Source organism: Brienomyrus brachyistius, chromosome 14, assembly GCF_023856365.1.
Source record: "Brienomyrus brachyistius isolate T26 chromosome 14, BBRACH_0.4, whole genome shotgun sequence".
In the NCBI taxonomy this organism is placed as follows: domain Eukaryota; kingdom Metazoa; phylum Chordata; class Actinopteri; order Osteoglossiformes; family Mormyridae; genus Brienomyrus; species Brienomyrus brachyistius.
The window spans coordinates 20,782,993-21,027,946 of NC_064546.1; the positions used below are offsets into that span (position 1 = coordinate 20,782,993).

The window sequence follows — 244,954 nt, forward strand, 5'->3', positions numbered from 1 at the left end:
GAAAGCACCTGAATGGCTTCGCTCAATGTTAATTACATCGTTGGTTCTTTTTGAGTGGAATTTTCTGTAAGATTCCCTTTCTGTCCCAGCATCCCTTGATTTCTGTACGAGGCCTCAGAAACATTTCAACATGACAATTTTTCAAGATCAGGATGTTCATGCTACTTATGACGTTTTATATGTGCAACTGGGTTTCAAAGATGCATTGATTAATATAGATTTCAGACTCTCCTAGACCTCAGGTCTGTTTTGTATAGCTGTATATTCAGAGCAAGATGAAATCTGATTTTTTTCTCATTTCGCTGCCCTTAACCAAATGAGTTATCGCTGACCAGGGGAAATATTACTTAAAAAAAAACTTCTGATTTGTTTACTGGAATATTACGATATCTGGGATGTTTCCATTATGTTTGTAAAACTAATGAAGATGTCTAAAGCCAATGTTTCCCAATCTGGTCTCCAGGGACAGTCCACATTTTTGCTTCATCCCAGCTCCCAGTAGGGAGCAAAAAACGTGGACTGTCTGGCACAGAGCTGGGAGGGAGCAAAAATGTGGACTGTCTGTGAGTCCCTGAAGACCAGGTTGGGAAACACTGGTCTAAGAGACACTGGAAAAAAAAAATGTACATTCAAAATATTATTGATAATAACAAGAAGAATGAATTTGCATATTAGACTGATCAATACGGGGGAAAAAATCACTTGAAATCCTATAGAAAACTTCAAGACCAAGCAAAGGTCTGTGTTCTGGATTCAAAAGCTTTCCAAGCAATTTTCAAAGATGATTTTAAGAAAAAACACACACACAAAAAAATGCAAGCTAAGGTGGTAACTGAGAAAACTGAATCTAAAAAACAATTTTTTCCATTACTCTGGAACTCTGCTTAACGGTTACTTCTTTTTCCTTGCCAAAACTAATGTTGTTAAAAGTGCTCTTAAGGAGTTTTACGGTAAAACACCTCCTCTGCAGTCTCTGAAGAGCTAAGTCTATCTGAAGCGGTTAAAGAGGGCTGTTTTAAAACCTCAGCCAGAAACTCAGCTAACACACCGACGGATTATACACTCCCAAGATAAGTCATCAGAAGAGCTTATAATTCAAATAAACATTAACAGGAGATTGTTGCACCATGATTCCACATTTTCTGTCTATGGAATATGTACGAACTATGTGACCTGTTTCATGGAAGCACGGCAGCTACGTAGCAGTAGCAAGGTGCAAAATGTCAGCCAACGGAGTCTGAAAGAGGCTTCCAGGGATAGGTCTACCACCCAAACACTCCGATCCATGACAAAGCCCAGAATTAACTGGATGTGACACATCGTGTCAGCATGTGGGAATTGTAGTGAGAATTGGGTTGTGAGCCCAGGGTATATTAAGTCTATGCAAAGGTCAAACACCAACAAGTACAAAACTATAACTGTATAATCTGAAAAGGATTGCACAGTTAAATGGTAACTGATCGAAAAGAGTGAAAAGGGAGTGGTGCATTTTCAAAATTCATACACATCTATATATATAAGCTCATATGATTCATCCATCCATTTTCTGTTTATCCTGGTCAGGTTTGCCTGGGAACCAGGGGTCTGCATCACAAAGCCAGATTCCTTGTTTAGACAGGTAACTTGTCAGTGGTACCCCATTTAAAACTGACTGTCATTTTTCACTTACATATGGCCCAGACTACCTTAAATCTGACAAGTTGTCTGGCTAAGCAAGAAATCCTGCTTCATGATACAGGCCCCTGGAGCCTGTCCAAGGCAGCAGGGCACAAGGCTGGGGTACAGCCTGGATGAGATGCCAATCCAACACTGGGGATCATATAATTCATATTTCATGAACTCTTTGTCTGTACGATATAATGACATGGAGGAGTGCTGTGCAGCATAGTGAAGAGGCTTATGAATTACTGCTTGCCTCAGCAAGAAAAACAAAAAGATTTTTAATTCATCTATGAAAATACCTTCAATTTAGACTGCAAATAATAAATGAAACTGCCACAATTGGATATGTCACAACAAATTGTATGCTTGCAGATGCAATCACAGATGTTTCAGAAAATATAAAAATCATACAAACCCACAGAGATTTTCTTGTCGGGGTTTATGCTGAAGATAAAGATGTGTGGCTGAGGCATTTCAACTCTACTTTTTCATGATCACAGGAACCTGCTGCTTGTACATAGAAATATGATTCAGGACAGAGGAGTTACTGCAATATGCAATACAGCACTGCATGAGTCCCGAGCAATGTGGCTAAAAAGGTAATGATTAAGGGGAGACATATGTTATAATCAGGGATTGACATAGCTGGTACACAGGTACGCATTCACCTTTAAAAGTGACACGTGCAGCAATCGATTATTGTATCAGCGTGAATATATACGTATTTCATGTGCATTTGTGTCGATATGACAAGAAATTATCATGCATAATTATCATGCATTTTAACCTCTATACCGCAAATGAAATCCATCTATCCATCATCCAACGTGCTTATCCTACTGGGTTGTGGAGGGTCTGGAGCCTATCCTGGAAACAAAAGGCGAGGCAGGGAACAACCCAGGATGGGGGGCCAGCCCATCGCAGGGCACACTCACACACCATTCACTCACACATGCACACCTACGGGCAATTTAGTAACTCCAAGAAGCCTCAGCATGCTTTCTGGACTGTGGGGGGAAACCGGAGTACCCGGAGGAAACCCCACGACGACATGGGGAGAACATGCAAACTCCGCACACGTGTGACCCAGGCGGAGACTCGAACCCGGGTCCCAGAGGTGTGAGGCACTGCACCACCATGCCACCACATAATAATAATAATAATAATAATAATAATAATAATAATCATCATCATCATCATCATCACCATCATCACCATCATCACCATCATTATCATCGGGTTGGCACCCCATCCTGGGTTAATCCCTGCCTTGGGCCCATAGCCTCCAGGATAGGCTTTGGACCCCCCACAACCCTGAGTGGTAATAGAAAATGAATGGATGGATGGACGATAATAATGATGCATGTTAAATGCAAATGTTTATTATAACATTAAAAATTAGAAAAAAGCTAAATAATGAACACACTTAAAAATACGCTCACATCATTTATCTTTGTTACCAGTTTCTTTGAGAATCAGATATAAAATGATACTCATTACCTTTAAAGCCCTGCATGTTTTAGCTCCTCATTATCTATCTGAGCTTCTCCTTCCTTACACTCCAGCCTGTGTACTAAGGTTAATGCATGCTAACTTACTCACTGTACCTAAGCGCAGATTATTAACTAAGGGCAGCAGAGTATTTAGTGTAATAGCCCTAAAATTTGGAACGCTTTCCATCTCTTTGTGAGGAAAAATCTATTATCCTTTTCAAGCTCCTGTTACAAACACATTTCTTCAATGAATATTTGTCTTTTTGTATGTAACTTGTAGTGTCTTGTTAAATGTGGTTTTGTTGATTTCTAAAGTGTCCTTGTATGAAAGGCGCTATATAAATAAAACTTATTATTATTATTATTATTATTATTATTATTATTAACAATAATGATAGCAATTTGGAGTTGCTAAATTGCCCGTAGGTGTGCATGGGTGCGTGAATGGTGTGTGAATGTGCCCTGCGATGGGCTGGCCCCCTATCCTGGGTTGTTCCCTGCCTCATGCCCATTGCTTCCGGGATAGGCTCCGGACCCCCCATGACCCAATAGGATAAGCGGTTTGGAAAATGGATGGATGGATGATAGCGATATTAATGATTTAAACAAAATATACGTAATTATAGTAGCACAAATAAACTCTCTGGGAAATGTAGTGTGCTAAGGCCCAACGAATCTCGCTGGATGGATATGTGTGAAGCACAAGTGTGGCTGCAGATCAGACGAGAGATTATAGCAAGAAAGAGAAAAGCATGGTTTATGTACTGTGTGGGAGTCAGGAAACCTGAACAAGAGCTCTACTTCTTAAGGAGCCGTGACGACTGAAACGTTAAATAACATTTACAACAAAGTCTGCCAATTTGGCAACCCTGCAAAGCAGTACCACCCATCCATCAATGTCACGCAGCTGCTTATAGATACGGGGTCAAAAGTCATCGACAGCATTTGGGTTAATGTGGGTTACATGCTGTATGGGAGGCTGGCTGGTCCGTCGCTGGGAAACGTGCGCAGGTATTACCGCGCTAAAACCAATTTAGAGTGAGAGGTTCACCTTAACCCCCACGTCACTGGGAGGAAATGGAGACACCCAGACTGAAAAGCGTAACAGGCAGAACATGCAAATTGCACAGAGCACAAAGGGTTCAGATTAGAACTAGCTTAGCTTAATTACCTGCTGAGTGACTGTACTGCCCACAAGCTATTATTATACGGAAAATAATTTGCTGGCATTTCTGCAAGTCATTTTTTCCAAATTTGCTAGCGTTAGGATATTACTATATCCTAACTATGTAATCATTATATTCTTTCATTCCTAAGAAGAGGATATGTCATGACAGTAGCAGTAATTTTCAAGTGATCTTGTGCTCAGCGTAATGGCTTAAATTGTATGAGTACGACCTATTAAAATGTACATCTTTTTGTTTCCGCGTTTATCAAAGCCCAACACTGGGACGTACAGTACATGGACCGCCGGCGACTTGAAAGAGTCGGGGCACAGACATTTCGGCGAAGCGAATGGTGCAATCCCACTTAAATAATCAAGGAAGCGGGGGCCAAGTGCAAGTTTGACAGACTCCTCTGAATAAAGTCTGCAGACATCGATGCATATGGTTTAAATTTCCAGTGAAAGAAATGTGTTGGAACTGAGCAACTTGGTGAAAAGGCTTCCTTTGCAGGAACTCCAATAATTAAGACCCCAGAGGCTCGGCACCAGTACACCAACATCGCAGAAGTAGGCTCGTGTTTCTCTGTTGACGTTGCCAATCTGATCGCTTAACTGGGATAATATTGCTGAAACATTATTCTCCTCTCTAATGAACGTAACATGCATAAATCACAACTGGGAAAAAACAGAGAACTTGATTAAAAACGCTAATGCCATTTTTCATTCGATTATTACTTTTTGACTATTTGCGTTGTTCTTATAAGTTATAGGCTGTTGCAGGATCCTATAGAGAAAGCCATGTGTTTCCAACATAGTTAAAAAAAACTTATTAAAGTCATTTTAAATGATACATTCATTTTACACTGTGACCCTCACCAGGAAAAGCAGTGGGAATAGGACGATGATAATAGTGATGAAATATATTTAACATATTTTTGTTTGTTTAAACAGAGACAAGATATTTCCGTTGGCATTACATGGAAAGAATCCATGTTTACCAGAGGTTAAAACTGCGGAAGTAGCAAACTTGAAGTATATTGCATAATGAGATGATAATGGTGGGTTATTGGTGGAGTCTTTTTATACCATGTTTATTATGTAAAACTGAATTTAGCCAGTAAGACCATGTAAAAATGTTTCCACTTTGGATACTTTTAGACAATTGACCTACAGTATAGCATGTAGAGGTGCCCGGATACCTTATATTAACTAAAAATATGAGTCATGATTAACTGTCAATATTTGCAAACAATGATTTGTAATCAAAATACTTTGTTTTAGTGCCAGATTTCTTGCTTGCCATGTGGGAAACCTCAGTCTGATTCCTGGCCAGTGGAGGTTCTGGAAGCAGTGTGAGGCTCACTGGGTTAAGATGCCGGGTCTGTGATTGGAAGGTTGTTGGTCCAAATTCTGTGGTTGGCAGAGTGATTTCATTGTTGGGCCCCTGAGCCAAGGCCCCTAAACCCCCATGGCTTCTGGGGCTGCCTGATCAAGCTCTCTTATTGGTACATCACTTTGAATAAAGGAACACACAAAATAAATAAAGTGTAATGCAAAATACACACACAAACAGATTGTGGGCATAACAAAAAAACGCCAAACAAAATATTAATATCGTAACCCTGATAAGTAGTAGGGTCACCCATTCCTTCAAAACTGCTTCTTTGAATAATGTTGTTACCAATCTTCAACTTTCTGCACTGGAATAATGGACCATTCTTCAAGAAGAAAGGTCTTCAGCTATTTGAGGGATGACAGAGTTGCAAATCTACATTGCATTCTCTTCTCCAGAACTTCCCATCAAGGTTCAATGATCTTTAGATCTGGTGCATGAGGAGGCTATGGGAGGCATTTGACTTCATGCTGATGTTCGTGAAACCACTCGTGAGTTTGGTTTGCTGCGTGAAGGGCCATTATCATCTTGGAGCACAGGAACATCATGAATGAATAGTGTTTGCATCATAGGGTCCACTTGGTCCTGTTAAATGTCCTTATATTCCTTGACTGTTATAAGACCATGGAGAGCAATCATCAGACCTAATGAATCCCATGGGATACCAAAACATATTGTGAGCTGAAGGCATCCATTGGCTTTTTTCATACATAAACCTGCCCAGATGTTGGAAGAATGATGAAAGACAACTCCTCTGACCATACGACTTTTTTTTCTTCACTCAGGGGTTCAGCTTTTGTGCTGCTTACACCAGGTTATACATCTTTCCACAGTGACCTTGGATAAAAGTGGTTTCAAATGGTAGCCGTGTCATAAACTGCAACATTCTGATGCTTACAATATACCGTCTTAGTGCAGACTGGGTGACAGAAGCGCCGATTCAGTTCTTTGGTCATTTTCTGAAGCTATAAACGGGCACTGCATAGCTCCCACTCTAATTTGTTCCTGTTTGTCATATGCTGCCATGATTTTTGCGACCATTCCCCTTGACATAATTTAGCGTTTTTTGTGACTGATGCACCTGCAGTTCGGATGCCCACTTATTGACTTCTCTGGAACCCTGGTTTTGCCTCATGCACATTTGACAACTCATATATCAAATTTTGACTGCCAGACTGTCAGGATCTGTGCCCATTTGGCCTTGCCCCATGTGTCTTTTCCCCGTTTGACCAGTAGTTCCCACTGGCCATCCCATTTGGTATTGCTCTAGTGTGTTTCCCTGCCCCCCGAACCATCACGTAACTCAATGGGTCGAGTCCTTGTTAACGGTTACCCTGCCTATGCCTTGTTTAGTTATGTTCTACTTTACTTGTGTTCCTAGTCTCTCCTCACGTAAATAAGCCCTCAGCGTTTGCTAATGTTTCTTAGTCTCTAGTGCCTGATAATTATAATACACCCCACCTGTTCCTTGTTGCCCCAAATCCTTAGTGATTGATTTGGTTATGGTTTTCACCTGTCCTTCGTCTTCTTCTTAGTAGTGTACTTAAGTGCCTTCCCCCGTTCTGTTCCTCAGTGGTTCATTGTGGCTGTATCTCAGTGTTGCTGTGTGATTATTAGTTGTAGTTATCCCATGTCCCTTACTGTTGCTTGCTGTGTACCTCCTTACCTTTGGTACTGTTGTTCCTGGTGTTGTTTCCTGCCTTAGTTTCTGTCTCACCAGTTTTGTTGATTCCTCAAGGTACTTTTGTTTTCCAGTTCTCCCTTTGTGTTCAGTTTTGTTAAATGAACCCCTTTTGTTGCGAGTCGGTGTGTGGATCATCCCTCCTTTGTCATGCCCCACCATAACACAGACATCTTTCACAGTTGCCACATACTCTCATGAGGCGTTTCTCTTATTTTGTCCAAACACCAAATACACACACACACAAAATACACAGGCAGTCATACTTGTAAACAGACTGCTAAAAAGTCTATTTCACAAAAACTTGAGTTAAATAAAACGGTTTGCAATAAAACATTCTGCGGCTTCAGTGGTTTGTTGGCTACTTTTATTATTACCGTATTATTATTAATATTAAGTATTTTTTTATGGTTATGCAGTTTTAGTATATTCGTATATTTGGCAGTGTTTCTGAAGGGTTTTATATGCAAATAAATATAAAATATATGGTATATACTAAGAAAACCATTTGACTAATTGATGCTAAATAAGGACCACGTGTACCTGCCCCTACTTAACTACACATTCGACTTAAAGGCAGACTTAGGGAACAGATCTTATTTGTAACCTTGGACACTGCCTGTAAACACTCCTCATTTGTGTGATGGCACAGAAACTCTGAACACTGAGAAACAAAGTGCAGGTTCCTAAATACATCCATTAAAGAACTAATTGAAACATTGGCTTTTCAGACAGTCTAGGATTGAGATATGAAAAATAAAGCACTGGATGGCTGCGTTTGCCGGTTCTAACTCCGGCATTGCTTCCTTGCCATTCTTACATCGGATTTGCACCAAACGTCAACAACATCAACCAGTGTTCCTCAACCTGGTCCTTGGAGACGCACCAGACAGTTCAGGTTTTTGTTCCCTCCCAGCTCTCTGCCAGACAGTCCACATTTTCATCAAGACAGAGAAGAAGAAACAGAGGTGTACAATGTCAGGCAGATTCTGATGACTGATGCCCATGAAACAAAGAACTTTGACTACAGGCAGATTCTGTTGACTGATGCCCATGAAACAAAGAACTTAGACTACAGGCAGATTCTGATAACTGATGCCCATGAAACAAAGAACTTAGACTACAGGCAGATTCTGATAACTGATGCCCATGAAACAAAGAACTTAGACTACAGGCAGATTCTGATAACTGATGCCCATGAAACAAAGAACTTAGACTACATTTGAGTTTCTACAGGCCGAGCATGAGCAAAAACCAACTGAAAATGAAGGAAAGGGGCTGTTTCACCTTAAAACAAAGCTGCCTTCAGATGCTATTCCTGCCATGGTTCTTATAAAAGCCAGATTCATAGAAAAAAAGCAGACCTGGGGCTACAATTTCTAATAAATCAGAACAAAATAAAAAAGAAGCTAGTCTTGCAGGAAATGACTCCGAGTCCCTTCTACCAGCCTCAGAAAGAATTATGGTATTAAATCAGTTTTAATCAAAAGATATAAGAATCAATTCACTTTTGTATATAAGAAGACTGTGTCACAAATACACAGGCAGAAAAAACGACATGAGCTTTTTTTGTAAGGTATTTCTCTTGCTGTTTCCTTCCATACCCTGGAGCGTCGTGAATGGGAATTGGGTCAAATCCCCCTGGTCCCGAGTGTTATTCTCCGGTTGCCATTTGTACTGGAGGGCTGCACTAAGCTGGACTGTACCGGGGACTCGGCCAAAATCAATTTCAACATCTCCCACTGAAAACGGCTCTATGCACATGAAGGGACCAGCAAGCTAACACTTTGATCACGCGGTATTTCCCCGGCCATTTTCCCCCACATTAATGTTTGATCCCCCCCGCGGTGAGCACCGCCGTTCCAATTCAAAAGGCAATTTGAACGCCAGTCACTCCATTAGCTAGCTTTACCTTTCGTGCCAGTATGGGTATTTACGGCCAATCCGGGAGGGCCCACGGCTCCACTGGCCCTCGTTAAGTTTCACAATCGCCGGTATTTCTGACAGATGCGCGTGGGTGTTCTCTCCGGGATGAAAAAATAAAGTCAATGAATTTAATTTGAGGCCACTGTCATGCCAAACTGTAGACGCAGGACGCGGGGCGTTACGAACATTTGCAGAAGCTCAGCTAGAATAGTTTCGTGGAAATGATTTATAATGTCCCCCAGATACAGAGCATGAGTATTTAAGAGTCCCAACAGCTTTGCATACTCTGCAGAGTCAATTTTTATTATTATGTTTATTTCATTCTTTTCCGTCTGGGGGCTGCGTTAATGAGCAGACATGCAGAACGTGAGCATGCGAATTAGCGGATAGCGCCGTGCACCTGGGACGTCCCCGTGCTGGTTGCTACGGAGTCCGTGAACTTATGTCCACTGCGCGCATTTCTAATTCTGACAGCCAGGTTTTAGTCACGTCTTTGCCATTAGCGTCCGCATTTCTACAGCAGCTTAGCACCTATTCTTCGAGTATTAGCACCTCATAATGTGCGGGAGCCTGTGCGCTGTGAACATCGTTCGCACTTCGCCGGTACGTGCACAACAGGATGCCATAGACATATAGGCTGGTGACAGTACAGGAGTCCCAATAAAGTCCCCCGAAATTTCACTGAAAAGTTGCCATTTAACATGGAATGCTATGAGCCAATCAGAGAATGCCATGAGCCAATCAGAGAATGCCATGAGACAATCAGAGAATGCCATGAGCCAATCAGAGAATGCCATGAGCCAATCAGAGAATGCACATTGTTTGGCTTATTTCAGCATTTTAAAAACAGAGCTGTTACTACATAATAATCCATCCATCCATTTTCCAAACCGCTTATCCTATTGGGTCGCGGGGGGTCCGGAGCCTATCCTGGAAGCTATGGGCACGAGGCAGGGAACAACCCAGGATGGGGGGCCAGCCCATCGCAGGGCCAACTACATAATAATGAGGTAAGTAAATAACAACAGGATCCCCAGGATCCACACATCAACTGCACTAACAGGAGTAAACCTCTGCAGGTGTCCTTTAAAAATGAAATTGAAAATTATTGAACCTAAAATGATTTAAACTACTTAGGACTGTGTCTGTGTCCGAGACAATGTAAAACATAAAACGTGTGGTTATCCCCGCAGGTCTTATATCATGAACAACTATCAACGGCTGGAAGCTTCAAAGGTTTGTATTAGATACAAAAAAAAAAAAAAAACACTGGAATTTCCTGCAAATTTTCCACCCATGGATCAAAAAGTGAAGATGTGCAATTAATCCAAAGAGAAATGATGATCAAGTTCTTTCAGACCAAGACAGGGAAATATCTAACCCACCAAAAAAACTAATCACAGAACAGAGCTTGTTGAAGTTTTAAAACAATGCACGATTCATTATTGCCTGTGAACACAATGTCTAAAGCAACAGACGGAGGGGATGTAGGTACTTAAAACATTTTCTGTAAAAGGAAAACTAGAATAGCTCTCAAAAACATTTCCATGGACAACGCAGCATGGAAAGGATGAGAAGAACCAATGTGTTATACCTCATCTAACCTGGGCACAATGTTGCTGAAACATCAGAAAAGATACGTTTCAATACATTTAGGGAATGTGCATCAATTAAATTATCACATGTCAGTGCTATCTGAGCCACAAACTGTGAAATACTTTAAAACATGCTTTAGATTACACTGTAAAGGATTACAGTGAAGAAGTTCAAGCAGATGCCATGAGGCATTAAAAAACTAAATATTAATATCAAATATTTTGGCAGTGCCCAACTGTAGTCTCTCTCAAAGGCTTAACTTATCCATTGACCTCAAAGATTAAACCCAAGAGATACATTGCTTTTCGCATCAGCATCGCTACAACACTTCAGGTTTCATAAAAGGTACCAACAAAGATTATGAAAAAAAAATGCCTTTAGCTGAAATATATGCCATTATGAAACCTTTAAGTCAGTATCTTTACGTTTGCAGCTGGATGACGAAAAGGATCTGCAGCTAAATACTGAATTAAAAAATGTAACAAATATGGAATATTGGATGAAAAGATTGTTGTGCGTACTCAGTTTCTTGAGATGCATTACTCAAAAAGGTGAAAAGATACATCTATTACTTCTCGATTCACCTCTTGACATATGTAAAAAACATAATAATAATAAAAGGACAAAGCCCACATATTTGTGGAGAGAGAGAAACGTCAAAGTGCAGGTACAGCTGCTTACTTTCTTAAATAGAAGTATATGCAAACGGCTTGGCCCTTGAGTTCCATCCCAATGAAACGGAATGTGTTTCTTAATAACACGCAAAACAGGGCGGAATATGCAACGTGGGAGAATAGAGCCAGAATATCCAACAGCAGAAGCAAACTAAATAAACACATGTCAAAGGCATTAAAGCCACGACTTGTTGACAGAAGCCACAGGATAAGAGGAAACATTTGATTCCTTGGCCCATTTTTATGTATTTATTTTATTTTGTTTGACTTTCGCTTTTTTCTTAGCGCGTTGAGTATTACAAAAATCTGCGCGTGCAGAATAATTCCAATAACCATGTCAGTACCTCAACTACAATGTTTATTTCTACAACGGGATTTACGCAATAGAAATAGACAAAGGGAGGCAGGATAGAATTCAAAGACTGATTCAAAATATTACATTAAGCACTCAATACAAACAACCTGTGCTGGTTGTTACACATTTGCTCTTTATTGTGGTTGAAAAGCTATGCATATCGAAGCTTTGTTATCGATTTATTTGTGTAAGAGCTACATGTAACCTGTCACACGTCTGAGTCATGGACTAATTAAGAAGGGAAATAGTAAATATCTGTTAATGATCTCAGAAGTAAGTAACTGTCACGTGATGTTGTTCCAGTTTTGTCAGCTGGGGATCAATGTAATTAATTGATTTGTTTGCAGCTCATCATGAATTTTTGCTAACTTGATTTATAAATGTACAGTCGTAAATCAATTAGCAAATGAATATATAAAAGATGGAAAAGAATTTGGTCAGCCTTACTCCGCCATCTTCTGCACTCACTTGTCCTATTCAGGGAACTGGGTTTCCAGGGCGTATACCGGAAGCTATTGGAGCAAGGCAAGGAATAACCCAGGATGGGGCACTGACGCCTAGCAGGGCACGCACACGAACACCTACGGACAGTTCTGTGACTCCAATTAATACAGGAAGATCCATCCATGAGAACTCCAGGCCCAGAGGTGCGAGGCAAAAGTGTTAGGCACTATGCTAGCGGTCAGCCTTACCTCCAAACCAACTTAAGGCTTTTTGGTTAATGCTGGCCGTACTTTGTAACAGTGACCACTAGGTGGAGCCAATGATATGTTGTTTTAACTAGATGGGCAGCCCATGCGACCATGCTTAGTTATTTTAAAAAATTGACATTTTACCACATGGCCAAATTGATTACATGCAATCTGAATATCAGAAATTGTGGTTGCATGACAGGTTTTCTAATTACGACAATAACAAGTCATGTCCATACATATTCATGTTGCAATTTATGTTTATTGAAATCCTACATTCCTCTCATGTAGGTATCAAACTAGAATTTACATTGTCTATGTTTGAATGTAGCTTAAAACGCCCAATTTAGTAAACAATGTGGTGCCTGTGTCCTTTTACTACAATACAATAAAAGAATCCATGTAGAGGAAAAAGCACTAATTACAGAACATCCATCTTCATCTGTTTATCCCGTTCCCTCTTCGCCTCATCTTGCATAGAGGATTAGCCAGCAAAGCCACGTCCCACCCCCAAGAAACCTGTCTGACGCGGGGAGAACATGCAGACTGCAGACACAGAGCTTGGTGGTGGGATTCAAATTCCCAACCCTGGAGGTGTGAGGGAACAGTGCTCCCCACTGGACCATCGATATATCTAATTTCCAATCTGAAGAATAAAATACCAATAATGACCAGCAGGTTGTGCTCTCTGCCTTTTATTTTTCTTTTTAATAAACAAACTTTACATTTCAGAATCAGTACGTTCTATCCTATTATTCACACTCTTCCTTTCCTTTTATTTATGCACATAAATTATATACAAAGTATCACTATTAAAATAAAACAATAATCAGATTACTAGAATTCGATATTTTTATATCCCATTCATATCTTTAAATCAAACAGCTGTCCAGTTTGCACATATGGATGTACGTTACAGAGAAAAGGAAGATTCAAATTAAAAGAGTATTTACATGCTGCAATCTGAGGATTTACATGCTGTAATCTGTCCACTTATCCTGTATGGGGTTTGGGGGCGGAGCCTGTCTCAGGCAGCGGTACTCCGTACATGTGATGAGAGTACATCGGAGGGCATGCACACCCACGTGTGCCAATTTGTTTTAGTGTGTGTCATTAAAATTAACAGTATCCAGAGAAAACTCGTACAACATGGAGAGACTGCATACGCATGGACTTGGGTCTAGATTTTAACCCCAAAGCCTGGAGCTGTAAGACCACAACTCTGCCTGCTGTGCAATTACATACAGGAATACTCACACTAAAAGGTTAAACAAAATATTTTCAATGGCCATGCATTGTCCTCCCTATACATCACATTATATAAAACCTTCAATGGATTACTATTGACAAGATGTATAATAAATTTGTGTAAACCTGCCCTTTGTGTATTATAACTGTCATAATAATAATAATAATAATAATAATAGTAAAAGTCTATCCTTCCATTCATCCATCTTCCAACCACTTATAATGGTCAGAGTCATAAGCTAATAAAAATCCTATTTCTATTATGGTCTCCCTGTATTGTTTGAGTCGCCTGGAAGAGTGATGGAACGTCTCATTCGGTGCATGTTCCGCAAATAAAAATGTCTAATGTTACACATGGGAATGCGACAGCTGCTGCCACGGCCCCCGGTGTCCTAACTACGCCAGCCGCTTTGCGACATCCACGTAGGCTAGCTCCATCTCCTGGCTCGCCGCACACGTGTTGATGAACTCTTCTCGTTCATAGGCGTTCTGTAGGTACCGCCGCACTCCGACCATGTCTTCCGGGATGTCAAAGTCACGGTACTTCTTAGCAACAATCTTAAAGGACAAGCAAGCAAACGAATTTAAGTACGTGACTGCTCAAAATCCACAAGCAGAAGTTTCTCCAACAGTACTATTCTAGAATAAAACAAAGAATAGCATGAAAATTGGACTAATTAAAAATAAGTTTAGGTGTTTTATTTTTATGTACATTATTTGTTTTTATGTATATTAATTGTCCCTACTAATCTTTATTTTAAACTATTAGCTTTGAAGCAGAAGCATGAAGTTTTATATAATGTGATATCGACTGTTGGGTTTGTAGATTATGTTCATCCATCCACCGCTTATGCTATTCCTGGTTGTGGGGGGGTCTGGAGTCTATGGGTGCAAAGCAGGGATCAATTCATGGTGGAGCGCCAACCCATTGCAGGGCACATTCACACACCATTCACTCACACACCATTCACTCACGTACATGCACACCTATGGGCAATTCGGTAACTCCAATCAGCCTCAGCATGTTTTTGGACTGTGGGGGGAAGGAGTACCTGGAGGACACCCTATGACGAGATGGGGAGGCCCTGCAAATTTTACACACATGGAGCCATGGCAGAGACACAAACGCTGGTCCCAGAGGTGTACGGTCACAGTGCTAACTACTGCACCACCCCTAGATTACGTTTACTTACAGTAATATTGTATAAAGTACGTAACTAGTGAAAGTCATTAATCCACCTTGACAATATGCAGTTTTGGCAGGAGGTTGCAATCAGCCAGAGTCAACTCATCCCCATCCAGAAACCTCCGGCTGCTGCTCGTATCATCTGTGACCTCATCAGGAAGGGGGGTGTTCAAGTAGACATCCAGTTTCTTCAAAGCTTTGACCAGTCCCTTCTCCAGAGCTGTGTTGTGCAATTGGGTTACTAGTGTGCAAAATCTGGCCATGTAACATTATTGGTTGCAGTATCATTTTAAAAATATTTCTTGATGCTTACAATCAGAAAACGGTCATGATAGAATGACTCAACGCCCCATTGAACCAAACGTTCAATATTTATAATGCATGAAGGAAATAATGTGTAAATAATGTCAGGCTCACATTTTCTTTGGCATTCAGACTGTGACTGTCAGAAAGCACCGTTAACAGGAGGGAACTTAAACACACAGCTACTAAATTAAAAGTTCCCATTTCAAACAGCCTTGCGTCCAATTTGCATGAACATTTTGAAAAGAGATTAAGATATAGGGAAAAGTGAGACATATACAGTGAGGGAAGTAATTATTTGACCCCCTGCTGAATTCTTAAGTTTCATTAATAAATAAATGAGGTATGTAACTTCACTGGTATGTGACCAACTACAAGAAACGTCAGACAGCAGTGCTTGCAAACAATGGTTATTCCACCAAGTACTAAAGTATGTGTTCTAAGGGATCAAATACTTATTTCCCTAGATAAATGACAAATTGGTTTGTAACTGTTACATAATGTTTTTTTCTTGCTTGTTTTGTTAATTATCTATCTTTTGCTGTTTAAATAAACATACCAGTGAAATGACAGACTTCTCATTTCTTTATTAATGGGTCAACTTAAGAATTCAGCAGGGGGTCAAATAATTATTTCCTTCACTGTATTATTCCGTTACTAACCAGCATTGGCCTCTGGTTTTGTGTTCTTGATGTATGCCGAAAATTTGGCAAAAATGTCATTCCCCGCAATATTCGATTCCCTCCGCTTTGCGGCCAGTTTAGGATACCTAAAGAAAAAGAATTGCTTGGTTATTTGTCTGCTGGTGAGTTTTTTGACCGGTAAATATAACGGGATGTACAAGTTTTAGGGTTAGGTTTTTGAAGAAGCACCAAAACACAACAAGTATTATACGTACTGTAGTCCAGTGTCCTTGGAAAAACTGGGCTTAAGAACCTTGCTTGCAAAGTCCAACTGTGATATCACTCTGGTAGACATTGGATTTAAACTCATGACCTTCTGATCGCGAGTATAGAGTACAGCAGCCCAAAACACATTTCTGGTTGGTTTACGTACTTGGGAGGTGCTAGGACTTCTTCAAGGAACTCCTCAATCTTGTTGATGTCAGTCTTGACCTCTCCATTAAACGTCAGGAATGGTGGATTAGTTCCTGGCGCCAGATTATTCAAATCAGGTGGTTTTCTGCAGAAGATAAAAAGGCATTGATGCAGGAGAAGCTCCTTTTCTACCAGTGTTTTTCATCTTAGACTTTGTTATATTGAAAACACAATGCATAATAAACGGCCCAATGTGCCCTCAAAGCTGAACTATGACATACCTCTTCATATCAATGGTGGTGATGTTGAAGACCACACCTTTGAGCCACAGGATCATGAATAGGCGTTGGGAAAAAGGACAATTCCCAATGCTCTCTCCATCACTTCCTGCCTGAAAAAGACATGAGCATACATATATATTATGTGAAGACTCTATTAATTAGAGGTATTGCCCAATTAAGCCACACCCATTGCCAACACAGATTCATAATAAAGCACACAATCATGCAATCTGCTTCAACAAACAGCAGCAACAGAATGAGCAGGCGTACAGCAGAGGTCAGTGACCTTCCACTTGGTACCATCATAGGAAGTCATCTTTCCAATAAGTCTGTTCACTGCTTTATCTGTCCTGGTCAACAGCATGTGGAATTATTGTGTAGGTCAGAACGTCTGGGAGCAAGTTCTGCTGAGAAGTGGTTGGCCACACAAGTTCACAGAAATAGAAGTGATGACCCAACATCCATACCCAACCTGAATGACCACAAATCCCACCAACAATGTTCCAACATCTAACAGAAAGCCTTCCCAGAAGAGTACAGAGGCTTTTATAGCAACAAAGGGTGGAGCAACTTCATATTAATACTCTTAGTTTTGGAATGTGTTGTTGGTCAAACTGGTGTCAATATACTTTTGTTAATATAGTGAACCTATGTGATTCTCCTGTGATTCTTACCTCCATACTAGTTAATGAGTAATGGTTTTATATTTATATAAGACAAATATAACTAAGGTACGATACAGGTAAATATTTAAGACAAATATAACTATTTTTCTTTGACATCAATTTTTTTCTATGCATGTATGTAATCATTTCTGAATATTCATCTTTAATCCCTCGTTTAAAGACAGAATGAAATTAGCAGTAATATGATGTCTCCGGACCTGTCTTGCATGAAATAACTATCAATTTTATCATCATTGACAAAAAATATTTCGAAGGAAAGCTTGAATGGAAAGCATTATTTCACCAGCATGGATAAAAAACATCCAGGATTAAGAGACCAGATTGAAATAAAATGTGTCCACTAGGATTACAGCAGTGCAAGGAGAGGGTTGGATTACACCGGTGTGTGGGCTCAGTGTCGAAACAAACGTAAGCTCACTGCCAAAATATCCACATAATACCTGAAGGTGACCACCCTGGATCGAACGGAAGGTAATTATGTGTAAAGCTAGCCCTGCAACACCAAACGACATGGTTCTCTTACATGCAGGTAAGTTCACAACACACATTCAGAGGCATGTTTTTTTTTTTTTTTTAAATATCCATCCACCTATTTTCTGTTCCCACTTATCCTATTCAGAGTCGTGGGGGGTCTGCAGCCTATCCCAGGTAGCCATGGGCAGAAGGCAGGGAACAATCCAGGATGGGACGCCAACCCAAGACAGGCTAAAATGAACATGTAAATGGTATACAAAAATGCAGGGCTATTTTTGAGATACATATCTATAAAGCCGTAGAAAAACACAAACTCTATTTGTGCAGTGAGTCATAAGCAAATTTGCATACTAATCAAAGGGTATCACATTTTTACAAGGGATAAATTTGGAAATCTAATCCTGTCACTGAAGACTGAAGAGCACTTGAATTATTCATGAAAATTCCATTACTTGCTATGTTAGCCTCTGGACAGGTAAGAGTTTTCAAAGAGCAAGGTTGTACAGGAGAGCTTGTGGGCCTCTCAAAGTTCAATACTATTTCAGCTAGCTTTAGGGCCATGTCAACAAAACCAAATGCTTCTCAGGCTGTCTTGAAATTTACAAAGTGTTGCTTTTTGTATATTATGAGGTCAGGTGAATTCAGACAAGTGTGTAATGGTAAGGCAGGATACGTTTAACTGACAGATAACTAAAATGTCACTGAGAAAACTGGGTTTTAAGATAGGCATGGAAGTGATTTTTTGTATGCTGCATTTTTACAAGAAGTTTGTCAGTTAGAAGTGTTTCTAGTGATTTTTACAAAAGGAATTATAACACAAAACATACAAAATTGGGAAGAAACATAATTTTACAAAGAAACTAGAAATGGGTGACTTTAAACAGTATAGCCATATTCACGTTAAATTAAAAAATAACTGTCATTTTATTTATTTATTTAACTGGACACTATAGTCATCGTGCATGGCAGGAGTGCAGAACTGATGAGGTCACAGACCAGTCCACAAATGTCATATAAACCTGCTGCATAGGAGAACTGAGAATTACAAAGTCGGAGCTATCAGGCATTAGCGTTTTACATACATTCTCTGCTGCGCAGACGCACACACACCGTAATAAACGTAAGCTACTACTACTGATAACTGCGGAAAGCCAAGGTGCAGAAAAACGTAGGTCAACAGGTATGTGGGTGGTTAATTGCAGGCGACAAAGCTGATGTTGTTCATCATAATCCAATCAATTACAATCAGCCACCTTCATAGAAACGTTTACTCTCCAAAACGGATAAACTGAAACTGATTATTTACGATCACTCCATTTTCATGTAGAAGTCTTACTGAACAGTGCTTAAACTGCCAGGCTCTTTTGGTTTGCAAATAAGGCGCTCTCTGCGGAATATAGACCTGCATCCTGGAAATCCATTTAATTAACAAATTTTATACTGTGTCAATTTGAATGGTCCCTTGCCTCCAGATCGTGTCATCATCAATATATATACACACACACAAACACACACAATTATAAAACCATTACGATAAACCATAAAGTGACCGTCTTAATCTACGTCACGTGTGTGGGAACGGGAAAAGTAAACGGGAAATAACGTATATAGAATTACTTTCTTTACTTGTGTGAAAGCTTTAACCCGCGGAGCAGAAATTAAGATACATCTTAAATGAACAAAAAGATTCATATTTGATTAAATTAAATGTCGAAATATGAAGAAAAAGAATAATGATGTATTCATTATATAAAATTGATGGCGACCTGTGTTCTTGTAGTCATCGGACATCTTCCAATGAATGGCGTTCATTCTTCACACAACATCAGGAATCGGGCACTGGGCAAGGTGCGATAGTAACTCTATCACAAGTGTCACGTTACGGGAGTCTTATTTTAAACAGAGGGATACCAGTTCAGTACCTAGAAGTTTCTTGCGTTATATAAAAACGCACTTGGATCTCAGGCGGCTTTTATAACATTTCTGTTATGCCTCATTTTAAAATAGCTGAATTTTGTTACTGACGAGTTACACGCAAACTCGTCTTACCTTCACAAATAGCTCAATATCAGGGTCCTTGTCCTCCCCGTTTATGGAAGAGCCGTCTGCCATGCTTAACTTTACCGGCTTTTATCGGTTCCAAGATCGCGTCAGGTCTCGTCCGTTATTGTCCCTTTTGCGTACATCCTAAGTTTCCTTTTGGGCAGGCAATCTGACGGTCCCTGTCTTTTCGCAGCACTATGATTGCTTAAATTAGATGCAGCAGTAGCCACTTCACTTGGAGCCCAGCTGTCAGTGCATTTGGGGACGCGATGTCAGGGGAAAGAAATAAAATATCCAGGAGGGTGGAAGGATGCCTGGCAGGTCAAACGTGGAGGAGAGGAGGAGCTTGCAGCCTCCTGAGCTGTGGTGCATGTGGCCTCTTCCGAAGCTGGTTTAATGGCACATTCATGTTTAAGAATGGGTGAGGACACAGTAGTGTGGATTTTGTAGGTTAGCGTAGGCAAACTCTTACGCGTGACTGACGTCATAATCCCACATCACAGAGTTGTAATTAAGCAGATTTTTCATTGCAAGCTCGCCGAGCTCCAAAACACCAGGGGTGATTTCAGCCAGATAGGAGTAGGTCAGTCATTCTCCTATAATCAGTTCAAATATCTGCATAATACTATTCTCATTCTAACTGTGTAGGAACTTGTCTTCTGACCTTCTTTATTCAATTTCTTTTCTTATTTCTTTCCCGTTCTGCTTCTCCCTCTATTTATAGTGTATGTATCACAACACAGCCCTGTAAAGCGCTTTGGGGCAACTTTGTTGTGAAATGCGCTATATAAATAAATTGAATTGAATTGAAGATCTATATACTGCATACAGTGATGGGCACAACCAACCGAAAAGTTAGCTTCGATAACCGCTAATCTGCTAACTCCAAGGTTTAATTCAATGACGCCAAACTTGATAAACCACAACAAAAGTTTAGCAGCAGCTACCAATAACTGCTAACTTTTTTTGTATGAATTTAGCCTTGGTTAGATGTTTGGCTCTGAAGCCCTTTAAAACATACCTAGAGAACTAAAATCTGAACTTGTTTAACACTGAAGTTCCATATGTCGGACTAGAGTGGGGATATTTAGACCAACGGATATTTAGGACTTACCCAATTGGGTGCCGTTACATTTCGTAGAGCAGGAGTCTCAAACTACCGGGCCCAAAGACATCTTTTTAGATGCTCTGTCAAAGATAAATGTACAGCAGGTAAATATTCAAAGGTTTTTAGTTATTTTTATACATCTACACATCGTATAACGTAAAGGAATTAAATATGTTAAGTATAGCTGTATAAGTAATTTGCGCATGTAGGCAATCAACCATTTCCTTAATTGAAAAATGAATTAGGTTTATTGAGAGCAGACATGGGGGCGGCATGGTGGTGCAGTGGTTGGCACTGTTGCCTCACAGCTGTGGGACCAGGGTTTGAGTCTCCACCACAACTGCATGTGTGTGAAGTTCGCACGTCCTCCCTGTGTCATTGTGGGTTTTCCTGTGGGTACTCTGGTCTCCCCCACAGTCTAAAAACAGGCTGAGGTTGACTTGATTTTCCAGATTGCCTGGGTTGTTCCCTGCCTTGCACCCATGGGCTCTGGATCCTCTTTCACCCTGAACAGGCTAAGCAGTTACAGAGGATGGATGCAGACATCCCACCTCAGGCATATTGATCACGTGGAGGAGGACGAGGACCAGGAGCAGGGCTCAGGCGGCACCAGGCCCAGACACACTGCTCAGCCCACTGATGTGCTCTGTTACTGCAAGCCTGGTCTACTTACGTTGAGTTCACCTCTGATAATGACCCTCAATAATAGAATATTTGGTGTAGAAATCCGAAAGCCATAAAGCTGACCAGTTTGAATCAGCAAGCAGTCACATGATTTTTGTTTACCCTCATTCAGAGCGAGAGATACGTCTATAATACATAGCCTACACGTTGAAAGTATAGTGAAAGATGGCAGTTATGTAATGTTGATAGTATGGTGTCAGCATGACTATAACCAGATCTTGTAGCTGTCTGTTTCTCCTGAGAACTGCTGACCTCATGTACGAAAGGCCGAATCTCTCGATGACTCGCCACTCCTGTGAAGTGTGTACCGCGTCTGACACGTGTGTCTCCCGCAGGCAGTGCGGCGGCTGTAACCTGTTAACATCAACACATTTCACAGCCGACATGCACACGCCACACCGCCGGTAGCACCGTATACCGCGATATTTATGGCAGTTTTGGTAGAGCGTGGTATTTTACTTCAAATATCCTATACCACAGTACGGACCGTGTTAATGTCAGGATGGTATGACGGTAGTAAAAATGATATTCCCCCAAGATGTGATGCCCGTAGTACAATTTGCCACCCAAGGTACTGCCAACTGGACAGGGTGGGGTTGTGGCAGTGAAACCTTTGCTGGCTACTGTTACTGCCTCTGAACAGCGGAGCAGCATATTTCCAGGACATTGCACATCCCTCCTTTTAAAGAATACTTCGGCATACAATCAGAATTTCAATCAGCCCTACCCAATGTAAATGTGACTGACTTTGGTCTCAACCATTCATCCATTTTCATAATCCTTATCTTGTCTGTAGACGCAGAGAGGCCTGGAGCGTCCCGCAGCCTAGAGCAAATGGCTGGCGTCCAGCCTGGACGAGATGCCAGCCCATTGCAGGGTGTACACTCACAAGCTACAGGCAGTCGACACACCAATTAGACTAACTGCATATCTTTGGACTGTAGGAGGAAACCAGAGTACCCAGGTGGAACACACATGACACAGTGACACCATGCGAATGTTTCGCACACACACACACACACACACACATTTGTCTTCACATCTTTATGGGGACAGTCCATGGATTTCTATAAGCAAAACCCTTATCCCAACAATGGCAACCTTAACCCTACTCCAGTGGTTCTCAAACTCGGTCCTCGGGACCCACTGCCCTGCTTGTTTTCCAGCTACCTAACTGCCCTACACACTGCTGATTACCTGGATCAGGTGTGTTCAGTTAATCAGAAGCTGAAAGACTGCTGGGACTTGTGTGTGGATCCTGCACCTACACTTTAAAACTCGTTCCAGCGCCGCCATATACACGCGTGAGTGCGCGCGGGGGGTGGTAGGGGGAGCCCGATTGGTGTTTTGCCCCGGGGCCTTGTGTGCAGCTGTTCCGCCACTGGCCCTAACCTCAGCCGTACTGTAAGTAACCAAACAGAATGCCAGACTTTTGACATTTTAAATTTTTTGAATGCAGTCATAGATTTTGATAAAATCACGGTTCCCCAAAAATGGTCCCCTCAACATCAAAATAACAGGTTTTATCACATTGTGTTGACATTTGGCCTAAGCTATATATCATAGACATGAAGAATATATAAATATTGTGACACTGTGGGGACTGGACTACAAATAAATTTGGTCCCCACAATGTAATACATACATACCCCCCCCCACCACACACACACACACACACACACACACACACACAGCGCAGAGGGGGATTCAAACACCAACCTTGGAGGTGTGAGGTAGCAGTGTTTCCTTCCTCTTCTGACATTACAGTGAGATCAGCACACAGATAAGAGAAGCTCGGATTTTTATGCTCATTCTGCATGCGCGGGTTCACTAGTAGAATGAATTGCGCAGCAATTTCCACTGATGCATGCACAGAACATACATTTGTCTAAAGAAATGTAACAGGAATAAAATTCATTAGTCACGCATACAGAAAGTATAAAATATGCAATAGTTATATTTGAGGTTCAAGAGAGACAGGAGTCAGGATATTGCACTGAGTTGGGCAGGCATGTGGCGTTCTGCATCTTTCTGCATCTTTCTGCATCTTTCTGCATCTTTCTGCATATTTCTGCATCTTTCTGCATCTTTCTGCATATTTCTGCATCTTTCACCAGGAAGCAGTATGACATTAAATGATCCTTTATTTGCCATTTTTGCAAGTATAAGTACAGGCACCCCAGAATTCTTATTGTCACACATTCCATCTTCTCTCCTTTGAGACATACTAACATGAAGCTAAGCTTCTCCCGGGGGGTGCAAGGTAAGAGAGTCCAACCAGTTATTCATCCACACAGAAATTAGTAAATAAATTCAATTTAAAGCCCCCCCCCCTTCCAATAAATTCAGATTAAATTATTACTACACATTGATATGACTAACACAATCCACATTTTCAAATATAACGTTCCAGTATATTTTTTCTATGAACGTAATACATGCAAATAGCATTTTTATCTGACCAGAATGGCACCCCTGTTGTATAATAATAATTGATCCCCTTGCTGGTCGGCCATCCATAGCAGTACCCAGGAAGCTGAGGGTTAAAGGCCTTGCAGAAGCTGGGTTTGAACCGGTGACCTTCTGTTAAGGGCCTTGCAGAAGCTGGGATTGAACCGGCGACCTTCTGTTAAGGGCCTTGCAGAAGCTGGGTTTGAACCGGCGACCTTCTGTTAAGGGCCTTGCAGAAGCTGAGATTGAACCAGGTCAGAATAAAGAGCGTCTCGCTTTTGATTTACCCTTTTGCCATTGATTTCAGACTTGGCCGGCGTGGAGTGACCTTCTATTTTGAAACGCAAAAATGGAAACTAAATTCAGTCAATAAAGAATCAGGACTCCTGGAGGTCCTTGTTTAGATAATCATTTGTCGATTTTCAAAAATCAGGTGGTTATAATGTCATGATTTTAAAGCAATTATCTTTTTCTTGCTATGTTCTCCAGAAACTCATAGGAAATTATATGAATACTACTGACTGGGGGTGCAGTAGAGGAGGCAGAGTTAGGAAATTTGGAACATAACTGGATTGGTCTGGGTTGGGAGCCCAATATGCTTTAAGTGGGGCCAAAAATCTCTGGCAACATCCCTGCTTTCAACTTTATACAATAAAACTATGTGCAATGAACGATGATCCATCCCAGAATAATATATATTGGGAAGGCACGCCCCTCCCCCTCGATTTTCAGACGTGCTCAGAATGCAACCCCCCCGCAGCCAATATATATTATAACTACGGCCTTGCCACTGTTGACTACATGGCATGTCTTGTCCAGAACAGACCTATGCAACTGCAGCGTTTTCCGTAAGACAGGAAGGTAAAAAAGGCGTTTGCTGAATAAACAAATATACATGGAATGAATAATATTTGGTGAGAAAGCCATTAAATCGGACGGCTTTAGGACAGCACCATTGCGCTGTGAATATCCACTGCTTGCTGTAACATATGTCTGGTCCTCTAATAAATCCTTAGATGAGTCGCACATTGCAGCAATTCGGGCGAAGCTCGCAGACTCGCGGCGCATCACTGCATCGTCTGCAAGCAGCCGGCACCTGACAACGCCCCCTCTCCTCTTTTCCACGAAGCACAAAATTAGGCATTAAATTTCCCTCTGAATGGGGAGAGTCCATGCACTAACGTTATATGCGAATCGTGTTGAATGAAATAATGGACTGCTAAGTCAATTAGGAAAATCAGGCGCGTCTTTAATACGGAGGCGAAGAAAAGCTGGATCAAGGGCGCATCAGCGAAAAACAGGTGAGTCAGCGCACTCGCACTTTATCATTGCATTTCTGTTCATTATCCAATCACTGAAAAAATGAATTAATGCATGACTTGTTTTAGCAGCACAATTATTAGCGTCAAAAAAAAGCATAGGCTAGTATTCTTCGTGTTTAACGAATCATTGCCATTGAATAACCATCGTTAAGCGTTCGTTTAATATTTTATATATTTTATATTTCATATTTTATAATGTTTGAGCGTAATGTGTTGTCAAGCAATCAAAATGTAATGCTGAATGCTACGTTTTGGTAGTGAGCAGCGCATGTATTTGTAATTATAATACTGTGGATTTCCATATCATTTATTAAAAATTATTGGTCCTGCCTTACACGCCAGATGGCACGCCTGTCCTGTTTATGCGAACTGTAGGCTACTAAACAAGACGCTAGTCTCAGCCTATCACTTACAGTCTCCGTTTATTCTGCAACACGTCTGGGGCAGCTTAGGTTATGCGCGGTTCGTGGGAGTTTCGGCGTCCATTCACCGACTACATTACCGCTCTCTTACGTGGCCTTGAAGCGGGTCTTTGCAGTGTAACCCTGTGCACAAATACTGCATTGTAGCGTCTCCCGGATGCTTTGGCCCGAAATAAAGCCTTTACTTGAGGTATCGCTCCTTGCAGCGGTAAGGATCTAACCGAGGTAATGTGATTAATTAGTACACTCCAGACGGGAATTTGAAAAGGTACTTTGGTCCTGTCTCCCAAGAGATTTTTTTCATTCACTTATGTGGGACAAAGTTTCAGAAAAGTATAAAATTCCCATAGCCATGCATCGTGTATAAACCCACACTGTAGTTTTTCATTTAAAAAGAATATATAATTATATATAATGCGAGACATATCCTAGATATAATGTTAGTTTCCCATGGCATTGAACTACACATTGTATTCTGAGTTTATACAAGAGGTGCCTGTTCTTCGGGGCATAGTAGTGGTATGGATACCCTGGCAGATTCGGGAGGGGGGGGGGGGGGGTAACACTTGACAGGGGCCCTTGAATATGTAAAATCATATGCACATTTGTCATGGGGTCCCAGAATGTCTAGGTGCCCTTGGCTGCATGAAAGGACGCCAGCTATGCTATGAAACGTCTCTGTTAAGCATAACATGTATTATATACTTTGACAAGCGAGCTAGATGCAAACAAACATATAGTTTTGAGTTGGGGGAGGGAAGGTATTTATTTTAATATGTGTACTGCTGTGTCTACTGTTGAATAACAGTGGTGATGACAAATCTACAAGTTATATGTATCTGCTGAAAAGCCCCCCCCCCCCCCCCCCCCCCCAAACAGCCCTACTGATGCCTCTGATCACGGGGTCATCGGACTGTGTCCCCTTTGAACTTAAGCTTGCACCTGTCAGCAGGGGTGTCTCTAGAGATTTTGGGCCCCCATCCCAGACCAATCCAGTTATGTTCCAATTATTTTGTACTTGGAATCATCCTAACCTCTCCCACCCCCACCCCACAGCGCCCACCGCCTGTCAGTGATATAAAAACTTCCCCAGCCTCATGAAAAGATCTGTAGCATTAAGTTTATATAACATGCTTATCATATACTAGTACTTCATCAATGTTTTTGTTATAGATATTTGCAAAAAATAATAAATGCAACGTCCCTAATTTCCCAAGACCCACGACGTACGTATAATCATTAAATGAACATACATCCCAAACAGAAAAAGAATATGCCCTGCATTCTTATGTATCATAGCAATAGTACAAGTTCTGCCAAATGTTATTCCAGCTGAAGAAATTCAGAGTCTAATTGATTTTCCAGAGTGAATGATGAATTCATAAAACACAACGGCTCTTCTTATAGACTGAACTAGACTTGGATGACGCCTCAGGTAACACTGACCCTCTCAACTATTCCAGATGTTAAAGCTGTATTAGAAAGTTACCAAACATGCAGCAAGTACTTGTAGTATTTAAACAGAGCTCATATGGCAGTCGAGGGTAATTGTTATCTCTAATTAACTAGGTAGAGAACACATGTTGCACTGCCCCCCCTCCTCTAATTAATTTAACGTAGTACTTGTTATCTAGTTAGGCATTCAGCCTGCATAATCAAAGTATTGTGAAAGTAGGTTTTGCAAACTACTTTAAAGCTCAAAGGCTTCTGTGCTTGGCTAATTAGTTCAATTCTTCTTGTGCTTTGACTGGTTCGTTTCTTTGATTGAAAGAGTCATCCAGCTGTTTCACATTAACATTAGTAATACATGCATGATTACAGGAGACTGACCAATCAGCACACAGGAAGAGTTCAGTACTTAAGTTCAATCTGGGTCCTTTTAATTGAAATGGTTAAACTTGCAGTCCTGGGTCCCTCCTGATATGGATTTGGCGATCACCCTAAATCAAGGAAGTTAAGATTTTAGTTGTTATACTGTTGATTCGAAACCAAAACCTTTTATTACACAATTATGGTTTGGTCTGTGGAAACCGTGTCTTTTCCATTGTGCAGACTTGCAGAAATGTTCTCAGGCAATTCGGAGGCTTTGATGCAATCCGGTCAGAAAGGCTGAAGAGCAGAAGCATATTTTCACACTCAAACAAAGCTGCTCTATGAGCGGCAGGAGGCTTCCTGTCAGGTTAATATATCCCATTAAAATCATCATTGGTGTCTCCCAGTGAAACAGTGGTGTCCGTGGTCTTTTCAACTAACTAGAAAGCATTCGTTTTGAGTGGGGATAAAATAACAACCCAAGATATGACTGGATCCACACTGGACATGTCAGCAACCTTCTGCATATGAAATGGGCTAGAGGCCTTTATTCATTTGGAGACGCCAACCAGCTTGAGTGAAGCACATCTTATGGATGCCTCTGTTGTAATACTGGAAAATTCGATGAGCCCTAGAGAGGTGATTTTGTAGATGCTGTGAGTGCCCACTCATGGTAACACCAATAGCTTGTATGGCATGTGACAAACAATCCTTTGTGACCTTTCTGCCTTATGATTCCAAGGCCTCCTGCCAACCCCCCGCCCCCCACCGCCCATAGAGACCATTCTGGGGGAGTGATTAGTGCTGAACTTTATCACTGGGAGGCAACAGCTCCACAGAGATTTTTCATATGAAACTGGCTTATAGTTCTGCAAAGCCAACTGTGTTTTGTGTACCAGTGAGATATCCTTCAAAAACAAATTAAATTTTTCCCGTGAGGTTGACCAGGATAACTAGACGGGAGATATATGGATGAATGCGTGGATGGTTGGATGAAGTGTTGGACACACATTTAAATTTATATCCATTTAAATTTTTTAATTTCCCCTCAGGAACAAATAAAGTTTTTTGAATTTGAATTTGAAATATAGAATTGACATGGCATGCATAATGTAAATGTGTTATTGAATTTGGATGCCAGTAATATTTGCTGAATAAAACTCAGGCACCTACCATATTACCATTTTGAAGTATCTCTTTGGCTGCTTCAAATTAAAACCAGCATATCTCATCTGTGCATCAAAGAAAGCTATGGTACTTGTACCAGTGAGGTCAGTGAAGAAATTGAGATGTACTAGTTGAAAACAAACTTCACCCCTTGAACTCTTCTAATAAATGATTTTTTTCTTAATGACATAAACCAAAAGGTCTGTGGCATTTTGGATTCTATTGTTTCTTTGCAACGTGAGCTTTCACCCTGGAATAGTGTGGAGTCAGTCTAAAGAATGAATCCATTATTTTGTTTCTACATGCCCCCTATTAATGCTCCTTGTCATTAATATAGTTTCCCCTAAAAGGCCATGTAGTTCACAGGCATGTACAGTACAAGCTGCATCCTTTAGTGAGTGGGGTGCCATCTCAGTTGGACAGAAAATGCACCAGGAGACAAATGGAAAAGAAAACTATAAATGCCGGCACTCTTGGGGTTCCCAGTTTAGCAGGCAGATGGTTGTCCCAGATTCAATAATCATTTTCCAGCAGGGCAGCAGAAACTTGGAAACACATGGCTGGGGTCCCGCCTGACAGCCTCCGGAATAACCCCGAAGAGAAACCAAGAATGCAACACAGACATGATGATAATTTTAAAGTTATGAGGAAGAGTCCAGAGCAATAATTGCGCAATTGTCTGGATGGGAATATCGGAAGGTTTCACAATGCTTGGCCTGCGTTGCTCGGCCACACTGGAATTAAGGAAGTGGATGGACGAGGAAGTTTTCAGGAGTAAAAGTGATGACGCTTCTGGTCACGTTTGTTGCTATATGGAAGAATGTACAGTAAGGATCTAAATTTAGATGGCTGTGGGCTACTGTTTTGCTATGATACATGATCATGATTAGGTCAGTTTTGTTGTTTTTTTTCAGCAGAGGGTTGCATCAACTAGCAGTAGCACTGGGCCATGGTTTCCCATAATGCAGTAGTCAGGACTGAAGCATTAGCGAATAGCCTGTGATCTTAAGCATCCTGCAGTGTTAAATGTTGACACTGGTTCTGATGAGCAAATACATCGCTGCAACAAAGCATGCATTGTGGAAAACAGGCTTAACAGAGGACAGGAATAAGAGGAAATTCTACATTCCACTTATGTTAAAGAAGCTGAAGGAGCGTGAAATGAAACTTACTGTGCCTTACTTTAAATGCAGACTCAGAACAAGGAAGAATACATACTTTTCCTGAAATAACTAACTGGCGAATTGACAACAAAAAACGTCTCAGAGACTTGTCATCATTGTCATTTCATGAACAATCATGAACAGGTTTTTTAAAAAACCTTTTAATATCCAGGAAAATGGAAGGTAGTGTATCATGTATTGTCTTTTTCTCTTTTATAGAACTGGTTTGGTACACGGACATCCTCTTCATCGTCTGGATTTTGGAATTTCTCTGGATGTTCATCATATCGAATACGTCACAAAACACAATAAGCACAATGAACTACAATGGCTTTAATTACATTTCCGTCATGCATTCTTACCTGTATCCAGACTAGTATTTCATTTCTGAATGAAATGAAACAAGTTTTATTTCACAAAAAGAACTGCTAAATACTAGTGAGACCTACCAAATAAAGTACAGAATGAACATTGATCCCTGTCTTGAAATCCAGTTAGTTTATTGACAGTTAGTGAATTCTCAGCTTAATGTCAATTAAAACATCTCATTAGTAAATGCCGGAAGGCAGGAGAACGAGCTGAGTGAGTGTCCAGTTACTGATTTATTGACAATTAGTGAATTCTCAGACATTTTCTACTGATCTTTGGTGTGTTTTTTCTTAAATTCACCATGGATAAAGTGTCATCTCCACAAACCAATACTAAGGACAAAAGTCAAAATGACCAGGAGGATGTTGCAGTTGCCCCTGATGACCACCTTAGGAACCTGAAGGCTTTGACAGAGAAGCTGAGGTTGGAGATACGGAAACCTTCTTATTTGGAGTGGAGAGCTCAGCTGGAAGCTAAGAGCATGAAGGGCCTCAAAGGTCAGGAAGAACAGGCTGGGCCCAAGGACAAGATGCTGTCATCCTCGAGGTGGCCGAAACGACCGCTCTATGGCTCTGGAATCATACAGGATGGTAGTCTGGCTTCAGGGGGTCTGAGGGGGTTTGCCAGTATTGAAGAGGCTCTGACCTGGGTCAAGAAGGAACTGGTAAGGAATAACCAATACCTACAGTTTATTTCTGATTTAGATAATAGGTTAGAAGTGTTCCTTCTAGAATAATTTGTTTCAGCTGTCTACGTTAAAGGAATGTTGAGTGACTATGGTCCAGTTTTGAAAGTTTAATATCTACTACAGATTATGCTTTGTTTGTGTGTAATGTGTTAATTTTTCTCCAGAGCTGTGTATATTACAATTAAGAGACCACAGCAGAGTTTTTTTGTTTTATTTATTTCTAAATTTATGGATGTGCATCTGTGAATAATTGTGTAAATAGATTTCTTCAGTGAAACCTCAGGTTCTTTTAGTTGAATGATGAGGCAGGTTCCTTAAGCAGTTTATTAAGACAGAATGAAGATGTTACAGGAAGGTGTCTGTGTCTGTCTGCCCCCACTGAGGGGACCAGCCCTTTATCCATGGACCCTCCTGGAGCCGGGGGGTCAGACAGCCTTGGTGAGAGTAAGTTGTATGAGAGGCACAGAACATGATGAGCGAGTAGCAAGGACAGTAAGAAATATAAAAATAAGAAATAGCTATAAATGAATGAACTAAATGAACATAATTATCCATCCATCCATTTTCCAAACCGCTTATCGTACCGGGTCGCGGGGGGTCCGGAGCCTATCCCGGAAGCAATGGGCACGAGGCAGGGAACAACCCAGGATGGGGGGCCAGCCCATCGCAGGGCACACTCACACACCATTCTGAACATAATTAAATAACTACAAATTTTATATATATATATATATATATATATATATATATATATATTGCTTTCTGCAGCCTGCAAACTGCTTCTCATTACTGAAGGGCTTCTTTCTTGCTTTATGGGTCTTCAGTCCTGCTTCTAAGAGCCTGATACAAACTGTCCCAGCAGTGCACTTCACACCTGCACTTAATGTTTCCCATTCCTTTTGAAGAAGGTCACTTGATGTCATCCTCCGATTCTTGAGAAACTGTCAGATATGTTGACATTCATCTCTGGAAATAAAACATCACTTCCTCCGTTTACCTGATGGTTTCTGGTCATTCTTAGTGTTTCCTGCTTCACCTTGTTCTTGTTTACCGCTGTCTTAGAAATTTTGAACCTGGAAGCAACCTGCTGCTCAGCATAACCTTCTGCCAGCAGAACCAGGATTAAACCAGAATTTAAAAATGCACGTTTGTAAAAATGTAGAATGGTTATATTTTTTTTTCCTGAGCTGCATATAGAATGAAGTTACCTATGAGCCTGTGTTTTGTGATTTGTGAAAGTTACTATGAGATTACTCAAACACTGCTTTGAGTAACTGGTTAGGGAAAATACACCGATGGATCATTTGGGGGCTATTCCAATTTGGGGGCTATTCCATTTGGGGGCTATACCACTCATCAGGGGGTTATTCCACAAGGCAGGCGGGCGGGCACCGGGGGGCACCGGCGGGTAGGAGCAGGCGCCTCTGGGGAGGAGCGGGCGCCGCTGGGTACCGGTGGGCAGGAGCGGGCACCGACGGGCAGGAGCGGGCACCAGAGGGCAGGAGCGGGCACCAGAGGGCAGGAGCAGGCACCAGAGGGCAGGAGCGGGCACCGCCGGGTACCGGTGGGCAGGAGCAGGCGCCACCGGGCAGGAGCGGGCGCCGCTGGGTACTGGTGGGCAGGAGCGGGCACCGACGGACAGGAGCGGGCACCGGTGGGCAGAAGCGGGCGCCGCTGGGTACCGGTGGGCAGGAGCGGGCGCCGTCGGGCACCAGTGGGCAGGAGCGGGCCAAAGGATAAAATTCTAATAGCCGTCAGTCATCCTGAATTCGGAAACACGGAGAACATGGTCACCTCCCTTCGGCTGTGCAGGAGGACATGGACCATAAAAGGAACTAAAATATTTTTTCCCTCTGTGTTGAAAAGCTAGATTATAGGCTGGTCTATATGGACTATAGGAAGATTTTAGGTGTAGTTATATCTGGTATTATAGAGTTGCATTTTATTAAATGTAACTGTTTAATAACTATTATTAAATGTAGCTGTTTAAATGCACCGTGCGGTTCAGTGGGCTCTGTGCTCGTGATCGGAAGGGCACCTTTTTAAGCTCAGCCTCGACATCTGCGGGTCCTTGAGCGAGACCCTTAACCCCAACCTGGGCGGTACTGTGGGTGGCTGCCCTTCACAGGCCAGTTTGCTCTTACCAACAGAGAGCAAGTTGGGGGAGAGCAAGTCCCCTCCCCCGGGTTTCAAGAAAGAAACAATTATTATTATTATTCAGATGCCACATTTATTTAAAATGACATACATGCATTTGAAAAAGCAGGGTAGTCGGGATTGAGTGCCTCACTCAGGGCCCCAACAGGAATGTCACCTGTGGGATTTGAACCTGTCACTTTCTGATCACAAGTTAGTCTCCACTAATGTCCTCTTTGTATCCCTGGGTCCGACGTTGGATCAGTATATATCTTACGCGAGTCATAGCATAGCTATTCTGATCTGTCTATCCCAGGATGTCGTGGAGTGGAGTGCCCACATTAATTTCATTTTCAGACAGTTTTATCCAAAGTGGCTAACAGTAGAAGGAAGGTTACAGTTTTTGTGCACTGCCTGGGATTTGAACCCACAATCTTTGTGTTGTTAGTGCAATAGTTCTCAATCCTGTTCCTGACACCCCCTCTGCCAGAATTTCTTCATTCCAACCCACGCTGCTGTCAACCTGTCACATTCATCATTAGCCTGTAAAGGACCATCTGAGCCTGATTAAGGTTAGGGTTGGAGTGAAAACATTCTAGCATTCCTTCACAAAGCTTGGAACCATAGACGTAATCCCGAGAGTCCTCAGTAACATGTTTGAGATATGAAGATGTTGTTTCACGCCGTAGACGGAGATGCGAGTACAGGACCAGCAGTTGGCCCGGCAGCTGATGCGCCTGCGCAGCGACATCAACAAGCTGAAGATCGAGCAGACGTGCAGCCTCCACCGGAAGATGCTGAACGACGCCACGTTCGAGCTGGAGGAGCGCGACGAGCTGTCGGACCTGCTCTGCGACTTCCCCGTCAGCACAGGCTTCAGCTTGTCGGCGCCCCTTAAAGTCATCGGCGTCACGAAAATGAACATCAACACCCGTCGCTTTTCTCTCTGCTAGCATGCTAAAGGGCGGCCCTAGAGCAGTGGTTCTCAAAACATTTTTGTACCACTTCGGATCAAGTCAAAGCGACCAAGTACCACTTTGGTCAAACCACTCTCTTAATCTGAATACAATATGTGTGAGCATGTGTGAAGTGGACACATGTCCGGTCCAGAAAGTACAAATCCAGACCAAGATTTTGTTTCAACCAACCAGTTGAATACTCTGTGACTGTGACTCTTTACTCTCAACTGGCTGGTTGAAACAAAATCCTGGTCTGGATTTTTTACTCTCTGGACCTGAAATCCCTACTTCTGGCACCACACACAAGAGAATTTCAGCGTGAGGGGTGAGCTTGTTTGGTATGCATAAGCTTTGAAATGTCAGGGATTACAGTGGTAAGATTTGAGCTTTACTCCGGGCCAGCATTCATGTAGCTGTGCTATTTTGTTTTTTTCAGCGCACACAACAAAGTACCGTGGTCCTCTGGTACACCACCTGGCGGCGCTCTAAGTACCACTGGTGGCATGCGTACCACAGCCTGAGAACCAGTGCCCTAGAGAATTGTCCACCAAGCAGTAGACTTCACAGCATGTTCCTTTAGGTCCACATGCACTGGAAAATGCTTAGTAGGTCTGGTCTCCCACCTAGCTTCATAAGAGACAGCTTGACATGTGACACATTGATTACTCTGGAAAATTCCAGACCTGTCGGCCCCGCTAGCCCCTCTTTGCCAGCCACTTGGAAATGATGAAGTATGTAGAACATGCTATCAGTGTGGTTATTTCCTAATGTGATGTGAGTAAATGCCTTAATGCTGTGTGACAATGATTGTGTCTGAACTTGTGATTGTATCAAAGCGTAGTGGCAGGGTTGATTTTAGTTGTGTGGCACCTCTAAATCTGAAAAATGCTGTTGAAATTATGTAGCTTATAAATTCAAAGTATGATTTCAATGACAAATAATCAAGGCCCTATTTTATTATTAAATGTATTGTGCTATAATTACTTTTACAATATTAGACAATAGAAGACATCTGCATTTCTATTTGTTAGTGTTTACCATGTTTTGAATGTCTTATTCTTTTAAGTTTTGGGCTTTTATGTGATTAATGAAATCTTATATAATATTAATTAGTATTATGATATTATGTACACCGTGATGTGTATGTTATGAAAAGCACAGCAAAGTGTTCCTGGTGTGGATAAACATTTCAGTTTGACCTAGTTGTATTGGTTTTAATTACAGAATCTACAGAATTAGAATATCAGCAATGTCAAGACGAGCTTATGCAATAAACATTTGCATTGTTTATTTTTATTTTGAACTATTATCGTGTTTATCGTCATTAAAAAATAATTTTAGATGAGTTTTATGGTTGTATAATGAAAATATGACAAAAACTGTATATTATTTATAGTGGGGGTGTGGGGGGTCACCTTCTGGAATTGAAACAAGTAATTTATGTTACAAATTAAAAGAAATACATTGAAGCTTGTGTCTGACAACTGTGGATAAAAGCAATAAGAAATCCTACAGTATGGCTGATGTGAAAAAGACACCTGAACAGTAGCTTATTGAAAAAATGAACATGGAAAAAATAAGAAATCCAATTAATTTTTTAAGTAAAAAAAAAAAGAAAATATCACAAAAGAAACCAAAAGTAATAAACAAGTTGATGTATTCAATCATTAAAAGTATTTAGAGAATTAGTCCATGCAACAGGAAGCCTAATTTTCGCATTAATGATGCAATAAATAAAATTCAGTATATTGCAATATCATTGCAAAATTACTTAGCTTGTGTATTACAGGAGCCTCCACAATTATTGGCCCCCTTGTAAATATGTGTAATAAAGGGTTAGAAAAAATCTACCTTTCAGTGAAGTAGCTTCATCTCACACTGAAAAAAATAAGAAAAGTCCAACCTTTCTTTAAAATAAAATTATTCAAAGAAAAACAAATCCTTCGTCAATAAATAATTATTTTCAGTAAAAACACATGTGCCACGATTATTGGCACCCCTGCTTTTAATATTTTGCCAATATAACACTACATTGGCTGCCAGTTAGATTTCCTGTTGACTAGAAAGCACTGCTCTTAACCTATAAAGCTGTAAATGGTCTTGCACCGCAGTATGTGAGTGACTTCATTTGCAAGTACATTCCGAATCGTACGCTTAGATCACAAGATGCAGGTCTTCTATCCATACCCAGAATAAAGAACGTTACTTTTTGGGGGAAGAGCATTTGCTCATAAAGCACCACAGCTATGGAATAAACTTTTATAGTGTTCGGAACTCAGACAAAATCTCTGCTTTTAAGTCAAGGCCTAAGACATACCTCTTTAGCCAGTCTTTTGGATAGTTAAATCCCCTTTTCTAAGGTGAAGGGAAATCTGGAGGTTCATAGTCATTTGTGATTAAAGGTGAAAGGGGGGATTAGTGCTGTCGTCCTGCCACTCTCACCGATCACTTAAGCTGTGGACGGTAGGTGGCTTGACGCCAAAACCCCTGGAAACCATCATGTCTGTGCTTCCTTCCAGGTCTCTCTTTTAGCCAGGCTGTCATAGTTGCTTTAGTCCTGCCGGAGGTTAGGTTAGGTGTAGGGCAATAACTCTTCTCCGTCTTCTCTTTGTCTGAGCTGATACCGAGACGACTCTACACCGTGTGAACCCGCACCTGGACTCCTGGAGGTAACTACATGACACCAACTGGGACTTTATAACTATATGAATTCTATTGAATCTCAGTATAAATGCAGTTTCATGCTCCCCAGTCGCCCAGAGGAGGATGGGGTCCCCTTCCGAGTCCAGGTTCCTCTCAAGGTTTCTTCCTGCTAGAGGGAGTTTTTCCTTGCCGCTGTCGCCTCAGGCTTGCTTGGTGGGGTTCTGGCCGGTTAAATGTAAAGTGCTTTGTGACAATGACTGTTGTTAAAAGCGCTATATAAATAAAATTGAATTGAATTGAACTGAATATAACAGTCTTCTCCTATAACATTTAATAAGGTTGGAGAGGCAGGGCATCTGAGACCATTTCTCTTTACAGAAACTCTCCAGATCATCCAAGATCCTAGGCCCTCTCTTGTGCACTCTCCTCTTTAGCTCAGCCCACAGGTTTTCAATGGGTTCAGGTCAGGGGACTGATATGACCATGGCAGATCTTGATTCTGAGAACAGCTAACTATTTTTGTGTTGATTTGAACATGTGCTTAGGATCATTGTCCTGCTGGAAGATCCAGTATTGACCTAACTGGACTTTTCTTCCGAGACGTGGTACCCCAGTTACCCAGGAAGTCATGGATGACAGCTTGAAGGTTCCTTTTCACTCCAATCAACTCAAAGATGTATAATTTACAGGGACAACATGCTTCAGTTACATTGTGTTCACTGTAATTTCCAGGGGTGCCAATAATCGTGGCACATGTGTTTTTGTTAAAAATTATTATTTCTTAATGAAGGATTTGTTTTTTCGTTGAATACATTTTTTTCAAAGAAAGGCTGGATTTTTCACATTTTTTTCAGTGTGAGATGAAACTACTTCGCTGAAAGGTAGATCGTTTCTAACCCTTTTTAAAAATCTTTACAAGGGGTGCCGATAGGTGTGTACAGTCAGAGTGAAAGCTTTGTTTCAATATCTCCTTTTTCACGTTTAACTAGTTTTGTCAGTACCTGCCATTACAGACTTAAGAAAGGCTTAAAAGGCAGACAGAGCACACCAATCAGCAGATATACTGGAGATCAGCTCAGGGCACACTCCTCTGTTCACATCCACGCACTTAAAATAGTGGCTTCAAGTACAATGGCAGTACAATGGAACTTGAGGTTTGGAATTGTCCTCATTGGTGATTCAGCAGTGGGGAAATCATCTCTCCTACAACGCTATACCGAAGGGACGTTTGCAGAGGCCAGTTTGAGTCCACTGGGAATTGATTTTAAAGTCCAGTACCTAGACTTTGACCCTGGTATCCTGATCAAGCTGCTTCTCTGGGACACTGCGGGGCAAGAGAGATTCCAGTAAGTAGCTGTCTGGTAGCAGACTGTCGATAACCTTTATTTTATCTACATATATTCTTATATAGTATTTAATAAGCACAGCCGTGGAAAAAATTAAAAGACCACGGTATATATTTTTTGAATTTCTCAATTTAGGGCTTCTTCCTTGATTTATGGGACTTCAGTCCTGCTTCTAGAAGCCTGATATGAAATGTCCTGGCAGTGCACTTCACACCAGCACTTAATGTTTCGCATTCCTTTTGAAGGTCACCTCTGGCATTATAAAGCCATTGCTTTATATGAAATCATGATATCAAATTTATAAATGCATGCATCCATCCATCTTCCAAATACTTGTCCTGGTCAGGGTTGCAGGGACCCCTAAAGGCTATTTTGAGCAACACAGGGCACAAGGCTTGGGTACACCATGGACAAGACGGCAGTGGAGTCACTGTTGTACAACAGCAGACATTGTCTGGATCTAGTTCACTCCTTGACAGCCATATGTTTGTACTGTGCTACTTGCCTCATTCGTATGTCACTTTAGATAAAAGCATCTGCAAAATATATAAATGCAAATGTAGTTTTTTATGTGCAGATTTAAGATGAACATCTTCCTTATAGTTACATAAAAACAAAAAAGCCCCAAAATGTTACTACTTTTATGTCCGTCCTTCACATAATTTATGCGACTGGCACTTTCTCACTTTTAATATTTTTAAATGTTTTGTTCTCTTTTGTTTTTCATTTTTAATTGTCATATTTTAAGTCCTGCGATGGGCTGGCCCCCCATCCTGGGTTGTTCCCTGCCTCGTGCCCATTTGCTTCCGGGATAGGCTCCAGACCCCCCGTGACCCAGTAGGATAAGCGATTTGGAAAATCGATGGATGGATGGATGGATATTTTAAGTCCATTTAACTGTATGCATTTCATATCTTAATTCATTTTCTGTAAATCACTTTGAATGACCTTTGTGTTTGAAAATGTGCTGTAGAAATAAACTTGACTTGACTTGATTTTGTAGGTCTATTTCTAAGTCCTATATGAGGAACTCAGTGGGCTGCATTCTGATGTTCGACATCTCCCAGCGCCAGAGCTTCGAGAATATACGGAACTGGCACAGAGAAGTAATGGACTACGTCAAGCCATTCGCCATGGTCTTCATGCTGGTGGGTCACAAGAGTGACTTGCTGGTTCGCCGGCAGGTCAGGAGGGCTGAGGGCGAGGCGCTGGCGAAGGAGCTGGGCATGGCCGGCTACATTGAAGTCTCATCCAAAGAGAACGTCAACGTCGCCTTGTCGTTTGAGAGTCTCGTCAGAGTGATATACAAAAGGTTAAATGAAGGAAAGATACCCTTGGACGAGCGCTATCAAGGACTCACAATTGGACTACCTTTCTGGAATGATGGAGAAATCACTGCGCAGAAAAGTTGTGCCTGGTAGTTTTCTCAGCATCTATACAGGGTTGTCAACTCTCACGCATCTAGCGTGACGCTCATCCTTTCAAACTCTCATGCAAGAAATCTTACCTCAAATTTATATTATTCCATTATAAACCTAAAATTTGCTGCATCAACAGCACTGGGATAGTTCGCAAACCAAACCCTATAGAGTATTTACAAGGTAATAAAACTGTTACATACATACAAATGCATGTATGTGCAGGATTGTTTCGAACTTCACATCTCATGCCAGCCAGCTGAAAAAAGTTGGCAATCCTGTCTATGTATTTTATTTTGTTACTTTTATTTTAATTATTACTATTCTCATGTTGGTCTGCATTACTTTGTATTCTGCCCAAAGTATTCCAGGAAAAAAGTAGCTTATCTGCACAAGCTTAGCTTGGCTTATCTGCACAAATTTCATTAATAACATTTTCCCAAATAGTTTTCAGTCATCATGAAAGAATTTACACATGACAGTACAATTGTTTCATTTTTAGCATCTGTTAAACCTCTATTTACTACTTAAGATTTTCTTTTCGAAAACGTTTGTAATATGTGAGTCAGAAGCCGTCACAATAACAATAAACTTGTTTGGCTAGATTTGGCTAAAAGCCTGGGCAACAGGAAGACATGTAGTCATAGCAATTGACTGTAGGGTTAATAACGATCGTAAATAAAAACCACAGACAGAGCGGTAAACAATAACTGGATCGCCGCTTGAGAACTTCAAATGTTTTTATTTGAATGAAGGAAAACGGCGTGGTGATGTGATGCTATTCCATCTTCTATATTCCAGTGTTGGAGGAAACAGACTGTGCATGATCATGATGAGGATGACTGACTAAAATAGAGAGGGATGGATGGGTGGATCTATGAACGAGTGATGGATGGAGTAAATTAATTAAAATTAAAATTTAATGTATAAAAGCGAAATATATTTTGAACAAGTGTTATTTATATTGGTGTATGTACAATGCAATATTTAGCAGTGTGTATATTGCTGATAATAAAATTATTGGTAAACTGGTGTTTCTACTAAGGTCTAATACACAATTCAATAAAATCACAGCACCTTCTAGAGTCTGTTTCAAAGAATTGCTAATCTACATAGATACAGTATTCACACATATTAAAAATGACAATAGACAGGTAAAATATTTAGTGACCATCCATATTCATATAAAGCGTTCTGAGAGATCAATTCAAAATAAAAGTCCTTCAATGATTTTTACTTTTTAATTGATATTACATTTATTATTACATGCTGAAGACATATTCGTACCTACTGAAAAGCTAAACAACAGTGTTGCAGTAGGCAAATGTAGGTAAGATTTTCTGATATGCAGATTAAATTTGCTGCTCAGTGTCTACAAATCTGCTACTAAATTGATCCAATTAGCAGCCTAGCATTTCATCACACGGAAAAAGAAAAACGAAACCATTTCACAATTAGTAGCGCAAAAGTCCTCAGTCCATATTGACGAGACTGATGTCATTAATGCTAATGCATTGCTAATGTTAAACTTTAAACTTTTAAACCTACTTTCAAGATGAGGATGAGAACCTGGGCCCGGGATCCCATCCCTGCTGGCCCCCCTCTCCACCAGGCCTCACTGCGCCCTGGAAACATTCTGCCAGTGCTCAACCAGCAATTCCAGTGTTTCTGCCCTGAATCACCACATAGTCAGCAGCTCCCGGGCCACTCCTAGCTGCCCTACTTACAGTTTTCATAACAACGCTGCATAAAGTTTAGGTTGGGGGAGTGAAACTCGGTAATTGAAAGCGCCTTGTTGAAAACCACCAATGAATTTGCAAGCTAACCAAGGCATTTCGTTTATAACAGTATGACCCAAACTTTGCAGCTATTTGGTTGAAATCTTATTATTCAATTCAGTTCAATTTTATTTGTATTGCATGTTTTCACAGCATCACATCGTCTCAAAGCGCTTCTACATCATCCAAAGCCCCCAGTTAGCAAGGCAGAAGCGACAGTGTGAAGGAAAGACTCCTTAGAAGGAAGAAACCTTGGGAGGAACCAGCAGAGGAAGTGAAACTATATGTGAATAACATTTAGAAATATGAAATCTGTAATGAACATTATTCCTGAAAATTCTCTTTTCAGGTAAAAGTGAACAATGATGCACAAAAACCTCTTTGAAGATGCAGTTATATTACCCGTGTCCACTGGGCTGATGGATTGTTATTCATCTGCATTCATCTAATATTATCCACTGGATTCTTCCCTTTCTGAGAGGTAGTGTTTAGACCCAAGAAATCAAAACAACTAGGTAACGCCTAGATCGTTCTGCTGAATTGAACTTGTCAATGGAAGAGGAATGATGTTTTGCAGGTTCAGACAGGATCATCCGTACTTCCTGGTGAGGTCTGTAATACTACGTTTTCATTGTGTGCCATCCATTATGTCACTTTCATTTCGGAATGAACAATTAATGAATCAATACATTTCTTTGCATGAGTGACACCTAAATTCTGAAGTAGATATTCAACACCAAAAACAGTATGTGAATACGGTTTGTGGGTTGGTTACGGAGCTGGTTAGTCAGCCATAATCGGCAGTTTGGGAGCATTTTGGTTTCCCAATAAATTTCACCAACACCAAAGAGTGAAAGAGAGTAGTTGATAAGACTGACTGGCTGTTAGTTCTGAATGCACTCATAAAAAGGGTAAAAACTGGTACCTTTGCTAGTCACTGGGGCTGTACCTGTAATAGTACTTTTAAAGGTACAGAATTTGACTCTGAGGAACATCCCAAAGGTACAAACAGCATTAATGTACCATCAATGGAACAGAGATGTTCCTCAGAGTCCATTTCTGTACCTTAAAAGGTATAGTTACCTACAGCTAAGGGTACAATTAGAGATCCTTCAGGGTACAGTCCCAGTGAGAAGCAAAGGTACACATTTTTTACCTTTTTCTGAGAGTGTACCGAACTGCTGCTGGACACAAATCCAACATGCTAATTAATTTGAGACGACATATTCTGAGTGTGTGGAGAACCAGAGTAAAGATGGAAACAGGAAATTTGGACTAGGCTTAAAAAAACAGCGACAGGGGTGTTTACCGCTATGTATGTGCAGCCATACTCAGTGGGAGACAACACAGGATTTATTTCATTATGAACAGGATTGGGTAAGTTACTTTAAAAATGTAATCCGGTACAGTTACTAGTTACCTGTCGAAAAATGCAATCAATAACGTAATCTGAGTATCTCAAAAAAAAGTAATTCAACGAATTACTTTTAGTTATTTTTGGATTACACCAATGCCAACCGAAGACAAGAGTAAAGAAATGTCAAAAAGTTTCCTTTTTTTATTAGACAACAGAACAGAATATTGTTAACATTATATATATATATATATATATATATATATATATATATATATATAATACTATTTTCAGTAAATGTTAAGTGGGTAACCCGTAAATGTAGAGAATCTCAGTGTCTGCAAAAACCTTTGACTAGTAGTGTATATATATATGTAGACAGATTTTTGATGAGCATGCATTTGCCATAGCAGCTTAACTCTCGACGAGTGTGTGGTAAAAAACATAAAATCAGGAAAAAGAGCAGAACCGTACAGGGTACGTCCGCAGCCTGGAGTCAGCTGCAGGCAGGAGGGACTAATGCCACAAGTACAAGGGATTGAATACAAGAGGTACGTCAACACGTCCCGAGAAAGGTGCCGCCGGCGATTCTCTGCACATGGCTGGGTCACGACCAAAATTTGGGTCGTGGCAAGTTCTGAAAGGGTCACAAGGCAGAGTTGGAAATGTAAGCATTTTAAAACAAGCAAGTTACTATTCTGATCCATGATCAAATTTCCCAGCCCCAATCTTAGAATGAACCTATACTGTATAAACGGGTCTTGGGTCTGCAAACGCTTAGTGCAAAACTAGTGAATACTCATCCTATCCAAGAAGCCGAACCGAAGATGCTTAATTTAAAATTCATTTGCACATCCTGTCATGCCCGGCTCTTACGATCCTCGTGTGTGCCAGGCCCCCCCCCGCCGATTATCCACGTGTGCTTCCCTGATCGTACCCAGCTGTACTCTATTATTTCGCCATGTCATCTGTCTATATCAGTCCACGTCTTGCCCTGCCGTTTGTCCGTCATTGAAGTTAGCGTTGTTGTTATGTCCTGTTCTGCCCGTAGCCGTCTTCCCCTAATAAAACCCCCGTTTTCCCCGTATTTTGCCTCCCTGCTTCGTCCTTCCCTGCCTCCTTCCTGCCAGTCTGCCCGTCGCTACCCGAGATCCCTGACACATCCAATCAGGTTTGTGCAGCAGCCATTAATTGGCGTAAATTGCAGAGTGCACCATGCGCTTGGTAGTGGGGTTAATTTAAACCTATACGTAGGCCTGTATTCACAAAGCATCTTAAGACTAAAAGTATCTAACTTGCCGATGTAGGAGAAACTTCTAAAAATTATGGACGTGTCAGTAATAAATGTAGGACTCCTAATTTTCTGATATGGAACAATTCACAAAGCTGCTTAGCCCTAAAAGTAGCACCTAAGACTGGGAGTATTAAAAAGTAATTGAGAGGACTCGTAAGTCGCTAAGACTTATGCCTGCTGTCAATCCACGTCGCAATGTCTGAATGTACCACCTCATTCAAGAGAGAATAATGATTCTTGTGGAGTTTCCCCAACTGAAACAACCCAGTCGTATACAGTGGAAAACACTTACAGTAATAATTCTAACCGATTTTTTCTTTTTCTAAATGTCTCAGATTACCACCGAATTGACATTTCAATATTTATTACATGAATATTAGGTAATAGGGGGCGGCATGGTTGTGCAGTGGTTGCAGTGCAATTGCCTGTAGGAATGCATGTGTGAGTGAATGGTGTGTGAGTGTGCCCTGCGATGGGCTGGCCCCCCGTCCTGGGTTGTTCCCTGCCTCGTGCACATAGCTTCCGGGATAGGCTCCAGACTCACCATGAACCAGGAGGGTAAGCGGTTTGGAAAATGGATGGATGGATGGATATAAGGTAATAAAACGGAGAGCATTGCTAGTACTGAATTTTATTGATTCGTTCAGAATACAGTACAGCTGTTTCAAACGTTTTTCAAACTGAACTGTTTTACTGAACTGTGTATAATTCAAATACACTATAATATAGTACATAAAATATACTTTTAGTTTTGCTGCTGCATCTCGTTGACTCAGTTTTGGCGGTTTATAAGTAGGGCGATCAAAGTAAAATGAAAACAAAATACTGTAGTTTTAATTTTTTCCATATGTTGCCATGTTTAAAAATAACAAAAAAAGAACACTGCAAGCGGATTACTTGATTACAATAAGTTAATTATTTGAACAATATTTGTACAGGAATGATTCTGTCCCAAACTCTTTGATGCGTATAAGCGGTTGACCACTATATCCATGATCAATATAAGTGGTTTCCACTTTATTTGTGTTTATGGGATGTTGCAAATACATTTTCACGAGCACACCCCACGATATACAAACATCCTACTTTTATATTGCCACATTACAGGTATTTGTCATCTCTCCTCTTCTACCGAGAGTGTCAATGAGCTTCAGCTGCCAGCACCCCCTAGTGGTGAAAGGGTGATATGTCAAGTGTATATAGGGATTTTTATTGTGTGGAAAAAAATCGACAACACATCTTTCTAAAAAAGGAACCATTTATATATTTTGCTTACATCAGTCACAACATTGTAATGCTCTAAAATGTAAACATACGAAATTCAAATAAATACTCTGTTATGCAGATGAGCCTGTACATAGTATGTTCTTTAGTTATCCTTTCGTTTTATTACCAAAACCATTCATATGAAAATGTACCCATAAAGTTGTTTAAATCTTACAGAAACCGACATAGTACAGATAATAAAAACAGACCAATTCATAACCAATTAACTGATACTTAAGTAACTACTTTTTGTGGATCAATTGACTTTGCTTGTTTGCCTGAAACAATATAATTATAAATTAATGAAAAAAAAAAAAAACCAAAACATTACTTTTGGAGTTTCAATACAATGTCAAAGAAACATATATACATATATGCAATAGTGGACATTTTGCACCGGCCATTTTGTATGCTGTAATGCATTCAATACATTCATTATAGTCCATGGGGAAGACAGTCATATATTGTTATATAAAACTTAGGGGGGGGGGGAGAAAATCATACATAGACATGGGATTATTAAATCTGGAAATGTCATAACATGTAATAATGAACAAGACTAATTGAACTTTAAATTCCTGCATTGCAGGAAAAATGGAAAAATCACTTGCAGCCTCTGGACCCTTAAAGACTGGTGGGATGCGTCTGGATTCCCTTTTTACATTTTGATCTGATGGGACTGAAATATTTCGTTTACGGTTCAAATTCAGTAAGCAAAATAATAGATGCTTCAGACACGAAAATACATTTTTTTCTGTGGGAAAATTGTGACATTTTCTGATCACTGCACAACAGACCTACCTAATGAAAGGAAATAACAATAGTGGTAATAATCCAAGAAAAGAAATAAACACCCCTTCCACTGAAGACCAACAATTCTGCACCAAATACATCTTAACCATGCAGGATTACACAAACATCTTAACTAGATTTACATTGTAAAGATATTTCAAAACAACCAAACACTGACATTATGCATTTGTTACATCAGAAATACACATCCAATCTTTTTACCGCCAGATATTGAACACGCCATATACATTTTTTGTTTGATTTGTACAGGTTCTGGATGACATTTTATGCCACCTTCAGGAACAGAATTATTTTTTTTTATTTATTAGTTTAGCACTTCTAAATTAATGCAACATGATGAGTAATACTTTGGATGGATCGATGAAAATTATTGATATGATCAAAATATTCACATTACAGCAGGAAAAATGGAGAAAAAAAATCAAGACAAAAGACTAAACATAGAAAATAGTAAAATTGAAATAAAACTTTTTTTCCAAATATATCACATCTCAAGGCCTATTCTGGCCATGCTTATAAGATCATTAAGCTATTTTACACTTTGCCTGAGTAAAACGTAGCATGACCTGTTGTTTTAAATATGTACGCAGAAAAGCTTCCTCATCCAACTTTGAAAAATAATGTATTTCGTGGATTACTAAATGTTAAATGTTGCAGCACAGTTACTAGTGTTTTGTATTTCAAAGTATGGTCTCTGAAAATAAAACCTTTCATCACTGAAAGTACTGCCATTAATATATTACAAAAATATGTTCATTTGACCTTTATATGACCTTTGTATGCACAAAGGGCAAACTGATGCGCGCACACACAGACACACACACACACACACAGTCAAACAAACAAACAAAGCTTATATTTGGCTATATAAAATCCTGATTTTGAGTTAAGCACTTTGATGTGTCGCAGCTGAGCTAATTCAGACTTTCTGCTGGGTTTCACGTGCCAGTATTCAGCAAGAGTCATTATAGAACAGTTATAGAACTGCGACAAAAACGCAATTCACAACTTTCTTCAGAGCAAATCTAACAAAGGCAGGTGATGAAACATGGCCACATAGTAATCGGGGAGTCCTTCATGGAAAACTAGCTTTATGGAAAGAAGGGGAATCACTTTAGTTATTTTTAAGAATAGTTAATTAAATAATAATTATTATTACTGACTGCCGGTGCCAATACAAAAAAAATATTAAATTTTACAAACATTGAAAAAGTTAAAGTAAAAAAAAAAAAAAAAACGTTGTGTTGTCTTCACTGAAATCTTTTCATAAAACAAATTTACATTTAAAAATTATTCAGGAAACTTTATTTAGCCATTCTACATTTCTTCATGTAATGTCAATGGCAAACTATTGCTGCTTTCATCAATGGCAAACTACTGTCTCATTTCATTGGTTTAGAGATTTAACATGTTTACTTTTGTCAGTGTGCGTCCTTTACAAAAATGTCAGACACACACACACACACACACACACACACACACACACACAAATGGTACTTCCATCAGTTGCTCATTGAAGCCAAATTATCACAAATAGCTAATTTAAAAAGCATTATCGTTCAGCACGCACAAGGTATTATCTATATAAGCCAAATTATATGCCAAAATAATTTTTTAAAAATCAATATATATAATAAATGTATTGAGAAAGTACAGATATAGACATACAGACGTACAACTACTGGTTATGTGCCTATAATGTCATAGCATACAATATTTTTATAGCCAACATTTATAATTAGCAGATAAATATCTGAGGGTCCAAAGTAATATGGGAGGCGTAGGAGGGGTTAGAGGGGAATTATTTCTCAAGAGGTGAACTGTTGCATTGCTGGTGCAGTATAGTTAATTCGTCTGTAGAAAGGATACGCAGAGACGTTTTATTTTGTTTATATTGCTATTTATGGTTAGAAGGGGGACTGTGCGGTAAATACATGTTGTGTCTTGTGGGTCATAACTTGTGAGTTTTTATGTACCCATAGAAACGCACATTCATACGACATAGATGAGGTAGGCGCGACTAAGAAACACTCAAAAATGTTTTTTTTTTTTTTTCCAGAAAAATTCTGAATGAAAAACAGTAAGCTGGTAACTGGTAAGTCTTGGAAAAGAGCTACATGGAAGGAAAAGTTGTCCGGTATAATACTATCAGGTCTTATAAACACCAGTGAGTTCACACTACCTAGGCAAAATCCTTAGTATTAAGGTTTTCAAATGTGGGATGGAAACTGCATGTTATTTTTTTAATGACTATCATAAAAGGAAATGAACAAAAATGATAAAACTCTAAATGATGATAAATCATTTCAGCTACCTAGGAACATGTAACAAATATGGACATATTACCTGTTATTGAAATGCGCTGTACTCCTGGTAAAAATAATAATTAAAACAAATAGTTTCAATTTCACCAATTGTTCTTTAGCCTGTTAGGTTTGTATGAACTGACTGGAAATGTTTTGAGATTTTTAAAGTCCATTTTAAAGAGCCTCATATAAAGGCTCTTCAAATTCTTATGAAGGTTAAAACAAACAAAATGTGACAGTAAAGATAAATAAAATGCCACACATGCAAAGAAAATAACTTAAGAAAAACTTAAAATGACACAACACGTCATTAACAAATTTTTATCTGCAAACCTGTTGATGTACTTAATTGTCTGATATGCCCGATACGGTGGATTTTGGGGAAAATATCCATTGTGCAAACTTCCACAGAGACAATAAAGACATACATACTAACGTACTGCTAACAAAAGTCAACTGACTAAACAATTTTTAACAATTGACTAAACGGGCTGAAACCCCAAACACATTTTTGTCTGTGCTCCTGTCTCGGTTTTGTTTGACTCATTAAGATGCATTAAGCACTCTCACCTTGAATGGGAACCGAAAATCAATAATGCATGTTTTATGGACAATGTTTGCACTTAGAGAGTCAAGCAGATATTCCAAAATAACTGTAAAACTGAGAGGTTGCATAGTTTTGACTTGTGGCTTTGCATCAAGGTGAGAAAGTGCATTTTATGGTTGAAAAATATATACTTTTCCATGGTACCTGTCAGAGTGCAGATTTCCACATGCTTAAGTAATCATTTTGAAAAGCCAAACATGCATTTTAAGCAAGATCGTTTATACTTTCCCTCAAATATAATAAATTACCACAATTTTTTTTCTTTTGTGAAAACTGCGAAAGCAGTAACTGTAGGTATATATTCAATTCTTATGTTACTGAACTGTATTTATAATTCATACTCAAAATCTTTTACTACAATTGCCAACACAGCCCAAGAGACAGACAGAATCTAAAACATCGAAAACGCTAAGCAACGATGTCGCTAAAACAACATTAAGCAATCCTCAGCATGTATTCCTTGTTAGATACACATCCATTAAACACATCGACGAACAACCTAACAAAAAATAAAGCCAACATTTCAAAAACAAAGATCTGATAGCCAGGTTATATGAAAACAGACAACACACCTGGTACAATCTTTTGTGACGTGTGCTTAAAGGTAAATGTAATTTTTCATGTTCATAAAGACCTTTTCTTTTTCTGGGAATGCAACAAAATGCCATATTTCATTAGTATAAAGCCATATTTACGCACATCCATTCACATTTGCATGTCAACACACTTTTCAAAACACACCTTAAGAAAAGTATATTTTACAAATTAATAAAAATAAAATGACTAGTTAACACTATACAATACATATATGTATACAATTACTACTGTGTAGTAACTACTGTCTCTACTATTTATGTACAATGTCACTCATTTTTGTTTAATTTTGGGGGTAAACAGTCTAACACATTTTCTCATAATAAGGCTTCAATGGAAGTTCTAATACTTCTAACATTTCTCTTTACACCTAAAAACAAAAAACATAAAAAATGAGGTTCAGTTGTAGCACCTTGTTGATATTGTTCCCAAAAATACGTAGGGACAGCAATACTGGACATCAGGAAAAAAAGGGTTTTAAAGTGAACATTTTTGAAACTTTAAGTGAAGTGTATTACATAAATTCTTATAAATACAAATAAAGTACAACAAATTACAAATATTGGCAGAAATGTTATGCTGGGAGTGTAATCTAATTTCTATAGATTACAAACTCAGTCAGTTAACAAGTTACTGGCAAGTGACAATTCAAAGTTTAACACAATAAACATTAAATATTAAAAAATATCTCAGACAGCAACGGTAGGAATATTTTTTAATATTTGAATGAAATATGTACATTGTCTGTTCTCCTATAACGCGATAGTTGCGCTCCTGAAAAACACCTCATTCGCTCTATAGAAATAACAGAGACAGGAAAATGAGGTTGGGGCAACCAATCAGAAACTTCCCAAGTCATGGTATACCATTGTTTAATTTCCACCGCATTGCTTCTGAAGGTGAACAAAGATCATTTCTTTATGCCCACGCTCTCAGGATATCACGTCTTCTAATTCTTAAAAAAAACGATCCCTTGATGTTTCAAGCTTCTCCTCAACACTTAAAACTTTCTTATTGTACTCAACACTTGGAGCATTTTATTTATTTATTTATTTTTAAGTTGACAAATGTGGAAGGATAGCAAAACAAACAGCTGTAGGATAACAAACGAGGAGAACTGAGGGTAACGGTAACTGGGTGTTTCAGTTGTGTGCGTTACATGCATTTGTAAACAAGCCACTTCCGCTGTTGTTTCTCACAGAAGAAATCGCAGATAAACAAACGCAAACATTGTTACCCAATAAATCTTACGGAAGCAAATCCTCGTTTTTAAGACACGCTTTATAAGAGAACATACTGGACATACATATTGAAATTAATTCGCTTTTATAAATTAGGTTGCAATAATAATATGAACATTTCTGTATGTTGAAAACAACAGAAATCGCTTTGCTATATGTGACCAGGAGGTGCACCTATTTTTAAAGGAAGAAGACAAAAAATCTGCAAATTTTAATTCAGATTCTAAAATTGGCATTGCTGGAATGGACACAGATCCAAGCAATGTCTTCATTTCAAATTTGGTAGCACCTTTGTAGAATATGTTTAAAAAGCACCAGTTGTCTAAATGGAAAAATACATTCCCTCTAATTCCAGGTTCTAGTCAACAAAACAAAGCAAATATCCATCAAAATAAAATGACGTTCACCTTAATTCTTAAGGACCTTCTAGTGCAAAGCAATAAATTCACACCTTACAAGAGTTATGTGCCTCATCATTGCACTAAAACTGCATTTAGCTGGACTCGTACACCTTAAAAGCAGATTATAGACTTTAAATCTCCTTCATCCCAAGATTATGGAGGTGTAAACATTAACACAGACAAAATTACACACCATACATTTCAATTAAATTATGATGTTACATCTGGACTAAAATGAAATGGAAAAAATTAAGGTGAAAGGGCCCAAATCAATAAGATAAAATCAAGAGCATACAAAATATATATGCATTGTATTAAGGAATCCTCTGTCTATATCCAAGATAATTGCTTCATAAGACTTTAACAATGAATAATTATCCCTAATTCTGCTGAAACATTTTCCTGGCAGGAAGTTACAAAGAATTGAAAGCTATTTTAAAAATGACATAAAAGACACTGGAACTAGGGCTTTCAAATCTTTATAAAGTCTGGTCTAAAAGAGAATATATTAATATTTAATATTTATATTTAATAATAGCAGCAGATGTCCAGTATTGCCTTGCTAAATTTTCAGATCTTTTTGTCAGTCTGAGAACTGTTACGTAAAGTCCTACACAGAAATGCTCACTTTTCTGTGCCGTTACATTAACATTTTACATACATTGGAATACCATAGTTACCATAATACCATAATAACAGTGGAACGTACAATAGCATAATATATTCTAATGTCATTATGTTACATACGTTTATGTACATTTTTCCTCTTACTGCACTGGTAGGTTTTACAGAAAGAACGATACTGGCATTGTTGTTTGCTAAACTGGTTTCGTAAGGTCAAAGCACCTACTAACGAAAAGGCACCAGGAGGTCAGGAACGCGAACAAGTTTTGTTTTAATTGGTTCTCATTGGCGGTCTCTGAAAGTACACATTATTGGCAAAGCAACACCAACAAAATGAAAACAGTAACTGTGCATAACATCAGTCAGGAATTTTTCGTTTCTACTCATTCTCTGCGTAGATGAAAATATTAGCTGATGTGTTGGCACAATTCAAAACCAATAATGGCAAAGAACACATGGATTACTTTTTTTTCTCACAGTATGACGCAGACACTTAAGTTTTTAAATTTAAAACATAGCTAACCAGCAGTTTAATCAGTCACACACAAAATTACACACAGAGTGACATTAAAGCTAAAGTATTACTAAGTAACAGCACAAGGGCAAAGTAATGCAGTAAAAAGCTGTGCTTTTTTCTATTAATAAATAATGAGGTTAACATGAATGTCGATACACCTGGCACAAACAGTGATTTATTTCCGGAATAGTTAAGTGACCCCTTAAAAAGGCAAAATTTGTACGTGAATCTTTGATATGTAAAGCAGACCCTCTGGTTACTAAGATTATTGTCTCTCCTTGTGAAGCAAGAATACTGAAAATATAAATTATATATGTATGTATGTATGTATAGTTCTGAAAATCCATTGTTAGAAAACTATTTTTAGTAGTAGAAAGAAAAGAAAATCACAGTGTATTAGCACCCGGAGGAATCATTTCATGACCTCTTAGATTAGCACACTAATGCATAAATAACGGTTGGCCAATAACCATCTGACCATCAAGAAATCTGGCTAAGACACCTGAAAGTTTTTGATACAGTGTTACTCTCTTGAAGTGAACGACTTTAACCACTACATCAAGGGAATACGAGTGAGCAGGACCTCAGCAAATAACAATGAGCAAGTCTGCTTGTGAGCAGAAGTGGAAATCCTAACAAAGGAGCCCAAACAAACTCCCCGGATTACAGTGGAGGTAACGGAACGTGGCAAACAATACCAGACGATACATCATCTTGTCGCTGAACACTTTTGACCTGACAACGGTCAATCTGTTTGTATGAATTCAAGCATGGTTCAACCTCAATGGCACAAAATGGCAGTATACACACAACAAAAGACCAAGGATTTCCACTTTCTGCTCTTCAGCATCACCATGTAGCATTTCCAAGTAAGTAAATAACTAAAACCACAGACTCTCTGCACCAGAATAGACCTGAGCCCCACGCTTATGAAGAGGAAGGGAGAGCAGCAACCAGGGATGGAGTCGAGCTGTGCCCATGGCAGGAAGAGGAGCCTGCGCAGCTACACCACAGAAGCTGGCTGCCCCAATGCCACAAACTCTCACACAAGCCAAAAGAGTTCCAGAAACAGTGGCCGATGCACAGGGTGCTATCCCTTCTGAACTGACAAAACCCAATGTGAGGATCTAAAAGACTTTCTTAAAACGTGGACTAAGATGTCACAATATCATAACCTTTTTCTCCTATCCTGATGCTGACCTGGATCAAGCAAAGAGCTTCTCATACGCCTAATACCTTTAAAGACCAACAAAGTGCTTGTGTGAAAAACTGTAGCTATGTTTTGACTGGTACACACGGATTCCTCTTTACAGGCTCCCTTCCAGATCGTTTCCACCCCTGGCAAGGACCCTTAACCCCAACGGTCTCGCCTGCAGAACATCTGCTTACAAAGATCTCGGCAGGCACGATAAGGTCAAAGAAAGCAGTGTTTTCCTTTTAGCAGTGCACCAAGATATCTCCTGAAGTGTCGAATCCAATAGTGTATAGACACTGTTGCTTGCGGTGGCTGGATATTTTGCTACACGAAGTGCACTGTACCAAGCACCATTACGAAAAACCATTTCCGTAAGAACATGATCGGTAGCTCCCCACTTCCGGGCTAAAAACCGTAATAAAAAAAAGATGGGCGTGAAATGTGCACTGATGATATTATCTTTTGAGTAGGGAAAAAATAAATCGTTCCCCACAGCAGAACTGAGATCACAGATCATTTCTGTTGCCCAACGCAAGGAGAGTGTTCTGCAGGAAATGCACTGGCATTTAATTCTACGAATGCATCTGCACAGAACATTTCTTTACTGAGGGCAACTGTAATAACTATGATTTTTCTATGATTTTATGAGTCTTACTTTCACAGGATGTCTTTGGCAATGCACAGATACACATATGTAGATAAAGGCCTTAATGGCGTTACCTCCACTCTGAATTTTAAGTAACCTGTGATATTGTGTAGCACCCTCAAACTTGTGACAGTTTGATCACAGGAAGCTAGGTGCACCAGAAAAAGGGATTTATATAGCTTACAGTAGAAGATGTGAGTTGGCTTAGTTACAGCCTAGTTGGAGTCAATAGCAGTAGGGAGAGGGTCGTCTTATTTTCTTTCTTTTTTTTGTAGTGGATTACAAAATGTTCAAATGTGTAAAAATTTTGGTATACTCAGGTAAAGATAGTTTCTAGTTTCGTTGGATTTGAGCGAACAGGTAAAGATGCTGACAAAGACCAAACGAAAAGTTTCAGACAGAGGGCAGGTGGGCTTGGAGCTCATGTCCATGTCAGGATCTGTTTGATGACTTGCAATTCCAGCCTCGTGGGATTATTAGATTTATTTCATTCGCTTTTTTGCATTTGGGGAGTGCGGTGGATGCATTACGGAGTAGAAGAAGACGACAAAAATCTCCAAACGTCAAAAGTTTTTAACTTCTTAAAGAAGCAGGGAATGATGGGGGGACAGTGTATTCCTCGCCCCCCCCCAACCCCACACACACATACAAAACACCTTTGTCACTGTACAACCCCCTCCGTGAGCAAAAGAGACTCAGCTACTTACATGCCTATACACAGAAAATAGATCCAACTCTTTGGGAATGCAAAAAAATTGGGAACGCGACACGCCCACAACCCTCAGTATCACGTGTGCTTCAAGATTTTGCGTTCTTTGCACCGCTAAATACAATTTCAACAACAGGAGAGGAATTTCATCCATTAAACTCTCTGAGAAAATGTTCTCTGTTATGTGATGTGGCCCTCTCCTTCAAAAAACATTACTCTTCTTTTTTAAAATACCACTGTATTTGTTTGTAGTCCAATGCTACTCTCAAACACATAATCATTAGATTTATATTCCAATAATACGCTGATTATAATCATAAACGCCTTGTTACCCCTCGCTCCGTCCTTGGAAAAATTCTGTTACAGAAATTAGCAGCAACTAAAAGGAAATATATATATATAATGATTCCATTTAAAATCGTGTAATAGAAACATTACTAAATAATCACTTACGAAGTGCCTTCAACATCTTAAAAGTATAATCAATTGTATAATTTGTGTGGGTGCAGAAAAGGGTTTAGGGTGTGTTCTTACTTGCGGATGCCTTAATGCTACTCAAGGTATTACCGTAACATTATACTCACTGGATCTTTCCAAGCAATACGTTTCACATGACTATGTGTCGCTTTATGTGACCGGCCTCAAACATTTAACCTTAGGGCTAAATGGCTTTAAGAAAAAAATTGGTTTTTCAAAAAAAAATAAATAAATAAAAAATTTGCAAAAATGCACAAAACTGGTTAGTAGATAGCGCAGGATGAATGAACGAGATATACAAGACAGGGTTACTTATTTCCATTTTTAGCTGAATTCATATTATGCTAAATTCAATCAGTACTAATTTAATAGAGCAATGTTAAGGCAGTTTTGCAATATTGTCGTAATGCCGTAAGCACCAAACCAGTGAACTTTGGTAGGTTGTCTTCTCTGTACGGGTTGCATGAATCACTGAGACCAGCGACTTCAGAACAGCTGAACATCAGCTGCCTAACAGGAACGGAGGGCAGGGCAGAATGTGGACGTTTATGCTCTACAAATGACTATGGACCAGTGGGCTTGGCGAATCTTTGAATTAAGGCATCAGTTATTCATGTCCCTGGTAAAAAAATCATCCCAAAGAAAATATTATGACCACATCACCAAAGTAACCATTTTAGGCCTTGCTGAAGCAACAGAACATTAAGCACGTGCCTCACATACATGAATATGAATTCCTGTTTTCAATACGAATCTGCTATTGATCGACGCCAAATCGCTTTTATATCAGGTTATCACTAATAAGTCGCAAAAAAAAATATCCCAAAGTAAGGTAATGTCCAAGTAGAGCACCCACGATAAAATGAAGATGTTGGAAAGGACACGCTGGCCTGCCTCTATCATTCCTGTCAAACTCCATACCAGCCACCCGTTAAACCCTATGACTCCAAGATCGCCAATTACTCTCGACATTTCAGAACGCAAAATTTCAATGACATTGTACATCCAAAAACATACACCTTTACAGTTAGCCCAACAGAAGAACACTGCCACTCTTTGCGACCAACGTAAATTTTCTTACACATGTTTTTCATACAGAGGTTTTTTACCAATATAAAATATATGCATTTGCAGCCCTCCCATGAGCCATGGAAACTATGCTTCTTCTGGGTGCTGTATTAAAAAACATGAATGTAAGGCCAGAGACGAATGGGGAGTTTAGAGAGGTGAGTAGACAAGCCTTCAGAGGGAAGACTCATACTGCAGAAGCTCATACAGAAGGGGTCCATCTCTGTACCTGATCCCTACTGCTGTGGGAGTTATGAACTGCAAGATGTTGATAGTTCTTCTTAGGCGCCGGTCCACAAAATGGGCATCCCAGGCTGGGTAGCGTTTCCTTGGCATGTCGATCTTGATGAGCGGCCCCTCAGGACGAAACAGACGGCCTGATGGCGTTGTGGGCACGGTGGACCTCACCTGGAACACAGGCAGGCAGGTATCTGCTGCCAAGTCCTCCTGTTGGGATTGGTCAGCGGCAGAGACCCGGGTCGGGGTGGCCTGGGAGCCACGGGGCCCAGGGGTGGGGGCCATTGGCTCAGCCTCTGGGGGCAAGGGGAGCCCCCACAGGAGGTCGGCACAGCAGGAACTGGCCAGAACCCTCACCCTGGGCCCCATTGGGTGCAAGAACCCATAGTAAAGGAGCATAAAAAGGACACCTGAGGCGAAGCACAGGTAGACACTGCACAGTGCCGGCACAGCATAGGAGTCGGTGGTGGGGTCTCTGTAGACGTACCACAGGCAGGTCAAGACTGTGTTCTCCAACAGCACCACTAAGTAGTAGGCCACCATACGGCATCGGGTCCTGCCTTCTTTGACGTTGAACCAGCAGAAGATGTAGACGATGCCTACCACCATGTTGAAGAGCACCTCCTCCCATTTGGACATGCAGAAGTCGGTGCCGCCGTGCACGATCCAGAAGGCCATGGCGCACCAGTGCACGACGATGAAGATGCCGAAGTAGATGTGGAAGATGGAGGCGAAGAGGGCGAAGGAGAGCACCCGCGAGGAGATGGTGAAGAGCCGCCAGAAGATGTGGATCAGGGCTCCGCGGTAGCTCATGCTCTTCTTGTCATCCCGGGAATCCCTCAGGAGCTTGTGATATGAGGCCAGCACCCAGGCCAGGGACAGCAGCGAGGCCACTGAGGAAACACCTGCATGGTGACAACAACCAACAGAACGCTACTTTATACAAGACCAAGGAAATAGGTTTACTCTTTCAATTCAGTACAAACTAATGTAAAAAAATAACATTCTTAAGAAAAAAGCAGATTTGAACAAAATACAGCCTTCTTCAAACTAAAAAAGGCCATGCATTTAGTGGTTTCTAACATCAACACTGGTCTCATACTCAATACCACTACAGTCATATATAGGGCTCTTCAAAATCTGGCCCTCGATTCCAAATCCAGGCCTTGTTTTCAGTTCTTCCAGGTAGATTCCGAGTGGGGAGGCGGCATGGTGGTGCAGTGATTAACATTGTTGCCTCACACCTCTGGGACCCGGGGTCCAGTCTCCGCCTGGGTCACATGTGTGCGGAGTTTGCATGTTCTCCCCATGTCGTCGTGGGGTTTCCTCTGGGTACTCCAGGTTCCCCCCACAGTCCAAAGACATGCTGAGGCTAATTGGACTTGCTAAATTGTCCATAGGTGTGCATGTGTGTGTGACTGATATGTGAGTGTGCCCTGCGATTGGCTGGCCCCCCATCCTGGGTTGTTCCCTGCCTCGTGCCCACTGCTTCCGGGATAGGCTCCAGACCCCCCGCGACCCAGTAGGATACCACGTATCTGGGGTTCTTGATTAGCTGCGGGCTGGTGCAAAAACATGAACTCTCTTGGAGTCTCCATGGACTGGGTTGAGAGACACTGGCTTACAGAACTCGACATACAGTACGTAATAACTGTAATATGTTCATCTCAGAACAAAAGGAGCTCCATACACCATCATCTTCAAATCTGCCTCGAAAGCTGTACACTGTTTATTATATGCAAAGCTTTAACCAGCCAAAAGAGACGCCCCCTGGAGGTCATTCCTTACACTGCAGCGTCTCCGCCCGGTTCCTTTGGATCATTATGCAGAGCTGTAGCACCAGTTGGGGGGCACTCTCCAAGAAGGTCTCCAGGAGACGCAGCATGTTGACGTCCGCGTACTCGTACATCATCGCCCAGTAGAAACGCCGGTGGTGCTCCTTTTGCCGCCGGCTCTGAATGCCCAAGTACATGGTGCGGATATATCTGTCCAGAGAAAAAGGCTTTTATTATTTTAGGTATTTATAAGGCTGTAGTCACTGAAGCAGATTTTGGGATTCATATTACAAGTTTAGCAAGGCATGGTGACGTCTCTGACACCTGAAGTACATTTTGCCGCAACCCCTAAACCACTACGCCAGACCTGCTATACCCTCTTTCCATGCTTCATCAAAATCATACAATGTATTCTCCAACCTTCATAGCCGTAGTTAAAAACATAAATCGAATCAATGAACCAGACCAGGCACGTAAATTATGGGTTTGAAACCCAGCGAAATATGTTTGCTCCCGACCAGACGCGTAGCTAAGTAGTAAAATAATTAGTTGAATCCCCATTGAAATTTGGCGAACCATCATAAAATAATTTCTGGCCACGGGCATGAGCTACATGTTTCTCTTTGCGACTGAATGTGACGCGAGAGACCATTTTAACACGCCGACGCATTTCAACAACGTGCCATGTACAAAACGCAAATTACGGATTAGAACCGCTAGATGGCGCCCGACACTGCGATTCTGGAAGACGGCAACAAGCGATAGCATGATATCTGAACTGGTGTTCGGTTAAAATGTGGGTCTTTCAAAAATTATGACTATAGAACGTTATGAAATGATATATAATATCTTCTAACCAAATTATGTGTATGTGGTAATGGAAGCAGTGCATAGGATAGATGGTTTGAGGTAAGGATGCTGAAAGGATGCTGAAACAACCAATATACTTTACTGAAGTGCTTTTGTGTCATCAGTAGCTATCGATAGCTAACAATGGTAGCCTTTTTGGAGATACACACAGTTACCTTTGAGCCATTGTGAGGAAATGAAGTATAATCAGTACTCATAATTTCACTGCTACTGAAGCAGTGCTCCCTTGACTATAACACTGAATATCATTAAAACATGTTAGTCTTGGGCTCTGTCCAATCAATTTTTCGTACATATTTTGAACAATTTAAGACTTGTTACCTCTAGTTCCACCCTCGCTTACTTAATATGGACTATGAAAAATGACAGTATCATAAAACGTGACCTCAGTATACCTACACAAACACCATTACGCTCGGAGACGATTTTAGGGACAGTGGCAAAAAATTGCAAGGCTCTCCAACATACCTCACCCGACATGGTGAAATTTATGACCATTATTTTAGCATGAAGTCAAAATTATTAATATCAACAAAGATAATTTAATAAGCACAATTCCTTTATTTTAAACTTTACTGGGAAAAACAGAATATGCAAATAAAGCAGATTTGTCATTGCATTGTGCTACGTAATCGGCCCAGCTCAGGGGGCCCGGGCAATTGCCTGCCTTGCCTGTCCTGTCCCTACGCCCCCGCCTACTCGAAAATCTCTCTGGTCTCCGGCTTACAACACAACTGAGACGAACAATTTAATTTTCAAAGGCTGTCCTTAGAGGAGCACGCTGTAGTGAAGCTAGTGTGCTCGTTACATTAACTAGCTCTGCGATACACAGTGGCAGACTGTCATATGTGGATGGCTGGCTGCATTCGTGGGGGATCTTTCTGTAGCAACAACTATGCAGACAAGGGAGGGAAAAAGTGAGAATGATGGAGAGAGAAAGAGAAAGAAAGAGAGAGAGAGAGAGAGGACTTAAATGAGAGTACTTCATTGAAAGTGAACCTTGCGTGTTCAGCATTTCATGACATATAAACTGAGTGAATAAGGCACACAGGTGTCAGTGAGTTAATTGGCCAACTTATTTGCAAGCTGGAAATGTTTATAAAACAATTTGCTCATATACTTTTTAAGATGAAGTACCACAGTCCATTAAACACAAGTATGACTTTCTGTGTAAAACAAAATCAAAATTTAGCATAACTACATACACTTATTTGGTGAACACTGCATTTTTCTTGGAAAGAATTTTTTTCCAGCTATTGTATATCTCATGAATTCACTGAGTTGAGACACATACACACACACACTCCAAGTTCAGACTGGTTTATTAGACATTTTCCAGAACAAAAGTAGCAAATTTAGTTGTGCTTTGGGGTGCTTGTTACAAAAGACTGGGAACAGTCTTTGGCTTGGAGTCCACTGGAAGAATTATATGCCTTTAGTCCATCAAAGATGAGAGGTGGAGAAATGTTGTGAAAATTACAAGACCCATAAGTCTGTAAGGTACTAGGATAGAAACATTGGGATCTATCCATCTTCATCTTATCCTGGGGGCTATCCCACAAAGCAGGATTTCCCAGTTAGCTGGATAACTTAAGCCTATTGTGAAAATTTTCCAATAGGAAGAGAAGTAAGTGGCATTCCTACTGGACAATATTTACATTTCCTTTAAGTTACCTGGCAAATGAAGAACTCCCTCTTTGTGGAATACCACCTCGGTGACTCCAATGGGAAATATTTTGATTTGACTTTGACAGTATACCTCCAACATTTACGCTGAGAACTTCAACATGGAAACAGCTCAGGTGGTCCCTCCTACTCATCAGTCCAGGAGACAAGAAGCACTTGTATTTTTTTTTCTTTTTCTGTTGTTTTTCTGTTTCTTTCCCTTCTATGTCAATGGAAAAGACCTTCATTGTTATGCCGGTTGATGAACTTAACCAAGACTCTTGTCTCTTTCCAGCCTACCAGCAAATCTATCCCTGTCGTTTAAGCATGAGATTTAAGCGCAGGGTGAAAAATGGAGGTGAAAAAAAATCACATTTATTCACACATAAATTTCAGGGTGGCATGGTGGTGCAGTGGTTAGCACTGTTGCCTCACACCTCTGGGACCCGGGTTCGAGTCTCCGCCTGGGTTACATGTGTGTGGAGTTTGCATGTTCTCCCCATGTCGTCGTGGGGTTTCCCCCGGGTACTCCGGTTTCCCCCCACAGTCCAAAGACATGCTGAGGCTAATTGGAGTTGCTAAATTGCCTGTAGGTGTGCAGGTGTGACTGAATGGTGTGTGAGTGTGCCCTGCGATGGGCTGGCCCCCCATCCTGGGTTGTTCCCTGCCTCGTGCCCATTGCTTCTGGGATAGGCTCTGGACCCCCCCGTGACCCAGTAGTAGGATAAGCAGTTTGGAAAATGGATGGATGTATGGATGAATGTCTTCAAGCATTGCACATTTTAAATCCAGACACTATGGCTTGCCTGTGTGGACAGCAGGCAGCCTCTTCTACTTAATGTTCAAAACCCATGCTTCTCTGGACCTCATGATAGACTGTCAGTTTCAATGTTTGACTCTCTGTGGAGCGAGCTGGACCTCGTGGACTGTAACCAGAGCTTAACCTCAACCTCAGAATTACCAGAATGACAATGTCAATTTTATTAAAGATGCACTTAAGGTCTGGAATATTGTGCACTAACAAAAAAGAAATGTTCAATGTGCAATTGGCTGTATATAAATCATCCATACATAATATAATTGATTAAAAATATCGCTATAGTGGCCTACCCACAACAAGGAAAGGCTTTTATTTGTGTTTTTATGTGTAGCTTTTATTTTTATACTTTTTCAGCAGCTGTGGAATTCCTTGTTTTGCAATCTCACAGGAATTCTGCAAAGCCTACAATCTTGCCCCAGCTATCAGTTCTTTCAGTCTCTCCCATCTGAAAAATGCAAAAATAAGCAATGAAACAGTTAGGGCTGATTGTCAGGGGTTTCTATGGCTAAGATGTCAGTAGCTTTCATTGTAATTATAATAAATATCCTCTCCGAGACCAGAACAGGAAGTGCGATCATATGGCCTCTCATGAGTCACAAGTGAGTCATGTATCTAAGGTGAGAGAACATTCTCTGGACGGAGCTGCATTGTGACAATCAATTACCATGCAATTAATCTCTGTGGGATGGTCTGGCTCTCGCCAGATCCTCATGACATGCTGGGATATGTGATGGAGCAGCTCCAAAAGATACAAGGTTAAATAAAAATATTACCCAGAACAAAATACTTTGATGTTCATGGCTTTACTCTAAACATATAAAACCTTTGTGTCTGGCCTTCCTGTTTCGCACTGTCCTATGCTGTGGGGGGGGGGGGTGCAGGCACAGGATTGAGAACCACTGTCCTAGAGGAACATGATTGTGTGCCATTGCATACCTGTACATAGGTGATACGATAATACAGCTCACTTGACTTAACACTGTTATACTAATTGTGTTATTCTGTAATGTGTTATATTGAATATAAAGTCACTGTCAGAGAGTACTCAACTGGTTGGTTGATACAAAACCTCGGTCTGGATTTGTACTCTCTGGACCTAAACTTTCCACCTCAGTGTGTAATGGATTACCTTTGTGAGTCACTTCCCCAACACTGCACATGGAGGAGGTGGAGCCCAAACCCTCACAGGGTGAGGCAGCAGTGGTATCCAGTGAGCTGCCACATCACCCCTATCTTAATACTTGCTAGCAGAAGTGTCACATTGAGCTGGCAAAGTCGTTCCTGAAGGCTTTGTTCCAGGCTTGAACTAACAAGCAGATAATGTAGGACAAGAACAGATTGCCCTCTTTTAAAACTACGCTGCATGTACAGTGCAAATATTTTTCATGAAACAGGCACTCATAAAAAAAAAATCGATATTAGTTCAGCTTCTCAGACAGATGAGAGTAACAGATGGAGAAAGGAAGAGAGATAAAAATAGCCACGATGGACAGGAACAATGTTGGTAAACAAAGAGGTGATGACAAAATGGTTAATGATCCCAAAATGGCACAACTTGGACCGATTTGCATTGTAGGTGGTTAGTATTTTCAGGACTGCACAACCTGGACTGGTTTATTGCAGTTAGACTAGAGCTACTAGTTTAAAAAAATTGCAAAATAAGTTTAAAAAATAAGCAAAGTTGCATTGTTTTCAGGATAAATTATCATGAATTTTCAGATAACAGTCTAATGTCTTGTTGAACACATCCACTGAAACAAATGAGCTGTCAGACAGTCTGGTCACCATAGGTAATGCTTGTTAGCTACATTAACAGCTTAAAATCAGTCCTAGACCTTCTCTCTGATGAAGGGGCGAATCAGATCCTTAAAGTGTTTTTAAGCACTTATCTGACTAATAAAATACTGATCATTTGTAAGCAGTGATTTGTGTATTGTCTAGATTTCCAATAAAACCTTCAGTAAAATGTTTTTGTTATCTTAGATCTTGATGAAAAATAAAGAATGTAAAATATTATATCTAAAAAATGTTTTTAGATGGTTGTGAATTAACAGAAAACTGGAATTATTTTCTAATGCAAATGCATTAAATATCCCATTCTAGATTTACAAACAACCACAGCATAAGAAGAGCAAATGAACCAAACCTCAGTAAATTCTCAACAGTGAGAGATCATATTTTAAGTAATTCAATGGGTTAATTCCATTAAGAACTAACTTCAAGTCTAGTCGCATGATCGGGAAACTAAAGACCACGGTTACGAAGGGAAATGTGCCCAAGAAAAGGAAGAAGAAACAGGAGGTAAACAAACTGGCAAACAATGCAATTTTCTGGTTCTGCGCTTCCATTCCACACTTCTCCTTCCTCTGTGTCTTCTAAAAGGCTTCCTCTGCTTTAGTATTCAGTTCACGGCACTGGACTCCAACCCATCTGTCTTAATCAGCCTGCTGCTTCAGCTCCACTTCTCGTGGACAGCAAGCACTCTGCTCGCACTGCGCGCTACAGATATACCTAATAAGGATGTGTAGTCTGTCATGTTCCTAGTAGCTACCTATACCAAGTGTGTCGTCATTTCTAACTGTAATAAATGAATATTATTTTAATTAAAAAATGTATATATGTTTTTTATCTCCCGGTCGGACAGATTGTTGGGAAACTGAGTTTTTCTTCTGACACGAATATCAGAGTTTAGTGATACTGGGGGTTTTACTGTCTTTTAAACCAAATACATAATGTAATAAAAACAGATTAAATCACACACAAATTTGCAATTCAAGTAAAAATAAAATGCAGTACTTACAGAGCACATAAATACTAAGCCTCTGACAGACTGCCAAAATAAATCAGAACCAATAAAGTCCAAAAATTCTGAGAAAAACCGAAGAGGGTTTCTCCTGTTTTCGCCTGGTGGGCCACACTGGTTCCTAAGCATCTAATTGTCTGATGATTCCTGTTTAAATTCTCCATTAAACAACAACAATTAAAAATCCATGTAGTGTTAAAATGTGCACGTGCTTCACAGCTCAAAGGCTCTGTAAACCGACCGGCGAAGCCCTTAAGAATTCTGCATTTGCAAGTACAAAATTCTTGACCCAAAGTACAAAGGGCACTCTATGGCATCTTCAATAGATTCACACTGGACATGCATGTTTTGAATAAGGCTGGAATAAAGCCCCCTTTCCCCCTGTCATAAACATGCCGCAGAATGAATTTTCTGCTTTGACACCTTGCATATCCTCGCCGTTGGTATTTTGTCAGCAGTCATCTGTCAGCTGTCATAACCTGTTAAGAGCCACAAGACAGTATAATGTGGAGGGAATGCCGTCTTTCAATGTCTCAGTTCAGGACAAGTTATCTCGGCTGTCATGCTGCCGTGACCCATCATGTCACGCTGTTATGACACGTTAATGACGAGATTATGAGGCCGTTCAAACGACCAGCCCAAATGTAATCAAATATTTGCTCGGCATCTGGCTAATGTCATTATTTCCCAAGGCTGACGCATGTTTCACTCTTAAATGCTGTTTTCTTTTCCTTCTTTCCTTCTTAGGCTGGAATCACTTTGCCGACACTGCATTTTAAGCAAACTGGCGGAATTGCCTCCCTGCCGGGAATGCCATCTGGCAGCTTCTTAAAAATTGGCGTTTAACGGGCCAGGCAGAGGGATGAGCCTAGGATCAGTCCGACTCTGTTACGGCAAGTTCTCCTTTAGCGCTACTTCAAGGACTTTCCAATAGGAATCAGTCACTCGATAGACTAAAAATAGACCTAAAATAAGAAGCTTTATTGTACACGGTTACTGTCTCATTTTTCAGTTGCGTTGCATCCTGTCCTCGTTCATAAGCCAACAGCCGCCGTAACGCCACCTCCCTGATCCACGAGCCTGAAATACCACACGACTCATAATTTTCCTCTCTTGGTACCAGGGTCTGCTGGAGGCCCCCGCTGGCTGGTTGGGCACTGAACACATGTTCCTTCACACTAAGACTCCAGCCGCTCTGGTGGCAGCAGCGAAAACAACAAAGGGGAGCCCGAAAATGGCGGGAGAGTGTTAGACTGCAACGTCACGTGGCGGATCTGACGGGACAGCGATGCACAGCGAGGCTGACGGAGATGCGTGGAGAATCACACCACTGAGATTCGGGCCATGTGAAATCAGGCATGGGGGGGGGGTTGGGCCACCACACAGATGCAGCTTTTATTTCCACTAAATGATACGAGGGAAGAAATTCAAGAAACCAGTAAGTGGTGGTCCCTCCTTCTTCCATCAGCACTCACCCAGTGCAAGGTCACAGTGAGTCTGTAACCTACCCTAGGAAGCACGGGGCATGCACTATTATGTGCAATCATACATTCACACGTGGAATCACCATCAGCACTCACCCAATGCACGGTCACAATGAGCCGGTAATCTACCCCAGGAAGTGCAGGGCACACGCTCACATGTGCAAACACGCTCACACGCGCAAACACACACTGACACATGTAATCACCTACTGGGGGCCATTAAGAGATACTACTTCTCCTAAAAGGCTCATCTTTGGACTGGGGGGAGGAATTGAAGTACCCCAAGGAAACCCACGCATGTCAGACTGGGCGATACCGGAAAACAAAAAATACGTAACCAGTTTTACAAATTTCCTTTTTTACTCAGCTATCAATAAGCTGGGTATAATAAACTCAGTCCTCATTAACAGGCTTGTTCTGGGAATGCTTCATTACTGTATGCAAAAATATGTATCACATATGCATTACTAGGCTAACTGGTAACCACCATATGACCCTTACAAGTGATGGGAAAGGGAACTCGAGATGATGCTGGTACAGTTCAGGGGAGAGGCCAGAGCAAACCAAATGAAGAATGGCTGAAGGCAAAAGCAGCCAGACATTGCAAGGGCAGGTGAAGGACTGCGCTTGTCTTCGAGATCCACTGAGAGGCTGCACACCATCCCACTTCATTGCTAAGTCATTGTTAGTGCTCAAAGGAATAGTGTGATGTCACGTACGGGGGGGGGGGGGGGGGGGGGGGGGGGGACTATGGTCTGTGAGCCAATGGGTTAAGATAACTCCTGTCCTTTGTCCAATCAGATCAGCTAATTTTACACTTATCAAGTGGAACATGCCTGTTCTTCACCAACAATCGTCATGGTGCAGGGCTAGCTATCAGCAATGGATCTGCACGTTAAAAATTAAGACCCAGAAAAGCGAAACCGAGAAACACTTGCCCATAATATTGGGGTAATAATAGGTAAGGCTACTTCTTATCTTGCATTAAATCACATATTTAAATAGATAACCACAGGCCTCTGAAATTAAACGCCCGTACCACTATTTGTCTGTGTGGTAAAGCACGTAAAAGCCTTGACTCTGAAACAGTTGTTCGATTGGACACCCCTGTGCTGCACTGATAAGATTAATGATGATCCATCTGTCAACAATCTACAGAACTTTCACACTGCATTATTTATGTGACGGCAGCAGCGATAGGTCAAGGCTTAATTCACTGTTGACAGTTTTACTAAAGTCTGTAATATCGAAGTTGGATGTTTACCTGGGAGTCAGGAAATCAGAGCTTCAGAGGTTATGAATATTTTTAGATATCTACAAACCAGTGAACACGGTGTGATATGCATTTGTGGATATTTGAACGTTTTTCGTAAGCAAATGCCAAATATCTAGACAAGCCTTTTGGTTGTACTTTGGCAAAGGGAAAAAGACTAAATGTGTGGTAGCCAAATATTTATGAGATAACTGTGATCATCTGAAGACAAGTGGAATAAGACAAGTGATGTATTTGTGCTACGATATGGTCTCTCAAGTAAATGAGAAAACAAAAATGTAAAAATCAAATAGAATTTAGAGAGAAATATGCATATTGGAAAAATTCTGACATCAGCTACATTGCAGGCGTCTCCATTACAGATATTTTTAGTGAGCTGCGCTACATGAAAGCTTCACTCGTTTCATAAAACAGTCGATTTCTCAGGTTCTTGAATGGATATTTTGGTTGTAGCCTTGTGAAAATAAATTTGGCTCCTATATAAAGAAATAAAGATGAAACTATACCTGTGATCAGAAGGTCACCGGTGCAGATCCCAGGGTAGACAGAGTGATGTCACCATTGGGCCCTTAAGCCTAATTATTCCAGAAACTAGCACCCCCTGCTTTCTCAATTGTATGTTGCTTTGGATAAAATCATCTGATAAATATATATTGACAAAATAATTGAAATTTCAGCTGAAATAACTCAATAACAAATGTAGCCACAAGCATGAATCTTAGACTGAATGACAATTAGTAGGACGCTGTAAAAGTTGTCTGACAATCAGAGCTTTGAAGAGTAAGTATTCAAAGGCATGCGGGCCAACTCTGGATATAATTGGGTGTTTTAAATCCTGCTTCCATTGCTGCATGTATAGAGTTTACCTGTTTGTCTCCTACCCAATAAAAACATCTGGCTAACTGAACTGGTGGCTGTTCTTTGCCCATAATAAGGCACATCCAATAAATTTAGAGTTGCTGTAAAGAGGGGTTCATTTTCCTGCTTTGAATCACAATAGATAATATCATACATTGGGTATCAGGTGTCTTTATATTTCATTTTGGTCTTTCACGGAATTGTCATATCTAATGTCATCTTATGTATATTAAAAGCTTTACAGTATATGATATTTGTGGGATTTAGATAACATGTAAGTACGTAAACAACTTAGAACAAATCACATCTTTGTTGCAGTGGAGTACCTTTTCTGCAACGTAATTTTTTTTTTTTACATGACTACGCCAACTTCAAAGCCAACCCTGATTAAATACGATGCCAATTTCCGCCCCCACAATAGACAGCGCTGTAAACATGACACAAATCCCAGAAAAAAAAAACAAACAGCTTATTTTTTTACAGCCTTGACTACGAGATTCTAGGTTTCGTGTATTTTAGGGTTGTTGTCCTATAACACAGCTCAGAAGTGACAGCTATCCCAGGAATTAGGTCATTCAGCCAGACCGATTTGAGGCGCGAGACTCCTCGTGGGGACGCATAGTGCCATTTCGCGATACAGCCACGTCAAACTTTCTGGAATGGTTGAAGCTGAGTGAGACCGGTGTCTGCCACATCCTCCACATTCTCTCGGGCAGAGTGAACCTTGGTAAATGTTAATTTCCTTGCTTTGAGGTCAGCATTAAATATAGTCCTTCACGGCATTCATGGCCACTGAACGCGCAGTTTGAGCCTGTTGACCTGCGTTCAGAAAGCAAATGGCTGTTTAAACGGCTTCCTTTTGTGAAGCATCTGTAGGTAACTTAAAGCGTCAAGTGCTTTTGCAGTCTATTCAGTCACACTGGATGATATCTATGCTTTTTGCAGCATAGTTTCAGCCAATACAGCGTTTGCCAGGCTTAAATGCTCTTAAACTGATGAGCAAAAAAACAACATGTAATATTTATTCTACACTCCTCTTAGGGGGTGGGGGATAGCCATACCCCACCCACATGCTGTGCCACTAAAAACAATTAGAAAGCTCCACGAGCAGTACAATAAGACATTAGTTTGTCAACCCAGTCCTCTGGGACCCCCAGACAGTCCACATTTTTATTCCTTCCAAGTCTCCCACCAATCAAGAATCCTGAATATCTGGTCCAGCTGTGCTGGGAGATACGAGGGAGCAAACATGTGAACTATCTGGGGGTCACTGAAGACCGGACGGGGAAACACTGCTTTAGGAGATATGACCTCCCACAATAAACAGCTTTGGTACAGCCGGAGTCTCTCATAAGTCTCATAAGGGCCACTTTAGCCTGGCCCAGACTTACAGGGACGAGTGGAAAAGCACATGGCGGGGGGGGGGGGGGGGGCACCTTACATCCAGGTTCTTCATATTTACTTAAGATGACATGCTAATCATAGCCAAATCTGACCTCGCCTGTAACTGTAAGATAACATGTCGCTGCAGTCTATCAACACCAGAGGTATTTTTAAAACACTATCAATTAATTCTGCTCCTAAAGGCCAACTTATGGCCAATGTCACAAGAAAAATGGGAGAGAGATCAGACAGACACGGTGCTGAGTACATTGAAGCGGATCATCAACATTGCGTAATCCCTAGACCTCAATGGCTTCAAGACGCTCAAGTGTTTAAGTTTAAATGTAGAAGACACAGGAATGTCAGGGAAACCGTAAACTGTTGGCCAGTATGTTACAGACGCCCTTCTATAATCACATTACGTGTTTCAAAAATTGAGGCTGAAGGCTGAAGAGTAAAAAAAGAAAAATCAAATAAGTCACTTTAAAGAACCCATATTGTCATCCTCTTCACCTGGAAAATATAAATATATATGCCTACTGATAACAATATCAATAAGGCTCTGGTCATTAAATTTCACTCATTTATTCTGCACCGAAACTTCACGTGATGTTTACGAAAGGTAACTGCAGCTAGATAATTGTTTAAGGGAGATGTACAGCTTAAGGATGAAATAAAACACAACAGGGACAATATTCAATGGCCTGATGTCTTTTTTTTTTAACAAAAATGTCAGAAAGCAAAATACCACAAAGTTTCTTCCATGCGAATCAATCCACAGTCTGGGCTGCACCACAAACGTAGGATCCTGATAACTGTAATCATTGCCTAACAACCAGCTAGGCACTCACAGCTTAAATGAGGCAAGTTAATGCAATTAATTATCCCTTCGACTAGTAGGTAATTAAAGCTGGAGAAATGTTTTTTTTTCCGTTACCGAATGAAACAGATGCAGCTGATGGCGTCTGGGGGAACATATTTTCCACAAAAGCTACCCAAAATAAAGCCAAATACTCAGGCCCTACATGGTAATTTACAGTTATTAAAGAAAGAAGGTGGTAAGGGGGTTGAATGTTAAACATCTAGATGCATAATACTGGATAAATGGGGATCAGAACGGTTACCTGTGTGTGAAATTACTGACGTACTGTAAAAGCTATATCAAACAGCTGGTCTATAAATCACTAATGACATCTTTTTGATGTTGAGGTTTGTCCTGCAACCACATCCAATAACTCAGCATGTCATCCTCCGCAGGAGTCATATTCTAATGCTTAAGCTGTTATTATTAAACTGGGATAATTAATTTCAATGTTTCCCTTCCAATCGTCCTTTGTTAATTGGTTGTTTGTCAGTCAGAATTATTTTATCGCAATAGCACAAAAGGTATTAAACGCAAATACATTAAAACCTTTTAATATTTGTGCAAAAGTATTTGACCGGATAGTTTACTAGGGTTAAAAAGGCTAGAGGCATACCATTCAGGAAACAGCCCAGACCCCACGCATGAACAGCAAATTCGGGGCTTCGCCTTTCAGTCTATTCTCAGAGAGCACTTAGAACAGCACAGAATTCAGAACTGTTCATGGGAATCTCGATTAATTCAAAAAGCCAAGGATTTCCTTCTGCATCACCACCATTTCTTGTCATCACGAAGTTTCAGATAAATATATATATAATGCTCTAAAACTGTAAAAGCAAAGGCATCGGAGCATCTTTTCTGCCAGCGGAAGTCAGCGCATCAAACAGTTTGAAGAAACAGACACAGAACAAACGGTCTTTATGCGGCGCTCTGAGAGAGGAAGCCCGAAGGAGGAGAAGTCAAGGAAGACGAGGGTCTAATGAAAGACAAACACTTACGAGCAGCCGTGCCCCGGGGCGGCTCTCTGTCCCTCGCTCATTCCACCCCCCACCCTGCGTCCCCCCCCCCTAAACTCAACTGCTTCTCTCTAGGGAGGACGCCGACATGAGATGTGCCAGCCAAGTCTCGCTGGTGAACTAAAGCAAACAAACAGAAAATCATGAATATGTGAAATGGGAAAGGGGTGAAAGAAGAACGGACAAACAAAGAAAACAACAACAAAATCATCATACAAAAAACGGGCATTAAATTAATAATGAACCAAACAAAGGGGGGGTTCAAAGGCATTAAAAGACCAGCTGATAGTGAAGCCCTCGAGTTGGTTTTGCATTCCCTGAGCAGGTGACATGTGACGCCAATGTTTTTTCTCAGGCTCTGACTAATGAGTTAAAATCCACTTACTCCCACCAGGACATGACTGATTGAGGTGAGCAATCGCCGTGCAGCAAGAGATCGTGATGAATTTCATTCTCGTACAAACTCAAAGGATGAACCAGAACAAATATTCCAGCCAAAAGCTTTTGCTTTTACAAATCTGTATGCACTAAGACTTCTTTTTAAAAGCACAACCCTTATCTACATAAGTGGTTTTGAAAAATACATGGATGGATGGCAATGTCTTCACTTTAAACTTTTTTTCCTAAAGGAATTTGTATCTTAAAACACAAATTCCCACCAGCTTATTTTGCACTCAAAATGAACACCACTTCTGATAATTGCATGCAATCTATTATACGAAAAGTACCGCGTAATATATTTGAAAAACGTGATTCCATTGAAAGCGATGAGCTGTTCCTTACTTTGTATCCGTAAACTGTGATACCTTTTCATTGACAGGTAATATGAACCTTGACTTGGAATAAATGTACTTCTAAGGTGAAGTTCCAGTATATACAACAGGTGAAAATTACGTAGGTCAGACATACAGATTTAGTCTCTTAAAGTATACTGAACAAAAATATAAACGCAACACTCTTGTTTCTGCTCCCATTTTTCATGAGATGGACTTAAAGATCTACAATTCATTCCAGATACACAATATTACCATTTCTCTCAAACATTTCTCACAAATCAGTCTAAATGTGTGATAGTGAGCACTTCTGCTTTGCTGAGATAATCCATCCCACCTCACAGGTGTGCCACATCAAGATGCTGATCTGACATCATGGGTAGTGCACAGGTGTACCTTATACTGCCCACAATAAAAGGCCACCCTGGAATGTGCAGTTTTTTGCTTTATTGGGGGTCTGGGGACTCAGAACCGGTCAGTATCTGGTGTGACCACCATTTGCCTCATGCAATGCAACACATCTTCTTCGCATAGAGTTTATCAGATTGTCAATTGTGGCCTGTGGAATGTTGGTCCACTCCTCTTCAATGGCTGTGCGAAGTTGTTGGATATTAGTGGGAACTGGTACACGCTGTTGTATACGCCGGTCAAGCACATCCCAAACATGCTCAACGGGTGACATGTCCGGTGAGTATGCTGGCCATGCAAGAACTGGGACATTTTCAGCTTCCAAGAACTGTGTACAGATCCTTGCAACATGGGGCCGTGCATTATCTGTCTGAGTGGCTGGTCTCAGACGATCTTGGAGGTGAACCTGCTGGATGTGGAGGTCCTGGGCTGGTGTGGTTACACGTGGTCTGCGGTTGTGAGGCCGGTTGGATGTACTGCCATATTCTCTGAAACGCCTTTGGAGACGGCTTATGGTTGAGAAATGAACATTCAATGCACGAGCAACAGATCTGGTTGACATTCCTGCTGTCCGCATGCCAATTGCACGCTCCCTCAATGCTTGTGGCATCTGTGGCATTTTGCTGTGAGACAAAACTGCACATTCCAGGGTGGCCTTTTATTGTGGGCAGTATAAGGTACACCTGTGCACTACCCATGATGTCAGATCAGCATCTTGATGTGGCACACCTGTGAGGTGGGATGGATTATCTCAGCAAAGCAGAAGTGCTCACTATCACACATTTAGACTGATTTGTGAGAAATGTTTGAGAGAAATGGTAATATTGTGTATCTGGAATGAATTGTAGATCTTTAAGTCCATCTCATGAAAAATGGGAGCAAAAACAAAAGTGTTGCGTTTATATTTTTGTTCAGTGTATATAAAGAGGAAAACAACAAAGATCTCTGTTCGCCTAATAATAAAATAATACATAAAATATAGCTGTATATCACAAATACCAAATGGTTCAAAGCAAGCGAGCAAAACACCTGCAGGAATTACAACAAAACACGAGAATTGCAGCATGAAAAATTCACCGAGTAATCTCATCTCCCTAACTCAAGACAGTTTCCTAAATCATAACGCAAGACAGCTTTTAAGCGCAAGGTGTCTAGGTTTCGTCTCAGCCAGCAACTTAACACAGTCTCTGCTGTGATACAGGAATCTATAGATAGCTTGAAGACCATATCAGGATTCACATACATGCAAAAGGAAAATGTTCGTACTGTCATAGTTCTTGTAACGAATGGATCGGGCTCATGCTTACTGGCAGTAATGGGGAGTGGTGGCTTACTGGTTAGGGACGCACACATGTAATTGAAAGATTGTAGGTTCGAATCACATTGTCATACGTGGGTTAAAATTTCGTTGTTGTGTGCTGTGGTGCGTCAACAATGACAACTGCTCGTTAAGTTCTAAATTCTGAGACGCATTGCTCCCCGGGCTGAATTAGCTGCCCCCTGCTATGTCGCATATGGGTTAAATGCAGAGAACCCATTTCGTTGTTGTGCACTGTGTGTCAATATTAACAATGAATCAATAAATCGAGAAATTACACCAGTATGTAATTAAAACGCAATCCACACGGTGTGGGCAATGATAAATGCACTTCCCCAGTGCATTACCCCCCTACCATTTCCTAAAAATCAAATAAGATATACCTTTATTGTTTTCTCCCCGAAAGGAGTCTACAGGGTAAAAGACGCTGAGGAGGTATTTGAGATGCACATGCGTATATAGCTATGCGCCACGTAAAACAGCAGTACATACACAATTACTGAAAGCGACTCCCCGTCATAGTGATCGCTCAGATCTCTCTTCCACGGCAAACTGGCGTGATTTGATTTATGAAATAAAAACGATTTAGGGGGAAAGGCAGCACGGGGGTGGGTGGGGGTGGTTGTCGTGGCTCCCGATCTCGCATGGTAAGGATCGGACCGGAGGCTAGCTGCGAGCGACACCCTGGCCGACATCTCAGTTATACGGATCAAAGTGGGACTTGAGCAGCTGTATCACTACGCCTGCTTCCCGGCGGCTCTTGTCTTTACAGACTGCGATTAAAGCCCCGCTGTGCTGCGGGGTCTCCGGTATAGGCGGAGGGTCGCTCCTTCTGAATCTCCCCCACAGAGCCAGTTATTTTCACTCAATATCATTAATTTTTTTTTAAGTTGCTTAGATTGCTTTACCCAAGGATGTTGGTCTTTTGTCAGACACGTTTATTTTAATTACGGATACAAATAAGCGATGTACTGCGATGGGTTGGTGCCCCATCCTGGGTTGTTCCCTACCTTACAACCGTAGCTTCAGGGATATGTTTCAGACCCGAATCGGATAAACGGGTACAAAAGATGGATGGATGGATGGATGGATAGTTAAATGGATGAATAAAAGATGTACTCTTTTTTGACAGTATAGATAAAGCATGCTGGCTAAAGAGAAACTAAAGGTAACAAACTTGGTAGGCCTATGAGTAACATATAACACCAATCCTTCATAGACATTTGTGGATGAGCTGGTATTAATTTTCATTAAACGTCACTTTTTATTTAACATGATGAGATGTAGAAGGCAGCCAGTGTCTCATGACACAGTTCAAACACCTAAGTCATGGTGCACAAACAGCTATAATGAAAATCCAACAGTTTAATGCAATTTCTTGGGTAAAAAAAATGAAAAATCGAGCATCAGTGCTGGATACCAATAAGTAACCAGGGCCTTTTCCACTGAAGTTCAAGATCCTGGTTCCTGAGCTGTTTCTAACGGGAGATTATGTAATTCCTGGCCACTTTCGTGTGTCGATTTCCCACCACACAATAAGAACTGTGATCTTAATGTTAAATAAGCAAGGGATACGCAAACTGTCGTGCCTTCCCAATATACGGACAAGTTGCATTTTATTTATTTTTTATTTATAGTAGACCTACAACCTGTGCCATGTTTATTATTCATTGTTAAATCTGACCAACAATTCAATCCTTTGTGTTCCACAGAATAAAACCAACGTGACGTAATTCCACTAACGTGTTGGCAAGTTTTGGCGCATTCACCAGCGTAGTCTGTGAGTTATCGATCAAATTTTCAGATGTAAAAATATGGAGATGCAGGCAAAAAAATGTATTCAAAAATGCATTTAATGTAATCGAGATACAAAAATAATTCCATCTACTCAATTTTTTACCCCACAATTCTATCTCTTTTCTCCTCATTTCAGTATAACTTCCAAGTTAGTGCTGGTGCTTGTGGTCGACCATTCAGCAAAGTTCATCGCTAAAAGTTCTTGGTCGAGCAAGAAGTACCTACTCTGGATTAGGGAGTAATAGAAGGGTCACAGATTATATAGTTACAAGATACTTCGCATGCGAGTACAATCAGTTCACTGCTTGCGTTGCGTATGCGTCACCTCGCGTGAAGTATATCGTGGCCTTTCATATCTTGCACTGTAGGATCATCATTCACGTATACATTGTGACATAGTCTGCCTAGAGGAGAGAGTGTTTTGATATAGTATGTATATATTACAGTATATGTCAGACTGGCCGGTCTATTTCACACTTCACAGCACGGTTTCTCTCAGAAACCTGCAAGCTATCTCTGCTGCTTGGTTGAGAGAGCGAATGCTATTAAAATGAGATGTGGTGTGTCTGGATCTCTCACATCTATCCTCCAGTTGCTGTATCTATCCTCTGGAAGAGAGTCTTCTGACACTCAAGCACAATATTTTTCACGCCATCCCCTCACTGTCATGGGAGATTGGAGATCTGTGAACCCCCCCCCTGAAGGGCTGGGTGCGGACAAAAGGTCCCTAAAGTCTCAGTCGAGGACTGTCCCACTTGGCAGCAGGTTCTCACATCTCGGCTCTTCGGCAAAAAGCCGCCCTGACCCGTCAGGAACAAGCGTGAAGAGAGGGATGGCAGAAGGCTACCATCACAGACTTCAAAGGAAGCTCAAAACCCAGGGACGCTGCCGGCATGTGACACCTGGGACACTCCACTTCACAGGACCACGTCTGCGAACAGGGTGGGAACCATTTTAACATCACCAGTGACAACCCAGCGCAACGGATGGGGAGACAAGGACAACGAGGCAAACAAGCACCACAAAGGCAGTAGGTGGCAGCCTCGGGCGTTGGCTCATTGAGAGCTTCCACAGCAGGGGTCTGGGCTGAAGACATTTTTTACAACGGTACTGGTGCGGCACCCTGGGGAGTCAGGGTTACAGTCAGTATTCCTCATAGCAACCCCTCAGATCTTCTGTCTCCGGAAATGTGGAACACTGTCACTGGAGTTACACCAGGCCACGTTGAGAACCGTAACAGCCAAGCAGCACAAGCTTGAGAAATAAAAAAAGTAAAGAAAATTTCTCTAATTTCTCTGCCTTCAAGAAGTGAGCCTCCTGTGCTCATTACATCGCAGGTTCCTCGCATTTCTGGCATGTTCTTCTTGCGATTCAAGGGACTTTTTAATTAACTGTTTCCACCAACCCCCACACTGTTCCCTTGCACAATTCCCCGGTGCATCAGGTCACACGCAGACTTAAAGACACTAAACTGTATTTATTCAGCCTTCAAAGAAAAAAAAAAAACGTACATTTCTTTTTATCCACAGTAAATTTTTGGACTTCATCTGTTTATACAACAGGATGTTCTCAGTTTAAATAGCTCGCCTAAGGGATACTTCACCTAAGATTTGAAGAGAAAATCTTCATGGTAAAAGCACTGCTGCTTTTCCTTTACTGCAAAAGAAGAAAAGGGAATGGATCTGCCCTCCCAGTGCTAATTACACCCCCTCAGAGCAGCGATTTTTTTTCTCCAGGATAAACCTCTGCTTTGGATAAATCCACTCACTTACAGAGATTCAACCCAGGGCAACAAAAGCTAAAGTAGATGCCAAAGCTTTATTATTGATAAAAAAAAAACATTGACTTGAAAATGTTTGCCTGGAAGTGCTGGCAAATCCAACCACACAGTGCTACACGGTTTGACAGTAAAGATTTGCAAGCGTGGTGAGCAGTATTTGGAAAGCTGGGAAACTGTAAAAACACACCTTACAGTTGGTCAAAGGCAGTTTCTCCCTTTATAAAGGTTACAATTTAAAATGTTGTCTGTCTTTCACATTTACTGCAACCTCTGCTCAGAGGATTTTATTAACATCCAAGCAATTTCTGGTGCTTTTAGTAAAGTCTGAAAAGCATATTTTGATAAAACTGCAGTCCGATTTTTTTTTGCGGAGTCTACACATTGTCCAGCTTGAGGGTCAAATACTGAACAAAAGGCTGCCCAAGCTTTCTAATTAAAATTTGTGGGGGGGGGGTCACTGAGGAATAAACCCAGCTTGGAGCAGGAGGGGGGAGTTAGGCGGGATGACGTTTAGTTTAAGCGCCTGATCTGGCAGACATGGGCCCCCCAGGGCACTGACACCATGGATAACACATCCAAGGCCTTGGCAGGGAAAAATCACAAGGCCCCCAGCCAAAGTGTGTGGAGGGGGGGCTCTGAGTATAAAGGCAGGACCGTCGAGGGCACTTTCGCTGGGGGTGTAGCTCCAGCCCACAGTGTCTCACATCTGGTGTGTCATCAAAGGTCTTCAGTAGAAAAACTGAAAATTTACATGGAGTGAAGCATTTATGTGATTACATTTTGGGGGGGGGGGGGGGTTTGCTCTTGCTCATCGCCGTCCTTTTGCTAGGAGTATGTATTTTCTATCGAATGGTGTAGCGGAAAATGTGACGTTATTAAAAAAAAAAAGAAAGCAGCCGAACAATCATTTTATAATCGATATCACTAAGCAAGCACTTTCAACAACCGCTTCAGGAAACAACACCACTCAGGTAATGGGATATAGATTGTGGCTGCTCAGACTGTGCGACTGTATATAATCTGCAAAGGATTTGCATCCCATCCAGGGTCTACCTCAGCCCTGTCCCCTGTACTGCATGGAATACTCCCCCAGTGACCTTGGTCTGGATAAGCTGGATGGGTGAAAATGGAAGGCACAACTAACTAACAAGAAAATTAAGGAGCTATTATTTAGGAATAAGTCAAAAACACCTTTGAAATATATATACTGTGTGTGTGTATGTATACATGTGTGTATATAGACAATGTGAGAAAGTGTTTCTTTGTCCAAAAATAAATTCTGGCAGTTTCTACTGCAGACAAATTAACAGTCCTCTCCACACATTATGATAAAGAAAAGGGCTTCCAGGACACTGAAAGCGTTTTTTTAGCGTGACGTATAATTCAGGAGCAAAGCCACAAAAATGCAAGGCCGACTGGAGTCAGCATTTGTTTCCAGGCCTGCAACAGAGAGAATAGCCAGTGGCTGCTAATGTAGAGCTGAAAAGGCAGTCACTTAAAGACCTTCCCAGTATCAGTGTACTGGGCATACTAGGCAATGCCAGAGAGAAGGCTGGGGGTTGGAAGCATCACACAGAGACAAATCATTCAAACAGGAGAGGACTGCAGGCTGCACAAACACATTTATTACTAGCATAATGGTTCAGTCGGGCGGTGGAAAAGGTTAAAGCAGACCCCTATGCATCATATCAATACCAGACGACAATGGTACAGAACTCAAGAGGAAAAACAAGAAAACACATTATGTGAAGACATCAGTTCTCCTTTATATATATATATGGTTACCACAATCAGAAAAACAAAGAAATACCAAAAGGTATTGATTTAGTTTGATTACTTATGGTTAAGGTTGTCACTGTTGGTATTAGGATTATGACCACAGAAATGATTGGACGGTCTCCACAAAAAATTTGAATACAAAACTGTGTGTGTGTGTTTTACAAAAAAATATAGTAAACTGCAGCCCACAGTTCATTCATTTACGCTAGTTATTTCTATACTTATTCAAAGACTGTAGCTTCGGTCACATGAAATATAACCAACGTATACAGTCATCATCTATTATGATGTCATAATGGATTATCTATATAGTACTTGATAGTATCCTCGATCTTTTAACATGTTCGGCCCTTTTGAATTCAGTCAATTTCCAGCTGCTGTACCGCACACAAACATTACGCGCCACCCAAATGGTACAGAACCGATTCTTTCCCCACTTCCTGCCAAAATTGATTACACAACCGGCGTCGCCGATTCCTCCCGCGGAGCACTTAATATAGCGGTTTTCTCGGTGTGGGGGGAGGCTGCTGATTCAGTTCATGATTCAGATTACGCGCCAGCACCGCGCCGGTTCTCCCGCCGGAGCCGCAGAAGCGGCCGTATTGAGTTCGCAGCACATGTAGCAAATGCGAGGAACAAAACGGGCTTATTCCCACTGCATTTTTCATGAACCTGAGTTCACATGAGGACCCATCCTTGAATTTCAAACTGCTTCAAGCCTGCTCCAGGCTCAGCACACATTGTGTTTTATACTCATTCATTGGAGGGGTTTATGCATATCTAATTAAAGCATAGTGCAGTTTGTCTTCTCGCCTCATTGCAAATCGGTGTGTTTGTCGGCTGCCATGAGTTAAAATCAGATTCTTAACTCTAGCTTTTTTTAATCATTATTATTTCACTTCCATACTTTGATCCTCGGGATACAAGTGTGATTAAGATGTATCATCAATAATGAAATGGAACAAGTGCTCATAGCACAGTATCTATATTTTTGTCCTTCAATTTTTTAAAATCCATTTTTAATTATATAACCCCCTTATTTAAGTAAAAAACTGAATCCCCAAGAAGATTTGTAATGACTGGTATTTGACTGCAGTCGACCCCCAGTTCAGTGCTGGTCTCCCCATCTATTTTGGAGAGGGAGAGAAAGTTATCCCAAATCACAGGGATCCACCTATCGTCTGAACCCACTTGTCCTTGTGAAGCTCATCCCAGAGGCTACGGGCACAAGGCAAGGAATAACCCACGACTGGCACCAAGCCATCGCGGGACACATGCACACACCATTCACACCTACAGGCAATTTATTAGCTCCAGTTAAGAGGGGGGACCAGGTAACTGGAGGTAACCCCACAACGACACAGGGAGAACATGCAAATTCCACATACACTGAGCCTTGCCAGGGACTCGAACCCTAGTCCCAGTGGTGCGAGGGGGCTGTGCTAATCACTGTGCCACGAATCCAAATGACAAACAAAAGAAAAATATAGACAGACAGACAGATGCATGATGGATGGGTGGATGGATGGATGGATGGATGCATGGATGGAAGGAAGGCCTTTTTGTCTGTTTAACTGGATCATTTAACCAGTGATGGATATGGATTTTAAACACCTGTTATCGCTTACCAACCTTCACCAAACGGCACAGAGATAACCACAATGACTATACCCAAAATTACCATGTTTAACTTGTTTGTCAAAAAAAAATGGTTGGTTGGAGGTGGAGATTAGTTGGCTTGACAAACATACACTACAAACCACACTTCTCTGAATGTACACATTGGCCAAAAGCAATTATATATATATATATATATATATATATATATATATATATATATATATATATATATATATATATATTGACTGGTATGTGTTATGTTTCATCAAAGGAATCATTCAGTACTTTTGTTACAAAGTCACTAACAGTCTTGCCTATCAGGCAAAATCAGTCATTAGCGTAGCATCTTGGTTATATAACAAAAACTATAAACATGAGGCTTACTCAACACTTTTTGTAACATCAAATCCATTCTGCATAATAAATAAAAACACACCTCCACACAGTCTGCGCAGTTTTCTTGGCTTGAAGTTCAAAACATCCCACTCATCTTTAGATGTTCTGCTGACTCACAGAAATACATATTAAGTTAGAATTTAAAAAGTCGCAAAAACGCATTTAAGTTACAGATGCACAAGTTGGCCATTCTTGTGAAGTGATTACTTGCTTGAAATAAATCACATGGTGTAATTTTATCAATCTGTCATCAAATAACAATTGAAGACAAAGGAAGAGGAAGATCCACAAAGCGGATTATTTTGGCTGCTTTATGGGCATTGAAAATATTACAAATGCAGAATATCAACACGCTGTTTTTATTTCCTTTTCACCAGTCAAAAGAAAACGGTGTGAGAAACACAGCGGCAGCCCCCACTCGAAACGCCCTGGGTGTAGTGACTGTTTGTGGCCTACAGGGGGCTCCCAGACCTCAGGTGCCCCACGCAAATGTGTCGCTCGAATGGTGGTAAACACTGCCGTCAGCCGCGGCTGCAGCTACAACGGACAATAATTATGACATTCGCGCTGAAATGTTGACGCACTTTCCCGTTGTGATAAGCTACTAAAGGAATTACTGAAAAAGGCTGAAGCAACTCACACTGCATAATGTTATAGGCTGGTACATAAATTCTTGCTGAATATTTGAATACACTAGAATATCTTTACTGTCATTGTACAACGAACCTCTGTTCTCCTTTACAACCAAGAATACAAAAAATACAATAATAATAACACTTTATTGATCCCTGTGGGGAAATTCTCTTTTTGCACACCCCCATCTTACTCTCCACGGCACACTGACACCTATGCAGTCACCAGCTGCAGCACCCATAGAACTGGGAGTTAAGGGCCTTGTTCAAGGGCCCCGAACTGGCAACATTTCTGATCACAGGTACAGAGGCATAGCCTGCTGAGACACATATTGCCCCCAAATAATAAAAATATATAAAAAATATTTGTATATCAATTATTATTTAAACATATACAGATAAAGGGGTGAATTAAACTGCAGCAATCATATATAAGTATGTATAAGATCAAAATTTAGCTGCACTGTAAACGTGCACCATTTTATTAGATGATGTGTGGCGTAGGGTGTAATGACTCAGTGAAAATTAAAGTAAGATGGCAGCTTGTCCAGATGCAGCTGCAGTGTGCCCCCCCCCCCAACCAAACACCGGCTGGGGAGGCAAAGCTGTTCCTGCTTTGGCCTCACACCTCTGGGGCTTTGGGCTGGACACCTACCCCTGCCTCTGTGGGTGTAGAGTTTGTGCAGGTTGGAGTCTTTGCAGCTCCCAACAGTCCAAAAGCATGTAATTAGATGCTACTTAAACCTGCCTGTTTCCCCAATCCCTGCTGTACGACGGGGTCATTCCCCGGGATCGCTTCCAGACTCCGCGACTGGGTATCAGATAAGCAGCTTTAACAATACCTTTAATCGACGGAGAATGGACCACTTAGCATCAACGCATGAGCATCAGTGACTTAATCTCCTGAAATCTTATTGGCTGGTCTTTACGCGCTGGGTGCGATTTTCTGGCTTGGGGCCGAGCGGCATATGTACATCTCTGGTGGGGTTAAGTGGTGACAGCAGGGAGCGATTTTCTATAAGAGCGAGCCAGCTCCCCCCGCAGTCCGTTTGCCGAACTCGCCGGCGCCAAGTTCCCTGCCTGCCATCAGCTGCCTCAGCACCGCCCTGGTGACAGCGGGAGGAGACGGGGGGGTTATTTCAGGCACCTGTCCAGGCCCTGAAAGTTTATATACTGTAACATCTTGAAGACATTTCATTAGAGATATTCACTGGCAAATTCATGTAATACAAGCCTGGGGACATATGGTCACACTCAGCCACCAACGTATCTAATTGATTTCTAAATAATTAGACCATAATAATATGTCACAAAATAGTGCATCCATCCATCCTCTAACCGGTTACCCTGGTCACAGTCCTGTAGTTGTGAAACAGTGTTTAGTAAAATGCAAAAAAAGTAAACAAATGTCGCATAATCACACTTGAAGAAACATTTCTGAAGGCAAGGATCCACAATTCAGCAAAAACAGCAGAGTCTCATATGGGATTATTTTGTAGAAAAACAGGTGATGAACATTAATTTCACCTCAAGCATCTGTTACCAACGATAATCGTCTTTCTGCAAATATTTATTAGCACTAATAATTTGATCATGCAGGTCAGCTTTTTTAAGAACAAGCAATGGAAGAATTAGGCTGGGATTTAAATAAGGTCACTGATGATCAATGGGTCTCCACAAATCTCTTTAAGGAAAACGGAGAAACCTGGCAATGTGGCCTGAGATAATGCAGAGGATTTTTATGGAGAAAGACCTCAAACGGTCCGTTTTGGGACTTAGGAACCTGAGATGCTGTCATGACCACCTTGTCAGTCTGAGGTACTTCACTAGATCATCGGCCTCAGTAGTGATTCAACACAATTAGCACGCTCCCCTCTCTCAATGAAGCTATAAGCTAGGAGGAGTTTTATTGCCAAGATTTAGTAACATCGTCTTAGTGCTGCTTTTGAAAATGCTGTCAAAATAACATTAAAATACCGTATATCGTGGTAAAATGTTTGAACAGCGTGACGGTATGAAAAATTACTGCCCGAGCCTACTCAAATATCACCATAAATTGCAGTCTTGCCGCAGTTTCTGATGAACACTTGCTGTCGCTGCAGGCACGTTGGTGTGGGATGGGACCCATCAAGAGTCTGGTCCGCCCCTGAGATCAGATGCCCACACACAGACGTGTGAACTCAGTGCTAGAACAAGCTGTTTTAGGACAAGCTGTGTCGTTACAAACGCGGGCTCCATAAGCTCGTGTGAGTCAACGGCGAGACGCGGGACGGCTAACGGGCTTAGCATCACCGATCTTACTCACTCACGCCGGCCCGTGGAGCGAGCGTGACCGACGCTCATCTTCGTGACGTACTGGTGTGTTCAAAAAAAAATAAAATCGGAGAAGGCAAAAGAGAAGGTGGGAGGAATTTACTCATAAAGAAGTGCCTCATGGTGAAATGGCTCATGGTGTATTATTGTACCCAGGACAAAAAGGCGGAATTCTGAGCAAGCCTTCAATCACCTCCCCGTTATCGAAGGAAAATGGGGAACTTATTGGAGTTATTCTGCTCAAATGAAATGCTGGTCAGGCCTTGTTTCCCAGAACTAGTTAAGGTGATGCAGAGATCCCTACACACTGAGCTGCTCAGGAGACAAATAGAATCAGTTTTATCCACTGTCTTGCCAGTCAGAGTTGCATTTTATGTTATGTTTTATTCATCCGGCTGACGCTTTTGTGTAAAGTGACGTATATTTTTTAAGAAGGCAGGATCAGACCATGCCTGGAGCAGTTGGGGGTTTAAGGGCCCTAATCAAGGCCCCAACAGTGAAGCCATAACGAACATTCTGGGATTTGACCCAGTGACCTTGCAATCACAGACACAGCATGCTATTCCACCGAGCCACACACCACGGCCAGAAGCCAGATAACACAATTGCGACGTGGGCTGTGTTTTCGACTGCATGCGTTTCCCAAGGCTTAGAAATGTAACTATAGTGTTTTTTTTTATCATCTTAACAACATCACTGTCCTGTTGCTATGGACACCTGTAACAAAGCAAAACAGTGCTCGGTAAATTTTGACTGCAAAAACCTTTCGGCCCAAAGAAAATTCTTGTCAGATTTATTCGACGGTTGTTCGTTCATCATCAAATTTACAGCAATCCAAGTACAGCAATCCAAAGGCAAGACATGATGGTGATGATTATTGATTGTTGATTAGCCATTTGTCCATTTAATAAGAATCGCAAGAGGAGTACTGTTGACATAAGGTAATTACGCTCCAGTGTTTATTGCCTGTATGCTACATTCGTGCACAATGCTTCTATCCGCCGTCCTGGGCACCATAGTAGCATCACACTTGCAGATTTGGGAGATTGCAGTTGCATGTTCTCCTTCTATGGCCCTTGTGTGGGTTTCTTCCCCACAGTCCACTCGTTAGATGAACAGTCATCTCTAAATTGCTCATAATGCGCAACTGCATCTACCCTTCAGTGGACTGTCATCCTATCCTGAGTCATCCCTTACCTCAAGCCCGACGCCTCCTGGGATGAGGTCCAGGCTGAACCGTAACCCACGTTGCAGAAAATAAGCGTTTGGACACACTGACAGCGAGACAACCTTCCGTTCAGTTACACTAGTGAGACCCAGGGGCTGCCTGTGACTGACAGATTTCCTGGGGACACGGGTCAGTGCAGAGGGACTGGCACAGAGCAGAGATCTTGCTGGGATATTTCCCGGACCAAATTAATATTGACCAGTGTCAGGGATCATCACTCGTGTCCTGACAGCCAGGGGTGGTGCTAACAGAAGGCTGATCACTGCACTGGCCCAATCATACTAGGGGGGGCCGGGAGGGGGAGAAATCGATTTACACTGAGTGGCCACTTGATTAGGTAAACCAACGTAGTACCAAGTAAAAGCCCCTTTCATCTTAAACCAGTTCAAGGGTAAACGAGTTGTGTTGTGCATTTAGAATTCAGAGAAACCCACCTCCGCAGCACTATTGTACGGAGCTGCTGTTTGCACTTGTGGCCTTCCTGTTAGCTTTAATGAGTCTGCCCGCTCTCCTCTGACCTCTCTCATTAACAAGGCGTTTTCAGCCACAGAACCGCCACTGATGTCCCCCCCCCCACCCACATTTCTTGCACCAGTCTCTGTAAACTGTAGCTCGTGAAAATCCCGAGAGAGTGCCTGCTTCCGAGACCCTGGATCACACTGGGAAGCACTTAGCTCGAACCTGAGCCGCACTGACGCTAACTAAACCTCGCAGCGCTATCTCTGCGCTACGTACTGAGCTGCAGCCACGCAGCCTGCGGTTTTGGAGGAGCAGGCTGTTTGCATTAATGAGCACAGCGTATATGGATGAATCATTTATCGGAGCAATTCAGGTAATTACATTGCCGCTCCTGGGCCTTAAACCAAGATTACCAGCCTATGGCAGAAACTACTAGACCTCCTGCTGCCGCAGAGAGGGAAGCATATTGAATATAGTTTTCCGAGGCGTTACTCTGTGGTAGCATGGTTTCTTTCAGGTACTCCAGTTTCCTCCTAAAGTCCATAAACATGCGTCTAGGTGAGCTGGTATCTCGCAACAAAATTCCACTGGTATCCCACCCAGGATGTGTCTTCGCTTAAGCCCTTTGATTTCTAGAACAGGCTACACAATATTGAAAACAATTCAAATATCACAATGTGATTGTTTTTTTTTTGGCAATTATGTGGATTCTTTTTAACATATCCTAGAAAATCTTGAAAAGGAACAATCATTAAAATTGCAAAGCTTGCTAAACTGTGTTTCCTGTCAGAGTCAAAATGTTTCAGTGAAACTCAAACCCCCCTATGCAAACTATATTGCAAAATTATGTGTTTTTTTTTTTTAAATGCCTTATATTGCAGTATGTCCAGTCAGTTTAAACATATGAAAAAAAACCCAGCTGACTGTCACGGTCTATCTGCTGTGAGAAATGCATTTGCATAACATGTGATGTTGAAATTAATATCACACATCGATCCAGCCCTGGACTGAGTGGTTATAGAACGAACTACGGTATATTTCAATATACGCATAATTATACATGGATGTTATCAAAGGCTGATTTCTGACATCTTGGTATATTTATGGTAAAACACAGTAATCCCCAGATACAGGATATGGAGGCAAAAAATTGGATTAAGGCTAAAATAAATAAAATGTAAATATGATGCTTCATGATTCCTCTTGGTAACATGTGTCAGTGTAAAGAGAAGCACATTTCTGATCTCCCTTGTAATACATCAATATATGGGCAATATCCTATGTTCATAGCTGTACAATGTAAAAACAATTGGGCCACTTTATAAATGAGGCCAGTTACCGGAGGGGGTGAGCGAGAAGTTAAGGGGTTTCGGTGAATATTTCAATGTCTTGGAAATAGCACAAGTGACCTTCAAACAAGGAGGAAACCATCTGAGCTTGGACCATCTGAGTATTTTCATCTGTAGCAAAGAGGCTGCATTCATTCACAGCAAGAGGCAACAGGGACTGCATACAAGCCGCAGCTGAGCGACCCCCCAGCACATACACCCACAGTCACAGCAGCACCCCATTCAGTCGTGAAAAGAGCGTTTTGAGGCCTGATCCTGGAACAAGGGATCGATACGGACAGTCCTGTCCTTTTGTGAGCGCCGTGCTTCTGACGAGTTGGTCGAGGCAGTAGGGAGAGCCCGATCCCTCCACCCTGCTGGGCTCGTAGCTCTGGTGCCCTAAATTGCACCAGTGAGCGAGCTATTATTCATAGCAAATTTCAAAGAAAAAACAGAAAGCAAATGCAAGTCCTGTCCATCAAATGCCTTCGAGGTAAAGTGGGGGGGGGGGTCATGCCGATGACCTTTGGTGGAAGATTTAAAAAATGTTTTATAAGAACACAAGAACGAACAACCTGACTGATTAAAGATTACAGCTAATGAGTGCTGGAGATTCACACAAATACCACAAGCAACCTACAGGAGGGGAAAAGAGCAGAATCCCCTGCAGAATCCCCTGCCCCTTGCTTGTCCTTCTCTCCGCGGATCCCGCTGATGACGGCGGGCCCACGCCTGGGGTCCTTAAGGCAGGCGGCGCAGCCACACAGTTGCCTGCATTAAAATGTCCTCCAGCCACCTTCAGGTTTCCTAATGGCTGCTCGTGAGGAGCACGGAAATAAGCAAGCGGGCAGGCAGAGACGGCACCGAGTCCTCGGAGTCCCCCGCATCCTCTGCGCCCCCCGCATCAGCACTTACGCCGCAAGAAGAGAAGCCGCAGAGAAGCGCTCGGTAATGCAAGCCGCCATTGTGTCGCGACAGCATGTTTTTATCTCTGTATTGACCTTTATTTGTAACAAAACAATGAGATTTAATGACCCAAGGGTCTCGCCTGGGCTTTCATTCAGCTCAGAAAGGCATACATTTGAATTTTCCAATTGCTTTATTGATTTAGAAGAAAATGATTATTTCACTGGTGTCTAGGACTGAGTATCTGAGCGAATTCGTATCCAGATCAGGTCAATGACGAACATGGGCTATGCTGAGGTTTTCAGGAAGAGGAGGTCCTTAATTTGAATTTTCCTTCTGGAAAGACACAGCTGTGTAGAAGATAGATGGACCACCAGAAATGTCTGAAGACAGCTTACAGTAAGGTTTAGATCCAGGAAACATGCAAGCACTAGCAAACATATTACATGGCAAATTCTAGCGGAATGAAGAAACAATGGACGACACGGGATCTTTAGAAGTTGGACCGCAAGCCGTGACTGACGCCAAAGCCGGTCACGTGTTCGGCATTTTGGTTGGAGATGCTCAGCACCCCCAGGGCTGATTAATACTGCATTTCCCGACTTTGGGAAGATTTCCTGGGCGGCTTAATTGAACGCAATCACCATCCCTCCCCAGTCATTCCCATCTAATGAAATATTGATGGAAGTCGGAAGAAAACGTGGAGGCGCATGGTCTCGACGTCTAACCCTGCGGGAGGCCACAGTAAAAGTGTGGAACTCCACCTTAGACCAGTCCGCGCCACTTATACCGGACTTCTTCCTGTTCCTCATTGCCACGCTAACCTGTAAAGCCACAAAACTACCAAAGCTCTCGCTTCTCACAAGTTCTTCAGGAAAGTAGCGACAAGTTCGTGCCGGTGGAAAGAAACTCCAGCGAACTTCCCCGCAAATTCCTGCCACTACTCACACATTTTATTGAACAGGCAACCTGCTGAATTTCACGGCTTCCTGCTGCTATAGCGAGTAGCGCGCTAACGATAAACACTTATCTTTTATTATTCATTCTTCAACGCCCATTCAATGACAAAGAGGTGTCTCGGAGCAGACTTGAAAGCAGACTTTCTGAGCGAGAGGATAAAGGGGGTTACGGTGTCGAAGACAGCAGGTAGCCCTGTCTCTTCACACCTCTAGGGTTGGGATTTTGAATGATATGTTGTTCGGCAAACTGGTGTCACTAAAGCCCCTTTCAGACATGTATTTTATAGATGCTACCACTATATGCGTGAATGCAAATGTCCAAATCAGTCGCACCGGACATTACGCGGACTTTACCCTGCCTGCTCCCTAAGTACAAAGCCAGGGTCATTTCTGCATGACCCCCATGTGTGATGGAACAGCGAGAATTCCTGAGAACTCGCTGTGAACGATGGGCGTGTTGGTGACATTCTTATCATGCAAATGACGCAAAAAATTGGAAGAACAGAAACATCCGAGAGCAAAGAAGAAGGGCTATTTACATGAAGAAGACCCCAATGAAGATGGCCAACTACAACAAGACCTGGGGACTTCTGTCAGTAGTGCTGTAATCAAAACGCTGCAATTTCTGCAGCATACTTCTTCCATCATGCCCTGCCTCCTACATGCTCTACCAACCAGAGTATTTCTAGCAGGTGTGAATACATCTGCCACATGTATAAAAGGACAATTCTGGAATATATCCGACCCTGATTCCCTGGCCAATGTCTGGAGTTCATGTGTGAAAACGGCTTTAATTTTCTATGTGTTTCCCACAACAGACCTGCAACACATTCAGGGTGTTCCACTCTCTTGTATCCTATCCTTCAGGCTCACGACGACTCTTGAGAATTTCATTGCCTAACAGATGCATGTTGAAATAAAATTGTCACAATTCAGCTAAAGAAAAACAATAACTGTATCAACATATTTGTCAGAATTTCCTCTGTAAACATATTAAGACTTCAGTTGGTCAAAGTGAAACGTAAAACAACTGTTATAGCAATTTATCATAAACCTTACAGTGTAATATGTACATAGAAAAATGTCATCATAAATTTTATGACATCAACATAATCCAGCATGCGAAAGTGTAATTATCTAAATAAGACTGTATGAATAACACAGTGAGTTTTTAATCCATTTAGATACTGAAATTAACTGGCTGTATTTAGATAATACAATGAAAACACCTACCTCCAAAAAATCTCCATGAACATCAAATGAGTAAATTATTGTTGAAATAAACATTTAAAGTCAATAGGTCTACGTAATTTAAATCAGCTACTCATACTGGAATCTTCCTCATCAACAAAATCAACAGGCACGTATAACAATGGACTGCATCAAAATAGTGTAAAACAGTAAGTCTCTCTCTGTCTGATTTTACATAAGTATGAGGGCAATTTTCAGTTTTTACAAAATCTGAATCCAGATCAGAATAATCATCCTAATTTCAGCTTTCTTCAAAGTGACAGTCAAAATAGGGTAAATTTATCCGAGACTTAAAATGCGTCAACATACAAAAGATTAATTACTTACAGCCAATATAGCCATAAAGGCTTATTGATAATACTAAGGAAATTACAAAGATCAATGGCTGCCAACAGTAATTGCCCTATTTTGAAACCATGAAGGTGAAACCCAGGCTGATCAGACTCAGCAACTGTCATGTCACACAATATGGAACCATCCATTGACCTTCGCACGGTTCTCTTACACTCTGCTGCCAAAACAGTGAGCAAAACCAAAAGTGAGTTTCAGCACTGGACAGCACTCTGCATTTGCAATGTAATACAGCACATAATCCCTATAATTAGCCTGCGCTACAGTGTCCATTTTAGGACATTCTAGGTTCTCAGGATACCCTTGGGAAACAAAACATGAATTTTGTTTCACCATTAAACCATGCTAACGGTAAATGGAGCTCTAGATGGCTACCTATTATTACACATAAAGCAATAATCTAACACACGCCATCAATAACGGCCTACCTGAAATGCAACCCATATTATTTATGCAACACTTTGTTAGATTACATACATACGAAAAACAACCAAAATAAGGATCTTTGTAGTAACTGAGAGCATTTCGGGTTAAATACCATGTTAAATTAAATGTCAAAAAGGTTGTTTTTCCATTTCGGGGCATGCCACTATTTTAGCAAACTTTAGAAATTTGATTTGATATTTTTCTTCCTGTACGATGTACGACGTTGCCAAAGCAAACTGGAAATACTAGGACCAATGCAATACTCTTCAGTCCGACTACATGCACCTATACATTCTATATACAGCACAAAATGCCTTTCTGACATAATAAACACCCATGTGTACATTCATCAAGTATACAGCTGCATATGCAAAACTTCATGGCCACTAAAATGACCTAAAAATTAAGGGTAAGGACAAAGATATGGACATAGCATAGGCAAAGCCAGAAATTCTTTTAAAAAATAGTCTGATTTGTGCCATAAGCCTGAACAAAATGCTCATTAAATCTTTCCAGGCCTGTACCAGTCAACTGAATTCCTATGAACTTTGTTAACACAAAGGGACAAAGTTCAACCCAAATTCAAACTCCACCCATAAATGACTCTCGACCCAATTAAAATTACTTTTTTTGTCATTCTACAATATGAGGCAGCCTTACTTGAAGTCCTATTGCAAGCTTCATACACTAAGTATTTTGAAACCATCCCAACGGGTTTACACAAGTACCTCAATATATATATATATATATATATATATATATATATATATATATATATATATATTTTTTTTTTTTTTTTTTTTTTTTCATTTTATATAAAGATGCTAAGAGTAGCATACCAAAATAAAACAAAAATACATCCCAATGCTAAAAGACGCTCTTTGTTATTTGTTATTTATTAAATTTCCGATTTAAATCTGGATCATACCTACGAATGGCTAGGGACATTGTTCTTGTTTTTTACATCAGAAAGCGCACCATGCCGTATTTAATATTAAAACATGCGCTGTGAATAATTTATTTTCTATAAAAGTTGACTAACAGGCGTAATACACACAAGAGGATTACGCTTTTAGGGATCAAATAATATACACAAACACTGCTTTCCCCACAGTCACTTTCAATTACATCACCGTCTTCAGCGCAAATATCAAAAGGCTTACGCATTACACACATGACGCTGGGTTTTTTTTAAGGTTTAAAAAAAATCAATGGCTTAGGCACCCTATTGAACAGATCTGGCTTTAGAGAAAATACTTTTAAAATGGTCACAGACCATGAAGGCGGTTAAGGATCTTTCCCACACAGACGCTCTTTACAGTAACGTCCTCTCCCGGCTCAGAATCACCAAATTACTAAATCACTGCAGATTTTCCAAAGACGTATGAAGATGGGATGAACTGAATACGCACCCCCACCCCCCATTACTAAGGTCATTCAGTCGCCGTTTGTCCCGTAAATCGACCGTGCATTGCAAAAGTCGTATTTATTCAAAGTCAATGACATTTTCCGGGCGGTGACCAATTGCTCTTGTGATTCCGTCATTATATGCTGAATGGAAAAGCCCGGAAAAATGATATTTCAACCCGGTCTCACCAGCATTTGGCGTCAGGGGTCTGCAAAGCCACTGCCACATCAAAACGCAAAACAAACGTGCATCTTAAGCTCATTTTAAATGTATTTTGCATACATATACACATTAAATAGAAGATCGTGTGATCGAAAAGCAGTGTCGGATAGCCATTCCTTTACACGATCGGGCTCACACCATCTGCCAAAGCTAAAAGGCGTGCAGAACGGGAGCAAGACACAAGGAGTCCTTATGTGCGCTATACGTAGCGCAGCACTTCCAGCAGTCGACATTTTTTTTTCTTTTGCAAGGCTTGGTATCCCGCAAAAAGGTCCACCACCGCCCCCAGCAAATTGAAAGCATGCATACGCCTCCTCATAGAAAAAAAACTTTAAAATAACTTGGATTAAATCGAGTCCATACATGGACTTCGTCGGCTAAGACGGTGACGAAAAATGAGACGGTTCTCCTCGCAGGTCCAAGTCCCAGGGCGCGCATAAAAGCTTGGCTGCTCCGCCACGTCCATCTGACACGGTGACAGCGCTGGTAATAAATAAAGCACCCCCAATAAAGCGTGAAAGAACACAAAGCAAATCCAACTACGAGACAACAGCCGCACTAATTGACTAATCAAGACTGCGAGACAAAAACGCATTCATTCATACGGTCCTCATGCAAAGCCATTCAGGTTATCCCAGGTGACACGAAGGAACAATTAGAGGAAAATGTGCAGAGGAGGGAGAAACAGGGGATCGTGGCTTCCAGCTCTGCATTGCACTTACAGTTTTCATGAAAATGCCAACGCATCCTTACCTCCACACTTGTCCCATCTGAAGAACATGTATGAAAATCTGCCATGTCCACACAGATATTTGACAGCACCTGTCCCTGCCGTGAATCCTGGCGCTCAATCCAGCCGTCGCCTTCCGGCTGAAACCCTCCACCGCCCCCAGACCTCCCCCGGTGTAGTCTTGCACGAACCACCTGAAGCTCAGTATCTGGACCAGCACCGACGGGACAAGTACAAAAAAGAGGGTCAGCCCGAACCACGTGTAGTCTCGCTTGGAGTAGTAGTCGATCGCTAACCACAGGTCCGTGCCCACGTCCCAAAAGAAGACCAACAGCGCCAAGACGATCCACAGGCAGTCCAGCCAAAGGCGCTCCTGCTGCGGCGGCCGTCTGGTCCCCTTCCCCTTCCCCTTTCCTTTCCCCTTCCCCAGGAGAGCATGCAGACAGGCGCTCCGGCATCCCCAGTAGCAGGACGAGGTGTTGCAGCAATGACAGATGTGTATCGCACTGCTGTCCGGCAGATCTCCTTCGCCGTCCCCGACCACTTCGTCCAGGTTGTGCAGCTGGGCGAAACCGGTAACGACCCCCACACCATCAGATTTCGCTGCCATCTTGCTCTCAAAAAAAAAAAATACCCCCTCCGTTTTCCGGACCCAGATGACGTCACTTCCTACATACCTGTTCTGACCATACCTTAGAACCGCTGTTCCCCATCCCGAACAAGGGTGTGATTCCACTACCACCTCAGTGATTACCTTACACGGGATTATCCCGTCTCCCCAGTTCAGCGAAAGGGAAAAGAGCTAAAGTCCAGTACCCCAAATCTTGCCGTGCAGTATTCAGAAATTAAACCAATAAATATGAGTCGTAACCACGCGTTTCTTTTCCCCCGCAAACAACGTGTCTTCTGAATCACACGGTTGATGCATACTCTGCGTGTAATACTCAGAATTAGTGTTAAACTTTACCGCATCACCAATTAACTCCCAGCACCTTTCTCCTTCGTTATACAATTTATCATTATTGCCATCTATTTATTATTTGTACAATGCCAAATATTAACATTTTGATAACGTGTCACAAAGAATTATGTATAGACTAATAATATACTTACATGGCCGTTAAATAGGCAGTTATGCCATACACATCAACAAATAAAATATATCAAATATTTAATAGCTTATGTAAATTTTTTTTATCACATACCTGATCGGTAATTGGTACGTGGTTAACATTTATAACGCCATATATATATATATATATATATATATATATATATCCATCCATCCATCCATTTTCCAAACCGCTTATCCTATTGGGTCGCGGGGGGTCCGGAGCCTATCCCGGAAGCAATGGGCACGAGGCAGGGAACAACCCAGGATGGGGGGCCAGTCCATCGCAGGGCACACTCACACACCATTCACTCACACATGCAGTCCATCCATCCATCCATTTTCCAAACCGCTTATCCTACTGGGTCGTGGGTGTCCGGAGCCTATCCCGGATGCAATAGGCACGAGGCAGGGAATAACCCAGGACTGTGGGCCAGCCCATCGCAGGGCACACTCACACACCATTCACTCACACATGCACACTTATGGGCAATTTAGTAAGTCCAATTAGCCTCAGCATGTTTTTGGACTGTGGGGGGAAACCGGAGTACCTGGAGGAAATCCCACGGCGACATGGGGAGAACATGCAAACTCCGCACACGTGTAACCCAGTCAGAGACTTGAACCCGGGTCCCAGAGGTGTGAGGCAACAGTGCTAACCACTGTCTCTATCCTTTCCTTATAATCTAACGTGTAGAGCAAACCAACTTAGCATACTATTTACTTGCATATATACTTAATTTTCATGCATCGCATGTATTGGAGAATTTGGTGCATTATAAAATATCACGTGCAATGAAATCATACTTTTTTCAGGTAAATTCAGGTAAATGCTGAAGTGTGAAAGGAACACTTCTTGTCAAAAAATGACCATACATTAGACCAGGCGCATGCAGAAAATCCACCCCCCCCCCCCCCCCACAACACGTCTCTTTATAGCGTTGCATTGTACATTATCATCCATTGCCTAGTGTCAGAAAAAATCCTGCTTACTAACATGGAAGTCTGTGTCCATCTACGATGTACATATTCACTAATTTACATGGAAACCGTGTGAAATATTCATGAAAGCAAGAGCAGATTCTCCAGGTCAGAAAGGTAAATATCTACGAACATGCAGGATAAATAATGCAAAGCGTGTAAGTAGCAACACGGCTCGGGAGAAAGCGACGGCGTTTACATCTGCGCTTGGAAACAGACGAACAATTCTGTTTCGTCACTTGTTAAACTACGTTCTAGCGTGCAAATGCACAAGTCTTTGGCTGCTAGAGCTGCAGTATGCTGATCTACGGTATCCAGGTTAAGCTGTTATATAAATGTCAGTCCATTTAAATAGAACATTGGCCATTTAAAGGTATGTAGTTTAAGGCAGTGTTTCCCAACCTTTTTTGAATTGTGTACCCCCTGAGAGATTTTCTCATACCACAAGTACCCCCTTTGTCAAATGTGTTGATGATTCAATAAAAGTAGAACGTACAACTGATTATCAAATTTAAAACATTTTATTAAATCTCCATAACTTGAACATTTAATTCATTAAGCAACACATCCCAGATAGATTTTCTTTCTATACCAGGGCACAGCTAATGGAATGGCTGATAATATTTACCCATCATCAGGGAAATTAAATATAAAATTTTTTTCCACGTACCCCCTGTAATGTGCTCGCGTACCACTAGGGGTACGCGTACCCCCGGTTGGGAATCACTGGTTTAAGGGGACGATTGGCGAATTACAAATTTTGAGTAAACGGTTCTGTTCCCATATTTATCCATGTAATATTTGAATCATGTTTGCCTAGTAATTCCACGGAAGCTCTTTTTTTCATCCAACAGGACTTCTGACCAAGATCAGGAATGAGGCTTGGCGATATATTGTTATTGTATTGATTTGTTCTATATTGGCTAGTTTTCCTGTTAGAACTGTTAAACTAATGTGGGCAACAAAAAAATGGTAAAGTGATCTTTAAAGATCCTTCCTAAGAACTTTCAAAATCTTGCATATTTGGGAGGAGGCAAGTATTTTACTACAAAACACGAAATAAAAGATGGCTATGATCCCTTTTAAATGCCAGACATAAATCTTTCCTGAAATAACAAGCATAAATCAGCCACATAAACGTCTGGCCACCAGCATTCAGACAAAAATACTGCACTTAACTTGTTTCAAGTGCCCTCAAAAGCTGTGAAATAGGTCCTATTTAAGCCCTATTAAAGGAAATAGGGCAGTTGTGTTTTATTAACCTCTCCTGGAGCCGACACCTTATCGTGGTGGAGGGGTTTGCATGTTCCAATGATCCCAGGAGCTATGTTGCCTGGGGTTTTATGCCCCTGGTAGGGTCACCAAAGGCAAACAGGTCCTGGGTGAGGAACCAGACAAAGTGCAGCTCATTAGACCCCTTATGAAGAGAAACATAATGGATCCATGATTTCCCTTGCTCGGTCGTGGGTCACTGGGCCCCCCCTGGAGCCAGGCCTGGGGCTGGGGCTCTATGGCGAGTGCCTGGTGGCCAAGCCTGCACCCATGGGGCCTGGTCGGGCACAGCCCGAAGAAGGCACGTGGGCCCCCCGTCCAATGGGTTCACCACCTGTAGGAGGGGCCAAAGGGGTCGGGTCTAATGTGAGTTGGGCAGTGGCCGAAGGCGGGGACCTTGGTGGTCTGATCCTCGGCTGCAGAAGGTAGCTCTAGGGACATGGAATATCACCTCTGTGGTGGGGAAGGAGCCTGAGCTGGTGTGCGAGGCTGTGAGGTTCCGACTAGATATAGTTGGACTCACCTCGATGCACAGCTTGGGCTCTGGAACCAGTCTCCTTGAGGGGGGTTGGACCCTCTTCCACTCTGAAGTTGCTCGCGGGGAGAGGCGCCAAGTAGGGGTGGGTATACTGATTGCCCCCTGGCTCGGCGCCTGTACAATGGGGTTTACCGCAGTGGACAAGAGGGTAGCCTTCCTTGGCATTCGGTTGGGGGAACGGGTCTTGACTGTTGTTTGCTCTTATGCGCCAAGTGGCAGTTCAGAATACCCACCCTTTTTGGAGTCCTTGGAAGGGGTGTAGGAGAGCGCTCCTCCTGGGGACTCTCTTGTTCTGCTGGGAAACTTCAATGCTCACATGGGCAATAACAGTGAGACCTGGAGTGGCATGATTGGGAGGAACGCCCCCCCGATCTGAACCCGAGTGGTGTTTTGTTATTGGACTTATATGCTCGTCACGGATTGTCCATAATGAACACCATGTTCAGGCATAAGGGTGTCTATATGTGCACTTGGCACCAAGACACCTTAGGCCGTAGTTCGATGATCGACTTTGTGGTCGTGTCATCGGACTTGTGGTCGTATGTATTGGACACTCGGGTAAGGAGAGGGGCAGAGCTGTCAACCGATCACCACCTGGTGGTGGGTTGGCTCCACTGGTGGGGGAGGAAGCCGATCAGGCCTGATAGGCTCAAGCGTATAGTGAGGGTCTACTGGGAACTTCTGACGGAATCCCCTGTCAGATGGAGCTTCAACCCCTACCTCCGGCAGAACTTCACCCATGTCCTGGGGGAGGTGGGGGACATTGAGTCCGAATGGGCCATGTTCCGCGCTTCCATTGTGGAGGCGGCTGAGCGGAGCTGTGGCTGCAAGGTGGTCGGTGCCTGTCGCGGCGGTAATCCCCGCACCCGCTGGTCGGCACCAGTCCTATCGGGCCTTTTTGGCATGCAGGACTCCAGAGGCAGCTGACGAGTGCCGGCAGGCCAAGTGGAAGGTGGCTTCAGTGGTCACTGAGGCAGAAACTCGGGTGTGGGAGGAGTTTGGCGAGGCCATGGAGAATGACTTCCGGACGGCTTCAAAGAGATTCTGGTCCACCTTCCTGCAGCTCAGGGTGGGAAAGTGGTGTAGCATCAACACTTTATGGTGGGGATGGGGCGCGGTTGACCTCAAGGTCTATGAGGGTGTCCGGTTTGGTTGTCATTGTTGACACACCTCAGCACACAGTGCACAACAACGAAATGTGTTCTTTACATTTAATCCATATATGACATAGCAGGGGGCAGCTAATTCAGCACCCAGGGAACAGTGATTGGGGGCGGTATCTTGCTCAGGGTACCTCAGTGGTACCTTGCTGGTCGGGGATTCGAACCTGCAATCTTTCAATTACAAGTGCGCTTCCTTAATCATTAAACCACCACCGCTTTTTGTAGATGAGGTGGTTCTGCTGGCTTCGTCGGACGATGACCTTTAGCGCTCAGTGGAGCAGTTTGCAGCCGAGTATGAAATGGCTGGGATGAGAATCAGCACCTCCAAATCTGAGACCATGGTCCTTAGCCGGAAAAGGGTGGAGTGCTCTTTCCGGGTGAGGGAGGAGGTCCTTCCCCAATTGGAGAAGTTTAAATATCTCTGGGTCTTTGTCACGAGTGAGGGAAGGATGGAGTGGGAGATCGACAGGCGGATCAGTGCGGCATTAGTAGTGATGCAGGCGCTGCATTGGTCTGTCATAGTGAAGAAGGAGCTGAGCCAAAAGGCAAAACTCTCGATTTACCAGTCGATCTACGTTCCTGTCCTTCCCTATGGTCACGAGCTGTGGGTAGTGACCGAAAGAACGAGATCGCGAATACAAGCAAATACAAGTTATATGATGACTTATCATCCACTTTATCTATATTGTGGAATGTTCTTCCATTAGGAAACAATGTCTACAGACTAGATGGTAAAAAAATATGTTAAAATACATAATAAAATAAGTAATAAAGGTAAAATTGTGTAGACTTTTTCATATCATTTTGAACAGAATGAGAACACATTACAATCAACATTTATGAACTTTTTAATCTTAACTTTATAAAAGGTGTCAGAATCCCTTATTTCACCCTAATGCTAGCCAACAGTAGTTAGAATAATACAGGAAAACTTAACTGTCGAATGACTACTGTACTTGTGAATATCACTTCATTAAGCATCTTCTTCCATTTTGGACAGATAAAAGATTATTAAACTGTCACACAGCCACCTAGTGTACAGATTGAGGCTGTGCATCATGTTTTACAAGTTTGTTTACATTTTCAGAAATGCCACACATAGGTAGTTTTTATAGAAAGCTACCTTTCAGGCACCTAATGTGAAAACCGCAGCTTTCAACAGGAAAGTAAACAAGGGAAATCCTCCACAGAGAGTTAACGCTTAAAATTATGGATGAACGCTGTGCCTGTTCATGAACAACAGCAGATGGACAAGCGACAAGCATTATTGCAGGAGCATTTGCTTTGGTGCAGGTGCCTGATATCTCTTCCGAAATGCTTCACAACCCTCGGTAACAAGTCCAAAAAATATGTAGAACAACCTTTCCCTTTTCTCTTTCTGTAGAAATAGTGGATAGTTACAGAGAAAGGTGAACAGATTAGGTGCAGTGATTAGGTTAAATGATTCACAGGCTGGGGCGGCCTCAGGAAACTGTTGGGAGAAGTTTGGTGAAGTGTTTCTAGCTAATAGCTGCCGCTGATGATCGACAGAAGAGAATATTTGGGAGCAAAACAATGCACATTGTCCAGATATGTATGAGCTTGGTTGATGAGGTGACATTTAAGGACCTGGAAGAGCAGAACACAAGTGAAAAATTATCCATCCATCTATTTTCCAAACCGCTTATCCTGCTGGGTCGCAGGGAGTCCGGAGCCCATCCCGGAAGCAATGGGCACGAGCATGTTTTTGGACTGTGGGGGGAAACCGGAGTACCCGGAGGAAACCCCACGACGACATGGGGAGAACATGCAAACTCAACACATGTAACCCAGGTGGGGGCTTGAACCTGGGTCCCAGAGGTTTGTAATTAGACTGCTGTTTGAATTAGAGGCCAGTTTGCCCTGGAAATGACATGGAAAACATTTAATTATGATTTTTAAATGTTTTCCACTCATTCTGCTCTTTTTCTTCACTCTGCCTGGGCAGTTGCCTGCTCCTAGGACCCTCTTTGCTTACAGACGATATACTTAAATAACAGGATGAGGTGTTTTCCAGCACGCTCGCCTCATCTAATCACTTAATGGACTGGCCTTCAGCTAATTTAGGGTTTTGAAGGACCTTCTACTCCAACCCGGTCTGAGAACCTGGGTACATAATAGCTGCATGTAGCAATGGGAAAATTGTTGCTAAACTATGCTATGCCATTGTAGCTCTTGAGCAAGGTTTCCACAAATGGAAAATTGCACACCAAAGATGTACAATGCCATCTGGCCTAATCTGACCGTTCATGATACAAAGAGTGCAGGTGTACAACTTTGTATAGAAATACAAGCGTTTTCATTTTTAGAAGCAACTCATAATGGTAATAGCGGTCTCTGCAAAGTCCAAAGTTGACATTTTAAAAGATATTTACAGTACTAACAATAATACTATAAATTAATAATAGTTTAAATTTTTTTAAATAAAATTCCAGGTTGAGGCATGCATATCAACTCCTCTTTATTTTGTAGATGTTGTTGCTGTATTTTGCTATCCGCAAATGTCAACTGTCAAAGATTGCTAGGATACCAATACTGCATCACAGAATAGTGTTTAAAACTCCTGCCTTGTTTCACTGACTAATTTCCTATATGATGAACTACATAGGGAATGGTAAATGTGCGAGTGAACCAGTTAAAATACAGCCCCTCTATCTCATAATTTGCATAGAATCACCCAGACTGTTGTCATGACTACTGTTGTCAAGGACTTGATAAGCAGCATGTGTTAATTTTGTGACATAGAAGCTCTTTATGTTACTAATAAAAAAAAGAAAAAAAACTTTTTGTTCCTAAATTGAGCTTACTGTCATTTCTAACTTCATTCATTCATTCATTCATTCATTCATTCATTCATTCATGTTTACCTTATTTTCAGGTGACAGATATGCATAACAATCCTTGAATGTCTCATTTAAATGCGGTTTTAATGCATTATAATCATTTTATCATTCTGGGCAATGTACAGTATACTCAGGCAAATTAATCAGTAACACGTGGTCAGTTGAGTTACTCATTAAATTCATATTTACGATCTTTAATCAATAACCAGCGGTGATGAATGTTTTGTTTTTTTATTTTTCTTTTACCATTATGTGCTATAATTTTGACTGATGCAACACTGTTATGCACGAATGGTTATTTCAACAGTTCCCATTACAGATTGACAGAAAAGTAAAATAACGTCGAATGTACGATTTCAAGATTTCGTGAGGTTCTACGATATGCTCGGACCATCGCTAAAAATATATAGAGCAATTGCAGTCCTTTCTTTTGCAAAGAGATATCCTATTATGCTATGATATAATCCAATGGTGAACTCAATGAGTACTCTGGAAAAGGCATTGTGTCTAAGGGAATCATTGCCTTGCTAAAGAGTTTTCTGAAGGGCTTAATTTTTTCTTTCTGCAGTGTGGGATTGACTAGGGCAGAGCGCAGGCTTTATCTCCCATGGCAGATGAAACTGAATTAAAGACACAGAGGATTTTTCTTTTTTTTCTCCAGATTTGTGACCAGCATGTGTCAATCTTGCCCACCTGGCTTCCCCCAAGACCTGCGCAACCTGACTCTAGACACAAGTCTTTCGTAAGCCTTGAAAATCTGGTATACATTCCTATTTCTCCCGCTTGTTTCCGTCTCCTAGTAGTTTGATTCTACCATTTCTTTTTTTCCCCTTTAATTCCATTATGCAGGGCAAGCTTTCTATTCCATCCTCCCATCCTTTCCCCATCTCTCAAATCCCTTCTCTCTTCTATTCCTACTCTCTCTTTCTTTCTTTTTTGCAATAAGAGTATAGGCTGCACTCAATGAACGGTCAGAAATAATAGCAACAATAATTCAAGGGGACACAGATAGCAAGGAGACAGGATTCATTCATTCCACTAAACTTGGAGTTGTGGGACAACAGTGTGTTATCAACAACAACCATAACAACAGCCACAACAACAACAAATAATCATGATAATACGTTGATAATATTATAGTGCAGTATACCAGTGATTCCCAACCGGGGGTACGCGTACCCCTAGTGGTACGCGAGCACATTACAGGGGGTACGTGGAAAAAATTTTTATATTTAATTTCCCTGATGATGGGTAAATATTATCAGCCATTCCATTAGCTGTGCCCTGGTATAGAAAGAAAATCTATCTGGGATGTGTTGCTTAATGAATTAAATGTTCAAGTTATGGAGATTTAATAAAATGTTTTAAATTTGATAATCAGTTGTACGTTCTACTTTTATTGAATCATCAACACATTTGACAAAGGGGGTACTTGTGGTATGAGAAAATCTCTCAGGGGGTACACAATTCAAAAAAGGTTGGGAAACACTGCAGTATACTGCAAAGGCAACGAGGAACCTTTTTTTTTTTCAATTCATGTTTTAAGCAGTGGGTGGTGCTATTGGTATAATTTAGATTAGGATGATTCCATAACTCTAACTCACCTATTAGTATCCAGTTTGGACTCATTTAGTTCCTATGTTGATGCCTCATGTAGGCTTTTATGAAAATATTGCAGTTTAAATTTAGGAAACCTTTATATTACACCTTAGGCTGTTAGCTAAAATGGCAAAAATTCAACAGCCTTTAAATCTTTCAGAGCAAAAAGCTTAAATGCCATTAAAATGAAATTAAGTAGATTTCTTATGATGAAAAGTGTGATTTCTCAGTAGAGTTTGGATGTTTTGCGATTTAGGTTCAAGTTATTTGTTCAAGGAATACAGTATCAGGGTCTATGCCCAGGGTCCTTTAACCTCTATATCACTATGTGTTCTTGCTTTGCTTTACCCCTGCCTGCCCAAACTACTTCCTGTTGCCCCTCCATCAGCTTCCTTCCTCAGTGGTGTCACATGACCCAGTTGACCAATATTACTAAAATCCACAAATCATAAAAGGGGCTGGACTAGAATCAGTAACCAGGATTTTATATCTCAACTTCTTTGGCATTAATCAAGCTGGGAAAATACCTTCGAGAAATCAGAGGCAAAACCATTCGTTTGAACTACTGCTTGATTTCATAGCAAGTAAATAGAAAAATATCATTTACAAAGAGTAGAAGTGTTGTTTTGGGTATTGCAAAGTTTAAAGGGAATCCTAAACGGCTATTTAGTTAATATCAAAAGAAAGAAAAATCTGAAAAGAACTGATATGAGTAGTATGAGGTTTGTGATCAGTTTTTTTTATTACTTTGTTTGATCTTATTATCTGTCTGTTCCGTTTTAAAGATCCTGCCAAACAATTATCTGTCTGTAGACGCCCAGACCTGCGAGAATATTTTCCCCTGCCACACAGTTAGTGTCTGATAAATGAGAAGGATTTTCAAATTAAAGATCTTGGCTGCCTTCATATTCCCCATTATCAGGATTGAACACTATCCCAGTCTGTCCCTCTCCTCAGGAGATTTTTGACTCATGGGGCGAGAATTTTTTTTTTTCTTTTTTTGGAGGGGGGGGGGGGGGGGTTGCATATTCTTTTGTTTTCGCTCTGTCCTTTCACAAATTCAAGATGCAAATGAACAATGCGCTCCTTGTTAAATTTCATACTGAAGACTGCTTTAGATTGTAAGGCATGTTGAATGTACTTTAAGAGGGAGACCCTGGCTTGGCCCATCTGCTACATGGGAGCAAAAGTACATGGTCAGTCAGGACAGCATCCAGTTCTGTTGATTAATTGTTGATAGAAGGCAGACAGATACCTGAAGCTCCTTGGCTAGGAGAGGACATGCTATTGAATACTGATGGCTGAAAGCTGACGTTAGAATAAATGTCTAATGACCACATTCTATTGTATGTGTTTTAAAGTAGAGCTGGAAAACCGTACTGGGTAGACCAGAGTGGATCTTATTTTGATCACCACTTGTCTGGACCTTTGCATTTGGGACAGACAGAGGGAAAGGTTTTTGTGATAGCCTTTTCCTGTCTCTCCCTTTCTCTCTGTGGTACATCACACTCAGCCTCCACTGACATAGATTCAGTGCAATCGATGCAACCTGGTTCCTGATTGATGTGAGAGGAGAGAGACAAAGGCACGTGTGAAGGTGTCTAAGTTGATGGGGAGCTGGATATCTTCATGGTCTATGTGCAGAGCTGAAGTCCATGGCTTTTGAAAGAATGAGGGTAGGCCAAAGTGCCTTCAAAATCTTGGCTTAAGTAATACCCAAAATTTTGTCTATGTGGAAGGTGGCCTTTAACACTTCAAATGGGTATTATGAATACCTTGTGATGCCATTTGGCTTGTCAGACAGTCCAGTCATCTTGCAAACATTGGTGAAAGATTTATATGTGTTTACCTTCAATATCATATTTTTTCCAAGTTTGAGAATTTCATGCGTGTTAGACCTCATTTTTGGGGTTATTGTATCTGTCACGTCCAGCTCGTCCGATCCTCGTGTGTGTCACGCCCCCCTGATTATCCACGTGTGCTTCCCCAATCTTGCCCAGCTGTGTCCAATTATTTTCGCCCAGTCTTGTCTATTTCAGTCCATGTCTTGCCTTGGTTTTGGTCCATCATTGATGTTAGTGAGTCTTAGTGCTGTTGTTCTTTCCTGCCTTGCCCGTACCTTTATTAAATCCCCAGTTTTCCCCGATTCTCACCTCCTTGCCTGCTTCCTGCCCGCTTGCCTGCCCCTACGCCTTACCCGCTTACCCGCAAACCCTGACAGTATCTCCCTTGCAAACATATACATGAATATGGATAAAAAGTTCAGAGGTTTATAGGATTTAACATTTTCCATAGGGGCATTATTAGTTAGCTGCTCTCATTCTAGAATTCAGATTCATTCCAAAATTGAATTGTGATGTCGGGCCTCAGAGATCTTAGCCATCAAGTTAGCCTTAGATGAGTTGAAGCACTTGCTTGAAGGAGCAACTCACCCCTTCGTAGAACTGACTGACTGAACTTTGAGGTCATCTGCAAGACGAAATACCCTCATCTGGCCTGGAAGGCCCTGTTTTTCTCAGGTTGAATTTCACTCTTCAACTCCCATATGTTAGTAAGACTGATGTTTTCATGTCCAGTTTCTAATACAGTGGAAAGCCGTAAGTGTGACTATATCCTGTCTTCATCTTGCATAGTTGCAAGATAGTTGTAGCAACTTCAGAGAGAGTCTTGTTAATGGAATATAATCCCTGCAACACTGCTAGGGAGCAATGGGGACATATTTGCCCCGATAGATAGATAGATAGATAGATAGATAGATAGATAGATAGATAGATAGATAGATAGATAGATAGATAGATAAAGAGCAGAATAGTAACTAAATAGTGAATAGTGAGGGTTTCTACTGGATACTCTTGTTTCCTTAAACAGTTCAAAGACATGCACTTATGCCAGGGGTGGCCAATCTTATCCACAAAGGACTTTTACTGTATGTATGCAGGTTTTCGCTGCAACTCCCTAATTACATTACTAATTAGAGGACTGATTGGCTGAAGAGTCCTCGCACCTGGGTTTGAACAGCTGATCTAAAGGTTACCCCAAAAGCCTCCACACGCACCGGCCCTTTGTGGGTGAGATTGGCCACCCCTGACTTACGCCAGATGAAATCTCTGAATTGTCCATAGTGTATGCTTGTGTGAGTTTGTGGGTTTTTGTATCCTGCTATCGATTGGCATCCCATCCAGCCTTTTGCCCCATGTGGTCTGGGTTAGGTTTTAAGCTCTCCACAACCTTGACCAAGATAGGCAGTTAGACGATGGATGGATAAATGTCAGCTGAATAAAGGAAAGCATTTCTAGTATATCCGTAATTGTGGATACAGTTATCTTGCATGATATACAGCCATTAAATAATGCCTATGAGAAACTGCAGACAGTTTTACTGTTCAGGGTGTGAGTGTCTCGACAGGATCTCAGCTTCCGTGTTCTCACTTCCCCACTGCTGTATAAATACATCCTTGTGATATACTATAAAAGGTGGGTGCAGTGGGTGGTGGAGTAACTAAGGAAAAGGACAATAACACAAAGGTTTCAGTCTCAACAAGGGAGGAATTTGCTGTTATACATTTTTAACACCTTGGGTACATTATTTGCCCAAATGAATATGAAATGTAATGAATCACAATGCTTTAATTTTTGCTTGATGGACAGGAAGATATCACACTTTCCATCGCAAGTTTGTATGATCCAAACAAATTTGAAGCTGCAGTGAGTGATTTTAAAAGAATACATTCTATTATTAACTAATGCAAAGTTTGATTGATAGTGTTGGAAAAATCTGGGAACTTTGGTCCCAATACAGATTAGGAAGATGATTCACGAGTGATTTTAAAATAGCATAATTGGTATTTTCTAGCCCTATATGTAGCAATATGACTTATATATAATATCAAACATTTCTGTAACTCAAACTTCTGGGTTGCTTATCAGGTCATCCTACTACCACAGATGCCTAGGCTTTGGATCTCTCCTCTGCTAGGTCTGTCTGTGTTTATGAAGTCTTTATGTTTTATCTCTGTGACAGGGGTTTGTCCCTGTAATTCAAAACTACGAAGTTAGGCACAGTGGTGTGACTGAAAGCCCCATCATTTGTGTGTGTTCTGCAATGGACCGGCGTTCCATCCAGTATGTCCCACAGCTCTGTTCTGCCTGGGATAGCCTGGTATAGCCTGGGACAGCCTGATACAGTCTGGAATAGCCTGGGATAGCCTGGAACAGCATGGGATAGCCTGGTATAGCCTGGGACAGCCAATAATGTGATTTCTTTTGTCAAACAGTCCAGCCATCTTGCAACCATTGATGAATGATGTTCTGAGCTGCTTTTGTATACCTTTGGAATGCTTACTAGCAAACCATCTCTATAATAAGAGCTTCAACTGTGTCATATCTCATTTTTATGTGAACATATCTCCCTTGCAAACATGTATGTGAATAGTGCTAAGGTTATGGGCAGTCATAGAGTGCATGAATCCCACCACAATGACACAAGTTCAGAGCGTTGTAGGATTTGACAGTTTCCGAACACACTCCCTTTGGAACGTTACCTCTTTAATCGCTCCGATTCTAGAATTCAAAGTCAGTTCTAAAACAGAATAATTCCAGATGACCTTGTACTGCACAAGTGCTTTGGATGGATAGAAGATTTCATTTAGAGAAATGATCTGCTACATAACTTTCTTTAAATCATACACTTAGACACTAATTATCACTAGAGGTATTTCGATTGACCTAGACTATGCAGAATTTGAAGATGCAAAATGAAAAATAGGTTAATGGAAAGACTCAGATTAAAAAAAAAATTTTAATTACATCTGCTTAATGCGGATTTTGTGGCAAGTCAAAAAACAAGTAATTTGCAAAACAGCAATGGAATCAGAATCTGAAAATTAGTAGATATGTCAGATCAGATATGGTAATCAGGTCTTCTAGATTAGGGGTTCCAAAACTTTATATTTCTTCAGACTGATTTAAGTTGGCCAAATTTTTCACAGCCGAGGGTAGTGGGGCGCCAACAGATCGATTGCAGTATTTGTAAGTTTTATCGTTCATATTTTTGTTCAGACTGAAAATATATCATTTTTTTTTTGAAAATTAACCAACTCCTCCACCACCGCAGACCAAGGTTTGAGATCCCATATTCTAGAGCTACTAACTTTTGGAAAGTCCACTCCATGTTGAAAAACAAGACATGGATCTTAACCACGCGAGGTGAGGAATGCCAAGCAAGGCGCCCTTTAATAGAAACCCTACTTCTGATTTCACTTTGTTGAATCCGCGCAGTAACTTGCACTGCCGCTACACACCTCCTCGTCTGTGCTTTCATTTGCAGTCTCATCTGTGAGCTCGTAGGTCCTCTTCCAGGGTCAGATGACATACGGCTTTGGTGGATGTGTTCTGAAATTGCTCCAAGCATGTAACTCTGTGCCCCGCAGGGACTAGCATCCCATCCAGGGTTCCCCTACCTCATGTCCTCTGCTTTCTGGGACTCAAGGTCACCATGACTCTGAACTGGATAAGCAGGTGTGGAAAACAGATGGACTATCCATCCATCCATTTTCCAAACCGCTTATCCTGCTGGGTCGCGGGGGGTCCGGAGCCTATCCCGGAAGCAATGGGCACGAGGCAGGGAACAACCCAGGATGGGGGTCCAGCCCATCACAGGGCACACTCACACACCATTCACTCACACATGCAGTCCTACGGGCAGTTTAGCAAGTCCAATCAGCCTCAGCATGCTTTTGGACTGTGGGGGGAAACTGGAGTACCCGGAGGAAACCCCACAACGACATGGGGAGAACATGCAAACTCCACACACATGTGACCCAGGCAGAGACTCAAACCTGGAACCCAGAGGTGTGAGGCAACAGTGCTAACCACTGCACCACCATGCCGTCCCCCAGATGGACTATATAATGATTTTTCTATTTCAGAAAAAAGGGGCTTGAGAAATAACAAGAATTCCAATTACCATTCGGTGCTTTTAACCAAAGATCATGTAGTACAGATATAAAAATATCCTGGATGGATTTCACCAGTCTACTACACATAAGGTGCGTTACTTAAGTAACAATGGAAGTCAATGCAATAACCTTCTTGAGATCTGTGTTACATTGCTATTTTGTATTTATATCAATATATTTGTTAAACATACCCTTTTGTGGTTCTGACTTAATTATACATTAGGTTATACAATATACTGAAGTTAATATGCTTGGACTTCACCCTTCAATAATTGTGTTTTGTGAAATTGAAGAGTAGTATCCGATACTCTTGCTGCTTGTTGTGTTGTGCTTTCCTTGTATAGAAGCTAAAATCCTCCTCTGCTCTAATCCCCTGGGATGACCCATGTTGGCTACCTCACGAGCTCCTGCCAGGGAAAAAAAACAAGCCAAACAGGAAGAAGATAACCACAAGTCTGCCTCTCTGAAGGAGTCTTATCTGAGGGTAACACACGGCGCTGAGAGCGTATCCCCTTCCTGCAGCTCTACGCTGGGAGGAATGCGGAGGGTTTAGGGGGTGGAGAGTAAGTGTGAACAGGGGCCAGCACTGCTCACGAGAGGCTACAGTCATTTTCATTGGGGGAGATCTCTCCTATTCAGCCATGTGGAGGGTGAGATACATATGTGTGTGTACGTGTGTTTCTGCAAGGCTTACGGGACCTGGGTTATGGGAGGGGCGCAATCACTCTTCAGATGTTGGGGGGGGGGGGGGGGGGGTTGAAAATAGACACTCAGAGTGCACTGAGGTTATTAAGGAGGCCTGACTTTTCTTTTCTTGTCACAGAAATGTCATTTTGTGTGTTTGTTTTACAGAAAAATACTGCTTAGATCTATATTTGGATTTGGTGCATTCCAAAATGCACTAAAATGCATAATCAGTGCAGTTTGATAGAATAATACATAATTAACTTTTCTGTAATAACATTAGGTAGCATTACGTGGTATTTCAGAACAAGGTAGCTTGTGCTGAACGTTGAATATTTGGCTAACTACGATTAATCTGTAAATAAAATTCTGCTCAGTAACAGCGCTTCTCATCACATTTGCTGCAGGAAACAAACGACAGACACAGGGGGAAAGTCTTGAAATCTTGTTATATTCTCTTCTCAACAAATTTCTAATTAAAATGACCTTTGGCTGTGGTATTGTTCTGAGGGCTTTTATGATTCAAATATTATTGTGTGTGTGATTTTTTTTTCTTCTAAAAATGATGCTACCTTGTGATACAAGATGAATAAACTACTCATGCATTGTGTTCCGACCATTTATCCCATACTGGGTCATGGGGGAGCCCGGTGCTTATTCCAAGATGCTCAGGGGAACAACCCGTGCATTGCAGGAATCACACACACAATTTGGGCAATTCAGAGATGACAATTTGCCAATCTACATGTCTTTGGACTGCAGGAGGAAACCACAGCACCTGGAGAACTCAAACTCCACACACACGGAGCAGGGGTGGGATTTGAACCCCAAACCCTGGAGGTGTGAGCCACCGTAGCACCTCCCACCACTGCTATAGTACATATTTGTTCTTTTAAAGTGACAGGCCTGTACACAAACACCACAAATCTCTTAAGAATTCCAAGGGGATGATAGGAATAACAATGAAGAATCTTCGTGAAGTTTATCTGATGCCTGAAGAACTCGCATGATTCCCAGAAGGAGAGGGAAGACATTGATGAGGCAAGAGCCAGTTTTTCCTACTTGATGCTAGGATTTCCTGTCCTTCCTGCAACACCTTTGCTGACGATCTGAGGAATTCCTTATGAATGATCTAAGAGAAAGTTTTCCCAGAATGCCAAGGCCGCCCCGCAGGATTTGTGGTGCTGCATTTTGTCCCAGTCAGCTGTGGAGGCGCCAGGAAATTTTCAGTGGCGGTGCGGTGGGCGTGGCGCATTTGGCGAGTGTGTTCGATCACAGCGATAAACAGGGTGAATGCAAGCGAGCATGGGAACATGATGTCATTCTTGGGGTTGCCTTAATTACCTATTCTTGGGTGGTACTTCAACAGCAAGCCAAAAAGCCCTTTAGCACCCCCTGGAGTTAGATCACGGGACAGGTAAGTTACAAATCAGAGCAATAAAAAAACTGATTAAATTATATTGAATGTATTAAATGTACATTATATGTAATATTTTATTTTACACTTACCTTCCTATTGGCATTGTAAATTGAAATTTATATCGTTATGCATTCTTAGTACATATAATTTATTAACTCAGTAATTAATTATGTATAATTACTATTTTGACTTTATAACAGGCTACTTACTTTAAACAGTATAACTTCTGGTAGTTAACTTCTAGTTGTCAGTACTGTAACATGTTCACCTTCCTAAGCGCAAATTAAAAGTACGCCTACGTCATAAAGTTTGTCCTAGAACTTATGCTAATATCTGAATCAGTTTTCCATTTAAATCGTTTTAGGGCAAAGTCGTTCCGTGGGGGAAGCGTTGGTAAATGCGAAAATGAAAACACTAGGCTCTTTTCTAAGAAATGATGGTGTAGACTGCCTGTGTTTGTTTTGCTCCTAACGTCACCGAGTATTTGGAGTAGATTGAGCGTAGCCACATGTAACGAGGAGGAGCTGAATCGCCTCAGGGGGTTCAGTGGGACTCTAATATAAAGCGCTTTCCAATTTCCAATGAAGGACTGAACTAGTGGTAGTGTGCTGCGCACGGGCACGGGGCCATTTGTTCATTATGCCAATGAAATTCAGTTTCTAATGCAGAAAATGGACTTACAAAAATCCCCGCAATCAAATATTATGACTTTTTCCATCTAAAACCACACACTGTATCTAACTTTCTTTAGTACATAGATACATTGGAACAAATCGATCAACTATCGATAAAGGATAGATAGCTGAAGTTTTATTTCCTAATAGGACGATTACATGGCTGCCCTGGTTAGCGTTTACACGCCGTGGCCCGAAAACTTTGATCGCTCCGCGGGAGATGGGAATCCGTCTGACGGGCAGGCAACGCGCAGAGCCCCGGCCGACAAGAGATCGGAACCGCGCATCAGGAGACCCATGAACGCGTTTATGGTTTGGGCTAAAGACGAACGAAAAAGGCTGGCTGTTCAGAACCCCGATCTTCACAATGCGGAGCTCAGCAAAATGTTAGGTGAGAGTAACAACACTGTCAATATCATTTTTTAGTATTGTCGATGATCTCGCTGCAAGTACGTCTTACTTAGGTATTTATCCTTTGTATTACAATTATATTTTGTGTTACAAATTGAAAATTCTAAAATGAGAAAAAAATAACAAGGTTATAAATAATTTATCACCCTAAACGAAAAGTGATGATGGGTTTTACATCACGTGTAATACGTATTTATAAATAAAAAAACCTGCTCTTGTTTTATGTTTTGCATTTTAACTAAACTAAAAACATGTTGAATTTATTCTAAAAACACGAGGAAATGTGTAGACTGTGGAGAATGGACAATAATAATTTCATTTTCAGGTACGGCGTAAGCGTTGCGCAACTTTCATTTAAATTTCATTTTAAATAAACCAATCAGATGCAAATATTTATCATGAACTAGGTAATAAATAAATAAGAAAAACAATGGTCTTTTCCCTGCAAAACACGATGAAGTTATGTCCTGTAAATTTCACACCATATTCTCAACATTACTGTGATAGCAAATACATCTATCTATCTATCTATCTATCTATCTATCTATCTATCTATCTATCTATCTATCTATCTATCTATCTATCTATCTATCTATCTATCTGTCTGTCTGTCTGTCTGTTTTTATTTGTTCATTTGTTGCACCTCCTGGCAGATTCTTCCTATTCGTGTGAGTAACCTCCTGTAGTCTTAAGACAGGATGATTTGGCTCTAAATTGCCCATAGTGTGTGTGTGTGTGTGTGTGTCTGCGCGTGCCCTTGTTTGGCACTGGTATCCCATCCACGGTGGTTCCCCACCTTACGTTAACTGGGATGGGTTCAGGCTCCACTCCCACCTGTCCAAGATGGATGGATGCATTTGCAGTGCTCTTTGTTCTAATGTTTACAATTCAGACTAATCTCGTTTCACCAGAACTGGCAAACTAATATACTGCTGATATTATGTTGTTTCAAAGGGGATACAGCTGTATAGAGTTAGGTGGTTTATTGTATATTACTCAAAAATAATGCAGACATTTATAAAATAATATAAGAATAGTACAGAAATATATTTCTTATCACTGATGATCCAGTCTGTCATTTAAGAAGCATTTAGGGACATAGTTAAATACAATAATGGACATTTCATGACCAGAATCTACAAATCCAGACCAAGGTTTTGTTCTAACCAACCAACAACTTTGACTTTATGCTCAACTGGTTGGTAGAAACACGATCTTGATCTGGATTTGCGGCTTCTGGGCCAGAAATGGTCGACACTGGATACATCCCTGGGGAATATGGGGCATATTGAAATGCTGTGAATAAATTTGACTAAATTGAGGTGTGCGTTCTTCCCTTAGGGAAGTCTTGGAAGGCCCTCACGCCCCTTCAGAAAAGGCCGTACGTGGAGGAGGCGGAGAGACTGCGGTTGCAGCACATGCAGGACTACCCCAACTATAAGTACCGTCCTCGGCGGAAGAAGCAGCTGAGGCGTGTCTGCAAGCGCGTGGAGCCCGGCTACCTCCTCAGTGGCCTATCCCCAGATAAAAACACTCTCCAAGTGGCTTGCGGCCGCCATCCTGCCTTGGATAAGGAAGAACAGGTGTCCTTCTCTCCCAATCCCATCCCACAAGCTATACGGGATTTCAGAGATCCACCCACAACCACTGGCACCTTCAAAGCCTCCTCCTGTAGCCTGCCCCCTCCTCCAGAAGTCTTCCAACTGGCCAGCCTTGATGAGGACTCTTCCTCTCTCTACTCAACCTCTTCCACCTGCCCCGAGGATCCGCGCCCTATGCCACCTTATTCCCAGAATTCCCCTCAATATACTGGGCCACATCCTGAGCAGATATCAACCAGTTCAACACTGATCTCCACCCAAAATTCCAGTCCGCTTACTTTTTCCTACTACAGCCTTTCATACCCGCCGATGAGTCACGGTCTTCACCGGCATCTGGAACAAGTGTCACCACCCCCAGAGCACAACAGCCTAGAGACCCTGGATCAGCTGAGCCAGGCGGAGCTCCTGGCCGAAGTGGACAGGGATGAGTTTGACCAGTACCTAACCTCTGTGGAGTCCCACAGTCAAGGTGCAGTGACTGTGACAGGACACATTCAGGCGATGTCTCCTTCCTGTAGCAGCAGTATCTCAGAGACCAGCATCATATCTGTCCTAGCAGATGCCACAGCAGCCTATTACAACAACTACAGCATTTCCTAAATGCGCTTTTATGCATTATCCTCACTCAGACTGATTTGATATGAATTCCGATAAAAACTTTTGCAGAGATTTAACAGTACAGTGTTGCTGAACACGTGCTACTTAATTGTCTTTAATGTTTATGTTAACTTTTAATTTCATAAGTTAAATCAGCATTCCCATATTCTGTCTGAAATATTTTACCTCAGCAGCTATAAAGATGAATAAAACGTTTTATAGAAATTGAAACAAGAAAACAATTATTGTAGTTCATTTTTTGGTTTAAGTTCTTTATATTGTCAAGAAAATATTAACAGCATTGATTTTTTTATGTTGTATTTTTTTGTTGGTAGTTTGTAACACGATATAAATTATTATATAAACTGGTGATGCAAAGTCATGTAATTTCATCCAAGAAATTATAAGTATCAAATGAAAAAGTATTAAGAAAACATTTTGTTTTTTGGAATAAATCGAACTACCTGTTTTAATAAGCAAAACAATCGAAATGAATGAAGCACATCTTGAAATCTTTTACTGCGCTCAGTAAAACAGTACATAAAATGGGCTTTAATATGATCTACTGAGAATGATTTGATGACATAAAATAATTAAAAACGAAGTTTGCAGAGCTAGCTGAAGATAGTATGTATGCATTCCATTATAGTTATTTTTGTTAAGTGACAGATTGGCGTTAAGGTATTCCTTTACTATGACTTATCAAAAAAAAATGCCATGATGTGATAGTATAGTCATGTAGTCACAGTATAGACAGGATGAAATATTTGTACAATTCTTATTTGGACGCAGGAAGAGATCAGTCGCGGCATTACTGTGGGTCCTTGCCTACACAGTATTGTCATCTTTTGTGCTTCAGTTACCAGACTTACATCAGTTTGAATTCTTAGGGACTGGTCCTTCCTGCAAAAGCAGGAGGGTATATTTGCCCTCCAAATTTCTTTCTGTCCAGCTTTGCCCACTAGCCTATGCCACTCCCACACCTTCCATACACCATCTTCGCCAAATCTTAAGGTATTTTCCAGAAGCACGCTATGGCCTCCACCCTATCTTGCCAACGCAGGCTGTCATAATCTTTGGGCAGAAAAAAAACAATCGTTAAGTCATGGTTGTTAGCTGGTCACGATTAAATAGAATTCTGGGCCGTTGACAAATCCTGGTCCCTGACAGACTCTTCCTGCATTTTTCGGGAGAATGGTTGAGTCCTGATTCCTGCAAAGAGGATGTGTCTGCGAAGGAGTGTTTCCCGTCTGATAAGGGCAGCCTCCCCACCAGGATGTTTGGTTTTAGCTGTTCCACTTACGTACACAGATAAAAAAAAAAATCTAGAGAAAGGTGTTCATTTAGCATGGGAATTAAAAACTCCCCAAATTCCTAAAGATGTTTATTTTATTTCAGATTTTCTTTATCCATTTTCTTTACATTGCTTCTGAATCTCCCAGTAACAGGAGGTTTAAAAATTGTCTCCAACAGTGGGTATGTTCCTTTGGTCAACTTTCTTAGTGTAGTGATTTCGTACGGCTGGATGTTTTTACCGTAGTAATTTGGTTCATGGAGGCTAACAACCTTGGAATTAATTCATGTCCTTAACTATTACACAAGCTTGTGTCCTGGCGTGTGATCATAATTAATTTATGTTTATTTTCAAAACAGTAAAACACCATTGTCACTCTTCAACGAATATACAATTCTACTGAAAATTCATGGCTAAATCAACAGCATCACTGCAGGCATAAGATCAATGAGTGTCATTTTGATAGATCATATATACAGTGGAAGAAGAGGAAAAAGATTTAAGGCTGCAGCATTTTTGACATGTATTTCTCCTGCCTTGCTGCAAAGGGGCTTGGGGGATCTTTTTTTGTGAGAGAGATTCCTTTAGTGTGAAGACTTGGATGATAGCAAGCCCGAGGCAGTGTCTTCTGTTCCCCTACTCAGCTCCATATCTTCTAGGGTCAACCTGGGTATGTTCTGGGAGATTCTCTGTCATTGCTCCCCTCCCCCCAGGCCACAGAAAGCCATGTGCTGTTCTTTCCATTGCTTCAAGGTAGGAACATAACAAAGCAAGAATGCCAAACCTGCAGCTCTGTTAATATCTTAGTGCCCATGCAAAAGGCTTCCTTTACAGTATTAGCAGCCATAGTTAACCGTCTTTTGTCTTAAGCATTCTCCTTAGTTGACTGCTGGCATTTTTAGGTATTGTAAAATGTATAAAGGATTTCCAAACGGAATTCCAAATAGGATCTGGGCTTACAGTCATGAAGGTGTAATCAGAAAAAATTAAAAATAATAATTAAAAAAATAATTTAACGCTAAACTGAAGACATTCATACTACTGTGAATACTACATTCAATTTGATTAAAATCATTTATAGGGAAGTTGAAGCTATGCTTTGTAAATCCCGACAAACGATTCTGGTGACTTAGTTGGATGTTGGTGTTGTTTTCTTCCAGAAGCTGGATCTGTTTCAAACACAGTTCAGCAAACAGTTCCGGAGTGTCAGGCTCGCAGTTTCCAACTTCCTCCTGACGAAGGCGCTACGTCTGAAAACGAGAAGCACCAATCTCTAAGCCCGTTAAGTCGTTGAAAACAACACCGAATGCATGTATCTTTGGCATCAGCACAGCTGCACAAGAAATTAGCGGTGCGTGCATCCTAAGGTTAGGTAGGTTCACCCTTAGTGGCTCATCTCTTGGAAATGGGAGCGTATAATGTTGCACGCACCTGATTCGAGTTCAAAGCTGGGATGAGGGGGTGTACACCAATAATAGTTTCGTGCAGATGACTTAGTAATAATTTACTAAACTAATAATTTGCCCAAACAACAGATCAGTTGATAAGAAGAGGGAACTCCAACAATTGCAGCTGCATACTTCTTTGTACTTAAAAATATATATTTTTTCCCAGGTGGCTATTATTAGAACTATATTTTATATATATATACACAGACACAGACACACACACGTATATACATATATAAAATTAATCTTTTCATCTTATCTCCCAAAACAAGGCTTTGCCATTCCATCTTGTAAACAGATCACACCACCAATCCCAAGATTTAACCAATCAGGCAGCATTAAAAGCTGTAGTTACCCACTCAGAAAATGTCTGATGTCATTCAGGAAATTACAAGTTGGTCGGGATGTAAATGGGTGTAGCTGGCATACAGAAAAGGAAGCATCCCCATTAGAATTAGACTGTATGAATGTGTATGGATGACATTTACATTGATGCTTTGCTTTCAGGTATCAGTGCTTCACTGATGGCTTATTTTATGTAAGACGTTATGATTCATGATTTTCATTTTTTTGTAATCAAAACATCTTCCAACCATTTACCCAGTACAGGGCAATGGGAACCCTGGAGCTTATCCAAGCAAACAAAGGACACAGAAGTACCCTGGATGCCAGTCCATTGAAAGGTTCACACAACCATACGCACATGCTCTATCATTTACGATTTAGAGGCACCGTTCTGCATAAATGAATATGCGTGAACTGTGTAGAGAATCCAGAGTACCTTGATTAAGATTAAGATTGATTTTATTGATCCCAGGGGGAAATTCTGTTGCATACAGCAGCAAGAACACAGATGAACATACACATGGTGCCAAACAGACAAGGTGCATATAATGCAAACTGATTTTAAAAGTACACAGTAAACAAATAAAATATCCTGAAAGACAGAATAAAATTCATGTGATACTGAGGTAACTGAGGGGTGTGTTCTTGCTCCTACTCTATTCAATGCTTGCAGGGTCTTGGGATCTAGCAGCTGTGGGGCATCTGTTGGTGTGGAAATATTCACTGATGTTGACTTTGCTGACGATGCTGTGATCTTCGGAGTCTGTGGAGTCTTTCATCGGGGCCCCTGAGAGACTCAGCGAGGAGTTTGAGTGTCTGGATTTGTGAGTATCCTGGATCAAAACTGAGATCCAGGCCATTATCGTGTCTGTCTGCAAAGAGAATGTCGACATCGCTGAGAGATTCACTTACCTCATGCGGTGACAGTCATGTGTCTGGTGACTCTTCCTATAAAGTCAGTAGACGGACTGGGAGATCATGGGGGCTCATGAGGTCACTGGAAAGGGGGGTGTGGAGCTCCCATTATGTAGGAGGGCGAAGGTCTTTGGAGTCTATAGAGTCCTGGTGCTCCCTGTTTTGCTATATGACTATGAGACATGGACACTATCCAGTGAGTTGAGACGAAGACTGGGCTCCTTTGGTACCGTGTTTCTTGTGTTTCTTTGAGGATTCTTTGCATGCCGCTAGTTTGACTTTGTGTCGAATGAGCGGTTGCTACAGGAGTCCCGAATGAGGCACATTACCTGCATTGTGAGGTGGGTCTGGTGGGTCACTGGTGGGTGTGAAACCACCCTGTACCAGTGAAAGCCCCCTAAACCTCACCTGACCTGACACTGGGAAATGCCTCCTTGCAGTAGGCAGTATTAACTCTCATCACTAAAGGAGTCAGACGACACTGAACCACTTAATCGAATATGCATGTTTTTTCTTTCATTATCTTCATACAATCTAATAAAGGCCCACATATTCCCTTCTCAAAGCACATTTCATTTTGTTACTGGATAGTCTGGACATTTATGTGATCACCTTTAGTCAGTTAACTGATATGAATCTTGATGCTTATCTGAAATAGCTTGAAAAGCGTTGGACGACATGCACGCTTATTGCTTATTACCTTTAATTACATACTGACTGAAATATTGTGTCTGTGCATGAAATTGTCCAATGGCTTTGCCAAACAATGCTCCTAAACTATCGTAAATCATTTTTCAAGTAGTATAAGAAATATAGCAGACAATGAACTTCTGAGTATTGAAGGAGCAATAAACAACAACTTTAATATTTACAGTAGGTTCCCAACAAACAGAAATGAGCACATGTAAGCAATACAGCAAGGAATAAACCTGAGAACCTTTAACAATCCCCAATAGTTCCATAATTATGCACCTACATTTTGCCCACATGACCTACAGAAAGGCACGAGTTTTTATTCAATGCGTACATTACTGTCCTGCAAAAAACCTCTCATGATACAGTCGTACTTCAATGCAGAAAAGGGTCTCTTCTAGGCCAAATGCTCAATAATCAACATGTAATATGCTGTTGGAAAATTACTTTGTCAGCTACAGCATATATAAAATAACTGGGACTCAACTGATCAAGTTTGGATGCTGTCATTTTTCCTGATTGTCACTGATACATGTTATACTTTTGGGTGGATATATATCACGAAAATTTTAGAAAGGGCATAAAACATTAAATCAGAAATATCTTGAAGTTTTAGCAAGATGGTTCAATGTGCACAATATATCGAGAGCTAAATCTTTCGCACATTTTAATGTAGAATTCTGCTTTTTTTTGAGTCTGGAAACACACACAACAGCCGGCACTGCAAGCATCGTGTGAGACACAAATTCCACATTAAAATGATGTCTTATGTCATCTCCTTCAAAACCTCTCCATCGCCTATGTGATGCACATCTTCGTCTCTTTATCCCACCAAAAGAGAAAGCAAAACGATTCCTTAAAATACTACAACCTGAAATGCACGCACTTAATTAATATCGATGTGCATTATTGTCACAGTTCGTTATCTGGAAATAACAATTTTCCATTCGAAGTACTGGTTTCATTCAGCTGAAATAAGAGGATAGCAATGGAGCAGCGAACGGATTTGCTGCACTGTAGGAATGCCTGATGAAAAGAAAAACGGCGTGGCGTGTTGCATTTATCACGTGTAAGTCATCAAATGTGACTTTGTCTTTCCCCCTTGTAATTGCAGATTTTATAGTTAGCTATTCTGCTGCATGACCGTGAGCCTCATAGCAGGTATATATAGGTGTAATACAATGGTTGTTTGCAGTCTGCTGTTGAAAAAAAAAGAAAAACAAAATGGGAACTTGTTGCGTTTTTTTGTCAAACCTGATCTTTCATTTGATCGCAGTTGCGCATCGTTCGAGTGCGATGGTCAAAAATAGAAAACAGTGTTGCCCGATATATATGTAGTCACACCGTTGCTGACATTTAACATATACTAAGCCATCGCACCCAGCTGTATGGGTCAGTATGAGTTATGATCTGCTTGCCAACTAGCTAGCAAGAAGTTAGCCACCTAGCTAATGCCGAAATTTTTAGGTAGGTAGTTGATATAAGCAAAATCATCAAAATGTACTTAATATTATTTCGACTGTAATTTTATGCCAGCGGAAAACTAGTGCCATGAAATGTAAAATTAACATCATGTATCCGTATTTATCTTGCTGTCAAGGAGGCCATTACGCTGTAATACAGCGACCATAATGAATGAAGTAGTTTAGCGTTATATTTTGGCATCTTTTGGTGTAAAGGTAAATGAATCAATCCTTTCGTTGCGGTTGTTAAAATATATTTAACAAATAATAATTAAAAACCAAGAAAATTAACTACAAAATTCACATTTAACTTAGTATGCTTGATAAAAGTAAACAGCAACGTATTACTGTGTAGTCAGGATGGCCGAGCGGTCTAAGGCGCTGCGTTCAGGTCGCAGTCTCCCCTGGAGGCGTGGGTTCGAATCCCACTTCTGACAACAATGTCTTTTATTGCGTCGCAAAAAATTTTTACAGTTGATATTCCACGTATTCATTAAGATTATAAAAAAAAACCGTTGTCTATATGTTTCGTATTCCTGATTGAGGAATGGTTTGTTTTAGATTTAAAAACTGAAAGTATCACTTTAATGTCTATCCATGTCATTACGAACACAATATCAGAATTTTTGTAAACAGTGCTTACAATTCATTTACAGTAATAACAAAATATCATACACAGTTGATTTGTCGACATCACCAAGTTACTCTAAACTCTTATGCCATTTAAAGAGTCAATAATTAATATATGACTTCTTAAAATGTCAGTGAGGGAAGTCATGGCCTACTTTCCCTGTTCTATTGATTTCAGTGGTTGAATCAGTTTTATCCCTTCGTGAGTGACCTATTTCTGTGCAAATAAATGCAATATCTTCAAAAAGACCGTAGCGGGTGGAAATATTTTCCATTTCAAAAACGACATGCATTATGGCTGATTGTATTATTGTCTTGTAAATGTAAGTCTAATACTTAAATCATCAGCAGGGATTGTGCTGCCTGGATTTCTCACGCGATCTAGTCTGTGTGGCTTGGCAATGACACACCATCCTGTCACTCCTCCTGATAATTTACACAAAACTACCTAAGGGTCTCAACTATTTCAATTTATGATTTTGGTCAAAGGATAGATGGAGTGGCATTGCACTGAACAGTGTTGCCTGGAGAACTCATTTGCATGTAGCCCGTCGCTTAATAAGCTCCACTGACAACTCAATTTATCTTTATCTTTTCTATCACATTTGGGGTATTTTTTTAAATGGGTCCCCCTGTATGCAATGATTTGTTGGGCTTCTTCTTGTTATAAAGGTATTTTAAAATTACAATAATATTTAGCATTTTCTTCTGACAATTCCCAGCAGGTTCCTTGAAGATCAGGTTGAACTTAGAACCGTGCTGTTCTTAATTATGACTTGTAGCCCTAATAATTGGGGTATGCAATTATACAGACTCTACAGGGAATGGGTTTCCATTAAGATCAATTTATATTCAGATTTGTATTCAACCATATTGTTACATGTTTCAGTTTTGAGGTTTTGTCCAGCTGTAGATGACAAAAAAAGACAATGAATGTTAAGCGATAGGACAGTTTATATTGTGAATACTTTCGTAAGTTTAAATGTACTTTGCCAAGTATTATGACATGCATGCAACAGCCCAGTAAATAGTTTCATTCTGTTTTGTTTCATGGTAACAGAAATTGTATATGATCCAATTTTAACAGATTTTTTACATGAGGAGGTTCAGTCTGTGTCGTATGTTTTAAAGAAGGATGTATCTTCATACATACATACATATCTTCATACTTCATACAGGAAACTACTTTATACTTTATTCATGGAAAAATTCTTGTTGCTGACTAACCATGTAGTTGTTCATGGGCAAACTAATAATCAAGGACCAATATCTTCAGCCATTTCTTGTTTTAGAAATGTTTAAGGAAATTCTAACACTTGCCTGTCCAAAATCTGACTTCTAACAGTTATTTTTTTAAAGAAATCTCCATCTGAACTTGGAGGGTTGTAGCGTGTCTTGGTGTGTGATATGCAAAATGACTGTAGTGTGAATCCCACAACGAGACCAGTTTTTCTTTTGCTATAAATGTACACGATCCTTTTTAAAATTTCAGTCCAGTCCAGCTGTGCATTGACTGTTCTTCTTGACTTTGTTTCACTAGTAACTATTTTAATGGACTAGTATCCCGTTCAGGACGTACCCCAGTACCCCAGTACCCCAGCCTTGTGCCCTATCCTGCCTGGGATGGGCTGTAGGTCTTACCACAATCCTGGTCAGGATCAACAATTAGAAGCTGAATTAATGGATGGATGGAAGGATGGATGGGTGGACGGACGGATAGATAGATAGATAGATAGATAGATAGATAGATAGATAGATAGATAGATAGATAGATAGATAGCAAGCAAGCAACTGGTTTTGCTTTCCAAATGTAAATAGTCACATCTTGAAATGCATATTGTTATGCTTGTTATTTTTTGCTTTCATCTAGGCATTGTTTGCTGTGTTCCTATTAAAGTTTAAGACCTGCATCTACAGATGGTGCAGACAAGAATAATCCTCTTTGGAATCAGTCCAGTTCATCCCCTGCGTATCAGTAATTCAGACCTGTTAAATGATGGACATTGACACGGTTTGTGGGGCGTCAGAGGTTTTAGATGCCCCCCAGGAAGCATAGAGGCTCCAGGATGTAGTGGCCCTAGCCTCCGTTTATAGCTGAGCTGCCTGTTGCCATCACCAGCTAAATATTGCTTGGCGCTGATTCTTGGAGGAGGTCTGCAAGATAAATCTGAGCTTGGCCTGAATTTCTGCTCATCAGTCCTACACAGGGGGAGGTGTCAGGGGAACAAGTATCCATTGTGCTCTTGCTGAAATGCGTCCGCATGCATCACGGTAAGCTGGGTATTTGCTAAAAGAGAGTGATGCTGTTATTTTGTGCTATAAATGAGCTGTAGATGTAGTATCAAATGCTCCGTAGATCCGTTGGCTTGTAGTATCAAATGCTCCTTAGATCGTTTCATTTTGTTGCAGTTCCTTTTAAGGACTTAATTAAAATATCCATTTGTACAAATAAATTATATTACACGCCCTGTTACAGTGATGTTAAATGTACTATATGTTACTATATGTTGCACCGGGGCCACAGAGAAACTGAGAGAAGCTGCTGATGACAACAAAGTAACCTTGAACCTTGATATATGTATAAATTATGTGAGTCACTCTGAATTATAAAATGCCAGATAAGAGAATAAAATAATGAATAAACGTGTTTGTGTAAGGGAATATTTTTACATATTTTGGTAGAAATGTTTTTCTCAGCTACTTTTAGGTTATTTTCACACTAATAGATGGAATTATCATGTTCAGCGGTATATGACAAGCGATATATATATATATATATATATATATATATATATAAAATGTCTTCAAACTGTCATGCGTAATAGTGCGAAAATGACACATATCTGTTATATTTTGAGCGAACTGCCCCCACTGCACCTCTGTTGTTGTCTCGGCCTGGAAACACTTGGTGACATGTAACATGTCATGTTCTGATTCTGTTGATGTTCTGGGAAAGTAGGACAGTATGTGGTCGAAAATTTTATTGGTTCTGTTTGGGTTTGTTAATTTCAGTGCCTAACAGCAGGAGCAGCACTAGAACTGATTTTAATAGCTTTAGCCCCACTAGAATGTTCCTTAGATCCCCCCCCCCCCAAAATAAATAAATAAATAAATAAATAAAATAAATGTATGCTAATTAGTTTAAATAGTGTGTTCCCATTCATCTACCAGGGTAAAGTTGGCAAAAATGTGATATGGAAAGTGAAGAACGAACTTGCGATCTCTCATTTACTCCCACCTGGTGCAGTGATGATTTCGGAGTTTCTATTTTACAATCAGCGGACCGTAAACCTTGCAGTGAATGAGTCATAGGAAAGTCTCCCTGCGCCCGCCCCTCAATCTGCTCATAACAACCGGATTAGTACTGCCATAGACGAAGTGGGGGCTGAGTTGATGAGTAAGCATTTCGTTTTTAGTCAGAACCTTAGGGATAGGCTCAAGTTGCTGATTGTGCTTACAGTTGTAATGTGATGTCTTACGACGTCTTGTAATGATAGCATGTAGTGAAGCTTCCTCATGACAATGTAGGCCATTATTATTATGGAAATTTTGTGTTTACGAACATGAAGCTGTAATTTAGTTAGTGGAATTTAGAATGTGTCTGTGAAATTTTTTGACAGCCATTTGGTATTATGTTTATTAATGCATTACATAAATATATGTTACATATCTGCTTCCAGCATGTTCTTCCTGTATTATATGAGTTTCTTTCCAAGGTCCAAAGACATGCAGGTCTGTTATGATGAATATCACTGTTTAATAAAAATCAATATAAATTAAGTATGACCTATAATCATGAATCATTTCTTCAGTTTGCCCACTGGTGAATTCTGAGTCTATATTGCTTTTTTTTGGTACAAGTGGTAAAAGTATGTCATTTAATGGTTACAATTGGTTAGAATGATTAAAGTTAATTAAAAAGTTGATCTAGTACTGCCTGTAATCTGTAATCTTGTTGCACAATAGCAGGCTGAGTCTGCTTCAGCTGCCTTACATCTCATTATTTTATTATTATCTTCGGATTATATTTTTCTGTTTGAAGAAGCAGCATTGTTGAACTTTGGATGATATGTAAGTATTGGTCACTCTTTAGCATTAAATCCTCCATGTAAGCTCCCCCCTGGATTTCACTGAAATCTAATAGTGATTAAAGAGGCTTTCTTTTCTATCCTTAGACTCCAAAGGACCTGATTAGTGGATATACCTATAGCAGTGTTTCCCAGTATGGCCCTCTGGGACCGGCAGACAGTCCACATTTTTGATTCTTCCCAGCTTCCGGTAAAAATGTGGACTGTCTGGCAGAGAGCTGGGAGGGAGCAAAAATGTGGACTGTCTGTAGGTCCCCAAGGTTGGGAAAGATTAACCTATAGGAAGAGGGCTTTTGAATTTATCGTTAGCTGTGATTGGTCTATGAAGACTGTGGACATACTTGAGGCATATACTGCTGACTTATTTTGTTTGTGTAATGTCCTGCCCATCCTACAGACCTAATCCTCCTGTCTCCACCCTAATGTTGCCCTGATGAGCCACACCTGTTTCTTGTTGCCCTTCGTTAGCCTTTGTATTTAACTTATCGTCTTGTCAGCCCCAGTCCGGTCATTGATGGCGCTGTCTGTCCATGTCCTTCCCCGTACTAGCGGTCTTGTTTTGACTCCTCATGGTCCTGTTTGTTTTCCATCCCCTGTTCAGTTCTCGTTAAATAAGCCTGGTTTTGTTCTCCCAACACCTGCCCTCAAGTCCTTCGCTTTTCAGTCCCGGCAGCTCGGTCGTTGCCTTGTCTTAAGAACTTTTTCCTTTTTTTTCTCATGTTCCTATCGAACTAGGTTATGTTTTCTAACAAAGTGAGTATTTTGTGTTTTCTTACGTCATGATTTATAGATATAGGTTGAAGACAAAGGGAAACTCATTCAGGTTGGAAAAAATATCCTTTGGTTAATTAGTGGGTGGTTTTAGTCAGATGATAATACCGGTACACAGTCTGAAGTGACAGGAAAACAATTCATTATAATATATGAATGATATATGAATGCACAGAATCATTTACAATACAAAATCTCTCATTTTAAGCTTTTCTTATCTGCTCTGCTTAGGATTTTCATTTTTTTTCTCAGTACACTCAGTAGACATATGAAGGTTTCTTCCTATGCGTGACACGCAAAATAAGCCCGTTCCCCCTCTGTAATTGGACTTATTTATTCCTTGTCTGGCTGCACAGATTGAGAAATATAATTTCAAAAAGTTAAATGGACTAACATTTTTTTTCGAGTTGCTTTGAAAGTATCGTGGGTGGCACATTCACAACAATAAAGAATGTTATTTTTCATATAACCGCTTTCCAGATCAGTGGTTTTCAGCTGGCTTAATCTCCTGGCCCACATTTTTCCTAGGTCATTATGTTATGACCCAAATTTTGAAAGTTTTGAACCAAACTTATTTCACAAAAATAGTACAGTAATGGTTAAAAAAAAGCCTATGAAATGATTTCCATACAGTCCATAAAATTATTTTTAAAAATTTGACCGCTCACTATGTGACCCGTTGAAATGGCCCTGTGACCTACTTGGGGTAACGACTCACCAGTTAAGAGAATGATTTATATGTTTTGATAAAATGTTTGTTTAGTGCATTTAGTGTTATTAGCTCCAAAGGATCTTTGCAGCAATCTTCCACAAAGAGAGGCCAATTTATCATGATGGTGTGAAGTAAAAAACAAGTGATTCATTTCAGAACCAAAGGATGAAACATTCAGGCAGGCTTTCTTATTCAATTATATAAATGGCGTCTATTGCAAACAATTTGGTTTACTCTGTTTCATAAGCTCGCCTACCTGTTACATTTGAGTAAATAAAATGTTTTAATATAAACCAAGTGCAATCAATGAACAATCAAACAATTTCAGATGATAGTGAATAAGCCATACAGGTGAAAGATGTATTCAAATGTTAGACATATGTTAAACACCCTAAAACTCCTGGAAATCTGTTTCGCAAATAGAGAGGTGTTGCTTAGTAGAAGTAAAATTTGCCTTGATAAATAGTTCAGATGTGTCTAATGCATATGTGCATTTAATCTCTTCAGGTTCGCGTGTTCAGGTTAATTCCTATTATGACATAGTAATTAGTCAAAACCTATGACACTGAAATCTCCATGAGAGATCTATGAACCTATTACACATTTGTTTGCACAATGTTGGTACATTCTGACTTTACTGCTCCTGCTTGTTCTCTCCATGGCAACAATTTTTCGAAACTTTAGGCAAACATCACCGCAGTATACAGTGGACGTTTCATTAGTCCTTGGTAGTCTCCTTTTATACTTTTCAAATTGTTTAAAAAAATCCATTCTAATTTGAGTTTCTTCTATACTATGTATTGTGTAATCCTATACTGATCGATTATAAATAAACTTGCTACTTAAAGTTTGCTTAAAACAAAGGTGAAAATTAATGAATACTTCATGGAGGCTGCTTAAGTAGACAGAATCAGACATCATTCTTAGATTAGGTATAATAACCTATATGAAAACGTGTACAGCTAGGCTGAGAAAATACACAAGTGTAATTTAGCGTTAGTACAGCAAGAAGCACCTAAAGAATTTTGTTTAAATGAGATAGGAAACGCACATGAATCTTTTGTGGGACAGTTTTCTCGAGTAAACACAACCTGAAAAGTGGCACGTAATATCTTGGTATAGCGCCTTCATCATGTCCCTAGTAACGGGCTTAGCAACAGCTATTCATCACAGAGAGATAGAAGTGGGTGGTGGGGGGGGGGGGGGGGGGACGGTTAAGTGTTGCTTTTGTCTTGCTTCTCAGAAAGATAATCTCAAGCAAATGGCAGGCGACTTTAAGGTTTTTTTGTTTTTACACAGGAGAAAAACCGGCATTAAATGCCGAGTTGCGATAAAGTCGTGACTTGATGATGACTCTTACTACTCGCTTTATTTCCTGCTCAGAAGGATCATTGGAATAGCTGTGCTCATTGTCGAAATTCATTGCTCCGTTGGTGTCCGACAGGCAGCTGATGAGAAGTTAAAGTAATGTTGGCTGTGTTTGTTTACCAGCAGCGTAGAGTGAGCTGGAAGAATGTTCACTGTTCCTGCGGACAAGGTGGACCTCGACACACATTTCAACAATGAGGCGCGGCAGGCACTGTCATTGGTAATTCACTCCTCCCATGTGACAGAAGCCGACCCGGCCAAGAGGGTCACCTTCTTCAAGAGCGGGGACACTCAGTTCGGTGGCGTCAGAATGGCCGTTCACAAACGCAGCTTCAAGTGCTTCGACGCCCTCCTGGATGACCTCTCCCAACGAGTGCCGCTGCCTTTCGGGGTGCGAACCGTCACTACGCCTAGGGGCACCCGCAGCATAAACTGCTTGGAGCAGCTGGAAGACGGCGGGTGTTACCTCTGCTCGGACCGCCGGCACGTCAAGCCCATCTGCATGGAGACATTCAGACGAAGGTCTAACGTTTGGCATCCAGGTAACCCCCACGTCATCCACAGGAAGCCCACCCGTCCAGAGGACGCACCCACCGCCCGCTCAAGTAAGCAGTACCACTGGCACCCCAAGACTATTGTCCTGGTAAAGAATAACGACCCAGCGGTGCGGAGATCCATCGTTCTCAGCAGGAGGACTACACGCAACCTCAAGGTCTTCATTGATGAGATCTCCCAACTCATGCAGTGCCACATCAGAAAGCTTTACACGCTGGAAGGGCACAAGGTGAGGTTGATTCTCATTAAAGTTGTTATAAATAACCTAAGTTTTCAGGTATTTAACCCCTTGAAATGTCCAGTGCTTAATCAGGTCTCATTCTTCAGGGACTTGTATTGAAACACTTGTGATATCCCAAAAAATCTGTGATATGAGTGGATCAGTACTTTGATGTCGTAATCATGTGATCACAGGTGAATTTGTCTTTCCATAATAATGAAAACATATCTTTTTAAATGGCTTTAACCCTTTAAAATGCTACAGGAATATATGTGCTATACAATGGTGGTTTTAGCTTATATGGCACTGGGTGAACTCCCCTTCATCTGCTAAAAAAAGAAAAATAATAACCTTTGGCACAAATTGTCATTTTTATTAAGAAATTTGGATTGGAATTATATAAATAAATAAGGACACGTTTTTATGACTGATTTGACTAATTACACTAGTATTGTCCAAAGTTAGCGGTGTGATATTTGATATATTCCCCCCACTCCCCCTACCTTGGAGTCCCAGTTGGGTGTCCTGAGCTGCCTAACTCACAAACTGGAATCAGGGCCCCCACTCTGACAAGGTTAACTGACCCACTCGGTGACGTGACATCATTGACATGGCGTGCAAATGAGTGATACTAAGCCGACTGTGTAAATGTCACTGTTCCGGTGTTTTTTTGTGTAGGTGCCACATGCCTCCCCCAGCAAGACGCTGTCCTGGGTGACTGCCCACGTCGGCCATATATTATTATGTGCATAAAGAACCTGTTTAAAAATGGAATTATAGACATTGTGCAGTGTTTCCTCTAGGATTTTTTTAACACCCCCCCCCCACTGTTTGCTGACTGCACCCCCACCCCCTCAAAGGGGCTTTGCTGTACCTGGGTAGTGCGCGTGTGTAGTTCATTTCAAGAATGAGTAACACTGAATAATTCTTTCACATCACAAATATTTGATCACACAACCAGTAAAAACATTAAAACATTATAGTAGCGGCCTGTAATGTTACATATTATAGAAGGAGGGATGAGTTCTTTCCCTGACTCTCTTCCTCATCATCACCTTTCAGGCATCTTTCTCTTCAGTGGGGAAATATTTGAACAAACTCATATTGTACAAAATCATTGGCGATTATTTCACTGATGTTTATTAAAGTGATTGGTTTTATGATTCATTGAGTTCGCTAAGGTTAATGTTGTGGTTTTCCCTTCTAGGACCGACATTCCTTTTCCCTTCTAGGACTGGCATGCATGGCCAGTCTTTATTATAATCACAGAGGTGCAGACGTGACCCCAACACTTAGTTATATTCATTTTTATGCATTTTCTTATTTACTATCTTCTAGTTCATCACAGGTCGATCACATGGCGGTCGGTGTCTTCCATCCTCATTGGCTCTCGCCACCCTTATTTTCAGACTCCGCTTCCTGTATCCATCATTCAAATTTGAATTCCCTCTGCAGGATCATGTAATTGTGACTTCATGACACTTCATAAAAATCTGAAGCAGCGACGGCTATAATTTGTCCATGGCAGGCCACCGCTGCAAAAGGTATATAGCAGGAACACTGTGCTGGCGAACATATCTGAAGAGTGAGAGCCCCGAGTGATAGACTGTATCCGTTTATTTCAGATTGACAGCATCCACAGCCTTATGCAGTGCCCCAGTGTGTTAGTCTGCGTTGGGCGTGAGCCTTTTTATCCACTTTTGGTGGAGAACTTGAGAAAGAGCTCAGATGAGAAACTTCCAGGACTGACTTCAAGATCACGGTCTTCTATTTGCAGTGAAAACCACGAAAGCACGAAAAATGGTAGGTCACCAAAACCTTCAACTCTAGAAATTAAGAAAAAATTGCTCAGTTTTTGTTGCTATTGTCTCAGACTCTGCTGGTAGCGGTAAGTTGTTTAAAACCAATTTAAACAAGGACATTTTATTTATGACCCATTAAGAGTAGAGTCCTATGTAATTTGAATCAGTTTTGTTATTATAAATTCATGATAGTTGTAAATGTATCACAATAGTTATGCAGATGCTTGAGAATCGTCAAAATTGTAGCGCCTTTATATGTTTTATTTTCCATATTCTTATTTAGGTTTCTGCTCTTCTTTCTTTGCATGGTGTAACAGCAGTCAATTTTGGACTTGAGACAAAGAAAAGTATCATCCACCCAAGATCAGATTCAAGTAACAGGTCGACCCGATTTTCCTTGTCATCAGAAAAATCATGCCCCAATGGACCGCACATGGCTCATGACCATAAGGCTCATGTTGGTACTTGTTCACATGCACATGTCACACTGATGAATGATGACATTGAGAAAAGAGTTCTTGTTAATAAAGATGGGAGTCTGTCAGTGGAGATGAAAGTACGGTTCCGTCTCCTTAATGACGAAACCCTCCACTGGTCTACTGAAATTAAGAAGTCAGTGGGGACTGTTAATGACTCTGCTTTCGGAAACAAAGAGTCCCATTATCTACAGCAAGGCAATTCTGAAAGCTGTTCAGATCCAGAATCCAATGTACAAGGTGAACATGAAGAACTGTACGTATCAAAATGCAACCAGAGGTATCTAGATGAGTCCCGAGAGTGCCGAAATGACTGCCGTCATTGCAAAGAGTACGACATCTGGAAGAATCCTTTGCATGGAGACCAGAGGAGCATCAGGCATTTTAGATCTTCAAGTTCAAATGCATCTTCCCATAAAATTGTATGCAAAAAGGAATCTGTGGAGAGCATGGCTACAATTTCTCAATCCAGTGAAGAGTACGCAGAGCATGTCGCACAAAAAGAAACTTGTTTTCAGCAGACTGTGAAGGCTGGGGATACCAAAGTGGAATATCGTGCCGTCAGTCACTGCTGTAGCTGCAGTGAAGTCTGTGCAAAGTCTGACAGCAGAGGCTCCATGGACGAAAAGTGTAAGAGTCCTGAGAATGATGAAACCAGCTCTAACAGTTTAGCCTCTGTAAGCATCAGAAGTTCACAGAAAGAGAATGTTAGAGTCGCACAGATCTCAGAGGATAGACCTGTATCAGGAACGAGCAGCACCTCGAAGATCTTGGAGAAACTCAAGGGGTATCAGGATGATGAAGATACTGATGATGACGAACTCCCACCAAGCATATCAAGAGCATCCTTGTGGCCTCATGGCGACGATCCTGATGATAGGGGGATAATGGGAAGTATTGCATCTAATTGCTCCATCACTGCACACAAATCAGTTTACTCTGTGAACCATTTGCCACCCAAACCTCCAAACAAAGCATCTTTCTGCTGTACTCAGTCAGGAAAGTCTAGACATTACAGCACGTCTGTATCTCCTATGATAGAGCTACTAGTAAACCAGGCTGAAAATGAAAACAATGAGGGTGTACGTAGTGCTATATCAGCTGTTTCAAAACTGTCATCTAAACCCAGAAAATCTCACAACTCTGATATAGTTTCAGTTGTACCAGGGAGTGTTAAGGTAGCTATTGCTGAGAGTGATTCCAGAAAAGCTAGCACTAGATCGAAATGTAGCAATGCATCAAGGTTGTCAAAGAAATCATATAATATGAACTATAATATGACTGATATTCCCGAATCATTGTTTACCGGCCAAGGTCCAGATGGACAAGATGGACATGAAAGAGCTATCAGCATCTCACAAAGATCCAGGAAGTCTAATGCATGTCCACATTGTGGGGGTTCTGACAGATCCGGATTAAAGGCATCTGCGAATCTTTTTGATATGAATGTTGAATACCATAGTTCCAGATCAGTTAGTTCTGCGTCAGACAGAACAAATACATCAGAAATGTCCATGAAATCTGAGAATTATAAAAATATTACCCCAGTTTTAAATGTATCGAAAAATGAAACCAATAGCCAATTGAGAAAAGATGAACAGGGGATTCGAGAAAGACAAGAAACATCTGTATCTGCGAAAACAAGTGATTCTGAAAAAATGAATAGTTCTAATAAAGCAGAAATTGTTCATGGTGCAGAACAAGAGGAGATAGTAGAGACAGAGGGAATAGCATCACATGCAGCATCAGCCAAAATCAGCACAATTTCGGCACAATTTAGGACATCCAAGATATCAAATTGTAATGCATCTGTAAAGTCAAGTCAACAGTCAAGCACATCTGAATGTCCTGTTCAAGGCGACGAAGGGAGAGAAGATGAGGATACAGAGAAATGTGCAGTCAGTGATATGTCTGTCAAACCTAATGGGTCATCAGAATCAAGACAGTCTGACGAGTTTCAGCATAATGACTCACAAACAGCAGAGTCAGTAGCAACAGATAATCTTTGCAACCAAGAAGCTGAGACGGAACAAGAAGAGAGGATGGACATGGCGAGTAGTGCGCTGTCCGCCTCGGTAAATGCTTCTAATAGTTTGGGGAAGTCGCATCACATCAGGAATCCAAATACATCAGATAGTATTGCAACAGACAGAGCACTGAAGAGGGTAGAAAGAGCAGAGAAGGTAAGCAGGGAGACGTCCTACAGACGTATGAAATTGGAAAGATCAGAAATATCTGCTAGTCACCACAGCACGGCAGCTCTGAATGATAGTGAGGAAAGAGCAGCCAGCACTGTGTCTGCTGGCACCAAAGTCTCTTGGAAATCAAATCCATCAGACACAAACCCCTGTGGTGCATGTGATGGAGGCTCACACCCAGCGACACCCTTACCAAAGATATCTGGCAACTGTGAAAACGACAGCGAACTGGAGAGTGAGATGAGAGTGAGAAGTTCATTGTCTGTCGATTCCAAAGCATCTGACACTAAAGCGTCCAGTATATGTCAAATTAATGACACGGAGAATAGTGGAACATCTTTAGCTGTAAAAATACCAAAGAACGACATAGACCAAAGTGAAGAAAGAGTTGAAAATGTGGTATCGCTAAAATCACAGGCCTCTGCTACATCCACCGAATCTAATAGCATTACTAAAAAAAACATTACTAAAGCTACAGCAAAATCAGTAACACTGGGTACCGCAAATGGAAAGGGGTTGAAACACAATGAGGAAAGTGCTGAAGAGAGACTAAAGAGCAAAGCATCTTTCGAGAGCAATGTTTCAGAGCGATCGGAAATGTCCAGAGAAAGTGACCACTGCTTATCTAAGTCGATAAGTACACCTACAAAGACACTTCAAAGTGATGAACAGGAGGTAACAAGTGTGGAATCTATTTGCAGAAAAACTCCCACAAAATGCAAAACAAGCAGCCACTTGAATATAAATGATGACAGAGTACCCTCTGCCTTGTCAAATGGCTCTGCCAGAAATAAATCTTCTTCGGGAGACTTGCAACTCCGTTGCAGAGATTCTGCTGTTTCGGAACACAGGGAGAAGGATTTTGAAAATGAAGATACTGAGAAGCAAGATGTCAGTGAATCTGGTACTGTAATCAAAAAAGGAACAGCTATAGTGAGAGATGCTGATGAAGAACTTACTAGAACCTGTGATCATGAGAGTGTTCATTCTGTAAAAAAGTCATCTAGAAAGGACACAGAAATGAATAAAACCTCAAGGACTAATTCAGCAGCTGTGTCGATAGTCACTTGGAATTGTCTTAGTCCCAGTCCTTCAAAGGGGGTTTCTAAAAAAAATAAGAGTCCTGCATTACAGAATGGGAATTCACATGATAGCAATTTGTCTTACTCACCCTCTGCAACTGATTTATTGAAGTATAGGTCTGAAGATGTCAGACCAGATACTGCTGAATCCAAGACAAAAATTACTGAGAAAACTTACAATTGTGTCCTTGAAGTCACAGAGTCATACAAGAATGTAAATGATAACAGAAATGACAAAGGCGGCAGATGCAGACGCAGGAGAAGAAGTAGCTCCTCACTGCCAAAAAAAGAAGCAGAAGTATTGGGGATAGTGCCTTCCTGTTTACCTAACACGTCCCCCAGAGAAGTAGTACACGATTGGTTGAAAAAAATACCAACAGACAGTCCCATATATGATGCTGGAGAGGAATTTGATGGACAGGCATATGAAACAAACATACAAAAAAATCCAACTGAAAAGGAGGAGGAATCAGCACCGAAGGGATCGATGACATTTGACGATGAGCCGGTCGCGGCAGAAGAAGAAAACAAAGAGGAAAATGGCGGTAAAGAGGCTGATGATGAAGACAATAAGCCCTTTGAAGAATCAACCAGGTCACGGCTTCCGAAAGTTGATGAACAAGCACCCAGTAAATGTGCCAACAGGGAAGCCTTGCAAAAAAGCTGTCAGTCTTCAGTACAGGTGATGAAGGTTCTGTTAAACCCAAAATTGGATAGATGCAACAGCCTACCAGAAGTGTCCCACGTATATGGAAGAAAACTCAGCAACTCAGCCAAAGGGCTATTGGATTGCCTTGCAAATCTTCAGCTGATAGACACGGATTCTGCTGATGCCACAGCTAGGGATGCCCGGTATAACGAACTGATGAACGTCCTCCAGTCACTTTGGCTGTGTGATCCTTTGGACAACGAGAAAAGTGTTCCATTCAAAAACCATCGATCAGCGGATGATCCAAAGTCCTCATCTGGTGTAGATGTTAGTAGTGGTTCTGCAGGCTCTGGAAAGGGCAGTGATAATGGTAGAATATATATGGCACAAAAAACGGAATTACCACTAAGTACGGGCAATGCACTTGTTGACCAGAATCCATTACAACCATTGGAAGAAGAAATTGAATTTACTTCATCCAGACTAATTTTGGATGGAGAAGAAACAGTTACTCTGTCTGATCCAGCGACTCCTGACATAGCCATGCGTGTGAGGGATAGCCCTGTAAGTGAGGAAGAAGGTTCTGATTCCAAGAGACAAGAAGATAAACACAAAGGTCCAGGTTCAAATGAAACAATCAGAAGTGATGAAAGTCCAAAGGAAATTATAGAAACACCTTCCACATCGAATAGAAGTTCAGGGAATGAAGGTAATATGTTAAAATTAGCAGGTGAGACTGTAAGAGATATAAAGGATGTCGCAAGTTCTCGGACACTTCCATATTCAGAAAACATAAGAGATAAAAAAGTTTCCAAAGACCCAGATCCTGTCTGGGTTTTGAATTTGTTAAAAAAACTAGAAAAGCAGTTTATGACACATTATGTAAATGCGATGGCAGAGTTTAAAGTACGATGGGACTTGGACGACAATGTAATTCTGGATGCTATGATAAATGAACTGAGAGAAGAGGTAAGCAGGAGGATACAGTCAAGCATCAATAGAGAGCTGCAAAAAATTCACAGTCGGGCTGGAAGGGAACCAAGGCCTCCACTGCAAAGCATCTCCCGAGAGTCTTCTGCACAAACTGAGCAACGACGTAGACGTCTGAAGGTCATGCACAACAAATCTATAAAGGATTCACTTCAGAGAAGTGAAGAAAATTATACCGTCACCGGTACAGATTTTAGCGATCAACGCAGTGAAGACGGATACTGTCCGTGTGAAACATGCATGAAAAAGAAAATGGCTTCCAGACTTCTAGAGCAGAAAAAAAATGTATGTTCTGCGCCGGTGATGATGGATTTTGATCTAAGAAAGATTCTCCAGTTGAAAAGGCAACCTCCTGCAATTTTAAAAGAACGACCAAATGTTGAAGTGAGAACTGTTGGTGGCAATGGAAACCAAGACACAAATGAAAATGTTAAGGTCTTGCAGGGGGAGGGGAACAGGGAAAAGGCCAAGCTTAAGGAATTGGAAAGAGATGAAATTGAAAATGAAGCTGATGAAGGAGTGGAAAGTATTAGCAGAGAACAAATGACTGGTAATCAATTAGAGAAAAAAGAGGGAGGTACTGCAAAAGATGATGCCGGTAAGTCAGGCAAAGACAGCGAGGGGATTGATGTAGCTGAGAAAGGAGAAGGTGGTCAAGTATACGGAGAAACAGGAGGAGGAGATAGTGAGCTAACGAATGATGGTATTGCTGGAGAAAATGCGGCTGAAGACAGTGAAGAGGACGGCGTGACTATTAAAGAAGAAGACTGGGCCAATCAGGATGGCATAACTGAAGAAAATATTGCATCTCCTGAAGTGGCAAAGGGACTTGCAGATGGTGATAAAGGAGAAGCTGACAAATATGGTAGCAATGAAGAATACAGCAGAGCTGTGGCTGAAACCACGGAAGATTATCCAGGTGAAGGAAACAGAACCCATGAGGATGATGATTCACGTTGTGTTGGAACAGCTGAAGAACATTCTGCAGATAAAATTGACAATGCAGAAGGACAAAATCCCGAAACCAGCGAAGATTGTGATTCAGTTAAAGAAGATGGATGTGATCAGCTGAAAGAATCTTATGAACAGACAAAGACAGAAGTCAACACAGCTATAGAGAGACAGGAAACAGAGGATATTGATGTGACTGTAAGAGTACATGTTGCTGAAACATGTAGTATAGAGGGCAATGCTGAGGAACAACAGCATGACGGTGATATAGCAGAGGATGTTTCAGAAACATGTTGTAGCAAGATTCACTGTTGAAGAATATCAGAAAAATGGTCCTGGCGAAACTGGAGCTGGAAAATGCACCAGAAAGTGGCAACCAGGTTGGATGAAGACAGGAATATCAAGTTTGCAGAGTCTTCTGATGATTCAAGTGTCTCCGAGGAGAGTCAAGATAGCTCAAGTAGCAAACAATGCTTATCCAAAACTGAGTCATCCAGTGACCGTCAGGGGTTGGGAATCTAGAAAAGCCATGAATTCACTAAAGCTGATGAACAATGTTCTTGAATCATATTACATTAAGCACTTTATCATTCCTCTATCATTTCAGCTTTTCTTTAATGGGGTCTGGAAATTTCAGATATATTCAGTAGGATAAAAACATTCTGGTATATTTTGAAACAGGGTGGCATCTGGAAAAAAAATGTGTGTGTATAATTATGTAATTGTAACACAAAATGTACTGTAATCAAAATGTCTCAAAATTTTATGCTGATATTTCTACAGTTGTAAGCCTTAGTCAAACTGTTGTTGTCATGGAAAGAAACACGAAGGGTGGATCAAATATTGTAGTTTGCATATATAATGAAATATTAAAGGTTTTGTGATATTAATTAAAATAAAAGTTATTCACAAATATTAAGGAAAATGATGCATATGAACCTCAGGGAAGTAGTAATAAATTTTCACATATTGAATACAAATAGTATTTTTAAATCTATCAACAAAAAGGTCTAATTTAATTAATAAATTAATAACGTCACAGAAAGATTTCAAGAAATTTAAGCAACTCCAAAAGTCATTTTAATGTTTGACAAAATATTGTTGTTTATAAGACGAAAATGACGAAGGTGTTTAAAATATTACTGTTTCCTATGTACACGTCTGCATTCAGTGCAAAGTTAATCAACACATAGCTTATTATATGAAGTATGGCTGAAGGCATAAGTCTGCTCTCTTAAAATAGGCTGGGCATTTTCAGTAAATATAAGTATTTCATATAAATGATGAGGGAGCCTTTGAAGAAACCAATGGAGTTTGTATCACGCGCATATATCACGCATCATTGACTACACCAGTGCAAATAGCTTTAAAAAATACCAGCTGATAATTAATGAAGATCACTGGGATATTTATTGCAGATAAAAAAGTCTGCCCTGTTAATATAATATACAACATGCAATCTAATAAGAACGTGTAGGAAGAAAGCAGAAAGGATACCATGTCTTGTGTTAATACCAAGAAGCATACATTTAGTCAGTAAAGGTAATATAACATGTGTTTACTGTATAATTTTTTTGTGTATAACTTAATTGATGCTGATGGAACCTGACTGATGTTTGAAGATTATTTTTGCACTTGGCCCTAATGATTCCTGTGTTTCCTGAAATTTTATAAGTATATATGACTGGTAGCCAGGAAATCCAGGGGGCAAAAAAAGAAATAAATTTTTCAAATAATGTATAATTGTAATACTATCCATCCATCCACCCATTTTCCAACCCGCTTATCCCGCTGGGCTGCGGGGGGTCCGGAGCCTATCCCGGAAGCTATGGGCACGAGGCAGGGAACAACCCAGGATGGGAGGCCAGCCCATCACACCATAATACTGTTCTTCATGAAATAAAGCATTTCGAGTATGAGTTTGTTGAGTAAATATTTTAAGACCTGGATTTTATTGCCATTATAAGCATCATTTTGTACCATATCAGGAGTGAATTTAATGCAAATATATATTGCTTGTGTTATGCTTATATTATTTGATATACTGTCTGTAAACTTACTAAAATATTAATACACTAAAATATTATGGCTTGTCTTTTAATTTTTTGACATGCATTGCAGTTTATTTTGGATAAACGTTTTAATGCCTTATCTTTAACTGTGACTTAAATATACAATTATTTATTTATATCAACACTGTATTGTAAATCAAATGTGGCAGATAGAGACTGTTAGCAGAGAGACTGGTAGCAGATATTCTGGTAGGAGCCAGCAGGGGGCGATGAAGCCAGCTTTCCCGTTAGTGCCACAATCTCTAAGAGGTCGAGAGAAGGGAGAAGGATGTGAAATGAAATGCAAGAATTGTTCCAGAAAAATGCTAGTTAATGAGAAATAGTCAACATGAAACTTTGGGATGAACTATATCTTTGGTGGATCTGGGTCACATGTCTTTCTTACTGTTTCATTATATTTGCTGTAGTGACCTTTAAGTAATTTAGTTAAGCTAAACCGGTCCAGTAAAATATTCAGATGTATAAATAAATAAAAACTGTAAACTGCTTAAGTTTGGTTAAACAGGTTGCAATATAGCCACCATTCATAAGCTTTTTTTTTTATTTATGCACTTTTATAATGATGCAAAGATGAAATACTTTTGCAAAGCAGACTGTAAACCCAACTGCTTTTTTTTTTTTGTTTCAAATTTTAGAAACGTCTAAACAGATCTGATAAGTCAATGAGCTATGCTTACTGAAAACCACCTTAGCCAAACAGGATGTGCATCTGTGTGGGTTAGAAAATGTTATCCGTGAGCTGAAAGGAAATGAACGGCAGGAATACATCGATTTAAAATTAAGCGAAACACTTTCCGAAATTGCTAAATTGTTAAGTACCTTGGAGAAGCACATGGAAACAACAGCCTGCCCAGTACACCAGACCAGCTCTTGCCCAATATATCGATAAGGCCACTTATGTCTGTGCACCCTGGTCAGTACATCTGTGAGTCGCCAGAATGAAAACACCCTGATCAAATCCTATCATGGAGGTTCAACCTGCCACAAAAAGTTGCTGTAGAACCTCTAGTTTGGTCAGGAACAGTTATTAATCAGATTAATAACCAGACATACATGTGTAATAGCTGGGGAAAGAGAGAGAGGCCCATAGAGTGAGGCTGAGGCAATGAGCAGAAGACCCTGAGAGCTCATTGCGCTCAACCACAAACTTGCAGAGCCACAGTTTTTCCGAATTGTAAGCTAGTTAAACTTCCTGCATTATTATATGACACTCGAACTCCAAAGTCGAGATTAAGGTATGTCTGCATGAATATTTTAATACTGCATCAGAAGAATGTATTTATTAATATATATATATATATATATATATATATATATATATATATATATATATATATATATATATATATGGTTTTTCAAGGCCGTATCCTTAGTGATCACCGTTATTTTTATAGGTCCTAGGCTGGTATAATTTGTAATCAGATTCTTAACACATCTGGGAAGATTAAAAAAAAACATATATAATACATATGTATTATAATCTTCTGATTATCTTTCATATTTTATTTACACATTATTTCCAGTATTGACTGCGTAATCATGGTAAAAATGTTTTTCGATACCTGAAAAAGTATAAAAAGAGTAGAAGTTGGTTAATGTTTATGTGTAATTCTGGTTTAATAAACTCTTTTTTTTTATCAGATTGAGTAAGGAAAAATACTCAGTACTTCCTTTTCAGTTTAAATGTTTTCAGTCCTTATGGGTCTATTTGATGTAAAATTTGATGATCTGGAGATACTGTTATATGAATAGGATTTCAGCATATGAATATGGTTAAGCTCTCCAGAAGGAATTCTGTCGGTTATCCTTTAAATGCTCGGCATGAAGTGAATTCTTAAGGATAAAATACTGGAGACGATTCTGAAGCGCAATTAATCAAATAAAATTTCAACATAAAAAATCTCCAATATGCAAATAATACAAGTATTGACTAATTGCCGTTTAATAATAATATTCAGTTGAAAGTATGGATTCATGTATGTGACATCTCACTATAACCTGATATTGTTAAAATTTGGAATTACTACAAGGTAAACTATTATCACAGAAAAAAATAGAAAATCTAAATATTTTGCTTTATTTAATTACTTTTGTGAATTATGTAGCTCTATTTGTAACTCTTATTTGCACAAAGCCGAATGATTAAAGTTTTAAATAATAAAGTATATCATATATGTATAAAATCTCGCTTCGTGATGAACAATCATATATCTGTCTATAGATAGATAGATAGATAGATAGATAGATAGATAGATACAATTATTACATCCAATGTAGTTAAAAACTGACTTGGTTCCTGAATATATTAATAAAAATGTTATATCTTTCAACAATGCATCAGTAGATGCAATAAAGCTAATAAAGACTTTATTGTGTTTAGTGATCTAATTTGATTTCAATATAAATATTTATATTATGTCAAACAGCAGGTTTATATATAATCGTGGTAACGCCAGCATCCCAGTCTGTGTCTTACGCATTTTAATTCCAGTGATATTAAGGAAACTGTCAACCAAAAACATATGTTTGCGTATCACGCTTATCATATTTTACCACTCAGATTACATTATTTCAAATTAAAATTTGTATAAAACTACACTGCACAAATATAAATTCAAATTTATTGCATTATTTATTACGTATGTAATAGAGTGTCCTTAGTAGGCAATGTTGCTCTATTAGGATTTTAAATATTATTCCATCACAATTTACATACAAGATATATATTGTATTGTTATAATCATTGTGTTAAAGACGGACATTTATTTCTATTCTTTGACAAATAGAAGATGAACAGTATCAGAACAGGATATGAATAGCCCACGATACAGAATATATACATAACAAAATATACATAACAAAATATACAACTCATCTAATTTAAATGCACAATAAGTTGTGCATGATAAGACAGAATACAGAATAAATTCCGTACATTTTTGGATGAATGTAACTATTTATCTTCGAGGTCTTTGTTAAAATTTTGCTGTTGTCTTTTTCTTGTTAAAATGTTTGTACTAAAATATCATACAGTGAACATGTCATTAATGTCTATAATGCCTATGTAGACTCACATAAGCAGGTGCTGATTGAGTCCTAAACTCTTATTAATTCTCGTCAATTCTATTCATTCTTGCCCTGCCTGAAAAATTACTTCATAGGATGTTAACAGTGCTTTTTGCTTTGTACAGGTGCTTTTAAAAGAACCTGTGTATGACATGTACGGTATGCTCACCATTTAAGCATATGCAAACAGCAATACGGGACTGTTACTGAAGGCCACAAACGCCATCTTGAAAGATGGGTTGTACTCAGAGCATCCTGAGACATGTTAGAATCTCCAAAGATCTCTCCTTCAGAGAAAATGGACTGCAGACCAACTCCTTATCTCCTGGATCAGACACAGTGAGTGTTTTCTGGTCTAACCAAGTCACAAGACTATTTCAGGACTAAAGGTTCGATTTCCCACTGTACAAATTTATAAACAGAGTTCATTTGACGGAAACATAGATTAGAATCTGAATATATTGTATATTTTTAAGATTTATTTTTTTTGTCCTTATTGTACCCTGGTGATAGTTAAGGGTAATGGACTGCAATTTACTACCAAATTAATAAAACTCTATTATTTGAATTATCTGTTTTGTATATGGTGTGTCGTTTTTTCAGGAACTTGAAGCCAACACATTGGGACCTCCAAATCCTGGTAATTACAATTCAAGTGACACAACTTTTCACTCAAAAACCAAAAATGCAACAATCTGCTAAAGTTGAAAATGTGCAGGTTTAGGAAGGAATTCACCATGACCAGCCAAAATATCAACAGACGCAAAACGCATCACGGAAAACACATTCTCATATTAATAATTCTTGATAAGTTTATGAAACAATGCTAATATGTATCTTTGTATGTTTTTGTTCTTCAGATAGAGATGTTGCTATTGCTCAGTTTGACTTCAATCCAATGAACGACCATGATCTGCAGTTTAAAAAAGGAGACAAACTAAAGATTATACACGAGTAAGTATGAATTTGTTTACGATGATGAGTCAACCACGATTTTTTGATTTTCAGGGCAGCAACCCTGCTGTTCGTAAACTTCCTGTAGCAGATCATAGCTTTGATTAAAAAGGATTCATTAAGTTGAGACGTTTTTCTTGAATGTGCATTCGTCAAGGAAATTAATGAAGTTAATGGTCATGCCGTAATCAAGCCAAACCATGACTGAAATTCATTGAGAATGAAACACAAGATTGAAATGCAGTTTATTTAAACTCATGTGCAAACAAGCAGACATTTAACTTACAAACAAACAAATAAATAAATATACGTAAATAAATTAAAAACAGAATAATAATAAATCGTTAATGTCATGACATAAAGCAAGACATTTTAGTGTCAATTTAAGCTGATGAAAAATACTATAAAATTCTGGACAAAATATAAAATGATCATATGTGTCGATACAAACATTTATTTAATCATGAATCCAACGTGATCGTGAGGGCCTGATATGTAGCTTCTTGTGATTTTTTGCTACATTAGAAATATAATATAAAACGTCTATTGTGCTATATATATATATATATATATATATATATATATATATTATATTCTAATATAATATAATATAATATAAATATATATTATAATTATAATTATACACCCTTTGCCTGTTTTAAGCAGTAATAGTTTTTTTCCGTGTCAAAATCATTATCATTTCTTTACAGGAAAGGAGACTGGTGGTTGGCTAAATCTTTGGTCACTGGGGAAGAAGGATACATTCCCAGAACTCATGTGGCCAAACTGGAGTCTCTGGAAATGGAAAGGTGAGAAGCGAGTGGCACGTCGCGCGGCGGCTGAGAAACGCCGATATCTTAGCGGTTTGTGTTCGTGCTCCGCAGGTGGTTCTTCAAAAACTTGAGCCGTAAAGAAACAGAGCGTTTGCTGTTGGCCCCAGGAAACAAAGTCGGAGCCTTTTTAATCCGAGAAAGCGAGACAAATAAAGGTCTGTATGACTTTTTGTTGTTGTCGCTTGACTTGTGATAATAATCTACTACAACCTGCAGCTTTGACTTTACTTCATCTGAGCCATGATACCACTACAGTCTAATTAAGTCAACAAATTCCAATAGTCATAATTAGGAAGAACATTTTTAGGCCATGTAAAAAAAGCAAGACCGATTTGTCATATTAATCAAACAAATGTTCAATGATGTATCATGACAATATCCATCCATCCATCCATTTTCCAAACCGCTTATCCTATTGGGTCGCGGGGGGTCCGGAGCCTATCCCAGAAGCAATGGGCACGAGGCAGGGAATAACCCAGGATGGGGGGCCAGCCCATCGCAGGGCACACTCACACACCATTCACTCACACATGCACACCTATGGGCAATTTAGCGACGCCAATTAGCCTCAGCATGTTTTTGGACTGTGGGGGGAAACCGGAGTACCCGGAGAAAACCCCATGACGACATGGGGAGAACATGCAAACTCCACACACATGTGACCCAGGCGGAGACTCGAACCCGGGTCCCAGAGGTGTGAGGCACGATTACACCAATGTGATCAAAAAAACTAAAAATGTCAAAAAGGTTCATATGTAGTTTGGTTACTTATGGTTAAAGTTCGGGCTGAGTAGGAGTTAAGGTCGTGTTAGGATCAGAGGTTTCCCCACAGAAATGAGAGTCCCCACAAAGTTATTATAATAAACCTGTGTGTTTGTGTGTGTGTGTGTGTGTGTGTGTTTTGGGCATCAGTACTAATGTACATGAAAGTGTGCAGATGTACAGACTAAAGACTAATATTAGCTGCTTTGTTAACTGTACTAATAAAAAGTTCCATTTATATAGCGCCTTTCTCACACTCTTTTGATGAAACTATAGCCTTGTACTAAAAATAATGAAACTTAAAATTGTCTGTGTTGATTAAACCACTAATGTACATTTCTTTAAAAAAGTGTATATCAGCTGCAAAGAGTTTTCCCTCCCCAGGGGCCTTCTCTCTGTCTATCAAAGACATTGTGCCCGGGCAAGGACATGCGGTCAAACACTACAAAATACGTTCACTTGACGATGGAGGATTCTACATCTCTCCAAAAATCACCTTTCCATCACTGTCGGAGCTAGTGAAGTATTATTCCAGTAAGCCGAATGATATTTGTATGTCAAACTGTTCATTGGGCAGATGGGCAATGTAGAATAATTAAAGAAGTAAATGTACCAATAATATGCTATCTATCTATCTATCTATCTATCTATCTATCTATCTATCTATCTATCTATCTATCTATCTATTTCTCGGAGGAACAATGTCACCATTGTCTCCTATTGATAATGTGTATCATTATATTATGACAATATGTTTCATCTGAATTACATTTCTCTGCAAAACTACCAGAAACAGCAGGTGGCCTTTGTCAGCAGCTGACCATGCCATGTAAATCCATCATGCCCCAGTGCCCCTGGGGACAAGACAACTGGGAGATTCCCCGTGAATCACTGAAGATGGTGAGGAAACTGGGCGCTGGTCAGTTCGGAGAAGTCTGGATGGGTGAGGAGTGATATCAGAAACCTACTCAACAATCGATATGTTACCGCAGTGATTCTGACACCAAGCTAGCAAGCCTGGGTTGTTGTGTGACGTGGTCCTGACCCACGGTACAGGAGACTGGGCCTCTATGGAACGCCATGGGGCATCAAACCCTCTGAATCAACCTGTCAGATTTGAGTCTTAAGACACAGAAAATGAACGTGTTAACACGTTGGAAAAAATATGTGTTAAAAATATGAGATGTTGATGTCGATTTTGATGCTGACGGTGTTCCATAGCGCTCAGATCATGCTATCTTTCAATGGCGCTACGACTGATCGCACAGCTATATTTGTCATACTTTTAGTTAGCATAATTAGCAGTGAGATGTAATGGGGGGATGGGTGGTTTTTGGTACATTCCGGAAACCTTGATTAGAGTTCGACTTTGAGTAATGAAGGAAGACACTTCCCAGTGATGTAAGAGATCGAGATCTGAATATTGCAGTAGCTGCACACAATCCCTAGATGTCACTATAAACAATAAATTACTATGTGCAAAAAGCCTTAAATGCTAAGTTGAATTAGTTGTTGAACCATAAACATTTTGTTTATTCAGGACAGAAACCCAACAGTAACTGGATTTGAATTGTTTCATATATAAATATATGCACTGCAAAGCTTCATAGCAAGGTAAAAAAATTGCTCCCCACTTAGGGTTCTATAAGAACAAGCAGAAGGTGGCCATTAAAACTCTCAAAGAGGGCAGTATGGAGCCTGAAGCTTTTCTGCAGGAAGCCAACCTGATGAAGCAGCTGCAGCATGACAAGCTGGTGCGTCTTTATGCTGTCGTCACCAAGATACCCATCCTCATTGTGACGGAGTATATGGAGAAAGGTGAGCATCCTTCTGTGCCTGGAGCTGAGCTAGTAACTAAAAACATAGCGTATTGTGCCATTATCATGTAGCTGTTTTCAAGGCTACAAACAAAGTGCTAATACTGTATCCATCCATCCATCCATCCATTTCCTACCACTTTTCCGGGTTGGGTCGTAGGGGCAGCAGTCTAAGCAGGGATACCCAGACTTCCCTCTCCCCAGCCACTTCGTCCAGCTCCTCCGGGGGAATCCTGAGGTGTTCCCAGGCCAGCCGAGAGACATAGTCTCTCCAGTGTGTCCTGGGTCTTCCCCGGAGCCTCCTCCCAGTGGGACATGCCTGGAACACCTCACCAGGGAGGCGTCCAGGAGGCATCCTGACCAGATGCCCGAGCCACCTCATCTAGCTCCTCTTGATGTGGAAGAGCAGCGTCTCTACTCTTAGTCTCGCATGAATGACCAAGCTCCTCTCCCTATCTCTAAAGCAGAACCCAGCCACCCAGTGGAGGAAACCCATTTTGACCGCTTGTATTCGTGATCTCATTCTTTCTTGTCACTACCCACAGCTTTGCCTTTTGGCATCAGCTCTTTCTTCACCATGACAGACTGATGCAGTGCCTGCATACTTAACTCCTTCACTTGGGGAAGGTCTCCGGAGAGAGCACTCCACCCTTTTAGGATGAGGACCTTGGTCTTGGATTTGGAGGTGCTGATTTTCATCCCAGCCACTTCACACTCGGCTGTGAACTGCTCCAGTGAGAGGGCCAACAGAAGGACATCATCTGCAAAAAGTAGAGACCTAATCCTGAGGTCACAAAACTGGACACCCTCAACGCCATGCCTGCGCCTAGAAATTCTGTCCATAAAAGTTATGAACAGAATTGGTGACAAAGGGCAGCCCTGGCGGAGTCCAACCCTCACCGGGAGCGAGTCCGACTTACTGCCGACAATGCGGACCAGGCTCTGGCACCGGTCATACAGGGACCAAACAGCCCTTATAAGGTATCCCGGCACCCCATACTCCCAGAGCACTCCCCACAGGATTCCCCAAGGGATACAGTCGAATGCCTTCTCCAAGTCCACAAAGCACATGTAGACTGGTTGGGCAAACTCCCACGCACCCTCCAGGACTCTGCTGAGAGTATAGAGCTGGTCCACTGTTCCATGCCTAGGGCAAAAACCACACTGCTCCTCCTTAATCTGAGATTTGACAATCCGATGGACCCTCCTCTTCAGGAGCCCCAAATAGACCTTACCAGGGAGGCTGAGGAGTGTGATTCCCCTATAGTTGGAACACACCCTCCAGTCCCCCTTCTTGAAGAGGGGGACCATCACCCCGGTCTGCCAGTCCAGAGGCACTGTCCCTGATGCTGCAGATGCGTGTCAACCAGGACAGCCCATGACATCCAGAGCCTTAAGAAAGCTTTTTAACCACCTCAGTGACCTCCACCCCAGAGATAGGGGAGTCCACCCCAAGTCCCCAGACTCTGCTTCCTCATTGGAAGGCATGTATTTGTGGGATTGAGGAGGTCTTCGAAGTATTGCCTCCACCGACCCACAACGTCCCGAGCTGAGGTCAGTGCCATCCCATCTCCACCATAAACAGTGTTGATGCTGCACTGCTTTCCCAACCTGAAAATGGTGGACCTGATGGTGGACCAGAATCTCTTCGAAGCCGTCCGGAAGTCGTTCTCCATGGCCTCGCCAAACTCCTCCCACACCCAAGTGTTTGATTCAGTGACCACTGAAGCCGCGTTCCGCTTGGCCCGCCGGTACTCATCAGCTGCCTCTGGAGTCCCACAGGCATAAAAAGGCTCCTTCTTCTGACTCCTTCTTCAGCTTGACGGCATCCATCTCTCTCGGGGTCCATCAGCGGGTTCGGGGATTGCCGCCGCAACAGGCCCCGGCCATCTTACGGCCACAGCTCCGGTCAGGTGCCTCCACAATGGAGGTGCAGAACATGGCCCATTCGGACTCAATGTCCCCCGCCTCCCCCGGGACATGGGCGAAGTTCTGCCGGAGGTAGGAGCTCCTTCTGACAAAGGATTCCACCAGACGTTCCCAGCAGAACCTCACTATACGCTTGGGCCTGCCAGGCCTGACCGGCTTCCTCCCCCACCAGCGGAGCCAACCCACCACAAGGTGGTGATCGGTTGACAGCTCTGCCCCTCTCCTTACCTGAGTGTCCAATACATGCGGCCACAAGTCCAATGGCATGACCACAAAGTCGATCATCGAACTGTGACCTAGGGTGTCCTGATGCTAAGTGCACATATGGACACTCTTATGTTTACACATGGTGTTCATTATGGACAACCCGTGACGAGCATAGAAGTCCAATTACAAAACACCGCTCAGATTCAGATCGGGGGGGGTGGGGGGGGGCGTTCCTCCCAATCATGATCCTCCAGGTATCACCGTCAAACAAAACCTACAGCTACCATTGGGGAAAAGTGTTTGCTGACTTCCTCTGCAGCTGTGCAACTTTGCTTTCCTTGTTAGAATATAATTCTGAACTTTCTATTTCCCGCTCAAGGAAGCTTACTTGACTTTTTAAAAACGGATGAGGGAAATCAACTTGGACTCTCCACGCTGATAGACATGTCTGCACAGGTATGAACAGTAATCTATCTTACATTTAATTGGCTTAATCTTAATATTTTATGTCATGATATATTTTGGTCAAGTAAAATCACTTATATTTGCTGATTTTTTATCTATCTATCTATCTATCTATCTATCTATCTATCTATCTATCTGTTAATTAAAAATTTTAATAGATTACTCACTGTTAAAATGTATGCAGCATCTGATATACAGAAACGAGCACATTCATTTATACTTTATCCATGTTTAGTTTCTCTTGAGGTTGTGTTGGGCCTCGGCTGGAGACTTCTACACTTTGACGCATTTAAACTTTCAAAGCAGTAAAGCTTTGTGGTTAGCTATACTTAGGTTCTCAAGCATCCATATTTATCACTTGTAACAATCAGGACAGGAAGTGATGTAAATAATTCCACTCTTCATGCCTGTATGTTGAAAGACGTTTGATTTCCTCAGACAGTAAACATTCTGTCAACACGTCAGAGATGATCTTAGATTACTTAGCTCTCCCAAAAATATTATATACTGGCCGGAGCTAGTGATGTGTATGATGATAATTAATTAAAATGCTTCCAAAAACTAACACAACAATGACATTCACACCAGCATTATAAATGCAAATAATTAAGTGAGGTTAAGGACTGATTTCTGGTATTTTATGAACATGTACCCCGCAGATTGCTGAAGGCATGGCCTACATTGAAGTAAACAACTACATCCACAGGGATCTCCGGGCAGCAAATGTTCTGGTCTCCGAAACACTGCACTGTAAGATAGCAGACTTTGGTCTTGCTAGAATCATCGACAATGAGTATACGGCGCAAGAAGGTATATCTCGATATTATTCAGATACACTTCAGTGAATGAATACAAACAGTTACTAAGGTCAACTTCCTGGTCTGCTGCATTACTGACATTAATGCATTCTTCACCTCTTTTGTTTCACCTAGGGGCAAAGTTTCCCATCAAATGGACAGCGCCTGAAGCGATCAACTATGGCACATTCAGCATAAAATCAGACGTCTGGTCTTTCGGCATTCTCCTCACGGAAATTGTGACATATGGCAGAGTGCCATATCCAGGTAATCCTCTCAGTGTCCTGTCTGCAGTATCTATACCATCCTACCCCACCGTTTGAGTTGCAAAGCTAGCTGGGTATTCTGCTTTCTGTAGGCATGACAAACCCAGAGGTCGTGAGGAACTTGAGCAGAAACTATCGAATGCCTTCTCCAGACAAGTGTCCTGTGGAGCTGTATGAGATCATGCTACAATGCTGGAGAAACACCCCAGAGGAAAGACCCACATTTGAATACTTACAGGATACTCTGGAAGACTTTTTCATTGCAACAGAGAGACAATATGAGTTTGAGCCATAATCTTCGGCGTCACGAGGCTGAAGCCCTGAATTAATCTGAACGAGTGATTTGTTTAGCTCAGAAGTTCTAACCACCATATATATACAACAGGTTTGTGTTTTAATGAAATATTATTATTGTTTTATCTGATTCTTCTGATGTTTTTCCAGAGGAACATATAGTTTTGAAACTGAAGCGAAAAAAGTGTGTAATTAGGTATTACGACTGCGACCAGTTTCGACTGACAATTTGTTCGTAAGTCGGCCCTTTATTTCATATGCATAAATTATCATATGTATAGTATACTGTATAATAAAATTATATCTTCTTTAAGTCGTGTTGTTTGGTGTTTTTTTTTTTGTTTTTTTTTTACTTTTTTATCACCATTTTCTTAGTTCATTGCTGCTGGCAGTTGGGGTGGAGACTGTCATACACACAGGGTGCACAACACTCGCACTGGCAGACATGGCGAAGTCCTGACCACATATCTGCCGCCTCGGAGCAGTCATAAAATCAATCCGTTGTAAGTCACGTAGGTCATAAGTCGACAACGACCCGTATACTAATATTGAAATTGAAATGTTTTCAGTTTTATTCTGCCTTCAGTACAGTATCGTGTAGATAATTTATAATAAAAGGTACATTAACGTGGATTTGAAACGATGAGTTTATGTTACACTTGTTCTCTTTGGCCTTTGATCTGACCAGTTTCCAAGCCAGCTTCTGTGGATTTTGTGGATCTCTGAGGATTCCTTTCCTTCAGTGTAAGTTTTCAGCGTACAAGTGTTAGAACCGACATATGCACACCCATGCACCAGTAAATGCTCTCCTCTCTACTCCCTACATGTCATTATGGCAGGGCAAGATATCTTTCCAAATTTGGAGAAAGAATAGTTGTGCATGCTGTAGCTGAACTGAAACTATATTTCCTATTTGCGCATGTACATTGGAATGGTTTGTTACTGATATCCCATCTTCACCTCTTTGAGATATACACAGACATATATATATATATATATATATATATATATATATATATATACTTGTGTGTGTGTGTGTGTGTGTGGGAGGGGGGACAACAGAGATGTGAGTATTCAACCGAGGCCAGAACCAGCACCCTTCTGCTATCAGGTACAGAGGTCTAACCTGCTGAGCAAGACACTGCAATCCTTTGTTGGTGTATATGACACGATACCGGGCAGCTTTGACAGATTTCTTGTTCCATTGTTCCAGGAAAACTTGTGTAACATCCAGGTTGTATGGGTGAGAATATATATGTTCATGAAATAACCTTCTCACATGTAAACAAAATACAATCCGGAAGAAAACAGGCTACTCTAGCAAGTTAAGCAGAGATGCATGAATAACATACAGAATTTACAAATCACCATAATACATTATATTGTGTACTATGACTTCTAATGTCCTTTTAATATGAGTGCAATGTAGCTTGTATATCTTAATACTATAGGGGTGTCGTGTCACGAGATCTCGCGGTGTTACAACATGACGAGATTTCTCGTCGGAGTGAGAAGTGGTCTCGCAACGGCCCTGCAAATCAGCTGCTGTAAGCATGTCGGCGTCTGACGAAATTACCATAGTAGATGCCCCAGACACTTTTAAATGTTTTGTGTGGCAGCATTTTGGGTATAAATGGCGAAAGGGTGACAGACAAAACACGAAACATCTGTAAGCACTTTAGGAAAATCATGCCGTACACTGCGGCTAAAGCTACTACTATGCAGAGCCATTTGCAGCACCTTCATAGCTCTTTACTAAAATCCACTGCACCGGTGAAGAGAACATAAAGAAAGTTTTATGTTTGTTATTTTTATTGTGTTATTTATATTCTATTTTATGTTCAATTGAGAAGTCAAGTAGGAGAGTAGCCTGTAATTTGAGTTTGTATATACTACAATATAATACAGTGTATAATACAGTGATTCTCATACTATGGTACCAGTGGTATGCAAGGTCCACTCTAGTACTACACAAAGGTATCAGTGTATATAAACGTCGGCCATAATGGCACCAAGGGCTAGCCCCCACGGTCGGTAAATTTTGTCATCACCAACACTCCCCCCCCCAGTCAGGCAACAACCACTTCATCACTGACATGAAATGATGACACTTTATTGATCCCAGTGGGGAGATTTTCTTTTCTCCTACCCCATCTTGCTCTCCAGATGCTTATGCAGGTGAGGGCCAGCTTGGCAGGGACACCGACACAGCTGGGGATTAAGGGCTTTGCTCAAGGGCCTACAGACGTGACTGTTCTGCTGAGGCCTGGCTTGAATCAACAACCTTCTGGTTCCAAGTACAGAGGCTCAGCCCACTGAGGCAAACACTGTGCGAAGAACCTAAGTATTACTGAAGTGGAGGTATAAAGACTTTTTGAACCACTGACTTGGAATAATTATAGTTCATATAACAAAGGTCAAATACAAAGCCCATATAACAAATGCCAAAATGGTTTATATCCATCACACATCTATCCTTGACAGTGGGTATCAGAGAGCTGGGAGTCTATCCCAGGCAACACAGGGGAGCCCCGGGGGAGGATGTTAGTCTGTGAAAGTGCACATGCAATGAACACATTCAGGAGCAATTCAGAAACACCAATTTACCTAATCACATAGTGCTGGACTGATGGAGCATCTGAAGAAATCCCACACCAAGAGAAACTCCACACAGACGCATACAGAACAGGCGTGGGATTCAGGCTCCCTATAACACATGGCTGATGATACATTAAATCGACAGCCAAAAATGTGGCTGAGAGTTCTTTTGTTTTATGATCCTTATGAGTTCATGCGGGATATAAGATTTTGAGCAATTGTAAGTGTACAAAAACGCATGAAGGTAGCTATCGCTACTTTGCAAAAATAATTAAATTAAATTAAAAAATCACAGCTTTTTAGTTCCGCTTATTAGTATGCAGGGAACAAGACGGAAATTCCTCCTCTAGGCTCAGTCTCTACCAGTTAAGGTGCCAGGCGTCCTTTGGCACAGCTAACAAGGAAGAAAAGAATTAAAAAATAATTCTCTCCATAAACAACATTTATAATAAGATGTTGCGTACAATTCTATCCTTTCAGTAATCTGTCCCCAAGATCTGGAAATTACGTTCGGTAGATTTAACTTGTATAAAAAAAAACTCTCACAGAAAACATACCATGGAGTCTTAAGTATAACAATTTACATTTTTACACATACAAAAATGGCAGAAGTCCTTCTATTTCATACAAAGTTGTGCACTAATCCTAACTATTGTGTCCCTTTTCACCTATATTTATAAAAATTCTAGGGAATGCATGAAAGCGATTGGCTGGAAATTAAGGTCACTTACTTGAAGCAAGTAAGTTAGACAAAGGAGGAGTGCAAAAACGTTTTCCGCTGGCTAGTAAAAACATGGCCTGTCAGACTACATATTTAACTGAAGTAGCCTAGTTGGTTAGTGGCAAAAATTCTTCATTTCCACACCTGTTAACATATTTAACAGATTCCCAGACTTCACAGTGAAGTTGTGCAGTCCTTCTCTTCTGTATTTATCTCTTTTTCCTCCGATGCAGGTTCTTGAATTGCAGCCTTCAGCTTATCCTGTAGCTCGACGAATCCTGGCCGTTCCTCGCTGTTCGACCTCCAGCAAAGAAGCATTACATCATATAGGAACTGGGAGCAGTTGGGTGCTTTGGGCATTCGGTATCCTTTCTGTACTCCCTTCACACAAAATGCTTTACTTTGACCTGTTTGACAAAAATGGGGAAAAAAGGTGATGGATAAAGCTTAACTCATTGACATGTAATCTTTGTCGTGAATGTAATAATATACAAGCATCCATAGGTATGTTTTGTAAGACTCTCTTTAAAATACCTAAGTATGGTTCCTCTCCAAAGGTGACAATTTCATGTAATACGATTCCAAATGACCACACGTCACACTTTATTGTGTATTTGCTTCTTGTAAAAATTTCTGGGGCCATCCATTTCACAGGAAGCTTTGTACCTGAAGTTCAAATGCAAAGAAAATGTCTGTTCTTTTCATGTTATTTTCTACACTCTAAAAATAGAACAAGCTAACATCATTTGGTGATACACATTAAGTAAAAATAATATCAAAGATCCTTTTGGTATTTTAGTAAAATAATGCTCTGCCTATAACACTTACTCATTAAAATTTCCTGTTCTCCTGAACTTGTGCTCTGTGCCAGGCCAAAATCTCCAATCTTACAGCACCCGGAATCATCCAGTAGGACATTTTCTGCCCGTAAATCTCGATGCACAATTTTCTTAGCCTCTAGGAAAGCCATTCCTTCTGCAATCTATCAACCAATAAAAACAATAAGTATGAATGTTTCTGAAATATTAAAGATCATTACTCCTTATTCTGCATGCTTTCAAACTTGTTTAAGCAGCATATTCCTTTAAGATTAGCAAAGTAATCAACATACATACAGAGTTTTTCGCATAAGCTTTTACACTTATTTCTTGTATTATTACAAATTACTGTATACGATTCATAAATGTAAATAATAAGGTTTAGTTGTATAGTATTATAGTAGGAAGGTATTCCATACCTGAATAGCAAAGTTCACCATTCTGGGGAATTCTATGTCTTTCATTTCATTATGCTCTGAAAGTAGCAAAGAAATATAATATATAGTACTAAGCATGTTTGAACAAAGTAGCTCAGGTAATACGTTTAAAAATGTTTAGGGTGTTAACATTGTGACTCATTAGAGAACCGGCTATAAAATGTTTGCAAATACCTCTGAGATATTGGTGCAGGGTGCCGTTCTTCATGAACTCAGTGATTAAGCAGACCGGCTCGTCCCTGGTACAGACTGCATAGAGCTTGAGGAGCCGTTCATGGTGCAACTGCTTCATGATTTCAATTTCGTTCAGGTTATCTGGGCTCTTCGCTACGAAACGACACAAGAGGATGACAGAGAAGGCCTTTAGGGCATATCTCCGGCACATGAAAGGGAACCGGACACAAAGTCGGATTCAACAGGCATAGGTTGGAGATGAATTCATCCTACCTTTGAACTCCTTTATAGCCACCTCCACTCTGCTGTTCCATACACCTTGCCATACTTCTCCAAACTCCCCACTCCCCATTTTTTCCACTTTCACAAAAGATCCTCTGTCCACCTCCCAGTCCTTATCTTTACGCCCCACAGAAGAAGGCTGCTTCTTTACCTAATGGGTAACAGCACCATTGACCATAAACACATCTGATTTATATTGCAAATTACAAATGATAACAGATGCAGTTACTGCATATAGCATACTGAGTGGATGAGCTGCAGAATTTTCATATGTATACAAATCAGTCTTAAGATGCGATGGTCGGCAGATTACTATCAGGTGATATCGCACTTACTGTCAGGCAAGACTTGTTAAGCTTGCGACAAAGTACCCCTGGGTCCCTGGAGTACGATTCAACCAATGCACAGATGGTCGGAAATGTCTTGCTTGACACGAGGAAGAATGATCCATTGACTTCTTTAATTTTGTAGTGCTTCACATTTTCGCCACATCTTACTGCAAAGAGAAGTCAAAGTGTTATCATTTTAGTATCACGCTATTAATGAACCTTCAAGTATCCTGTAAAATCATTACAAATTATTTTTAATCAATGTAAACGGCTCCCCCATCTACAGAGGCAGAAGTGTAGGGGCAGGACAGGCAAGGCAGGCAATTGCCCGGGCCCCCCCGAGCTGGGCCGATTACGTAGCACAATGCACAAATCTGCTTTAATTGTGTATTCTGTTTCTTACAGTAAAGTGAAAATAAAGGAATTGTGTCTATTAAATTATCTTTGTTGATATTATTAATTTAGTCTTCATGCTAAAATAATGGTCATAAATGTTACTGTGCCTGGTAGATTGCAGAGTGTGTGTCGACAACATTTACTGTGGACTGTAACTAAATGAGCAAGAAAAACAGATCCTAAGCCAAATGAGAACCTCCGCTATAGAGTACTTAATTCTGCTAAGTATTTAAAACTGTTTTGTGCAATCCTAATTTATAAATTCAAATTTACTCCATTTAAATTATGATTACTTAGGTCCAGTGCTTTAAGTACCATCGCCTATTTTACTCTCTTCATAGAAAGAGTGTCTTGCATTTGGGCACCTCTCATAATCTGCCAGTAATGAATAACAAGGGTGAACTGGCAGTTGTTACTGTATTATCATGCTTAAAGCTCTGCTGTAAGCATCCGACAAATGTCTGCATTTAGCATCACAGTGACACATTGTATCCAATTTACCACAGACACCAAGATCAAAGCAGAAACATTTTTTTTTCAGATGTAATTGAAACAGGGGACCCTAACAATAACTTCATACCTGATAAATAATACTGATTTTCCGCGGTACACTTCCAGACGAGAAAGGCTCCGTCGCTGTTTTCTTTTTTTAGCAGATGTCGTTTGGCTCGCAGGCGTTTAGTAACATTTCCGAAGTACCATCTGTAAGAGTAAACAGAACACATGCACGCACCTGCGCATGTAATTTCATTCACAAGCAAAAAAAAAATACATATGTCAAAAGAGTATCATTATTAGGGATACGCTGGACCAGAAAACTGAGGAAATTACTTTGTGGGACATTGGGCTACAGGGCGCAGTCAGATCCTACGATAAGAAGCACTCGACAGAGAGGGTGCCAGCAGCATAATTCATAAATATTTTTAGAAATTTTTAATTTCATTTTAGAACTAATTTAAAAATAAGTTAAATTTCTTATTTTGAATGACCATTACTTTTTATTGTCGGAAATTGTGATCACTTCAGATTAAATAGTAGCATTCTTTAGTAATAAGCTATTAAATTCGCCCCGTTTTTTTAAACATAGGCGTATACCTTGAAGTTTTTTTCTAATAGCACTAAAACATACATCTATGCACACTATAAAACTTCTTGGATAGTATTAAAGACTTAGCTGAATGGCAAATCGAACTTAAACAGGGTTGCCAACTCTCACGCATCTGCCATCGCATGCTTTCAGACTGTAATTCTCATGCAAGGAGTCTTATGGCAAATCTCTTTCATTCCATTATGAACCTAAAATTAGCTACACAGGGTTGCCGCCTTTGCACATACAGTATACACACGCATTTACATGCATGTAAGAGTTTTACTAACTTGGCAGTAGTCTGTAGGGTTTGCAAACTGGCAACGCTGTTGATGTAGCTAATTTTACGTTTATATTGGAATAATACAGATTTGCCGTAAGATTTCTTGCATGGGCATGAGAGTCTGTAAGCGTGAGAGTTGGCAACGCTGGCAGCATCGAAAGCATTGGGGCAGTTTGCAAACCCTACAGACTATTTGCAAGGTAATGAAACTCTTCGATGCATGTAAAGGCACATGCAGACTTGTCTCGGATTGAAAATCTCACTCCAGCCAGCTGACCAAGGTTGGCAACCCTGCATGAACTTTGTTTTTCTTTTCAAAACAACGGGCAAGATTCAAAAACTTACGGCTGAGCCTCCAAATTGGTCACCCGCTTCATGAACTCCGCAGGAATATAGCCTCTTTTCTCTCTATGACGCCTGCTCTTACTGCTCCTCAGAGACAGCTTCCTGACATAAAACCACTGCTGCGTCTCTCCGATCACTTCCAGCAGATCACCTTTCTGTAGCCTCCAGTCTTCCATTGTAGGTGGGATGTAGCGGTATGATGACATGAAGGGCCCATTTTTCTTATGAGAAGTCCAAGCGTTATTCAGCGATTTTCCCCATGTGTTCCCCATGGCTGTTCACACGAACTGTGATCACCTCAGGTGAGAAATGAGGTTAAGATGGACCGCTCAGCCGATGTTTGTCGGAGGAGATGAACAGGTTATTCCAGTTTTTTCCCGGCAGAGAAATAGTCCATGACATAGGTGAAAACCATCTGTTATTTTCCAGCAATGACGGGATATGCACTGATTCTGTTTTGCTGCATTATGCCCACATTGATGAAGGACTAGATGTTTGTCACAAATTCCAGTGTGATCAGACTGTGAGAAATAATAGCAGATGAGGAAATAATTCGCTACCACAATAGAAATACCAGTGTGTGGCTCTGTGAGCTAAGCCTCTCTACCTATGATCAAAAGATCACTGGTCTGGCCTCGGTATGTCTACAGGTCTTTGAACAAGGCCCTTAACTCCCTGCCCATGGTAGACAGCTTACACTCACCTACAGAGAGCAAGTTGGGGAAGGAAAAGAGAAAAATTTCCCATGAAAAATATCTATCGTAAAATATATTTAAGATTACAGTAACCATATATCTGCCAATCCATTTCCCATAACTTCATATCCATCTCTCTGAATTACAAAGAAACATGAAAATGCCAACAATTTTCTTCACTGTGGTAACTGGTGGTGTTTTAATCAATCAATAAATCAATCATTCAATCAATCAAAAATACTTTATTAATCTCTTAGGAAATTATGCGTTTACAGTTGCTCCAGGACAATAAGAAAAAAAATCTCAATGTAAACTTAAAAGTGCAATTTAACTATCATTTCTTTTATTAGATGAACCAAACATCTTTTTTTCATATAGAGAATCTCAGAGTATACTGTAGCACGCATTGAGAATAAGAATTAATTTGCTGAAGTCTCTATTCAGGTGTATGGAGTAAACTAAACTCCATTACAGGAATTCTGAAACCATGGGTTTCACAGCAAACAAAATATTACAGTCAATATGTTAAGAACTACATTTGATGATATTTAAGAAACAATGACTTTTATTTAGTGACAAAGGGGGGAGGGTACATGGTCACTAACATAATGGCAGTAAGTTGCTGTGACGCAAAGTAAGACTAAGGAAAGTACCTGTAGTAGGCGTAACAAAACTGCATCACTCCAGAATAACACAGACAGGGACATTCCAAGAATCCATGAGGCAATGCTGTAATACGTATGTGCATGTGAATATGTGTTTTGCCACCAGGTAAAAATGCCTAGAGCAGGAACTGAGTAAGAGTTGAAGTACTGGACAGAATGGCAGTAAGGTACTGCACAATGATAATTCAACCATATAAAAAAACAAGGAAGTGTTACCATTTACAAAAACAGAACAACATGCTTACTGTTATTAGTTCCTCATTCCAGAGCAAGCAGATCTTGCTTATTGTATTACTAAAGGGGGGTGGGTATTACTCCTGTTGTTTCTTATATGGATGATTTAGTGTTGCTACGATAAAACACATTTATGATGAATGTAGGTGCAGCTGCAACTTGACACGGATGTCGGAAAAACAAGACGAAATCGACTGGCTTTCACAGGCTAAAACAGTATTGAAATTAAACAGCTGTTTGAAAAGTCTTTTTTAATCATTAAGAAATATGCAGTAATCTTTAAAACCAACTAAATCAAGAGATGGCAACATGATACATGGAAATCAATTTCAAGTCATTTTGCAGCATTTTTCAGTATTTCAGTAAAAGCTCACTCTTGTTCAGTTGGGGAACAGAAAATGTTAGCATGAATTTAGCTGCTACTGGAGTACTAAAGAAATTGTAACTCGTAAAACCACACAGCTAGATGCAGATTTAGTGGGAACTGATAAAATAATACAAATAAGCCCCAGTTTGCCCATTTAGGATTTCCATCCAACCAATTTTTTAACCACTCTTGCAGAACATGGCCAAGGCACAACATTTTTAGGATAAGCTTTTTACCAAAATTAAGATTACAACCCCATGCATGCAATTGTACTGCCTACTGTTTTACTCAAGCAAATCAGGTTAAACACCATGCTAAAGTAAACAAGTGGCTCCCTTGTGGGATTTGAATTAGCTAGCTTTTGGTCACTGGTGCAGTTTTTTTTTACCTCTATGCTACTGTACCTATTAACCATCGTGTATCTCCACAGAACTTCATATTTTTCAGCTTATTGCCAGATCTCTTCTTTTATCTGGTACTCAGCTTGGTTCAGAAGAATATAGCCGTGTTATTTTGGTTGCACAATCAAAGTTTACCATTGCTATATTTTTTTCTTGGCAGGAATCTAGCCCTGTGAGGCTGCGAGACAGGCCTCCACGGCCTCCCTGATCACAGGATGAGCATCTAGCCTGGATTTGGCTTCAGAGACGGAGCAGTGCCGGATCAGTATCACCAGTGCTGTCGGGAGAACCTACAAAACAGTAATTGAGGTCAGCTATCCATCATTCACAATCCTGCAGGATCAACTGAACTTTGTTTAACTTTTCAGTGTTTTTAACACAAAAAAATAGATTTCTGGAATCTTACTTGGTTGGTTTTACATAAATATCACAAACAACACACAGCAGTTGAATTTTATCTCTCATCTGCACCTGTCACACTAGGTACAAAGAGACATAAATCACGAGGCACTTAAGGCTGGTTTATTCACATATTCTGCTGAAATGCAAATTAGTTGATATATTTACAAAAGCATGTGTTTCAGTATTGCATACAACGAGCTTATTCTTTACCCTTGTCCTTGTGCTAGCTGCTATGGTGTGCTCTATGACGTCCGCATCAGCCATTGCGTCTGTTAGCTCCTCCACATCATAGATGGCTTGGAGAAGAGCTTTGAAGCTCTCCGAGTGTGAGCACCGAGTAAACTTCTGCCGATGAAACAAAATAAGCACGTCAGAGAAGGGGCTGCCACCGAAGAAGGTAACAGAAGACTGAAATGAATAAGATACACACAAATAAGACTTTCCATTCAAGTGCAAGACCTGAGCATTGTGATAAGAATCAGTGTAGTTGTGTAAAAATACTGTTTTAATTCACCACATACAGCACCAGTCAAAAGTTTGGACATGCCAATCCGCCTGGAGGAGTTTGACCAGTGACGGAATGCTCAGCATATACAGGTGTGTGGGAACTCTTTCAGGACAGCTGGGAGAGCATCCCAGGAGGCTATCTAGGCCATCTAAAACTGGCGTGGCAGAGAACGCAGGGTCAGCCAGTCCCTGGAGCAACTGGGGTTAAGGGCCTTACTCAAGGGCTCATGGTGGATCACTCTGCCGACCTCGGGATTTGAACCAATAACCTTCCGAGTCCCAACCCACAGAGCTGCCCCCCAAACATTTTTTTTTTAATGCTTTTTTGGTCAGAATTCCAGACACTTTATTTTATCATTTTGATGTATTTATAATTATTCTAAAATGTAGACAAGAGTAGAGATAAATCTTTCTATGGATAGGTGTTTTCAGACTTTTGACTGGTACCATTTGTGTCAAGGAATGTTTTTGGTGGTTACTTTTTTCTACACATTACCTGTAATATATTCACAGCTCTTTTAAAAAGCTTGGTATTAGTGACTTTTAAATCCAACATGTAGTTGCAGTAAATTTTTCCCTTTAAGATGTGACCCCCTGTGCTGATGGCATTCAGAATCCATTTGGTAGACAGTTCCTGCTGTAGAAGAGGGTAAAAATGTGTTACATAGCATCTTCACAGCTATGTTATTTTACAGTATTAAGAGGAATGCACGTTTAACTTGTGATTGGTGGAATGAGGAAAAAAACATCTTAAATCAGGAATCTGAGGATTACCTAGTCAGGAAAAATTGGATATACATTGCATTATAATATGGGGAGTGTGACATACAATCACGTATGTATCATTCATCCCTAATTTTATTTTTGTCTTTGCCTTTATGATCTTATTAATAGCTATTTTTAATAAAAAAATAATAGTCATACTGTTGTGACTTCAGTATTCTTTTCTTGCATGCGATTTACAGAAGAAAAGGCATGTCTGTGACGAAGGGGACGTACGTTTACATTTATCTACTTAACATGTGCTTTTGTCCACAGTGATGTACACACACAATGACACAATACGAGCAATTCAGAGTCATAAAAAATCCCCTAACAGCAGGAAACCAGATCAGCTTTCAGACCGGCCATCGGCATTGTTTCGGCCGTACACGAGACAGTGAAGGGGTGGAGCCTTTTTATTATATTTAATTTTATTTACTTTTCCTCATTTTTGTTTTTTCTTCATGGTATTTCTAAGTGTTACAGTGCGGTGCAGCACTTTGTGACCTCTTGTCTACGAAAAGTGGCTTACAAATACATTTTACTTCCTTCCTTATTGTCTGCTTCTTTGGTGAGCAGACATTACAACAGACTAGGGTAGTAGAATATAATAAAATAAAGGTCACACTGTACTTCTTTTTATGAAGAAAAAAAAAAAGAATTTTGACACGGAAGTTTCTGACCTCCTCAATAAAATGCTAGATAATTCATAAAATCGATCAAGTTAGATCAAAAGCTCAGTGTAAAAAAAAACAATCACTCCATTACGCTCAATAGCTGGTTAGCTATTAGAAACAATGACATCAGCCAAACAGTTCTTGATTGTTCTTGATCAATCTATCACAGTACCATAAAGTTATGGGCTGGCTCAATGCATAATAAATTGGTTTGATGCATTTAAACACTTTGTTTTTGGCAGAATGATCATTAATGGAAAGGTTAACTACTTGTCCCATTTTGCACTTGGACAACATGATATTTTGTAGCCCTCCCCAGATGTTCGATTAAAGTCTTCTGGATATTCCTTTGATACAAGTGATCATGCATGGGAAGCACGTCAAAAACATGTAATCCAATCTATCATCTGTAACTTGCATGACATTATTGTAAAAATGGGGCAGAATTAGCCCTTAAAAGGTAATGAATCGAATGCTGGAAAAAAATGTGAAATCCCTGCAATCTTCTTAGAGAAAGCCTAGATCCCCCTAAATTTCATGTACATAGTTCCGAAACAAAAAATTAAGACTTTATCTCCTACAGAAATATAATTAAGCTACTGAAGAAGTATTACCTTGATATGGTAACCTTCACTCTCAAGAGGCACAGCAGGCCAGGCAATACTCAGTACTGATGAAAACATCTTTTGAAGATCAATCTAAAATGAAAAAGACGTTGCATTTTTCCAGCAGCATTTTCAGGCACCATCTTCCTCTTACTTATTGTTCATCATATTATTTACAGAAATGAAAATGCACCAACCGGAAGACTGAATTCTGGGTAAGCATGGCAAACAGCATGCAGGTTTGAGGTTTTTAGTTTTGTCTGATTAGCCAGTGTTTCAATGTCATGAAGGTCATCTGAAGAAATGAAATTACAATTTCAATAATACATGCATATTAACGTAAAATAAACCTAACATATGAATGATATTACAATATTTTGCCTCTATCAAACAAATGATTAAATACAAAAGCTGACTTACTGTCAAGTGCAAACAAAAAGATTATGATGTCCGATTTGCTCACATGTGGCAAAACGTCGTTTACAAAATCCACGTGGCCAATGCGGAATGCTGGGCCCTAATGATTATGAATATTTCACAAAGCCATCATAAAACAGAAATGCATACATAAGCTCACTGGAAAGGTATGAGTAAAACATTTTACCACTGAGGATAAGTCCCCTTCATTGTTTTTCAGTTCATCATAACCCTTCGAGATGAATCCACGAACATCTTCAATGTCTGACAATATTATAGAAAATGAAATGAATAATTGTACTACTAATGATTATTATATGTATTATATATTATTATTATTGTTATATATATTAATAATATATCATCATAATATATATTAATAATATATCATCATAATATATATATATATATATATATATATATATATATATTATATATATATATATATTGTTACTACTACTATTATTATCATTATTATTACAACATCAGCAAATCAAATCATCAGTGTTATTGATAGTAAAAAAATTTAATAAATACAGTAATAATGGAAGACAATATAATTAACCTATCGTCATTTTAGTCTTTTAATTGATTTAGCAATTTGCCAAATCTTCATTAATGTTACATAACATTTTACAGAATGGTAAAAACCACGAAACAGTACCTGCACCGAATGTTGGAATACATTCACTTGCGTCGATAACACCCATTACACCAAGAGAACTCCATCCTATATAATAGACGTGTCCGCTTTGCTGCAAGCTGTCGAAAAATGACACTGTGAATTATGCAGTACGTATTACAATGCGCTGAGAGAAGAAACACAATATCTACACGACATTTTTTTTTTACTAATTTCAGTGTTCCTGTTATAGCCTTAGAAAAACAGCGACCTTAAAGATCACAACACCATACCTTTCACCAACTTGTTGAACCAGGAATGCAATCTTGTCACTCTGAGAGTATGTTACTGTATGCACTTCTTTATAAATTTCCATCCGTTTCAGGATATGTCTGTTAAGTAGTGAAATTATGGATATATAATACTGTTCTTAATAACTCAGGAAAACTGAAAGCAGAGTCTCAGAAAAATATGACCCATTTATTATATATTAAACAGAGATATTTAGTATTTTTAATGATGGGGCCCCTTGTTGCAGTTATCTGCACAATAGAAACGTAAACTGTATCATGAAAATCAGAAAAAGACCCCAGCTATTCCTTAATGTGGTCCACTGAAACATCTCGGTACAATCTTGATATGCAAAATGACGAGAGGTGCCTGTGGCATTTAAAATTACGTTAAATGTTATATGGGCAGGAAAAAATGCAGAAAATCCTGTCATGCTTCAGACGGACAGACCAATCTAGTACGTGCGAAGCTAGAAACACATCTAGGGAAATTTTGAACAGTATATACACCTGATCAGCCATAATATTAAAACCACTGACAGGGAAAGTCAAAAACACTGATTATCATGTTACAATGGCACCTATGAAGAGGTCTGTTAAATATTAGGCAAGCGAACAATCAGCTCACACGCTCATGTGTTGGAAACAGGAAAAATGGGCAAGTTAAGGATCTGAGTGACTTTGACAAGGGCCAAATTGTGATAGCGAGATGACTGGGTCAAAGCATCTCCAAAATAGCAGGTTTTGTGGGGTGTTCCCAGTATGCAGTGGTCAGTACCTACAAAAAGGGGTTCAAGGAAGACCAACCAATGAACCGGGGATGGGGTCATGGGCGCCCCAGGCTCTCTGGTGCACATAGGGAGGGAAGGCTAGCCAGTCTGCCAGACCCACACAATAGTTGGCAGGTTGTTTTAATGTTACAGTAAGGCTGATCAAGGTAGTGTCCTAGGAACATTTCTCAGAATTCAACAAAAACTCACTGAACTGTAATGTTCTTGCTGCTGAAAAAAGCTTCATGTCCAGCCAAGAAAATAGTCTCCAGTATTATTTTTGTTGCACTTCCACCTTTTAACCTTGAAGATCCACTAATGGCTTCAGGCTACAGGGAAACCAGATTTGTGAATATTTATGAACATGAAGAATAATTTACACACATTTAGTTTTCACAATTTCAAAATGCAGTGGAACGTCCCCAACTATACATTTCATAGCCTCTCTTTCACATGCTCACATTACTCTATACACACACCACACCACAGGTAACACTGGCACCATCCTGAAAAAACTACAAATAGATGAAATTTTAATGTGAATTATAAGACAATGCCGACAGCGAACACACAGACATACCCCAAGGACAGGGTTAATGATGAAGGCCTCATTGGATTTCTGCAGCTCCTCCATCCTTTCCAAGACTCGCCTGAAAGTCAAAGGCCAACCACAAATTGGCTCATTCCTGTAAGGAAATGAACTTTGAGTAATCATGGAGTTCTTCTGGTAATTTGGTAGCTTTTTAAATGACTACTTTTGAAAAAAAATACTGCACAAATACTAAAGCTATACACAATGGCAATGTAGTGCCTTATTAATTGAGTAGCATACTGCTTGCGTTGAATTTTGCATTAATTCATAATACATCTCTGTCCTTCTCATACACACAACAGATACTTACATTGACTGGGTTTTGTCATACAGACACTAGTTTTAAGCAAACAATAATTATACAAAGACTTATCACAATATTCTCAACCTGTTTTTTTTCCCCTTACAAAAATACTGCGGATGCCTTACCTGGCCATTTTCACAGGATTAAATCCCATCACCACAGGGGTGAAGACATTCAGGTTATGCATACAGAAATCTATCTGTCCAGCAACAAACGGAGCCTTCACAGTGTGAGAGAAAAAGACACTTGTCATACTATTACAATGATGTATGACTGTTTTGATCAAGTAAAATCCATAAAAGGCAATATTCATATAAGCGAATATTCATTACAACAACTTACAACAAGCACCAAAACATATAAAAAACGAATTCCTTGTACGTTGAAAACTTAAAACAATAAAAAGGGACCCGCAATATATTATTTAACAGTTGGTAATGGTAATTGGGAAATTGTGTAATAGGTGTTAAATTGACAATTAGCTAACTCACACTGAGAATGAGGATGCGAGAATTAACAAAGTTTACATGTAAGAGGGGGGCGGCATGGTGGTGCAGTGGTTAGCACTGTCGCCTCACACCTCTGGGACCGGGGTTCGAGTCTCCGCCTGGGTCACATGTGTGCGGAGTTTGCATGTTCTCCCGTGTCGTCGTGGGGTTTCCTCCAGGTACTCCGGTTTCCCCCCACAGTCCAAAAACATGCTGAGGCTAATTGGAGTTGCTAAATTGCCCGTAGGTGTGCATGTGTGAGTGAATGGTGTGTGAGTGTGCCCTGCGATGGGCTGGCCCCCCATCCTGGGTTGTTCCCTGCCTCGTGCCCATTGATTCCGGGATAGGCTCCGGACCCCCCGCGACCCAATAGGATAAGCGGTTTGGAAAATGGATGGATGGATGGATGGATACATGTAAGAGTTTAGTGTCACTACTATTTGTTATGTTACAAGAAAGTAAGTTTATTTGATTCCTACCGAGAGACCACAGGATATTCCAATAAAAAGCACACGTTTCTTTCCCTCACATGCCTAGAACAGAAGAGACTAATTAAACTCAATCACAATACAATAATACAAATTACACAAAGCCTTCAGTCCTTATTCGTGTTTAATGTGCATACCATTCTCAGCATTTCCACCCCTCTCTGGGGACTGTCCTCAGTAGATTCCTGGGATATCAGTAGGGCCCTTGAAGGATCATTTATCTCATTTATAAAATCAGAAATTGTTAAAGCTTATCAGAGTCCTTTGATAGCAACTTCAGTGAACAATACTCACTTGTCTCCACCAGCTATGATGTAAGAATAAATCTGATCATGCTGCAATTCCTTTAGTAATCCATTGAAGGACGTCTGAATGTGGGAATCAAATAGGCTAATATAAAAATGTAAACACCAATGTGTTTGTGCTACAGCAGAAATTTAATTTTTTAACGCAAATACTAATGCTGATGATTTTGATTTTCTTAAGCTTATTTCAAAACTTTTAAGACAACATCAGTAATTTCCCAGTTTAATACATTCAGCTAAAATGAACAAATAATCGTTACCGCCAGCAGACAAGCAAGACGACCAGAAGTCCCACAACCACTCATAACAATGAGGCTTTCTTCTGGGTCCTGGTAATATGAAGTCCTCATTAAAAAAACAACAATAAATCAATGTCTGACTGTTTCACTTGGTTAGGCATTTCTTTTCTGCTTTGTTCGAGGGCCTATATAAAATGATTTTCTCCCCTGACCTGGAACCATTTTACTGGAATTATCTGTTGAATAAACCGTATGTTAGGACACATGAACCTGTCTCGTGAACAAGATCTAAATAATTAATGAGCTAATTTAGTTTGTCCCAAAATGACCTACAACTCAAATTAATAGCATGTGACAGCAAGTGGTGTGTAATAACTTTATTACCTTCAACATTTCTTCAACCTTCTTTGCCAGATGAATCATTTTCTGAATGACTGACTCACTGGATAGGGTCTGTTTGCAAAAACAAATAAACAATAATACTGACAGCAGAACCTGTGGCTTGTACTACGAAGCGGGGTTACTGACTCATCGGGGTAACTTGTCGGATTTAAGGTAGTCTGGGCAAAATGTAGATGAACGAATATGAAGTTCATTTAAACTGTGGTACCTTAAATACAACAAGTTACCTCAATAAGCCAGTAACCCCGCTTCGTAATACAGACCACTGGCCAATGGGCACAAGGCAAACAAACATGCCAAACAATATGTTCATTCCTTACAGCCACACTAACGGCAATTCAATGTGGCCATTTCAAACAGACTACACAGAGTTTTTCATTGTGTAATAGGGGGCAATGCGGTCCAATCAGCTACTTCTGATTCATTTAAGCAGTACCTTGCTGTTAAATTAAACAAAGATGAATAAAACCTCACCTGGTAGCTTTCATGTGCATCCCATTCTTTTTTAAATATTTCTGCATCGCAATTTTTTAGCAAGTGTACAATGTGCTTTGCATCTGCTTTATCAATATCTCTGGTCAGAGGGTTTGATTTTTCCGTAACGGGCAGGGAAGGTTCATACCCAGCGGTCTGAAATGACATTCATTGGCAATGCATCATTGTTGTAATGGATGACTGTGTAACTAACTCAATGTATTTCCCTTGCGAGGAAAAAAAAACCCTGTGCAAGTTAATGAAACAGCAGGATGCAATGGATTAAAATTAATTAAAAACTACACTGAAAACAAATTGTGGGTAGTGGTGGCTTAATGGTTGAGGACGTGCACTAGCTTGTAATTGAAAGACTGCAGGTTCGAATCCCCGACCAGCAAGACATCACCCCTGGCTGATGAATTAGCTGACCCCTGCTATGTCACATATGGGTTAAATGCAGAGGACACATTTTGTTGTTGTGTGGTGTGTCAACAATGACAATTAATCACTAAACAACAACATGTGAAACACAGCAGCAAATTGTTCATTATTTTACTTACAATCCAGGTTTCCATCTGCTCAGATTGTTCCTTCTGCCGTTCCTGAGTGACAATCACTTATTCATGAAATCACTGTAATACATAAGCCTGTGTTTACAAATTACACACACCGTCACTTACACTGAACAGAACTTCTCAGGTCAGTTAACGTGCACTTCAGTAATTAAACAATACTGGAATACTCAGCAAAAAAGCCAAAGTCCACAGAGTGTACTTTGACTTATTTTAATCGTTAACATAACTACATCCACAAACTCACTCTTCTGATGCCGCAGGACATATACACAAGTACAATTATCACCAGGACACCTTCTATTTAAACTGCGGAAGAAAAACTACATCGCCGAAGGAGCTTAATATTTTCATCTCCTTCCGGGCTCTGCAAAGTTCAAATACTGATCAGCTAGTTGACATATATAAAGTGTGTGCCGCTTTCCTTTATTTGATATAAAGCCATTCTGAGCGTATGCTCATAAAGTGTCTTCACAACCCTGCCCTGCAATTGGGTTTGTAAAGAAACCAATACTTATGCTTTGAAAAGCGTACATTAGCTACATAGACTCACACTATAAAAGTTACACAAAATTACATTAGATTAAATTATTAATAACAGATAAATGATGAGCTAAAAGACTACAAATACCAAGAGATATTTAAAAACATATAACGTCACAATAACAGACCGGAAGTTGATCGCAAAGTGCGGAAGTTTCTAAATAACGGAAGATACTTGATAAAAATAAGGAACGTATACATTGGAAGTTAATTAAGTCATTTGCATCATTAAGACATAAGAAAAGCATTTCAGCCTCCTGCTAAAACAGGAATAAAGTGGCCAGGAAGCATGCCGTTTGCCTAAAATAAAGACATGTTCGCCAAAAGGCCAAGTGTAAAGACAGCGGCTAGCTAGCTATCCGGCTAGCTAGTCAGCTAGGAAGCAAACGGAAAACCGGCTTTGCCCATGGCATAACTGGTTTGCTAGTTCTTTAAAAATATATGTATATATGGCTTGCTAAGTAGGTAGGTACATGCCGATAGCTATTTTTGTCTGTCAGCTAATGATCGATGTCACGGCTGCCAAAATAGATGCTATGATTTTTTTCCCATGGACTCTTTGCTAGTTAAGTCAGTCAGAGGTTACTCAGCTAGCTAACGTTACATGGTTGCAAGATAGCAAAACAAGAACGACTCTTAAGCTTAAAAAGCTGCTGCTTTGTAGCTGTATTTACCTCGTAGATAACCTGTAATGCTTTCTGTCATTTTATGTAACTGTTTACTTGATAGCTTGATAGATGAACGAGGTAGACTGATTTCCAGTGTGGAACTGGCCCGAAGAGTAGGTTAGATGTTTCTGATTGTGTTATCTTCTGTATGTCGGAGGAAAAAGGAAGATACGGTGGCCATTTAAAAGGATGAGGCGATAGTTTTCTTAAGTCTTTCAAAGGAGACTGCGAGAGAAAAGCCCACCGGAGAAGGGGAAAATGCCCAGAAGAAAACAATCGAATCCACAGCCTGTAAAATGTAAGTCCGGTACTTTCAGCTTCGTCCGCCTGTGCAAACTGAAAGCAGGTCTATCAGTGTTATTTGCAGCCTTGTCACGGCTATGAAGGGTTTGCTTATGTTTTTCATGACATCGAAAACGAATTTCATCGTGGAGGTCGTGATAATTCTAGGTGATTCTAGATGGTAGGGCTTCGTAAGTAATAAAGTGAAATTGTTTTAAAATGGTTTCGAGTTTTAGAAAGTGTGAGATCCAAATGGTTATGTGAGAATGTAACGAAAATCTTAATTTGAGCCTGTAATATTTCTGATTTTTTTTAAATGGTTCCTCCAAGTGAGCCATTTCTTTTTGCCATATTCTGTTATATTATGTAAACTTATATTATCTCATGAGTTTTCAGTCTAAATGTAATCCTAGGCTGAAGAGAAATCCTGTGAACATTCCCCCCTTCCTTCCTTCCTTCCTTCCTTCCTTCCTTTTCCTCTTTGCCACCATCCTTCCTCCCTGTCTTTCAATTAAACTCCTCCCTGCCCCCCTAGCAACAGCTGCCAGGGACTTTGACGTTACCCATGACCCCCCACTCCCCCATCTTGCTTATGTCCCTTGGCCAGCCCCTTCTTTCTCCTTTGTTCATGTGCTCAAAATCCATTCTCTTTAATCATTTACCAAATTGGTTCTAGATAGTTCATGTGGTTCATGCAACTTGTACAGTGGATTTGACCAGTTCTAATTAAAATGAATTAGCGGCAGAACTAATTAACTAATTTGTCACATGCCTTTTCTAAGGGTACAACAGCTGTGCCCCTCTTGGAACTTAAGCCAGTCAACCTTTAGGTTACATGGTGCTCCCAATAGTGAATTATTGAATGCCATGGCAGTCACTGAATGCTATGAGATATGAGTCACTCAGACTCACAAATTATTGGGTGAATGGACTGCTAGTTTAATTATTTGGGAGTGGCTGTCTTTATGAAAACGCTAGTTCCTGGAGTGTCAATTTTGGCTTTTTCTCATTACGGTATGCATTATAAAAATTGCCTGATGATTATAGTTAGCAATTAGTCTCATTTTGTTTATATATATATATATATATATTTATTTCTTATTTGCTTATCCAGTATGCATGGTGGTGGTGTCTGAAATATCTTGAGTATGCTTCTTGTGCCAGGCGTGCAACAAAAGCCGTTTACTTGAACGTTACATAATCCGGGGGCAGAATGAAAGAGCTACCATGTACTGCATTTTCTCCGGGGCTTGAGGTTTCCTGATGCTACCACAATTGCCGCAACTGACTACATCCGTTCACATGACCTGGGCTGAGATCTTCTGTCAGGCAGATTATAAATATCCAGAATAAACAGACCCGCTTTGAAATAGAATTGTACAACATGTGTTGATGTAAATGTAGTAATTGCTTCTGATTCTTTTAGGGCCCACAGTTTGATTTGTGTTGAATTTAAATTATTTTGGAAGTAAGAAAAGGAAGAAGGTAAACTGTGTTAGTCCCACAGCTGTGTGCCCAGCTGTTTTTGTAAAGCTTGCCTCATATGTCTGGACCAAGTTCATATTCTGGAAACTGTCAAATTTCTTTAGTATTTGTCTAGTCTCTAGTTAGTCTTAAACTTATTTAGTGCTATTTGAGCGGTTTGCTTTAAACTTATTAGATATTTATTATGAAACAGTACATGTTGCAAAAATGCACTGAAAAAAATTATACCGCAGCACTTTCAGTAAGGGCGAAAACACGTACGTGAGTTTGCGACAGATGTCAGCATGTGCATTATGGGTGATGTGAGGGAGACGTACTTCTTAATATCAGTCCCGAAGAGTTGAATAATAAAGGGTCCGCTCCCTCCCCTTATGTTGCAGTGGATTCTGAAGATGGCGTCACTGTGGATAACCCCGGAAGCCTTGTTTTGGAGAGTGACTTCCTCCTTGGGCAAGGTTTGGAGTTTGGAGACAATGACTACAAGATTATAGGTTTTGAGAAAGGTGAGTGTTTCTCATGCTGCGATGAACATGGGCCATGTGCCCTGTTGTGTGTCTTAATACCCAGATCTTCAAAAAATTCTAAAGCAAGTGTGAATTGTGTAAACCGTATATCCATCATCCATTGTCTAACCGCTTTTCCAGTACCACAATGTTTCCCAATCTGGTCCTCAGGGATCTGCAGACAGTCCACATTTTTGCAAAATCATGGACTTGTCTGGCCGTTGAGCTTAGAAGAAACAAAAATGTGAACTGTCTCGCAGGAGACTAGGAGGGAGCAACAGACGGTTCATGTTTTCGCTGCCTCCCAGCTTTCAACCAGACAATCCACTTTTTTTGCAAAAACGTGGACTGTCTGCGGCTCTGTGAGTAATAGACTGGGAAACACTGCCTTGTAAAAATCAGGGTAAGAGAGAGCTGGATCTTTGCCAGGTTTGACATTTCCCCCTTATAGCAGGATTTGCAAACTGGGGCTCTTGGGTCAGTAGGTTCACCCGTCATGTTTGGTTTCACACCAGAATAACACCATATCGTTACCACTGCCCTACTTATCAGCCATTGGTGGCAAATTACAGTTTCCTTCTTCCATCTATGTAGCTTCTCCACACAAGAGATACGTGGAATGAGCGTGACTGTATCTACCCACATAGCTCGATTCTGCATGTCCACTGTATAACGTAACTTCCTAGTGTTTTTCGATGTGTGTGGAGGCGTACAGCATATTTTCATCAAATATTGAAATTTGCACAAACAATAGAATTGTAACCGTTTTTCAGTCTTGGTATCGCAACATGATATTAATACCCAACAACATAAATGTTGTGTTCAATAAAAAGGCAAATTTTGGTGTGTTGATTAACATGATCCCAGTAGGATGTACTTAGCAAAACACATATTGTTTCTTGTGTAGACTCTGTGGCTGCCGAGATCGGGATCCCGGTGTATTCCCTGAGTGATGAGGACTGTTCCAGCTACAACCGGCTCAGCATGGAGAGCGATGCGGAGGATCCTCGCGACACGGAGAGCGAGCGGGAGGAAGGAGGTGGGGACCCATCCTTTCCATCATACCTCTCCTGCAGGCATTGCGGCGAGCTGCTAGCCGACCCCCTGGCTGCAGGGCTGGGTCTGTCAGGTCCCTGCTGCCTACGGTGTGGCGATGGGGGCAAGGTGGTGGATGGTAACAGTCCCAGACAGGATACATGCTCAGTGGGTGACATGCAGGACGGCGAGCAGGAGCGCAGGCTGAATGGCGGCGACACAGGTGTTGGAGGTGGCCCCCCGAAGGTGCACTCCTGCGAGCTCTGCAGCTTCACCTCGCGCTACTCCAACCACCTGAAGAGGCACATGAAGACCCACAACGGCGAGAAGCCGTACCAGTGTCCGCACTGCACCTATGCTTCTGCCCAGCTGGTCAACCTGCAGCGGCACGTCCGCACGCACACCGGCGAGAAGCCCTACAAATGCGAGCACTGCGTCTTTGCCTGCAACTCCCTGGGCAACCTGAAGAGGCACCAGCGCATGCACACGCAGGACAAGTCCAACAAGTGCGGCCATTGTGACTATAAAGCCAGCAACAGCCTCAGCCTCAAACGTCACGTGATGGGTCATAAGGCGGAGGTTTCCAGTCACACAGCTGAAGGTAACCAGCTGTTTTTAAGACATTTTACACATTTTGTTTACAGTATGGTCTTCACAGGGTACACAGATTATATTTGGGTTATGTAATCTGAGGGTCTGCATTGTCAAGGTTTTGTGATGAGCAGTATAATGTTTGCTAATATTGGTAATGACTAACTCTTGCTGATGATAAAGTTAATTTTTAGTGGGGATGCCGATCCCCTTCATTATCATAAGGAGTAGATCCGTTTATTTTAAACTGGTAAGCACAGCTTCCCTTTTACAAGCATGCTTACTTAGTTTCACATCTGCATTTAATCTGAAATTACTCCTGCAGCAGTGTGGAGTAGAGTTGTTACAGACCATTGAAAGCAAAGTGGTTGTTATTAGAAATCAATGGAAAAACTGCCTTTAAAAACACATTGGGTGCAGCTACCAATTGCTGTCTGTCACTTTGCATGTGTGTGTGGCAAATGTAACTGAAACAACTTCAATGTCCTGAAATTACTCCTGAAACTTTCCTTGCCCGATGAAGAATAATTTATCTGCAGCCACTTGAAGGAATCATAACTGGAGTTGGTGAGTCAACATTGGTTTCCATTTTCTTTTCCCGATTTTGGACAGATATGGCGGTGTCGGACTTGACGCTGCACGGGAGCGGTGATGCAGATTTCCTCCAGGGCTACGAGAACCTGAAAGCTGACCGGCAGACAGGCAGCCCGTTGGACAGCGAGGGCGCTGGCGAGGAGTCGGACACCCTCCCCGAACTGCTGTTCCCATTTACCTGCCGCCTCTGCGGCCTGGTCCTGGACGACGAGGACGGGGCCTCAGGCCGGGTGTGCAGCAAGTGCGCCCTAGAGATGCTGTCCAAGGAGCCGCCCGACAGCCCCGGCGAGAAGGCTGACAAGGCATTCTCATGCGCCTCCTGCCCCTTCATCACTCAGTACCCCAACCACCTGGCGCGGCACATGAAGACGCACAGCGGCGAAAAGCCCTACAAGTGCCCTGAGTGCGACTATGCCTCGGCACACTTCGACAACCTCAAACGGCACCACCGCGTGCACACGGGCGAGAAGCCCTACAAGTGCCACCTCTGTGACTACGCCTGCGGCAACCTGGCCAACCTCAAGCGTCACGAGCGCATCCACTCGGGCGCCAAGCCTTTCAAGTGCGCAGTGTGCAGCTACAGCTGCAACCAGAGCATGAACCTCAAGCGGCACATGCTGAGGCACACGGGCGAGAAGCCCTTCAAGTGCCAGCAGTGCACCTACACCACCGGCCACTGGGACAACTATAAACGGCACCAGAAGAAGCACGGCCACTCGGCCGACGGCTGGATTAAGGTGCGGCTGCCGGGCAATGAGGAGGATGAGGAGACGACGTAGGGCGGCCGTGGGGGAGCGAGAAGCGCACTCCTCCCCGCCGCGTCAGTGCTACCAGCATTTCGTTTTCTCGTTTACTTTATTTGTCGTCGTTGCAGTATAGTTCGGATTTCCAGTGGCTGCTATGTGGAAATTATGCACACAGATTGACAATGATCAGATCGTTTTGTTGCCTTTTGGGATGTTGGGAGGGGTGGGCTGGGCGGGGGGGTTATCGGGAGGGTAGGGGCTGTTTTATTTTATTTTTTTTCCTGGTGCCACTACAAAATGCTGCACTGATTCAGGGGTTACTGAAGCTCCCTCCTGCATCTATACAGAAGGGTGTTGGAGGGGGGCCTGCGGAACTGGCTGTATGTCTGTGTGTGTCTGTGTGTGCGTATGCCTGTGTAGGTGTGTGTGTGTGCAGGAGCACGTATGAATTAACGATCATGCTTTTTCGAATGGTGTGCATTACTTACTGTGAAATGGTCCTTTTCTCCTTGAACAAAAAAAGGAAGTCAAAATAAATATGGGTGTGTCAAAATGATAGATTTTTTTCGCCCAAAACTTGTATGTCTGTGTAAAAACGTTTTCCCCTCCTTCTTGAAGGGTGATTTTTGGCCATCTTGCGTCAGTTCTCTGAACACTTTATTTTGTCCAGTCTATAGACTGAAGCACAAAGACATGATGATATGCGAAGCACTGTGAACTGTATATTCAAGTGAAAAGTGCCCTTAATTGTGTGATTTTTTTAATATATATATATATATATTGCATCTATGAAGAGGTGTTACTGTGTGCTCTGAATGTATAATTTTTATGTTTAATTTATCTGGCAGGAAAATGGACACTGCACATCCTTAAATGCTTTGACTTCTTTGGGGGTAGGCATTGGAGTGATTTAAGGTAATAACAAAGCTTGTGAACTTTGAAGTGTTTGTGTTATGACTGGACACCTTCAGTAATGCCTGGTTATCAGGTTCCTGCTAGTCAAGCTGACGTGCGAATTCTAGGTGGTTTAAAAAGCACCGTCGGGCGTTTCGCATCAGAACATGCAAGAGAAGACATTCAAGGAATTGCGAGCTGCAGCTGTAGCCTGTTCGATTTGCTCTGAGGACACACGTCACATGGCGAAATTTGAGGACCGCGGAAAATAGTACCGTGATTAATCGCGTGCCAGTCACCATCCAGTAATTCATGTTGAAATGAGAGCAAAATAACCTGATCTGTTAACGCTGAATATTAAAAAGCCATAATTGCTTTTTCTTTTGTTTTGCACAACTTTCACAAAGGGACCACATGCAACTGTTTGGCCAGTTAAAGCTCTTTCATTAGGCCTTGGTAATTAATTATGAATTAATGTTCACAGCGAGATAATAGAGCCATACTGTGATTTTAATTTAAGACGTTTTGCTCTACTGATCTTAATAACAAGCCAACAATCATATCTGTGCAGCTTATTAGCCATCAGATATGGTGTATTAAGCTTCTGTTGTGTGCTAGCCAGTTTGGCAAATTCCTTTGGTGTGGCCTTTTGCATTGGCAATATTCCTAAAATGAAGGGGATCTTCCGATGCTTAGTGATTATGAATATGGTTTGAGTTTTTAAACTTACATTGTTGCACAGGTAAATAAAAGGGTGATTTCACTGAAGACTTCTCCATCCACGATCGAATGATTTGGGGCCTGTCTTGGGAGAGAATTGTGGGAAAAGCAGTAGGGGGGAGGGGGCCTAGCGCAGGCCTCATACAAATTGCAAAGCAACAATTGCTTCACCTGGAATTCTGTCCTTGGAATTGTGAAGGAGAAGAAAGCAATAGGAGAACATACAAAGCACAACCACATCCTTACTTCACCTCACAAGTGTTCATGACTGACGCCAGTAACTCTGAGTAATCAGGTTTTAAAGGAGTCACTAGTCTTGCTGTGTTAGGCTGCCTGAATCACTAGAGGGCAGTGGAAATACCCTCTGACTTCAGTTAATAGAAAACGGGTGATTCCAGTCTTGTGCAATTATCAATGTTTACTTTTTTGTAATTTACACTTTATATCAAATGGATTAGTGGTAAGAAAAGATAATGCAAAAGTGAGGCCATCTTGTAGAATTCACTTTATTTAAAAGTATGAGAAAAATTAATTGTGAAAAAAAAAGTCAAAAGCGGCAATCAGCAAGGCCACACAGTAGTTAAAGCTTTCAGGTTTTTCCACAGACTATTGCCATTTTTTGGTGTTGAAAGCCCCATTCAGAATCATTTACCTGCTCGTTTGTGGTTGCAGTCTTGCTGAAATGTCAGAACCTGCCTTGTTAGAAGACGTCACGCCGCAGTAGCTGGTTGAAGGGGACCAAACCTCACAGAAACGCCCGACTTGGTTCCGTTTTACCAGCCAGAGCAAGACGTGCTGCTTCCGAAACTTTGATAATAGAAGCCTTTGGTTCAGACTTTAATGCATTAATATTACTGCACCGATCTGAAATCACTAGAACTCATTTCCCATCATTTCGACTGCCTACTCTATGTCTTATCATCTACATTCCTTTACCCAGAATTCCTGAACAAATAATTCAAAGCTGCCAGCTTGTGATTGGTTTGAATTTTGACAGGTGGACACTGGCAAAGTCACTTCCTTATACAACCTGCAAGCCCGCATTCCATAAAAGGGCTTTGATCAGGGTTCACTTTACAAATCTCATCAAACATTAGAACAGCATATTTGACATGTTTCCAACAATCAGCCTAGTTCCATAATACACTTCATTTTCTCTGGGCTCTTCCGGGACAGTACAATTAATGACAGGAATTACCAACAATTCTGCATCATTAATATCACTTAAAATTTTCCCATCTTAATTACTGATTCCTTCCATCCATTTTCCAAACCGCTTATCCTACTGGGTCGCGGGGGGTCCGGAGCCTATCCCGGAAGCAATGGGCACGAGGCAGGGATCAACCCAGGATGGGGGGCCAGCCCATCGCAGGGCACACTCACACACCATTCACACACACATGCACACCTATGGGCAATTTAGCAACTCCAATTAGCCTCAGCATGTTTTTGGAATGTGGGGGGAAACCGGAGTACCCGGAGGAAATCCCACGACGACATGGGGAGAACATGCAAACTCCGCACACATGTGACCCAGGCGGAGACTCGAACCTGGGTCCCAGAGGTGTGAGGCAACAGTGCTAACCACTGCACCACCATGCCGCCCCTTAATTACTGATTATTCACTTCAATTTATTTTTATATAGTGCCTTTCACAAAGCACTTTACATGGATGTGATGTGATACTTCATTAGAGAGATACAGAATAGGAAAAAGGAAGGAAAAAAATTTAATAAAACCAGAAGACAACAGAGGAGAGGTACCAAAAACTCCCAAGTAAGGAGAAAATGTACCTCTGGTGGTCCAAGGTCAACTGGCTGCCCAACCTCCCTGGGCATAACATCACTGAAAACAGAAACGTGTGGACATGCTTGCTAAAAGGTAGGTATAAGCTGTGATTAAGAATGAAGTCCATCAATGAGTCCATTATCCATGTTGGCCTTTATCAGTTACGTTAGGTGTCATTTCAATGTGGAGTCAATGCTGAGGTCATATATATTGCGTTACGACTTCCCTGAAGGAGAAATCCCCCTGAAACCACACACTTCCTTACATTCCATATTTGATTTGTATATATGGGGACATAAAGAAGTGTGTCATCTTAGAGGGTAACAACTGGACACAATGTCCTATTTCAATGCCACGTAATCCCAAGAGATTCGTATGACATTATCAGAGCAGGTCATATCAGTGAAATAAAATCCGTAATGTCAACACTTGGTGGCAACTACCATAGTTATCTGGTCACAGTTTGATGTAATTTTTATATCTATTATTGCTTTAAAGTCCAAGTTTATGTGTTTGATTGAGTATATAAAAAGAGCATGTTCTATATAGTTAAAACAATATACTACATCTTGCTTCCAACATAAATTGATGAACATTGCACACTCAATCCCATGAACCTTACTGATGCCAAAGATTGCCCTCATACGTTTAATGTCAGGAAATGTCTTTCTTATTGTTCTGCGCTGTGGCAGTATAATGGACAAGAGATGGAAGGCAGATTGGCATTTTCTGAGATTAAGGCAAACCTCTCTCCTTCAGCTTCCTGCAAACCTGTCACTTCGCGGTACTATGTCTGCTGGATGACCCCAGTTGGCCTCCCAACCTTTAAAGGCTGGGAATCTTAAATATCCATTTGAGGGATGATTCTGCTGTAGATAGATAATAAAATGTGATTTTTGCACAAGAAGATTTGCTTTTGGCACCGTATTAACATCACAACAGTACAATATCAGTGCAAAGAACTTCTGGCAATACAAACACAACACAATTTATTTGATATTTATATATAAAGAAAGAAGTATTGCTCAATATTTAAATACCGTCAAGTTTCCTGGTGAATAAGAATTCTATTGACATTCATTAAAACAGACTATAGTCGCAGGCAGCTGATTTCTAAATAAATGGTACAATAAATTATTATATTTAAATAAACATGCGCAATAATGAATACATTGACAGGATTTTAATTAAACATTTTGGTGTTATCAAGGGTTATATTCAGCTAATTTCATTGCTGCACTGTAAAAACAATCTCACCTGCTCGAGTACTGACATTCCTATAATAACAGAAAAGTTTCAGAAAGGCAGTGATGGTCTCACCGAGGCGATGCCCTTTTCTGGATTTGCTGGGTTTTAAGAGAGCACTTCAGGAATTGCCTACTGGCCTGGTTTATGCTGCCTCTTCTCTCCCTCCTTGCTCTCCTTCTCCAGAGTGGCTGCTCCCGTCAGTGTAACTGCTCCTGGACGGTATCCAGGCCAGGCCTCACACTCTGGCCTTATCTATCCCCCAGGCCGCCTCCTCCACGACGGCTGCCCACCTGTTGGTGTCGCTTAGAAGCCCCAGGCCTCTCCTACACCTCCTGTCCTGCCAAATCAGTCTGGTGACAGGGAGAGTCAGCCTCTGAAATCACACCTCTCAGCTGTTCTCACTATATAAGACTGGGGGCATCCTATACCCGCGGCTCAGTGCTACACAGAATGTCAGTGACTCGTTTAGGAAAAAAAAAAAATGAGGGAAACAACTGTGGAAAACGTTTTATTAGTGCAGTGCAGTAGGATTTACTGCACGCAGCACAGCTGAAGATGGAGTTTGTGTCACTAATCTGTAAGTGACCTGATAGGTCATCATGTGTAAGATAGGCCCATAGTTATATACAGTTTACTGTTATGTTTCTCATTAATGCTTCTCAAAGTACAAAATAACACAAATACTAGAAGAAATAGTGCAAGGATATTTTTGGCAATTCCAACATAATCAGTACTTGAACCACAAATATTAAGTTTTGCTATTCTGTCAATAATTCTAACGCAAATATTTATTTTTTGTTTCCGTTTTTTAAAATCAAATATATATATAGTTCATAATTTTAAAAATAATCCACCACATGCATGTTAATTTGATTTATAACCAGAGGTTTTATGTTTTAAAAAATATCTTAACATATTTGGGGGATATTGAACTTGCACATCTTTTTTTGTTTTTTTGTCATTTCTCATGGAACTATGGAAGAACAAGGCAGGAAAAACCACCTAAATGAAAGGTATGTCACTGAAATGAAAGTCTACTACGAATTTCTCTCTGTGTCTTTGCTAGATACTCGACGACATGCCAATTTTAATGCCTTTAAGCTCTGCTTCATTTCCAAACTTATATGGCTATGTAAGGTAAGGTGTGGGGCTGCACAGCAAGTACTGCCACACGTCATTCTGTGGGGGCCGAGGTCAACACCTGTGGTTTAAAATCAGCCCAGGAAACATACCGGACTCATTCAACTAATGTTATGGCAGGCTAATACTGATGATTATATGTCCATACCCCACCGACATTGTCATAATCGCTAATAATCAGTTATCAGCTAAAACAATTTCACTTCTATGACAGGAACCATAGATACACCTAGACACGTTTTCAGACAGACACACAATGAAATAGTATTTGTCAGAAGTGAATATGTAATTGGTTACAATGTCTCTCTTTTTGCCAGCCAGAAAAACACTTTGCCTGACTGCTGAATTTAATTAATTAACTTGGCTTTCAATACTGTCCATTTTAATTCACTGTTGTGAAAGATTGTGGTACAGGTTAAGGGAGTTAATTGTGCTTCAGGACTGGTACCATTGATAGATGATGACAGAGAAAGGTGATTGTTTATTAATAATGTTGACGACAATGAGGCTGAGGGAGCAATAATTTGTCATATTTTAATCTTCCGAACCTATTTAAACTTGGTTATAATTTAATTCCAGAACTTCTAACCTTGAAATACACTAAACCATTCGGCCATCTTTGAATCTCTCACTAGGCATAACCACATAGTAAAACCCTTAATTACTCTGCTGACTCATTAGCTGCTGGCATTAAAAGGCTGGCAGTTGCTGACTCTGAGGTTGACACAGCTGTTTGCGAAAGACCCGGCAGTCTGAGCTCTAAACACCCTTTACTTTGTGAGGGACTGGAAGCCAAAAGGTCAAAGGTCACTGTAGTTCTGTTGAATAGGAAGACAGTTGTGCAACTTTTTTGATGACACGTGTAACTTAAAAGAAACAAAGTCAGGCTTTACAGGAGAAGTTATATTGTGTTGCATGCAGTGTATTAAAATCAAATAGCAAGTAGGAAATCAATAAGACAGCAGTTATGTATGTGAACTTCATTATCTTGGTTTTTCTAAGGCACAAACTTTTATTTTATTTTTTTTAATTGATCACAGCAATAAACCCTGCCATCTACTCCAACACATTGCTGTTACTTGAACAAAAGTTTTGTAAGATCTGTAAAACTTTCAAGAATGGCATAGACAGGTGTGGACGAGGATTTTTTTTCACCTCCCCAGGAATCGTCAGAGAATGAGTGAACAACTCTGTCCCCTGTGGGCATACATCTTTATCTAAATCAGAGAGGCATCTAAAAGAAACCTGGCAGGTGAGTATTTCAACACAGTCTGGGGTTTGTCGGGTACTTAATGGGAGTGAGATGTAGGAAACAGGGCACCCTGTTCTTGAAAAGGAAAGTGGAGATGGTCAATGGGTCCCACCAGAGAAGATGACAACTGTTGCTTGCAAAGGGGCCTGTGGGAGCTTGGTGTGGGGTGAGGTATCACTGAGCAGCAGAGGGGGTTGTGGTCTCCCCTTCTAGATCTGCAGAACCCACCTGTTTAGGAGGCCTACTTAGTAACACGGACCTACTCCTTTTGGTCAGTTCATTGCTTGCTCCCCCAACATCTCAAAAAAAAAATTACTTCAAACATTGAGTCCAGCTGAGGAGGCAGCTGTCATAGATGGACCCGGTTTGCATACTGTGTAGCACATGGCTGCAGCAGGTGTGAGAGGCCTGGCTGCATTTTCATGCAGTGTCACCTCTTTCCAAGGCCAGGCGCTCCCACCGGAATGTGCCGAGTCCCCGTCGCTCCGGATTCCCTCATCCTCCGGAGCTCCCGGCTCTCCAGGAAGAATGGCATCCGCACTTAACACATCGCGTGGAATCCTTCGGATTCCAGCCGCTGACTCAGGGTCTGGTCTGCTCGCAGTGTTCTCTAAGGAAAAGCTACGAAACTGCAAATTAATTGCACAGTAACTGCGTAAGGCACACATTCTAGGGAGGCTGTCTGGATAGCACATTTACGGACAGTGCCTAAAATACCTCGTGAATATATGACAACAGTGCAACAATAGTTAAATTAAATTAAATTATATGCCTAAAATTCTTGGTTGTTCACAGAAAATGCATAAGACAACAAAAACCCTGAATCCAAGTCAGTTTAAATAGAAATACAAATATGATATTTCAGCAAATATGCCATTAGAAGTAAATGACAAGTGTTACAAAGCTCAAAATCTGACACTGATATTGTCCATCCATCCATCCATCCATTTTCCAAACCGCTTATCCAACTGGGTCGCGGGGGGTCCGGAGCCTATCCCGGAAGCTATGGGCACGAGGCAGGGAACAACCCAGGATGGGGGGGCCAGCCCATCGCAGAGCACACTCACACACCATTCACTCACACACGCACTCCTATGGGAAATTTAGCAACTCCAGTTAGCCTCAGCATGTTTTTGGACTGTGGGGGGAATCCGGAGTACTCGGGGGAAACCCCACGACGACATGGGGAGAACATGCAAACTCCACACACATGTGACCCAGGCGGAGACTCGAACCCGGGTCCCAGAGGTGTGAGGCAACAGGGCTAACCACTGCATCGCCATGCCGCCCCTCATTATTCCTTCTCCTTAAATAAACAATTATTACTTCATAGAAATCTATAATTTTAAATGGATATGGATAATTTTTCAAATGGGGAAAATACAGTATAGTAGCAACCACATTTTGCATGCGAGTCTTCTGAATGCAGGCTAAAATGAATCAGCAGACAGAAGACGGTTTTGCTGTGACAATGTAGGGGGACCTTGTAATTCTCATACACCAAGAATATAATTGCGAACAGATGTTTCCTAAGAAAAGGGGAAGTAGTATTGCAGAGTCTTGTCTCCTCTTTGCCTGAGTTGCATCATGTAAATTTATATGCAAACCTATTTATATATTCCCTATATTATAATAAATTAATTGTTTTCTTATTACGTCATTATTCTTAGAGAATTCTCCAACTTGCAGTTGCATTGATTATACCAACAGTGATTACAGTGCAGCTAAGAAATCATTCACCTAGGTGCTGAATTAGCCCTGCTATGGAAAATATATTATGTAATGATTCTGTCCTTTGGGTTCCCCCCCCCCCAAGTGGGGGCCTGGAGTGCTCAGGGCGGTCCCCTTTTCTCCCTACTGCCCCCAGGGAGCAACCAAGCAGCTAAGGGCTATGCTCACAGATGTCCACACCAGCTAAAGTTATTAATGTCCTCACACCCTCGCTGGGATTTTTTCATTCACCATATATCTGATTGAGTTTCTTTATCCTAAGAGTTTTGCATTTGTTTCTGTTATACAACAGCCACTTGGATATATTTCCATTCATCTGTTGCTAACTGCTTATCGTGCTGTAGGTCATGTGGGTCATCTGGAGTCTATCCCAGGCAGCAGAAGGCACAAGGTTGGGGACACCCTGGGTGTGATTCCTGTCCATCAGATGGCACAAACTCACATACACACTGACATCTCTATGGGAAAAACCCTAATCCCAACAATGACAACTTTAACCGCTACCCAGCCCTAACCTTAACCATAAGTAAGCAAACAGAATAAGAGTCCATCCATTCATCTATTTTGCAAACTGCTTATCCTTCTGGGTCGCGGGGAGTCCGGAGCCTATCCCGGAAGCAATGGGCACGAGGCAGGGAACAAACCAGGATGGGGGGCCAGCCCATCGCAGGGCACACTCACACACCAGTCACTCACACATGCACTCCTATGGGCAATTTAGCAACTCCAATTAGCCTCAGCATGTTTTTGGACTGTGGGGGGAAACCGGAGTACCTGAAGGAAACCCCACGACGACATGGGGAGAACATGCAAACTCCACACACATGTGACCCAGGCGGAAATTCGAACCCGGGTGCTAACTACTGCACCACTATGATACCCCCAGAGTCTTTTGGCATTTTTAGTTTTTTCATCACAGTCACAGATTTTTATAAAATAGAGTTTCCCCTTGTGGGGATTGAAAAACTGCTTCCTGTGAAGTCAAAGTAACAGGTTTTTATCACATTCTGGGGACATTAGGTCCCTGCAATGTAATATATACATAAACCACTCACATACATGTCCACGCATTCAATTTAGAGATGCCAATTGGTCTAACTGCATGAGTACCCAGAGAAAGGTCATACAGTGCAGGCATATGCAAAATCCACACGTACACAACAGAGGATTCAGCCCAAAAATGTATATGTATATGAGAGTATTATTTTTGTTGGGTGTGCCTGGGTATTGTATTTAACCAAGCAGAAATGAAAGAACAATCGCACTGTTGTGCATTGATGCATGTAAGACACAAATTTGCATAGGGACTAAATGTACAGACTCAGGTCTGTAAAGGGATTATTTCACCACAAGACTTCTTGACTCCATATCGAAAGGTTCTCTTCTTAAAGCTGATATTTTTGAGGGACGAAGTGGCGTGTTTCATCAAAGATTGAAGCTACAAAAAGAGTAACAATCAGCTGCGGAGATCAATGGGTCTGGTAGGAAGAGTATTCCTTTGCGAATATGTATCTGTTATTGAAACATGTCGTTAAAATCTTCATCAGTACTAAGACACGTCGTATGTTCTTGTTAACGTGCTGCTGCCATGTTTCTGGATGTTTCTATGTGAATGTGGGGTCTTGTGCGTGACAGTGGGGTTGACAGGGGGGAAAACATGCTGTAGTCCAGAGGATTTCTTGCCTTGCGTTACATTCATGGTTTCCTTAGAGAATTTGGAATGTTTTTTTTGTGACAGTCAAGTAATGTAAGAGATCTCATTTTTTACGGCTAACCCTACAACAGATACAATAATCCAGGAGGATAAATTTATATATGGTAGTTATACGGTTTGTGTGCCGTTTTTCTCTAGACCTTTTTAAATGTTAAATCAACATCGGCGTTTAAATGACTCCATGAGCCCATGTGGGCTGTGGGTTGCAGATCCATTTATCACAATTTTGGAGTGGAGCACGAAATGTCACTATGTTCAGTGATATTCTAGGGAAAAAGAGTGTAATGGGGATTTTCTGAAACCTTATGGCTCAATAATTTTAATTGTGTGGTCAGATGTACAGTAGCCTCATTCTTATAATGATTTTTAACATTCTTGTTAAATTTCACAGACTTTAAGTATTTTATTGGTTAAATATACGAATAGCATAGAAGATGCATATTTCTGTATTGCGGTGGTGTACATACACGTACCCTTTGGGAAATAAAGTGAAACTGACATGATATGCTGGGTTTCAATTCTCAGTTTTATTTTAATCTATCATCTATGCAAGCCAGTTTAAACTGAGATGGTGTATTAAAATACTTTACAGTAGCTCTTCTGCATTCAACCATTATTCCTTCCATCCGTCCATCCATCCATCTGTCCGTCTTCTAATAGCTTATCTTGGTCTGGAATCTGTAGCCTATTTTAGGTAGTACAGGGCACATTGCTGAGACAGTACAGGGCACATTGCTGAGACAGTACAGGACACATTGCTGAGACAGTACAGGGCACATTGCTGAGACAGTACAGGACACATTGCTGAGACAGTACAGGACACATTGCTGAGACAGTACAGGGCCCTTTGCTGAGACAGTACAGGGCACATTGCTGAGACAGTACAGGGCACATTGCTGAGACAGTACAGGGCACATTGCTGAGACAGTACAGGGCACATTGCTGAGACAGTACAGGGTACATTGCTGAGACAGTACAGGGCACATTGCTGAGACAGTACAGGGCACATTGCTGAGGTAACTTCCAGTCTAGCACTTCTTCATGTCATTGCTTACAGTTTCTTGAAACTAATTATTAGACTACTACTGAGATTTTGTCAAGACTTCAATCTACATTTTTAAATTAAGCTAAAGACATTCACATTATTCTGATTAAAATTCCCATAACATTGGAATATCATGCTGTTTTTTTGTCTTTTCAGGTCAATGCACATCCTCAGCTATATCCAGGAGACATCATTGAGTTTCCAAGGAACAAGTACTTTTCTCACTTCGGGGTGTATTACGGAGAGAGAGATGGAGTTCCTTATGTCGCTCATCTAACATCGCGGGGTATGTTTATGGGGGCAGTTTCTTTGAGGCCCAGAAGCACTGACTCTACCTACTGACTGATTATAATACTGACCAATTAAAGTGGAATTTTCAATCCATTCATAAAACAATATTTCAGTAATATCAAGTGCCACGCCAGTTCAAGAGCTTCCTGGTTCTGGACTCTACTAAAGTATTAGATATACAAATGCTACAATGAAACATTTGTATTTATTACATCATGTTGCAAGTAATGTGAAAATCCACTCACAAGTCCAGTCTCCGGTGTAATTCTTGTGTTTTTGATCTTCTCTGTCTTCTTAAGATTCGGACTCCAAGCTCCTCCTCTTTGGAAGAGCCTTGAAGTCTACAGTGAAGTTAGACCCTGTTAACGTTGTGGGGAAAAAATACAAAGTGAGGAACTACCTGGACGAAAAGCACCCACCGCGGGACTTTTACTTACTTGTCAAACCCGAGATCGACGAGGCAATTGGGAAACTGGTCACCTACGACATCCTGTTCCACAACTCTGAGCACCAGGCCACCATGTTTCGATATGGAGTCAAGAAGTCAGAGCAGGTAAAGAGACATATAGCAGAACACACAGTAACAGGTCTTACAGCCCATGACAGCCCAATGAGCTGTTCCTCTTTTTCTCAATTTATATCAATGCAGTCCTCTGGGACCCACAAAAAAATCCATGTTTTTGCTCCCCCAGCTAGCAGGGAGCAAAAATGTGGACTGTCTAACAGAGAGCTTGGAGGGAGCAAAAACGTGGACCAGCTGGGGGTCCCCGAGGACCGGATTGGGAAACACTTCTTTAAATTACTCAGAAGATAACACAATGTGTGTTTATATTTCCGTTTTACTGACAAGGAAATATAATTTTCTTTTTTAGATTGAAAAGGTCTATGCAAAAATTGTCCCAACCTGGAAATCACTCTTCGAGAAGAAAAAAATGTGAGTTAAGGATAACTTGTGTTTATTTGTTTTAATGTTATTATTATTTTTATTTAGACTTGGCGAGTCATTATTATGTATGGTTAGTATAAATATCAATGTACAGTTGCAAGAAAAAGTATGTGAACCCTTTGGAATTATAGGGATTCCTGCACAAATTCGTCATAAAATGTGATCAACAATAGACAAACACAGTCTGCTTAAACTAATACCACACAAATATGTTTTCATGTTTTTATTGAACACACCAAGTAAACATTAACAGTGCAGGTGGAAAAAGTATGTGAACCCTTGGATTTAATAACTGGTTGACCCTCCTTCGGCAGCAATAACCTCAACCAAACGTTTTCTGTAGTTGCAGATCAGACCTGCACAACGATCAGGAGTAATTCTTAACCATTCCTCCTTACAGAACTGTTTCAGTTCAGCAATATTCTTGGGATGTCTGGTGTGAATCGCTTTCTTGCGGTCATGCCACAGCATCTCAACCGGGTTGAGGTCAGGACTCTCTCTGGACCACTCCAGAAGGCGTATATCCTTCTGTTGAATCCATTCTGTTGTTGATTTAATTCTACGCTTTGGGTCGTTGTCCTATTACATCACCCATCTTCTGTTGAGCTTCAGTTGATGGACAGATGGCCTTAAGTTCTCCTGCAAAAGTCCTTGATAAACCTGGGAATTCAACAATTCTTAATCGTAGGTCTTCTGAGAGCTTCTGAGAGCTCTTTTGTGCAAAGCATCGTTCATGTTAGGCGAGGCTTCTTGAGAAAAGCAAACTCAAAAACGGTGTGTGTTTTTTATAGGACAGGACAGCTTTAAGCAACACCTCCGATCTCATCTCATTGATTGGACACCAGGTTTTCCACCTGCACTGTGAATGTTTACACAGTGTGTTCAATGAAAACATGAAGACATATAATTATTTGTGTGGTATTAGTTTATGCAGATTGTGTTTGTCTATTGTTGTGACTTACAGGAAGATTAGATCACATTTTATGACCAATTTGTGCAAGAATCCATATAATTTCAAAGGGTTCACATACTTTTTCTTGCAGCTGTAGTTAATATTAATTTAATATACAGGAAAATAGAAAAAACAAAAATCATTTTTGATTTACTGGAACTATTTGACACTTAGCAGCTGCAGAGAAATCCTTTTACAGTTTCAGTTTCGTTTTATCATTGAAGTGTTTTTTCTCTTCATTTCTTTTCAATGCCTATATGCAGTTTCACTAAGCTTGCTGACTTTGTGGTACATCAATGCACATTTAATAACCAGTGTTAGTTTACTTTTGATGTAATATAAACTCACGGTGTCTGTTTGATGATTTCATTTTAGCCAAGGAACTTCATTTGAATATCAATATATCTGATGTGCTTATGTCTTATACGGTCAGTTACTTATTCCCACATACAGATACACAGACACATATTTATAATAGGGTAACTTTGTATAGCAATTATAACAAATTAAATAAAATGTACTATGGATAATATCTTGACCGAAACATTGTAGCAGCCATCTGCAGTTTTTTACTTCGTTTTCTCACTCAATATATTTGCAACAATTGTCATAAATAAACATAAAGTATGACAGTAAAGATGCAGAAATTGATTTTTTTTTTCTTAATTACACAGAAACACTTTAACAGAAATTAATGACCACCTTATACCCTTTGCGGCACAGAAAAAATCACTAAAATGAATTCTCGTTTAACAGTAATAATAGAGACCTAGTATGCCATTAAAGCTGACCACTAGGTGGCAATAGTGGTTTACTGTACAGTATCTCTGTATTATACCTAATTCATTCCACTCCGGCGTTTCATTCATGATTACTCTTTGTATTTTAAAAAGGCTCGTTAAAAACTGCTTGCTGAACAACCTGACTTTAGTCCATACTTCAAAGTGAAAGTCAAATCGCACCTATACAAATTTCCAGTGTTTAAACATGTGTAATCTATATTTTTTATTTTGTACCAATTACACTGTGTTTTCTAGGATATTGTTAGAGTTGATTGCTGAGGATACGGAAATATTTATAACAGAAAAATAATGCTAACTCTACCTAGAAAACAGTAAATATAAGATTAGAGCTTACATTTTACTCCATTCAGACTAAACTCATTCACTTAGTTTTTAAGTTTTTTTGTATTTACTCATTCAGAGGTAATAGTAAAAGCAAAACCCTTTCAACTCCTTATTACTCAAAAAACTGAATAATATTTTTTTTTATGTTTATTTAAATGATACTATTTACTGAAAGATATTGTATTATTTGAAAACTATATCATCACGCATTTAATAAACGACATAAAAACCCTTCAAATAGGCAAACTTAGGTGTTTTCTTTGTGGTAGACTGCAAATCAGGCATCATTCTAAATTCTATAGTATGTGCGATATTACAGTGATATGACTTAATCATAATGTCTGTATAAATAAATAATTGCCAATTCCCATGTTTTTGTTGCCAATAAAATAACATTTTCATAATAATATATATTATTAGAAATATTATTTCTTCACACAGCATCTTTTTGTCATTATATGTACATTGTTTTAACATGTTACAGTTTAATACATTGCAGTTGCTTGTCAGTTGTTAAGGGAAAATTCTGGGAGCTTCACATGATCCTGGTGGTCCCACTCATACTGGAGATTCCCTATAAAAGTGACTTTTTATCAAATCAGAATCATTCTACATACAGTGATCCTCCGCCTATTGCGGAAGCTACGTTCCGAAACCGAGATCAGAAAGACCATATAAATAACCAAAATCGATATAGAAAGACCATATAAATATATTTTTTTATAGTTTAAGCATTAAAATACCCCTCCCACACGTTATAAACACATGTAAACGTATTAAGACACACTTTTAAAACCCATATGATATGTGGATGTCGGGGTTAGGATATGAGTAACATAATAATAATAATAATAATAATAATAATAATAATATGTAATGTATATGAGTATATATACACATCGCAGAGAACTGCGATGCGTCGGGGGAAAATCCACGATATAACGGGGGCGCGATAGCTGAACCGAGATATAGCGGGGGATCACTGTATTGCCAAGGCTATAACCATCTGCGTAAGAGATATCTTGAGATGGGAAAAAAGCCAACGCACCATCTGGAGATGTGCTGTGAAATCCGGAGCGATGGAGCTTCTTTTAATGCAGGAAAAATTACAGAACAAAGTTTGAATAAAGACTGAACCCATATGCATGCTGTCTCACATCGTTGGAGTCCTGCCTCTGCTCTGTGCGTGGAGATTACATGTTGTACCCCTTTGCGTGGGTTTCTCAAACGTCAAAGATAGATTGGGCTCTCTAAATTGAGTATAAGTACCAGGGTCTTCATCTTAAGGAGTTGTTGAGGTGGTTGCTAGGGTGTTGCTATGGTAGCTCATGCGGTATGGAGCCTGCGTCGTTGACTGAGAAGGAATGCTCTGATTCATGAGTGGAAGTCACTGGAAGGATGGATGAAAAACAATGAAAGATGAGTGTGGGCAAATTTGTCTTTCAAAGCACAATGGGAGGCATGGCTTGAGTTAGATCTTCAGGCTTGGCAGCTGAGGCATGTGCAACGGACAAGCCTCTAAGAACTGAATGAAAAGATGGAGGGGTGACAAAATGGGGAAAAAGACACGTGTGTGTCAATTTCTCTTGGTCTTGCTCTTGCATGATCTGGTCTGAAGCAGCTTGTGACGTTTGGTGGCAATGGGATGCAAAGTGATGGAGTGGCAGGACTCTATCGTACTGTAAGGGGCCAAAAAGCGATAAAAAAAGAGACAAAATCTGGAGTACGAATGTGCGTATTATACAGCTGCATGCACACACACCTGTCTGGTGCAGGACAGACAAGTGAAAGTTTGGGGTCCACACATCAAACAGTGTAGGACGAGAAATGTACCAAAAATACCTCATATGACAAGAAGAAGATCATTAAATGCAGCGGATAACAGTAGTTTGCTTGCTCCTCCATTGCACTAATAATAGCTTTAATATACTGTATGTGGTAAAGGTTTGTTGCTGTGAAGATAAATATATGACATCACATTCCATAAGCACAAATTGCCCCTGAAGGGCTACACATGATCTGTCTGAAAGGTCACCCCACTGTCAATGAACTTATTCGCAATGAGCCAACACATCCCCAGGACAAATGGGCTCTTTTACTCAAAAAAGCAATTACTGAATTCTAGGAGAAAGTGAGGGGAAAGGGAAATTAAATTCAGTTTTAAAGCACAAGTCTCCAACTATGCCATGTCCTATTCCAACTCCTCGTTTATAATTAAAATCATAGTAAAAAGATTATAATTATGTATCTGCTTTGAACTGTTATGCAGAGGTTATACTTCTGTAAGGTCTGACTAAAAGAGTAGCCAGGAACCAGTACACAGCAATAAAAAAAGGTTAATGACTCTTACTACACAATGCACTGCTCCATCCATCCATCCATCTTCCAAACCACTTATCCTATTGGGTCACGGGGGGGGGAAGCTATGGGCATGAGGCAGGGAACAACCCAGGAAGGGGGGCCAGCCCATCGCAGGTCACACTCACACACCATTCACTCTCACATGCATTCCTATGGGCAATTTAGCAACTCCAATTAGCCTCAGCATGTTTTTGGACTGTGGGGGGAAACCGGAGTACCTGGGGAAAACCCCACGACGACATGGGGAGAACATGCAAACTCCGCACACATGTGACCCAGGCGGAGACTCGAACCCGGGTCCCAGAGGTGTGAGACAACAGTGCTAACCACTGCACCACCATGCCGCCCCCTGCTCCATCCATTCATTTTTAAATTAAATTAAAATTAAATTAATTTTCTGTAACCTCTTGTCTAATTCATGGTCATGGTCCCAGAAGCGAAGGGCACGAAGATGGGAATGGGGTACCAAACCCTTGCAGGGCACATGCGCGACTTGGTAACTCCAGCTATCCTGGCAACCATAAGTAACCAAAAAAATACAAAGACTTTTGTTATTTTTAGCTTTTTGATTATGTTCATAGATTTTTTATAATACTGAAGTCATCCTTGTGGGAACCGAAAAAATGTGCCACAATGTAAACAGCTGCAAGTTTCATTAATGAAACATTACATTTCTTACATTTATTTATTACATTACATTTATTTATGTAGCAGGTGCTTTGACACAAAGAAATATTCATAAAAGAAAACAGGATCAGCCAGTACCTGGGGCAGCTGGGGGTTAAGGGCCTTTCTCAGGGGCCCCAAAGGTGACATCATTCTGCCAAACTTGGGATTTGAACTGGCAACCTTCCGATTACAGGAACCCATAGAGCCACACACCACCCCTGTTTTATACAACATTAATAAACAAGCAACCACCAATAAACAGTGATAACACTGACGACCTTGTGGTTCCATCTGTCACGGCCAGAAGACTCACTGTAAAAGCCAACAGACATGATTACTCTGCAGCCACCAGCCATTCTGCTTCTAATCGTGATCCAAACAGTCACTCCTGGGAAGCTGAGCCAAACGCTCCATCAGCAGGAAAAAGCATTTGAAGCTGGAAATCCAACGGACCAATTAAGGTGACTATCAGAGATCACGGCGCTTTTATTCGAGGAGATGAGCCCAGGTGAGGCTAGCTTTGGGTACCACCCCCCTTGGCGGAGACTCCCATAAATAACCATTTGTGGGGCCATAATCCAATGAGCAGATATTCTTGCGTTTAAATTTGGTCATTTATATGAGGGACAGACAAAGTCATAGGAGCAGCTGATAAAGTACACTGTAATGTGTTGGAAAATAAAATTATTTGTGTTTTATGTATATATTACATTGTGGGGACCAAATGTCAGCAGGTAAGGAAAATAGACATCCGGGGCCACATAGAGGAGAGATTCCAAAGAGACAGGCAAATCCATTCAATTACAGACATTAATACATGAAGACATAACATATCCTAATATATCCTAATGAATAGCTATAACATATTACCAATTATTGACTAAGTGGCCTTAAATGTCTGCATTGGAAAGTTGGGCACTTGTATTAGTGCAGTAACTGTGCATGAATCCATCAGCCTTCCATAACTGCATATCCAGTACAGGTTATAATAGTAAACTATCACGCCACCTTCATAAATGCTATAAGGTGCAAGAAACCACAGCCATATAACAAGTAAATGTCAAAGTTGAATAGCATTAAATTATGGGAGAAAAATGAGGATCTAATGGAAAGACACCGGCTGTGGCTGAACTAAGTCCATAACGAGTCTATAATGAGGTAACCTTCACACGAACAGCCATTTCCCCTTTGTTGTACTGAGGTTATTGATCTCTTGGCTTTAATTGGTTGTCATTCTTTCTGAGTGTTCTATTAAGTGGCTTGGAAAGCACCCTGGAACCGACAAACTTCTTCCACTCAGCAGATAAAAGAGTTAGGAGGATGGATGACTGCAGCAACAAATCCTAGATGTGTATTAAATGCTTGTCTGCAGGCAAGCTGCCAAAATCCCACCAAAACTGTTTTGGGCTTGTGTTGTGATTTATAGGAGATATTTGTCATATCCAGCTGAGACTGAACAGCCATTAAAATTTGGGTAACATCTGTTTCACACTGCCATTAACTTGAATTTAAATAAGAAGAAGCCAATGAACATTTTCTGAATGAAATAGGCCGTACAAATACTGTATATGAGCAAATGGTTTTATATCTTATTATAAAACCATTTTGTGCTAAATAAATGTATAATAAATATATATCGTAAATGAAGACTAAGTTAGATATTATAAAGTTAATGCATATAAATTTATAGTTGCAATAAATAGGGTGTGACGCATCATCGAGGTGAACAGATGGGTTTTATTTGAAAAGGACATGAACAACCAGAAAATGAAAGACTACGAGAGGTCTGAAATGGAGAGCAGGAAGGAGCTAGGAGTCAGGAGCACTGGCGGGAGGGTGGGAGGGCACTAGGACCCAGGAACACACCAAACAGCAGTAACAGCAACCATGACCAAGCTGGGGAACACAATCAGGGCAGGCACATTTATACACAGATAACGAGGGACTAACAAAAGGCAGGTGTGGGTGATTGTCACATTAGAACAGGAACAGGTGATTACGAGATGGCCAGCAACCTCTGCTGGCCATATGGAGACATGACGGAGGTGGATCAAGACATAGGATAATGGTGATTCTTGGTCATTCATGTAAGTATAATTAAGTAGAAAATAACATAGGTAAACTAATGTGAGGTGCAAACCTGCAAAAGCACTATCTGGTGGTCTGAGTTGTAATTATTTGTTTGTTTTTTTTTTGTCATAACAAAAGTGCCAAAGAAAATGGTACATTAACTCAGGCCAAAGGACAAACACTGAACTACACAGATATTTGTCCTCTCAGTCATTCCTCTTTGGCTGGCGAGCCTGCAACTATTCAGCACAGATATGATTTGGCCCGCTGACTGGAAGGTACAACGCTATGGAGCTAAATAAAGTCAAGCTGTCAGCAGATAAGAACCAAGTCACGAAGCAAAAGCAGGAACCGTAAAACAAATAAAAAACAGTCAGAACCAAGACCAAACAAATCTGAATCACAGGGATAAACCAAACCAGATAGCTAGTGATAAGAAATTTAAAAACTAGTAAGAAGAAAGAAAAAGATACACCAGGAAAACAGACCGTGATTAAGGACACTCAAACTTCAAGTCTAAAGAGGGAAACACCTAGAATCATCTAGAAATGAGCACAGCCATAGGGACCTTCCAGTTAGTGGATTAGTGGATGAGATGTGGCAGAGTGATGCAGACGCCTGTTAAAAATAACAAAGGGTTTCTCATCGTGGTACAACTGCATGTATGACCCATTTTTCCATACTGCATAATACAGAACAAATATCCAATTACACCACTGGCAGTAATTTCATGAAACAGGTCGCTTGTGTCAGTTGCTAAGCAAATGCTTCTTACAATATTTTAAGGTGCAAAGTAAGCCTTATAATACAGTACACAGAACAGATGCAAATTAATACCAAATTAAACCATTAGCACTTGCATGTGTGTTTTGACATAACACTCATGTATTAATATGAATACTGATGCTGCTACTACTACTAACCTGAAAAACAGATTAGATACAAAATGGTTGTAATTAATTGTTTTATTACAATTTACCCCTGTGACAGCCATGTAAGCTGCATGAATTTGTCTAGAATTACACAGTATGATTTGGCAGTGGCAGGGGAACCATTCGTGTGCTCAGTTGATAAAAAGGCAATCAATGAATTATGATTACATACTACAGAAAATCTGTAATGGGCTTGGCAGTAAGAGCTGAACCTTCAGATGAATAACACAGTGTGTGAGTTTTGCATGTGCGCCTGTAGATATAAAAATCCTATACAGGTCTGTCAGCTTTGTCCCTGGTGGCAGCGGCGCTGTGAGGTCACGGGGTTAGCTGCCCCATCAGTTTTCCAGTCAAACCAAAGGTATTAATACACAGCCTTGGAGACCAGAGATACCATCTGGCCATCTGTTGTCTAAAGCACGATTAAAGCCAAAGTCACACAGAACCTCAGCGGTGAAATGCATTTCATCTCACAGCGATGACACTATCGAAATTATTCATTCGATGACACCCACATCTCTATTAGCCTAGGAAGCCAGCAGTTTTCGTTTCTTGCAAGTCTGACATCTTCCCAGTTTCTTGGTCTTGTGAGAAGGAAACGTGAATGTCAGCTCTTGGTTATTAATAATTATCATTGGGATTTATGAGTTTCACTTGACTGCGTATTTCGGAGTCATTGAAAAGCCGAAAATATTCCTCTCACATACAGAGCGGGGAGAGGAACAACACCCCAACGCTGAAGGCTATCTCCCCCCCCCTCCCCCACCACCACTGCTGTTGCACATTTACTTAACAGTATTTTTTTTTTTCATTTACATTGGCTCACTGTTTACATGATCTCTCCCTGTCATATAAATTTCCGTTTTGGGATGCAGTTACGTGATCTACTGGCTCACTGCTTACGTGATCTCTCCCAGTAATATGGATATCCTTTTTGGGAGGCAGTTGGGTGATCCACTGGCTCACTGCTTACATGATCTCTCCCTGTCATATGGATTTCCTTTTTGGGATGCAGCCGGGTTTGTTGGCGGTTCTAATGGTGTGTGCGCTGCCCTGTAATAGGCTTGAATGCCACCCAGGGCTTCCCCTGTCTAACATTTGATTGGCTCCTGGATCACTGCAACCCAATACTAGATAAGAAGTATTAGGTTTCTTTGAAAGGCTGCTTCTGTAATGGAAAGAGGGTTTCTGCCAGTAGGGCTTGGGGATCCAATTTTTGCAATAATCAGTAACCAAAAATAACCAGAGGAATCATATCAGGTTCTGTGAACACCTGTATACATGGGATCCAGGCCCGTTACCGGCCAGGAATTACATCCGACTGGAGGGGTTCAAACTCGTACTTTCAGTAACTGGCTATATACCTCTTTGTGTTGGGTGTGATTCAAACCCCTAATTTTTCCTGACTGGCGGGGCTATACAATCTAAATAATCAGTTAAAAATCCTTATTAGCTAAAATGGAGAGTTGTCAATTAACTAAAGGTCTTAACTCCAATCTTGGGTAGGTGGAATAAAGAAAAGGAGTGTATAATATTAATGTGAAGGAGCGTAAAAATAGATTAGAATGTCTGCCGGAATATCACGGCCATATCAGGGAAATCAGAAAGGACAACAGTTTGTTGGACCTACCAACACAATCAATTAAACTGCGGTAAGATAAAAAACAAATCATTTCCAATATAATTAGGGCAAACTATTTCGATGATAAGGCATGCTTAAAGCTGAGATGAATTCTTACCCTTTTGTTGAGAAAACAAATACAAGGGCGATAAATCTGCGTGATTTGCGGTTATTGCGTGCGCTTCTGACTGCGTACGCGGGCGCACTGGAGCCGGAGTGCGAGTACCGGTGATGAAATGCAGCAGCTGACGCGGTGCGGTTAATGAGCGCGGTCATTCCTAGGCTGCGCTGTCACTGTGCCCTTGGAGTTGAGTGATGTCCAGCAGGGCTGTTAGGAGTCATTAACAGGCTGTCTGAACCCTGGATAATGTGCAATTCAGCTCTCCCGACTGCCCCCCGGAAGAGTCCAATAAACTGGATCCTTTATTGCCCCGAAAATTTTCCCCGTAAGACCTCACTTTTGATATTTATACAAAGACTACTTTTGGTATAATGAAACACAACCAATAAGAGATATTTTGGCATGAAATTGTAATCATTTTATTGGCTTTAGTAGAAGCAAACTAATTGGTTCTTTTTATCTTAATGGCACCAGTTATTCAGATATTAAACTTATTTATAATCCTCGAGGTATACCTTGCATGACCGGGGTTATATAGTAGATTGAAGATAATCTTTGTCTAAACTTTTTTTTTTCTTCAGTACTTTTTGCTTCTTGTGGATTTAAATAATTTTAAGTGTAAGATTACACTGTTCACTGACTTTCCTGGGCCAAGTTATTCAATGAATGTCAGCATCTCAAAGATCTTTAAAAGGTCACTGGTGCAGGGTACAAGATTCAAGCAGCATTACCCAAATTAAAGAGCCTTGCTGAAACTTAGCAGAGCTTGACTTTGTAGGGTTTAACTTTCTATTACCTTTTGAACCCACTAGCCAATCAGAAAAGCTGCTATGCTCTATATCTATGCTATATACATAAGCGACTCCAAGCTTTTCTCCCAATCATTCACATATATTAACTGGTAATAAACAGACAGATAAATGCATTTACAAAAAAATATTATTACACATCTGCGTGACTAATTCAAGCCACATTCACAAATATAACTTTGGAATACAATTTAATTTTTAATTTTAATGAACTTAATATGTTCAAATACCATTTTATCTGACCAGTAGAGGGTGCAATTTCTCTCCCTCATCATAGCGCACATTTCAAAATATGTTCTACAAAAGAACGTTTCGAATTCTATAAAAATATATTTTATTACTTTGCTCGTTTATTCCAAATTGCACCTTACATTACATTCACAACATTTCAAAATTAAAGTCGGCAACCTTTCTTCTTCTTCTTCTTTCTTCTTTCTTTCTACATAAAATCTTGCATTTTATGTAGGAGTTTGCATTCAGATTTAAAACACCATTTCATACCTAATACTTTTGTCACGGAAACTTAATGACAGCACAGAATTTAGAAACCCAGATCACTAAATATATTAACCGTACGACTGAATTACCTTTTCTTTAACTTCTAAGCCGTTCGATGATGGATGGATGGATGGATGGATGGATGGATGGATGGATGGATGGATGATATCCTGAAGAAGACTGTCTCCATCTAGCGGTTGTGTTTTTAGATATTTCCTCACCTCTATTTACTGATTAATAAATTCAGACATTTTCCAGTTTTCGAAGGTTAATGATGTTTATTCTACGCAGCACTGGCTCTTTCATTGTATGTTTTGTGTACATGTTTAATATAGTGTTTCTCAAACCAGTCCACGCGGGGACCCACAGACGGCCCATGTTTTTGCTCCATCTCAACTGTCAGGGAACTAGGAGGGAGCAAAAACGTGCACCGCCTGGGGTTCTCGAGGACTGGTTTGACAAACACTGGTTTGGTAGGTATCGTGATGCTATATAACTTGGTCTTCTGCTTTAACAATAGGAAAACCAATCTGACCAATTTCTCTATATTCCGTCCTAACTGTTTTCTTGTTCTCAAACCTAACCATTTTTAAGGAAGTTAAATTGAAATTTGATTTGTAAATTATATAGATTTGAACTTTCCCCTGCATTTGTATCCACCTATGAATTTAAATAAATTGAATAAAGGAAACGCAATAAAAATGTCTAATTTTCAAAGCATTTGCATTGATCAGTCAACATCAGTCTGAGCGTATAAAACATCCAGTTTCATGTTGGTGAAGTATGTTTATAGGCTGAAGAGTTTTCTATGTATAACGATGTTAATCACACCGTCTATGGAACATTTAAGTTAACTATTTATGGCAGTGAATTTGGCTATTGGAGACCCTTGAACCCTAACGTACATTTACAATAAAATGCACACCATGGCAAATGTAAAAGTAAAATTCATTAAAATGTTTTCTTCTTTCGGGCATTTAATAAGGAATTTATACTTAAACGATTTGTCTCAGTGTTTGAGATCGCTTTAGTTAATTAATAGCCTACCGTTATATAAGAACTACAAAGCGGATAGTTCCTTATTCGCCAATAACTTGGCGATGTGTTCATTTTAATATTAATTTTTAAAATGGGTTTGGAAAATGCTATAAAGTGGTTTTAAATTAATTTAATGGGCAGTTTGATATTTCCGTTTCGGATGCACGTCATTCTGGCTCAGCCCCACCCCTGGATGAGACGCTTGATGAACCATGCAGGGAGGGCGCCCAATCTGCGCGTCCCGATGCAGAGTTTGGAAGTGCGGAGACGGTGCCGGCAAGAGCCAGGAAAGGGATGTCGCTAAGTTCTATTGAGGTAGCTTTCCTGGCGAGGGCGAAGCGTTTACCACCTAATTAAATTTTTCTCTCTCGGAGTTCATTCTTCCAGCGCTGCTCAGGGATATGGATCTGTTTTCCGTCAGACTCACCTTCCTCTGTCTCATCTTATGTAAGTCCAGTAAGTGATCATATTTTAACGAGGAAACTGATTTAAACTACATCACCTATACAACAACATAGACCACCAGGAGGGAAACGCACTGACCGATGTTACTTTACGATGCTTTTTATGTAGTTATTTTACATAAACACATAACATATACTTTCGTTTACTTAATTCGGATTAACTGTGAAATTGAAATGAAGTTGTATTGCTTGTGTGATACTGTTTGTGCGTGGCAATGGGTTGGCGTCCCGTCTTGGGTTATTCCTTGCCTTGCGCATATTGCTGCCGCTATGGGCTACGGACCCCCCGCGACCCCGCATAGGACCAGCATTTTTGGAAAATGAATCGATGGATAGATTATTTGTTCTACTTGAAACGTTTACTAATCTATAAGGTTACCGGCCTTGTGTACCACACACGTAAACATCTAACAAAAGATATCTATAGTATTTTACTGGTATTTTTAAGTACTTTATCTATTTTACAAGACTTTCTGCTGTCATTACCAAATGTGGAAATATCCATAATTGCATATTGTGAATAAAATATGGAGGACATATGTAATAGATTTTGCTACGCTTAATGTATTTTTTTTATTTCTGTTTTATTGCAAATACAATAAAATTCTACTAAAACATGCTTAGTAAGTTCAGAGTTATCTCCTTTCATGGTACAGTCGTAAATATGGTTAGATGCGTCTCTAACTATTTAATGCGAACGACTTATTCAGGTACATATAGGTTAATCACCAGAATGTATGTTTGGAAACATGGCCCATGCACAGCGAAATCTGCTAGCTTTCTGCTGCACTTGAAATATCATTAAATGTCTCTGTTTAAATGGCAATTAATTTGATAAATAAATTGCAATGCAACATAAATAATACATCCGTACAAATTATCTTGAGACCAGCTTAAGATTTTATCGGACATCATTTATGACCGGATAAAGACTTCGTTAGCTATTATAAAGCCTAGGTCTACATTTACTCTATAGCTATATACTTGACAGTTAGAACATTATCATTTAATGTCTTTACTATAAGATAAATTAAAATTGTATTTAGACTACATACTCTGTAGCACATAGGCTACTAGTGTGTATTTTGTTGGCTTAAATTCAGTTTTTTATTGCCTTGGCATCCATATGATGTTGATCTTTTGGGGAAATTTAAATTCATAATTTTTATTTATCATATATATATTTTTTTTCTCTGTTCAGTCTATATGCCTGGATATTTTGAATGTCAGAATCTTATCTAGGCATATAACTAAGCAAGGAAGGTGTATAAATCACAAAGTTATCACAAATCACCATGAATACAATCAGCTCCAGTATAAATTTATATTCCTTTTCAGTTCTAGTCTCTCTTAATTAAATTGCATTGTGGGAAAGGAGCCAAGATCCCAGGATATGAGAACATCTGACATACAAAAAAAAAACATTTATCAGAAGTAAAATGAAACCTTTTCCCACTCAAAGGAACATTACATAAAATGATCCTATGCAATTTAAGTCTTCATCATGTCGTCATCATCATCCTCATCATCATATGTCATCATATGTCACCCATGGGGGGTCACCCATTTCTCGACTTGATTCCTATTCACTGGACCTTGTGTATGGATCTTCCAGTTTGTCCCCATATTCATACACGTCTCCTCCCGCAGTCCAAAACCCTGCATTTAGCTATAATTATGTCTGTAAATTGCCCATAGAATCTGATTGGGAGCCTTCCAATGGCCTGGTATTCCATCCAGGGTTTCCCTTGTGCCATATGCTTCCTCGGATAGACTCCAGGCTGACCATGACTATGTGCTGGATAAATGGCAGTGAAAACGGATGGATATCAGTTTCATTGTGCATTGTTTACCTTCTGAAAAGGTCCCTGAAATGTTAATGTTCAGGGCTAGACTGGGATTAAAAATTGACCCTGGGACATTAGCCCCATACAGGCACCACATACAATACTGTGGAAAAGTCTTAAGCAGCCAAAGAAAATTATGTTTATATGATATTCCTGTTGGTGTAAAACTCAACTATTATGCCTGTCAGAGTGTGTTAGCTTAGCCATTTCAAAACGTCTGCTAAAATCCCCCCAGTATTTCCAGCAACCATCCAGTGCAGCCATGTGTTTTTTTTTTAACTTGACCACTAGCACAACCTTGTGTAGCTACTAAATGTCTCCCTGACTTTTAAAATAAATTTCATGAATTAAGTGAGTTAGTGGTAAAAGTTAATAAATATATGTAACGGCTGGGGTGCCCCTGAGGAGAGGTTTGGGAACTGAAGCGATGTTCATCTAGCCGTCCAACTAGATATCAGTATCTTTTTGAAAAACAGAATAAATTATTGCTAGTGTTTATTGTGTTACTCTTAATTTGCATATGTTTCAAATTTCAGATTGTGTTTTTGTGCTGAGCAAAAGTACACACACTGCTTAAGGCCTTTGCACAGTGCTGTACATACTTACTATAAAATTTGTTGATCTGAGTGGGGATCGCCCGCTTTTTTTTCTGAAGCGGTAGGGGGGTCCCCACAAAACATTTGTGCTGACTCATAACCCCATCAGTCCACTAGGAAAACAGGCAGTATGCCAGATGGCCAGTCCACCACTGGTTTTATATATAATGAGAGACAAAGTAATAGCCTTGGAGACCACAGAGCTACATTGTTCAAATGACTATTTTTTTCTCTCCAGCAATTTGTAAAGAGAGCGGCCATGGACTTGCAGAAGATGAGCTCTTCAAAAATCTCTTCATTGGCTACAACAAGTGGTCAAGACCGGTCTCTAACATCTCAGACGTGGTGATTGTTAAGTTTGGCCTTTCCATAGCTCAGCTAATTGATGTGGTGAGTCTCTGCATTTTAGATTCCAAATGTCATTCATTAATGCCTATTATTAATTATTAGGCTGACAGCTAACAGAGTTGTTGACAACACAGTGTATTGGTATCATTAAAAGACTGATAAATATTTGTCCTCCTGCTTAAAAGCTTCTATTCAAAATCTATCTGCAACTAAAGCCTTTTCAAAAGGTATTCCACATTTAAAACCATGTCAGGTTGGTAGTGCGCAATCTAACTGGACATTGTGCCATACTGGCTGTTCACTGAATGAATGAACTGTACAGGGCTTCAGATTCAACCATGACAGGAGCTGTTGTGAATAACCTCCCAATAGGACGACACTCCTCCTGTTGTTCGCTGCTATGTCTTGCCGGGCAGCTTTTGTGGCCCTTCTGTGGACCCACCTGCCCCCATTTTCCTCGTCTCGATTAACTGGACAGTTTCTCCATAGGATGAGAAGAATCAGATGATGACGACCAACGTGTGGCTGAAGCAGGTGAGCTTCCGGGATTCCATTTAGTCGGCTTCCTGGCAGAACTGCAAAGAGGATCCACACTTCATGAAGTGGTTATGACTGGGGGACTGGCTGCTATCAGTCTCTTCTTTGCCAACAAATCCTGTCTTCCTCTGTATTTACTTCTATGAATTTATAACCCATCATGTTGATCCATACATCTTCTGATAACTGGATAGAAATACCCTGGAAGAGATAGCAACCAATCACAAGGAAATAATACTATCACTACTGCTAATACTACTACTACTACTACTACTACTAATAATAATAATAATGATAATAATAATAATAATAAGAAGAAGAAGAAGAAGGATGCATTTTATTTATAGGCGCCTTTCAGGTCTCTCTAGGTCACCATACAAAAACACATACAAGCACTAGGTATCAAATAAAAACACATTACAGCAAGCAAACAGACAAAAGTATATTAAACCAGTGATAGATAAAATAGTCAAGATAATGGAAAATGGCCTACATAATGTTTATAAAGGATATGAAGTTGTTCTACTACTACTACTACTAATAATAATACTTTATTATTATTATTATTATTATTATTATTATTATGTAAGTTATTAGGGCTCAATCAAGTACCTACGTTCATCGTGGTTAATTAATTTAATAGCAGAGTTGGGTAACTCAAGTCCAGAGAGCAAAAGTTCAGACCGGAATTTTGTTTCAACTAACCAGTTGAGTACTCTGTGACTGTGACTCTTTATGCTCACCTGGTTGATTGAAACAAGATCCTAATCTCGACTTTTACTCTGTGGACCTGAATTACCCAAATTAGTATATAAGATATTAAATGTTCAGTAGGCCCAACAACCTACGGTGTCTTCTTTACCCACAAGGAGTGGAACGATTACAAACTACGCTGGAAGCCTGCGGACTACGAGAACATCACCTCCATAAGAGTTCCCTCAGAACTCATCTGGGTGCCTGACATTGTCCTCTATAACAAGTGAGTAGGTTTTAGGCTGATCAGTGAGTGATGCGTCACATTAATACTATATTTCCGTCAGCTTCAGGGGGCATGGGGAAGGTTGTGCTGTGTCACAGTTTACAGGTTAAATTCAAACCCCAGCTTTACATTTTACGCTTAATTGTACACTGTGTGTGTGAGATGCTTCAGCAGGTTTTATTGCGCATGAGCACTGCAAGGCTTCATTGCCAGGGAGTTTCTAACTTTTGAGATGATCAGGTGCTAAGTCACGTTTAGCTGGGGCTTGAGGTTTATTTTTTTTTTTGAAGGAAGGTTGGCATCAGGGCTAAAATAGCCAGGGCTACAGCCCTGAGTGATTGGACCCAACAACGCCCAATGCTAAATCGTGCAGCCACACTCAGTGTAAAAAGGAACGGTGTACCGGTATTGAGTAGGAAATGGAAAGTTAGATGTGCTCTGTAAAAAAAGTAATACATGAGTTCCAATAAACCTAACAGGGAATATGAATTTAACCGATTTGGAGATTGAAGCAGTATAGGGTAATAGTGAATATTAAAACTGAATAATTCACCATTTATGATTGTCCTAAATGGGATATTCCATTACCCCAGAGCCTGATTAGTATGAATGTGATGTGAATGACCAAAAGGGACCTAAATGTGTCTGACTGGGATGTAAAAACTGCACGTTTGGAGCAGATTGTGTGAGTTAATGGTAAAACCAAAACTGATTATTTCGTCTGCAGCTTGTTTCCTCATAATAATACTGCGTGTAAGTATCTAACCTATAAAAGTTTAAACTTGTGTCAGCAGGTTTCAAGATAGACGTATTTAACCTTAGGGACAAAATGCGTTTAAGCATTCAGCAGCTCCACAAAAGTAGCTCTTGTGCAGCACATGAACCTTGTGATATGCTACCCTAAGGCAACGTAAGATGGCTGTTTGGAACGAACAACTTAATAACAAATGGGCTTTGAACATGTGCAAGTCATGTTTAATTTATATGTCTTCCTTAAGGTTACTTTCCTTTCAGAATAATAAAGCACAAACTCTTCTTTCTGTCTTTTGTTTTACTCTTTTAACAGTTCTTTGACTGTATTAATACGTTACACATTAATGCACAACACATAACCATCTAATGTTAAATTATAACAAAATATAGCAAAATGTTTTAGTATTGTTATGAAATGGTAAAGACAATTATGGCATTGAAGTATTTCTTCGATGTTTTTTTTTGTTTGTTTTATGCACTAGTATAATATTTAGTACATCGGCTGTTGCTCATCTGTGGATCAAATAGACGCGAATTCTTGTTTTTCCCAGTGCAGATGGAGAGTTCGCTGTGACCCACATGACCAAAGCTCATCTCTTCTACACGGGAATGGTGCGTTGGGTACCGCCGGCCATCTACAAGAGCTCCTGCAGCATCGACGTCACTTTCTTCCCCTTCGACCAGCAGAACTGTAAAATGAAGTTCGGATCCTGGACGTATGACAGGGCCAAGATCGACCTTGAGTGCATCGAGAAGACGGTGGACCTGAAGGACTATTGGGAGAGCGGGGAGTGGGCCATAGTGGACGCTGTGGGAACCTACAACACCAAGAAGTACGACTGCTGCCATGAGATCTATCCAGACATCACCTACTACTTCATCATCAGAAGGTTGCCTCTCTTCTACACCATCAACCTCATCATTCCCTGTCTGCTCATCTCCTGTCTGACCGTGTTGGTCTTCTACCTGCCTTCAGACTGTGCTGAGAAGATCACCCTGTGCATCTCGGTCCTCCTCTCCCTCACCGTCTTCCTCTTACTCATCACTGAGATCATCCCATCCACGTCACTGGTCATCCCCCTCATCGGCGAGTACCTGCTCTTCACCATGATCTTCGTCACACTTTCCATCGCCATCACGGTCTTCGTGCTCAACGTGCACCACCGTTCTCCGCGAACCCACACGATGTCGCGCTGGGTCCGTTCCGTTTTCTTGGGCTCCATCCCGCGCTGGCTCTTCATGAGGCGCCCAGCCGCGGCCGAAAGGCGCCGCCGGTGCCTCTTGCACCAACCGCCTCGTAGCCGCAGCCAGGTGGCGCTGCTCACCACCTCCCGGAGTTGGCTACAGGAGACAGATGTAGATGTCTGGGATCCACCGAATGCATTTCCCGCACGATGCCTGGACTCTTGTTCTTCATCTCCAAATGCCTGCTTGCTCCACCAGCCAGACTGTGGAGTCCCTCAGTCCCTGGGTCTCCGCACGGACGCCTCGCAGCCCCAAAGCACCAGCTCAGAGTCTCACCTTGCCCCGCCTTTCTCACCCAGTGTCATGCATGCACTGGAGGGAGTCCAGTACATCGCAGACCACCTGAGAGCAGAAGAGGCTGACTTTTCCGTAAGTGGTCTTCATGGGGCCACAGACCTCAGCATACACCAGCTGTGAAGCTTTGAGAAAAATTTAATTAAATCAATTCAGAAACGAACTGCAGTGCCACTAGTAATGTATCTATTTAGTGTGACTAATTAGTATTTGGCTTTCATTAAATTAGCTCCCTATCTTGCTTTCATTACAATGTTATCATTATATTGATGAGCAATAACTGATTACTTTATGTATTTCTTGATTTTATTTGCTCAGACAGCATAAAATTACTTCAGCAGTTCAATTTACCGAACCAGTGAAAGGAACCCCTTATCACATTTTTTTGGCTTTTTGGTTACTCTTAATTATTTTTCTGTCCAGGTGAAGGAAGACTGGAAATATGTCGCCATGGTGATCGACCGCATCTTCCTGTGGATGTTCATCCTCGTGTGCCTGCTGGGTACCGTTGGGCTCTTTCTGCCACCCTGGCTGGCTGGCATGGTCTAGGAGGGCAAACTGCAAACCCCACAGGCACTGAGTGCAGGGCAAGAGTCCCAGGCCCATTTAAATATTAGAGCTGGCACAGAATCCAAAAATCATTCTGAGGTTCAGGATATTTCTGTTTTAGTTTACAGTCCTGTGACAAATGTATTTTTAGTAAACATTACAGACTTTAGGTTGGGTCACTGCTGTATTTTGCACTCAAAAAGTTATTTTGAAAAAAATAATAATTAGAATTATTCACATGTAAACATTGTATTACAAAGTTGTAAATTATCTTATAGTTTTGTGTGTTTCTATGAGTGCTTACATAAGAAAAGAAATGAATAGTGACTAAGAAGGTTAATACATCCATATTCCAGAAATACGTTATCCACTATGGGGACACGGGGAGGTGGGAGTTTATGTCAGGTAGGGGTACACCCTAACTTGGATACCAGATGCCTGTATCATGGAGCAAGATTTGTAGGTTAGCTAGTTAACTTGTTGGATTTAAGGTATACCAATTTAAATGGACTTTATCGTTGTTTTCTTACATTTAGCCCAAACTACCTTAAATCTGACAATTTACAGTATCGTGCAAACCCAAAAACCCAGCTTCGTGATACGGGCCCCAGACCACGACCAGACATAGACACGCACACAGAATTATACGGTCAATTTAGAGACACTGATTAGCCTCACTGCACGTCTTCAGACTACAGGAAGAAAGTCACCCAGCAAAGCAAGAATGTGCCAACTCCACACAGTAAGCAGAGGAGGGACTTGAAAACCCGACCCTGGAGGAGAATGGAACGGGGCCAACTATTGTGCTACGCCTGAGAAGGAAGATGCAAACAGCAAACACACAGGGCTCTTAAGTTCAATACAGCGATAAGATATGATGAGATGAAGCAAATGAAAACACACTCATGTTAATAAAGATTTAATCTCCGAATATCTTCCCATCTAATTCTGTAATGCAAACACGCCAGTCTCTCACCAGTCAGGTGAGACAGAAAGTGTACTTCAGACACTGAAGATGGTTCACATGTGTGAATTTCATAAATATTCCCACGTGAAGCCAATTTTCATGCCAGCAGGAATATTTTCTCGTTTATTGACTTTTAATTATAACATGAACATGTGTCTAGAGAGCAAATATGTGTGTTGCACATATCGAATATCGAAAATATTTTTTCATCAAAAATGGTTTCATTTCTAAATAAAATGATAGTTGACCCATTAGGTGATTGCATAATTATAAATACACAACAAACAATCTCACATGTAGGTGTTGTAGTATTTAAAAATATTTTAACTTCTACAGATGGTGATTAAAATGTAAATTCAGGGGATTCTTGTTAAAAAATGCATTGTTTCTTTGCACAGGATGTGTGAAGCAACTCAAATGAATCTGTTATATGGAGCATATAGTAGTACACAGATCGTATACACAGAAAAAAAAGGTAAAAATTTGTACTTGCTTGTCACTGGGGCCGTACCCTTGTAGTTGAACCTTTTAATGAACATGAGCCCAGACATGATCCAGGTATATAAGATTTGAGTCTGGATGCTGTTCAGCTAAATGGCTATTTCAATAATAGTTTTAATACTAGAACTCGTGGCCATAAGTGGAAATCAGTGGGAGAACATTTTAAAATAAATTTGAGGAAGCACTTCTTTACACAGCATGTAGTTAGAGTATGGAATAGTCTTCCCACTACTGTAACGCAGGCTAAAACCCTGGGTTCCTTTAAATCAGAGCTAGATAAGATTTTAACAACTCTGAACTATTAGTTAAGTTCTCCCCAAAATGAGCTTTATGGGCTGAATGGCCTCCTCTCGTTTGTAAATTTCTTATGTTCTTATGAAAACAGCGTTACAAACAACATTAATGTACTATCAGTGGTACAAAAATGTTCCTCAGTCTATTTCTGTACCTTAAAAAATATAATTACGTACAACTAAGGGTACAACTGGCAAACCTTGAGGGTTCAGCCCCAGTGACAAGCAAAGATACAAATTTTTACCCTCTGTAATTACGTAGACTATATTGTTTCTGATTACCAGTGTTAACCGGCATAAAGAACATCAAGCAAGGCACTTTAATCCTGGTTTATCTATCATTCAGCTCGCAGTTAGCATTGCGGCTAAGACTATGGGCTGTCAGTTCAAGTGCTTCTAGGCTATTGCTATAGTAACTATGACAATGATTCTTCACCTGAGAAAGAATGCAAGGAAACAATTGCATGTTACTACAGATACAGGTCACAGGCAATTTAAAAATAGATTTTTTTAAAAGTTCAGCTGTTCAGTAGTAATGAAACAGCCAAATGAATGATCTGTTCATGCATTTTTTTTATAGAAGCAGTAATAACTAAGTTTATATAAGGTAACAATTTGGTGTTGCATAAATATTATTGCTTTTGGTTTCCTAAAAAAGACTGAGGTTATTTTTTGTAGCTATTTGGAAAACTAAAGTTCTTTAAGATGAAGTGTGGATTGTCAACTTTTTCACATTTATAAGATGACAAAGTCATACAGGCAAAATGTCGGCGAAGTGCAGATCCACAGACAGGCAGCTGTTCAGTGAGACTTTCACAACTTATCTAATAATACGCAAGGAAAAATACAACTTCCCAAACGCCATGGACCGAAAGGTCTGTCAGAAGTAAAATGTGTAAAGTAAAAAAAAGAAAAATTTAAAAACGTTTCGACTAGCTCACTGAGCTCAGGCCACCAGTCCCCAGGTAAGAGAACCATCAAGGCAGTTTGTGTGTCGATCTGAGGAAGGTTGCAGGCTTAGATGGGTGCTAGGAGGTGGCAGGCTTGGCTAGGTTGGCCCGCACGCGAGCCTGGTCCACAGCATCCAGAAGGTTCTTGGAGTCCACAGCTAGCGTGTGGGCGGCGGCCAACATCTGCCTCTTGCACTCCTCCTTCAGTGAGGTGATGGCGTTCTGCTGGGCCAGACGCATCTTGGTGATGAGTTCGGCCATGTCTTTGTTCAGCAGCTTCTGCGTGCCTTCGATCTGAATGAGCAACAGGCGGCAGAAGCAGAAGATACACCTTAGGGGTCTCCTTGACCCATTTAATGAGGAAGCCAGTGCGTGATGCGACACCACAGGGTCCCTCATCTGTCAGTGACTCACTAACATCCATCTCGTAATAATTTAACGTCATTTAGAGGAAAATGAATGGCACTTGGTTTTTTTGCAGGTGGAATTCAGCTGCAGACTGGAGAGCAGCCCGAATCACATTATTCACACCTTGAGAAAAAAAAATTCTTTGATCTCAATTTATATCCCAAAGATAATTTAAATGAATCATCTGGGTGTTACATAATGAGAACATGCAGGGCTTTTTATGATGTTTGGATGCTGCTTGTGAACATGGTAAACGGATGGTTTTTATCAGAAAAGCAAAATATCCTTAGTGTTGAATCCAGTTTAATGACCTACTTATACATATTTATGTAACAAAAAATAAGTACATTTAATATCTCTCAATTATTGTAACAAAAATGATGTGTCCAACAGCTGAGGTGAGAAAAATAACTGACTCGGTGGCCAAATGTTGCATAAAATACTGACAGAGATATTTGAATATTAATAGAGGACTAAGGGAAATTGCAGTGGGTGCTGGACATGCCAAAGGAAAATTAAACTCTGAATGTGAGGAACAAAGACAGACACAGGGAATCGAAGGCATGGAAAATCAATGTAGGGAAAGTCTAGTAAGAAGGAGATTAGATTACCTACCTCTGTCCTGATGGAGTCGTGGAGCGTGGGCAGAATGTCTTCGACGCTGTGACTCAGGCTGCGTAGCATCAGTCCTACCGACTGAGAGGGAAAGACAGAGACTGCAGTTAATACCTGTTGCCAGATCAGTTTCCTCTAGGAGTCTCCACCAATCAGCCATAACATTAACACCACCTGCTTAATTTGTGTAAGTCTGAGCTCTAAACCCCTCGAGGCATGGATTCCACAAGACCTCTGAAGGTGTCCTGTGGTATCTGGCATCAAGATGTCAGCAGCAGATGCTTTAAGTCCAATAAGTTGCAAGGTGGGGCCTCCATGGATTGGATTTGTTTGTCCAGCACATCCCACAGATGCTCAATCGGCTTGAGATCTGAGGAATTTGGAGGCCAAGTCAACACCTTGACTCTTCATCATGTTCCGCAAACCATTCATGAATAATTTTGCAGCATTATCCCGCTGAAAGAGGCCACTGCCATGGAGGAATACCCTTGCCATGATGGACTGTACCTGGTCTGCAACAATGTTTAGGTAGGTTGTACATGTCAAAGTACTGTAACATCCACATAGATGTCAAGCAGAACATGACCCTGTCACCAGCTGGTGTTGGATCAGTCTTGGTAGGTAGTGACCACTGCATATCCGGTACACCCCAGAAGATCTGACGTTTTGGAGATGCTCTGACCCAGACATCTAGCCATCACAATTTGGTCAAAGCTGTTCAGAATCTTATACTTACACATTTTTCCTGCTTCCCACACATGAACGTGTGAATTGACTGTTCACTCGCCTAGTATATACAGTAATTACACCATTGAGAGGCCATATCAGTGTTATTCACTGTTATGGCTGTTTAATGTTATGGCTGATCGGTGTATTTTAAGAGGCCTTTGTCTTCTTCTGTAGGGTTTCTGTCAACCCACCTTGACCACATCCACATACTGGGATGGCGGTAGAGCATTGACCTCATTTTTCAGCTGCACCACGGCCTTCACCAACTCGGTGACGAAGTAGTACACCTGATCATCAGAGCGATCCAGTTCTGCAGTGGGGGGTTGCTGGAGGTGGGTGGTGGAGATGAAGAGGTGCAACATCTACGTGTTTATTTTCACACAGCTTATTACAGAGCAAATATTTAGAACAAACGACTTGATATCCAAACAATAATGCTGGTGATTTTCGTTAACGCAGTTCAGGTAATGCACCTCGCTCAAGACCAACGACAATGATTGTGCAAGAAGGATTTTCACATGGAACCAGTTTTCAATAACGTCAGGTTCAAGTTCTTGGAACTAGTATCTCCTCATCTAGTTAAATCCTGGCCACGTTTTACTAATTTGTTCCTTCATTTTAGTTAAATCGTATCCATGTTGCATTAATTCGTTCCCACGCTATATTAAAACATGGCCACAATATATGTATGTTTAAATATAGTTCTTATCATTATATCATGAGCGGGGCTCTGTAGAAAGCAATACTCCCCTTAACGTAGTTTACTTCGAAAAAATAATTTTCAGAATGATCAACAAGAGTAAAGGTACTCTGCTTAGATAAACTGCAGTATATTCAGCAACTACGTTTCAAGGAGAACAGGAAACCGCCAAGTAGATGTCACTGCATTCTGCCAAGGTGTTACCTGAACTGGAACCTCTGCTGGTTTCTCTGGAAGGTCTTTAGATTCAGGTTGTAGAACTAGTGGTGACATAGCATGTAAAAGAGATGGGGAATCGTGAACGTTTTTTGAGGACAGCAGCGGGTATCAGAGAATAGCCGCTGGTTATTCTTCTGCTTTCTGTTGAAGTTGGTGATCCCACAGGTAAACATGTCTTCTCAGTTAACAGGCTCCAGGACAGAATTTTAAACCATAATGACATGTACAGGGTCAGCTCAAAAAAATTATCTTAGCATTGGCTAACATGCATAGGCTAAAAGCATAGTTCTAAAATGAGTCATTCTCTTAAGGATCAACAAAGAGCCATTTAACAAAACATTTAAAATATACAACCAGGTTAATATAGCATTTGGATTTCTTGTTGTGGATTTTTGATGCATTTCTTTGTAAATGTAAACCAGTAGTAACAGCACTGATACTGGCTGACAGAACTGAAACTCGATATTGTTCAGAGATGAAAAGGCTGCATCATCTGTTTATTAATATCTAGGATCAAAATGTAATTTGACTTAGAACTCACTTTCGCCTGACTCTTGTTCTTGCGTCTGTATGAAATAAAGGCATTAAAAGTTAAGCACATTGTAAGCTATTTAAATTACGTACACTAATTTAAATCAACTCACTGGACAGTTTGTGTTATAAAACAGGCAACTTACCACAGGAATTTTCACATCCCCTTGAACTATGGGATCCTGTTAGATGCAAATCAGGATTAGCACTGCAATACTACCACTTCTACACTCTATCAGGAACAATGAAAACTGCCGTTTTGATTACTGTTTGAGCAATAAGCTCCTAAATATTTTTTTTTATAATTTTTTTTCGTAAAATGTAGCTAGATTGGCCTGAGACACCACCCACTCAACCCAAATCCACTGACCTCACCTTCTCCTACCGACACCAAACCCCACCCTCTCACCAGAAGCTTCTCCTCCTCCTCCAGCCACTTGTTGTCCTCCACCATCTGCTGCTTCTGCTTCTTCAGCATCTCCTGCATGTGCTGCTTCTCCATCTCCCGCAGCCTCTCTTTGCCGGGCTGCTCCACGCTGATGTCGGCCTCCTAGCACGAAAAAAGCAGCGATGATAAGAGGTGACCAGCATTTTCTGACAGCTCACACTTTCATCATCAGGTCGAGACGTCGCTGTGACACTCTATCCCTCTCCAGAAATTCTGTTACATTATATATGAGGAATGCTAATCTGCATTCATATCTGTTACAGCATCACTTTTCCTTACATGTGAACTAAACTTCACATGAGAGTCAAACGGAGAATGAATTACAGTCATTATTTCAAGTTGAAGTATAAGTCTTTACAGTTGCTTTGAAATGTTATTTATTTAGATATACACATTGCTTATGTGTCCTAGTTTGGAAATCCAAATCATGAGCCCCTGAACACTAACATCTGGTGGTAACAAGCATAAAAACCTGAATATTGTTTGCTGTATAGGGTCAAATGAGGGGATTGATACATAGTGCAGTTTCAGAATACAAGGCAGAGAAAGACAACTTTATCTTTGGCATTAGAACTTGTATTACATAATTTTTAGTAATAGGGTGATTCTAGGATTTGTTAAGGTGGGGGGGGGGCATCATAGGGGCCATAATTGATAAAGAGAAGCTAATATTATCAATAGCCAATTATATGATTTTATTCGGTGAGAAAGTAGGAGGGGTCACTCTGGAGGCCAATTAGCTTTCAACTTACCCCACCCATGTATCCATCCCTACTAATAATGTATAAATTACAAATACATTACAAGTAAGGCCATAAATTAATCACAAATAAAAGCTGAATGCAACGATAAGAATTATTATACATCTAAAGACCAAATACAAACAAAATCAGTGATAAAGACCATATTTCTATTTCTAAGGCTTGACGCTGCCATAAAGCAGAAGGTGGCTCACCCCTACACTGTGGCGACGAGGAGAGGTTGGAGGTACGGTTAAGAAGCTGGACTCGAAGGCTGACTGGTTACTGTCGGGGCTGCTGAGGGTGGGGGAGCTGGAGCACAGCGACTCTGGGACCTGTGGGCCAGACGGCACACAGGTCCACCAGGGCTCATACAAACAGCAGAGCACCAAACGCAAAGCATACAGCTGAACGGGCTTCACGTAGACACCCAAGTGTGGAGACACACCTAAGATGAAAAGGGTTGGTAGTTTACTTGCCATTTGTACAAGTGCAAGTACAGATGCAGAGGAATCCTTTAGCTTCTGCATAGCCTGTCTTGCTCTACTACGAGACGCGCATTTGTACAGGTGACGATGGATGGATGAACAGACAGAGATAGACAGATAGATCCAGAAGGAAACTTCAGAATAAAATGTTGTGCTACAGTGCTGAATGTCCATAAAAGCATGAAAAAATAAAATCACAGTGAAAATGCTTAAACGTTTAAAAAAATAAATGGTGCGACTGTAAAGGCAGCCTGAAGATTCCAAAAGCGGATCAGAAATGACAAAGACATTCGAATCGGCGACCTTCCAAACGCAGGCAGATTCCCAAACCGCAAAGCCACGTAACAGAGGATTCCCCCATCATTAGCGCATCCATAATTACAGAATGGTCATCACATTTAGTATAGTGGAACATACACCAACTTGTGCTGAATTCATTTTGATAAATAATCCAATTTGTTTTTCATCTTTCATTTCCGTTTGTTTCAATTCATTGTCCTTACAATATGCTAATTACAACCTGCTAATCACATCTGTCAGATTTCACATCCGTTTCTTGCGACAATTTTCTGTATCCCATAAATCCTAGGTGACTAGAATCCTGCAATATTTAAAGAAAATGTATTTTAAATATGTGTTTAGAACACCAATCCTAAATAAGCATTAAAATTCTATGAATATCATTGACCACACGGTATTTTCTTAGCTATTCTGTTTCGTGAATGTAACTAACACTATAGTTGTCCCGTATATTTTGTTTCCCTGCCTACATGTCTGGGGCTAACCAATAACGCATTTCACAGCACTTTGTACTGTGTATTATTGAATGTGACAAACATAACATTGAACTTTGAATGTATAATTTATGCACGTAGCTATTTAAAGACAAAATCGGGTTCATTCATATTGTTGATTCACACCACACTCTATGATATAATTAACGTTCGAAGAAAACTATCATTTATCAACCATGTATCCTGTGCAGGGTCACAGGAGGCCTGGAGATCATCCCAGCAATCACAAGGCACAAGGCAAAGGTACCACCACGCTGAGGCAATGCTAATTCATCACATGGCCCAAATACACACGCATACACCAAGGGCAATTCAGAGACGCCAGCTTAGCCTAACTGCATGTCTGTGGACTGACTGCAGGGCTTCCTGGAGGAAACAAGCTCAGTGTGAGACGAACAGGCAGCTGGCCACACACAGAGAACAGAGGTGAGATGCAAAACTCTCAGCCTAGGTGTGGGAGGTAAAAGCCGTACCCAGTGAGCCTCTGCGCTGGCCAATAGCAAAGCCAGAGCGTAAGAATCTTACACATGTAACAAGGGCAGGAGGAAAGGTATCTGGGTACCTGAGAAAGGAGACTTTTATTTCCAAGGTTTTCAAGTTTCGTCCTTGAAGGCTGAAAATCAAAGATATAAATGTGAGACTCAGTAAAACTCAATAACGGCATTCCACGTAGCGGCTCGTCAGACTCCCACCTTGGGCGGAGGTTCGCAGATGTTTATCTTGGTGTCCAAAAACTTGGTGATGCGATTGCGATCCCTCTGCCTCTCTGCCTCTTGCTCCTTCTCCATCTTGTGGGCATCACTGGTATCAACAGGCAAATAGTTATTCTTTTTAATTGGGGAAGAACATAGAAAAAATTACGTATTTTGGTGGCTTGAAATGTTGAGATCTACTTCTGGCAATATTGGTATAAGCATCAAGCCCACATGAAAAAGCCATCTTTCTTCTGAAGATTGTAAAACTATATGTTGTGTAAAGCTCAACAGAGGTTTCCTGGTTCTGCATACAGTTATTTTGATGTGGAGGTTCAAACCTTCAGCTCCTATGTGTATCGGCACATACATATTACATCATGGGGACCATAAAATTTGATAAACAACTGTTATTTTGACCTTGTGGGGACATTTTTTCTGTTCTAAAAAGGGGGAACTCGATTTTATAATTTTTTTTTTTATAAAAATGTGACTGCAATCAAAGAACAAAAAAGGCCAAAGTTCTTGTATTTAGTTTGGTTCCTTATGGCTAAGGTTAGGGCTGAGTAGGTGGGCATTGGGTGTTCATGTATGTGTAGTTTTCCTCTGGTGTCCAAATCTCCCAAAGCGTGTCTGTATGCCTGTGAAGACCTGGCATCCTATCCAGGACGTTCCCTGACCTGCTATGTGCTTTGTGGCTCCACATTCACTACAGCCCTTATAAGCGTTCATGTCATAATATGATAACATGAATGCTTCCTGACTCCTGCATGCTAACCATATACAGTTACATACGTACATACAGATACATATATGCATAATGGCCTGTTGCTAGGTGGAGCTTTCTTGATTGTCCTTGATTGTTATGCACAAGTTAAAGTAAATTCCTCATGAGTAAAAGTATTTTGCAATAAATAAACCAGTATTTTCCAACCCAGTTCTTTGGGCATCCCTGACCGTCCACGAGTTTGCTCCCTCGGCCTACTGGGAGCTGGGAGACACCAAAATCATGAATTGTCTGGGAGTCCCTGAGAACTGGGTTGGAAAGTACTAAAATAAATGACTGCGGTTGCGATGTGTGGTCATGCTAGATGAAAAGTTCCGAACTGCCTACTGTAATAACGGAAGGTAAGAGTGACAGGCGACAGTACCTGAGGATGCACACCAGCTCGGTGAACTTTGGCCTCTCCTGAGGGTCGTACGCCCAGCAGCGGCACATCAGCGTGTACAGGGTAGGTGGACACTCCTCCGGCTTGGGCAGCCGGACTCCCTGCTCCAGATGGTTGATCACCGCCTTGTTTTCCAGCCAGAAGAAGGGCTGTTGGCCACGGCTCATGATCTCCCACATGCACACCGCTGGGAAGGGGGGGGGGGGGGGGGGGGGATGCCGACGTGTTGACCCAGGTCTTGGCAGCATGTTCAGCTTTTTCAGTCAGTCAGAGCAATTAAGTGATATACTAAAATAATTATGCTGCTGGGAATTCTCATTGCAATGCTCTATATTATTATTCCTATTTTTAAATTTCAGATGTTTGTCCAGGTCAGGGGTACTGAAATGGGGAACTCTGGACCAAAACAGAATATAATCTTAATATAATGCATGACTGACCTAAGGGAAACTCCGCCCGACCCCACAGATGGGTACTTCAGGTCCAGAGAGTCAAAGTCCAGACTGAAATTTTATTTCAACCAACCATCTGTGACTGTGGCTCTTTATACTCAGCTGGTTGGTTGAAACAAAATCTCGATCTGAACTTCTACTCTTTGGACCTAAATTACCTACATTTGTCTGGCACCTATTGGTAAAATTTACTGAAGGGAACAACTCTCCCCCCGCCCCCCCCCCCGAGGATCTTAGCTTTGTCTAAATGGAATTTGGACCTTTGGGGAAAATACTTGAGTTCCCCTGGTATAGGTCAATTAGTCCAGAGATTTAAGTCATACTTTAAGAATAAAACACTTATTGTCTGATTTGAGATTTTTTAATTCACAGTTCTGACTTGTCTGGTTTGATTAAGCCAGACTGGGAAATGCTTACCAAACATCCAGACATCACTTGCTGAGCTAAACCGTCTGAAGTTTATAGATTCCGGAGCCATCCATTTAATAGGCAATCGTGACAAAGAGGCTGCAGAGAGAATAACAAGAGACTCCGTAAAAGATTTACAATGGTGTAGAATTTTAGTAAGTGAAATGTAGGGATATTTTTTATATTTGATCCCCACAATGTAATATATATATAATCCTCACACAGACAGACAGACAGACAGACAGACAGACAGACAGCATTATTTTTCGACTTTAGAGTGGGGAGGGGAGCAGAGAACTGAGAGCAAACCCTGCAATGATATGGGGAGAATATGTCACAGCCATGGGGCAGAGGTGAGAAACAACAGCGCTAACCGCTATGCTACCATGCCACCCGACATATCACTCCCCTATACAAAACTACAGATAGAATTTACATTGAAATACCAGAGTTACTCACCTTTGTAATACTCTTCCTCAATGTACCGGGACAGCCCGAAATCCCCAAGCTTGACACACTCTGGTGAAGCGACGAGCACATTCCTCACAGCAATGTCTCTGTGCAGATAATGTTATTACATAGGTTACTCATTTCAGCAGAGGGGTACACAGCCCCCCGGGACAGCAGAAGAGAACACTGAAAAGCAGCAAGAAGTTAAAAAGGTCAAAGGTCAACCATCGGCTTGGCAAGCAGGTACTTCACTCACAACGACATTTTGAGAGTAACGTGGCTGCCTATAAGGACAAACCCTCAGGAAAGAAACTGACAGACTGCAGGGGGCAGGTATGTAAGTTTGTGCTTAACTTCGACAGCATGAGTAAATGCAGACTAACAGGAAAAGTGGCAAAAGCAAAGTTCTAACAGTTAACACTGAAAAACATGTTAAGTGTGATGTAGCACGTGCTACATCACGTGCTACATCACACTTTTCTCTGTTTTGTCCTCTGTCTGGGCCTTGACGTTGTCAAAATGCCCAGAGGCACCTTAAGAGGATCTCATGCGGGAAAAGATAGTCAGATGTTCTCTGGCATATTCCTACAACATTTTTTTCTAGCAATTGAGAGATTGCGACAGATGCAGCTTATAATTAGTAAATATCCTTTCATGCGTTGTTACCCCTTTTAATAACTGAAAACACATGGTCATCCCATCCATCCATCCATTTTCCAAACCGCTCATCCTGCTGGGTCGCGGGGGGTCCAGAGCCTATCCCGGAAGCAATGGGCACGAGGCAGGGAACAACCCAGGATGGGGGGGCCAGCCCATCGCAGGGCACACTCACACACCATTCACTCACACAGGTACATCTATGGGCAATTTAGTAAGTCCAATTAGTCTCAGCATGTTTTTGGACTGTGGGGGGAAACCGGAGTACCTGGAGGAAATCCCACAACGACATGGGGAGAACATGCAAACTCCACACACATGTGACCGAGGTGGAGACTCGAACCCGGGTCCCAGAGGTGTGAGGCAACAGTGCTATCACTGCACCACCATGCCGCCCCCAACACATGGTCATATAGTTTATAATTTTTAACTGTGATTTACCTTAAAATAGTTTGAAGGTGACCACCCAATTTATTAGCTCGAAATGGATCTGCTGCCTAAAATGCTTTTAATTAAGACACACTAAACAAACCACAAACTTTGCGGAATATCTCATTTGCTGCTCACAGGAAAACTTCACTGAAGACGAGGGCATGCATAGGAAAACCACACAGTCAGACTTAAATAAAAACATGATGCACATCCTGACACTGTATCGAGGATTAAATGTAGTTCTAGGTAGAAGACAGTGAGCATTTTAAAATAATCAGTGTTTGCAGAGTAGCAACATACCTGTGTACCATGTGCAGACCTTCCAGATAGGCCAGAGCTTTGCAGATCTGCATTGCGTACAGCACCAGTGTAACATTGGGAAGATTGGGCTGGTTTTGCACCAGGTATTTTCCAAGCTAAAAGAAAGAACCAGATAAATTATGTGCTGACACTGACCACCTATTTGCATGAATGTCGATTTTGGAATTCATACACACATACATGCACACGCATGCATGAACACACACATACACACACATACAGTACACATCTGTAATATCTTTGTGGGGACTCTCCATTCATTTCTATGGGGAAAACTCTAATCCCAACATGACGAACGTAACCCCCACCCAGCCCTAACCTTAACCATAAGTAACCAAACTAAATACGAGACTTTTGACATTTTTAGTTTTATGATTACAGAGTTTTTATAATATTGAATTTCCCTTGTAGGGGACGAAAAAATGGTCCCCACAATGTCAAAATAACAGGCTTTTTATCTTTGTGAGAATATCTGGTCCCCACAATGCAATCTATATCTGTCCCACACACACACACACCGCAAGTCTGAAGCATGTGGTGACAGTTATACCCACAGCACTAGCAGGCCACATCATCTTAAGAGCAGTTTTGCAGTTTCCCATACAGCTCTTATTTTATACACTATACAGTTTTAAACCAACATGACAATAAATGTTTGCAAAGCATAATCATCCGGCAACACACAAAATGAACCCTATAAACATCAGGATCAGATTGACTGAGCTTCAACATTAGTTTAAATCAATGATTCTGAAACATTTTCTGTTGGGTCCCCCTTCGTAGGCAGTTGACCTTTCATTCCACCCCCACCCACTCGCCCCCCCCCACCCCCCCCCCCCCCGGCCCCTGCCTGGGCATGGGTGCATATGACTGGTGCGCAAGTATGCATTTGCAGTATGAAGCGATACGCGCGGAAATTGACGTAGCAGCGCAAATGCACATAATAGAAATACGGATTTGCGCTGCTTCGACAAGACATTACCATGCATTCTAACCCTTACGTACTTCATCTGTACTTCCCGCGCGGTATAGCGATTAAAATGGTCGGTAATTTAATGTCATCACAGCTCAGATGCACATATATACGAGACATTAGAAACAAAATGGGACAGATTTTTTGCTTTATTAAAACTAAAGAAAATCTGTCCATGTTTCACTTAACATTTGTTTTTCTGTCTGAAAGAACAAAATCAAAGGCACCGATTGGTATTGCTCCCCCTTTAACCGCGTAAATTAAACTTTAGTTCCGATACACATCTAAGCACACAACCCATTTGGGATTTGTTGTGCTTGCGCACCGCCCACGGCCCTTGTGGTGACACGACGCTCCCCAGGAGATGAGCTGCGTCATCCGAGGTCTTCTCACCTCTCCATGCCGGCATATTTCCATTACAATCCACACGGGGGCCTCCTCAATAATCCCAATTAGCTTTACAATGTGGGGATGATCCAGGTTCTTCATTGTCACTGAAATGCACATGTGATTAATACAAAGAGCACAAGGGGTTAGTCCTGGGGGGAGATCACTATAATATTTCCCAGAGACTCCCCAGCATGAGTAGCTCCCAAATCACCAAGGTGTTGGCAAGATTATCAGGGACTGTTCTCAAAACCAATATCTCACCGGCTTCGCTCATGAATTTCTCCTTGACGTCCGTGGAACAGTCCTTGCAGGTCTTCACCGCTACGCTAATCTTCTCACCTCCAGTCTATATTCAAAAGTATGTTTTCCAGAAAAAAAACATAGAACTAATATTTGATGGAATTTGTTGAAATAACTAACACAGAATGAAGTCCGTCCATATTTTGTAGCCACTTGACCTATTCAGGGTTGCTGGTTTGTTTTAGAGCTTATTTCAGAGGCTACGGGCACAAGGCAGGGAATAAACCAGAGTGGGGTGCCAACCCATCGCAGGGCACACTCACACCTGTGGGCAATTTAACAACCCCAATTAACCTAAGCATGTTTTTTGACTGTGGGGGGTAAACCAGAGTACCTGGAGGAAACCCCACGGCAACATGGGGAGAACATGCAAACCCCACACACACAGAGCCATAGCAGATGCTCGAACCCTGGTTCCAGAGATGGGAGGCAGCAGTGCTAACCACTGCACCACCATGCCACCCCCAGAATGAAGTGGATTTTTCTTTTTTTCATATTCAAGATGATTGAAATAATTGAAATTGGATCAACACAATTGCATGAAGTGTACTTGCCCGTTTTTTATAAACTCCTTCATGAACCTCACCGAAGAACCCCTCACCGAGAATTCGGCCTATGACGATATCATCTCTGGAGATATTATACTTGATCACTGCAACGGGGGAAAGGTTTTCCTGATATTCTTGAATACAGATCACAATTTCCTGCATTTCCAAATTTTCAGGCACTGTTATGAATATTAAAATGTATGCTTTTTTTTTGCGTGCTGTTTTACAGAAGGGTCTGTACTGCCATATCGTGCAAATGTAAGATAAAGGATTGTTTCATTTTACTGATTTATTTCACTTAGAAAATGGGCTTTTTCATACACAGAGGAGCTTGCAAACACTTGACCCTTATGCCAAACCAGAATAGAAGTTCTTTACCTGTTGGTTTCTCATCTGGTATTTCGTCATATATGTCAGACTCTACAACTGAGCAGAGCAGAGCAGAGCACAAAAATCAGGCCATCTACACTCATGGAAAAATAATTTACATAATGGCTAGCCGAGAATTTCAAACCTACCTATGCTGTCTTCCAAATGATGCTCTTTAGATCCGCCTTTGATGTCACTGCTGGAACTGAAATACAAAACCCATACTAATGGATATGTCTGATTGAGGTCATCAGGCAGACAGGAACAGATCATTTAGAAATAAAACATTTTTGTCCTGGGATAACTACTCACTCTGTTGGAATCTCTGGTAACATGTCTCTTATGTCCTTACCTGAGGAAAAGAATTTTTTAAGTATATATGTATATGAATATATAAGAATCATCATTGCACCTGCTTTGCATTTGTCTGCCTAAAGCCTTCTCTCTAATGACATTCAAATTGAAATGAGACTGTCGTACCCTTATTCTGCCTTACGATGACAGTGCTTTTCCGACCACACTCGATTCGACAGTATCCGTCGATTAAGTCGGCCATGTTCTCAGCCATCGCCATCGTCACTGTGTTGATCGACAGCAGCTGGAAAACGACAAGGGCCATCCGTCTTCAGACAGGCTCTCCACCCACATCAAGACAGTGCAGTACTCCAGTAATGAAAAGCCCTTCCACGATAAATGCTTCATGATGCTAGCTTAAATGTTCTTCCATTCACGGAAGAATAAACAACATTAATATCGACTACTGTCTGGAGTAGAAATATAGTGTGAGTCGAGATGTCTTAAACATACCACACTCATAAAAAAGACGGATTTGCCTTCAGACAATACGTAAGTGGTAGTGTAACTGCAAAAGTCTTAAATATATCATATTCATAAAAAAGATGGATTTGCTTTCCTGACAATATGAATATTAATAGTATTACTGAAGGTTTTTCCTTTATTGGACAGATATTTCACTCCAAAGAAAGATAAAGAAGGTCATTGGTTTGACATTGATGGCATTTACCTGCTTGGCTCCGCTGATCTCGACGTGCAAGTGTGCTTTTCCATCAGCTTGTGGGGAACATTTAATACTAGTAATCTGATGGAATTCAGCCAAGCAAACCGGCTGGAACAAGAGCAGCATACATTAATTGTAATACTTTTCACACCACATTCACAAGATTACCGTTTTCAGATGATTTGTAAATTTGATTGTTTCATGAATAACACATATAACACACTCAACATAGTTTTGTTTTATACAGTACTTTTATTTTCTTATTAACTATACAGATCAATGTTACATATATACTTGTCAAACTCTGCTACTACTTATCAAACTTAAATAAAAAATAAAAGTTATTCTCAGTGATGACTGCCCATTCCTACCAATGAGTTTTTCTGGGTACGTTGACGGATTCCTTTAGCACTAATGACCAACTCCACTGCAAGACTCCAACCTTGCTGGAAAAAGCAACATTAAAGAACAATCAACGTAAACTCATCATGTAAGTACAGGATGTGAAAATCAAATTTTTACATATGGGAATTTGCAATACAAAGTTATGTACAGTGCTCACAGAAAGTCTTGGGGCACTTGCTTAATTCAGTAAAAATATTGCATATTTCTGGGTTTTATAAGAAAAATTATTACTTCATTCATTCGTTTACGAAATATATATATACACATTAGAAACAACCGGGAGTTTTACAGTAAAACATTAATTTCAAGTATTAATAAACTGAAACGCAAATTAAGTTCTTAAAGAGCTGTTCTAAGTTAAAAGGTTCATTGACACGCATCATTGGGTGCTTTTTAATTAGTAACACCTTTGCAATAACATAAAACACCAAACATTTGTGTTTGGTATCCCTTTGGGAGCCAGTGACTACAATCGCAATTAATAGCAAAATGGCAAAAAAAAACAGACCTGAATGAGTCAGTCAAAAAACTTTCATAAATAAAAATTAATTGTCTGTGTGGAAGATATCTGCAGATACATTAAACATTATCAGTGAACTGGTTATGAAACCAGTGAATTTGCAACATTATTGCAGAATTAAGCATTTGTCCATTGGCTTTCTGCAAGCATTGTATGTCTAATCCTCAGTCTGCAAAGTGCAATCAGACTCGTTTGACATCTAATGGAAGCTTCGGTGGCTGTTTTTATAATGATGACAAACTGTGAGAAATTAGTTTGCTGGTTTGTAAGATAAGATGCTTGCTGGAAACTTTAAATCAGTTAATTCCTGTGGTGTACACTAGCTAAATTTAGCTATAAAAATTGAACTCTGTATGTCATTGCTTTGGTTAAAACCACATGATACCGTCATTGTTTCCATCAGTCATCACTCTGTCATGACCTGCACGTCCAGTCCTCATGTGTGCCACGCCCCCCTGATCAAACACGTATTCTTCCCCGATTGTGCCCAGCTGTTTTCCATTAGTCTGATGTCATGTCCTGTATTTAATCCGCGTTCAGGTATGTTTCCCTGGTTCTGTCATTGTAGTGTGGTGGACTGTGATGCCCCTTCGTTTCCACATTAAATCCTTTTATATTACTTCGATCCTGCTTCCCTTTGCCTGCTCCCCTGACCTGTACCACATGGATCGTGACACTGTTCTTGAATTAAATAGCTGTTGAGTAATAATCCTATAAGGGTCATTCTGTTAATTCAGGCATCTCACCATAAGCTCACAGGGATACACTTCCTCATCAAAATTAGAGAAGCTGCTCAAGATCTCAAAAAATTTCAGGATGCAATCCTCCTCCTTCAGCGTGGCGTACTGCTGGAATGTTTGCTGAATTGTCTTCCGGAGTTGCTTCGGCTGCATCAGATACAGAAGTCATTGATCATTAGATCATTTGCTTGGCCAAATTTCCTAATAAACAACTGAACAGTTCTAATGTCTACAATCACTATAGCCGTGAGGATGGCCTGCCAAGCATTACCCTCTCAGTACTTGTTCAAGTCCAGAGAGTAAAAGTCCAGACCAGGATTTTGTTTCAACCAACTGTGTACTCTGTGACTGTGACTCTTTATGCTCCACTTGTTGGTTGCAACAAAATCCTGGTCTGAACTTCTACTCTTTGGACTTGAATTACCCAACTCTGTTCAGGTTAAAAGCAAATACGATGCACACATCTGCAAGTACCCCTCAACAACTCCTTCATTAAGTACAATTCCGTGATTAGAAGGTCATTGTTTCAAATTCCAGGCATGAGAGACTGATGCCATCATTGGGCCTTTGAGCAAGTCCCTTAACCCCCAGTTTCAAAGGTGCGCCTGCTGACCCTGTACTATGACCCCCAAGCTTCTGCTCACATGTATACAGTATGCATCTGTGTGTCTCATGGAGAGCCAGATGGAATAGGCAAAAAGATAATTATAAAGAGAGATTACAGAAGACAAAATGTTTATGACTTTACCTTCATAGAGTTAATAAGCTCTCGAGGAAAAAACAGGTGAAGGCCAACCTCTTTTCTAAAAAAAAACATAATGCAATATACTTTTCATACATTGCAAAGACATCTGCGGTAAGAATATCTATTTCATTTGCACTGCTGTTCTTCTAATTTTCATTAATTGTACTAATATGGAAAACCAACACATGCAAGCTGAGATATGCATATATGGACTTACGTTAAAAAGTCCAATACTCACTCAAAAAAATCAAAATTTGACTTTTTCTCCAGGCCACTGGCATTCATATCTTTATAAAACCTCCTGTTTAAGGGACAAATAGCATATTTTATAAGTGAGCTTCCTGAATATAGGCCATAACTTGACACTAAATCAGTATTAAATATTCTCCTCAATCACTTTATACAGACGCTCCCATACTTATGAATGAGATATATTCCGAATGGCCGATCATAACTTGAAATGTTCGTAAGTCGTCATTCACCAACAAGGATATACGCAAGTGCAAAGAACTAGGATGCTGGGAGTACGCACACTACACTGCTGCGCGGAGGGAGTAGCATGCAGAAGTTGTAATAGGTGGAATTGGTGCGCAGACAAAAAAAATTATGTTGGGGACAGGAAACTGGAGCCCAATGAACACAATTTGGACTTACAGTCCTCTTCGTTCGTATGTCTGAAAATTCAGAAAGTCTGAAAGTTGAAAGTTCCTAAGTAGAGGAGTGTCTGTATTTCTCATTCTTACCTTTATACTGCAAAACATATTTTATTATTTAAATTTTGCTTTATGGCTACCAAGCTTTATTTGGTATTGGTAAAAATGTCATTACCTGATTTCCAGACAACCTAATCGAAAAGCCAAGTTCTCGTTGACTTTACCAGTGCAACTCTGCATGTAGTCACCACGAACCTGAATTAGGTACATTAAAAGATGGTCAATGTATCACTACATCTGATTAGCTATGGATGCTGGGGATAAACAGAGTATATTTGACTTTAAATGAAATAGCTCACTGTAAATAAACCAATGGATAGCACTCTCGTCACATACTGTAACTTTAATCTCCTCCAGGAGAATGATTTCCATTTCTAAGGACATTGTAAGAGGAATTGAATCACAATGACCCTACTGAAAATTGATGGAATTTTCTTTGCAAATTTGGATGAAAAGTAGCAATAGATTGTACATTACAATGCACTCTTGGATATCTTATGAGATAAACACTACTCACCTGTTGATAGAAGTACAACAGCGTTGTTCTGTCTTCTCGAAATTTTGCCGAGAAATTACTTGGAATGTAACGGATCCTCAAATCAAATCTTAATATTCAAAATAGAAAATAAAATTTTTTTTTATTACATATATAATGGCAACGATGCTGTCACGCGATACAAAATTTTACTATTAATTTTGTTTTGGTTAATCAGCAGATATTGATGATATAATTCGTGATGATGATGACGATGACGATGATCATCATCATTATTATTACGGGGTGGAATGGTGGTGCAGGGATTAGCACTGTTGCCTCACACCTCTGGGACCCGGGTTCAAGTCTCCACCTGGGTCACATGTGTGTAGAGTTTGCATGTTCTCCCCATGTTGTCGTGGGGTTTCCTCCGGGTACTCCAGTTTCCCCCCACAGTTCAAAAACATGCTGAGGCTGATTGGAGTTCCTAAATTGCCCGTAGGTGTGAGAGTGAATGGTGTGTGAGTGTGCCCTGCGATGGGCTGGCCCCCCATCCTGGGTTGTTCCCTGCCTTGTGCCCATTGTTCCGGAGCCCCCGCAACCCAGTAGGATAAGCGGTTCGGAAAATGGATGGATTATTATTACAACAAGTAATTGAACAGTAATCATGAATGGCACGTTTGATTATGTCAGCTTATCCATGCATAGAAACGGATATTATATTTAAAATTAGCATACAGTTTTGAAGTGCATTATGAAAAGACTGTGGCAAACGGCCTCGAATTTGCCCCCCAATGGATGGAGGGAGATTAGCATGACTTGAGTTTTGTATATCAGCGCTAAGTGAAAGACTATTCCTGCAGTTGGTGCTTATGCTTCCTATATGGCTACTGAAATTTTACTGAAAATAAGGTAGAGCTGGTGTGGATGTTAATAAGAGGGGCCTTTGGTAATGGTTCCCCTGCTGCCTGGTTAACAAGAACGCTTATTTTTGCAAGATCTAAATTACAAAGAGGGGGGTCATCTTGGGTAAACAACATATACGACCAAAAGGTCGCTAAGCAGCAGAGACATGAATACTAAATAGAGCACCAGAGGGATGCTTTTATCTAGCTACCCACCTCCACTCCGACTCCAGGTTTTGCTCCTCATGCATCTGCTCTACGTCAGCCACGGTCATGTCGGGGTGCAGCCAGTGCACCGTGTCAGACTTCAGGTGCCTCAGCAGCAGCCCGTAGCAGTCCGGGAAGAGGATGCCGGGGCCCAGCCGCCCACTGGCCAGGATAGACTGGATGACAGCCTAGGAAAGCAAGCATTCTAGGGTTTGGTCACAGCTCAGCACAGGCCACCTCTGGACTGAGGCCTCCTCCAGGCTGAAGCTTACTTAGCTTTAAGTAAAGAAACTGCCAGGCTAACATAATAACTATAAGAGAACCATGTGTAATTCAAGATATAGTATGGAGTCCTTCTGGTGACATAGGAGGAAAAAAAAATATCGCGTGGCCACGAGAAAATTATGTGGTGGCCACGAGACAATAACGCATGTCCGCGAGATTTCCAAATGCCTGGAAAAACATGGATAACTTCGAGAGTGGATAAAAGTAAGTATAATTTTATAGATAAATCATATATTTTTTTTAATTTCTAACATAATTGTGAGAAGATGCAGGTTAACTTCCTAAAGGCATTATCGACAAGTGCATTAGACCAGCGTCCAATAACCAGGAAATTTAACTCGTTCCCACACTTTAAGAGACGTGGCCAACACTTAATTATCTCGCGGGCATGCAATATTGTTTTTTTTTGTCTCCTTTGTCACCAGATGAGTTCTGTAATATAGAGCACTGTGCTAACAGTGCAAAGGTTGTGGGTTTAAATCCCAAGGAGTCTACATAAAATGTAGTCCATCCCTCTACTATAAATTGCTTTGGATACATGTCAGGTAAATGTAACTTCCATCCAAGCATTTCCTGAAACTGCTTGTTTTATTCAGGGTCACGGGGGGGCCGGGTCCTATTTATATTTAGCTGGCAGCAAAACATTAGCTATAGCCTATAAGTTCCTCTTTCTGCTATAATCACCCCTGAAATGACTCACCTTGATCTCCCATGTTCTGTCGCATTTGACCAGTTTGAAGGTCTTGCCCAGGTTGGAGCTGTTGCTGACCAAGCAGACTTTAAGGATTCTGGCAGATGTACTGTCTTTCTGTGGGGCTGTGTCCAGCTCTTCCCTTTGCATGTCCTTGCCGCCAGGATGGGCTAATTTCCAGTACAAGGCATCTACAGACATCTCCGCGCAAGTTGTTTAGGGAACTGCCACACCATAGCTGGGGGAAAAGTTGGTACAAAGTTGGTAAGCTAACATTCATTTGCTATCGGTTTCAGTGAGTGGCTTTGTGTGTTACAGCTCTGTGCTTGTAATGGGAAGAAGTTGGGTTCAAATCCTGTAGTTGGCAAAGTAGTTTCACCAGTGGGCCTTTAAGTAAAGCCATTAACCCCCCCGATTGCTCCAGGGACTGACTGACCCTATTTTTTCAATTATACATCGTATTAGATGAAAGTACAAAACCGACATGCTGTCATACATTTCAATAACTTTTTATAAACTACCACTCAGGATTGGCCGGACAAGCAGGTAGTGGAGAATCGGCGTTGCGGCACGGAGATCCAGGAAACGGAATTTATTACGGTAAACAGGCAGACAAGGCACAACATGGCGGAGACGTTAACGGCAGAAATGAGGACACGTACTCTGACTTAAACACACAGGAATTAATGAATCAACACGAAACAGCCGATGACATTAGGACTTCACATGTGGTTAATGAGGGGGGTGTAGCACACGGAAGGATTGTACGAGCAGGTCATGACACTAACAGGTTATTGTGAGTATGAATGTCATACCCAGAGGAAAGCCCTATGCAGCAAGACAGTCTACTTTGAGGACCAAACCCTCACCCACCAAGGGCAACTTAGAAACACCAATTCGCCCATTTCAAGCCTGCGGGAGAAACTAAGAAAACTCCATATACAGGGCAGTGAATCAAACCCAGAACTCTGGATGTGTGAAGCTACAGATAAACCCCCTGATATACCAAGTGAGTCGCTAAGCTAACGCTGCCATCTAACATGACTTAGTAGAAGGCTCATTCTTTAAAATGTGCCTGTGAGCATTAATGAAGATCTTCACTGAAGCAAATTAAGACAACATTTCTCAATACAACGGCACGGTTTTTCCTGAGATCTAACTAATGCTGCTTACAATGAATAAAAAAAAATTGCCTGAAAGTGAAAGATGCAAGCAATGCCAGGGTTACGAACATCAGACATATGGACAACTCATGGGCCTACTTATGAACAGCCTGCCATAAAGTTTAGACAGCCTTAAGGAACAGATCTCGTTTGTAAATCCGAGAATGCCTGTATATCCCATGCAAAAACTCACCTGAGATGAGAATGATCTACAAGTGCAACGTACTTGTTACAAAAATAGGGCAACCTTACATTGTCTTCTTCCTTTCTTTGAGGTGACACTAAAAATTAACCATTTCCTGGTTGAAGCAAGAGTGAGCTTCACTGCAACTCAATGCAGTGAGGCCCTTTAACCGTTTCATGCATGGTGCCCACTATAGTGGACAGCTATTTAAATTTGATCATCTTCTATACGACTTGGTTTTAAAACAAATGTCCCACGCAAACCTCTTTATGAGACGTTACCCCATATGGGCATGAGTGTGAAAGCTAACAGAAACAACGATTCCTGCATGAAACCAGTTTGGAAAGACAAGATGGCTGGTGCTTGCAGGCCAGGATACAGCACTGCTGGGATTTCTCTCCAGTGCTTCTATAAATGAAGCTTACTCCAGGTAAGAAAAATATGGACATTTCTTGGTCTATTTATATATTAAAAATGCAAAAGAAGTGTTATGAAGTTATATGACCACTGAAGTTATGAAGTTATTATACATTGTATTAGATAAATGACCAGCCGAATTTGTGCAGAATTCAAAGATACATAACAAACTCACTAGTTTTTAAAATATATTTTGTGTGATATGCTTGAAAATATGTAACATGAACAAAAATACATGCCTATTCTTGCTTTATTTTTGCTTGAATTATTTTTTTTTACTAATTGTGTAAATTTCTAATTGTTTGTGTTGTACTTAATAATAAGTTATATAATAATCATTTTCTATATTCATTTGTTTTCTAGACTTCAAGGGCAGCAGGTACGAAGGCATTGGCTTAGATGACAGTCACAGTGAAGGACTGAATGCCTGGTACCTGTAGGCCTATTAAACAGCAGGTTTTCAAGGCAAAGCTCTTCTACATTGTAAGGCAACTGTAGCAAGTCGCTTAATTAATACTGGTTCAACTGTTGCAGAAGCAGAAGAGGAAGACTCAGTATCACCCAACCTCAAGTGAAGTGGAGGCCAGTGTCCAAAGCACCCCCCCCGAGATCAGGTTTGCCCCTAGGAACCACTGGCCCCAGCTCAGCAAATCCAGAAATGGCAGCAGATGCCATGATGCTGCATGTGCAAAGTACACCTGCATGCGGAGCCCTGAGCCTTTGTCCCCTGGATGCGTCTGCATTTCTCACAGAAATAGAACAGAGTATCAAAACTCTTGGGATTTTCTTATTTTAAATTAATTTGAAGTGTTGTTTGCATTTTAATTTGCATGCGTGCGATTTTTGAGTTTCTTATGACTTTTTTTATGCAATCTGATATTCTGTTGACTAGTAAATAGTAGCGCCAAAATAAAGTAACAATAAAATGACCATTATACTACTTTGATTGTTATTTGAAGAGTTCATTTTTACCAATAAGTGCATTGTGTCTTGAATAATTTTATTTCATGAGAAATTTTATGTATTGTTGTAGGTGCAATATTGCTATTATAATAGTTTTATGTCGCAAATCCATGCAGTTCACTTGAGTGGACGTTTGTATAACTTATATTAATATATTATATATTATAAATATTACATATGGATAAAAAAAAATCAGTACCATAATTCATGTATGAAAGGGTTAAGAATTCAAAGCTGGCAATATCACATTTGGTGTGCCATGAATGCAGGGAATATAATGCAGATAATTTTCAAACAGGAAGGCACCATTTGAGACCTTTATTATGTGCTTTGCTCTTGCACTTTTATCACCAATATATATATAAAGTCCCCTCCCCCATGAGGGGGCGACGTAAAAGGGGGAAAGTTAGAATGATTCCAAGTGCCCCTGACTGACAGGCCCTAAAAAACTTGGAACATAATTATATTAATCTAGACATGTAAGGTTGCCTAATGGTTAGGGAAGTGTACTCAAAAGGTTGTTGGTTCAAATCCCCAACCAGCAAGGCACTACTGAGGTATGCTGCACAAGGTAACAACCCCAAGCACAGCTCCCTTGGCTGTTAAATAATAGCTGCCCCCTGCTATGTCACATGGGTTACATGCAAAATGGCACATTTTATTGTGTGGTGTGTCAACAATGACAATTAATGATTTTCACTACACTTTACGGCCCAATGTGCTACGCCTTCATGGAACCCAAAATCTCAGCATTCCTGCCCTCCACTGAACATACAGACATTCAGAAACAATTCAAACATGTCTCAAGGATTCAATGTGGTGTGTGGCTCGATAGGCTACGCCTTGTGGCTAGTTGTCTTTAGCTGCCTAGATTGGAAGGTCGCTGGTTTAAATACTGTGGTCAGCTGAATAGTCACCTCACTATTGGACCCTGGAGCAAGGCTATTAACTGCCTGAAAACTTCTCCAGAGGTGCCAAATAAATGACTGACCCGGTGCTTGGGCCGCAAGTTTAACTCTATTGTGTGTGTCTTAAAGGAGAACGAAATAGTATATCAGAAAGGAGAATTTCTATGTACTTGCGTGAATGGCAAATAAAAAGTGTCACAGCTCTCTACTACTTGATATAACACAGTGGGTTCCAGAGCATTTATATACACACAGTCCACCTATCCCTCCATTTGCCATACCCTCGTGTCCTATGGTGGGAGGAGCTAATCCCAGAGGCTACAGGGGCAGGGTTAGGAATAACCCAAGCAGGCCACACACACATGGGCAATTTAACAAGTCCGATTTAGCATGTTTTTGCACTGTGGGGGAAAGCTAGAGTACCTGGAGAAAACACCATAAAAACGCAGGGAGAACATGTAGAGCCAGGACAGTGACTCAAACCCTGGTCTGAGGCAATACCACCCACCTACCTTGCTATCAGGAAGAAAAACACACTAGCCTCTACATCTTATACCATACTCAAATGGGTCTTGTCCACCTGCTGGAGCCTTGAATTTGTGCTTTGCACTCATTTTTCTAAACACAAGGTCAAGTCTCAATGCTTTGGTGACTTGAAATTGATTTCCTGTATAAGAGTTGCACGTCTTGAATAATATACAATAAAAGGCACCCTTGCTACAAGAGGAACAGAAATTTAGGAAAGAAAATCCCCAAGTTAAAGATGACAGGGTCCACTGCAATAAATAACACTCTTACAGGTCACTTATCGTTGAGAGAAACTCTATCATTGCCACAGGCTAAGAATTCCTTCCTACACTCTCTTGCAACAGTGGATTTTTTTAGCTGAAATACTTTGTGCAGACATGCCCCAACAGCAGGCAGCTGAAAGGTGGAGCCACTCAGTGATGCAACTGACTTGCCTTCTGAAAAAGTTTGTGGTAAACATCAGGAATTTATTATAAAAAATATATATACGTTGATGTATGTTATAAAGAGAACCGCTTTAAGTAAATATTTTCAGGATGTACACTTACCTAGAACAACTAACCAAGGTTTGTGTTTTTGGACTGGAAGAGGAAATTACAATACATGGAGGAAGTGTGTACAGGGGGAGAAGATAAAAACTCTTCAGCACACTGCAGGGGGTCTGTAATTAACCACTCTAACCCTGAAGAGGCTTTGAATATGCTGCACGTCAAAATAGAAGCAAAAAGTCTGCAAGAAAAGAGTCTCTACTGCAAGATTGGCAACTTTCCTTAGCTAGCTGGAGTGATATTTTCAATTCAAGACAAGTCTGCACACACATGCACACGCATTTACATGTATGTAACAGTTTTATTACTTTGTAAGTAGTCTGTAGGGTTTGCAAACTTCCCCAACACTTTTGACGCAGCTGATTTTAGGTTTATAATGGAATAATACAGATTTGCCGTAAGATTTCTTGCATGATTGTTAGAGTCTGAAAGCCGGAGTGTCATGCCAGATGCGTGAGAGTTGGCAACCCAGTCACTGGTCATTAACCCAATAATCCAGGTAATTTATATCTTATTAATTCCCTTTGACTGAGAAAAAGAACCTGCTATAGACATGCCTCAATAGGCCCTATCTGATCGAGCCCTGGTTTGTTAGTTTTTTCTTCTGGCAGCAGGTCACAGCGTGCCAGCTATGTAAAACTATTTCAGTATTATCCTAAGTATAGTAATTATCTACATGTTAATCTGTTCCTGCATTTACACCCTTCCTATTATCTCGCAGTCCAGCTCTTTCCACACCACTGTCATCCCCGATAACAGGGACGAATCTCCATGCTTTAAAGCTTGACTGGCAACATGCAACAATTAGTTGTAACTCACAGGGTATCGACAGCAAATCTGACAAATCCCAGCTTGCGTTAAATGAGGCACTCATTTAGCTCAAGGGCAGGAGAAGGGAGGTAACTCAGGAAAACAACAGGACTGGGGTGGTGACGACACAAGGCAAAATGCGCTCAGGTTTGTGATGCTGCAATTCTACTGCGCATTCTGATAAAAAAGTTTCCTTCAGGGTTAATCTTGGCAGTAAAATATTCTCTGTACATCTGAGTTAATGCTTTTTTTCACAGCACAAGACATACATAATCTCAGATAGCAGCTGTACAATACAAAAAAAGTAATATTTTTGAGTAAAATCAATGTTTTTTCAGTGTTTCTATGAAAACCAGTTACATTATGGTCCTTGCACAACATTGAGGGTTTTGAAAGATGCGGCGGAGATGAGCCACCACGTTAATATAACAGTGAGCACACAGACGATTTCTAGATACGCATTCCTGCAGTTTCTGCAAGCCTGCCTGCCAAAACATGCGCTGCTATGTGCATTCGTTCTCGGTTCAGAGATAGTCAAGTTCTCAGAGACTGCAAACTGAAATGTCTCTCTAGTTCGCTTCCAGCTTTCTGATTTGTCTGTAGTTATCAGGTCGTGTTGTTTCCTGATGATATGACTGAGACCATGATGAGGATTATTATTTTCATCTTCATCATGACCATTATTATCATCAACCACAACAAAAATGATAAAGTTATAGCTTGTGCCAAGCTGACCTCACATCTCCAGGGCTGGGGGTATTTGTCATGAGTTCACATGTTCTCCGTGTGCTGTATGATATTTTCATAAATATTGTATTTCTGCAAAAGCGGGTCTTGTCTGTGAAATACCATGTTTTCATGTTATTTTTTACCGTAGTAATACTTTTAGATTGGTCAAGGACCCCAGGTATACACAGAAAAGAACTGTTCCATGAGTGCTAATTCATCTGTGTACACACAGGCATGAAGATGAATCCATCTACCCCTAATCTAAGCACTGACCAACAAGCAGAATTACATACAAATCCGTATATAAAATGTAAGATCTTAGTTTTTGCCAGAAAAAACAACCTATATTTAAAAAAACAACCTATATTTAAAAAAACGACGTATATTTTTAAAAAAACTACCTATATTTAAAGGTTACTTTATTTGACAATCAGTACCATTATAGCCTAATTCCTAAATCATATATATTTTCCAGACCCAGATTTAATAGCCTTAAAAAAACCTTTGAAAAGTTTATACTGCAGGTGATGGCTTTGCATTTAAAACAGGGATACAGTTAGCCTCACCACAATCATTTAACTGCAGATTAATGTAATTTTTAATTTTATTGTTATAGAACCCATTCATCCATTTTCTGTAACTACTTGTCCTATTCAGGATCCAGTGAGCCTGGAGCATATGGGTACGAGGCAGGGAACAACCCTATGGGCAATTTGGTAACTCCAATTAATATAGGCAGATTTTTGGATTGTGTGGGCAAAGTCAGAGTAACTGGAGGAAATTCCAGAAAAAGAACAACACCATCAGCAAGGAGCTTAACCCCAGTCGCACCAAGGTACTGCCAGACCTGCACTTGTATGAATTTTAAAAAAAAGTAAATGCAAAAACATGTAACAAAAGTCAGCTTTTACTGTCTCTGTCGTTCTGTTTCTTAGCTGGAAGTTTATAAAAACTAGGTCAAGCACTTCAGCAAACTAGCTACTCAGCAAACAGAAGCACTCACACATTTAGTTTTAAACCCTTAAGAGCTATACGATCACTACGGATCTGTAAAACTAAATTCACTACCACATACTAGTTAAATACCTATTTGCAATCGGCTGCTATAAACTTGTATGTTTAACTCAATAAGGAGCATGTTTATGCCTTCTGTCGATGCAAAGGGGCTCTGAATTTATTCCATAGATTCTGCAGAAAGCACGTACAAAAGTATTTCATTAATTTTCTCATATGCACCCAGTGCAAAGTTATAGCTAGTTGTCTGAAGTAGTAAAATTAATAGCGATAAGGCCTAGCTGTATTCCGTAGCTGAAAAGAGTAGTTCCGAATTGGGACAGATAAGTGACAATCTCTTAGCTGTATAAAATGAGAAACAGCTAATTCCAAAAAAAACGTTTTACATGCATCCATTACCTACCTATTCTGGCTGGGGTCTGTAAGACAGCTGGGGTACATCCTGCATGGACGGGACGCCAGTCAAAAACAAAAACGCGACAATGCCCACATTTAAAAGTGTATCTGCGTCAAAACACTCGCGGAAATTCATATGCAAGAAAAAACGTCACTTTTCTCAATCATGCCCAAAATAAAACATTTATACTGTATAGTAAATTATAATATTCCAAGATAACTATAACGGACTATAATGAAGAATTTCAAAACACATTCATGTTTAACATTTGACTCACGCATTATCTATTAACTGCAGTCATTGCAGTAGAATGTTAAGAATGTCACTGGAACCAATACTGGTTACCTGCCGTGCTCACAATTTACTATAATGTACTGACAGTGTTTGCCTTTCCTTTGTAACATATCAACCCCATATTAAATGCACATCTCACACCTCCAAAAGCTACCTCAGGCGATACTAAAACTGGGAAAATGTTTCACCAGAACCGGTTGATTCAACGCAAAGAAGATGATGTTGGATTCAAACATCATTTGTCGACATCTGTTAGATATGAGTGGTAATTTCTTATTATTTTTCCTGAATGCGTGCACTTTTAAAACGCACATAAAGACACAACATTAAGACTTTGCACATTACTACATTACACAAACGGAAAGCCGTCTTAGAAACTAAAGAACACACCTCACCACGTTCTTCTATTAGAATATCCTTAAGTATAGTGAGAACGGGCACACAGGGGCTATTAAATACACTGTAATATGGATATATGTAGTCAAATTACGATTAACTATATAATCATAGTAATATCTATAGACCAAAAAATCGAGAACAATCAAAAGTGAAAATAATTCATAATTGTTTTAATTTTGTGAACTTTTTGTTTACCAATATCTAATGTACCCTTAGATGACATTTGAAAATGGTTACATTCCAACCCGAAAACGCATGCTGCCACATTATTTTTCTCGGAATATTTACTTTTATACGCGCACGAATAATTAAAATCCTCTTTCGCTGATAACTCTTTTCAGTTATGCAGTATGACTCACCGATTTAGCCTAAAACATATTTTAGAACCAAGATTTATAAACGGTGTATGATGAAGCCTAATGTCTCGAAGTATATGTATTTGTACGACATAGGTACGCAAATGTAGAACTTCTACATCAGACCAACCTAATGAATTACTCAACTTTCTGCCACTAACCTTTTTTAGACCAGGATGATTTCAATTCCGTCCGTCAGATGGTAACACCTGAAACTTATATTTAAATCCGTTACGTTTTCTCCTTCGGTCTGACTTGAATCAGGGAAAAGGAGTTAAGACCTTAAAGTCACGCCCATGCCTTTTTTTCTTTTTCAGTACTTCCTTGTTGTGCAAGGTTTGTGTAATTAAATAGACATAATGATTGAACACCCTTGAAATCTTCGCTACGGAATGCGTTTCCCAACAGTGCTTCATTTAAGTGGCTCTGAAGGATTACTAAACAGCCAAAAGGTTAACACGAAATACAGCGTCACTGTAGCCTAAAATACTAAATTTCAACGCTAATTTGGAAACGTTTCCTCTGAAAGGGTTATGGAATGATTTTCACCTTAAAGGATAAAATAAATAAATAAATAAATCAAGACTAAGATTTAATGACAGCTCTTTCATTAAATCAATAACTAACAAAATGAACTCAGTTTTCTGGAAAGCAATCTTCAATGCACAAGGCCAATAGGGATGTTGAAAATAAAAGAATGACAAGCACAATCCAAAGGCCTGTCCTTTGAAGTATCTGCCTTAATCTTAAAAAACGCATATATAAAATTTATAATTGGTATACAAATATATGGGATGCTGTCCTTGAATATAATAGTTAAACATAAATTTTGTCTTCTGAAAGATGGTTTCTTTACTTGTCTTTAACCAACATAACATGTAACACACGGAAAAGCCAGACACTACCTCTCGAATCCAGTACATATTATACCGATTGATGAAACACTGTAACATGGTGGAGGTGTAGGTAACGAGGCAGTGAAATTATTTCTTCCTATTTCTACAGGAGTGATACATATACTGTACATTGTGATATTTTAATACTAGTGTTCAACGCACTGAAATAACTCACTATTACTTCAATTGTCCCATTACTTTTGTCCCCTAAAAAGTGGGAGGCACATATACAAACTGCCGTAATTCCTACACCGTTCACCTGATTTGTATGTAAATACCCTCAAATTAAAGCTGAAAGTCTGCAGTTAAAGCACATCTTGTTCGTTTCATTTCAAATCCATTGTGGTGGTGTATAGAGCCAAAAAGGTTAGAATTGTGCCGAAGTCCCAATATTTATGGACCTGACTGTACATATGCATATAAGTGTATATAGGGATATAGGTATGGAAAGGCTAAGGGAGCAGATTTTGGGGGCCCAGCACATTACAGGGACATTTGAATACACAAAATTGGGTGGGGGGTGGTGGTGACATTTTGTCAGGGACTCCAGAATTTCTCGGTCTAAATTAACAGAATAATGACACTTTTCTAGCTGCATGTTTTGTATATCTTTTGTGGTGGTGTGTGGCGACCTCTAGCGTCAGACCTGAATGGCAGAAACAAAAATGGTGGCAACATAATGGTTTATTCAATACAGGAGTGATACATATACTGTACATTGTGATATTTTAATACTAGTGTTCAACGCACTGAAATAACTCATTATTGTTGCAAGATTACGAATTGTATGCTAATTTGAGGCCAAATGCGCATATCTAATTGCTGGATGTTTCTGGTTCAGGTTGTAGTGATGAGGAAGAAAAGGTCCCCCTCCCACCCACTGAATTTACTTTAAAGATTAATTTTGAACTTATTATGTGGTGGGCTGTACCCAGATAAACTATACAATGTACAGATTACACCCCCCTCCCACTCCATCTACTGCAATAATTTCCCATTCAGCCATCCATCCATTTTCCAAACTGCTTATCCTACTGGGCCGTGGGTGGTCCGGAGCCTATCCCGGAAGCACACCATTCAAACACACATGCACTCCTATGGGCAATTTACCAAGTCCAATTAGCCTCAGCATGTCTTTTGGACTGTGGGGGGAAACCGGAGAACCTGGAGGAAATCCCACGACGACATGGGGAGAACATGCAAACTCCACACACATGTGACCCAGGCAGGGACTCGAACCCGGGTTCAGAGGTGTGAGGCAACAGTGCTAACCACTGCACAACCATGCTGCCCCTAATTTCCCATTTATTTCAAATGTATTTCAAAGCAGCATAAGATATATTTACAATATTCACCAAAAAAGATCTGCCACATTAAATTGCGGGGGGAGGTGGGGGAAGTTACTGAACAATGTTTAGACAGTTTTAGCACAAGTTATTTTGGAAAAATATTCTTCTCAAATTTTATCACAGGGCACCCAAACATTGCATCAAAAGCAATATGGTGCAAATCACTGCTGAAACATTCAGTGATATTATTATTAGTGTGGGCTATTCTTGAATAAATTCGTAGTGTATACTTTATTAATCCCCATGGGATTTTTTTTTTCATGACATATCTCTCTGTAAGACAAAGAAACAGGCAGACACGCACATAATTTAACCTGGTGATACAGCACAGTAAATTTGAGATTAAGAATTAAAAGGGTTTGTCAGGCTCGGTGCTCGTCCTGTGTGTTATGTCCCCGTTTGGCAAGGTGTCGCTAGCCATCCTCTTCCCCCTTCTCTCTCTCCTATCCCATTCACCCAAGTGTGTTTCCTTTATTCCCTGCACTGCTGCTTGGCTCAGTGGGTTGAGCGTGACCCCGAAACTATTAACCCTCTCTTGCCAGCCTCATCAGTTACTTGTATATTTTTGGTTTCCTGTTCCCCAGTGTTTATTAGTTTCAATTTCGATTTGTTTGTATTTTTGTCTCTTGTTACTTATCCTAGCGTGGTATTCCTGGTTTGTGCTTTTTTTTTAGAGTTCCTTAGTTCAGTGTTTCTTATTGTCAGTTAATACACCTATTGCCTGTTTCTGAGTGTCAGCGTTTAATTGTTCCATCTGTTGCTCATTGTCCAGTGTTCTTTGTGATTGGTTGATTGTCTTACGTTCCACACCTGCCCATCCTCATTAGTCCATTTATCGGTGCATTTAATTCTTTGCCTTTGTTTAACTCTTAGTGAGTTATTGAGTGTTGTTTGCTGTGTGTTACTCTGATGTTTTCCTGGTCTTGCCCAGTTCTATTAGTATGTTAGTATTATTATTTTTAGTTGTTTTTCTTATGTTTAATTTTGACCCCTCCTGGTTTGTTTTATTTTGTAGTTTTCACCTTGGTGTTCAGTTTTGTTAATTAGTCCCTTTTGGGGTTGTTAATCAGTTTCAGCTGCTTTGGTGTTAATGAAATTATCAACACGTGAACTAGAGGGACAACAATGAGACGACCCCCAAAACAGGAATGGATTAACAGGTGGAGGCCACTGGTATTTTTTCCTCCTCATCTTGTCTGATGGTTTTTCCCACTAGTTTTGCATTGGGTGATGGTCAGTGTCACTACCGGTAGCATGTGGTGATAACTGGACCCTACAGAGGTTGCACAGGTAGTCCAACTCCTCCAGGATGGCACATGTGCCATTGGCAGAAGGTTTGCTGTGTCTCCCAGCACAGTCTCAAGGGCATGGAGGAGATTCCAGGCAGATTCTCAAGGAGTGCTGGACAGGGCCGTAGAAGGTCCTTAACCCATCAGCAGGACCAGTATCTGCTCCTTTGTGCAAGGAGGAACAGGATGAACACTGCTGGAGCCCTACAGAATGACCTCCATCAGGCCACTGGTGTGGATGTTTCTGATTGTTTGGTCAGAGACAGACTTCATGAGGGTGGCTTGAGGGCCCAACGTCCTCTAGTGGGCCCTGTGCTCACTGCCCAGCACCATGGAGCTCAATTGGCATTTGCCATAGAATACCAGAATTTGCAGGTCTGCCACTGGCACCCTGTGCTTTTCACAGATGAGAGCAGGTTCACCCTGAGCACATGTGACAGATGTGAAAGAGTCAGGAGAAGCCATGGCAAATGTTATGCTTCCTGCAGCATTGTTCAGCATGACCGGTTTGGTGGTGGGTCAGTGATGGTCTAGGGAGGCATATCCATGGAGGGACGCACAGACCTCTACAGGCTAGACAACGGCACCTTGACTGCCATTAGGTATCAGGATGAAATCCTTGAACCCATTGTCAGACCCTATGCTGGTGCAGTGAGTCCTGGGTTCCTCCTGGTGCACAACAATGCCCGGCCTCATGTGGCAAGAGCATGTAGGCAGTTCCTGGAGGAAGAAGGAATTGATACCACTGACTGCCCCCCACGCTCGCCTGACCTAAATCCAATAGAACATCTCTGGGACATTATGTTTCGTCCATCTAATGCCACCAGGTTGCACCTCAGACTGTCCAGAAGCTCAGTGATACCCTGGTTCAGATCTGAGAGGAGATCCCCCAGGACACCATCCGTGGTCTCATTAGGACCATGCATACAACCACGTGGGGGCCATACAAACCACTGAGTGTGATTCTGAGTTACTGTAATGAAATTTCGACAAAATGGACTAGCCTGCCGTTTAATTTTTCATTTTGATTTTCGATGTGTCTTTGAATTCAGCCCTCTGTAGGTTGATATCATTTCCATCAAACAGCCATCTTTTCGTTCCTAACACATTACTCAGTCTACATCAGTATAGATATCCAGCATGATTTTTTTCCCCATTGGTATCTGTGTTTTCAAAGTGTTCCTTTAATTTTTTTTGAGCAGTGTGTGTATATAATGTGTGTGTGTGTGTATATGTGAATGAGTTGTATTTTAAGTTATAGAGTCTAGAAAGGGCAGGAATACATGAAGAAAATTTTCATTTATAAACATTTATATATATAAGCTTTTGCCATGAAGACTACACTCAAACCAGTAAATGTACTGTATGGTATTACTGCCCACGTTACTCTAGTACTAACCATTATAGGAACCGTGTAGTTCAAGAATGAAGGACTGACGTGTACATGCTCAAAATCGTTTGTCACGACGTCCATACATTTCGCACACACTAGATGCATTGACTGTTTTGCCCACAAAAATTACCCTTACTATTCCAGGACTGACGTGGAAATGGTCAAAAATCAAACTCTCTGGCTGTTATATTTTTTTAAATGTCATATTTTTATGCTGTCAAAACACCAGAAGGTAGGTTACATAGACCATTACTGAATACATCTGACCATCTCCCATAACAGTTGATCGGTTAAATAAGGGTCATCCCGAAACAATTCATATTAATACCCAACGTTTGCAAAACTAATGTTACCAACGGTAAGTAAAGTGACTTGCGTTGCATTTATACTTGCCATGAGTCCGCCCACCAGGCGTTGACACATTTAGCCATACGGAAAGACCCACGCGTGTTACGCACCCTAGTGAATGACACACCCACTGCAACTTCCGGCTTAGCCTAGACGGTATTTGCCCATAAGAGTGCAATGATTCCAGGGTAGTCTTGTCGCACTATAGATTGCACGCTAGCCCACTGCAGTCCTGTAAACGTTTGCGTTAATAAAGCAATTTATTTGAGCTGATTAATGCTTGCGCAATACTGTATGTATGCAGGCGGCTACTGTCATCAGATATTTAAATATAATTACAATCCTTACGTTACACATGTTCGGC

The 244,954-nt window shown here is 40.7% G+C and overlaps 13 protein-coding genes and 1 non-coding gene across 28 annotated transcripts; 9 read left to right on the forward strand and 5 right to left on the reverse strand.

Annotated features, from left to right (window-relative positions):
• Positions 1-13,316: 13,316 nt before the first annotated feature.
• clic5a (chloride intracellular channel 5a) lies at positions 13,317-20,267 on the reverse strand. 2 transcript variants are annotated; one of them, XM_048975615.1, is made up of 6 exons: positions 19,902-20,267; positions 16,693-16,802; positions 16,431-16,556; positions 16,037-16,143; positions 15,125-15,291; positions 13,317-14,443 (listed from the first exon to the last, which is right to left on the reverse strand). In XM_048975615.1, the coding sequence occupies exons 1-6, from the start codon at positions 19,962-19,964 to the stop codon at positions 14,282-14,284; spliced, it is 735 nt and encodes a 244-aa protein (XP_048831572.1). In that variant the 5' UTR covers positions 19,965-20,267; the 3' UTR covers positions 13,317-14,281. The 2 variants fall into 2 exon arrangements, with proteins under 2 accessions (XP_048831572.1, XP_048831573.1); XM_048975616.1 differs by lacking the exon at positions 19,902-20,267 and adding an exon at positions 19,619-19,670.
• Positions 20,268-24,919: 4,652 nt separating this feature from the next.
• fam167aa (family with sequence similarity 167 member Aa) lies at positions 24,920-35,645 on the forward strand. The gene is made up of 3 exons (XM_048975709.1): positions 24,920-25,439; positions 30,244-31,057; positions 33,907-35,645. The coding sequence occupies exons 2-3, from the start codon at positions 30,695-30,697 to the stop codon at positions 34,168-34,170; spliced, it is 627 nt and encodes a 208-aa protein (XP_048831666.1). The 5' UTR covers positions 24,920-25,439; positions 30,244-30,694; the 3' UTR covers positions 34,171-35,645.
• Positions 35,646-37,855: 2,210 nt separating this feature from the next.
• On the forward strand, positions 37,856-40,623 carry LOC125708025 (ras-related protein Rab-39B). Its single transcript, XM_048975492.1, has 2 exons — positions 37,856-38,165; positions 39,169-40,623. The coding sequence occupies exons 1-2, from the start codon at positions 37,951-37,953 to the stop codon at positions 39,584-39,586; spliced, it is 633 nt and encodes a 210-aa protein (XP_048831449.1). The 5' UTR covers positions 37,856-37,950; the 3' UTR covers positions 39,587-40,623.
• A 4,248-nt stretch (positions 40,624-44,871) lies between these two features.
• Positions 44,872-94,213, reverse strand: LOC125707727 (XK-related protein 6-like). Its single transcript, XM_048975023.1, has 3 exons — positions 93,627-94,213; positions 58,499-58,695; positions 44,872-57,615 (listed from the first exon to the last, which is right to left on the reverse strand). Exons 1-3 carry the CDS (start codon positions 94,211-94,213, stop codon positions 56,648-56,650), a joined length of 1,752 nt encoding a protein of 583 aa, XP_048830980.1. The 3' UTR covers positions 44,872-56,647.
• A 17,541-nt stretch (positions 94,214-111,754) lies between these two features.
• Positions 111,755-114,966, forward strand: LOC125707733 (transcription factor Sox-7-like). Its single transcript, XM_048975029.1, has 2 exons — positions 111,755-112,253; positions 113,615-114,966. Exons 1-2 carry the CDS (start codon positions 112,022-112,024, stop codon positions 114,472-114,474), a joined length of 1,092 nt encoding a protein of 363 aa, XP_048830986.1. The 5' UTR covers positions 111,755-112,021; the 3' UTR covers positions 114,475-114,966.
• A 5,003-nt stretch (positions 114,967-119,969) lies between these two features.
• rp1l1a (rp1 like 1a) lies at positions 119,970-139,228 on the forward strand. 5 transcript variants are annotated; one of them, XM_048975006.1, is made up of 4 exons: positions 119,970-120,235; positions 128,322-128,982; positions 130,599-130,776; positions 131,093-139,228. In XM_048975006.1, the coding sequence occupies exons 2-4, from the start codon at positions 128,344-128,346 to the stop codon at positions 137,434-137,436; spliced, it is 7,161 nt and encodes a 2,386-aa protein (XP_048830963.1). In that variant the 5' UTR covers positions 119,970-120,235; positions 128,322-128,343; the 3' UTR covers positions 137,437-139,228. The 5 variants fall into 5 exon arrangements, with proteins under 5 accessions (XP_048830963.1, XP_048830965.1, XP_048830964.1 ...); XM_048975008.1 differs by having other exon boundaries at positions 131,096-139,228; XM_048975007.1 differs by having other exon boundaries at positions 128,325-128,982.
• On the forward strand, positions 120,984-121,066 carry trnal-cag (transfer RNA leucine (anticodon CAG)). Its single transcript has one exon. It is a non-coding gene; the product is annotated as a tRNA-Leu (tRNA).
• Positions 139,229-139,941: 713 nt separating the features above from the next.
• On the forward strand, positions 139,942-150,896 carry LOC125707730 (tyrosine-protein kinase Blk-like). The gene is made up of 13 exons (XM_048975027.1): positions 139,942-140,428; positions 142,385-142,598; positions 142,863-142,899; positions 143,120-143,213; positions 143,924-144,022; positions 144,098-144,201; positions 145,193-145,342; positions 145,599-145,751; positions 146,447-146,626; positions 149,141-149,217; positions 149,886-150,036; positions 150,159-150,290; positions 150,382-150,896. Exons 2-13 carry the CDS (start codon positions 142,494-142,496, stop codon positions 150,582-150,584), a joined length of 1,485 nt encoding a protein of 494 aa, XP_048830984.1. The 5' UTR covers positions 139,942-140,428; positions 142,385-142,493; the 3' UTR covers positions 150,585-150,896.
• A 1,779-nt stretch (positions 150,897-152,675) lies between these two features.
• On the reverse strand, positions 152,676-158,383 carry si:ch73-340m8.2 (tyrosine-protein kinase SRK2). Its single transcript, XM_048975028.1, has 9 exons — positions 158,054-158,383; positions 156,919-157,040; positions 155,949-156,109; positions 155,605-155,764; positions 155,332-155,484; positions 155,140-155,195; positions 154,731-154,884; positions 154,437-154,568; positions 152,676-154,309 (listed from the first exon to the last, which is right to left on the reverse strand). Exons 1-9 carry the CDS (start codon positions 158,323-158,325, stop codon positions 154,077-154,079), a joined length of 1,443 nt encoding a protein of 480 aa, XP_048830985.1. The 5' UTR covers positions 158,326-158,383; the 3' UTR covers positions 152,676-154,076.
• Positions 158,384-158,970: 587 nt separating this feature from the next.
• LOC125707725 (glucokinase regulatory protein-like) lies at positions 158,971-170,688 on the reverse strand. 8 transcript variants are annotated; one of them, XM_048975018.1, is made up of 20 exons: positions 170,549-170,688; positions 169,320-169,391; positions 168,760-168,915; positions 168,268-168,336; positions 167,905-167,973; positions 167,634-167,707; positions 167,477-167,543; positions 167,331-167,384; positions 166,489-166,583; positions 166,048-166,153; positions 165,678-165,796; positions 164,701-164,799; positions 164,450-164,547; positions 163,973-164,049; positions 163,789-163,885; positions 163,566-163,663; positions 163,378-163,461; positions 161,821-161,958; positions 161,028-161,162; positions 158,971-160,705 (listed from the first exon to the last, which is right to left on the reverse strand). In XM_048975018.1, exons 2-20 carry the CDS (start codon positions 169,332-169,334, stop codon positions 160,580-160,582), a joined length of 1,776 nt encoding a protein of 591 aa, XP_048830975.1. In that variant the 5' UTR covers positions 169,335-169,391; positions 170,549-170,688; the 3' UTR covers positions 158,971-160,579. The 8 variants fall into 8 exon arrangements, with proteins under 8 accessions (XP_048830975.1, XP_048830972.1, XP_048830974.1 ...); XM_048975015.1 differs by having other exon boundaries at positions 161,821-161,961; XM_048975017.1 differs by having other exon boundaries at positions 161,821-161,961; positions 169,320-169,406; positions 170,549-170,683.
• An 18-nt stretch (positions 170,689-170,706) lies between these two features.
• Positions 170,707-177,440, forward strand: LOC125707728 (zinc finger protein 513). The gene is made up of 4 exons (XM_048975024.1): positions 170,707-170,840; positions 172,690-172,812; positions 173,720-174,448; positions 175,051-177,440. The coding sequence occupies exons 1-4, from the start codon at positions 170,801-170,803 to the stop codon at positions 175,809-175,811; spliced, it is 1,653 nt and encodes a 550-aa protein (XP_048830981.1). The 5' UTR covers positions 170,707-170,800; the 3' UTR covers positions 175,812-177,440.
• An 8,438-nt stretch (positions 177,441-185,878) lies between these two features.
• Positions 185,879-190,136, forward strand: plaat1l (phospholipase A and acyltransferase 1-like). The gene is made up of 4 exons (XM_048975034.1): positions 185,879-186,032; positions 187,467-187,596; positions 187,901-188,154; positions 188,474-190,136. Exons 1-4 carry the CDS (start codon positions 186,024-186,026, stop codon positions 188,537-188,539), a joined length of 459 nt encoding a protein of 152 aa, XP_048830991.1. The 5' UTR covers positions 185,879-186,023; the 3' UTR covers positions 188,540-190,136.
• Positions 190,137-195,569: 5,433 nt separating this feature from the next.
• On the forward strand, positions 195,570-209,288 carry LOC125707729 (neuronal acetylcholine receptor subunit alpha-2-like). 2 transcript variants are annotated; one of them, XM_048975026.1, is made up of 7 exons: positions 195,570-195,743; positions 203,891-204,042; positions 204,490-204,534; positions 205,407-205,516; positions 206,821-207,883; positions 208,232-208,310; positions 209,049-209,288. In XM_048975026.1, the coding sequence occupies exons 1-7, from the start codon at positions 195,722-195,724 to the stop codon at positions 209,171-209,173; spliced, it is 1,596 nt and encodes a 531-aa protein (XP_048830983.1). In that variant the 5' UTR covers positions 195,570-195,721; the 3' UTR covers positions 209,174-209,288. The 2 variants fall into 2 exon arrangements, with proteins under 2 accessions (XP_048830983.1, XP_048830982.1); XM_048975025.1 differs by lacking the exon at positions 195,570-195,743 and adding an exon at positions 200,993-201,201.
• Positions 209,261-239,609, reverse strand: LOC125707724 (protein-tyrosine kinase 2-beta-like). Of its 2 annotated transcripts, none has more exons than XM_048975014.1 (31): positions 239,477-239,609; positions 230,615-230,843; positions 229,639-229,817; positions 228,560-228,647; positions 228,158-228,237; positions 227,568-227,630; positions 227,333-227,387; positions 226,591-226,731; positions 225,291-225,365; positions 224,926-225,027; positions 224,382-224,499; positions 224,214-224,253; positions 224,051-224,106; positions 223,911-223,958; positions 223,539-223,636; positions 222,946-223,030; positions 222,688-222,788; positions 221,301-221,416; positions 219,921-220,018; positions 219,471-219,560; positions 218,584-218,788; positions 217,433-217,541; positions 217,303-217,353; positions 215,674-215,793; positions 214,680-214,820; positions 214,417-214,452; positions 214,281-214,305; positions 213,725-213,780; positions 213,012-213,146; positions 212,092-212,172; positions 209,261-211,362 (listed from the first exon to the last, which is right to left on the reverse strand). In XM_048975014.1, exons 2-31 carry the CDS (start codon positions 230,804-230,806, stop codon positions 211,147-211,149), a joined length of 3,000 nt encoding a protein of 999 aa, XP_048830971.1. In that variant the 5' UTR covers positions 230,807-230,843; positions 239,477-239,609; the 3' UTR covers positions 209,261-211,146. The 2 variants fall into 2 exon arrangements, with proteins under 2 accessions (XP_048830971.1, XP_048830970.1); XM_048975013.1 differs by lacking the exon at positions 239,477-239,609 and adding an exon at positions 238,273-238,443.
• Positions 239,610-244,954: the final 5,345 nt, after the last annotated feature.

Excerpts from the sequence above, each read along its gene's own strand:
- clic5a (XM_048975615.1), bottom strand. The coding sequence starts at position 19,964 with ATGGCAGACGGCTCTTCCATAAACGGGGAGGACAAGGACCCTGATATT. Across the intron at positions 16,557-16,692 it reads ACCACCATTGATATGAAGAG|AAAACCACCTGATTTGAATA; the intron begins GTATGTCATAGT and ends TATCTTCTGCAG. Across the intron at positions 16,144-16,430 it reads GAAGTCCTAGCACCTCCCAA|GTATCCTAAACTGGCCGCAA; the intron begins GTACGTAAACCA and ends CTTTTTCTTTAG.
- fam167aa (XM_048975709.1), top strand. The coding sequence starts at position 30,695 with ATGGATAAAGTGTCATCTCCACAAACCAATACTAAGGACAAAAGTCAA. Across the intron at positions 31,058-33,906 it reads CCTGGGTCAAGAAGGAACTG|ACGGAGATGCGAGTACAGGA; the intron begins GTAAGGAATAAC and ends TTCACGCCGTAG.
- LOC125708025 (XM_048975492.1), top strand. The coding sequence starts at position 37,951 with ATGGCAGTACAATGGAACTTGAGGTTTGGAATTGTCCTCATTGGTGAT. Across the intron at positions 38,166-39,168 it reads GCGGGGCAAGAGAGATTCCA|GTCTATTTCTAAGTCCTATA; the intron begins GTAAGTAGCTGT and ends TTGATTTTGTAG.
- LOC125707727 (XM_048975023.1), bottom strand. The coding sequence starts at position 94,213 with ATGGCAGCGAAATCTGATGGTGTGGGGGTCGTTACCGGTTTCGCCCAG. Across the intron at positions 58,696-93,626 it reads CAGATGGGACAAGTGTGGAG|ATATATCCGCACCATGTACT; the intron begins GTAAGGATGCGT and ends TTCTCTGGACAG. Across the intron at positions 57,616-58,498 it reads CCGGGCGGAGACGCTGCAGT|GTGTTTCCTCAGTGGCCTCG; the intron begins GTAAGGAATGAC and ends GTCACCATGCAG.
- LOC125707733 (XM_048975029.1), top strand. The coding sequence starts at position 112,022 with ATGGCTGCCCTGGTTAGCGTTTACACGCCGTGGCCCGAAAACTTTGAT. Across the intron at positions 112,254-113,614 it reads GGAGCTCAGCAAAATGTTAG|GGAAGTCTTGGAAGGCCCTC; the intron begins GTGAGAGTAACA and ends TTCTTCCCTTAG.
- rp1l1a (XM_048975006.1), top strand. The coding sequence starts at position 128,344 with ATGTTCACTGTTCCTGCGGACAAGGTGGACCTCGACACACATTTCAAC. Across the intron at positions 128,983-130,598 it reads ACACGCTGGAAGGGCACAAG|ATTGACAGCATCCACAGCCT; the intron begins GTGAGGTTGATT and ends CGTTTATTTCAG. Across the intron at positions 130,777-131,092 it reads CCACGAAAGCACGAAAAATG|CAGTCAATTTTGGACTTGAG; the intron begins GTAGGTCACCAA and ends ATGGTGTAACAG.
- LOC125707730 (XM_048975027.1), top strand. The coding sequence starts at position 142,494 with ATGGGTTGTACTCAGAGCATCCTGAGACATGTTAGAATCTCCAAAGAT. Across the intron at positions 145,752-146,446 it reads GTTCGGAGAAGTCTGGATGG|GGTTCTATAAGAACAAGCAG; the intron begins GTGAGGAGTGAT and ends CTCCCCACTTAG. Across the intron at positions 150,037-150,158 it reads TGAGTATACGGCGCAAGAAG|GGGCAAAGTTTCCCATCAAA; the intron begins GTATATCTCGAT and ends TGTTTCACCTAG.
- si:ch73-340m8.2 (XM_048975028.1), bottom strand. The coding sequence starts at position 158,325 with ATGGGGAACACATGGGGAAAATCGCTGAATAACGCTTGGACTTCTCAT. Across the intron at positions 156,110-156,918 it reads AAATCAGTATTATTTATCAG|TAAGATGTGGCGAAAATGTG; the intron begins GTATGAAGTTAT and ends TTCTCTTTGCAG. Across the intron at positions 154,310-154,436 it reads TGGAGAGGAACCATACTTAG|GTCAAAGTAAAGCATTTTGT; the intron begins GTATTTTAAAGA and ends TTTGTCAAACAG.
- LOC125707725 (XM_048975015.1), bottom strand. Across the intron at positions 164,800-165,677 it reads AGCAAGAACATTACAGTTCA|ACATATCCTGAAACGGATGG; the intron begins GTGAGTTTTTGT and ends ACTACTTAACAG. Across the intron at positions 163,664-163,788 it reads CTTTTTGTTTGCACTTGACA|ATGACCTTCATGACATTGAA; the intron begins GTAAGTCAGCTT and ends TCATTTCTTCAG.
- LOC125707728 (XM_048975024.1), top strand. The coding sequence starts at position 170,801 with ATGCCCAGAAGAAAACAATCGAATCCACAGCCTGTAAAAT. Across the intron at positions 170,841-172,689 it reads GAATCCACAGCCTGTAAAAT|TGGATTCTGAAGATGGCGTC; the intron begins GTAAGTCCGGTA and ends CTTATGTTGCAG. Across the intron at positions 172,813-173,719 it reads GATTATAGGTTTTGAGAAAG|ACTCTGTGGCTGCCGAGATC; the intron begins GTGAGTGTTTCT and ends TTTCTTGTGTAG.
- plaat1l (XM_048975034.1), top strand. Across the intron at positions 187,597-187,900 it reads CGCTCATCTAACATCGCGGG|ATTCGGACTCCAAGCTCCTC; the intron begins GTATGTTTATGG and ends TGTCTTCTTAAG. Across the intron at positions 188,155-188,473 it reads GAGTCAAGAAGTCAGAGCAG|ATTGAAAAGGTCTATGCAAA; the intron begins GTAAAGAGACAT and ends TTTCTTTTTTAG.
- LOC125707729 (XM_048975025.1), top strand. The coding sequence starts at position 201,147 with ATGGATCTGTTTTCCGTCAGACTCACCTTCCTCTGTCTCATCTTATGT. Across the intron at positions 204,535-205,406 it reads CCAACGTGTGGCTGAAGCAG|GAGTGGAACGATTACAAACT; the intron begins GTGAGCTTCCGG and ends TTTACCCACAAG. Across the intron at positions 205,517-206,820 it reads GACATTGTCCTCTATAACAA|TGCAGATGGAGAGTTCGCTG; the intron begins GTGAGTAGGTTT and ends TGTTTTTCCCAG.
- LOC125707724 (XM_048975014.1), bottom strand. The coding sequence starts at position 230,806 with ATGTCTGTAGATGCCTTGTACTGGAAATTAGCCCATCCTGGCGGCAAG. Across the intron at positions 223,959-224,050 it reads TCATTTGGAAGACAGCATAG|TTGTAGAGTCTGACATATAT; the intron begins GTAGGTTTGAAA and ends TGCTCTGCTCAG. Across the intron at positions 219,561-219,920 it reads TGAGGAAGAGTATTACAAAG|CCTCTTTGTCACGATTGCCT; the intron begins GTGAGTAACTCT and ends TTCTCTCTGCAG.